Source organism: Cucumis sativus, chromosome 3 (genome assembly GCF_000004075.3).
Source record: "Cucumis sativus cultivar 9930 chromosome 3, Cucumber_9930_V3, whole genome shotgun sequence".
Taxonomy (NCBI): domain Eukaryota; kingdom Viridiplantae; phylum Streptophyta; class Magnoliopsida; order Cucurbitales; family Cucurbitaceae; genus Cucumis; species Cucumis sativus.
In genome coordinates this window covers 15,935,829-16,217,845 of record NC_026657.2, presented here as the reverse complement: position 1 = coordinate 16,217,845, position 282,017 = coordinate 15,935,829, and the positions used below count along the sequence as shown (strand labels likewise).

Here is a 282,017-nt window from a genome sequence, read left to right as displayed (position 1 = left end):
AGAAGAGAGTTTTAATTTTGGAACTTGCGAGAAAATGAATACAATTGTAAAAGCATGAACTCGGTAAAATGTTAAGTTAAAAAGAAGAAGTCACGTTATTTCGCTGCATTATTGTTATTATTAATTTTTATCGTGAAACAGCTAATGTTCTTTTGTATTATGTAAAGATCACCGCGATGGAGTAAAGTATAAAAGTTGTAAATTTCCTCTACGATAAGAGAGCATAAGTTCAAGGTAAAGGTTTTGTGAAGAGACAAGTTAAGAGGTTGTTCTGTTAGTAGGCATTTACAGCGTCATCTTGCAGAGAGGTACGTGATGAGTGTCTAGGCGGCACATCTCTATTTAGTCGGGTAAAGTGGCATTTTGGACGAGGTGTGACACATTCCCAATACAACCCATATTTTTGGATTGGTTGGATTGAGAGGTCGGAGATTTAGAAAGAGACAATGAACATTGGAGATAAGAGGCCGAGACGAGAGGGAAAGGGTGAGTCAAAGAGATGAGGTGCGATGTGAAGACAGAAGTTGAACAAAATGAGAAGGAGAAACAATCGGAGACGGTGAACGCCGAAGACTAAGAAGGCGGCCGAAACTAAGAAGGAGAGACAACGAACACCGTAGATGAGAGGGAGAGGGTGAGTTAGAGAGATGAGGCGCGATGTGAAGACTAAAATGAATAAAGTAAGGATGAGGCATGAGTTCGTGACCTACTTTTTTCATTTACAAAATTAATAACATAAATATAAATATAAATATAAAAGAGAGATCTGAATGGACCAGGCCTGAATAGGCCATTTGAAGCTTAGAGTTCAAGCTAGAGGAGAATCATTCCCCCGTTTTCTCCCTAACTTGTAGTATTTTTTCATTCTTCTTTCTATTCATCTTTACACTTCATTGTAATATATGTGATGTTCATATTGTACAGTGATCAAAGGCCTATACTCTTTATACATATATATTACATGTTTACACCTTTTCAATCCATTATTTCTTGATTTTCCACTTCTCAATGTATTATCAATAGTTAGAGTTGCGATAGGTTCTGGATAAGAAGTCTAGCTTATAAACCTTGTCACATTAGTTGAGTTATATTCATCATGTGACCAGTGTCAATCACTAACTACCTAAACCTTGTCACATTAGTTGAGTTATATTCATCATGTGACCAGTGTCAATCACTAACTACCTGAGAGGGTAAGTAGTAAGGATATGACTAATGCGCGTAAGGAGGAGTTTGACAACACACTTCACCTTAGCGAGGTAACTTCCAACATTTGTATCCCGAAAGGTGAACAAGTGTGGACATTAGGCGCTGAAAGATTGTCGTCCTTAAACGAGAAGTCCTATAAGTATTATAAGTAAGTCTTCTAGATAAAGTTTGCCTAATCAAGCGCAATCATTTGCATCCAGAAAGGTGAGCAAGTATAGCGTCTAAACACTTTGAGAAAAGGTCACCTTAATCATGGCTAATTATGCAATTATATCGTGTCAAAGCTTCTACACTACTTAATCACCTAATAATGCATATACTTCCTTTGTTTTCATCACATACAAGTTAGTGAGTTCAATCTTCCACCTTTCCGCATATTATTCTCTGTGCATGAATCTCTAAGTGTAATTAGGTAGCTTTAAGTTCCCATTATATTCTTTTTACCTAATTGTCATATCGCCTAACTAATTAGTAATTTTTTAGAACTAATTTTTGTAAACGGTTTTCTGAGTGTAATTAGGTAGCTTTAAGTTCCCATTATATTCTTTTTACCTAATTGTCATATCGCCTAACTAATTAGTAATTTTTTAGAACTAATTTTTGTAAACGGTTTTCTGTGTTCGACCTTGGATCACCTAGGTAAATCTACTGTTTTGCTTGCATTTGGACAAGCAGTAAAAAAACTTATATTCAACCAGGACTTATTCACTGTTAGATAACTCTCTCTTCGTGTGTTTATTGTTTCTAAAAGAATATATATAAACATAAACTTATATGGTAACTATAGTTGTTCTTCCCTTGTGAGATTTTTTTTCTTACATCTCTCTTATTTTATTGTTTAAATATAATTTAATTATATAAAATTAAAAAAAAATATCATGCATCAATATAAAATAAAAGACTTATAAAAATTTACATTATCAAACACAAGTTTGATTGTATAGTTAATAACAACAATGTAATTATTCTTATTCTCTAAGTGTTATTGAAATTTAAATCGTAATACTATTTATCACTCAAGTCATTTGCTTTAAACTATATTAATTTAAATCTAATTCAATTATATTATTATCTAAATATAGTTGTGGTAAGATATTAAAATGGAGCTAAATTTATTTGAAACTAAGTTTTAAATGTACCAAAACATTCCAAATTCAAAATTCAGAATTAAAATAATATATAAACTATTCATATTGAAAAATTCAAAAGTCAAAATTCAAACGATATTTAAACATACAGATTGAGGATTTGAAATTTTGAAATTTTGAAAATTAAAATAATATATAAATCTAAATATTGGAAATTTTAAATATTAAAATTAAACTAACTTTTTGACAAACTATTTACGACCCTATCAAAATTTTAATCCAAGCCCAAAATTGATAACTAAAATTTTAACTTAGGATGTAAATACTTTTCATTTCCTTCTATTTATCTAAATTCTCCTTATAAAAATGCCTATTACAAATTAAGAAATAACCCATGAAAAAAAAGCATTTTCAAATATAGCCAAATAAAAAAAAAATTGAAACTATTTACAAACGGTAACAAAATTATTAAATTATTTATAGTCCATTAAAGTTTTTTTTCTTTCAATATTTTATAAATACTTTTTTTCGTTCTACTTAAAACAATTTCTCTTAAAAAATATATATAAAAACAAATGAAATAATAAAAATAAAAATAAAAAAATAGCTGCCTAACATGAAAATTAAAAAGTTTTTTAAAAAATAGAAAAAACAAACAAAGTATTTACCTTCATGGAAAAATCAATAAAAGGTAAAAGTGATTTTCCTATAAAGGATACATAATTTGTCTTTTTTTTATTATTATTTTTGACAAATTTTCAGGAATGAAAGAAAAGTTTAAAAGAATAACTAACAACATGCATGTCCACCGAAAAATGGTTCTGTTTCTGAAATGTTAATACAAAAAATGGAACAAACAGAAACTACTTCTAAAATTGGGTTCAACGAAAAGAGTTAGAGAAGTAGTAGTAGTAAATTTGATCCCTTGTCTGGCTCAAGAACTTAGTGGATCCCATCTTTAAGAAACGTCACAATTTATATCTTAACAACTTTTTACTTCTCAAATTTACTCAGATTTTAAACAGTTTTTTCAAATGAAAAGTAGATGAACAGTAGTCATTGCTCAGAGCTTTTTAAAACCACATTTTTACCCTTCCTCCCTAATCTGTTTCTATGGGTGGCCAGTTTTTTTATTTATTATTATTAAAAGAAATAACAAAAATAAGACTTATCTTTACAACTGACAAATCACACCAACACAACTTGTGAAAATGGTCTTACTCTTAGGTTACATTATAAGTTTAGTGTATCTGAAAGTTCCAATTTTGTATTCAATAGATTTCAACCTAAATAACAACTTTACTTTTAGACGGGCAATGGCATATGGAGTCCTAATCCTTCATGTAGTTTTTAAAATTTAAAAATCTATCCTAAACAGTAATGAACAAATACAACACATTCAAGTTCAAAGTAAATATTCGGTAGACACCAAATCTAAAATTTATTGGTTACATCTTATAATTTAACATTCTTCTAAGAATTACTTCAAAAACAATCACATAGAACTGCCATGCTAAACATAGACTCTCTTTCTCAGTCAGGTCATATGAAGAGGTATAACTTCTAAAAATCAATTTGTTTATATCATTTATGTTGTACGATGTAAATTCATGAACAATTGGGTATTAGATTATCTTCCTGTGAATTGATCTGCTTAGAACAGCAAGTAGTCAACCATTGTAGCTAACTCACATGATCAAATACAATTAATTTAATTATATATCCAGTCCTACACTTCATTTTTATCAGAGTTCATTATCACTTACCAATATGATCAAAACTACAACTTTCTTTTCCTGAGGTTCAAACCTTATGATACTTGTATTTCTGGGACAAATTGAATCTGTTTACTCTTTGGCTAAATCCATTCAGTGCAAGGGTTCTCACTGCCTCAACCCCTTGTTCAAGAGCTGCATCGATCTGTTGGGTTGCACAAACAAAAGTCAAAAAAGAAAAACGCACTAAGCAATAGTGTTCTACCACCAGGCAAGTACAGCTTCGAGGTCATCAGGCTGCGACATATAAACTAATGCAGAGTGGAACTGTATTAGAATGCAAAGGAAGTCTCACCTGTTTTCGCTCAACTGAACTGAACTTCTGCAGGAGAAAAGCTTTCATGTCCATAGTCCCAGGTGGGTTTCCAATTCCTAGATATAGTAATAACAAGAGCAATGTCGTTGTTTACACTTCCTGAAGTAGAAACTTAATGAACATTTTCAAACTAATGTTAACCAAGATGCGTACCGATGCATAGCCGAGGAAACTCACGTCGACCATCCAGGTGTCCCATTACACTCTTCACCCTGTATAACTAATGTAATCAATAACAACTTTTTATGCACATGGTGCCATAAATTTCTTCATAACAAATAAGAGAAGAACATGACTTCCATGTTGAATGGCAAATAAGCGAAGGAAAATGCATGTCCAATCAAATCAACTATAAAATGCTAATATGAAACACCTTGTCTTTGTTAGGATCCCAAAAACCTGCCACTCAGAAACGTCCCAACACACAATAGAACAACACAATAGAGGAACAGAGACAGTACTCTATATTTATATATTGATAGAAATAGAGTCGGAAACAAGGTTCATGTAGATATCCTCTAAACAGCAGAAAATAACACAAGAAATGTCAAAATATAAAAGGAAAGACTCTCCAGCTAATTCAAGAATGCTGGCCTTCTCCTCCAAACTTTCCGCAATTTTTCTCAAAATATGACCTACCTTCAGCAATCCCAAAAACATTCCTTTATATACTCCCATCCCTTCCCATGGGTCCCACAGCAACATATTCCTCAATCCTCATAGGTTAAGCTGTCACCTGGTTATTACCTTTTGTGCCCCTTCATTTGTATGTGTGAATAATAGGGGGCCTAACAGTCTTCAGTGAGAAGTTGGTGGGTATTCGACAAGAAATAGTCCATTGAGCTTCAATTTTCTTAATGATGTAATAAGCTTGTCAAAGAAGTTCCAACACATGCCCCAATAAAATATATGTTTGAGAGTGCTTTTAAAAAGATATTTTAATATAAGGCCTTCAGTAGAAGGTGCTAAATTACAAACTAATTTTATTTTTAGTTCTACATTTTTTAATTTGTTGTCAAGTGTGCTTGCTGGTCCAGCAATTGGGCCAAAAGCACTCTGTAGAAACTTTCTCGTGAAGCCCTTTATATACTTTTGACATTTTCCTAATGTACTTTTATGTTACTCTCAAGCATGATGATTTTAAGTGAGAACCACTTGTGGTGATATCAAAAGTACTTCCAAACATTACCATAGGTACATAACAACAACATAACAAGGTTAGAAAAATTGAAAGTATGAGGTATCAATTAAAACTAGAACAAAAATAAAGGTGAAACCGATATTAAATAATATTTCATAAACCTACCCATTATGATGGCCATGTCCTGCTTTTGGCTGCAGCCTAAGAACGCCATTTGGCAAGTTCATTTCATCATAAGTCTACAATGGTAAGCATGTACAGAATTCCATTCAATCTAGTCATTTTGTACAGTAACATAAGAATTACTAGGAGAAATTGCAAACTATACCAACAAGACATGCCGTAAAGGTATTTGGTAATGTGCAGCAAGAGGTCCAACCTATAAAATTTAAGCAGAAAGTCATGTGAAGGGAATAACTATCTCGTCATTATGGAAAAATAATTCAAATGATGAAGGAAAGATTCATAGTATTAGCAGCTGTAGAACAAAACATCCATGTGCAGGGTTCTTAAGATATTGAGATCAACTACTCATAACATTGCCAAATGATTTTGAGATAAAATTCCATGTATCTAATTGGCTATTGTAGCTTATTAAGCCAAACGAGCATTCAATATTCAATCCGGAAACAAAACATTGAATTTGATTCTAGAATGGTGAATCCAAAGATTCATCTTGAGGGGACATCTTGAGGATTCAGCATTGAACAAGTCAAGGGACACTCGCAACATTTATTTATTTATAAAATAGATGAGTTACTTCTCTCATTACCAGTTGATTTTGAGAAGAAAACCCCATGTATTTAATAAGATCATGTAAATTATTTGTAGATGGCAACAATAACCACGTTATAGTTCAATCACAATGGTTTCCTCAAAGAATTTGTTTTTATCCTCAGCTACTAAACAACAAAGCTCTACCACAAAACGCTATAGAGTGCATAGGTATAAAGTGGTGCAAATAAATACAGCCAGATATTGTAGGAATGACAATATTATAGCCTCATCCAAAATCTAATACAGGAATCAACTGAGTTTTCTAGTATATGTAACCAGCAAGGTTAGAAAAATGAAAAAACTAAGTATCTTCAGACCATCATCACAATAAACCTATCCAATCAGAGATTTAGTTCACTTCGAGCAAATCACAGTTGACTTTGGGCCTCTAACAATCACACTCAGACAAAATTGAAGGTTAAGTAGAACATCTAAAGGCGTAAAACATATCCAAACCCACAGAACTCCTGTCCACATACTTATCAAAATGCGATATTAATGCTATGTCATTGCTTCAATGGAAAGAAACTAACAATCTATCCCTATGAATATAAGGTCATACAAGGAGCTCGGTGAGCTTATTTTGCTTCAAACTAAGCTTTGGATCCATACACTTCAGATATAAACAAACCATCATTCAACTGTATGCTGTGTGCCATGCTTATTGAATAACAGAAGAAAAGAGAGACAAGAGGACAAACCGATTCTCCACAGAAATTCATGTAAGTTTGAGGCTTTGCCAATAAAATTGGTACTTCTCCGATTGAACCTGTACTGATTATTCAAGAAACATAATGAACTTCAAATCCACGTAACATGGAAACCCAATTCAATAACATAGAAGGGGAAAACAAGCCAACCTATTCCAATTAGAGCTTTGGATTGTATTGTGTTCATCAAAATTCCCTGCGCTTGAGCAATGCTATCAATCATTTCAAAACCAACCTGACCAATCAAACCCAAGAGGCCAAAAAGAGCAATGTTACTTAGTGTCACTGCACGTTAAGAGATGGTGAGTTTGGAACACTTCATAGAAAGCACTAGATAGGAAATTTGATTGGTTTAAATTAAAAGTACTGCTAAACTATGAAAAGTCCATCCCAAACTCATTCAAAAAAGTTCATTACACAGAGTTAAAGAATGTCTGATTACATTGTGCCGAGTCCCATGATACTTGTTTCCTGGGTTACCCAGTCCAACAATAAGCCAAGGAGTATACTCCACTTTAAGACCATTACTATCACTATCCGGCGATGAAGCTCGTACGGAGAGCCTGGTGGAGACCAGAGGCTTTGTGGAAGGAAAATGGAAATGGGCACTACTCGAATTAGAAAATAAGGAGACACTTTGGAAGGATGCTGCAAATAACATTGAAACCTAAAGCAGGAAAAAGAAAACCCTTGAAGAACCATGTTGTTTCGTTGAACTTTAAATGGGAAAAGCGAAAGCAAAGGGTAGGAAAGCGAAGAAGACGAAGAAGAAAATAAAATACTGAACCTGCGTGCAAATTGGATGGTTTGGTAAAAAGAAGAGTGGATTTTCGAGCAGAAGAAGTGGAGGATGTTGTTAAAGCCGTAGAAGAAACTGAAGAGAAATTGAACACACTCACACACAAAGCTCCCTAACGAGGAAGGAGGGGCTTCTTGGTTTCTTTGGATAGAATGTAGAAATCCCACATAAAATCCAAACCGCTTCAATTAAATTTTAAGTAACTAAAGCAAAGGACATTTTCAAAATAAACAAAAATATTGGTGGAGTATACTAAAATATTGAATTCTACCCATCAACACAAATAAACTTTTATATATATATATATATATATATATATATATATATATTATTTTCGACATTAATAGTAAAAATATATAGTTGCTCGTTGGAGTTGACATACAATGTGAATCATGTACAAGAAATAACTTAAAGGTTTATGACATATGGATAAGGTTGAGTGTCTTATATCAGTGACAATATGGATACGTTTCACTTTGTAAACTACAAATTGTTTGTACAAATTGTTGAGTTTGTATAAAACTAGACTGTGAAATAATTAATCTCTCTTTGTAAATCCATTAATTGATGATATTAATATTCATAAAATGATCATGTATGACTCAAATCTTAATCATAAGTAATTTATGAACTTCTGTCTACGAGGACAGTTCTTTGATTTGCACGAGTGAGAGTGACTCAAGCTTTTGACCTAGTAAGCCTACAATTTTATGAGATTTTACTAAATGGGGAGTTTGAAACATAACTTTGCAGGACAAAACTCACTCCTTCTCACATATGGTAAGTAGATTAGTAGTTTTCTTAAGTACTAATTTTGAGTCTTGAACAAGCGATCTCAGCCTCTTGTTGTCGTATGAGGGACTTAATTTATGGTTGGACCATAAACAAATTATTTATTAGAGAAATCAATGATACTTAAGGAAATGAAGTTATTACAAAGGTAAGACAAATATTTGACTTAATTGTAATTATGAACAACTCGTGAAGGATCAATATTCTATTTTAGAAAAAGAGAAAAGTCGGATGTGATGGGAGAATTAATTAGAAAAAAGAGGTTGAATTTAGTTATTTGAAAAGAAAAAAGGAAAAGTATTTACTAAAAAGAAATAATAATAATAAAATATGCATTAACGAGACTTCCAGGTGCCAAGGCTCAATGCAGAATATTGTGGTTTGGCCAAAGAAAGGTCCAGGTGATTTATCCTTCGGACTATCCATAAATAGAAACCTCGGTATGTGCGTGCCCCTATCCCTCCATCCATTCATCTTCTTCCTCTTGTTTACCCTAGCCACAATCGACAAAAAGTGTCGAGCAACAAATTTCAGCCAATTAAATTATGTCATGTCATAATAACAAACATTGTGATAATTATAATTTGATTAGGTTTGAGTAATTAAGTTTTCTCATACCCAACACAATTCAGACCCTAGATATAAAAATTGGGCCAAACGAGGATAATGGCCTCAAGCCCAAGTCCAACATGCAAATGGATCCAAGCTCAAGCCCAACAAGCAAATGGGCCCGAGCTCAAACCCAACAAGTAAATGAGCCAAAACCCACCTAAGTCCATGAAAATTCTCTATAAATAGGGACATTTCCATTCATTTTTGAGATCTTTGGTGGAAGGAAGAATGGAAGCTCAGAAGAATTATCAAACTTCTAAAAGCTCTCAAAACATGCAAATTCTTATAACTTTGAGATCATCATCTTGGGAAAGGTTGAAGACTTTGACGATTTAACTTTCCTTGAATTTCAGAAGATCGAAGCTCAAATTGACTTGCAACAACAACTTTCTAAAGATTGAAGACCAAGAACTTTTAAGAACTTTTATTTGTATTCGAGAGAAACATCAAATGAGTAAATATTAGAGTTTGTATCCACTATATAAATCAATATACAAAGTTCAATTCCACGAATTACATTTCTCTGGAAATCTCATGTGAATAGTTTGACACACCAAATGAGACCGTCTCTATACCTTTCATCTCTCTCTGTTTTTTACAAAGAACATTTCAAGAAATCATGACGTCAAAAGGTAACACTTTCAAAGCTCTAAGCGACATCAACAAGCGGCCAAATACTTCTAGCCACTCAAGGAAGACTCAGTCATCTGAGAACATGTCACCCTTTAAGGTTGCAAAGAACATTTGGAAACAACTGGCAAAGCCTAAAAATGTGGAATTGTAATCAAATAAAATCATGTGATTGATGAACACAATTCGTCTTTTGAACGCTCAAATGAGAAGATGCCTCACCCAAATATAATATCGGTTATGGTGACTGACGTGAATACAAGTGAAGATAGAATGTCAGAGCTTGAAAAGAAGGTCAACATGCTCATGAAAGCAGTGGAAGAAAGATATTATAATATTGCATCTATCAAGAATCACACTGAGAGTTGCGAGGTTGCTGAATCAAGCAATACACATACTATTAAGAATACTAACAAATAAAAGACAATTATGCAAGAAAGTCAATCACAAAATTTGACCCCAATTGCATCGTTGTCTTAAGTAGTTGTATAAGATGATTGTAAACTCCATCAAAACTCAATATGGTGGACCGGCTCAAACTTTCTCTTTGTATTTCAAGCCATATATGAAGAGGATTGACAATTTGAGAATGTCGAATGGGTATCAGCCATCTAAGTTCCAACAATTTGATGGAAAGAGTAAACCAAAACAACATGTTGCTCACTTCATCAAAACATATGAAACTCCTGATACACGAGAAGATTTGCTGGTCAAACAATTTGTCCAAACCCTCAGAGGAAACACATTTAATTGGTACATTGACCTTGAACCTGAATCCATTTATGGTTGGGAGTAACTTGAGAGTGACTTTCTTAATCGTTTCTACAACACTTGACGCATTGTTAACATAATAGAGCTAATTGCCACCAAGTACCGAAAGAGTGGGTTGGCCATTGATTATATTAACCGTTCGAGTGCATTAAGCCTTGACTACAAAGATAGATTAACTGAACTGTCAACAATAGAAATGTGCACTCAAGGAATGCATTGAGGGCTTCTACACATTTTTCCTGAAATAAAATCCCGCACCATTGAAGAGTTAGCAACTAGAGCTCATGATATGGAGTTAAGTATTGCTAATAGATGGAACAATGATCTATTTGTCCCATAAATTAGAAAAAAAAAAAAAAAGAAAGTAAAGAGCACCTAAAAGGTATCGAAGGGTGCTACCAAGGAGGCTATGGTCATCAGCACGACCCCCTTAAAGTTTGTCTACAATGAAAAGAAGATTAAAGAATGTCAAGATGAAGGCGAAAAAACTCCCAACACTGAAAGAGAGACAAAAAAAAATTCCACCATTTTTCAGACTCTGACTTACCTGATATGTTAGAACAACTATTGGAAAAATAATTCATTCAACTTTCTGAATGTAAACGATCTGCAAAAATAGGAAAAGTAAATGATCCCAATTACTGCAAATATTTTACGGACACAAGTGTGGACATAAAGAACATAATGAATATATGTACTATGAATGAAGCACCTGCAGAGGTGTCATATCGACAAAAGTACCAACAAGAACTAGAGAACCAAGAGAAGCCAGAAAAACATAGAGTTAATTGACATCAACAAACCGCTCGAAATCGACGATGTCTGGGTTGTGAAACATACTAATTTTCTTTTATCTTTTAAATGAATGTAATTTAGTTATTAAAATATTTTAATTTACATTTAGTTTTTTCAATTACGGGTCATTATTAAAAAAAACAATTCATGAATCATATTTTTTAATAATTAAAAAATAAAATTATAAAATTAGTGAGAAATGAATGAAAGATAAAATAGGTAATCCACAAATGAGTCAAAATTTTAATATGGTTTGATCTAATTATTTAATTATTTAAAAATATTCATCCAAATTTCTCATATTAAAGTGAAGAATGCAATAACAAAATTTAAATTTTCATAGGAAAAAAAAGCAACATTGAAGAGAGAAAGCAATGGATAAATATTTTTAGAACTAGGATATTTTAATACTCAAAAGTTACATTATTTATTCAAATTATCTAAATAGAAATGTAATATTCACAAAATGAAATTATTTTCTTTCCTCGTAGAATAAATAGATTAGTTCTTTCTCTTTTTTTTCGTTTTGGCGAATTAATTTTACTGTGAATGTAAAGTTACATAATCCGTTAGAGATAAAACAACGATGTTTGAAGCGCTTGAAAGGTTTCCACGTGGACTGGAAATGAAGTTGTCAGAAGCATGACGTGGATCCACGAAGGCACACCAACATAACGCTTTGGTCTCATTCATTTGCTTCCATCACCAAATTTACTAGCTTGCCCTTGCTCTCTTTTCCTCTTTTTTTTTAGGAAAAATCAAATTTCCCTACCTACCATAGTTCCATGTCATTATCCAAATCTTTAATTTAGATTCCAATATTCCTTTTTACTTCAATTTTAATTACTAACCCCTTAAACACTAGATTCAAATTAATAATAATACTTAAAGGGTAATATTCTAGTCTTATTCAAAGCTTAATCAAATCAACACCCATATTGTTACTAAATAAACTCTTTCACCCAAATTATCGTATTTAAAAAAATTACGAAGGTTGAAAAATAAACCAAATAGCTAATAAATTTTGACTAAAAAGTTCCAATTCTATATTCTTATTATTATGTTTTAAAATCAAATTATAAATTAAAAAATATCTAAGATAGGAGGGTGAGAGTTTTTGATCAAATACGATTTCATCCCCAACCTTTTAATTACTGTATTAACCTCTAGATTAAGGACTCGATCTCTCAACTACATCTCGATATTTTTGTCAAAGTTTTTGTAATTTTATAGATTGAATAATAAATCAAATTTTTTATTTTATTCTAAAAGAATTGTAAAAATAAAATAATAAAGACAATGTAACTAATAATATGAATATAATATAAATAATTAAACTTTTTAACGTGTTGGAAAAGAATAAATAATTTATCTATAAATTTATTATTTGAATTCTTTTAAAGTAATTTTTTTCAATATCTACATTTTATCAACACTTCTAAAAGAAAATCAAGAGTTTGTTGCGAACTGCGATGGCTCAGCGTGGACTCAACTGTCGAGTAAGCAACGGGATCCTCATCTTTTTGAATTATGTAAAGGTTAACTTAATCAATGCATTTCATCGAACAAAAGAATTTATGAGCAATCCAATCTAATCCAATCCAATTGATAGAATATAGAAAGCTTAATAAAGAACCAAAGTGGAAATCGGATTCTTCTGTTTGGTTTACTTTCGTTTCATTTTTCTTATCGGTCCTGTTCTTAGTAAAACACCATTCACTCTCTCTTTTCTCTCTCTTTTTTTCTTCTTTCGGATCCTTCAAAGCATTTCTTCGCTGTCACTGATAAAACCAACTACGGATAAGGAAGAACAGATTGGATTTTGCTTGCACAGTCTCAAATCACAATTCTACTAAATCATTTGCTTTGTGGGTTTCATTTCGGGTATGTGCATTTCTCCATGTTTAATTTCTCTCCGTTAATATTGAAGATCGAGCCATTTGATTGATTGATTGATCTAAAAAATATTTACGTTTTTGCTTTTTATACATACAGAGTAGTAAGTACCCACTTGGGTTTTGGGGGTAATTCATTAATGTAATTTTGAGTTCCTTAATGGGGTTTCATTAATTTATGGCTTTTGACTTTTTGGAGTGTGTGGAATTTTCTCAGTGGGATTAAGAAAGAATGCAGGCTTCGGCGTTGGTCAAAAGTGGGGTAAGTTGTTCTTCTGGGTTTCAAAACCGAAAGGTTTTAGGGGAATCTGGAAGGCGTTTGGGATTGAGAAGCCTTCGAATGACTGAAAGAAGTGGTTGCTGTGGTTTAAGCTTCGGCTCTGAAATCATGGAGACTGAGATGAGACGTATTCGACATGGATTTGATGGCATTTCTCGTTCTTCTGCTAAATATAAGTCACTCAAGACACACGCTCATGGTACTCTGTCTTTCTTTACAGTGATTGATTCAATTGGGTTTTGAGTTTTTTATTCACTCTGATAGAATGATGTGATGAATCTCAATGTCACTCGAGGAATTGACTTTGACCAAACTGGTTGCCACCTTCGGTTCACTTTGTCCAATCTTTGTTCTGCTTCTGCTTCCTTTTTAATGGTTTTCTGAACTTGTTTTGTTTTTCTGAAGTTGGCATGTAATTATTTGTTGAAGTGTGTTCTCATGTCTCCAATCTGACGGCTTAGATTTCATCTATAGGTCCATGTTCAATGTATGTGAGTTTGGTATGACTTTTGAATTGGTGTTGATTAATTAAAAACATGCTGTTTGGCCTGCATGGCCAAAAATGATTTTGAAGTTTCTAATAACGCTAAAACAGCATTTTAAAGTGGATTAAATGCTTCTTCAAGTTCGAAGGTATTCTTATGGTCAGAAGCGATTCTTAAATTTCCAAAAGTATTTTAAAGTGCATTTATACTGCTTCCTCCAAAATGCCTATTGAGAAGTGTTTTACCTATATTGTGTTTGGAATGACTTTTGTGAAAGGCGATTTTAAGAGTGAAAATGCTTCTGTAAAGTTTCTTCACATCTTTGTTTGACTTCAATCAAACACACCTGTTCTTCAAAGGTGGAAATTCATGATCTTGTCCTGATTCTCATGGGATTATGCAATAATGGTTTCTTCGGAAAGACGTTGTCACTCATCCTATCTATTTTCTATTTCCTATGAAATGGCATGTGCATTCTTCGTTGGGAAGGAATTAGATTACTGTTATATCTTTACTCTTTGGATATGTGTTCAGTTGTTGGAGGTTGTTAGCTGGTTGCTTTTGCTTCTTGTGTTATGGGATTTGTTTATGTAGCATGGATTTTTTTTTTCTTATTCTTACTGCAATGGTATGAGAATTTGAACCTCCAAGTTCAAGGGAAGAAGTATATGACAATTATTTCCAAATATGAAGATGTATGTTTGGTTTAAGTTTGTAAGTAATACTTTTCCCTTTATTGAACAGGCATGTTCTTGCCACTAACTTGTTGGTAATGTATTGCAGATGAGGATGTGGAGGGTGTTGTACCTGCCAAGCCTACAGGAAAATCTTCTGGAACTGTTCTGCCATTTGTTGGTGTTGCTTGTTTAGGAGCCATTTTATTCGGTTACCATCTCGGGTACCATTTTCATCGAGTAAATATGTTTGCAGCCGACCCCCCTCCCTCCCCCCCCCAAAGAAAAAAAAAAAAAGAGAGAGAAGAAAATAATAAAAAAGAAAACTGAGAGGATAAAAAGGTAGTGCATAACTTTTAATATTATTATTCTGTTTAAGGTTTACAGTTATGCTATTTGCTTGTTTCAGGGTGGTAAATGGTGCCCTTGAGTACCTCTCAAAGGATCTTGGAATTTTGGAAAATACTGTTGTACAAGGCAAGGATTGTAATATATTTAAGAGATGCTCTTTTTCTCTATCTATCTCACATCCACAATTTATGTATGTAATAGTTTTAAGTACATTTTCAGTTACATCACGTGCTTGGTTCTCTTACTACTATTTTCTTTTTAGAAAATTCTAGGAAGCTATTATTAGGCTGTCAAGTGTTTCTTCTGAATTTCAGAAATTTTTATTCTAAGCTCTAATTTTTATGTCTATTAAGCTCTGATTTGTATGATTCTGACTTATTTTTGTAGGATGGATTGTCAGTACACTTCTTATTGGTGCCACGATTGGATCTTTTGTTGGTGGAACATTGGCTGACAAGTTTGGCAGAACTAAGAGTTTTCAGTTGGATGCAATCCCACTTGCAGTTGGAGCAATTTTATGGTTGGTATCTTATGTAACCATACGAAAGTGTTCTTTTCTTCTGGGATCAAATTCTTAAAGTGATATAAAAAACTGCAGTGCTACTGCCCAGAGTGTGCAAACTATGATAATTGGACGCCTACTCACAGGTCTTGGGATTGGTATATCATCAGCTATTGTGCCACTTTACATATCTGAGGTACCTTTTTTTTGAAGTTATCATTATACAAATTTCAATACTATGATCCAAATGTCCATTTTTTGAGTTTGTTTTCATCTTTTGCTGAAAAAAATATGTAGATCTCTCCCACTGAAATTCGTGGAACACTGGGATCTGTGAATCAACTTTTTATATGTGTCGGAATCCTTACAGCATTGGTAGCTGGATTACCTTTGGTACGAAACCCTGCTTGGTATGTGTGGCTCAAATCACTATTTTCCCTAATTTTTTTAGTGAAAATATTTAATGTTATAATTTTATATATTCTTATTATTTGTGGTTGCAAATTACAAAGTCAGTGTATTTTATCTGTTCCTCATAAATGAGGTTTCATGAGCGGTAAATTATGGTAAACTACGGTGCTACTTTTTGAGTAGACTCTAATCCTTAAAATTTTTCGAATCATCAATCATTTTTAGTCACATTCATAGAAAAATTATTATTTTCTTAAAGATGGTGAACTATTTGCTTGCATGTAAGACCAAAACATTGAATGAGAAGATAGAAGCATATATATATATATATACATGTTTTGTACTTGAATTAAGTAAGAATTGGGCCAACATGTTGATTCATTAAAAAGTTGGTAGGAAGTTATTCTACATTAAAATACAACTAGTGAGAACTCACTTTTAGTATGTTTGTGATCATGTGATGCATTGATGAAAATTTGTGGCTCAGGGTCATCCTTAAAAATCAATGAATCTCTTTGCTCTGAAGAGTCTGCATAGGTGAACTGAATTCATTTAACTAAAGAATCTGATTCTTTCTATGTTATATTATCATGGTGAGATATTCTGTTCCCTCCCACCCGAAAAAAAAAAAAACAATAATAATCTATTTCATATTTACCCCTTTCAGATTATTATCATATGTGAGTTTTTTTAAACAGGTGGAGGACGATGTTCGGTATTTCTATGGTTCCATCCATTCTATTGGCAGTTGGGATGGCAATATCTCCAGAAAGTCCACGTTGGCTTTATCAGGTTACCTACTATAAATCACGAGTTACTTTGTTGGAACAATACATTATTTTCTACTTATACACAGTTGCCTGTACTTCGTAATAAAGCATAAAGTGGTGTGGCTATCATCTTGTGCAGCAAGGGAAACTTCCAGAGGCTGAGAGAGCTATTAAAACACTCTATGGAAAAGAGAGAGTAGCAGAAGTTATTCAAGACTTCACAGCGGCAAGTCAAGGTTCTGTAGAACCTGAAGCAGGGTGGTCTGATTTGTTTAGTAGCCGCTATTGGAAGGGTAATCTCAATAACTGGACAAATTTCACTTATCCAACTATATTTTTGTGCTCTTTTGTGCTGTTTTTGTCCAAGTATTCAGCCTCTTGGGTTGTCTTTAATCATTCCACTCGATTTACATTTAAGGTTCTTAAGACTGCTTCATAAAAATGAATTGAATGGTTCATTACTGTCTGACTGCACTTCATAGTAGACATGAATATTGAGATAAAGTCTGTATCGTTAGTATTTACTGTGTTTAGCCTCTCCCCCAAGTTTTCAGGTTACTGCTTTTGTATTGCTGTTTGGGTTGATATAGGATTTGATTTAATGCACTCATATCCGATGATATACCCTATTTTCAATTCTTACTAACATATTTTGTTGCAGTTGTTAGCATTGGTGCTGCACTTTTCTTGTTCCAGCAGTTATCTGGGATTAATGCTGTGGTATATTACTCGACTTCAGTATTTCGTAGTGCTGGAGTTGCTTCTGACATTGCAGCTAGTGCTCTTGTTGCAGCGGCAAATGTCTTTGGTTAGTTCTTAATTCTTAGTCATTTTTAAACCTTGGGATGCTAGCGTTCATGTATCAACATGTTTTTTTGTAAAGTGAGATGAGTAATATTCTTCCTTCCAGGTACAACTATTGCATCATCTTTGATGGACCGCCAGGGACGGAAAAGTCTTCTGACCATTAGCTTTTGTGGAATGGTATGTTATTTATTATGTCTTTGCACACAAGCAATTAATCCGAATATCTCTTGGGAGGTGACGTTATCCTTGGTGACTGTTTTAGGCTGCATCTATGTTGCTGCTCTCCCTTACCTTCAGTTGGAGTGCATTGGCTCCCTATTCCGGCACGCTAGCGGTCCTTGGGACTGTGCTGTAAGACTTGCAGACATTATTTGTATTCTCTGAGATGAATAGCTTGTATCTTTCTTTATCATGTTTAGATGATGAAATTTGAACTTCTTCATTTTGCAGCTACGTATTATCATTCTCACTTGGGGCGGGTCCAGTCCCTGGTCTTCTTTTACCAGAAATATTTGCTTCGAGAATCCGGGCGAAAGCTGTTGCTTTATCTTTAGGAACTCATTGGGTAAGTTTTCTGAAATAATGCCTTTTAGTATCAGTTTACCTACTTGAAAGAGCTCTCAATCACACTTTCTTTGTGTTTTATTTCATGGCACATTGGTAAACACTAGGCTTAATCCAAGAGGTAAGGATGACATGATAGGAACTAGATCATTAAGATTCTCAATGTTTGCTTTGCACCATCATTTTCTCCCTCATCCAAAAAATGAAAAGAACTATGATAGTGAGAATGAGAGGAATAACCTGACGTAGCCGTGCACACACAACACTAGGATGGATTAGCTACACGGATATTTGAAACGATAACACTTAATTTATATGCTATCATTTTGTTTGTGAATTTTATTCTATTACTGCTCCCCTATCAGATCTCAAACTTCTTCATTGGCCTCTATTTCCTGAGCTTCGTGAACAAGTTTGGTATCAGTACAGTGTACTTTGGATTTGGCTTCGTCTGTTTGCTTGCTGTCTTGTATGTGGCTCGTAATATTGTTGAGACGAAGGGGCGGTCGCTGGAGGAAATTGAGAAAATTCTTAGTGCCACAGCTTGAAGGATTTAAACTAGACGTTTGGCAATAAGTTCAAGTCTAGATTTGAGTTCCCATCCACCCACCGTCTGATGGTATGCCCTTTTGTCTCTGATTTGTACCATCAAACTTCATTTTTTTTTCCTTTTGTGAAGGCTGATTGTTCATATTTGTAGCATTAGATGGAAGGAATTTAGGAACATTAATAAAGAACCTTGGGACTTAGTCTTTTTGAATTACCTAATTGAATAAGTTGTGATGAGACAAGTAGAGTGCTCAGAATTAAAGTTCTATCCAATTCTCAGATCTCAAGCAACATTCAAGCTTATTTGTGGAAGTTGGCACCAATTAGTGGGTTTAATGTATTTCTAGTTTTTACATTATTATGCTTTTTCAGAAAATGAATGTTTTTCTTGTTTTGGTTTTTGTTGTTAGTTGGGTTATCAAATGTTGGTTCTCTATTTTAAAGTCAATAAACATGATCAAAAGTCCCTAAGAAAATGATAAAAGGAAAAGTAGCTGGTTTATTATGATTTTAGGTCACCTTTACTAACTTATTATTAAAAATCCTGCAATCGTAATGTATTTACATATGGGGATGAGATTCCTTTGAATGTGTTTAGTACAAATTCATGCCATCTTAATACAAATTCACTTTTCATATAAAAAACATAATCAAATACTGATGATTACAATGATGTTCTCTTGATGTTACGATGGTCATCATTGTTTTGAAAAAAAAAATTGTCAATAAACTTTACTAACTAATGAATTAGGTTTATTCTCGTGTGGAAACGCAATAGATCAATGAAATTGGAAATTAAGTAAAAGTGGGTCTCATTTGTTTAATTTTGAGATTGTTTATGTTGGGTTTTAGAACGTGTGGTTTGTAAATGTAAATGTTAAACATATTTCTATTTGCAATAAAGTTGTTATTATTATTATTATTTGTTATTGATTATTTGAATTGCTTACTACGTAACCAAAAACTTTAAAATTAAAAAACATAGTAAGATTTATGGTTGAGCACGAGAGGATCAAGTTTGAGTAGATGGTAAAAAAGATTTATAGTGTACCTATGAAACTTGGTACCTTATTCTGAGGACACTATTAGATGCGACTAACTTTTTAATTAGTACAAACGATGTAACCATGAATCGTTCATGTAAAAATATGCGAGTGGATAGGGGTGTTAAAAAAAAAATACCCAACCCAAACGTAAGGGTTGGGTTGCAAAATTGGAGAAAAAATAACTTGAGCCAGGTTACTAGGTCGATCAAATAAGGGTCGGGTTGACCCAACCCAACCCGGTTATTAATATATATATATAAAAACCTAAAACCTAAACCTTTTTCAATCTTCTTGAATTGCAGCACAGGCTAGTCGCTCTAGTTATTAATATACATATATATATATATATATATATAACTTAAAACTTAAACCTTTTTCAATCTTCTTGAATTGTAGCAGCACACGCTAGTCGCTCACTTCAAGCCACTCAGCTTGCCGTTGACCTTCTTCTAATCCTTCGATTTAGCTAACCACCAAAATTCCTTCAATAACCTGACAGCCAATCGCCCACACCCTTCATGGACACCCTTTATGCAGTTGCCGCGCCCCTTTGCCTAAATTCTTTCAATCTTCTTCAGCTTAAGTTGTTGAAAGGGGAGTTCGAAGAAGCTACCAAAGAAAGAGGGGCTCTCCCCGAAAAAGTAGGAAAGTTTCCCAACTATTTTCTCCCCCTTACTTCATATTATTATTTGCCCTCAAAACCCATTTCCATCTGTAGTTTTTCTGCATTATCTAATTTTGAGCTTTAGTTTGAAAAATTCAAGATCTCATTTTGTATCTTTTCCTATGGAGTCAGATCTAGCTAGCTGGTATTGATTGTTTTGAGCTGTGTATGGAACATGGGAGAGTGTGAGTGTTTAGTTTTAAAGTTGGGAAAGGAGGAGTTGTTGTTAATTACATTTCAACTTTTCTCCATCGCATATTCAAGTTGGAGAAGAAGAATATCCTTTTTTTTTCTAAATTATGAAAAGAAGAAAAGCTCAACCGGCAACCCAACTCGGGTTTTTTAGGTTGGGTTGGGTTGGGTTGACCCTTACATTTTGAATCGATAGGATTCATTTTTTGCCCACCTAGATAGTTTGGGTTGGTCCATATTTTTTCTCCAACCCAACCTATGTACACCCTTACGAGTGGGGCACCCTTATGCAAAAGAGTAAGGGCGGGTAGATAGGTAAGGACATAGGATGCAAGACAAAATTCATTTCTACCCATTTTCAGAGATTAGAGAGGTTTCTTTTAAGTGTTGACTTCAGATCTTGAACAAGGGGCCACATTCTCTCGTTGGACCGAGAGAGATTCAAGTTAGTGGTTGGACCATAGACTAATTATTCATTAGAGGATCACTTGAGACTTAAGAAACAATATGTAACTAGAGGGTAAAAACAAACATTTGAACTAGTTGTAAGTACAAACAACATGTAAAAGGTTGATTAGTTATATCAAGTGAACAAAAATATATCTACAATGAGAAACGTGCATACATGAGCTTTAGTGTGGAGTGTCCCAATAGTTAATGAATGTTGGTTAATCTCGTATAGTTGGAGTTCATAATTTATAGGTAGATTAGTTCAACTACTAGCTTATATCGAACTAAACATTAGAACAATGTGATGATCAAGTTTGAAACGTTCAAATTCGATTTTGGAAAAAAACATTAAACATATCTCATATATTTAACTTAATGTTTAATTGTGAATTAAACATATAAAGAGAGAAAAGATATTTACATAAGATTTAAATATCAACTTTTTTAATAGACTAAAAAATTAGTTAATCAGAGTTTGATTGATTGGGATCAGCGAAAATCGTTAATTTAATATTTGACATTAGATTATAATAAATTAATTAATGATTTTATTAACTATAATTTATATATATAAATTATAATTAATTAAAAGAGAATTTGACTTTGGAAGTTAGGTTAAATGTGGACAAAACTTAGGTGAAAATTCCAACCTTCAAACTAAGTGAAATGATGTTGTTAGACATATTTAAATAATACGTCTAATTAAAGTATGAACAGTGTATAATTTATCACATTGGGTTTATTTTATTAATTAAGGCTTATTATGTGATCTATTTAATTAAGACCTAAGATTCTTAATTGAGTATGAATTAAACGGGTAGAAGTCTATTCCTAGAGTGATTAGGATTTAATGAGATCCTAATTGAACTAGTATATAAAGAGACTTAGGGCTATGGTTTCCAATATACCAAAACAATAAGCACTCAGTCTTTATTGCATCCCACTGAGAGAAAGATTTCACTAAGGGTATTAATGGTTTTGGTTGAGGAAGATAACTACCATTTTATAGCCATTATCATCGTGTGTCCAGATTTTACATGATTATCACTGACGCTTTTCAACAGCATTGTTGTGTTGGCTGGTTTCTTCATAGGCGTGCTCATGCATGATACAGTCAGTTCAGATAGTGTGGACTAGTTCGGTTCGACTAGATCAACCCATTTTGGCCTATTTAGATCATTTTGGATTGGTTCAAATGATTTCAAGACCAGGTTAAGCAAATTTAAGGTGGTTCGTGTTGGTTGAAAGAAGTTTTGGGTTCGGTCCAAAATTATTTTCAATTATCATTGTAATAATTTGCTTACCCCTTAATTTATAAGCTAAAATTAGTACATTTTATTAATCAATTATGAATTGGAAATGTATGTTTAATTTAAATCTTGAATGTGTGCATATTGTATGCCATGTAAATTTAAAGTTCCACCCTAATATTATCATGCTTTGCATTAGATTATGTTTTTTTAGGTTATTATGATATGTAAAATAATGCATGTAAAGGAAATGATAGAGTAATAAATAGTACATCGTGTTGTACTATTTCATGACATGGATGTTTACATAATTATTATATAAAATGCATGTGGTAGGTTTAGTTGTCTAAGTTATAAAATCAATCAAATGTCTAAAAAAAATCTATAACAAAGATAAAGATAAGTTGGATGTGTTAGACATCAACCAATTTCAAATAAACACCTCGTTTTTTCTTTTTTCTTCTTTTTTTTTCATAACAAACCCACATGGTTATTTAAAAGTTATACCACAGATAATATTATTTATAAAAAAATTTCTAAACTACTTGGATAATCATGTTTAAAGTGTATTTGGTTAAAATATTTGTTATTAATTTCAAATACATCTCATTAAATGAGTATATATAAAAGTGGGAAATTGGGGATTGGGTGAAGGAATTAATTATTTCGAGCACAGGGAAACTCCGGACCCAAAGTGTAAAACCAACACTTCTTCTCATTTTTAAAATTCAATTAATGACAGAAAAAAATATTGGTAATTTCAACTGCATTTAAGATTAATTAATGGTTTAAACAAGCGAGAATTTAGCAGATTTCATGACTTAAAACAGCTGTGATTGATTACAAGTAGAGCAATGACTTTGACACTTCCAACTTATTTATATCTCTCAATAAAGTAACATGTAATTAAGGACTTCAAATGAAATATGTTTGTAATTTCTAAAAAAATATAACATATCAATGTATCAATACTTTGATCAAACCCAATTTAAATTCTCACTTTTTAAATCGGAGAAGTTTTACTTAAAGCTTTTTTAAAATTCATGATTACGATTATTCGATTGAGACTTGAATTTGCGATATCAACGTGAGGGTTGTATGAACTTTAATCTTGACTTTTAACTTAGATGATATCAAAGTAACTAAAATGTAGAATTAGTGAGTGAATTAAAGGGAATAGACAATTCATTTCTTATAAATGAATGGAAGAATCCAAATTTAGAATTGAAAGCATATTGGCTTAATTGGAAGTGAACATGGAGAGAGGTGTGAAAAAGTCAATAAATAGGGAAAGGAAAGGAAGGGTTTGTTTGAATAACCTAACTTTAATTTTACTCAAATTGAATGTTGGAGATTGCTTGGAGAACCACTTTTCTTGCCATGTTTGATTGACCTAACTCTAATATATATATATATATATATCAAGTGAAGTCTATTTAATTTAGATTAAGGGCTCCATAAAAACTAGGGGCGATGGCTATGAACATATTATTGTACACGTATACATATTTACCTACCTCAAGTTCTTTTAAAATAAAAGATAACTCAGTTGATTAATTTTGAGAGACTAAAAGTGATTAAGAAAACATTAAAATAGTTTGTAAACATGCATTAAGTTGAACCAATATACTGAGTAACTATCAATTACTTTTTTAAAATACACAAGCTTCGACAATTTTTTTCTTTCTTCTCTTAGTTTAAGGTTATTAAGATTGCCACATTGACCTAAGTTTGATGTGCAATTTGGATTGAATTGAAACTTTGATTAAGGTAGGTGTTGCGGATAGATTTTAGCCTACTTAAGAGAACCCATGGAAGAGCCTAACCATGCTTAGAAAGAGTTCAATGAACTAATTAATGAGGTAAACTTAGTGGAGCTCAAAGGAGCCTAAGAGAGAACCAAAAGGTCGAGTTGTAGAGGCGAGCTTAGAGAAGGCGCCCTAAGAGAGAGCTTCGACATCAAATTATTAAAGTAAGCTCAGAAGAACTTAGAAAAAAGCTTAGAGATCGATCTATAAATAAGAGCTGAGGAGCTCATAAATCGAGTTATAGTTGAGGAGCTTAGAGATTGCTCTATAACGTAGTGTTGAGGAGCTCAAAGGTCTCCATTTAAAGGAAAGTTATGGAGCTCACAAGGCTCAAACTACAGAGGAGAGCCAAGGAGTTCATAAATTAATGGAGCTATAGTTGAGGATTTCAAATATCGAGCTATAGACTAGACAACGAACAAGTCATAAATGTATGACATTTAAGATTTGAATGGGTGGTATATACTAAAGCATCTAGATAAATTGTGTAATCATCCGAAGAGTATTAACTCGACCGTTTCAAACATTGAAGAGAAAAATTTATGAGCCTAAATGACTGTTATTGAAAGGAGCTTTTAAGATAGGGTCGTTTAACAATGAAAACATGCAAGAATTAATTTGTATGGTACAAAAGAACCCATGCATCTACAAGCAAGATTAATGCAATAGCTAAGAGAAATGATACAATCTTGAAGAAAAGAATTTGGTAAAAAAGTTGTTCACCACGAAGAAAGACTCTTCGATCAAAGAAATACCCAACTTACTAATTGAATAATATGAGGGGGCAGAATAGAGTAAGTCAAAGGTGGAATTCCAAGAAAAATTGATGCTAAGGCTTCAAGTCAAAAGATTAAAAAAAAAGGTGTAAAAGTTATATTTCTCTCGAAGAATTAAAAGTGGGAAAATGGGTGTTTTAGTCTAATTTAATAATTGAATCAAAGACATAATTACAATCAAAATTGATCCTCGATCAATTGGAAGGCCAATTGTCCTAAATTTATAAACACATGACAAACATCAAGATTCATAAGAACAATCAACAAAAATTACATAAAGAACAAGGGTTAATTGAGACTTCTAATTTAGAGCAGAATATATAGCTTCTATTCTTAAACAAAATTAATTGAGACAATTTCAATTCAACAATTAGAGACATTTTAATAGGATGCTTTCTTCATGCTAAAGAATCAATAAAAAAATTCATTGACAATCATGTTTTAAGTCTGTATTTAGCACATTCTATCAATTTTAATATTAAACCTTAAATTCATTGGATGATCAAGTCAATTTTTAAAGAATTTTTTTTATTGAAAAGAAAGAAAAGGAAATAATCTCAAAGGTCAATTAAGAACGCAAAATTAAAGAAAGATTCTCACACAATTAAACTAAAAACACCGTACCCCAATTCCCTTAAAAGTTACCTTAGTCATGGATTTTAAGAGAACAATAGAGATTGGAAGAACAAAAGAACTCATTCTCGAAGAAAGAATTTCAAGTTTGAAAGGAACTCATTTTGAAGAACTCTCTTGTTAAAAATTTATTAATATTTTTTAAGAGAATTACAAGTTTTGAGAGAAAACTAGAAGAATTAAGTAATGATGTGATTACGAGGTAAAAGACATGCCACTTAATTCACATAAAAAGTTTAGACGGCTATGACACTTGATCAAAATTTGCACTAGCACCAGTGCTTCGAGGTTGAAAGCTACCACCTTCAAGTGTCGTTCTTTATCACTGTCACGTTGGAGGTTGCACTCGACTTCCTCGAAATTACGAAAATTTCCTTCTAACTTGCGACCTATTCTTGCTCGTTTTAGCTCTTATTTGATAGATTTTCGATGCATTGGGCTCGTTGTGATCATGCCTAGATGAATATTTTCATAAAATGGAAACTTATTAAATGAACGAAGTGATGAGAAAAAAGTTAAATACTAAAAAGCATGTGCAAATATAGTCTTAACAACTACGTTTTGTTACCCTATATAAACGATCAAGATTGGTCACAAGGTACACCGAAAAATAGCTCTACTATTTCCTCTTCTCTAATCATTCACAAACTCGATTGACCGTCGAAGTGTGCATTATTAGACAGTACACTAGTGCTTAATATCTTTTGTTTTACAGCACCCATATGATCTTTTCTAATAATAAAAATTTTCAGTTAGTGAAATCTTTGGTACGAACGCTACAAAGTTATAAATACAATCTAGCACATTTTAGAAACATTTCAAATAGTCTACCAAACAACCATCAATCTTTATAAATCACCTTCACACATCATCTTAAGATCCAATTTTAATATGTCATCTTACCCGATTTCAACTCCAAAAATAATTTTGAAACATCTAAATGAGATAAATGACAATAATATTCTTATTGTAAAAATTTCAAAAGATGATTATAGATGTTTTAAACACAAATAGAACCAAACTTATTTTTTTTTTATTAATTATAATTTAACCCTTAAACTATATGAACTTAACAAGGAAACACTAATTATTTAATTGAGGTATTTCCCTCGCATTAATTTTGTTAATTACTTTGATAAGTTGGAGCTACTTTTTCCCCCTTTTTTTTCTTAAGAACATATATAATCCTTCCACTTTAAAGTCAATTAAACACCTATTTTCTAAACCTTACCCACATGCAATACAAAGTTAGAATAAAATAAAGAAAAACAAAAACAAATGACAAACTTGCCTTAGGTAATGTCATGAATTCAATAATATATAATGTGTGTAAAACATGCCAAGTTTGAAGTTTTTTTCATAACTTCAACTTCAAGACACACTCTCTCTAATTTCTAAAGAAGCAACCTCTAGCAGCTCCTCTCCCTATATCAACATAACACAAATCCAAATTAACAAAAGCTCCACATCTTCCTCACCCTCTAAACCTAACTGATCCCTCAATACATTGGTGAAATTTCAAATATGGGGTTTGAGCAAAAGCAATCCCAAAAATCCCACAATCTCCATTTTCAACTCAAACATGTCTTCCATTTTCTCTTCTTCCTTATTGGATTTTCCCTTGGAATCATCCTTTGCTTATACTTCAAAAGTAGCTTCTTTCTCATTAATCCAACCCCTAATTCTTCTTCTTCCTTCTCCGCTCCCCCACCATCGTCTTTGTTCGAAACCGTTAGCTCTCCACCACCGCAACCATTGCCTGATGATCAGCCTCACCCTCACCCTCATCCTCTTCTAGTTTTATCAAACCCGAGAAATAATGGGAGCTCCTCCTCCAATTCTTCAAAGCTTGTTGTTTCCCTTGAAGAACACAAGTCATTGGTTCATAACATGAATGATGAGGAGCTGTTTTGGACAGCCAGCATGGTTCCAAGGATTGTGGAGAGTAATTACAAGACAGTTCCAAAAAAGGTGGCTTTCATGTTTTTGACATCTGGACCTTTGCCATTGGCAACTCTTTGGGAAAAGTTTTTTGAAGGCAACAATGGGTTATACTCCATTTATGTTCATTCACATCCTTCTTATGTTGATGAAATCCCTCAAACTTCTGTTTTCTATGGTAGAAGGATCCCTAGTCAGGTTGGTACAAGTGTTTCTTTTTAATTATAACTATTATTTCTTTTTTAAAATTTTGAGTATTTGGAATTTGAAAGTGGTAAACAAGTTATTAGCTAGCTAATATTTTGTAGAATAAGAAAGTAATTTGAATATGGTGGGAATTTGACCCTTAACAAAACAGTAACTGAGTTATAAAGAAATTGGTAAATTAATTGATTTAATTTATGTAAATGAATAATATTTTGTTTTTTTGTCTTTCTTACATTTTACTCAAATTTACTTTGAAAAACATTATAACACATCGATTCTAACACTTTGCCTTTCCAAATTCAGCTCATTATCTCCAAGAACAAAAGAAAAAATGTTCATAAACAATCTCATTAATTTTTTAAAAACTATAACAGAGAAAGTTAAAGCAACCTATAGTTTTTTACTGTACAGTTCCCTAATTTTCGCTAATATGTATTCATATGTAAGAATAAAGAAAAAAGTACATGATCTTTTTTAATGTGAGGTGGGAGAATAGAAGTAATTTCAAAGTTAGGAATATAAGTTTTATATGTCAGTTGTTATACTCAGGTTAACCAAAGTATATATATGAAAAATTAAAAAAACGTTTATGTTTAGAGAGATTACTGTATAAAACTAGTAGACTATATAGCTTATAATTAACGTAATTATATTCTAAACTATTGTAGGCTGTGTATTGGGGGACAGCAAGCATGATTGATGCTGAGAGACGCCTTCTAGCAAATGCTCTTTTAGACTTGTCAAACCATAGATTTGTTCTTCTCTCAGACTCTTGCATCCCATTGTTCAACTTCAACACCATTTACAATCATCTCATTACCTCAAAACTAAGCTTTATCAGCTCATTCTACGACCCGAGAAAGTCTTGTGGAGGCCGTTACAACCCCCAAATGTCGCCACAGATAAACATCACCAATTGGCGAAAGGGTTCCCAATGGTTCGAGGTACATCGAGAGCTTGCTCTTCGCATTGTCTCAGACACAAAGTACTATCCGATATTTAAGAACTATTGCCTCCCACCTTGCTATATGGATGAGCATTACATACCAACTTTGGTGCATATGTTGCAGCCTGAACTGAATTCTAATAGGAGCATCACTTGGGTTGATTGGTCTAGGGGAGGCCCTCATCCAAGTAAGTTCGGATGGAAGGATATTGGTGATGAGTTCTTGAATAAGATAAGGTTTGAATCAACATGTAATAATGAGACTTATGATCAAAACTATTCCACTTCTTCCATTTGTTTCCTTTTTGCTAGAAAATTTTTGCCAAATACTTTGGAGCCTTTGTTGAGGGTCGCTCCTCTGTTGCTTGGTATTGATCCATAGGAAAAAAAATGTGCTTGTAAAATGAATATATTACTCCATTTCTGAATTCAAATTTAAATTTAATTAATCAAAGAGACTAATCAGCGATTTAAAATTGTTATAAATTTTAATTGTCACGAAATAACTCTAAAACATACTTAAATAAATTTGATCACAAGTAAATTTTGTTTAAAAGTTTAACACCAATCATTAATATGGTTTTGGGTCAATAAACTTGGAAAATTCATTAATGTGGGGTTTTAGGATTGGTGGGGTGAAAATAGACTTCTATGACAAAATAGGTGATAAAATAAAAGTTCAAATTACCCTTGAATGAAATTTCCCCTTCTCTTTCACCTAAATCACAACCTATCGCTCTATATTCTTCCTCTAACTTCTCTTAACCTCTCTTAAACTCCCTTTGTCACGATCTCTCTTGCTATTTGATAACTTGTAGAAATACAAGTTATTGTGGCATTTCAGATAAAACAATGGAGTAATCAAAACGAGAGATAAAGGACCAAAACGTGTCTTTTACTGTATATTTATAATAATAAGAGAATGCTCCTTACGTATGTCATCACGCCTTATTAACTATCCTTTTAAGTGTTTTATACGCAAGATGACGAAAAACAGAAATGAAGTGAATTGCAAAAGGAACTCATATGCAATAACACAAACGAGAAAAAGCTATCTGGCGAGATGCCAACACAACATCATTGTGCGAGATGATTCGCTAGAAGACAATAGTGGTAGTTGGAGCTGATGTGACAAGAAATGACTACTTTTTGCGCTAACATTTATAAGCAAGGACGAATTTGCTGCATAGGCAAGGACGGATGTGCAACATAGCATAATTAATTTACCGTCTAAAGTATGTCTATAAAAGACTCTATCTCCACCTTGAACAAAAAAGAAGGGGCCTCTCTTAAGGAGGTCAGTGAAGGATGAGTTTTAGAATCTTTCACCATCTGTAGTAGTAGTTCTTCCTCCACCTCTTCCTCGGTCAACTTCTTAGTGAGAGATTAGAGAGAGAAGCTCATCCTCCATTTCCCTAACTTGTAAAAGAGTCAAGTAATGCATGATAATACATGTTGCAACTCGGCTCACCTCCTTACTTTCCATTTTTTCCATTTTGTAATGTATTTGTATGAATGTTCTTATTTTCATGGCCAAGGGGCCTACATTATGAATACAATGCATGTTTATATTTATTGTCTTTCTTCCATTTTTTGATTGTTCATCTTATTGAAATGCTTTTGAGTAGTTTAAGTGTATGTTATGCGCTTGATAAGGGTTTTGTAATCATAAGACTCATCATGTTTAGTCTAAGCTTAACTCAATCGCTTGGCCAACACTCGTCGCCAACTACTTGAGAGAGTAAGTAGCAAGGACCTCGTTAAACATGTGCAAAAGAGAGTTTCGAAACAAACTCCATTTTGGTGTTTTGCCTCCAATGATTTGTGTCTCGAAAGAACAACAAGTGTGGTGTTTAGGCCCTAAGAGGTTACTCGCCTTAAATAGAGAGTAAATGGGATGCTTATAAGTAAGGAAACCCTAGAAACATATCGCTTGATCTACCTTTACTATTTGTGTCTCGAAAGGAGAACAAATGTGGTGTTTAGGTGTCAAGAAGTTACTCACCTTAAATAGAAGATGGTCAGCTGATATATATCGCATCAAGAACATATCGCATGACTTAGATAACCTAGAATGCAAACACTTTCCTCTACCTTTCATAATGCAAGTTAGTTCACATTTTATCACTACAAGAAATCGGAGATATCCTAACATCGCTTTAGACATTGGGATAAAGGATGTTGTAAGAAGATGCTTTTCACAATGCAGGAAGAAGGTGTCAGTGTTGGTCAGATATGCCAACGTCGACGTGAAGACGTCGAGATAACATTAGCCTTCCACGACGATGTGCATGAAGACGTCGCAGAAACGTTTTATTTAAAAAGTAATATAAATTTTTCGCGACGCCATGCATGTACACATTGTCTTTGCCCCCAACAATGGCCGACGTGGAAGAGCTTGGTATCGGGAAAAGTGGAAAATATTATTAAAATTTAGATCAATAGCGACATGTACATGCATGGCATTGACATTTGGTCAATTTACGACGACGTGGCGTTAAGCATGTCAGCAAAGATTGAACCTTTAAATAATTGTGACAATCTTTGGACAATGATAAAAAGTAGCATGTCATGATAAGTCAACCTTTTGCCGATGTAGGGGTTGATAATTAGGGGTTAAGAACGTCGCGAGAAATTGTGACGTTTGATTGATTTTGAAAACGTTTTCATGACTCTATAAGTGACTACGTCAGCATTACACAAAGATCGAACGGCGCACTCACTTATGGCATCACAATTAGGGTGTTCCCACGATGTTTTCGGCTGCTTCGAGAGAACCATTGATATTATAGTGTTATATGTTCACAAAACACCGAACAGAAAGAGAACGAAAAAAGAAAAGAGGAAGACGAAAGAGAGGGAGTTTGAGTTGTCCGTCATCGACCGTCGCTGCCGTTTGTCGAATCCTTGCCCACCATTGCCGTCGTCCACCTCCCACCGTCCTCCTATCGTCGTCCATTTAGTTTTTCGTCTCTACCAGTACAAATGTTGTATTTGTTTTTTTTTTTTTTTTGTTTCTAAATAAATATATATTAATATATTGTAGATTGTAGATTAGGTTGTATGTATATTGTATATTGTAGATTAGGTTGTACGTATGTTGTATATTGTATGTATAATCTGTAGAATTTAGATTGTAGATTGTACGTGTATTGTATGTGTAGATTGTATATCGTCTATTCGTTTATTATTAAATTTGTTGCATGAATAAGTAAATGTGTTTAAAATTTAAATTAAAATGTATATATAGATTGTAAATTGAAATTGTTAGAGTTTTTGAATTGAAATGATTATTGAATTTTTTAAATTGTATTATGTTAGAGTTTAAATAGTTGAAATTGTGGTTGTGATTGTTACAGAGAGATTTAACTGTATTGAAATTCTTGAATTGATGAATTTGAAAATTGCTAAATTGTTGAAATGGTTTAAATATTTGAATTTTTTTATTAATTTGTCGCGTGGGTATCATGTAGTTATGGTAACCTGTAGTTTATTATTTGTGAACATGATTTGTTTGTTAGAAGTAAGGTATCCTTTATTTAGTTATAATTATGGTAGCATCAACGTTTGAAAAGTTGGTGTACAGCATTGAAATGCAACGACTCAGAGAACAAGTGGTGTATTCATAAGGGGAGTAGAAATATTGTCTTGAAAGAATAGAAATATTGTCTTGAAGGAATAGAAATATTGTACTCTTTTTCTCTTGACTATGATTTTCTCCATTGGATTTTCCTAATAAAGTTTGTGATGAGACAGTTATGAATGTATAAAAGTGGTGTGCTCTTTTTCCTTCACTAGGATTTTTTTTTTTAGTAAGGTTTTAACGAGACATTTATTTATATATAATATGGATATTTAAGTCGAGTATTGTAAATATAATTATATATTATAGTTCCAGATATCCATAACCTAAGTAGGTTACCAATTTTCATTCAATTCAATGTTGTAACATTATCTTATTCTATAATATAACATATACCGTGATATGTTCTATAAACAGAGATGGATGGTAGCTTTCTAAAACATACCATAATTAATATTTATTTATCTAATTTTTTTTAAAAAATATTGAGATTCATCTCTTTATCTAAAAAAATTAGAATGTGGGAAAGTGAAACAGATCATAAATGATGAACGAATGAAAATACAAAAATTGTGTTGGGAAAAAGAAATATAGAAGAAATCTCTTAAAATGCATAAACTATATATTATTATAAAAAGAAAAAGAAAACTTAATATTATTTTGCCAATTATCATATTCGCTCTTATTTTCCGTTGCTTGCTCTTTAATCCAGTCGCCGCTTGTTCTGTCCCACGGCGACGGCGAGTCTCCTCCGTTGAAAGACCCATGCCCACCTACTACTGACGGTGAACCATCGGCGCGACTGCATCCCCTTGCGACAGCCCATACCTGTATATTCGAGCCCTCTCCCTCTGACGGTCAAGAGACCTACGGCGACTATTCAGTACTGTACGGAAGTTTTCCTCAGCCGTGGGTAACCTCTCCTCTTCTCCGGATTATTCTAGCAACAGCTCACTTGAGAAAGGGTCGGTACACTCTGCTTCAACAAATTTTCAATGATGTTTAAATTGATTCGATCTTCGAAATGGTTTTTAATAGATTTTAACTTTGGTAATTAGGGATTTCCAATCAGTAGGGTTTAATGAGGTTGCCCGAATAACTGTTTCACTTGTAGAACATTGCTTGTTTGTTTTGCCTGTTATGTCTTGCTGACCTAATTATACACTTACAGAATTTTTTGTGGAGAAAATGTATGATCTCTATGTTTATTCCATGAGACAACAGATTCAAAATTGTCATATCATTCATGTGGATGGAGTAAGAAATTTTAGAGGGTCATGTGTTTGTTCCACTAAAGAAGTTCAGAATTGAAACCATGTATAAACCCATGAAAATTTTAGAGGGCTGTTTTCACGTTTGTTCCACTAAAGAAGTTTAGAAGCATATTTGTTAATGTAGCCCAGTTATCATGTTGTACCATTCACAATGTAGGTTGTAGTCTAATTGAGCTTAATGCGAGTCAGCATCATTTAAGAAAAACAGCTACAGTATGAAATGGCAATACAAATCAAATTTGGACTGCATGTGAGGACGAATAATATTAATGTTTTTAATTTTTCTTTAAGGCTTGCATTGTATTGCATACTATAAACTCACGACAATGGTTTTCTTTTTTTTGTTTGAAATATTTGTTACCTTTTGTATTATATCTCCAGGACCAAACATAATGAAACGGAATCCAGGTGTTGAAAATGTGTCTGGTTCTTCATCTTCTAAGCCATTACATGCTGCTGTTGATAGCAAACCGGTCTTCTTAACCAAAGCCCAACGTGAACAATTAGCTCTTCAACGACGCCAAGATGAAATCTCTCATCAAAGACGCCGCCAAGACCAGCTTCTTCTCTCTAATTCTCAGAAACCTTTGTCCGATTCTGTCGACAACCACAAACCTTCAGATTCTGACCGCCGTGATCGTGATAGAGGACGAGACCGGGAAAGAGATCGAGATCGGGACAGGGCTCGTGATCGGGAAAGAGATCGTGACCGTGATTTGGAGCGACGTAATCGTGAGAAGGAGCGCGAGGAAGAGGCCAAAGCTCGAGAGCGCACACGCTTAGAGAAGCTAGCAGAGCGGGAGCGTGACAAGGAGTTGGATGCCATTAAAGAACAATATCTTGGCTCTAAGAAGCCTAAGAAACGTGTTATTAAACCTAGTGAGAAATTTCGCTTTTCATTTGATTGGGAAAACACTGAGGATACTTCTCGAGACATGAATTTGCTATACCAAAATCCTCACGAGGCCCAACTTTTGTTTGGACGAGGGTTCCGTGCTGGAATGGACAGAAGAGAGCAGAAGAAACTTGCGGCTAAGAATGAGAAGGAGATGAGGGAGGAGATCCGAAAGAAAGATGGTGTGGAGGAAAAACCAGAGGAGGCTGCAGCTCAAAAACTCAAGGAAAAAGCTGCTGATTTGTATGACTCATTTGATATGAGAGTCGATCGGCACTGGAGCGAAAAGAAGCTAGAGGAGATGACTGAGAGGGATTGGAGAATTTTTAGGGAGGACTTCAATATATCCTATAAAGGATCCAAGATCCCTCGCCCCATGAGGAGTTGGACGGAGAGTAAGTTGACAACGGAACTTCTTAAGGCAGTAGAAAGGGCTGGTTATAAGTCGCCCTCCCCCATCCAGATGGCTGCCATTCCATTGGGTTTACAACAACGTGATGTTATTGGGATTGCCGAGACTGGTTCTGGTAAGACTGCTGCCTTTGTTCTTCCCATGCTTGCTTATATTACAAGGTTGCCTCCCATCAACGAAGAGAATGAGGCAGAAGGGCCTTATGCGGTAGTGATGGCTCCCACTCGTGAACTTGCTCAGCAGATTGAGGATGAAACTGTCAAATTTTCTCATTATTTGGGTATCAAAGTGGTTTCAATTGTTGGAGGTCAATCTATCGAGGAGCAAGGATTTAAGATCAGGCAAGGTTGTGAGGTTGTCATTGCCACTCCAGGTCGTTTACTGGATTGTTTGGAGAGGCGCTATGCTGTACTTAATCAATGTAATTATGTTGTTCTAGATGAAGCTGATAGGATGATAGATATGGGTTTCGAGCCTCAAGTTATGGGAGTTTTAGATGCAATGCCTTCAAGCAATCTTAAACCTGAAAATGAGGACGAGGAGCTTGATGAGAAAAAAATATATCGAACTACATACATGTTTAGTGCTACCATGCCACCTGCTGTGGAGAGGCTAGCTAGAAAATATCTAAGAAATCCTGTTGTTGTTACCATTGGAACTGCTGGAAAGGCAACTGACCTAATATCCCAACATGTTATTATGATGAAGGAATCAGAGAAGTTTTATAGATTGCAGAATTTGCTTGATAACCTGGGTGACAAAACAGCTATTGTTTTTGTTAACACCAAGAAGAATGCTGATACTGTTGCCAAAAATTTGGACAAGGCAGGGTATCGTGTTACAACTTTGCATGGTGGGAAGTCACAAGAACAAAGGGAAATTAGTCTTGAAGGGTTTAGAACTAAGAGATATAATGTTCTCGTTGCCACAGATGTTGCTGGTCGTGGAATAGATATTCCTGATGTTGCTCATGTCATAAACTATGATATGCCTAGTAACATTGAAATGTATACACATCGTATTGGACGTACCGGCCGTGCAGGGAAAACAGGTGTGGCCACAACATTTTTGACTTTACAAGATTCTGAAGTCTTTTATGATCTTAAGCAAATGCTTATCCAAAGCAATAGTCCTGTGCCTCCTGAATTGGCAAGGCATGAAGCATCTAAGTTCAAGCCTGGTAGTATTCCTGATAGACCTCCCCGGCGTAATGAAACTCTTTTTGCACATTGAGAGACAATGTTCTGAAGACATTTACATGGTCAAAATTCTGTATCGGTTACATGGTTGCTTTGTTTTACTTATGTATTTGGTAAATTTTGTTCTCATTGTAGTTTAAGATGTTCTTGGCACTTGGCTAACTACTCGAGTTTTATTTTTTATTGTTTTCTCTTTGTGTTGCCTTCAAATCTATTTGGTTGGACTTACCTATGACAATTTCCTACCCATTTTCATCATGGGATATCGTGCATGATTTTCAAATTTACAGATTTATTAAATGGTGAAACAGCCAACTGACTTAGGGTATCTATTTGCTCAATGATTCTTTTTTTTTTTTTCCCTTGTATGTTCTGCATATCTGCATAGCGTTTGGGGAGTCTAATGCAAGGGTTCTATGAAATCTACTTATAAAGTTTATGCAAATCAACCAACAATTTTAATATTCCAGTAGGTTTAGAGGCTAGAGCTATGTGTTCCCTAGTGAGAAGATTTTCTTGGAACTGCCTCGTTTTAAACATGAAGATTATGCTTAATGGTATACAAGGAATGAAGCTTACCATAGGGTATAATTGTGCATCTATCTTCCTGCATTAGAATTTATCAGCCTAATTGTTTGTTGGACAAGAACTGTCCACAGGGGCGGCTAATACCACTGCTTCAGGATTGAGCACTCTCTACTTGGTAATAATTGTTCAGTCCTTGTCAATTTCCCATCTTCCCTTCGTGTTTTTGTTGGACATTGACGCATTTGTTTGGGGCAATTGTAGACTTCCAGTTAGCAGAAAATGACAAAGAATGACAGGTCCAGAGATGCTAGTGTCCAGGTGGACTAAGAGGGTTCACTGGGAAACTTTGAAGAGGTTGCGCTTCCTTAACGCTAAGAGGAACCATTTGGAGGCACTTTTGAGTACTGCACATGAAGTCTAGGATCAAACTTTGATTGGTAACTATTTCTATATTCATTTATCGGTATGATGTTCATTTTTCAATTATGTTTAATTTATCCGCATCCCTTTTAATTTTGATAATTGTAAGTACAAACTCAGGTTGTGGTTGAAGGTTTCTGTGTTCTTCTTCTAGTCAATATGGTGAATCAGTATACAGCTCGTGTTCTCCATAGAACTCTTCCTTTAATGTTAAATGCCTGAAATATATAGGACATGGATATTGGAAATGCAACAATACTCGGCTGCACTCTTTTTTTATAATGCATGGTTTGCTATATTATGCTTTCAGGACAATTTTGTCCTATAAGTTTCTTCAGAAGTTATAAGAGGGACTAAGAAACTTATTCTACAAGTTAAGATTTGGGTGGAGAGGTATGAAGAAGATCCAAACGCTTCGGTGGTTGAGCTCCAGGCAATGCTGTTTGAGGCTATACAAAGTTTTTTTTTCCTTCAAAGATCTGATTTGATAGAGAATTAAAAACTAAGAATCCTGGATAATGTACAGGTATGAAGCTGGTTTGGATCTCCTGGACCCTAGGGTGCTTAGTTTGATGGCTAATTAACAATGAGATCATCCTGTACAAGCTGTATTGTGACAAGAGAAAGATTGTTGATTACTAAAATCTACGAACTTACAGTTGTGTGGAACACAATAATGTATCAAGGCCTCTTTGGAAGAAAATGATGTTGATGTTGTTGCTCTAGTCTTTTTAATCTCATGAAAAGAGTATCCTAAATCTGCATTTTGAACTTTTATCTGCATAGTTTATATTAAACCCTTATTTATGCCCTCCATTTCGTTGTCGCTTCTACTGTCAGTGCTTATTTGAGTTCTCCAAAAGTTTGCTCAAGTTTGCCATTGAACATTCTCTAGACGTTGGTATCATAGGGTGAAGTTGAAGATTATCAAAGTTCTTAATTGAAGGAGCTCAAAACTTCAAAGATAATCCGATCATTGGCCCAGCCAGCATGTGAATCTTTAATAAACAGGTTGTCTTCTGTTGGGATTCTAGAACTATCATCAGTACAAAATTTACAAACTAGTGAGAAGATATTGGTTTTCCAAGAAGTCATTTATGTCTTTAAAATTTAAATCAGTAGTTTGTGGAGTCTTTCATCTCAGTTTCAACCTTGATTTGCAAGCTTTCATTGTATTGTGTTACTTTCGTTATCAAACGGCAAGAAATATTTTCATGGTTAGTTTAAATTTAATCGTAATTGCCTCTGATTTTCTTTGGTTTAAGTTTTTTTTTTTTGTTTATCCTCTTTGGAGCTTCCATCTCTTTCTTTCTTTTCACTATATCATTTAGGACGTTGTCTCTACGCTTTCTTTTGGTAAAATTGGAACTGAAATTAAGATTCTTCTCCTCGAAATGCTTTGGCCAGCTTAATGCTGCTATCACATTTTTCGCCATGCAATTATTTTGTTTCAAGAAAGGAGGCAATCCTTGATTTTGTCAGCTGAGCAGTGCAATATTGTTGAGGCTGAGCGATTGTACCGCTCATCTTGTTGGAACATTGACTTTTACGAGTAACGATGGTTGAAAGTCTGATCATGATTTTATTTTTAAAGTTTGAAGTAGCTCTTGGTTCTTAGTTTTTATTGGAGGCTCTGTTTTAGCTTGCAAGGTTTTTTAAGGGACAATTTGGGACAAAGAATATCTAGGACTATAATAATCATCTTTTGCTATAGCAAATATTGTTAAAAAGTCTTCAATTAGCTACAGAAAACAGTATTTCAGAACTTTCAATTTGCTACCGTTTTTACCATTTGACATTCATCATTGTTTTTATTTTTTGCTACGGAATTTACTGTTTATTTATTAAACTAAAATAGTTTACACACCAAACATATACTATTATAAATCAAACTATAATAATCTACGTTATAAATCAAACTAAAATAATCTACGTTCTAAATAGAAACTATTCTAATTATTCTAATTAAGTTATAATAATCTTGCTCCAAATCTTTCAGTCAAAGATAGTGTTTGTTCTTTCAACGTTCTTTCATATCTTTATATGGTGCTTGCTGTTTTCTAATTCACTTTTTTTTTTTTCTTTTTCACTCTCTTTTCATTACATCACTGACAAGTTTTTTTACTCAGTCCATAACTACACGTTGATGATCTGCCAGAAATTAGGTATGCTATATATGACATAGGAGTATCAATGTATGATTACTTGATTGCTCAGAAGTTCAATAGAGCTCCCATTCTACTGCAGAGCTCTCTTTAAAAATATATAACATTCTGTGTTTGTGTGGTGAGAGAGCATAACGTTGTGATGCTGATTAGAATTGATGGCATTAATTCTTCTGAAGTGCATTTTCGCAGAACGTTGCAAATCCTGAGAGTTCTCAATCCTTAAGCATCTATGTTTTCTTACTATGAAGACTATGAATGTGTGTTATAAATTGTAACCATCCCTGCAAGAACATTTTGAAAGTGCTATGAAGTGTAGTGAAAAAAGAGGTTCACTTTTGCATGGTTTTTGGGATCCTTAATTGTAAATGTACCATTTAGATGCATTAATAATTAATCTAGCTCAATGTAACTGCTTCAGCAATATAAAGCAATTTGATTCACAATAACCTGTTTTGCCTTTGATTAGTTATAAATACATCCCGGAACTGTGCAACTGAACTTGTTTTTCTTTTTTTTTAAGATAAAGTAGCAATTTTGTTGATGTATAAAATTTATAGAAATGGATAAATTGTATGAAATTACAATAGGGTTCTCCAAATATTGTTGATGTATAGAATTTATAAAAAGGGATAAACTATATGGAATTACAATAGGCTTGTCCAATTAGATGACAGGAAAGTGGACTATATGTTATAAGTATTATTTGGTTTTCTTTCTAAGACCCTCAGGGTGCGATCCCAAAACCCAAATGTGAGTAAATGGTTAGTTAATTAGTGTCGTTTAAAATAGTTTGTGAAAAATGAGTGAGGGGGTCTCAAAATAGAGTTGTTTGCCAATAGTTTTGAAAACTGTTTTTCTCTCTAGAATCTCTTCTTTTGAAGAGATTCATTTGGTGGGATTCAAAACTACTCTAAAAACCTAACAAACACAAATGATAATTCTAGCTTTATGATGACCAATGGTGGGATTCAAAACTACTCTAAAAACCTAACAAACACAAATGATAATTCTAGCTTTATGATGACCAATGGTTGTTTATAGGAAAGTTGATTCATATGTATAACTATACTAAAAAGACATCCTATCCAAGCAAGTTCGAATTTTGTTTAGAAAAATAAAATATTTGAACTCGAACAAACTTGAGATGAACTGCAAGCTATGAACCCATAACAACTATGCCAGAAAAGTGTACGCTTTCTTTTTTCTCGTATGAATCATAAATACAAACAATTATTGACTATCAAAATGTTAGAATTACCTTTACCTAAAGGTTGCTGCCTTGGTTCATTAGATTTAGTAGAGGAAAAGAAGAAACCTCCTCTTTTTTTCCTTTCAAAAGTTACATTTATCTGACAATGCAACCTTTCATCAATATGATTTTCTAAAAGACAGCATCTTATTTGCTCTATTCTTACAAATAGTATCAAACCCACTCATCTACAATATATTTAAAATAAGACTGCTCGAGTTGAGCATCCCATTAAGGAGGTTTCTTCCTCTTTTAAGGGTGGCCTGCGACACAAAAGGAAGATGATTCAATTCAGGGTGATAGCCATGTATGAAAGGAACTATTGAAGATGATCATGATTGTTAAGATTCTCGTGGTGTATTTTCCTTTTTGACAAAGATTATCCTCCTATTACAGTTGCTCAACTTTAAAGGACAAACAAAAAATCTCCAAGTATAGAAGATGTTACAAAATAAGACATCAATATTGGGAGGAAGAGAAAACCTTCTTCACTCATTTAAACTCCAAATCAAGGGCATGGATTGGGAAACCTCGAATGAATTTCATCTATTTCAGAAATCATTTCAGGTGTGAGCTCAACCTTAACTGCATTTAGAATATCCAAGAGTTGCCATGACTTCGTAACACCAAAAACGACACTTGCTACGAGGGGATGCCTGAGAACAAATGCTGAACAAACCAATTAGATATTGCTATGAAAACTGAAAACATAGAAAATGTCAAAATGTAAAACTATAGACCAACTGCAAAAAAAATACACGAAGAACCATAATCAGTTCAGGGTGCAATAAGTCCTCCCCGAGATGTCAAGAAAATGAACTCGTTTTAATTTCAGTACATTGAAAGACATGTAAACTTTTAAGAACGATAGTTTTGGTTTGTCAAATGGATCAGCTTTGCAACTCAAAGATGTAAATTTAATTAAGAGGCAACTAGATGATCTTTACTAAATTTTACCAGGAATTTGGCCCATATACATATGATCTTTATTCTTTCATCTTTCATGAGCCTCTTAATATCGCTAGTACAGATAAGAAACCTTCAATTGACATGAGCTCAAAAAATCAAAGGTCATTTCAGTTCTGATTCGTGATGTTTGATGGCTATTAAAACTAGAAAGCTTACTTTCCTCCCTATGTAACTATTATTCACTCGTTATAAAGAGAGATTAAAAGTTAACTTAGCAATGGACTTTAACCTGGTGAAATTTTGGTATCTCACTACGAGCTTCTTTTTTTTTTATTCTCCTCATGTAAGTTTCGGATTCACAGTTGAACAAATGATTTCCTCTTCTACTCTATCTTGAAAGATAATTTAGGAATTTATTCGTACAAGATTTATCGTACACAAACTAATTTATGGATTTACTCTTTTGTGTAACACCTCAAAACACATAACTAAGCAAGGCTTACAACCTACTTTACAAGATCAAGAGCTACATCTCAAAAGAAACAATATACAGGGAGGGAAAGAAAAGGGAGAACAAACCAATTGCCATAGAGACTGGATGAAGGCCATATTTCTTAGCAACCTTAATATACTCCTATAGACAATAGGCGACAGAGAACAGGTTAGTGAAAGCACCATGTTAAGTAGCCCACGTACTTTGAAGCAGTCAAGTCAAATACATTAAGATCTGAAGTAATAGTAACAATGGAACAATCGTGCTTGGCCCGACATTCATCAACATAAGAAAATGCAAAAGCTTCACAATCAATCGGTCTTTATCTTTCAGTTTTCATGTACTACAGATAAAAATAAATAAATAAAAAATTCAAGAATTTGCATACCATGGTAGCTGTTCTGACGACGGTATTGGTTAGGTTATATCTAGATTCCCCTTCTAAATATTTTCCTAGAATGTACACAGAAACCATAGTTCACATAAGAAAGTCTACATCTAATGAATTTGTAACAATTTCCTTTCCGTTTATGATCAGAAAAGATGATAAAGAGAAAGCATTTTATAGATACCTCTGAAAAGATGAAGTCGAGCATCTGCAGGACCGCCTTCAGGAGAAAAGTACTTCCCAGAAAGTATGCCCATCGCCAAGGGGCTGTATGCTAATAAGCTGATTCTGAAAAAGATGAAGTAATCCATAAACAACAATAACAAACATTCATTATTGTATTTAATATGTTTATGGACTTTAAAAAGTATAGATAAGTTTGCAAACTATTGATTTGTGTGTAATGGGTCCGTGGATTTTTAATTTGTAATAGGGCTACAAATTTTTTAAATCAAATAGGTAAGAGACCTATCAAACACAAAATTTAAAGTCCGGTGACCCATTTGATGTTTGTTCAAGTACATTAACTTGTAAGTTTTGGCTCTAATTTTTTTAAGTTAAATGACCCATTAAACATAACACAATGTGTCATTTAACAAATAATATATTACCTCTCGTGATGACAACATTCAGCTAGGCCAGAATCAAAAGTTCGACAAAGCAAATTGTACGAGTTCTTCAAAGTAGAAATGTTCCATTTAGTAGCAATAAATATGAAAAATAGAATTAGACGCAAAATATTGACCTCAAGCACCTGTAATGAAACAACTTTCGGAATATGGGGATATCTTTCATTAATATGTGCAAATTTCATAACACCATAAGGTGTTTCATTGCTGAGGCCAATATACCTGATCTGAAAACACAAGATATTCCAAATTACTTGAAAATACGGTATGCTAATCGAGCGAGTGAGAGAGAGAGAACATGGCACTATGATTGCCTACCTTACCAGCATCAGCAGCCTTGCTGAGCGCAAAAAGTTGCTCTTCTATAGTAACTGAACAGTATTGCCAGGATGGATTATATTCAGTTTCTCCAAACATTGGAACATACCTTAAAAGAAAAACATACACAAATGATTACGTTGTTCTAACAACTAAAATAAATATCAGATATAACACAAAATTGGTGCTCAACTGGCCAATAATTCACCAAGGAAAGTTTAAATAATTCTACCACCATAACATTCACAGATTGTACATACAAACCGATCAGGCCAATGAATCTGATAAATATCAATGAAATCCGTTTGCAGTCGCTTTAAGCTGCACAAAATAAATATTTCACATCAGAGAAGATTTATCATTTATTATCCTCATGCCACATAGACTAGTCAGTAGATTGAGTTTACTTCCTTCCAAGCGGGGTTTTCTTTTCCACTAATGGTATGAAATGTTCCAAATAAAAGAAATAAATCCCAATCAAATGAAGTTAAAATTTATATATATTTACATACAATTGGATATCCTTCCAAGAGTATCTAATAACATGTATTTTGCCCTAAAACGTTACTAATATCTAGGATTAAATATCTTTTTAATTTCTATTTTCTTTTCCAATCTTTAATCTTCAGTTTTTAAATTATAGAATTTGACTTCCGTAGTCTTCAAACTACTTCCTTCCCCTTCCACCATCACCACTCTCTCCCTTCCATTCCCTTCCCCCTACACTTCCCCTACCCTGTAACAGGTGACCAGCTTTCAAAGCCAGAGGACAGTTGAATAAGGGGAATTTGTAAGATAGAGGGGAACCGTTGGAAAGAGGGGAAGTAAAGTGATAACTAGCCATTATATCTAATTGATTGTAAGCAACGAGGAGGGAAGGGGAAAAAAGGTTGGATTTCAATTTTTTCACATCACAATATAATATATATGATATATATATATATGAATTTTTGATAAATGATGCCACATTTCCACAAAAGTGATCTAAATCAATTAGAAATGCCACTTCAGTGTGCACTAGCAAAAAACCTGATAGACCCATTTTAAATATTTCAAACATTCAATTAAATCATTAAATTTTTAAGACATAGAAAGCAAAAGAAACTCTTTGTGAAACCTCAAGGACAGAAAAATGTATTTGTCCCTGATATCTATCAGTGAAAATATAAATTTCATACTATAGACCTAGCATCAATTGCTTCTGTAATATTCTTAGTATCCAAACACTTTGGTCCGTCTCGTATCCAAGTCATTTGCCCAGATGGTCCGGCAACCTGCATGAATGTATCAGATATCTCAGCATAAAAGTTCCAAGATACAATCAATTTTAAGTTGTAAATCGAATTTATGTTGGCCATTTCTAAAACCAAAGCAACCTAACCAAGAGGGAAAATAACCAGATCATTTGTAGCCTGGAAATTATTTATAATTCTACCAGCACTGATTCATTTAAAAAAAATAAATACTTTCTATAATATAATTAGATCAACCTTGCCACGACTGCCTTGATTGAAATGTAGACTATGAAAACCTAGAGATCATGCAAATCCTTGTTAAAACTTTGGAAGGCTCTTCATAATAAGCATAATCTCAAGCCCAAAACTTCTCAAGAGGTTTTTGTTGGATATACCCTTTATTATAACGTATATATTTGTTATAACCTTCTCATAAAAAAGTCCAGTGTCGCTCAGCCTATTCATTTTCATGAAACCATTTATCCTTTTGCTAATTGTTCACTTCATACTAAAACTATACTCTAAATTTTCCTTTTTTTTTCAAGACCCAATTTTATTATTCAATATGATTATTACACTTTCTTCTAAACTCGTACCACAGCTGATCTTGTGCTCAGTATCCAAAGCTTTGTTGCTTGTTCATTTAATATTCTACCAATCATTCAGGCACATGTTCACTTATGACCCAATATGTTCTTTGTTAATGAAAAATGTCAGTGAGACTATACAATCTCTATCTATCTATTTTTCCACTACTGCTACTAAAAAATGCGTAATGAAAAATTTCAGAGAGATCATACAATGTCTCTACCTATTCTTTGAGTTATTAGCTATTAAGTACCTAACTTTTAGAATAAACTCAAGCTGAACTAGCTAAACTATTGTTAACAGCGTTAGTAGTATATTAACAACAACAAAAAAAAAACAACTACAAAAGATATATGAGCTCTATGTAACAGCACGATAGCACGCAATCTAAATGCCTTTGCATTCACAAAAGGAAGGTTACAAAAGCAAAATCAACAAATAATGAGCGAAACAACAAAAAAAAAGCCAAAGTAGTCTTGGCAAATTGCAGAAATATAGCGATACGGGAAATACAAGCGCACAGAGAGAGACGAACCTTTGTAGCTAAAACAATACGGTCCCGAGCAATTTTTCGGCTTCTAATCCAATGGCCAAGGTACTCCTCACTCCGTCCCTGAGTCTCAGAACGTTGAGGCACTGGATACCTACAAAGAGAACCGGTTGCATATAGAGAAGGAATAAAACATGAACACCCGGAAATGGAATTCTATAGTAGAGAAATGTAGGCATCATAGAGTGAGATAGAAGAAGAGAACGAGGCCAAAATACATTTCAGCAGAATCGAAGAAGTTGATGCCAGCATCGAAAGCTTGGTCAAGGAGGTGAAATGACTGGAACAGAGAGTTCTGCTCCCCGAACGTCATGGTACCTGTGAAAATGCAGAAAGGAATAGTTAGACCACAGGGAACCTGAGGATTGCGAAGTTAGAAGCAAGAGAAATAATCGAATCAACCAAAGCAGAGCTTTGAAACTGTGAGATTCGGAGCAAGATTGAAGAGAGGAACCGCCATTGTACAGATGAACAAGGCAGGGGCGGGAATACCAAAACGTTAAAACAATGAAGATAACCTTCAACAAAGATATATCCTAAATATAAATTAAAGTTTAATTTACATATATGAACATAATGGGAACATAATTACGGGCCGTCTAACCCAAAAAGAAAAAGGAAACACTCGCCAACTTATTATTATTTTTTCATAAGTTTTAGATTTGTCTGCGTTGGTTTTGAATTTTTCACAAGCATTAAATTTGTGTGTACTATTATTACCTCTCCTTCTAATATCCTCACTTTAGTTATTCATAATTTCTTTATTTCCTTTTTCAGAATTTCTTTCTTCTTCGTCATTTTTCATTTTTTTTCACTATACAATTATCTATTTCACTATACAAGATCGTTTGGATTTAGTACAAGATCGTGTATGCTTGGTGTCTTATGGAACTTAAGGTGAAATATGTTGTGTAGTGCTAGTGAGATCAACACTTGTTGAGAGTTTATTTCGCGCAACCTAGTCTATTTAGTTTGGTTGTAGTTTGTTTGTTTGTATGTTTAGTTTGTAGGTTTGTACAGGTCAATCCAACTCAACCATGTCTAACCTAGTTGGTCAATTCTACAAACTTGGTGATGGTTCTTAATTCTAGACAACATAGGCTCAACACCATAGGAAATAGTGATGTTGCCTATTTTGGTATAGTGCTTTTAAGTTCACATCACATGAATATGTGTCATTGATTCAGGATCATTGCATGCAAAATGCTCTTCATAAATCTCTTCATCATGTGAGTGGATATGATCATTGCATGCAAAATGCTCCAAATATCCTTCATCACTAATAACTTCTCGTTGTACAAGTTTTCCTATTGCTAAGTGAAATAATAGGTTTCCTAGGTGTAGAGGTGTAATCGGGTTGAGTTGGGAGACATTCTCAATGCAACCTATATTTTTAGATTATTTGGGTTGGCAGTATGAATAATCTGAATTATGGGTTGGGAGGCATTCTCAATCCAACCCATAAAATATAGGTTGGGTGTTTTTTTTTTCCTAAATTCTTGATGCTATTGTCAATCTTGAACTCCACAAACTAAGAATATCTATAACATTATTACTTAAAGGAAAACCAAAGACAAAAAGCTTAAAGTTTAAATTTTATTTATGCCAAAACAATAAATAAATAATTTTATATCAGTTAGAATGGTTGTCGAAACTTGAAAGCTAAAGAGACAGACAAAGAAGATGACCGTTGAATGGCCATCAGATGGTGAAGAAGACGAATTGTGAACTCCAAAGACGACCGGTGAAGAAGACTAACGACAAGAAGAGGGAGGAGACTAACAATGACTGGCGAGGAGGAGGAGGAGACGGATGGAAAAAATGAATGTTGAAGAAGACAAACTACGAAAAAGACGAACTAATTTCAAATCTGAAATATGAGAAATATAGCCAGAGGTAGAGAAGAGAGGAAAGGGAACACACAAAATGGAGAAAAGAGGAAAGGGAAAACATGTGGGTTGCCTTTAACCTAACCTAAATGTTTTTAAAGTTTATTAAGTAAAATTAAAAAATAAAATTATATATATATATATATTATATTAATTCAGACTGGATTTGGTTGAATTGAACTTTTCAACCCTCCAACTAGAACCCAACTAAACTCGAAAAAATTCAATGTTTCCAACCCAACCCAACCACATTTTAACCTAACTCAACCCAACCCATATAATATGAGTTGGATAGTCTCAGTTGTTGGGTTATCTAGTTATTCTTACACCCTTACCTGGATAAATCAGGGTCGAACATATGAAATTGATATCAAAGCTTAGTTTTGGAGTTTATTTCTCAGTTTGGCAATATAAAAGAATAAAAATATAAAAATATATAAAAGAATGAGAGTATAAAACTAAATCTACTTATGTACACCTAGAGCACTCTGTAAAGATGATTTAATGAGGGTGATTGAGATGAGGTAAACCTGAACTAACTTGTATTAAAGAAGAAAGTGAAGGAATATCTTAATGTTATCATGCGAATAAACTATATGACCACCTCAATGTGATATAACTTGATTAACTAGCTTATGATTAAGATGTGCTCCTCTCAAAGTCATTGAATACCACACTTGATCTCATGTCAGGATCTAAATAACTAAGTCTAGCCAAACAAGGTATATCTAAAAGTGTTTACCTATAAAACTTATAGAACTTCGCGTTTAAGGGCGACAACCTCTCTACGCCTAATGTTCACAATTGTTCTCATTTTGGAATACAAATGCTGGAAGTTATCTCACCAAGCTGGAGTTTGTCTCCAACCTCTCTCTTGCGCGCTAGCTCTATCCTTGCTACTTGCTCTCTCGGTTAGTTGGCGATATACACTGCCAAGTGATAAAAATAGCTCAACTAACGAAATAAGAGTTATAGGCAAAGTATCTTATCAAGAATGTATCATAAACCTAAACTACAAATAACACAAGGACAAATGGATGGATTGAATAAGATATAAACATACATTATATTAAAGAATGAAAGTCTTTGGCCAATGTACAATATGAACAAATACAATGTAAAGAAATACAAAAATGGTAAGAAATAAAAGTAACATTACAAGTTAGGGGGAAATGGGGGATGAACTCTTCTTCACTCAACCTTCAAGCATTCACTCTACAAACTGACCGGAGAAGAGAAAGGAATACTTTACATTCCCACCACCTCTTTAGGGTTTTACCCACCTTTTCAGGTGAGTGGGTGGCCCATTTAGGCCTCTAGTAGCTAGTATATTTAGACGTCTAACTCTCTTTTTCATGGTAAGTATGGAGTTCCTTTTTATAGGCAGATTTAGATGAAAAATCTAATCTTCTAAGCATGTCAGCGCTGAAAGTTGCCTCTCTTGTCAAGTCATGTCAACTCCATCTACCACTTTTGTCATTTAGCAAAACTTTTCTTGCGTTTTGATGTGGTCTTCTCGCCTAGTTTTCGCACAAGTTCCTATGTGATTTGCCAGCTTCTTCTTTTGTTGATAATTCTACGTTTAGACATTTAAAACAGGGTAAAGCAGACATATCGCTTATGTAAAATTTATTTCTAAATGTTTATGCATTTACAACATAAGCTACACGTTTTGACACTTTTGGTCCCATTATTTTACCTAAAAGACCATAATAACTTAATAACTTGTATGTATACAAGTTATCACACTAGATCATGTAATAAGTTCTAAATTTGGTACAAGATCATTTAGATTTGGTACAATATCACGTATCAAGATCGTTTAGATTTGATACAATATCACGTACCAAGATCGTTTAGATTCAATACAAGATCATGTACCAAGATCATTTAGATATTGGTATCACTATCTATCCCAAATAAATAAGTGATAGATCTAAATGATCACTTACCAAAATCTAAACGATCATATATCAATATCTAAACGATCGGTCCTCTATCACATATAAACAAAGATAAATCACTATCACTGTCTATCCCAAATAGATAAGTGATAGATTCAAAAGATCATTTACCAAGATCTAAACGATCGTGTACCAATATCTAAACGATTTTTTAGATTATATTATATGATCATTTAAATTAGAAGTTTTTTTGCACGACTGTATGGTCTATTAATCACGAGGTATTTTCGTTATTTCACGTTATGGGTCTGTGTGTTTTTTTCTTTTTCAAAATTGTTCTATAGAATGTACATATTTTACAGGTTTGTTCTATTTTGAAAGAACCTCTAAATAAAATATATAAATAAATAATGAGAACTTTTTAAATTTAGAAAAAACAACCATACTAATTACACATCATACAAAATTAACTCCATTTAAAGTTTTTTAAAAAGGGAAAAGCTCTCCCAAAAAGCTCCGCCCCATGTAAATTAAAATACTAAAAATTTCTCAGCCCACACCATTTTTTAACCGCATGTGCAATTCAAAACGACCAACCCACGTACAAGTGAAAAAATCGGTGAACTCTCACATTGAACCCTTGCAATTCAAAACGTGATCTCTCCATCTGTCTCCCACTTAGTATATTTTTCTTCTTCATTAAATAGAGATCACCATCTTGATAGATTTTAGTCATCCATACGAAAATCAGATATAAATTTGTAAACTCTGATCCAAAAAAATGAGTTCTGTTGAAGAGGCATTATGCAAGGAAGGACGTGATAGAAGGAAGGGTGATGCGAAGAGAAGTATTTAGGCCTAAGTGCCACTACGTTAAAGTAAGTAATGCGAGGAGAATTAGCTGGCAAGGAAAGGGCATACGATGGATGCTAAGAGCTAGGCATTGGGTGCAGTAACGCGAGGAGAAGTGCTTGTACCTAAGTAAGGTCGCGATGAGGATGTAGGCGTTCTATTGAAAAGTTGAACGTACGTATGAGATGATTGGACAACCCTTTGAGGTGAAGTAAATGTTATGTGGCTTCTCAAAAAGAGAGTCGGACGATAAGAAATTTAGCTTTCCAAAGAGATAAGGTTAACATCTCAAGGAAGATGTCTAATTAATAAATGATGGCTAGCTTACTTGCTGAGATTGGGTTGACTACATAGGGAGACATGTGTAAAGTGTAAAAATAACCTATGGATGCGAAAGATCGCTATAAATAGGACCAAAAGTCGAAAGGAAAAGGACGTGAGATGCTAATATTCTAATTGAAGAAACCACTAGACGAGGAGAGAGCCAAAAGCAACGAGAGAAAGAGTTGAGACTAAGTATTTTATGAGTGATTTTTCATGAGCAAAATAAGTATTTTGTGAATGATCTTGTAAATAATTAAATGATCTTTTATATAAAAAAAAATAATGATTTATTTATGATTGTAAATTCTTATGACCTTATGTTTGGTGTTTATTTGCTTAGAACTGCTACTAATGCGTTGTAGTGTATTGTATGAAAAGCTTCTAAGCTAATATCCCCTTATTGTTAATTGTGATGATTGTATGATATGGTGTGGTATGATTTATCGTACAACGCTGGTGGAAATCACAGGTCTGTTGCCAGGTGCTGGGGAATGTGAATTTCAGGTCTAGGCGATGAGATGCTGGTGAAGTGAATCCTAGGTATAAGCAAGTATGAGATGTGTTCTTGATGTTGGATGCTGATGAGAGTGAATCTCAGGTTCATTGCGAGATTCTGGTAAAGTGAATCCCAGGTGTAGGTGATGAGATACTAGTGAAAGTTAATCCCATGTCTGAAAAAGTAATGAGTACTATGAGGCGTTGGTAGAAATTTCAGGAAAATCAAGAGACGCTGGTGAAAGTGAATCCCGAGTCCAGGTGATGAGATGCTGTTGAAAGCAAATCCCAAGTCTAGGCTATGGGAGAATTCCAGGTCCCAGTGATGAGTAGTGAATGCTTTGATGACTTGAACCGCATGGAATTATTGCCATTGTTGTGGCTGTATTTGATACGAAAAAAGCTTGTGATTATGTTTTGATGCGATGTGAATTCTATGTATATTAAATGACCTTGTGGTTATTATATTTGAAAATGTTGTATTCTCCAATAACGTATTTTTCTAAACTCTCCACTCACTAAGTCATTGACTTACGTTTTAAGTTTCTCGTTCCAAGGTTGTCCAATGTTGTAGCTAAGTAAGAAATAAATGTCAGGCATAGAAGCCAAGTAAATGAGGAAAAGGTGGGTTGTTATGTAAACTTGTGCGGCGTGCAAGCCATGTCATCCTATCTTGCATTTAAGGAGTTGGTAGGTAAAGACCTCGCTCCTTAATGCTAAAGGTCGTCACTTAGTTTATAAGGGGCGTCAAGGGTTGCACCCAAGTTGGAAATGCCAATTTTGGTGATTGGAACTACTGAGTTAGGCAAAGGAAGCCCTAAAGGTTGTCCTTGAATGGTTGTTGGGCGACCAAGGAGATGGATGAGAATGAGGTCTTTACACCTTTAATTACCCTCACCGTAACGAGCAACATTAGATGGTGGAGGAAGAAAGTGAATCAAAACTTAGTTTTAATTTTGTGATTTGCGAGAAAAGGAATGTAAATGTAAAGTACGAGCTCTGTAAAGTGTCAAGTTAATAAAGAGAAAAAGTTATGTTATTCCGTTGCTTTATTGTTATTTTTTGTTCTTATCGCATAAAGGCTAAAGTTGATTTCTATTATGTAAAAGTGTTAGGCGATGGAGTAAGGTTTAAAAGTTATAAATTTTCGCTACAATAAGTAAGTCTAAATTCGAGGCAAAATTTTCAAGAGAAGACAAGTTGAATAAATTGTTTCGCTTACTAGGTGTTCAACGTGTTATCTTGCCAAAAGGTACGCGATGGATGTTTAGGTTGCACGCCCCCATCTGGTCGCATGGAGTGACATTTGGGGTGAGGGGTGAAAAAAATTTACCAAGATATTGTAGGCCTCATTAAAGGTCTTGGAGAAAATAGATCCTTGAGTTGTGATATCTAAAATGGATTTAGTTTTACCATTTAATCCATCAAATACAAAAGTTGTATTTGAAGTCAATTTTGGTAGCCATGTTGTGAAGTTGTCCTTAGAAGATTTTTTTAATCTTTCCCAACATTCGAATAATTGTTCATCACTTCTAAACACAACTTATAATAACACAACTTATAATAATCTCCATCCATAACCCAACTTATAACAACACAGACAATCTATACCTCAAACGTAACCTATTATAATCCACATACTATTATAAGTTCCAAACACATACTATAGTAGTGTGCGTTACTATTATAATAGCCAGACTATTATAAGTCACTAGCTCCTTACCACAAACATTCTCTAATGTTTTGCCAAACACAACTTTTTTTTTATTATTATTTGAATATTTTATAGTTTTGCTAGGTTTAAAAGGGAGATCTTGATTTTGTAATTTTGTGGAATTTTTTCCTTCAACTTATTTATTTTTTTTTTTTTGTGTCTTAATATTGCTAAGGAAATTGGTGGAAATCGGAGAAATAGAAAAAATATGAGCCATACAATTTGTTTTAGAAATGGTGTCAGAATTGGAAAAACTGCCAATCAAATTTACGGACAATTTCTCTTGTTTTTGTATTATATATATATTAACCAACCATTTTTTAGTTCATATACCAATATTTTTAATTTTCGTTTTTAAAGTTTGTGAACTATTTTTTCAACTATGACTAAATTAAAACAATAAAATCGTAAAATTTTAAAATTTCAAATCAAATTAAAACTAAAAATGAGATAACATATGGATTTGTATGATAAAGAAAAAAAAAAGAAGTGAAGTATTTTTCTATTTAAAAAGAGAAAAAGAAAAGGAAGAAGAAGAAGAAGAAAAAGAAGAAAAAGAAGAAGAAAAGGAAGGTTGAAGTATGTATGTTCATCCGTGACAGATAAGAGGAAATCCATGGCAGGAGGCTTGGTGCCCGTCGCTACTGCACACTTCAGTTCGGTGATGTTCTTATGAGTTAGGTTTCGGTTACATATGCTTCTGTATTGTCCACTTCCCTCCCTAATTTCTTCTTCCTTCTCTGATTTCTCCGTTATACGTACATACTCCTATTCAACCCTTTTTCTCTGCCACATCCCCGGCCGGCACAGGGTAATCTCTTGATTGATTCTATGAAACATGGCTGGTATATTTCAGGCTACATCCGAGGATCTTTGGCGTGGGACTATTTATGGTAGTTGGGGCACTGTCTTCGTTCTCCTTTTCCTTGCAATTTGTCACCTTTTTTGTTCCAAGAAAAATGTTTCTTCCCTTCTCTCCCGCTTTCCAACCTCCTCTCTTCTTGCTGATCGCCACACCTCCTCTCTTCTTGCTGATCGTCACACCTCCTCTCCTTCTTGTGAATGTCCTTCGCCATCCAGGTGATTTTTTCTTACTTTTCTCTTCTGGCTTTTATCCATGATGATCATATATTTGTTTTGGTATTGTGTACATGATTGTATTCTGCTTGATATAGTTTTTTACTGTACAGTTGGGTTTCTGGAGTCTTTTAATTTGTAGTTATTTTAGTTGTAATACTTTTCGCGGATTAGGGTTCGCTGGGTTCTTTTTTTGTGTGAAAAGAAACTGGGTTTGAACGGAATTCTTTGAAGCCCTCGCCCTTGAGATTCAATCTGTTCTTATTTATTTATTTCTTTTCAACATGAAGCGATCATGAAGAGACTAATGCTCAAATATACAACCTCCACAAGTGAGGAGAAGAAACAAGAAGAAATGAAAACAAAGAGAAAACAGAACACATAATATGACAACATAACATAACAGAATTCTCCAAGAACCAAACTATAGATCTTATTATCAACTAAAAGTGTCAAATACATGAGAGACTCCCTATTGTATGGGATTAATACACAAACGAGGCTAATAGGGATTAGTTTAAAGATTTACCTATATTATCCTAATCCTACCATCATCACTCCCTCCTCCTCCACTCCATTGATCCTTCCACGACGCGCCACTAATTTTGTTTTTCTGAAAGGAAATGGTTTCTTCATTAAGATAATGAAATGAGACAAAAACTCAATGTACAATATGGAGACAAAGAGCAAAAGAACATAAGGATGAAGAGGTACACCCGGGCATCTCATCTAGTTTGACAAACATCAATGAGATTTTTAAAAATCTGGAGATACGATTGCCCGCCAATTAAAGTTTAGGTCTTGGATTGAAATTTCAGCAAATTGCTTGGAAAGAGTGCCACAAGGTGAAGCATTGAGCTAAGTAGTGTCAAAATGCTTCCTTCAAGCAGTTTGCTTATCATGAAATACTCTTTGATTCCTTTCAAACCATATTTCAGACAGTAAAGCTTTCACCACATTAGTCCACAACATTTTGGCAATCTTCGAGTGAAGCACCACTAAATTTTGAACAAAAAGTAAAGTTAAAGAGGGACATCTTAAATCTTCATCAACCCTTTCTGAAATTTCAACCAATTACCTTTGGCCACCAACATCGTTTCACATGGACGAAGGCCAGATTGTGCAGGCACTAAGAGTTCCCCTCACATAGTCAAGGACTTTCTTACTAAGATGATTCGTGATGTCTTTGCTAATCACTGTAAATTACCACTAAGATTTCTCATTCATAATTTTCCCTCAAAACTTTTCCACCTCATCGCACCCCGTTTCTTTCGCAGTTGCTACACTAGGAAGAGAAAATGTAACAACAGCTAAAGGTCAGTTTTGTCTGTTGAGAATTCATACAAGATATAAAAAAATGCTAAATAAACTAAATTATATATCAAACTCTCACTTTACAAGTAAGAGGCAAAATAAGTAATCAATCATAAAATTGTAAATAAAGTGGATTAGAGATACTATCAAATTATCACCTTGGTTTTGCTAGTAGTTAAGTGATATTGAAGATCATCTTATTTGTGCAGAATAATGGAGGCTATTTCAGATACGGATTTGAAGTCTTTATTGGACAATTTGGATGGAAGGATAAATGAGAATGAGAAATGGGAACGTGTTGTAGAAAAAAGTAATGATTATCTTTCATATAGTGCTAAATGCTGCAAGCCTAAGGTTCTCATCCTGTCTTTCTTTTTTCATATGTAAAATGATATTTTGGTCTAGATATGAATTACTACTCTATTTGTAAAAGATGGCAATTCTTTGCTTATTTGGTTTATGAAGAGATGATTTTGAGTTCAAATTGGTAAAATTCCGACTTGTTGCAGGATGGTCCTTTGAAATACTCGAGTGTGACAATATTTGAAAATTGCTGTCCAAAATTGTTGAGAGACTTCTACATGGACAATGACTATAGAAAACAGTGGGACAGTACTGTGCTTATGCATGAGCAGCTACAAATGGATGGGACTAGTGGAATTGAAGTCGGCCGCACCTTAAAAAAATTTCCATTATTGACGCCGAGGGAGTATATACTATCATGGAGATTATGGGAAGGGAAAGATGAAACCTTTTACTGTTTTACCAAGGTATTGATCTTATTGCTTTGCCCACGCCAGCGCACACACCTACATGAATGCGTTAAGTAAGTATGTATTTATTTTGTTGATAATTGATAGTATTTTAATAACTCACAATTAAGGAAGTGCTCACTCTATATTGTAGTTCTCTACCATGAGTATTGCATTGTGTTACAAATTTCTCTTTTATATGGCTTCGAGTCTAGTAGGAAGATTTATATGTATACAAGAAACAGAACCGTTTCTTTATATCTAAGATTGAGAAGCTGTCAAAGCCAATACAATTATGAGTTCACCATTTTGGCAAGGAGATGGATTTCTCATTACTCCTCAATCTTCCTCTCTCCATCTGTCATCATCCTCTTCTTCCGTTGGTTCTTTCTCAGCAGCTACAACTATTGATATGTTGAAAACATTAAATGCCTTCTCAAATGGACAACACGAGGCTTTTCGATCTTTGACAATAGAATAGCCTATACAGTGCCCGGCGCAATACCCCCTCTACCATGACACCCTTTCTTTCCCTCCCATCTCTATCTGTCATGAACATGAACTCAACCTACCTGCAGCCTGACAATGGAAAAGACATCATTGACACACTTTGCCGCCATAGAGAAAAGAATTGCATTATAGAGACTGATCACGCAGCAAACTTAAAATCTAAATGGAAATCATTGTATAGATGACCCATTTTAAAGGCCCAACATGGAAAATGATCTAGTTTTTGAAAAAATGTGAAATGCCCCTTTGTTGATGTTATATCCACATGAAGTTGCGGTATTGCTCTTTTCTTTTTCTCCTTCTTCTCCCTCACACGTCATGGTAAAAGAATTAACACATTGATCAAATAATGGGATGTCTGCATTGGTTTCCATGACTGCATAGTGTTGCATCCTTTATAAGGAAGAAGCGATGGACTTCAGTCATCTTTTGTGATCTTCCAATTGTGCTTTGGCTCTTTGGTTCTGTTTATTTAATTTAACATTAACATGGCCATCAACCTAGTGTTATCAGGTCTATGTTTCAGGAGTCATTGCAGCTCCTTCCCTTTTGTTTTTTTGTTTTTTGTTTTTTTCTGGAGAGCTGGCACTTGTGCTTTTCATTAAGGTTTTGAGGAAGATAATCAATAAAGTGTTGGAGCAATCTAGAAAGGAAGTTTGGTTTCTTGTTAGGTTTCTGTTAGTGATATATATTTAAATTTGCATTCAACCACTAGCTTAAGTTTTTGGGTTGAATTGGTGATTTAAGATGGTATCAGAGCAGGTGGTTCAGAGAAGTCCAAGTCCCTGCATTGTTGTGTCCTCCCCAATTAAAATTGATTTCCACTTGTTGGGCCTTTCAAATATTCCAAGCCTACAAATGAGGGGGAGTGTTAGTGATATATAATTAAATTTTCCTTCAACCTACCGTTAGTTTAAGATATACCTCATTTTGGGCTTTGGTTTGTAAGGACTAACGACCAAAGCCCCAAGGCAGGAGAATAAAGGAAAGTGTTCAAAATTGACAGAGAATGTTTCATAATTAATGTTCTATCCCTCTGGGAACTTTTCTGTAACTAGGACACGCTGGATCATCTGTTGATAGTTCTGGATTGTGGGAACAAAATTGTCTATTTCTTTCAAGCTACTTCATTTTCCGCTACTAAGTTTATTTCCTTGAAATGATTTTCGCAGGAGTGTGAACATCCTTCAGCACCACAACAGAAGAAGTATGTGCGAGTGACATTTTTCAGATCTGGTTGGCGAATCAGGAGAGGCAAGTGACCATCCTCTATCGTGTTTCTTATATAAATAAATATATATGTATATATATTAATTTGCCTAGGAACATTTATCTTATCAAAGAAACTTAAAAGTCCAATTGCATATTGTCAATTACTCAGGTTATACAAAACGTGGTATAATTAATGTTTATAAAAAGTTCTCTTCCTTTTTTTGTTATGCTGTCTTGGAAGTTATAAATGGTTAACTGTCGTTTCTTTTCTTTATAGGGCAATTTTGAAAATAGTAGGGCAAGTTATCTTTTACTCCTCTTTTGCTTACTTCTAGTGAAAGTTTCTATTTGCACCCACATTTCTTGCTGCTGTAAATGAAAGGTGATTGAATAATTTTTTAAAAAGTTAAATTTGTAACATTAGGATTGTTGGATGTAGACTTTATTTCTCTTGTAATCTTTGTCTCATGTGATATTGTCGTTTGAGCTTTTGCTATTTTCATTAAATCAATGAAAAGTGTGTTTCCTTTAAAAAAATGTTATTGCATTGACACACGGATGGTACTTTAATTGATAAATTAACCAAATCGAATACAATATCAAAGAAGAATAATAAAAACGAATTGAGAAAATCTCAATTCGGTTACAATCTCTCTCTCTCTCTCTGTTACCTTCTCTCTCAAAGGTGCACAAATACCTGACTAAATCTCCAAAACCTAACTAACTTCCCTCCAAAACTCCAACTCTATTTATAATGATTATATCCTAGCTAACTCACACAACCTACTCACACGTGCCAAATACTAACACTCTTCTTCTTCTACTATATTGGTGAATGATAGGGGGTCTATCACACGCATTTGCAACAATTACTTGGTTTTATATTTTTCTTGTTTCTGTATTAGTCTCTTAGTTGTAACTTGGTTACAGCCTTGTATTATTGAGTTTAAAACATTTTATTTTTGTTTCCTCCTATGTATTTTGAGCATTAGACTCATAAATTATTTTTATTGTTTCCATTTTTTAAAAAATATATATTATTTTCTTGCTTCTCACATGACAATTTTATAAATCAAGTCAAATTACCATAGACTAAGAAAAATATTTAACAATAATTTATAAATTAAAATATGAACCCAGTTTTGTAAAACTTCCTCTTCTCTGCAATTGAAGAAAGTTGGAAAGGTTTTCGTTATGATAAAAAAAATAGTGGGGGATTTTATTTATGGGGGAACTTGAATTGGTTGTGCTCTGTCCCTTAATCTTTTAGGCTGTTTCGGTTGAGTTCTGTTTCTTTAACAAAAAACAATAATAATTAACAAAAAGTAAAAGAGGAAAAAATATATGGTTGTGACGTGGTTTATTCTTTATTTTTTATTTCTGTTGAGAAGGAAAACTGGAGCTTGCTCGAAGACAAAATTCTTGTTAATTGTCATGGTCCTTGTTAGATATTGCCAAGTCTAAGCCTGCGTTTTCTCATTTCTGATATAATATAATTAGTAAAATTAAAAAGAAGTCAGTTTGTCACTATCCTGGCTTACTATAAAACCTGTTGTACTATCTTTTGGGAATTCTAGGAATTTATTTATCTATTATTATTTTTTATAATGAGAATTTTAGGATTCAAGGATTAGAGTTCACTAATAAAATTTTGGGATCAGATCAGAACATTCGTGAGAACTCGTGATTCATAGGGACTGCAAAATGTAACTTTTTTTTAGAACCATCTAAGTAATTATAAGCTAGCTATAAGTGTACAAGATCAGCTGTACATCCTTTCTAGATTTCCAATTTGAACCACTTATCCTGATGGTTTCAGATGATTTTAATTGCAGTATCCGGCAGAAATGCATGTGAGATCACTATGTTGCACCAAGAAGATGCTGGTTTGAATGTGGAGATGGCAAAACTTGTGTTTGCAAAGGGCATATGGAGCTTTGTCTGTAAAATGGATAAAGCATTACGCAAATACTCTCTAATCAACAACTATCCATCAAGTTCACTTGTCTCTGCAGTAACTCTGATTAAGAAGGTGAAAAGTTCTCTTTAACTCTATTGAATTTACAACTTGCTCAAGATTAATTTGTCATTTTATTCATTATCCAAGTTTATGTTAGGAGTGTTCTGATACTCTCGCCTCTTACTGTTGTGGCAGAGAACACACTTCGATTAGTTTGTTTCGGGCAGTGTTTAGTGTTCTGTTTATAGGCTGAGTTTTGATTTTTAGAAATTTGTTGAAAAGGGAATTCCATGACAAACATGTTATAGAGTTGGGTCACTTTTATCCGAAAAAGTTATGGCAGAGAGTTTCTGAAGTATAAGCGACCATAGTACATACACATTTCTCTTTTTAGTGTTCTCTTCCTAGGGTGTTCTCCCCGAGATTTGGTTCAAAAGAAATCAATGAATTTTTCAGAATTTTGTTCAAACTTCTTTTGCTGCCTTCAACTCCGCTCATTTTAAGTCTTCTACTCGATGTTCTCTCTCCACGCTTTTTTTTTTTTTTTTTTGGTTTTCAATTCAAGATATCTATAGTGGATGCAATGCTATCATTAATCCCTTTTGAGCTTTTTAAGCCTTTGCTTGTTTTCAGTTTTGCTCCTGTATGTGTTAGTCTCTATTTTCATGTTAGCCTTGTTTTGCATTGTTAGTTTCCTTTCGTTTTCATGCATCCGTATGTTCTTTTAGCATCAGTCTCTTGTCATTTTCTTTATGAATAATTGTATCATTTTCAAATACATGTTCCTCGTGTAGCTTGCTTTGGTAGGAATGTGACTGACACATTTTGGTACGTACAGGTGCCAGATGGATTTGAGGATATGGATGGCATTATCTCTGAAGAAAACATGGTAGAAACTGAGTCTTGTGGACAAGTTTCTTCAGAAGAAAGAAAGCTCTCGAGGGCATCAAAAAAACTGCTAACCAATGGTTTGCTTCTAATTGGTGGTGTGATCTGCCTGTCGAGGGGTCACTCTAGTCTTGGTGCCAAAGTTGTCATGGCATATATTCTTACAAAGCTAAGCAAACGCGTTGATGCACCACAAGGTCAAATGGCAAGTGTAGAGCAGTGATTATAGGACACTAAGGAAGGGAGGGGATATAACCATGTTTTCTTTTGAGCTGCAAGGCTCTTTTTATTACACCAATAAAAAGTTTCTTTTCTTTTTTTTTTTCCTTTTAAATAATCTTATTCAAGTATCTGTATAATAATACAGTATAGAAAGTTGGAAAGGGTTTTTTGTTTATATCATTAGTACTGTTCCTTCAGCCCTATCTCCTCGCCAACCTTGAGTTCGGGTTAAACAAATGCCCTGAAAGGTTATGCACAAGAATTTGTTTGAATTGATTTTTGGAGTGTTAAAAATACATGTAAAGTATTTAGGTCATTTCAAATATGTTATAAGCGAAAAGTACTGATACATCCACAAAGAGTTTCCATGTAATTGATTCTTCATGGTCAAATCTTGATAAAACTAAATGAAGCAGTTACTTAGCTCGTTCCTAAGTATAAATTATCGGCCAACCAATCACCATTTTTATAGGAACTGATGTTTTCTGATTTTCTGGAGCTGGCATTTTTTGTATGTTAAAGTAAAAAGTTATTCTCTTTCTGCTCTTGAAATGCAATTGAATTTGGTTAAAGTTGGGAGATTGAAAACACTATTACAAAAATGAACTCCATTAATCGAAAAAAAAATATTTTTATTTACCTTGGTTTACTACTTGGTTGTTATCCTAAGCAAGTTCCTTTTGGCAATGAATCATTGAAAAGATTCACAAGAAGCTAGGTCGATAGAAAGATATAATTTATCTAGTGGGGGCCGACCCTGTCATTGCAATGCAGTTTTATCGAACTTGCATATTTATTAAATGTCATTTTTAATGTCTCAAGATTGAATGCCTCACAGCATGCATTCCTTGTTTTGGGATGGTTAGTAGGGAAGCAAATTGTAAGACCTCCTGTAATGAAGACTTGAGAGAAAAAAAAAAAGAAGAATAAGAGGAAGAAGCAATTTCCGTGGCAGAAAGCGGGTGGGGGACTGTTCGGGGCTGTTTGGGGCATTTCAGAAGTTGTTGCTGTGGGGACGAGGGGTGAAGTGTTTTTTTTGTAGGGTTTTGGGGATTCATGTTTTGATAGGAATGTTTTGGGAGTGAGAACTCAACAACTCTGTTGAATAGCCAGGGCTGTTTTCTGTTGCTCTCCACCGTTTTGTTCTCCTTCTCCATCTTATATTTCCTTTGTGGCTGGAATTCTGGAACTATATTTCTCTCATCTTAATACTATATACAAGGGGAGTATTTATACAATGTTTTTCTGGAGTTTGGTGTCCTTTTTCTTGTGTATTGTTTGTTTTCAGGATACCTTGGTGTCAAAGCACGTTGGAAATTTAACAATGCGTTTGGATTTCACATTTAAAAAAAGCACACTTTTTGAAAAGTCGTAAGAGTGTTTCTTCTTATGTCATCTTGACAGCCGAATTCGTCACCAAGATTTAATATAATCGTTTCAAATTCAAAATAGAAGCTACTTTGCAATCACCAAAATAAAACCCTTCATCTTCACATTTGAGGACATAGGCGCTCATTCCATCCGAGTTTCAAGATCTTTGCTCTCAAAATCACTAAGATTCACTTATTTTCTAGTGCTCAAACTTTTTTAGTGCATCTCCATGTCAAATGCATATTTCATTATCATTAACACCATCATCTGATGACTCTACATATTCCATGCTAACCAACGGGACTCTTGTTTCGTTTATGCAATATGTGCAAAATTCATTCGTGGATGTGTCATGCGAGGAACTAATAATGAGACTAGGTTGGTGTCTAGGTTGGGACTATACGATAAAAGGTGCATGTCCCACCTATGTGTTGTGAAATACATAATGGTCAATGTGTAACAAATGTTTTCCTCTTCCTCAGCCAAGTGCAAGCGGAGAAAGATGTTTCCTAGTAACTTCAGGCTCAAACACAGGGAATTAGTGTCCTAAGTGAATCTATCTCGCGTTCTACTTTTATTCGACAACTATACAGTATAAAATATGCACAATATCATTTTCCTATCTATTTACACTACGTTGTGAATAGAGCAACAAGGTGGATGGCTGGGTGAATTCAGAGACTTGGTTGGATTTATGGAACGACGGTGTGTTGGATGGGTTGGGACTTATTCATGGTAGTTCACATCCGTTCAATGCAATCACAATACATCAGGTAGGTTCACCACATGATTTGTGCTCCCCTTATCTTTCTGTATGCGTACGCAATTCTAGACGATACGTCATGGGTCATGATCATAGCATGTGAAATGCTTACTATGTTCCTCTTTATCGCGTGAAACCTAAGTTAACGTTCAATCTAAGTTTTTCTACTACTCGCTCAAGTGCAAGCGAAACATTAGGTTTTCTTGGGTGGTCCAAGGTCGAACACAGGAAATTGTATCAAGACACTGGTTCTAGTGTCTACTTATCGATTAGGCGTCATGATGGTTGCAACAAAATTAAAGAATGTATGCAAAGAATTTGAACTATTTACACTCACCTAGAGACTCATGCACAAGAGGATAAATTATGGTAAAATTGAGGATTGAGTGAACTAACTTGTGATAAGAAGGTGGTGAAGGAAGATTTCATGTTATCATGTGAGCAAGGTCTATGACCACTTCACTGCGATATAATTCATCAAACTATCCTATGTTTAATGCACCCTCCTCTCGGAGTCGTTGAACGCCACACTTGGTTTCCTCTCAGAATCCAAATGACTAGGATTGACCAAATGGTTTATATCTAGTAATACTTATTTATTCCGCTTAGAGTGCTTCTCATTTAAGGACAACAACCTTTCGGCATCTTGGTCCATATTTGTTTGGCTTTTAGAATACAAATGAAGGAAGTCCTCTCGCAAGGTTGATAAAACTTTTCCCTACATGTGCTAGCCATGTCCTTGCTACTCACCCTCTTGGGTGGTGCGCGACGTACAATGGTCAAGTGTAGAATGTAGCTTAGCTAACACACTAAGCAGTAGAAATACATACTACTTAGTGAAAATACATCATAGACCTAACTACAAATAACATAAAGACAGATGAATAGTAAAGGCATGAAGTGTATAAATATACATTGTATTCGAGAATGAAGGCCTTTAGCCAGTATACAATATAACTAAATACAATGCAACGAAATAATAAAATGGTAAGAGAAAGAAGTGAAAAACAAGTTAGGGGACTGGAGACATGACTCTTCTCCACTCAAGCTCTAAGCTTTCAAGTTATAGTTTGACCGAAAAAAATGAACAAGTGTTGTACAATCGGTGGTGAGGCTAATCCTTACCACTGACCCTCTAGGTTTTAGTTCATAAAGGTTGTAGTTGGGCCTCCTTTGTGGTCTTTTCGAATCTCCTTTTCTTGGTGAAGACGAAGTATTTTTATAGGCAACTCCAGGCGGAAAACTCTTATTCTTCTGAAATTGTCAGCGTCGACTTTGGTCCTATGAAGTCACATGTCTCCAACTATCGTTCTTGTCTTCTAGTGAGCCTTCCTCGTGCCATGACGTGGTTTCTTGCCTTGAGGTGTTATTCACTAGGCGAGTCACCATCGTGTGACTTTTGCGTGAGATGTCCTTTATGATTTACTCTTATCTTATTGGTCCACTTATCATGCGTTTAAACATGACAATCACATAAAACATGCATGATACTTATGTAAGATGTATTTCTAAATACTCATGTAGTTACAACGTAAATCACACGCTTTGATCATCTTCTTATGCGTTTTGACCTCATTATTATAATAAAGGAGGTTATAATAATGGGTATTTATATACATTATCAATGGACATGATGGTGGAATAAAATGAAATGTGTGAACTTAGTGATTTAGGCTTGGACGTGTAGGAATATTTAGTTAATTAAATGTAAAACAAGAGATATTAAACATTTCAAGACAATACAAATCATCTATTAACTTCAAAATTAAGATAAACAAACTTTTTATGCTTTTCTCCATACTTGCTTGCCTTTCGGGACCTAAATACTTAAAGTTAATCTATGATTTTTATCTCATTTGTTTGTTTGCACTATAAGCAACTTGTCCTTTTTAAGGTGAGTAACCTCTTGGTGCTTTCACCACACATATTGTGCATCTCTATGATATATGTAAGGGCAAATTCAACGACAAGATTGTATTGCTACAATCTCCTCGTTGCATGGTTAGTGAAATGCAGGTCATCACTTGTCAAGCGATGACAACCAATACTTTATCTTTTCTCTTGAATGTGATAATGTATTGATGGTCGTATTTAGCTAAACACAACTTATAATGCATTTAATCCAGAGTCTCTAGTGTTAAAACAGGCATTATGCAATAAGTTAACTAAGTGTGCAATGAATGAATAAAGAAAGAAAAAAGGAAGAATCATATAATAAAAACATCAGTAGCATAAATAAAGCTTTAGACTGCCTCTAGGCCATGGAGTTAATATTACAACTTAATGTTAACAAAATACAAAATGGAACACAAAAAAATAAGGCAAGCCACAGAGTATGAGTTTTCATACTTTCTGGCTTTGATTTTTGTCTTTACACCAGGAAGATGGTTGAGGAACTCTCTCTCTTTTTTAGGCTCTCACCTAAACAAAGAAAGAAATGGAGAAAATGATCCTGCTTTCTGTAATATGTTTTTTTTTTTTTTTTTGCCAAAATTTGCACACAATCAATGAAGAAAAAGCCCCTATTTATAGGCAATTTTGTGATGTGACAAGGTAGTATGGACAACAAGGCAGCATGACCTCTAATTAATTATGATAAAGTTGAGTCAACGCCACATAAGTCCTTTATTAGCTTTACAGATACTCGCACCAACTTCAGGTTTACGCGCCAACCACTACTTTGTTTGCTAGTGCTTCATCTCGCTATGCTTTGCTACAGTGGTCACCTGGTTGTTCTCCCACATCATCTTCACCTAACATGTATTCTATTGTAAAAAAAATGTAGTAATTGAGAAATATACGATAGAAAAAAATGTCATAATATACGAATTTGTGACATTTTGTAGATGTCATCAATATCGAAACAATGACATTTAATTTTATAAAAATTGCCACGATTGACATATCTTTGACAGAAAAAAATGCCATGTCATAATATACAAATTCGTGACATTTTGTCACTATCTCCAAAATTGAAACAATGACATTTGAATTTATAAATCTGTCGTGATTGGCATATCCTTAACAGGGAAAAAAATGTCATATTACAAGAATTCATGACATTTTATAATTGTTGTCAATATGTAAATGATGACCGTTATTTGTTGTCATAAAATAAAAGATGACAATTATTTGTTGTCATAAAATATTAAATAATGACATTTGTTTTTTGTCATGAAAACACTTATGTCATAGAAGGACTTTCCACAATAGGCGATACTATGACCGTATATAACTGTCACATATTTTATTTGCGACAAAAAATAACTGTCATCGTATACCATTCTTCTTGCAGTGGGAGGAAGATGCTGATTTTGATGATGAAGAAACATTTACTATTGTTGATAATAATCTTCGAAAATCTGCATCAGTTGTGGTCTGAGCAAGTGCTACAAGAAGTTTTGATTTATCATTCTAAAACTCGGTGTTCTTTCTTTGATCAAGGTCTTGTAGATAATCGTTCTTTACAAACCATTCTTTCATTTGTTTGATGTTGACATGCTGAAAATTATATTTTTCCCACCATTAGATCTTGAGATTTTTTACTAACATTTTATATTGAGGATATGATGATGTATTGAAGCTCTAGCAAAATATCCATGGAATTTAAAAATAAAGGCAGAATCTCACCAAATTATGGAATGAATTCTTTTGAATTATTCTTGAAGAATAAAAATAAGATTCTTGAATTGGTGTTGGTAAAATATCGTCTGTAAGATCAAAACTGTTCCATTATTAGATTAACCAAAAATGAAAATTGATTTTTTAGGCCTTTTGGCAAAAAGAAACGAACGGTGAATGGTTCCTATTTAAAAACTAGAATACTCAAAACCAAGCTTTGATGTAACCTTAGTAAGAGTATGATTGAGGAACAAAAGGCTTTGAAAAGATTTTTTTGTAAAAATTCATTGATTCTAATGAGCTGGATTGATTTCTTTAAAAAAATTTAATTTCATGTAAGCAATTTTTTAAGGATTATTTTATTTGGAACAAGAGTTATTTCCGACTTGATGTCTACTAAAATAAACTCATAGAGTTTTCTTATTTTTTTGAGGTCTTTTGGAAGGAAGTTGAAGCTCTCATGGAATATTTTTTAAACTGTCTCATCTAGAATGAGACTATGATATTTGAGTTTTATGATAGAATCATATACCACAATTGATTTTTGAAAATAAGTTTTGATCTCGGGTCTTGGCACAAATCGTTTAACGGGAGTGATAGCTTAAGAATAACTAGTAGGAGGAGTAGAAGACTCCTTATTTGATGAAGGAAAGGTAGGAGGCATCATTTGAACGGCTCCATAAGAAGAACAGATGAGATTGGCCGAAGGCCTAGGTGGAGTTGATGACTCCGTGGAAGATCCAATATATATGCCGAACAATCTTGCTTTGGATCGGGTTATCGTGGTAAACCTTTGGTTTGTGGAGTTTTGATTATGCAGGGTAAGTTCTCTGTTGGTGTGTCATTGGTCATGATCACTGATGTGAATTACTCACTATGTACCTTTTTATCGCATGACTATAGAGGCCTCATTGAGTACAAATTTTCCTACTACTTGCCCAAGTGTAAGCGAAGTAATAGGTTTATCTGGGCGATCCAAAGTCGAACAAAAGGAATTGATATCAGATTTTAGTTATAGAATCTACTTCTCAATTAGGCGGTATAAAAGAATAAAAAATTAACATATAAAAGAATAAGAACTGAAAATAAAACTACTTAATTACATGTGCCTAAAGAATCTATAAAGAGGTGGAAATGGTTGTGAGATGAATATGTGAACTAACTTGTAAGCGAGAAAGTGTGAAAGAATATCTATGCATTATAACACGATTAAGTAAGGTGATAGCCTTATTTCAATATAACTTACTTAACAATCTTATGATTAAGGCGTGCTCTTCAGAGTCATTAAACGCCACACATGGTCACCTTTTAGGATCTGCTTGACTATAAGTGATTAGGTAAGATACACCTAGAAGGGTTCGCTTATGAGTTGTATAGAACTTCGCGATTAAGGACAGCAACCTCTCGGTGCTTAATGCCTACATGTGTTCACCTTTCAGAATACAAACGATGGAAGTTGTCTCGCAAATGAAGAGAACTCTTCCTTACGCGTGTTAGCCATGTCCTTGCTACTTACCCTCTTGGGTAATTGGCGACTTACATTGACCAAGTGATGAGAATAGCTCAACTAACGTGATAAGACTGATAAGCAAAGCTTTTTATTAACCTATAAACAACTTAGACTAGCAATAACACATTGACTGATGGAAAGTAGAGATATGATGGATTGAAAAGGTATAAACATGTAATATATATAAAGAATGTAGGCCTTTGACCATAGTACAATATGAATATTATAAATATTACACAGAGAATAAAGAGATGGAAGACAAAAGATGGGGAAAACATACAAGTTAGGGGGAACATGGGAGATGAACTTCTCTTCGTTCAGACTTTAAGCTCTCACTAACAGTCTCACCAGAGAAGAAGAAGAAACACTTTATAGTTGGTAGAAAGAGTATTCCTTTTCGCCCTTCTCTCTAGACCTTGGCCTATACAGGCCTCCTCTAGCTTGAGGAGGATTAAGTCTTTTTATAGGCAACTTTTAGCTTAAAACTTTTGTTCTTTTAAGATTGTCAACGACGGAAAACTTCTATTCTTATAAGATTGTCAGCGTCAGTTGTAGCCTTGTGAACTCACATTAACTTCAACTACTGTTCTTGTTGTCCAGTGAATCGTCCTTACATGATGATGTGGTTCCTCATCTAGAAGTATTAGTCGCTAAATGAGTTTTCATCGTGTAGCATTTGCATGAAGTGTCTTATGCGATTCACTAGTTTCTTCCTTTCTAATCATTATGCGTTAAGACATGGAAATCACATAAAATAGACATAATACGCTTATGTAAGATGTATTTCTTAATACTTATGTATTTACAACATAAGTTACGCGTTCTAATCACCTTCTTATGCATATTGACCTCATTATTCTAATAAAAGAGGTTGTAATAACGGATATTTATATACATTATCACACTCTATATCCATAACATATTGGTCTGTGGTTGCCCTTTGAAGGGATATAGTTTACTCTTCCTCTATCACTTCCCTTTTTTGAACTCATTTTTCTCCAAGTTATTCTAATAAAAGAGGTTGTAATAACGGGTATTTATATACATTATCACACTCTATATCCATAACATATTGGTCTGTGGTTGCCCTTTGAAGGGATAGAGTTTACTCTTCCTCTAGCACTTCCCTTTTTTTAACTCATTTTTCTCCAAGAAAGTTTTGAAGTTAGAAACTCCCTTGAGAGGCAATCAACTAGGAGGTTTTGTTCTCCTTTTATAGGCACAACCTCGAAATCAAAGCAAGATAGTATGACTTGCTATCTAGCAAAAATTTATTTTAAAACAAGTTTTTTTACATTTTTTTCTAACACAAATTTTGAAGTTCTTGTATCTGTTTTGATAATGAATATTTTATTGATTAGTTCTCTTTGAAAATTTTGAACATAGAGAACTACTGTCGGTAATACTTTTTTTTATCGTTGAGTAATTTTTTTGTGTATCGTTCCAAATTTCTGAGTGAAATCAGATTATTGACTCGGTCTTATCTAGATATTGTTTGAGGATTCCTCGATATCCTATATTGAAGACATTAGTTTCAACGATACAATTTGCTTTTGAATTAATGAGACTGAGACAAAGGATTGATTTGAATAAAGATTTAATTTTTTGAAAAATTTGGACGTGTTTGTCGAACCATACTTTTTTATTTTTCTTTAACCTTTGGTACAGTGGTTTGCAAATGAGACTAAGGTTCTAGATGAAATCAGACACATAATTTAGACAGTCTAAGTAGGAACTTTCTATGGTTTACCTGTTTGGTTCTTGATCTCGTCATTTTCTGCTCATCTTTTCCCAATCAATTTTTTGGAACCACCAAAGCAAGGGTCGCTTCTGTTTGAAGCAACCTCATATTTTTTTCCGATGTAGCTCGTAATAATGTTCAACTTCCCTCTTTGCACATTCTACTCACAACCCTTTGGTCATTCTAGGCAATTATGCTAAGCCAATGTTTTTAGTTTTTATTATTCATGTAGTTTCTGAACCTATAAATGTGTACTTTTTAATATTTGAGTTAATTTTTATATAATTTCGATTTGATATTTTATTATTATTTTTATTAATTTTATGTTAATTGTTTTTAGAATTTGATTAAATTTAAATCGAATTCGATCCCAAATAGTAAAAAATTAAATAATAATATATTACAAAATATTACAAAAACGTTTTCTCGATGCACAAAACACGTCCACATGGACACATATTGCCGATGCTTTGACCAGACGTCGAACGAGGCTTTCCTCGGCGTCTTGTGCGTGTCGAGGAAGCCCTCGTCCGACAAATGTGTTTGCTGACGTCTTCATGTTTGCATGTCGATTTTGCCAATCTCGACGTCGTAATGACAGCGTTCTTGATGTTGGTTTTGGCGTCAGGATAGGTATTCACGACGTGTTTTGGTGAATTTACCAACGCATGTGTGCGTTGGGCAAACCTTTACTTCTTGTAGTGACACATATTTTCTTTGAAATTAAAAGTATTTTGAAAGTAAATTGTTTTTGAATCAAGTTTGGAAATTCTCCAATTGAGAAAATCATTTTCTATTTTTGCAATTCGAATTGATTCATTTGTAACATCATTTGTATAAGAGGAAACAATATGTTGCTCCTCAGTTTCTTTTTGAGAAAGTTCTTTGAAAGAAGATTTAGAACACAAAAATTTCTTTAAGAAATTAGACATTTGAAAATTTTTAAATGATCATTCTATAAATGTTTATTTTTTAGATTAAGAAGTTATACATGTATGTGCTAAAGTGGATTACTGCTATTAATTGTCTCACTGTGTTTTCTTGCGTCTTATTGCCAGGATCACAAACTTAGACCTAAACAAAGAGGCGGACATAGAGCTTGGACCTTCGAAATTCAATCTCTTGAAATAATAAAAAACTTGAAGAATAAAATTTATTCGAACAGAGCTTAAACAATCAGCCTCTTCTGGTTAGAAATGAAATTTGAAAACAAATTGAATTGAAATTGAACTTTTACCAAAAGAGTTTGATACCAATTGGTAAATGTAATTTATTGACATGACAATTATTTCAATACCAATGTATTGTTAATATCTTAACCCATTTTAGTTTTTGGTAAATAAAATAGTTAATTGAAAGAACCTGACATTCCATCGTTTAACGGTTCAGGTAACGATTTGTTTGTTTGAAGTTTTAGTTCGATAGTATTTATAATCATTTTGCACACTTTGGGAATGAAATATAGCTTTTAAAAGACACATCAACTTTGAGTTATTGCATCCCACAAACTTGGTAATATCTTTAGAAATACATCATAGCTCAAGGTTAGGACATAAAACGGGCGTGCCGGCTGCCCCGAAACGATGCTGGCAGTGTCCTCAAGCTCGTACTTGCTTCTTTCGTCTCATATATAACTCCATCAATCTGCACGTCACCGACTCCCATTCACATTGCGGCAGGAGTCTTTCTTCATTGCAATGTATGGGGTACTGCCGTTCTCTTATCAGGCGCCGCCGCCGGAGCCGATTCCATTTCGGCCAGTCTATGTCGATGTCTTAAACTACGTACCAGTCCGCCGTTTTCACCATTGCTTGGATTCTTCTATGCGAAGGTCATGTACAGCACTAAGACCTTCTCTTAGCGTATTTCCTCACTTTCTTAAACCCACAAAACTCTTTCAAGGTTATTCCTCTCCTTGTAATGGAACTAGAATCAAACCTGCTCTCGTTCATTCTCCTTTGCTGGCTGGTGACGGCCATGGGTGTGATGGAAATAACAATGGTGGCTGGAATAATTCGAATCCTTTTGGGGGTTTTGGATGGTGGCAGTATGACGGTGATTCTCCCCCATGGTCGGACAATGCCTTCCTTGCTTTCTTTTTTTCCTCTGTTCTGGGTTGTTTCTGCCTCTTTCAATTGGCAGTAGCGCTAGCACGTAACAATATGAACACCGAGTCTATTTGGGAAGTAAAAGGAGGTAAGCGAATCCGCCTCATTCTCGATACGTATAGAGATGAGTTCCATGTTGCAACTGGCATGCCGTCGTCTTCGTTATCCTTTTCCTTTGTCAACGTTTGGCTTCGTTGCAGCGATATATTCACGCGTTTGATGCTTCCGGAGGGTTTTCCAGACAGTGTCACCAGCGACTATCTGGAATATTCCCTTTGGCGAGGAGTCCAGGGGATTGCCAGCCAAGTTAGTGGGGTGCTTGCAACTCAGGTGCCCATTTAAGTTCATCTGTGGTTCCTCTTTCCTATTTCTCATCCAACAAAAAAGTAATTTACTGAATTTTGCTTGAACCCTCGCTGGGAACCAGGCACTGCTTTATGCTGTTGGATTGGGGAAAGGAGCTATTCCGACTGCTGCTGCAGTGAATTGGGTACTGAAAGATGGATTTGGATATCTAAGTAAAATTTTTCTCTCAAAATATGGACGGCACTTTGATGTTCATCCGAAGGGGTGGAGGTTGTTCGCTGATCTTCTGGAAAACGCTGCCTATGGGATGGAAATGTTAACTCCCGCATTTCCCCTCCATTTTGTCGTGATCGGTGCTGCTGCTGGGGCCGGACGATCTGCAGCTGCCTTGATTCAGGTTATTGGAAGTTGATACGTAATTTAATTTACACAGATATGCCCCATTCCTCATGTTTGCTGCCTTATGTTTATATATTTAATCTGCTGGTAAGTTTCTTCGAATGCATAGCTTAATTTGATTTAGATAGTGAAATGCAGAAGTATTAAATGAAACCAATGGATGGGCAAATGTCTAAGCTTTTGATAGGTCGTGGAGGATCTTGGTTCATGGAATGAGTAGAAGATCATGATCACAAATGTATTAGATCGCCTTCTCTTTAACAATTGAAGTGGAGGTGGGTAGTGGAGAAGAAGTTTCGGTTTTAAATGTTTATGTTCCTTCAAATTATAGATCAAGAAAAGTGTTTTGGGGAGAACTATAGGGCGTGTCTTTAAAGATATTGTGAGTGACAATTGTAGAGAGTCCCCAAAAAACCAAGCCGAAAATGGGTTTTGCCCCATCTTTTGAACCTTAAGAATTTTGCCACTTTGCTTATGCCATCATTAGCTAAAAATACCAAATTATCCTTAATTTGTTATGCCTTCTTTCTCTTCTTGATTTTCTCTTTCTCCACTCTTTCCCTCCTCTTCAGTTGCAAGGGTCATCGAATGTGGATTTTCACCAGAGAGAGGGTCGTCGTAAAGTGGGTTTTCAGCCCTGAGTGTTCTCCTCTCGCCACTCGACATGGGCCACTTGACATGTCATGAGTTGCGAGACTTTGGGATTTGACACTTGCTGACGATAATCCTTTACTAAAGAGAAGAGGACTTGGGGAAATGCTATAACTATTTTGCAAATAAGCTTTGTTTCAAGGCCTTTAATTTCCTAACTCCAACCCTCCCAAATATACGGGCATCCTGCCGAAATTTCCAATTAATCACCGACACTCCTTTACCTCCTCCACACCTTCCCATAGGAATCCTTCATGAGTTTGTTCAAGCCTTTACACACTGATCCTTGAGGCTCTAGAAAGGGAGAAAAATAAATCAGAATACTTCTCAACACCAATCAAGTTAAAGTCAGCCCACCTCCCTTTGAGGAAAAAAAAAAAACATTTCTCCCAAGAGGCCAATTTGTTTATCACCTTATCCTCAACAAAACTCCAAAAGGAATTCTAAAGCGTGTTATTCTCGACCACATTTTCATTGCCAACGAAGTGGTGAAAGACTTAGCTAAGTGGTCTAAAATCACCAAAAGCCAAAGAGATGGGGCCTCGGCCTAAATGATTTGAGATTAAGAAATATGACTCTTTTATCAAATGGGGATGGAGATTCATGTCAGAATAGAAGGCCTTGTGGTTCAAAGTAGTTAAAAGTATTCATAGTATCCACCCCTTCCTTTGGCACACTAGCAGGAAGGAGAATTTGAGTTTGAGAAGCTTGTGGGTTAGCATTTCAAGAGAATGATGCAAGATTGAAGCACTAGCCACTTTCAGAATTGGTAATGGCAGCATAATGTATTTTTAGATTGATCCATGGTTGGATAATATTCCCCTGAACAAGTTCCCTGGATTATCTCGTATTACCCTCTTGCCTAAACAGTCAATTTTTGAGCACTGGGATAGCCGAACTAGTTCCTGGGCGGTTTACTTTAGAAGATTAATGAAAGAGGAGGAGGTTGGTGATTGAGGGAAAATGGTAAACTCTATCGTAGATAAGAAAGTTTGGTCCCTAGAACCAAGTGGGTTCTTAATCCTTGGTTACTCATCTATCACTTGCTTCTCCCATTGATGTTTCTTTATATAGGGTGCTTTGGAAAACTAAGAGTCCTAAAAGAGTCAACATATCCATGTGGATTATGCTTCAAGGGAATTTAAATTGTGCCTCTTTTCTGCAAAAAATCTTTCCTCTCATTGCCTATCTCCTTATATGTGCCATTTATATTGTATGAATCAAGAAAACCTTCAAAACCTTTTTTTTTTAGTGTCCTATGCAGTGAATTGTTGGTGTAGGCTGCTGCAAATTTTTAATTTCAGATGGGTTTTTTATGGCAGTTTTAGTGGTAATGTGCTGCAAATTCTCCCTGGACCAGATTAAAGAAAACCTCATCAGTTTTATGGTGCAATGCAGCCAAGGCTTTATTAGTAGAAATATGGTTTGAAGGAAATCAATGAGTTTTCCACAATACGGCTTAGTACGGTTTGGTCGATTTGAGTATGCTCGTTTAAACACTTCATCATGGTGCTCCATGGTCACATGATTTCAAGATTACTTTACAGGACATTCACCCAACTAGCAAGCTTTTATTGTTTATTCATTTTGAGTTCAGCTAAGGAGATTTAAGCAAGGGCCTTGTTTTTGCCTGGTTTAGAGTTGTCTTTTAGTCTTTTGTTAATGATAGGCCGTTGATGTAAAGGTCTTATGTTTTGGACCATTTTTACTTTCTCAATGTCATTTCATTTCTCTATTTTTTGGATATGATGAAGACGCTAAGGGAATATTAACCTAATTGAGATATTCGGATGCGTCTACTGATCCCTAGTTCTTTAATTGCTCATTGTATAACCCTCTTGTACTTTGAGCTCTGCCTCATTTATTTTTTATAATAAATGAGATTCCTTTCCTTTTAGAAAAAAAGAAGATTCAATGTTTCAACAACAATAGATTCGATCTCATTAAGCTATCAGGAGATGAAGAGTTAACATCAATTCCTTTGAATCCTGAGATTGAAGAATTGATTGGCAGACTCTAAACATATCAGGAAACCGTCTTAGAAGCCCATGGATCAGTATCTCTAGAGAATAGGAAAAGGTGGTTGAGTTGGCAACTTTCAAAACAGGGAACGGAAGGAGAGTAGCTTTCAGGACAGATTTGTGGATAGGTGATCTACCTTTTAAATCTCAGTTTCCACATCTTTTCAGATTAGCTCAGCAGCCAAATGATTCAGTTGCTGCCCACCGGGATTTTGTCACTAAATCTTGGTCTTTAGTATTTCGAAGATTGCTTAAAGATGAAGAAATTCAAGATTTCCAATGTCTTTTAACACTCATATCTCATAAAGGTCTAACGGACTTGGATGACAGGAGAGTTTGGTCATTAGAATCCTCAGACCATTTTTCAGTTAAGTCTCTTTCAAAGCACCTTTCTCCCTCTTCACTTTTGGAAAAAGTTTACTTTAAAGCACTTTGGAAAACCAGCAGTCCAAGGAGAATAAATGTCCTGGTTTGGATTATGGCAGTGGGTTCTTTAAACTGTTTCGAGACTATGCAAAGGAAGCTTCCCAATACGTGTTTGCTGCCTTCAGTGTGCCCCCTTTGCTTGGAAAACAGTGAGCTATTAATTCACCTATTCATTTTCTGTCCCTTCTCATCAAATTGTTGGTTTAGCATATATGCTCAAATCAGTTTGGGTCTTTGATGGTTCGTTTAGCGCCAATGTGTGCCAATTAATGTGGGGGCCTTATTTATCAAAAAAACCTTTTCTAATTTGATGATTGGAAGGACATTAAGTTATACCTAGAGGATCTCTTTCAAGTCAAAATCAATATTAACCCTTTATTTGCAGACAAAGCCATCATGAAAGTTACTCAAGGAAAGTTCGAAGATTTAATTTTTGCTCAGGTCAAATGGTTCAATTATGGAAAAAATTTCATTTGTTATTCGAAAAATGGAATGAAGCCAAACACAGCAGACCAACTCTTATTGAAGGTTTCGGAGGATGGTTGTCAATAAAAAATCTTCCTCTCAACTTATGGCGAAGAATTATCTTTGAAGCAATTGGAGCATACTTTGGTGGACTGGAAAGTATAGCCTTAGAAACACTCAATCTGATCAAATGCTCTGAAGCAAGAATTAAAGTTTGGAAAAATCTTTGCAGATTCTTACCAGCAACTATAGAATTAAAGAGTGAGAACCGATGAAATTTTTTCCTTAATTTTGGGGATTTTGAACCCTTAGAAGCTCCTGTAATAGTCCAATCTGATCTATTTCGAAGTGTTTTTTCCAATACTATTGATTTATGTAGAATTAATTCAATGATTTTAGATGAAGAGCTCCAAGGTGATGGCCTCCCAGATACCTGGAATTTTCTCAAACAGAATGCCCTGCATCTCGAGAAATTCTTTCGAAGCACTTAGGAAGTTGGGTGGTGTAAATCAAAGTAGAATTATTTCTCAAAATGAATTCTCTGCCTCTAATGGCTAAGAGAAGGGATATTTATTAAGAATGTGTAAGTATACAAGCAGTTGATATAACTGTTTTTATGAAACAGTTTTAACAGTTAACAGTTTAAACAATTAAACTGTTTTACTAACTATCTACAGCTGTTAGTTAACAGTTTAAACAATTAAACTGTTTTACTAACTATTCTATATTACATCATTGGGGGATGAAGAAAACCTTGTCCGGTCGGAAAGAGTTTCAGCCCTTGAATCCTCGCCGGAAAAAAATAATTTTCAGAAGGAAAAATTCAAATTTGGGTATAGCTGGCATCTCCACGTACTTAGAAGGGGAAAAGACTTCAACAGAACAGAGAGAAAAACAGACATCGAAAAAAAAAAAGGCAGCCAGCCGGCATTTTATTATCTCAAAAAACAGCTCACCTAGCCCTCCCCAACCAGATTTTTTCAAACTTAATGTATCTGCAGAAATTTTAAAAGATGACACACAGATGGCCCAAGAAATTTATTAATCAGAATTCCAATGGCTTTTGGTAGTCTGACGAATTAGAGGAAGAATCAGAATCCTCTCCTCCATCAAGGAACTTCACTTGCGGGCCATCCCCTGTTTTCAGTTCTCAACCAAAATTACCAGCCTCTCCCAAGACTAAAATATCCTCTGCAATGAAAGCTATTCCATTTCATGCCAGAAATTTTTCTAAGCACCTCAAGACCTATACCAAAGGGAGAACTTCTTTTCGCAACATTTGGATGAGCTTGGCTAATTCTGACTTATTAGAGGAAAGTTGTGTGAAGATACAAATTCCAAATTCAGTGGGCAACAGGTCAGTACTGCCTTCCTCCTTAAGTAATAAATTTTCTCAATCGTCCTCCAAACTTTCTGGTTCATTCTTTAATTTTGTGCAAGATACTTCTTGTCTCAAAAAAGTTGAGAACCCAGATGATGGTTTTATGGAAGTTGAATCAGTCACCAGTGTAAGTACTGCAGAATTTGAACCAGTTGAGGAAGAAATAATTCAATCAGAGACAGAGAAGCAACAGGACAGTGACTCTCTCGGTCCAGATTTTATTAAATTGTTTTCCTCCCTAGAAAAAGAAATTTCGTGCAGGTCAGCAAGTATCCTTCCCCCTCAAGAGTTGGTTCCATTCTTGGCAGCATGTGAAATTGAATTGATATAAGGCAGAGGTAGCAAAGATGGAGATTATATCATGGAACAGTAGAGGATTCATGGGCCTTTTGAAACAATTGGCTATTAAAGATCTTTTGAAGAAAGCTAATCCAGATAGAGTTTTGTTTCAGGAGACCAAAAGAGAAGAGATTGCCACTTGTATTATGAAGGCACTATGGAGTTCAAAAGGAATTGGCTGGGTTTTTGTTTGAAGCTAGTGGCAGATTAGGAGTTTTTCTGATTATGTGGGATGAATCTAAGTTGTCGATTATTGAAGTTCTGAAACGAGACTATTCTCTTTCAGTAAAATGCAGCACAATCAATAGAAAAATATGTTAGGATTTCAAACTTCTATGGTCCCACACATTATTGAGATAGAAACCAAATTTGTCCGGAGTTGTCTCTTCTTTCAGACCACTGTACAGGAGCCTGGTGTTTGGGAGCTGATTTCAACATCATTCGAAAAGTTCAAGAGAGATTTCCAGTAGGAAGATTAACAAAGGGAATGAGAAAGATTAATAAACTCATTAGAGTGGCAAAGCTACTAGAAATTCCGTTTTCCAACGGTAAATTCACATGGTCAAGAGAAGAAAGGTCAGTTTCATGTTCTCTGCTGGATCAGTTTCAACAATAATTTATAATTTGTTTGCAAAGGTTCTCGCATAAAGATTAAAGGAAGTAATGCCAAGTATTACTGCTCCATTACAATGTGGCTTTCTGGAAGAGCGCCAAATCTTGGATCCTATTTTAATAGCAAACAAAATTGTGAAGGACTATAGAATCCGAAAAAAGAAAAGATGGATCTTTAATTAGACCTTGAAAAGGTCTTTAACAGAGTGGATTGGAATTTTTAGAAAATGTATTGCAAAAGATCTTCGACGTAGGATATTGTGTTATATTGGCCAGTCTTTACAGCATCCCCACTTTGAAGTCCTTGATGATCAGGACTTCCGGATCAGCCCTATGCTTCAAACAGTTTTTTGCTCAATCAATCAAGGCTTATTCTTCTTTGTTCTCAGCCTGCTGCCTTTGTTTTTGTTTTTGCTTTGGACAGATTCTTTTTATCTTTTTGTTTGGCTTTGTTTTTGTGGTTTTTTGTTTTGATATTGTTTTGTCGCTTTTTGGTTGTGTTGAGGGTGCTAAGGGGGTGTCAACCTAGTTGCTATTGTGTCAGCACAATCAATAGAAAAATATGTTGGATCCCTTTTAGAGAGAAGGGTTGCTTTCTTTGGGAAGTAGGGGTGTGTGCCATTCTATGGGTGATATGGCTTGAGAGAAATAACCAAGGGTGTAGAAGGTTGGAGAAGAGCCAGTGATGTTTGGTCCTTGGTGAATTATCATGTCTCGCTTTGGCAACATTTTAGTTAGTTGGACCTTGTTTATCTAATGGATTTCTGTGGGCTTGGTCTTTTTATGCCCTTGTACTCGTTCATTTTTTTCTTAATGAAAGTTGTGTTTTCTATATAAAATAAAGAAATGCCTTTCATTATTCTTAGGCATAAGTATCTTCTAATCTTTCTTGAATTGGGAGGGGGGAATCAAATTTTACCCTTAAATTTTGGGAGTTGTATCACTTAAATTCCATACTAATAATTTAAACCCTATACTTTCATATTGGAATCAAGTTAGACCATCTGATAGAATTATGTTCTAAAAATTGGTAATGCATAACTTTCACACATGTATGAACTTATTTAAATGTAACCATCATAGGTTGATCTAGTAGTAAAAAGGAGACATAGTCTCAGTAAATGACTAAGAGGTCAAAAGGTTCAACGCATGATGGCCACCTACTTTGGGTTTTCTTGACACCTAAATGCAGTCGATTTGTCACGTGAGATTAGTCGAGGTGCGCGTAAACTAGCTTGGACACTCACATATATAAAAGAAATAAAAAATAAACGTACTTAGATGCAGGGAGTAACTTAATATCAGGAAAAAAAAAACTAGAACCAAATTGATAGTAGTGGATTTTCATTATTTTAAGTGGTTTTTCATCTTCTTGCCTTCTTCTATTCTTTTCTGACTTATTAGGAAAATTTTCACGAGAAATTTGCTTGCTACTTTGGTAGGATTAGAAGAAAAATACTTCTATTTAGGTGATTTTGAGTTGATTTTAAATGCAATAAACTGAAAATAGATATAAATTACTTATGGAGTGTACAAATTGATTCATTTACGAAAGCTCAACCTTACAAAAATTGTTACAACTATGAGTTTGGGATTTTTGTTGATACAACCCTCAAAGATAAGTGTAAATTGACCTTTTTCTATTATTATTATTATTATTTTATTTTCTCCTTCCTGTACTTCTCTTTAAAGTTTTCTTTTCATGTGTATTAACATTTTTAATCTACTATGTACACTTGGCTTGCTAGGTCCTTTATCAAAAAAATTATATTAATAGAATACAAATATATAAGTTTTCTTGTATACATCTTTCTTATTTGACGTGTCCAACCGCACATGCATCTTTGTTTTTTGTAAGTTCAACTTTTCAAGTCATTGGTATCTCCCTCGACATCTACATTCAGCTCTTGATTTCAAGTTGAATAACATATATTGCCATTTTACTTCATTCAAGCTTTTTTGTATCAGGTGAAGTCACTGAGCCCATGAACGTTATAGTTTGCCTTTTTTCTGCCAGATTATATTGCATAAAGCAGAGAATTTTTTTATTTTTAATTTCTGTAAGTTTTTTTGAAATGGAAACAAGGCTGATAGTCTTGTTTCCGTTTTTTAAAAAAATCTGTTTTATGCAATATAATCTGGCAGAAGAAAGGCTCGTAGTCTTGTTATTGTTTCAGAAAAAAAAAAAAAAAAACTTTTCTGCTATATGCAATATAATCTGGCAGATAAGGCAAGCTATAACGTTCATGGACTCAGAGACTTCACCTGATATACCTTGTAAAATAAGTTACATTTTTCTGAAAAAATTATTATGATTTTAAGTTTTAATGGAGTTGCACAGCTTTGAAAGTTGAATACAATTTTTTTTCTTCAGGCTGCTACTAGGAGTTGTTTTTATGCTGGCTTTGCTGCTCAAAGGAATTTTGCCGAGGTGAAATAGAGTAATCTCTTCTCTGGTTAGTGTATGTTAGCAAAGTTACGATTACCATACTTTCTTGTAGCTGCAACATTCATGTTTTTCCTTTTTTTTTTATTACCTTTTTTTATTTTATAAATAGAACTCAACTAGTGCTCAAAGTACATGAGTGATATACAAAAAGCACACACATGAAGAGACTGTGGATCAGTAGGCGCATTCAGACATCTAAACTGGGTTGACACCCCCATAGGGCCTTCATCACATCCACTAAAAGGAGACTAACAAAGGTCAATCATAAAAAAAACAACTCGAGATCGTGTAGGAGGACTCAGTGATTTTTGTAGGAGAAGAATAGCTAGTATTTGGAAGAGTAAGAGAGTGGAGTGGGAGGTTCTTAAGGCTGAAGGTTTCTTTGGTGGGATTCTTGTGTTGTGGAACTCGAGGTTGTGTGTTGCTTTTGAAGTGAACTGTGACAGACACTCCATTACTCTAGCGTTTTTTGGATGGTGAGGGTCATGAGTTTTGGGTCACAGGGATTCTTGGGGGGAAGAACTGGGAGATCTTTTCGGTTATTGTGGGGTGAGATGGTGTGTGGTGGGGGATTTTAACGTGGTCCGTTCTCCTGATGAGAAAGCTTTGCGAGGGAGAATCATTAGATCTATGAGATGTTTTAACAACTTCATTTATGTAAGTGGTTTGTTTGATCCTCCTCTTGTGGGGGGTAAATTTACATGGGCCAATTGTAGGGCTGCCTTGAGAATTGATAGGGTGCTTATGTTGGAAGCATGGATTGAGAGGTTTGGGAACCCTAGGTAGGTTAGAGGGTCTAGAATCACTTCGGATCACTGGACCCTTATTTTGACTAATGGGAGGTTGAATTGGGGTCCAGTTTCCTTCAAGTTTGAGAACATGTGCCTTGACCATCCCTCCTTTACAGCAAATATTGTTTCTTGGTGGCATACCAGTATCCAAGGTTGGGAGGGGTTTAGATTGATGGAATAGCTGAGATTTCTTAAAGGCTAGCTGAGAGCTTGGAACAAAGAGGTGTTTGGGAATATTCGGGTTAAAAAGGAGATTGTTGCTAGGATTGGCGAAATTGACAATTTTGAGTTGGATGGTCCACTTGAAAATGACCTTATTGAGGAGAGGTTTAGTTAAAAAGGAGCCTTGAAGAGGTGATTAGAAAGGTTAGTGTGAGCTGGTTTCGAAAGTGTAAAATTAAGTGGGCCAAGGAAGGGGATTGGAAAACAGTCAATAAATCATTTTAGATGGAAGCCACGGCTTAGGAGGCTTAGAGGTTAAGATTTTGGCTCCTTTGGCGAAATGTGGCTGGAGATACATTGAGGAAGAGACTTCTCTATGGTAACGTGATTAGAAGTATAAACGAAAAAGATTCCTTCAATTGGCACATTGCTGGAAAAGACGGGAAGAGCTTGAGATGTCCTTGGATAAGTATATCTAGAACATGGTTGAAAGTGGATGCTTTGGCTACTGAAAAGTTGGGAAATGGTTGTGGGATTGCTTTTTGGTTAGATACTTTGGAGAGTGAGGTTCCTTTCAATTTTTTGTTCCCAAGACTATACAAAGTGGCATTACTTCCAAAAGGGTCAGTGGCAGATTCTTGGGAGAGCTCCTTGGCTTCTTGGTCCATCGCTTTTCAGCAATTGTTAAAAGAGGAGGAAATACTTGAGTTCCAAGTGTTGCTTAGAAAAATTGCAGCAAGATTAATTTCTGATGATTTTGATAAAAGATCATGGTCTTTGATGGGTAATGGGGTCTTCTCAGTAAAGTCTTTCTCAGTTCACTTATCCTCTTCTTCTCCAATGGATAAGTTGCTATACTTGGTGCTATGGAAGTCTAACATCCCAAGGATGGTTAACATTCTTGTTTGGATCATGATGATCGGTCATCTTAATGTATCCTCTGCAATGCAGCTTAAACTTTCTAACAGCTGCTTTCTTCTTCCATTTTCCCTATATGTCATCGGAATGGAGAAGTTAACATATCTTCTTCTTCTGTTTGTACGCATCACAATGTTGCGAGAAGTTATTTTCTTTCTTTAATTTTTCTTGGGTGTTTGGTGCTGACCTTCAAGGAAATATCCAACAACTTTTTAGTTGGAGTGCATTTCAAAAAAATCCTTCAATCACTTTGGATACATGCATTAAAATCGCATTTGGCAGAACTATGGTTTGAAAGAAGTCAAAGGGTTTTCCATGATAAATTCTTTGTTTGGTTGGATCGCTTTGAAGTTGCCTGTAAGAATGCCTCCTCGTGGTGTTCCTTCTCCAAGCCTTCTGAAAGCTACAACGTTCAAGAAATCTACTCAAATTGGAGAGCTTTTATCTTTCCAGCTTAATTTTGTTTTGAGTTAAATCTCGTATAGCACTTTTCGCTGAGGCCTTCTGTATGCTTTTTGTTGAATCCTTTGTAAGGCTAGTGATCAATAGTCTTTTTGTCCTATCTGTAATGGCTGAATTTATAAGTCTCGGTCGATTTTTGATGTTATGTACAAAAAGTTCATAAAAAATTGCAGTTCAGATGTAGTCACGATTCAAGAGTTTAATAAAGATATCTTGAATTTGGCTTTTATAAAATAACTGTGGAGTTTTAAGGATATTGGCTGGGATCTTTTGGCTTCGATTGGATTGAGTGTGATCCTAACCAATCTTGGAAATTACACTCCAAAGTGATAATGTCCATCCAAGGGTGCTTCCAAAACAATATTCTGCTGCCATCACCTAATTTGAAAAGAGCCAATGAATCAATTTTGCGCCATTGACTTGATATGCTAATCCAAGGACTTCTTAGACTCACACTCTTTTTCACTCTAATGCCAATTGAAAGTACTACTTTCATGAATGCATCTAACCACTTGACACCAAAGGGAATTTTGTTCTTTTGAGAAACGCCATCCCCACTTAGACAATAAAGACAGATTCTTGTGCTTCAGCTTGCTCAAACTAAGTCCTCCATCTTTGTAGGATTTAATTACAGCATCCCATTTTACGAGGTGGTTTAGCTTTCCTCCCTTGTTTCCTTCCCCAAAGAACTTTCTCATGATTCTTTCCAATGAACTTAGAGCAGATTCTGGCAGGAGGAAAACAGACATATAGTAAGTGGGGAGGCTGGATAGAATTGATTTGCAAAGTGTAATCCTCCCACCCTTAGAGAGATTGTATCTTCTCCATTTATGTAGCCTTCCATGGATTTTATCAATAATGGGCTGCCAAAATCGAGCACTTTGTGGATGACCTCACAAAGGAAGACCGAGATAAATGAAGGGGAGACTTTCTATCTTGCAGTTTAAGATGTTTGCTGTTGAAATAACCTTGCTGTCCTCAATATTTAAACCACAAATAGCTGATTTCTCCTAATTAATCTTTTGACCGGAACACCATTCAAAGACTAGTAATGTTTTCCTAAGATTTTCCATCATTTTCTCGCCAAATTTACAAAACAGTAGCGTATCATCCGCAAATTGGAGGATAGGAATGTGAATCCTATCTTTTCCAACTACAAAGCCTTCAAACATTTCTTTCTTATGAAGGTGATTTAGCAAACTCAAATTGGTCTATCTATTGGGAGAATTTATCATGAAAAACATGCTGGTTTCTTTCAAACCACAGCTCCACGAGTAAAGCCTTAACCGCATTGCTCCATAGCAAAAAAGGCTTTCTTCTTAAAGGCTGGTCCTACCAAAACTTGCAGCATGTTACTCCTAAACTTTTTCTTGACACACATTTTTGGCAGCAGGTTCAGATGGGTTTACAGTAGAATTCTTTATTAAATTTTGGGATCAGTTCAGATACAACTTCACTAGTCTCTTCAACGAGTTCTACGAGAATGGGAAAATAAATGTATGTGTCAAGGAGAACTTCATTTGTTTGATTAAGAAGAAGGGAGATGCTGTTACGGTGAAAGCTTTCAGACCTATTAGTCTTGCAACTTCAGTTTGCAAGCTGATTGCAAAGGTACTAATGGAAAGGCTAAAGAAGGTCATGCCAAGCATCATTGCTTCTACTAAGAGTGCTTTCTTGGAAGGCTTGAAAATTCTGGACCCAATTCTCATTGCAAATGAAGTAGTAGAGTAATAATGAGCTAAAAAGAAACAAGGCTGTATTCTTAAATTAGATCTTGAAGAAGCCTTTGATAGAGTGGATTGGGTCTTCTTGGAGAAAGTGGAGACAAAGAACTTTGATCCTTGTTGGATCCCTTGGATTATGGGATGTGTGAAAATTCCAAAATACTCATATGTCGTCCAAGAGGGAGAATTTTAGCTTCAAGGGGATTGGAGCAAGGAGACCCACTCTCTTCCTTTCTTTTCCTACTTGTTAGTGAAGTTCTTTTTTTAAAAAAGGAAACAATCTCTTTAATAAATTAATTAATAATGAGACAAAAGCTCATTACACAAGAGGATTGCACAATTAGCAAATAAACAAAGGATCAGAAGGCGCACCCAAGCATCTCCGCGCATCTCGATTAGATTGACACCCTCTTAGCATCCTCATCATGTCCAACTAAGAAAAAACGAAATAGATATTGTCTATAAGCAAGGCTAACATAAGCCTACTTGTTGCTGAAGTTTTGAGTAGTCTCATCTTAAAATTACACACAAAAAAGATGTTTGAAGGCTTCAATTTGCAGATGACACTGGAGAGGCAATGCTGAAAAATTTGCAAAAGACATGCAAACAAAAGCTTAGCTCAACTGGCACTTGTGTATACACCTGAGGACAAGAGGTCTTGGGTTCGAATCCCCAATATCCAATTTGTACTACAAAAAATTTGCAAAAGACATTAGAATTATTTGATTCCTTTCAAACCATAATTCAACAAGTAAAAATTTAACTGCATTGTCCCAATTATATTTGTTGTTTTATAGAATTATCCATTTATAATATTTGAAGGGACCATAAATTTATATACTCATCTTTGTGAAAATTATTATCTTATTAATTTAGACCTTTGGCCCAAGTTGGGGCTCAAAAAAGTTATCATTTTAGAGAGGTTACCAGTTTATCAATTATTCAATTAAAGGTGTTCTTCTGTATTCCAATATTTCATAGCTTGTCTTTCTACATCTTTATGTTTTGTAAGTGCGGAAAAATGAGGGACATATATTAATTAAATGGTGGACATATATTAGCTTACCTTTGCTGATTTTCTGCATTAATGTATTCTATTTAACCTTCACGTGTAGGTGGATGCCTTTTAATTGCTTCTACACTTTTGTCACTTCAATCCACCTTGATAACTGTAGTTTACGTATTACTTAATCACAGAAAACATCCAAAACGTGTATCTCCTAGTTTAAGCTGGGCTTGAGGCATATGCCCATTTTCTATGTTTTTCTTACTCTTGATGCATAAGGAAAATAAGATCTTTTGTATTTCAGAATATTTTGTTTTTGGTCTAGATGGTATCCCGTTGTATTGTACTTATCTTGGAAGCCTAGAAGGATTGGGTATCTTATTCGGAGATGATGAGGTGCCTAAGGGGATGTCAACCTAGTTGAGATGGCCGGGTGCACCTCATAATTCGTTGTGCTATTCTCTTTATTCCATTTGTTCTTTGTATCCCCTTTGTACTTTTAGCATTAAGATATCTGTTTCCGTTTAAAAAAATATATACCTTGAATGAAATTGACCCTATCCTTCCAATGCATATGTGCTGAAAGAAACATAAATTATTCTAGGTGATTGCTAAAGGTGAAGCACAAGGAATGGTGAGCAAGTCTATCGGTATGATGCTTGGCATTACATTGGCCAATCGTATAAGGTCCTCAACATCACTTGCTCTTGGGTGCTTTAGCATAGTGACCTTAATCCACATGTTCTGCAATCTAAAATCATACAAATCCATTCAACTAAGGACATTAAATCCTTATCGTGCAAGTAAGTTATCTTGCCTTCTTTTGCAATTTAGGGCCAATGAGATGTATTAGTACTATTTTTATTATTTGTTTGTATTATTTGGAATGAGCTGATTATTTTCGATTATCTTTGTATTGGATCTGAACTCTTGTAATCGTTGGTCTAGGATTGAAAATAATGAGAGTGCTAAGGCGTGTCAACTTAGTTGAGATGCTCAGGTGCACTTGTTGATCTTCGAGGCTTAGGCTTAGTCTCTTCATTGTAATTTATCTATATATATTGTCTATTCATTTTCTTAATGTAATGAAGAGGCTAGTTTCCTTTTGTTTTTTTTTCAAAAACACTATATCTTGGCAATTTCCTTGCTTGGCAGTATGTTAGACAAAACCTATTTCAAACTCACCCCTTTGCACTTCTTGAGGGGACTTGTTGGCAACCTTTTACATGGCAAACCGAAGACATTTCCTACGGTTGATGGGGCACGGTTTGAGGTTGTGCACGCAACCCATTATCCAATTTATCTGTCTGGCATCAAAAGTTTTTTGCACCATTAATTTTTCTAAAAAGTTCCAATCAATTCTATCAAAGGCTTTTTCAAGGTCCAACTTAATTAACCACCCTTTCTACTTCTTTGCTCGGTACTCTTCCACCACTTCGTTGGCAATGAGAATGGGTTCGATGATTTTCCTTCCTTCTAAAAAGGCACTTTGAGGAGGGTCAAAAATGCTTGGCATAACTTCTTAAATCTTTCAGACAAACAAGTTCTGGCAGATTGGAATCATTACAAACGCTTGCTAAGACAAAACCATAAAAGACCAACAGCATTAAAACCTGTTACTAAATAAAAGCATTCAAAGTCTTCTAATGAAGAAAGCAGCCGACCGGTAGATCTTGCATTCTGAAGCTTGAAGAGGAAACTGCAACTATAAAGCTGGTAGGGAAATGAAGACGGCCCAATTTAGACATAGATCTTGGATGGATTAGTCCTTCAATTCTTTATTTAAATAGCACCAAGTCGTGGCATTGCGTTTTGCAGTGTCTACAATATCTGACCAAACCTTTTCCTTGTCACGAAAGATCCGTTGGTTACGCTCATACCAATTTCTGCAAGAAGGGCTTTAGACATGTTTTCCCATATTAAGTGCGGTTTCTTTGCCAAAGACGGGCCCTTCAATAGTTGAAACGCATTTGAGCTCAACGATCCATCAAAACCCAAGCAACCATAAAAAGAGAGAGTATACTCCCCCAGCAATTGGTTGAAAACAGGCATGTAAGAAAGAGATGAACTAGTTCCTCACTGACCTTCAAACAGAGATGACAAAGCTGAGGGCAGAAGGCACTTGTTAGGGGACTTTCTTTGCAAGATTTTGGAACAATTAAGAAGACCAAAAGCCATAATCCAGATCTATCAAAGGCTTTTTCAAAGTACAAGAGAGTTATACAAAGAGCAATAAAAAGTAATCAAGGAAATCCTTGAGGAGATCAATAGGCGCACCTGGACATCTCAACTAGGTTGACACCCCCATAGTGCCAATCGTCATATCCCGAGCAAAACAGAAAACCAAACAAAGGAACAATATTAAGAAGTCCAGCTTATTACATGGGTTCAGAAGACAACACAGAACCAGAAAAACAGAAAGAAACAATATGGAAGGCCCATGAATAAAATCTCAAAATTAAATGCTAAACATGGGCAATTCTTCAAAGCTTCACAATGCAGCAAGGAGCTTCAACTGTGTAATCTGCAAACAATGGATCTGATGCAGCAACTATTAGGCAAGATGGGTGAGAAAAGCATCCCAATTGAGGCAAATGTCTTGGATGGAATAATTAATGAACTCCTTTTTTAAGGAACACCAAGCTGCAGCATTAAGATCTACTGTATGCATAATTTCTGCCCTTGGTCTTGTGTTATCATAGAAGATACGTTGATTATGCTCAAACCATAATTCTGTGAGTAGAGCTTTTGACAAATTTTTCCATATTATACGGGGTTTTTTGGATAAAGTCGGACCTGACAGCAGTTGAACCACACTAACACTTGGTGAACGATAAAAAACCCATTCAAAATGGAACAAGGAGAAAATTCTTACCTAGCAGAATGAAGAGACGAGGCAATTCAAAAAAATATGAGGAAGATTCTCGCTAGCCTTCAAACATAGAGGACAACCCAGCTGAAGTTCGTTATTTTTGTTGTTGTTGGTATGAAATTACATTGGTTTCTTTTTACTTGAATCTTTGCTTTGGAAACATTTAGAAGATTAAGCGTTCAGTAGCGATATTTTCCAGACCCCTAAAAGGAGCTAGAGTGTGGTTAGGGACTAAAGGAAGTGTCCTTTTTGTTTAGCTCTTTCTACAAACCTCTTGTACTTTGAGCTACATTATTATTATCAATAAAGAGGCTGGTTTCCTTTAAAAGAATAGTTTAATAACACTAGATGTAGGTGAGTTGGTAGTTTAAGGACAACCGAGGAACAAAAATAGCCCAAACAGTTATATCAAAGTAAGAAATGAAGTTACTAAGCATTAGAAAGAAAGGGTGTCATCATAATTGAGTTTCCTGGGTGTGCCTTCTTGTTTCGTTATAGGCTGAATTTTTTCCAGAATTTTTTTCTCTTCGAATAATGCTCATGTACTTTGAGCATTAGTTTAATATATTATTATTAATAAAGAGGGTTGCTTTCGTTTAAAAAAAATCAAAGGATCTTCCATGAAAAACTTCCACTTGGTTGGATTGGCTTGAAGCAGCTAGGCTCAACGCCGCCCACCGATGTGCCCTCTCTAAGCCATTCACAGTTTTTGTAGTGCAGGACTTAGTTCAAATTCGAAGAGCATTCCTTCTTCCAGTCTTCTAATTATTGTTTTACTAGACTTTTTGTGATTCCTTCAAGTAAAGGGATTTGTACTACTTGTTTTGTTTTGCCCTTATGATGTATCCTTTTGTTGTAGTTCTTCTTTACTTTGAGATATGATTTAATCATTGTTCATTTGTTTAGAAATGACGTGGGCACTAGGGATTGTCAACCTAGTTGAGATGCTTGGTTGTGCCTCTTGATCCTTAGTTCTTTTTGTCTTTTGTATAATTCTCTTGTACTTTAAGCATTAGTATCATATTATTTTATTAATGAAGAGACTCATTTCTGTTTAAAGAAATGAAAACACTCTGTTGGTTGTAAATAAGACAATTAGTTGTAAAATCACCAAAGATTTTATTTTATTCTCAATATAATTATTTCCTTTTATGTATTGAGCCTTTCCCCTATATAAGAAGGTTATGTATCTTAAATTTCAATTAGTGGAATACAAAAGTAATTGATTTCACTCAAATTGAGATGGTATCATAGACTATAATATTTTGAAAATCTCAAATCTCCGATTTTCTAAAACCCTAAAAAACCCTGCCTCTGTCACTGAACATCTTTGATCACTCACGATTTCCGTTTTTAGTCAATCACGTATCTCTGCTAGACATTTCATATCAGCCGCCGATCGATTCCTTTCTCATGAGACGTTCCATCTCAGGCGCTTGATCATGAGTTGTTTGTAGTTGTCACGTTAGGTTGTCTTCATTAGTGTCGTTGGTCGCCTCTATTCACCTATGTGTCAACCGCCTCTATTTGTTGATGTCATCTATTCGTGGGTTTCGTCCAGTTGGTTGTTTTTTATTCCCCTTGTTCGATCGGTTGCATCATTGTTTCTTTGTTCATTGCGGCTGGGTTCAATTAGGTCACAGGATCCAATTCATTTATAGAAGTTAGTTCGGTTGACTTTTTGGGAACTGATTCGATTTGGTCTTTAGAAACCGGTTTGGTTCGACTAACAGAAATTGGCTTGGTTCAGATTCAGTTGAATTTTTGTGAGCCTCGAAGTCTATTATTTTTTTTGAATCTCATTGCATTTTTTAGGATCAAGCCTTAGAGAGGATGTTTGAACGTGCTAGGATGCTTGATAGTGTTACTATATTAAATTTATCTTCACCTGTTGGTTTAAGCTTTTGGGTCAATTGGTGATTTAAGATGGTATTAGAGCCTATAAAAGCCTAAATGGGTGTTCGGTTCAATAAAAATAAATCGAGATCCGATCAAGATTATTGAACCCAAAGAGGGACCATCTTTAGGGGGCATGTTGAGATGTTGAGAATTGCTCATTAGAAAGATCAAGAGGACTCACAGTCCTTATAAAATAGATAGACTATTCCTCTTATTGCCAATTGGTTTTGAGATGGAACCCCATACTATCACATATAGTATTAGAGCAGGTTGCTTCAAGATGTCCTAGGTTCAAGTCCCTATAATGTTATTTCCTTTTCCATTAATATACATTTCCAATTAATGGGCTCTTCATATTACAAGCCCACAAGTGGGGGAGTGTTAGATATTGTATTAATTATACCTTCAACTACTAGCTTTAAGAGATGACATACTATTTTGATGAACCCTGTGGTATCAAAAACTCGTCTTTAGTAGTATAATTTATTCTTCTGTTAAAGACAAATTATGCTTTGATATTGTAGACTAGGGCAGCCAAGTTTTTTTTTTTTAATCTCAAAGTTCTATATCCAAATCTCTTGAAGGGAGTTGATTGTTCTCAATTAAATTGTGAAAACTGCATATTTGCAAAAAGTCATCGTTCTTGTTCATCAAAACCTTACTCATTTTCAAAACCATCTTACTTAATTCATAGTGATTTTTGGGGGTCTCTTTAAATTTATAACCTTACAATGGAAAATGTTAATTTGTGGCTTTTATTGATGATCATACTTGTTTTTCTTCAGGTTTTTTACTAACAAAGAAATCTGACGTCAAGGATGTTTTCACATGTTTTTCTAATATGATTGAAACCCACCTTTCAACTAAAATAGGTATTCTATGATTAGATAATGGAACTGAATATTTGAGTTTTTTTTTTAAATAAAGGCATTGTTCACCGATCTACATGTTGAGACACCCGAATTGCAGAACGCAAAAATACGCATTTACTAGAGGTTGCTTGGACCAAAAGGTTTACCATGAATTCCTGAGTACCTGTGGGGGAAGCAATTCTCATGGCTATCTACCTAATAAATTGAATGCCTTCTGAAGTCTTGAATTATAAAACTCCTCTTGTTGTTTTGAAAGAGTTTTAACTTTTTGGTCTAAATTCGGATGTGACGAGAGTGCTAAGGGAGTGTTAACCTAATTGAGATGTCCAGGTGCACTTGCTGATCCCAAAGGCTTAGATCTTGTGTCTTCATTGCTCAAAACTACTTTGTCTATTCATTTTCTTAACGAAGAGGCTCGTTTCTTTTTTGTTTTTTCAAAAAAGAAAAAACTAGTTGTTTGTCCTCTGATTTATCTATTACAGTTTTTAGGTGTATTTGTCATGTGCATCTTCCTAGTCGTTTTGGATCAAAATTAGATCATTGAGCTATTAAAGGTATTTATCTAGGGTATGCTTCTAGCAAAAAGAGATATAAATGTTTTGATCCTAAAATTTAAAAAAGGTTTATGCGAATACGGATGTGTTATTTTTGGAAAACCAACCTTTTTTCACCCAAAATAATCTTCTGGGGGAGAAAACACCAAATTTTGAGGATGATACTTTTTGGGATGTATCTATCTCTCTTCCAAATATTATTGGTCCTAATCTCTCTAGTTTTTCAATGCAAGTATCTAGCCTTTTAATTCAAGGAGAGAATTACTAGAAGATCCTAATGATCTGAATCCTAAGTTTAAGTTTTATGCTAGAAAGGGGTTCAATCAATTGAATAAGGATCAAATAACTGACTCGTCCCAAATCCATTCTCGTACTCCAAGGGATGATTCTGAAACTCCAGGTAACCAACCTTCCATTCTTGTTTCTCCTGATTATTGAAAAATGTTCGATGTCTTTCCGACCATGGAAATGTTTTACCTTTTGCCTCTGATCTTGATATCCCTATAGCTTGTATTAAATATCCCATTGCAAATTATATCTTGTACAAAAATTTGTCAGATAGTCATAAAGCTTTCACTTCTCGGATGGACACCTTATTTTTCCCAAGGAATATACAAGAAGTCTTAGATGATCCAAATTGGAAACTAGCTATTATGGAGGGCTGGAATGCTCCAAAACAGAATGGTACATGGAAAATAGTAGATTTGCTGAGAGAAAAGAAACTGTAGGGTGTAAATGGGTTTTTACATTAAATGTAATGTTGGTGGTAATGATGGAAGATATAAAGCAAAATCAGTTGCAAAAGGATTCATTCAAACTTATAATTGATTATTGGGAAACTTTTGGTTCTGTTGATCAAATTAATTTTATCAGAGTATTGTTATCTCTTACAGCAAATTTAGATTAGCCCAATCACCAGCTCTATGTAAAAAATGTCTTTCTCAATGGTTGCCTCAAAGAAAAAGTGTTTATGAGCTTACCACTAGGATTTGAAATTGACCTGGGAAAGGACAAAGTATATCAACTCAAGAAGTCTTTATACAGACTGAAATGTTCCCCTAGAGCATGGTTTGGACGATTTGAAAAAGTAGTTACTAGTTTTGGTTTCAAAGTCAAATTGATGATACCATTTTTTACAAGGGTTCTACAAATAACAAAACTACGATTTTGATTGTGTATGCAGACAACATGATCCTTACAGGGGATGACACTATAGAATTGACAACATAAAAGGAAAAACTTGCAAATATATTTCAGATCAAGGACTTCAGGGCATTAAAATACCTCATAGGAATGGAATTTGCATGATTTGTAAAGGGTATCTTTGTGCATCAAAGAAATTATTTTACTGATTTACTCAGAGAAACAGACTTACTTAGGTATCTTCGTGTATTTTTTCCACACACTTCCAGATATTGCCTTCACACTAAGCATGGTAAGTCAATCATGCACTCACTAGGATCGATTCATTTTGAAGCAGTGTATTGAATCTTGAGATATTTGAAGGGAACTCTAGAAAAAGGCATATTTAAAAAACACAACCATCGCCAAGTTGAAGTTTATACAGATGTTGATTGGGCAAGAAGTATGATGGACAAGTCTACTTCAGACTACTGTTCTTTTATTGCCAGTAACTTAGTCACTTGCCATAGTAAAAAGCAAAATGTGGTGGCCAGAAGTAGTGCTGAAGCAGTATTTAGAGCTCTAGCTCATGGTATATGTGAAGGAATATGGATAAAAAGATTACTGGATGAACTGAAGGTCTCTCAAAAGGCACCTGTACGTGTATAGTGTGACAACAATGTTACTATCTCTATCGCCCATAATTCAGTTCTACATGATAGGACAGAACATATTGAAATCAATAAACACTTCATGAAAGAGAAACTTGAAACTGGTGTTATTTGTATCCCGTATCTTCCCAGTTCAGAACAAACTGTCGATGTGTTGACTAAACGACTATCAACGGTACAATTTGATAGATTGGTTTCCAAGCTTGCAATGGAAGATATATATAAAGTAGCTTTAGGGAGAGTGTTGGTTGTAAATAAGATAATTAGGTGTAAAATCAGCAAAGATTTTATTTTATTCTCTTTATAATTTTCCTTTTATCTATTGAGCCTTTCTCCTATATAAGAAGACTACGTATCTTGCATTTAGATTATTGGAATACAAAAATAATTGATTCCACACAAACCACAGCACCCTCATTACATGCCCTCTCAAAACCACTACCAAACATTACTTTTGTAAATTTTAAATTTGAACTTTATTTTTTAGTGGTAAATTTTACCTGAAATGTTTGACAGGTTTGGTCTTCAGTGAATATCTGTTGAGTGGTGAGGTGCCTTCGATTAAGGATGTGAACAATGAAGAACCTCTTTTTCCGGCTGTACCACTTCTTAATAGAAAGCTTGCATGTGATGTGAGTGAATTTCTTTTCTATCTCTATTTATGACGCATTGGAAAAGCTTTTGACTTGGTTAACAAATGAACGGTGATTGACTAGGTTATTTGGGACATTTTGAGAAGTAATGAAATTAAAGTGCTTTGACACAATAGAATCAAGGAATGTCAGGGCTGCATTCCTCATATAAAATTTTCTATTTTCATCTGTATCCTCCTTAAGATAGAGTTCTTGCTTCATATATTAAAAAATGGAAAGGGTATGTACTCTCTCTCTTTCTCTCTTCCCTCTCTCTTGTTTTCTCTCTCCTCCTCCCTCCCTTTAACATCATTGCTGGTCTATTACCCTCTCCAGTAGACACCGCTATACGTCGATTTGTACTTTGGCAATACTCTAGCAATCATTCTTACTTCACAAAGATGGAAGTAAAAAGCTGCAAAATTGACAACCTTTTTTCTACATCTGGCATGAAGATGAAGCTTTTCACACAGAAGATGTTGAAGCTAATATTAATATGTCAACATCAATCTTTCAACTTATGTGGTTCATTGAAATTGTGAAAGAATTGAATAGGAATTCTGAAGAAGATTATTTCTATAAGAAAGAAAAAGTTGAGAGTGGAAGTGTTGAAACTTCCAAATTTAGAACCAAAAGTGGGTGGGTTTTGAGATGCAATGCATGGCCTTGTAAGGGAGGGAGATCATTTATTCATATCTCCATCGGTGAAGATAAAACAGGGGTGGAAATGTTTTGGAAAAATGTTGGGAGACTTCAAGGACAACCATGAATACAAAATCTGGTTCTCCTTCTAAATCATCATGTTCTACGCAATTATGAAGCAGCCAAACAAAAGTATGAAGGGAAGCTATGCGGAGATAGCAAAATCAAAAGAACATCCAAGAACTCTTTCTTCGATACCACAAAACAGAATACAAGCAAATATTGGGTGATTAAGAATCCGGTAGTCTTCAAAGCTGATTTTGATAATCTTTGGGTTGTTCCAAAACTTTTTGAATCTAATAGTTGGGTAAAAATTAATGAAACATTAGAACTCTTTTTCGACTCAAAATTTATCATCAATCAATTATTTGCAAACAATGCATTGATTGACTTGGAACGTGGTCCTTTTGAAGGAGTTTATTGAAGATCCAAGCAAATGGTAAAATTTTGATGTCTTTCATTTAAAGTTTGAAAAGTGGAACAATCTCATCCATGGAAGACCTTTATATTCGAAAGGCTATGGAATAAGGTGGAAATGTTGGCTCCATTCAAGGTTGGTAATGGCAGAAGGGCAGCTTTCTGGACTAATTTCTGGGTTGGAGAATTTCCTTTTAAAATTTAGTTCTGAAATCTATTCAGAATAGCCTAGCTGCCCAACGACTTAGTTGCTGCCCACTGGGTTTGTGTCACAAAATCTTGGTCCATAGTGTTTTAGAGATTGCTGAAAGACGAAGAAATCCAAGAATTCCAATGCCTATTAACCATCTTCGAGAAGATTGACAGAAATGGAGGATAGGAGAGTGTTAGGATCCCACCTAACAAAGATTATCTCAAGAAGAAAATATGAACTCAAGAACACTTAAAAAACATTCACATATGAAATATATACTAGAAAATCATAAGAACATGTAACAAGTAACCCTAGCCTTTTGAGAGGGCTAGACTCTCCTAAGGACCCCTTACAAGTAAATTTTTCTACAAAATTCTTCACACCTCTCTCCAACCCTTCTCCTACTATTTATAACAAAAAGACCTAACCAACTATTTACTAATATGCCTTCACTCATGACCCTCTGTTAGACCACCCATCTTACATCAATACAGTAGGAGAAAGAATAGGAAAGAGAAGCAGGAGAAGGAGTTAGTTATGTAACCGCATGTGGGGACCACAATGAGTGGAACGACAAAGGAAATAGGGGGGACCACTATAGGTGGGGAGTGAATATAAATAAGGGAGTGAAAGAGGGAACGAGGAGCTTTTCTTTTGGGGGGAGAAAGTTCTTTCTGTATATTCTTGAAAGAGAGGATAGCAGGAGAGGGAAGGGTGTCCATCGAATCGGCTATAAACCAATTCGGTGATATTGTCCTGTAGTTATTTTCGATAATTTCATCTTAGTAATATCAACAGTCCTTGATTTTCGTCTACTGGAAGTGAGAACAACTGGTATCTCATCAACTTGGTATCAGAGCACGTCGATCCGAAAAGAAGTGGGAAAACATGGTTCAAACCAGAAGTGAAGAGAGAAGGGACACGCACGAACAAGAACTCAACAAAATTCCGATGATGGAGGAGAAGCTTTCGGTGATTTCACAGAACATGGAGAACCTTCAGGCCCAAGTGGAGAAAACACATCAGATGGTGATGATATTCATGGAGACGATGGCCAAGGAACGAGTATTAGCGAGCGGTAAAGGAATCGATTCGTCGGCACAAGAAACATACGGGAAAATCGGCGGAGGGAGAGAGTTCGGTAAGTAAAGAAACTAAAAATGAGACGATGGAGAAGAAGGGTGATGGCGACGGGGATAGCAACGATCGAAACAAATTCAAAAAAGTTGAAATGCCTGTATTCAATGGAGATGACTGATGGGATACTAGCTATTCCCACTTTCAATATATAAAGATGAAGGATACTCGATATTACTAAGATGAAAATTGCAGAAATAATACAGAACACTCTCACCGAACTGGTTATGAGCCCATTCGATGGATTCCTTTTCCTCTCCTGCTATCCTATCTTTCAAGAATAAAACAGTAGGATTCTTTACTACCAAAAACAAAAGCTGCCCGTTCTCTCTTTCTCTCCCTTATTTATATTCACTCCCCCCACCTACAGTGGTCCCTCTTGTATCGTGCGTCGCTCCACTCATTTGTGGTCCCCACCTACAGTTGGTTACATAACTAACTCCCTCTCCTGCTTCTCTTTCCTATTCTTTCTCCTACTGTATTGGTGTATGATGGGTGGTCTAACATTGCATTCCTGGTCCAGTTTCACCTTGTCCTCAAGGTGGAAATCGGGGAAGGATTGCTGAAAGTCATCATAGCTTTCCCATGTGGCTTCATGATGCGGTAGACCCTTCCAGCTCATTAAAACTTCCCATCCTCCTTTCTCGTTTTTCCGATAATCGTAAACCTCCTGAGGCACAACCTTCCACTCGTGATTTGCAGTAAAAAATGGCAAAAGCTCTTCGCTGTTCGCACTCTCCCCAAAGGTTCTTTTCAGCTGTGAAATATGGAACACAGGATGAATTGTTGCTGCCGTTGGTAACTCCAGCCGATATGCCACCTAACCAATTCTCTTCACTATTTTATACGGCCCGAAATATTTTGGTGATAGCTTCTCATTTCGCTTTCTCCGCAGGGATGCCTGCCTGTATGGTCTAATTTTTAAGAACACTTTATCTCCTTCAAATTCGACATGTCTTCTCTTCATGTCAGCATAACTTTTCATCTTGTCCTGGGCTATGCGTAGATGTTCCTTCAAAGCCCCCAATGCTACATCTCTTTCCTTCAGTTGCTCATCTAAGGTTGAGTTGGAAGTTTCCCGATCCCCATAATATACCAGGGCTGGTGGTGTTCTCCCATAAACAGCTTGGAACGGTGTCACGCCCAACGATCTTTGGAATGTGGTGTTATACCAGTATTCAGCCCAAGATAACCATTTCATCCAATCTTTCGGTTTTTCTCCGCAAAAGCATCTTAGATAAATTTCGACCGACCTGTTGACAACCTCTGTCTGTCCGTCTGTCTGGGGGTGGTAGGCTGTGCTTCGGTTTAACTTAGTACCAGCTAAACGAAAAAGTTCTTTCCAAAAATGACTCAGAAAGATTTTGTCCCGGTCAGATACAATTGACTGTGGGAAACCGTGCAGTCTTACAACCTCCTTAACGAACAATTCAGCTACCATCTTCGCGTCAAAGGGATTTTTAAGGCTGAGGAAATGAGCATATTTGCTGAAGCGATCCACCACTACGAATATGACGTCACACCCCATTGATTTAGGCAGTCCTTCAATAAAATCCATGGATATATCCTCCCATACTCTATTTGGTACTTCCAGGGGTGTCAATAATCCTGCCGGGGATAATGCTAAAGTCTTATTCCGCTGGCACGTCATACATTCTTCGCAATATTTTTGCACTTCAGCCTTCATTCCCACCCAAAACAACTCTCCTGTCATTCTTTTATACGTTCTTAAGAACCCTGAGTGACCCCCTAGGACCGAATCATGATATGTGTGCAGAATGGCTGGTACTAATGAAGAGTTCTTCGCGATTACTAATCTCCCTTTGTATCTCAATATGCCTTGTTGCAGAGTGTAGTTCTTCACTTCTTCCTCCCTCTGAATTCTGTTGATTATATCCTTCAAATAGTCATCTTTGTCAACTTCCTCTCTGATTACTTGGATGTCTACCAAAGTGTGAGCGGTTAGTTGGTTAAGATGGGCAGTTGGTGGTACTCGGGAGAGGGCATCTGCTGCCTTGTTTTCCAATCCTGGTTTGTACATCACCTCAAATGAATACCCCAGCAGCTTTGCAATCCACTTTTGATATTGCGGTTGTATGACTCTCTGTTCCAGTAGGAATTTTAGTGATCGTTGATCTGTTTTAACTATGAACGTCCTCCCTAGTAGATAGGGTCGCCAGCGTTGGACTGCCATTACCACTGCCATTAACTCCCTCTCATATACTGGTTTGGACCGGTCTCGCAGCGCTAGTGTGTGGCTATAAAACGCAACTGGTCTCTTGTTCTGCATTAGTACCGCCCCAATCCCATAGCCTGACGCGTCTATCTCTACTTCAAATGGTGCATTAAAATCGGGCAGAGCTAATATAGGCAGGGTCATCATTGCTCGTTGAAGCTTCTCAAACGCTTCTTGTGCTTCTTCACTCCATTTAAATGATCCAAGCTTCAGTAGCTGAGTCAGGGGTGCCGCTATGGATCCATAATGCTGTACAAAACAGCGGTAATAACCAGTCAGCCCCAGAAACCCTCTAACCTCCCGAACGTTTGTTGGAGTTGGCCATTGCTTGATTGCTCTAATTTTTTCAGGGTCCACTTCTACTCCTTTTCCTGACAATATATGTCCCAAATACTCCACCCTTGAACACGCAAAGCAGCATTTCTTTCGGTTAGCAAATAACTTGTGCTTCCTCAATACTTCTAGCACTAGTTCGATATGTTGACAATGTTCCTCTAGGTTCCTGTTATAAACCAGTATATCATCAAAGAAAACTAAGACGAACTTCCTCAGATACGACCTAAAAATCGAGTTCATTAGTGATTGGAAGGTTGCTGGTGCATTTGTGAGTCCAAACGGCATCACTAAAAACTCGTAATGTCCCTCGTGAGTTCTAAAGGCCGTTTTCTCTATGTCTTGACTACACATTCTCAGTTGATGATATCCTGCTTTCAAGTCTATTTTAGAGAATAAGTTTGCACCATTTAGCTCATCAAACAGTTCTTCCACAACTGGGATAGGGAACTTATCTGGAATCGTTATGTTATTGAGTGCCCTGTAATCCACGCAGAATCGCCAACTTCCATCCTTTTTCTTGACCAATAGTACGGGGCTTGTGCTGGGGCAGATGATTCCTGACGCCATCATTTCGTCCACCAATTTTTCCAGTTCTTATTTCTGCTGAAACGCATACCGATAGGGTCGGACGTTCACCGGGTCTTCCCCTTCCCTTATATGTATATGATGTTTGATATCCCTGCTGGGAGGCAACTCCTTAGGCCAATCGAAAACATCCATATACTGTGTCAGGGTTGTCAATATGCTCTCAGGTTCGTTCTTGTTCCCTTCTGTTTCTATCTTAACTTGGCATGCTTCCAGTGTTCTGCACTCAATCAAATATCCCGTGTCTGTTTCAATCCACGATTTAGTGAGATTTTTTAGGCTCACTTGAGTTTTAGTTAAGCTTGGATCCCCTTTTAGCACTATTTTTTTGTTGTCATGGAAAAAAGGACATTGTTAAGTTCTTCCAGTCCATTTCCGTCACTCCCAAGGAATGTAACCATTGCATCCCCAGTATCAGGTCTACCCCTCCCAGTTCCAGTGGTAGGAAGTTTTTCATGACTGTCCACCCGTTGAGATCCAACTCTACTTTTTCACACACCCCCTTGCCTTTGATGGCTGTTCCTGACCCCAGTATTACTCCATAGTTAGCAGTGTCTTTTGTGGATAGTTTCAGTGTCCTCACTAGCCGGTCGGATATGAAATTGTGGGTGGCTCCGCAGTCCACTAGCACGACAACCTCTTTGCTTTGGATTGTGCCTCTTATCTTCATGGTCCCCGGGTTCGTCAATCCCACTACTGAGTTAATACATAACTCCACTACCTCTCCAGGGTCATTCTGCAGCTCCATGGCTTTCAATTCCTTTAAGTCATACTCGTCTTCCTCGATGATTTCTTCCTCCACGTCGTCCGCTCTGACCACAAACATACGTAACTCACGTATTTCCTTCGCCTTGCATTTGTGCCCGGAGTAATACTTCTCATCGTATTTGAAACAGAGTCCCTTCTCTCTCTTGGCTTGGAATTCTGCGTCTGAGAGCCGTTTAGAGGGTCCTTCTTTCTTAATCTCCTTCGCCGGTGATCCTCTCAGTGTAATTGTTCGTATTGGAAATACTGTGTTCTCCTTATTCCCCTGTTCCTTTAGAATTGAGTTTGTTTTGGCTGTAAAATAGCTACCATTTGGAACTTTCGCTCCAGAATATCCGGGTAGATTTGCTTCCCTCCTCAGGATCTCCCGCTGTTCCACCATTTGTGCATATCTCATCATCTCAGCTAATCCCACGGGATTGCAGAATTCCATCTCCACCTTAATCCACGGTAACAGCCCTCCCATGAATGTCTCTTCCACAATCTTTTCCGGAATATCCGATAATGGTGCCACCCACTTATCAAAGAGGTTCCTATATTCCTCCACTTGATTCCTGCTGAATACGCAAGAACCGGCCATAAAGAGAGCCTTCGCGGGATGATCGAAATCGGATCAGTAGTCGTTCCTTTAAATTTAACCAACAGGTAAACTTGTCTCTCTCCTCCTGCGATCGATACCAGTTGAGTGCGGGCCCTTCAAAGCTGGTTGTGGCCACCATAAGTTTTTCGGAATCCGTTAGTTTGTGTATTTGAAAGTATCTCTCTGCGCGGAACAGCCATGAATCTGGGTCATCTCCATCGAATACCGGCATTTCAACTTTTTTGAATTTGTTTCGATCGTTGCTATCCCCGTTGCCATCTTCCTTCTTTTTCGTCGTCCCATTTTTCGTTTCTTTACTTGTCGAACTCTCTCCCTCCGCTGTTTTTCCCGTCCATGTTTCTTGTACCGACGAATCGATTCCTTTTCCGCTTGCTAATACCCATTCCTTGGCCATCGTCTCCATGAATATCATCACCATCTGATGTGTTTTCTCCACTTGGGCCTGCAGGTTTTCCATGTTCTGTGACATCACCGTAAGTTTCTCCTCCATCACCGGAATTTTGTTGAGTTCTTGTTTGTGTGTGCCCCTTCTCTCTTCGCTTCTGGTTTGAACCATGTCTTCCCACTTCTTTTCGGATCGACGAGCTCTGATACCAAGTTGATGGGATACTAGCTATTCCCACTTTCAATATATAAAGATGAAGCATACTCGATATTACTAAGATGAAAATTGCAGAAATAATACAGAACACTCTCACCGAACTGGTTATGAGCCCATTCGATGGATTCCTTTCCCTCTCCTGCTATCCTATCTTTCAAGAATAAAACAGTAGGATTCTTTACTACCAAAAACAAAAGCTGCCCGTTCTCTCTTTCTCTCCCTTATTTATATTCACTCCCCCACCTACAGTGGTCCCTCTTGTATCGTGCGTCGCTCCACTCATTTGTGGTCCCCACCTACAGTTGGTTACATAACTAACTCCCTCTCCTGCTTCTCTTTCCTATTCTTTCTCCTACTGTATTGGTGTATAATGGGTGGTCTAACAATGACCCAAATTCATGGCTATTCCGTGCAGATAGGTACTTCTAAATACACAAACTGACGGATTCTGAAAAACTCACGGTCGCTACAATTAGTTTTGAAGGCCCCGCACTCAACTGGTATCGGTCGCAGGAGGAGAGAGACAAATTTACTTGTTGGTTAAACTTAAAAGAATGATTACTAATCCGATTTCGATCGTCCCGCGAAGGCTCCCTATATGGTCGGTTCTTACGTATTCAGCAGGAATCAAGTGTAGAGGAATAGCGGAATCTATTCGATAAGTGGGTGGCACCATTATCGGACATTCCGGAAAAGATTGTGGAAGAGACGTTCATGGGAGGGCTGTTACCATGGATTAAGGTGGAGATAGAATTCTGCAATTCCGTGGGATTAGCCGAGATGATGAGATACGCGCAAATGGTGGAACAATGGGAGATCCTGAGGAGAGAAACAAATTTCCCAGTTATTCTGGAGCGAAAGTTCCAAATTACACCTATAATACGGCCAAAACAAATTCAGTTATGAAAGAACAAGGGAACAAGGAGAACACAATATTTCCGATACAAACAATCACGTTGAGGGGATCACCGGCAAAGGAGATTAAGAAAGACGGACCATCCAAATGGCTTTCCGACGCAGAATTCCAGGCCAAGAGGGAGAAAGGACTTTGTTTCAAATGCGATGAGAAGTATTACTCCGGGCACAAATGCAGGGTGAAGGAAATACGTGAGTTACATATGTCCGTGGTAAGAGCGGACGACGTGGAGGAAGAAATTATTGAAGAAGACGAGTATGACTTGAAGGAACTGAAAACGATGGAGTTGCAGAATGACCTTGGGGAAGTAAAGGAGTTATGTATTAACTCGGTAGTGGGATTGACGAATCCAGGTACCATGAAGATAAGGGGAAAAGTTCAAAGCAAGGAGGTTGTCGTGTTAGTGGATTGCGGAGCCACCCACAATTTCATATCCGACAGGCTAGTGATGACACTGAAATTACCCACAAAGGAGACTTCTAACTATGGGGTAATACTGGGATCAGGAATAGCCATCAAAGGCAAGGGAGTGTGTGAAAAAGTAGAGTTGGATCTCAATGGATGGACAGTCCTTGAAAACTTTCTACCGCTGGAACTGGGAGGGGTAGACGTGATACTTGGGATGCAATGGTTACACTCATTGGGAGTGACTGAGATGGACTGGAAGAACTTAACCATGTCATTCTTCCATGAGAACAAAAAAATAGTGATAAAAGGGGATCCAAGCTTAACCAAAACTCAAGTGAGCTTGAAGAATTTAACTAAATCGTGGACGGAGTCAGACATGGGGTACTTGATTGAGTGCAGAACCCTAGAAGCCCACATAGCCGAGATAGAACCAGAGAACAATAACGTACCTGAGAGCATACTGACAGCCCTGAATCAGTATAATGATGTTTTCGATTGGCCCAAAGAATTGCCTCCAAGAAGGGATATCGAACATCATATACATATAAAGGGAGGGGCAGAACCGGTGAATGTCCGGCCCTATCAGTATGCGTTTCAGCAGAAGGAAGAAATGGAAAAACTGGTGGACGAAATGCTAACCTCAGGAATTATCCGCCCCAGCACAAGCCCCTACTCAAGCACCGTACTATTGGTCAAAAAGAAGGACGGAAGCTGGCGATTCTACGTGGACTACAGGGCACTCAACAACATAACTATTCCAGATAAGTTTCCTATCCCGGTTGTGGAAGAGCTGTTTGACGAGCTAAATGGTGCAAACCTATTCTCTAAAATTGACCTGAAAGCGGGATATCATCAACTTAGAATGTGTAGTCAAGATATAGAGAAGACGGCCTTTAGAACTCATGAAGGACATTATGAGTTTCTGGTGATGCCGTTTGGACTCACAAACGCACCAGCAACTTTCCAATCACTAATGAACTCGATTTTTAGATCGTATTTGAGGAGGTTCGTCTTGGTATTCTTTGACGATATACTGGTTTATAGTAGAAACTTAGAGGAACATTGCCAGCACATTGAGCTAGTTCTGGAAGTATTGAGGAGACATAAGCTGTTTGCTAATCGAAAGAAATGCAGTTTTGCGTACTCAAAGGTGGAGTATTTAGGACACATATTGTCGGGAAAAGGAGTAGAAGTCGACCTGAAAAAATCAGAGCAATCAAACAATGGCCAACTCCAACAAATGTCCAGGAAGTTAGAGGGTTTCTGGGGTTGACTGGTTACTACCGCCATTTTGTACAGCACTATGGGTCCATAGCAGCACCTCTAACTCAACTACTTAAGCTGGGATCATTTAAATGGAATGAGGGAGCACAAGAAGCGTTTGAAAAGCTTCAACGAGCAATGATGACCCTGCCTATACTAGCTCTTCCAGATTTTAACGCACCATTCGAAGTAGAGACAGATGCATTAGGCTATGGGGTAGGGACAGTGCTAATGCAGAACAAGAGACCAATTGCTTTTTATAGCCATACACTAGCCTTGAGAGACCGAGCCAAACCAGTATACGAGAGGGAGTTAATGGCAGTAGTACTAGCAGTCCAACGTTGGCGACCCTATTTGTTAGGAAGAACCTTCATAGTTAAGACAGATCAGCGATCACTTAAGTTCCTGCTGGAACAGAGAGTCATACAACCGCAATATCAGAAGTGGATTGCAAAATTGTTGGGTTATTCATTTGAGGTGGTGTATAAACCGGACTTGGAAAACAAGGCAGCAGATGCCCTTTCACGAGTACCACCAACTGTCCATCTTAACCAACTAACAGCCCCCACCTTGGTAGACATAAAGGTAATCGGAGAGGAGGTTGACAAGGATGACTACTTGAAAGATATAATCAACCAGATGGGAGGAGGAGGTAAAGAATTACACTATGCAACAAGGAATACTGAGATACAAAGGGAGATTAGTGATTGCGAAGAACTCTTCATTGATATCTGCCATTATGCACACATATCATGACTCGGTCCTAGGAGGTCATTCCGGGTTCTTAAGAACGTATAAGAGGCTGACAGGATAGTTGTTTTGGATAGGGATGAAAGCTGATGTCAAAAAATATTGCGAATAATGTATTACGTGCCAGCGGAATAAGACTTTAGCATTGTCTCCGGCAGGATTATTGACACCTCTAGAGGTACCAAATAGAGTATGGGAGGATATATCCATGGATTTTATTGAAGGACTGCCTAAATGAATGGGGGTTGAAGTAATATTCGTAGTGGTGGACCGCTTCAGTAAATATGCTCATTTCCTCGGCCTTAAACATCCTTTTGACGCTAAGATGGTAGCGGATTTGTTCGTTAAGGAGATTGTAAGACTGCATGGTTTTCCACAGTCAATTGTCTCTGACCGAGACAAAAATTTTCTGAGTCATTTTTGGAAAGAACTGTTTCGTTTAGCGGGTACGAAGTTGAACCGCAGCACAGCATACCATCCCCAGACGGATGGACAGACAGAGGTTGTCAACAGATCTGTAGAAATTTATTTAAGATGCTTCTGTGGGGAAAAACCAAAAGATTGGATGAAATGGTTGTCTTGGGCTGAATACTGGTATAGGCGTGTCACCGTTCCAAGCTGTCTATGGAAGAACACCACCAGCCCTGATATATTATGGGGATCGTGAAACTCCCAACTCAGCTTTAGATGAGCAACTTAAGGAAAGAGATGTAGCCTTGGGTGCTTTGAAGGAACATCTACGCATAGCCCAGGAAAAGATGAAGAGTTATGTCGATATGAAGAGAAGACATGTCGAATTTGAAGAAGGAGATAAGGTGTTCCTAAAGATTAGACCATACAGGCAGGTATCACTGCGGAAAAGGAGAAACGAGAAGCTGTCACCGAAGTATTTCCGGCCGTATCGAATAGTGAAGAGGATTGGTCCAATGGCATATCAGCTGGAGTTACCAGCGGCAGCAACAATTCATCCTGTATTCCATATTTCACAGCTGAAAAGAGCTTTTAGGGAGAGTGTGAACAGCGACGAGCTTTTGCCATTCTTGACTGCAAATCATGAGTGGAAGGCTGTGCCTCAGGAGGTATTCGGTTATCAGAAAAACGAGAAAGGAAGATGGGAAGTCTTAATGAGTTGGAAGGGTCTACCGCAACACGAAGCAACATGGGAAAGCTATGATGACTTTCAGCAATCCTTCCCCGATTTCCACCTTGAGGACAAGGTGAAACTGGACCGGAAATGCAATGTTAGACCACCCATCATACATCAATACAGTAGGAGAAAGAATAGGAAAGAGAAGCATGAGAAGGAGTTAGTTATGTAACCGCATGTGGGGACCACAATGAGTGGAACGACAAAGGAAATAGGGGGGACCACCGGAGGTGGGGAGTGAATATAAATAAGGGAGTGAAAGAGGGAACGGGGAGCTTTTCTTTTGGGGGGAGAAAGTTTTTTCTGTATATTCTTGAAAGAGAGGATAGCAGGAGAGGGAAGGGTGTCCATCGAATCGGCTATAAACCAATTCGGTGATATTGTCCTGTAGTTATTTTCGATAATTTCATCTTAGTAATATCAACAGTCCTTGATTTTCGTCTACTGGAAGTGAGAACAACTGGTATCTCATCACCCTCTTCATTTTCTACTAGTAATCCACTATTTTCCTATCTAGTGTCCTTACGGTGAGTTTGGTCATTAGAGGCCTCGGGTTATTTCTCAGTTAAATTTCTATCGAATCACCTCTCCTTCTTCCCCTTTAGAAATAGATTGCTTTAAAGCCATTTGGAAAACCAGCAGCCCAACAACATTTCTGCCTAGTAACCACACGAACCATATACATTGGTAACCCATCAACGTTTCTTGCACAAAGTGACACATTTTATTGAGAGGAAATATCGCCCTCTTATGTTTCCATCACTGTGATTTTGCTTTTATCCCACAAAGTAAGAATGCCTCTGAATACGCCAACTGAATCCACTGATTCCCAACCTATATCCATTGAACATCAAATTGTTTTAATTAAATTTGCGTCCAGATTTTCCATTTTTTATTCTTTGATCATAACCACATCCGGGTGATGGCTTTTTATGAACTTCTTGAGAGCAGAATGCTTGGATGGGTCTTTTAGGCCTCTTGTATTCCAAGAAATGATCTTCATGAGAGAAAAATCCGAGCATATGCTTTACTATGACTTACTCAAACCAGCACAATTCCATTGGAATTTCTGTTTGCTTGATTGGGGAGGAGCAAGGATTTTTACTAAAATCACCACAGTCCACTTTGAAAAGGGATATCAGATCCAATGCTTCAATTTCAAAATTTGTTTTGTCTTCTTGAATTTGCGTTAATCTGGAAGAATCTTCACTGCTGACACTATAAGGGGAGATAATGTCTGTAGTTGCAAACTTCTTCACGATTCAACTGATTGGCATGGAGACCATCGGATTAAAGTGATTTTAGTGTTAGGGTTTGTGAAGCTTGAGTAATTAAAACAAATAGGAGTAGGACGGGGTGATACTGACCTGATTTTATCTAAGACTGATTGTAGTTTAGAGGTACAGATTTCCAAAAGATCCGGATTTTCCTCTAATTAAGAAGGCTTGCTTGGCTGATTCTTTTGAGAGTCCTCTTTCAGCTTTAAGGGAGCATATTGCAAGTGATTCAGACTTCAGCAATGCAATCCAAGCATTATCAAATGAAGTTTGTTTTCTAATGAACTGCTTCAACCGAATTCTTGGGGAAATACTTTTCTTCTTTCCTTTTGCTTAACCTGTGTTTGATTGGAGTAACGTCACTGGTGGAAGAAAAGGTGGCGCCAGCTAGATGAGCGGCATTGTTGGAGGGATCATTGAGATTCTGGTGTGAGCTGCCAAGTATGGCCGAGTCACTTGAGGCAGTAAAGAGCATCCCTTCGCCAGAATCTTCAGATATCTCAATGGTTGCTGGAGTGAAACCACACAGATTCTCCTTCACTTGAATTTTGGGCTCTGATACATTAAGGAAGTTGATTGTTTCAACTTCAATATTTTCTAAACCTCCAAAATGAGCTCCAAAGTTTTATTATACCAATAATCAAGTGGTAGATTTTTTATTGTAATCCACCCTCCATAGCTTTTTGAATATAAAGGTCTTCCATGGATGAGATTGTTCCACTTTTCAAACTTTAAATGAAAGGCACCAAAATTTTGCCATTTGCCTGGATTTTCAATAAAGTCGACCACATTCCAATTCAATCAAAGCATTCTCTGCAAATAATGGATTGATGATAAATCCAATCTCTAACGGTCTCTCTTCTCATGGATCATCAAAAGTTGACACCCTTGCTTCTTTTCCAATTACTATGTTACCAGGCAAGTCAGTTAACAAAGAAGAAAGACTTTCTCCTTCCTCGTCAGCTAGGTTTAACAAGCTGCAAAAGTCTTGAAGCATTTTATAAGGAAAAAGACATCCTTCAACAATGTTTGGACTACTCTTTTCAATTCTGAGTCTTTTGGAGCTTGTTCATTCACGGTTTAAGAGAAGCATTACCAGGGTCAGCAATCATTCAGGTCTTCATTCACTGATGTTAATCCGTATCTTGTGGAAGTTTGCATCTCTCTAGTCCCAGCTCTTGGGTGCAATACCAGGTTAGTCAATCCTCCATCTAAGCTTCATTCTCTCTTTCTTCGAATTCAGACCAGTCGGCTCAAATGTGTCCTTTATGCAAGGTGCATTGAACTCACAACAAGAGTGCAAGCAAAATACAAGCAAGGAGCAATATGAGAATGCTAATCCAAAGGAAGCTGGCAGTCCCGATGCTCAACGAACTCAAGACTCAGATGTTGAATAAGTTGGAAGTCCTTTGAGTTTTATAAACTTTATCTCCAGCCGTTAAAACAGTCTTGGATGGGGTAGTGCATTGAAATTCCTTTCATGGAATACATGTGAGCTAGGAGTTCATAAAAAAGAATGGTAGTTAGGAAGCATAAAAAAATAATTACCTTGGTTTTGGTTTTGCTACAAGTAACAAAAGTAAACAGCAAGTATCCAAGCCTATTTTGTTTTGTCCTTAATCGAAAAGGGTCAATTGCCGACCAATGGGACAGTCAAACCAGTTCTTGGTCTCTATATTTCAGAAGATTATTGAAAGATGAGGAAGTCCCCGATTCACAAGCCTTGTTGAGTTCATTAGAAGGAATCATGATAAATTCCCTAAACAGAAGAATTTGGTCCCTTGGATCAGGCGGATCTTTCACCATTAAATCATTGGTCAATCACTTATCAACCGCTTCACCCATTGACATTACAATTTTGAGTTTTTGGAAATCTAAAAGTCCAAAGCGAGTCAATATTTCTGTGTGGATCATGCTGCATGGAAGTTTGAATTGTGCTTCAATATTGCAAAAAAAGCTCCCTTCCCATTGTCTTTCACCCCATATGTGCCCTCTCTATCTTAATCACCAGGAAAACCTTCAGCACCTCTTTTTTGACTGCTTTTATGCTGCAAAATGCTGGAACCAACTGCTACAAACTTTCAATCTTTGTTGGGCTTTTGATGACAACATCAGGATCAACATGCTGTAAATTTTGACGGGGTCCAGCCTTGAAGAAAAGTACTCTACTCTTATGGTATTACGTGGTCAAGGCCTTGCTAGTAGAGTTATGGTTCAAAAGCAATCAGCGTGTATTCCATGACAAGGTTTCAAGTTGGAATGATCGTATTGAGTTTGCTCAATTAAATGCATCATCATGGTGCTCTTTATCCAAGGGTTTCCGGGATTACTCCTTGCAAGAGATTCAATTGAACTGGCAAGCTTCCATTTTCTAAGTGTCGTAAAGAGTCTGTATTCTAGTATTTTGTGTTCTACTTTCTGCTTTTAACTTTCAAGTGCTAGACTTTTGTATCTTTTCAGCTTGATATGGGCTTGAGTTTTTTTTTATGTAACTTGCTCAGCAAGTTATAGCTATGGACATGGTGAAGGCACTAAAGGTGTGTCAACCTAGTTGAGATGTCCTAGTTCGCCTACTGATCCAAAGGTTCTTTGCTATTTGTATATTCCTCATGTGCTTAGAGCTTTGTCTCTTTATTATTTTACCTATCTAATAAAGAGATTAGTATCTTTTTCAAATAAAATAAAACGAGACAAATCAATTGGATTTGAAAATTCCTTAAAATATAGATCATGGGCTTCTAGTAAATTGAAATCCTCAAAATTAAGGAAACAATTGCATTTAACAACATTTCTTAGTTCGATTGTCGTCGTCATAAATCCACACAAATTCCTTTGAACTTGAATTCTTACCTTTGAACAATTGATGAGATTGAGAGTCTCCATAGCAATGCTTTCTAACCCTCCAAAGTAAGCTCCAATGACTTGAAAGATAACTCTCCTCGAAAGATCTAAAGGGTGATTTTTTATATTAATCACCCTCCGTATCCTTTAATGACCATTGGTCTTCCATGCTTGGCCGTATCTCATTTCTCAAATAGCAAATGGTACTTTCCACAGTCAAACCATTTTCCTGGGGTGATGATCAAGTCTTCAAACTGCAAACAATGGATTAATGATAATTTTAACTTGAAAAAAGTATTCCAAGAATTCAGCTATTTTTTTCCAATCATCAAAGGAAAAAAGTCTGGACAGAACCCATAGGTAGCTAAAATCTTCCTTAAGAACGTCCTTGCTTTTTCTGACCCAGTAATTCTGCATCCTCTGTTTACTGGTGGGAAAAGCAGGGGATATTAGTTGGTTGTTTTCCATTAGAATCAGCTCTGTTTTGTTGTTCTAGAAACAGGGTAGACCTCTTTGCCGTGGTTTCTCACCTTTTCCTTATAGCTTGAGCCTGGCAAATAGGTGTATGAGTCTATGTTTCTTGCCAGAGTAATGGAGGAATGCCAATCCAAGTAGTTTTGTTTCGTAAGGAAGCTTCTTAGCATTTTTAAAACTACTGGTCAGCCCTGCTTGTCTTCCCCTGAGAAAATACGAACATAGGAATGGTAACCAGAAGTTGGTCGAACGACACACCTTAAAACCCAACCTGAACGTGCCTGGAAATTCATCAAACTTATGGCTCCCCTCTTATCCTCACCGTTCTAATAAAGAATCTGTTTTCTAAACCCTGAATCAGGTCGTTGATGGACTCAATGAACCATTTTAACTGAGGCTTCGTGATCTTAAGTATTTTGTTGAAATCTACATCCTCAATGTTGAATAACCCATTTTCGAACCAGATGCAGTTGTAGGAATTAACCACTTTGCTGCTTACCACTTCCATTTGACCCTCCAAGTTGATGAGAATCGTGAAAGAAGAGGTGAAGGATGGACTGCTCTATCGAACAGAAAAGTTTCCGACGAGAAGGGATTTGGGAGGGGGGAGGAGAGAGAGAACAAACCTTTGACCCATAGGCCTTCACTATTTGCAATTGGAGAGTTTTTATCTTTCTAGATTTTTATTTTTTTGAAGGAAACACACTTTTCATTGATTAATAATCTCAATAATTACATGGAAAAATACAGAAAGAAATTCAGTCAATGACCAAAATAAAGGACTACGCTATAAATCAACTGGGCTTAATGCTGGATAGATCCTCTAGCTGTCTGTATATCAGTCTGGCTAACTGTTTTTTTCCCTTTTAGTTTCAACTGGACTTAATGTTAGGAAGATCTTTTATTCGATTCAATTAACTGACTTTATAATAATTTTATTTTAATAAGGAGCCAAAGTTGAGCTTACTATCTGCCGAAGCGAAGGAATCAGCAGCAAATATTGAAAAGCGACTGCAATTGGGTTCAAAGCTCAGTGATGTGGCCACTTGTGAGGAGGATGTTCTTGAACTCTTAAGTCTGTTCAATAAAGAAAATTATATTCTATCAGAGCACAGGGGAAAATATTGTGTAAGTAAAATCTAAACCCATTTCATTTTAGACCTGAATAAAACTTTTCTTTGGGAAAGGCACAAAGTTGATGGAATTATTTTTCCTGCTCAATTAAATTTGCATTTGGGTTAAATTAATTTTGTTTCTTCTGATTCATTTACTAAACTGTATTTCCACTGTGTGTATTGTTTTGGATTAAGAAGCTTTCTTCTCTTAGTCCAATAGTACTTGATATGAAGCTTTACGCCCTTGTTACCCATGGATTATTAGTTTATGATTTTAGAGAATATTGCAAAAATCATCCATAAAGCAAAAAGATGGGATAGTAAAAAAAACCTCTATACACCCCCTTTTCCATTCACCATCTTTAACCATGTTTTGATGCAAGGCCTCACCAACTCCTGTCACAGAAAGGACGCACAAGAGCACACCCAAGTAATAGGGGAAATATATCTATTGAATTTCATCACAAAAATACATCAATAACCTTAGCCTAATAAGAGGGCTTTACTCTCCACAATGAACTATTGTTCATCCACATAAAATACACATAAACCTAGATAACTAACCCTAGCACAAAACACCCAATATAGACTAACATCGTTCATCCACATAAAACACACATAAACCTTGATAACTAACCCTAGCACAAAACACCCAAATATATACTAACATTTCCTAAGAACATAGGACCACAACAACTACCCTTTTGTCGGGGTGAAAACCCCTTCCTACCCCTCCTCCTATATACTTGCTTAATAGGTGGCCTTGCAATACCCTAATGGAGAAGAGTTACCTTATCCTCAAGGTGAAAATTAGGGAACTGGGCCTTAAGGACAGCGTACGATTCCCAACTTTGGACGGGAAGGATCAGACTCACAACAATAAGGGCGATAGAGTGGCCATGGTGGAGAACATGGTGAGGCATTTGGCTATCACCAAGGACACCATAACAACTGGTCACACATCCATCCATCTCCACAGCCGCAAGCCTACGCTGTTGCTGCTTCTTCATCGTCATCATCAATGGAAAACCTTCTCTGCGAGTACATGCAAAAGAATGATGCCCTTTTGTAGAGTCGGGCTGCTACCATCCGCAATCTGAGTTACAGATGGAGCAAATTGCCAGTGACATCTTCGAAAGACTAAGGGGATCCCTCCCTAACAGTACTGAAACGCCAAACCAAGTGGGGGATCGAAAAAGGATCAGTGTCAATCTGTGATGCTAAGAAACGCAAGGAACTTAACCATCCGCGAACTAGACCAAGAATAGTCAGTCTACTTCTTTGCCTAATACCACGAATGACCATTCACACAGTACTGACACTTCTCCTATTGTTTTTTCTTCAACTAATGATCTTTCTTCTTTGTAGAATGACAGTACTGAAAAACAAGAAAGTTGAGACTACCAGAGAAGATCTAAAATGCAGGCAGACGTCTAATTAGGCGTCATCATCTAATCTGTTGCCTCTCTTTTGACCCAGCATAGCCTTACTGCCACATCACTTGCGTTGCACTTCAGTTTGAAAGGTTGCGACCAATCAGGTGTGATGAGGATAAGCATTGAGGTCAATGCGTCTTTCAAAGTTTGGAACACCTAGTTGCATTTCTCATCAAACATATAGGGTTGGTTGGCGCTTAATAGGTTGCTCAATGGCTTAGCGAGCTGAGAGAAACCTCAAGTGAATCTTTTGTAAAAGCCAGCATGTCCCAAAAAGCTTCGTAAACATTTGATATCAGAAGGCGTTGGAAACTTGCTCACCACATTAATCTTCGCATGGTCTACTTCTAAGCCTGCTTGGAGAGCTTGTGCCCTAGCAAAATCCCCTCGATTATCATTAAATTACACTTTTCCTTGTTGTGTATTAAGCATGTCTTCTTCCATCTCTTCAATACCTCTTCCAAGTTGTTCAGACATTCGATATATGATTTCCAAAGATTGAGAAGTCATTCATAAAAATTTCTACTGATCTGTTTAAAAAGTCCGAAAATATTGCCATCATGCACCTTTAAAATGTCCATGGCAGATTACACAATCCAAAAGGCATGTGATGAAAAGCAAACGTGCCGCAAGGACAAGTAAATGTGGTTTTGTGCTAATCTTTGGGTGCAATAGTTATCTGATTATACCCATAATAGCCATTCAGAAAGCAATAATACTTGTTGCCTGCAAGTTGGTCCAGCATATGATCAATAAAAGACAAGGGAAAGTGGTTCTTCTTTGTTGCCACATTCAGCTTGTGGTAATCCGCCACCCAGTCACTGTTCTTGTTGGGATTAATTCATTATTCCATCGTTGCGGTCTTTAATTGATAATTTGTTGGTCGGTTGAGTAGCTTAGAAGTCATCTGTTTCTTCCATTATATTCTTTGTTGCTTTTTTTTTTCCTTGTTAATTTTATTTGAAATCTTAACATAAAATTTACAAGTTAAAGATAGAGCTATTCAACTAATCAATAGGGAATTAGTTTCATAATTTACTTGATTTCAAGATGCAATTGAATTAAATAATAATAACAATAACAAAAAATTAATAATCTTCCAATTATGTGTGGTAAGGATTCTTTGAATAACTTAATTTTTTTTATTTGCAACTGCCCAAACTAATGATAAAAAGAAGATTCTGTCTGATGAAGTCAATTTGCTAGATTAGTCAACATAGCGTTGGGTGGTTTAACAAACCAAAAACAAAATTTGATGAAAGATCCTCTTAAATAGAATTATTTGATGACGTAGACTGTGTAGTTTATAAGCATATGTTAAAAATTCCATTAAATCTTATCAATTATTTTACAAAGATAAATTGTTACATATGAAAGTGAATTGTCACAAAATATGAAGGTATGTGACCAAATGGTTGCAAATCAAAGTTCATGTTTCCATCAAAGCTCATTGACCTCAAAAAGTGATGTTTAAGCCAAACTATTATCACCAAAAGAAAGAAAAAAAAAGCTAGTTCATGGCAGAGTTACTAAACAGTCCATGCCAGAGATCCAAATCCCCAAAATAAAAGGTAGAGGGGTTATCTTCATTTCATTTGAAAGAAACACATCTAAGGCTAGAAAATCATTCTATTTGAAGTGACCAAGTATTATTTGCTAAGAGTATCACTATATAAACTCAAATCATGCTGGGAATGTTATTTTATTGTGCAGGTAATGCTTAAAGAAAGTGCTTCGCCTGTAGACATGCTGAAGGCAGTATTTCATGTCAATTATTTGCATTGGTTAGAGAGAAACGCTGGAATAACAGCAAGAAGTGCTTCTAATGACTGCAGACCAGGAGGAAGGCTACAAATGTCTTTGGAGTATGTGGAGAGGGAATTCAAGCATGTCAAATATGATGGGGAATTGGCTGGTTGGTCGACTGATGGCCTAATTGCAAGGCCCTTAACTACTAGGATTTGTGAATGTCATGTAACTTAGGACGAGTTACTATACTACAAATTAAAGTACAAAGCTAGCCAGGACATTTCTAACAACACTGGATTTTTTAGAGATGGGTATGAAATTCATCATTTTAAAAAATTGGAACAATGAAAATATTTCAGTAGCAGTAGTAAGCTAAAAGATTATTAGTTATTGATCTGTTAGTAAAATTGTTATTATTTCAACTGTTTGTTTCTTCTTCTCACACATGTATATATATTGATTGGGCATATCCCAATATAGTGAGTCATTTTTAGTTGTTTCTCTTCTAATATGGTATCAGGTGTTTAGCTTTCTACCAAACTAATCGTCCTTCAACCTTCCGACTTCGACTACAAAAATTGCCATGACTGTCGATAATCTTCAACTTGAAGCTCTAGTTCCTCTAGTTCTTCCCATGAATTCCTCAAAGACACAGAAAATGTTCATAATTCCTTTGAGACTTCTTGATCAAAGTCAAGGACACCTTAATCCTTACTATCTACAACACAATGATAACACAAGTTTGGTATTAGTTACTATGCCGTTAACTGAGGAGAACTATGTTTCTTGGAGTCGTTGGATGATGATTTGACTATATGTAGATACTCAGTTTTATGGATGGAACTCTTCCTTGTCTGAGTGATGACCTTCCTTCATGGATCAAGAATAACATTGTCATATTTTGAATCTTGAACTTAGTTTCCAAGCTTATTTTAGCTTCTTCTTTTTTTTCTTTTTTTTTCTGTTTTCTTTTTCTTTTTTTGGTTGATTTGGCAAGAAGCATTTGGTTGGATCTCAAGGAATGTTTTGAACAAAAGAATGCTCCAAGAATCTTCCAATTGAAGACATCTTTTGCAACATTAGCTTAAAATCAAGATTATGTGAGCATATGTTTTACGAGGTTAAAATCTTTATTAATGAGTTAAATTCATATCGGTCTCTTGTCCTTGTGGATGTTATCCTGGGACTCAATGAATCCTTTACTCAAGCTCGAGTTCAATTACTTTTAAATGGAGCCAATTCCTTCTATCAACTGGGCATTTTCTCTTCTTTAAGAAGAACAACAACGAGCAATAGGATCATTCTCTTTAGTCTCACCAGTTGTTTCTCTGTTGTCACTTCTAATTCTTCTAATAATAATTCCTCAAACAATCAAAGTAGAGAATGATCAGCTTGCACTTATTGCAACATTCTCAAACACAGTTAGTGGAGGCTACAAGATCCATGGCTTTCCACTTGGTAACAATAATATGAATGCATCTACTAATAATGTGAACTCAACAACTTAGAGCACTGAGAACTCCACCTAATCCCCTCTTGCTCCAAATGTGAACAGCTTCACAAATCCAATAGAAGCCTTATTGCAATGCCAAAGTCTTCTCAATCAGTTGCAATCTCATTTGTTGCATCTTCGAATCCATCTACTTCTCACATAATAGGTTCTAATCTTCCTTCTCATTAGATAATTGACTCAGGTGCTTCTATGCATATATGTTCTAAAAATCATTTTATCGATTAGTCTGTTGAATAAACAGACTTATGAAGTCAAAAGGATTTATATTGTGAGACTATTTGAAACACTTGAGCTGAAAAATGTTTTTTGTATATGTCTGATTTTTCATTCAATTAGTTGTTTGTGAGTGCTCTTACAAGGAATTTACCTATGATTGTTTAATTTTCTTCTGACTTTTGCATCATTCAGGACAAGTGTGCTTTGAAGGGGATTGACCGTGCTAAAATTCTTCGAGGATCGTACATTCTTGAATAACTAAGTGTTGCTTTTACAAGTCAGTCAATGTCTGCAGCTGTTGATCGTAAAGATTCTCTATGGCATCTAGAGATGTCCACGGGACGGGGTTGGGGATGTCACTTCCCGTCCCCACCATCGCCCCCTATTCCATTCCCCATCCCCACCAAATTTCCCACAGGGAACGGGGCAGTGATTCCCTGTGGGGATCGGGTTTCCCGCAGGAAAAAATTCTCCGTTTATTTTTTAAAAAGTTTTTTTCTCATTTTTTTCTAGTTTTTATCTCATTTTTAATTGCACATCTACTTGAAATATGTATAGTTTTTTTAAAAAGTTTATTCGTCATTCCACAATTACTTTAAATATGTATAGATTTTCAATGTTTTATTTTTAATAGAATATTATGAATTTTCTTATTGAATAGAATTAAAACGGCAATTCTCATTGTTTATAAAAATAAATTCAATTATTAGAAGCATTTAGAAATCCATGCATAAATTCATTAAAAAAAAAAATCAATCAATAACTATTCTAACAAAGTCTTCAATTAGATAATATTTTTAAAGAAATAACAACAAATTTTTTAAGAGAAGATTACAAAATACAATTCAAGGCCACATAACAAAGTAAAGTCAAACCATGAACGAATTTCATCCAATTTTGTAGGAAATGATCCCTGAAAAAAATATTATACAAATTGGTATCAATAAATGTTTTTAAAATAATAATAATGTGCAAACTTATTACTTACATCATCGTCTATGTCTTGACCGTGAAGACCATTTTCTAACACTTTAGCATCAATAGAAGTATGCTTATCTATGTGAGCCATATAAAAAAAAAAAAAAAAATAGAGCTCAAATTGCAGTGAGTAAAAAATTGTTAAATAATCTAAACAATAGTATTAACTCATACCTTCGGTCCGTAGCCAATCTTGAGTACACATCAAAGCTTCCAATAAGTTTACATGAATTTGAGAATGACGTGGACCTATATGTCTACCACCAATACTAAGATTCAGAAGCAACAGTAGTGATGGGAACAGCTAGAACATCCTTTGCAATTTCATACAAAACATTATACTTGACTTCATTCAATTTCCACCATTGCAAAATGTTAAAGTCTTATGTTCGTGGTAAAAGAGATTCATCCAAATAACGATCAAGCTCTGATTTGACATTGTCAACATCATTCTCCATATTACTAACAAACACTTTAAACTTAAGGTGGCGATCTTTCCTATTAGCAAGAGAAGTTTTCCTACTACTTCCATCCCGCTTTGAAGTCGAATAAGATGTAGATGCAGAACGTTGAGGTTCTTCTATTATACTTGATCTTGAACTATAAACCTTCATCAAATCACAACACAATTCTCTAACAAGTTCAATTTCTACAGTATAATGAGATCCATAGATTTGAGGAAAATAAAACTCAACCAATCTCATCTTGAATCTAGGATCTAATATTGTTGCTATTGCCAACACACCATGAATCACACTCCAATACTTTTCAAACTTGGAAATCATTCTTGATGTCATTACTTGTATCTCTCCAACATCATAATTAAGCCAATTGGAAAGTTTCAACCTAATTTCACAAACTTCTTAAAAAAAACATTAAAGGTTGGATAACTCGACCCATAAAATAATTTAGTCATCAAGTAGAATGGTTCTAATCTATCACACATTTCTTTTGCAAAATCTCAATATGTCTCTAAAGGAAGACAATTGTATAGTGGTTCATGTTGTTTTAGACGAGTAAACACATCCTTGTACTCCAAAGCAGTTTTGAGCATCACATATGTTGAATTCCATCTTGTAACACAATCAAGGCATAGTTTTTTAGTGCATGAAATTTGTAATTGGCGAACTCCTTCCTCAAATTTTTCTTTCCTTTTTGGAGAAATGGTCCAAAAATGAACCGTACCTCTAATATTCTCTATACTATCAGAAACTACAGCCAAACCATCTTTCACTATCAAATTCAAAATGTGTGCACAACAACGAATATGAAACAAACTTTCACGCAACCAAAGTGTCCTCAAATCTAACTTTCTTAATAAAATGTCAACCATTGCATCATTTGTAGAACAATTATCTACAGTTAAAGTGGACAATTACCATCTATGTTCCAATCAAATATACACTCCATTAATGCTTCACCAAGTAAATGTCCAGTATGTGGATGAGGTACATGTACAAACCTATTATTACGTAATAATATGATAAAATGAAAACTACTAAATGTTGAACAAAAAATAGATTATAAAATCAAATATTTAAATTAAATTACCTCAAAAGTCTACTTCGTAGGACCTAAGAATCATCAATAAAATGTGCAGTGATTGCCATGTATCCCTTCTTCAGGCTTGTCACATTTCACATGTCTGTAGTAAGGGCAATCCTACTTTTGTTGCTTTCTAAAAATTTCATTGTTTTAATTCTCTCTTCTTCACAAATTTTTATTATATATCTCCTCATCCTGCTTCTTGATATCATCTTAAACATTGGTTGAACACCACTCAAAAACTTTCTAAATCCTTTGTGTTCAACCATGTTTATAGGATATTCATGTAAAATTATGGCACACGCAAGGTCTCTTCTAGAAGCTTCATAATCGAAGAGGGCTGAATTTAACACTAATTTTTCCTAATTGGTTTTAGTGGGTTTCAAGCACGATTGCCTAATGTCTCTTTGTCTACGTAATAGACAAATTTTGAAATGATCGTGTAAATGTTTTGTTCCATTTCTAGATTCTCCTCCTAACTTTTTTCCACAATAATTACATATTGCTTTCATGGTATCATTTATCTTTTGTTTTTTATAATGATTTCATATAACCGATGTTAATCTACTACTTTTTAGTATTTCCTCATTATCATCAGTATCTAATGTAATAGGTGTAGATTGATCATGACCACTTGAAGCACTATTAATTGGAGTTGATTCACTCATGTTCATAGATGTTGGAGTTGAACCACCTTTTTCTACTTCTAACTCATTATTATTAGATATAGTCATTTTCACCTACAAATAGTAATAATGTACCCTCAAAATAAAGTAGACTAAATGTGTAAACATTACTAAAATATAAAATAATTTAAATGCATTATATTCTTCCACTACATCACTTTCAATTAAACACATAGCAAGACTTTGCATGATTATAATTTTGTTGAATTCACAACACGATGACTATTGTCACAACACAATATGGTTAATAGTTAGTTTACATCGTCCCTTTGCTTCCTTTCATCCCATAAACTACATTTTATCATTATAGGTTTTCAAAATAGATTCTAATTAAAACTATTTCCCATAATTTTTCACTATTTTAGCCAACATTTATAACACAGTACACACATATATATTTCTCAAATCATGATTTTTGTTCAACACATTATTATAAACTAACCCAAACCCATTAGAGTTCTCAAGCACCCAAATAAAATAAGTAAATTCAGAAAACAAAAATCAGACCCAATCCACAACAAGAAATTCAGACAACTCCACAACAAGAAATTCAGAAAACAAAAATCAAACCAAAAACAAATGTGTTTATGATTATATCGACAAACACCAAAAAAAAAAAGTAATAAATAAGAACAAAATCAAACTTCAAAGAACAAAAAGCCTAACCTCCAAAATTGAACTAGAGGATGTATTCAACGATTATGGGTTTTCTCCTTCTTGTTCGACTATGGAAGTTGCAAAATATTTTTAAACTTAAAAAATCACGTTAAGAAAGAGAGGAAGAATAGAGAAAAGAAGTAGAAGGAAAGAAGTAAAGAACTGAGAAAGAAGAAGATCAAATTTCTAAAAGAAAGAAAAGGAAGAGAGAAAAAAAAAGAAAGAAACCAATTGGAAGTTTGGAGGGACGGTGTGGCACGGCAAGAAGAAAAATTTGGGGTAAACTAAAAACATACACAACACAGTATATTTATATTAAGACTTAACTTATTCATTTATTATTAATTAATCAATTAAATAATAGATAATTATATATATTCGGGATGGGGCAGGGGATCGGGGCGGGGTTGGGGTTGAGGACGGGAAATTTATTCCCCATCCCCGTCCCCGGTTTGCCAATGGGGAAAAAATACTCTTCATTCTCCTAGTATTCGGGAATTTCCCACCCCATTCGGGTCGAGGCCCCGGCCCCACAGGTTAAATGGACATCTATAATGCCATCTGCAGCTATGTCATCCTTCCACTAATTCCTTAAACTCTTAACCAAGATTTTTACATTTGAAGTCTTTGATAGATAACAAACTATCTCACAAATGGCCATTGGAAAAACAAAGAAAATTGTCATTTCCTTCCAACAATCATTCGTCTCCAAATGCTTTTGATCTAATCCATGTAGACCTTTAAGGACCTTCTTCAACAATCACTCGTGTTGACTATTCTTTCTTTCTAACTATATTTGATGATGCTACTTGTTACACTTAGATGTTCATGTTTAGACCTAAATCTGATGTTATCTCCATCATACCTCAATTTCTTAAACTAGTTGAAACTCAATATGGCAAAGTAATCAAACAAATAAGGTCCGATAATGCACTGAAACTAAAGTTCACTTTAATTTTAAGCCAAAGCGTAATACATCAGTTCTCAAGTGTCAATTGTCCTCAACTCAACAAAACTATGTAGTAGAAAGGAAACATTAGCATTATATTAAATACTGCTCATGCACTTTATTTTTAGTCCAAAGTTCCATTAACTTTTTGGGGAGAATGTTACTGAATGTTTTTTATTTCATAAATAAAACTCCATCCAAGCTTTTATTATAGAAGTTTCTTTTTCAAATGTTGAATAAGGTTGTTACTGATTATAGCACATTAAGCCTTTGACTCTTTATGTTATCCCTTCACATTCTCTCACAATCGTACCAAGTTTCAACCAATGACAGATATATTAGTGTTTGTTAGCTATTCCCAAGGCATAAATGCTTATAAACTATATGACATTGAGTGTCTGCAATTCTGTATCAAGAGATACGGTTTTCATGAGGATGTGTTTTCTTTTTACAACTTGTCTTCTTCTCAAATTTCAGTGGATCCATTTCTAGGATTCTTATTACCAAAATCTTTTCATGAATGCAGTGGCCACTCTTCCACATTGTCTATGGGTTTGATGCCTTCAGCTTCACAAGGTACAAACACTTTGCTCTCATATGGAAGAAATGAAGTTAATGTGACTAACAACACAGTTGAACCAAGTGGATCTTCACAGAGTTAGCAATCAAATGAGAATGCTTGTGACGGCAGTCTTGTTGAAACCAACACAAGCAATCCCCAAATCTAAAGATCCATAAGGGTTACCAAGCCACCATCCTATCTGCAAGCTTCCCATTGCAGTTTTCTTCGTGCTCTGTCATTACCACAAAGTTCAACTCATTATCCTATTGATCAATTTCTGTATTATCAGTCAATATGACCAGCTCATAAACACTTTGTTCTTCAAGTTTCTATCATGAGGCTATGATTCATAAAGAATGGAGATAAACCCTGAAGACAGAGTTAGAGGCCATGGAATGAAATCAGACATGGAGCATTGTTCCGTTATTAAGTGGTAAAAAATTTTATGGTTGTCGATGGATCTATAAGATCAAGCATAAATTTGATGGGTCCATTGAAAGATCGGTAGTTTATCTCTCCACATATTGAATGTGAGATGGGGCACGCTATCTGGTTACCATGTAGGACATATCTCATCCCGTGTATAAATAATTTCATAAATGTGTCATTAAGGTTCTAAATATGGGACTTGGCTACGTGATGACCCATGACTATGCGATAATAGGTGCTAACTATGCCTATGCGTTGCTACTTCCACTGAGTCTGTTTTGAGTATTCCTCTCACTTGTCCAAGTGTAAGCGAAACAAGAGGTTTCCTAGATAAGCCAAGGTTGAACACAGAGAATTCTTTTATCAATTTTAGCTATAATGTTATCCCGGTTTCAGATGATATAAATCTATAGGGTATAATTATAAATGTATTATGTAAATAAAGCTAATTCTATTTTTTAAACTAAGTGGTTCTGTACAAGGAGGAATGAAGTAGAAGGATTATGGAACCCGATAAAGAAAGGTGCAGGAAAGTCTACGTGTTGTGGGTGATCTAAGCTATGGAGTATGCCTTGATGCGATATAAATCGTTTAACTATCTTCTAATTCAGGTGAGTAGTCTCTCGGCACCTAAACCTCACACTTGTTCAACTATTGGGATACAAATGATGCAAATGCGTTACACGATACATACCTAGGTATTTCGACTTATAAGCACCACATTTCCTCTTATATTAAGACAAACAGCCTTTCAACGGTTGGAATTTATGTTCTAAAACTCGTAATTTGTAAATTACATTCAATAATTTGTTAGACTTATTTATTAGTGAAATAGAATACTATAATTTTGAATCCAATAAAATAAGGTCCCGAGATTATCTTGTAGACTTGAACTTTATGTAGGGACATAAATGTGGATCAAGTTTAAGTTCACAGTCTAAATGGTCGATTCTGGTAACATTATGGATATGATTTACTTTGTAGTTAGTACAAACGATGTGACCTTAAATCATTCATGTAAAGACATGAAAGTGAGGACATCCTATGTAAAGTGTTTACATAAGATCGAACCATTAAATAGTCACTTTTACATTATAACATCGTTGACGTTTTAAAACCGACAATTTTTTTAATTTGATGACCTAGGTAACTTAACTTTAATCTTGAGCTAACTATGAACTTCTGCTTACACGGGATCACCCTTAGATCTACATAAGTGAGGGCAACTCATTAACGCTGGCGCAATATGCATCCCAATTTAGGGATAAGACTAGTGAATAGTTGGGGACATAGGGTGCAAGATAGAATTCATTCCATTCCTGACCTTTTTAGAATCTTGGTTGTTCCTTTATGCATTGAATCCATGTCTTGAACAAGGGGGCTCCACCCTCTAATTGTCTCGAGAGAGATTTTATTTATTCGTTGGACCTAAAACCAATTGTTCAATAGTGGTTCAATAAGACTTAAGGAGCAAAATGTGGTCCCGGGGTAAAACAATATTTTGACCCAATTAAGTTTACAAACAACCTGTGAATGATTAATTTACCGATCATAGTTATATTAAATGGATGCAAAAATATCTATAGTGAAGGGAGTGCAACTACAGAACTTTAGTGGAATGACCTGTTAGTTAATGAATGTTGGTTAACTTTTGGTCTAAAAGAGTTTAGTCAATTAATCCTCGATAGTTGGAGTCCATGATCTATAGGTCCACTAGGTGTCTAGGTCCCTCTACTAGTTCATTATGGTAATAAAAATTAGAAAAATGTGATAAAAAATTCAAATAGTTTGAATTATTTTTTACCAGGTTTTTTAGAAATAAAAAATAAATTTTGAAAATTTTGAATAGAGATTCAAATTAATTCAATTGGATTGTTCGAGATTTGAGTTAAATGTCTAGTAGCTTTCTTATCTTGCCTCAAAACCTTCCATTTCCTCTCTACTTGGCCTAAACACATGATCCTTGAAGATTAATTTTGAAAACATCAGTCGAATGACTCGGTGACGTTTTATGAAAACATTTCGCAATACCTTTTCATAATCATTTCACTCAAATCATTTTTAAAATACCAACAAATCATTTCATTTTGCATAAATCTTTCTTTATGTTGAACAAATTATTTCCTTTCGTCAAGAATCTCGAATCGTTCTCTACGCTTGGTCTCATTACCTCGCGTTTAGAGTACTGTATCAACAGCATCCGAGAACATACATATATGTCCATATTGCTAAGGCCGCTAAGCTTTATACGCTCATTTAAACACATAAGCTAGTTTTTTATCACCATGTAGACCATACACTCCATGATGGTCTTGACTCTTTATGTGCACATAAAAGCTAGCATCATCTCAAAGAAACAACTAATGGTTTGAAAACCATTTTATAATATTGAAATCATTATCATCAAATTAACCTTTAGCATTATAAATCATGCTTGAGAACATAACTTTTCATAGAAATCTCTTTGAAACATTCTCATTTGTATTCTTCTTTCAAATCAGTAAAGAGAAATCATAATAAAGTTTTTAACATAAATTCATTTGAGAGAAAAACACTCACAAAACTTTACTAAAGAGCATAGCTAAACCAGCAACACTTCAACATTTCAACAAAACTCTCATCATCCTCTCCTTGGTTATCCAAATTCTCTTATTTATAGAGTCCTTAAACTAACTTAGTCATACATAAACTCTTCGTAGTTCGCCAGCTCCTACTTAAAACTTTACACGTGAAAATTTAATGTTCAACCTAGTCATGCTTAAATCTTTACTCTTACACGTTAACTGTCAAATCATATTTGACATTTTCTTCACGAGACCTTGTTTCTCGCCTAACCCAAACCGTGAATAACTTCAACCACTTAACATTTCTCGCAAATAACCTTATCGCGTGGTTATATTTTTACTATAAGAAACCTTCCACGCGAACTAACAAACTTTTACTTGCATAGAACTCTTATCGCGAACTTAAACTCCAAGGCTTCCTGCAAATTTCTTATTTTTGCTATAAGAAACCTTCCACGCGAACTAACAAACTTTTACTCGCATAAAATTCTTATCACAAACTTAAACTCCAAGGCTTCCTCGTAGACTTCTTCTCTGTGAAACACTTGGTTCTTCTCGGAAGATCACCCTAAACGTCTAGTCTAACACTTTGTCAAAACTTTCACTTCTTAACTTATGTGAAAACTTTCTCTTCTTATCGCACAACTTCTTTCGCGAACTATCCACTTAATCGCAAAAACGCAAAAACGTATACATAACCATAAAAGATTTTATCGCTTAATTCTTTCTACGGATTTATTCAAACGGCAACTTCTTAATACTTTAGCCAAAATTTACTTATTTACTCAAATTAGAAATATGTCTCACAGTCTTGGTCATCCAAAAGTTTCCTTTTTATGGTCACCTTCTTTTTCTTTGAAAGTTTTACCACCTCTTCGTCCTCCAAAGGACTTAATTCATCTATATCTTTCTTAAGCTCCTCGATATATTCTTCAGTCATCTTTTTTGCATGTCCTGGCTACTCTGTCAGCTTTGTTGAGCAACTCTTTCTGCTTCCTCAACTTTTTTTCCATTCTTTTCCTCCATCAAGGCCTTAACGCCTTATGTCTTCACTTTTATTTTCAAAAGCCTAGACTTAACTTTTTCTTTCTTCTCTTAGGCTTTCTTCACCACCCTCTCGAATTTTGTTGGGGCAATTGGCAAAGAGGTAACTTCACTTTCTTTCTCGCGTTTTTTCTCCACCCCTTTTTCTCACCTAACTTCCTCTTCCTCTCTTTCTTTCTCTTTTCGTTTCTTCTTCTTCCTTGTCCTTCTTTTCTTTTTCTTTCTTCTCTTCTTCTTCATTTTCCTTTCTCTCCTTTTCATTTGGTTCTTTTTCCCTCTTTTTTGTGTGCCTTTTCTTTTTCTTCTTTTTCTTTCTTTTCCTTTTCTCTTATCTTCTTTTCTTCATAGACCCTTAGGAGCAGAGCATATATATTATTTTCAGAAAGTTGGATTTCTATTCCATTAATCATCAATGGCCTTCGTGCCTCTTTTCCTTTGTTTTTCTCTGTCTCAACCCCTTGGTTTGAACTAGTTCCTTCAGAATCATGGATCATAGTATTGACTTTGGCTTGTTCTGACATAGTAATTTCGAAACGGACTTTCTCAAATTCATCGTGGGACTTGCTTGGCTTGGTAGAGATCTTTGGAATAGGAAACATGTGATGGAAAAAGAATAAGACGGTTGGAATGTAAAAGATGGAGAAAGGAATTACGTCGGAATGGATGATCGGAGTGCTTAGAGAGCTTCAGAGTTATTAAGAGATTGTAGCGACGAAAAAAAAATTCTGGTTAGGGTTTTATAAGGGTTTTTAAAGAATATTTTAACCATGGTTAGGGTGGGATTCGTGTCATGTGTTTCAAATGTGACTTAACGTCTGGCAACGATGTTTGGATTCTAAAGGTGGCGACATAATCATTACTTAATTTAAATTTTGAATTTGAGGTTTTGCATTCCCCAAAACCCTAATTATCCCAAGGTCTTTTCCTATACTCAATAAGCTTCGCAAGGAAGTTATAACGCATGACGCGTTTTGAGTTAAACCCAACTCGCGAGGTTGTCTTATCGCATACACCATAATCTTATCGCCTAACTTTTACGCGAAATAACTCTCGCTTCCTAACTTGTCAAAAATTTCTAAACTAGAAAATAAATAAAGAAAAACACAAATGAAATTAAATAATTACAAAAAGGCTATGAACAAAAATCATGTACGCAAAATTTTTGGATGTGTTTTGCAATGGGGATAAGAAAGAGATACATTACAAAAGCATCCATGCGTTTGGATTCCTCGATGGTAGTAACTAGTGTCGTCTCGTAGTCAGCATCCTGCAAAATAATTTAAAACATGTTTCCCTTCTAAACGACTTTAACTATTTGCTACATGACTCTAAGCTACACGATTGCTCCTCGTAATGAGTCTCTGCTTGCAATCGTTCATCGCAATTTTGCAAATGGTCTTTTGGTCCTTTAATCACGTAATCAGTTAAGATAAAGTGTTTTACTCACTTATCATATGGACACTTTGTTTGACGCCTTAGTAAAGGTTCTTTTTCTATTGTAGATTAGACATTTTTTAATTCACGGTGTTTGAGGTACTAAGCTTTATTTGGGTTTAATCGCATCAACTAAAATTCCCTTTGTCACTATCAAAAGATGCACTCGATCTTTGAGGCTAGCCCATGCATCATAGATTGCTATGGGACCATATACCTCTTCACGCGATCTTTGATTGAACCCCTAATTCATCAAAATCAAATGTTTTGCCCAAAATCAAAGTAAAATCTTATCTCAAATTTTTGAAAAATCAATTCCTCGGCAACAGTGCCAGAAACTTGGTGGTGGTTTTCAGATTTAGTTTTAGGAGTTTCGTGCTCTAGTTTGACTTATAGTTTTATTTCATTGGTTTACGCCATTAAGATATGGAATTTGAATTCATATTCCAAACCTCTACACGGTGAATCATGGTCATTGCATGCGAGATGTTCACTATGTCTCTAGTCCTCACATATTTACTAAATCCTCGTTGAGTACAAGTTTTCCTACTGCTTGTCCAACTGTAAGCAAAACTATAAGTTTCTTGGATAAGGCAAGGCCGAACACAAGGAATTGATCTTAAATCTTAGTTATAAATCTTACTTTTTCAACTAGGTGGTATGAAATATAAGCCTTATATTACCTCTCTTTTAATGGTGGCAACCTCTCGGCCCTAAGCCACCACACTTGTTATCCTTACGAAACACAAGTGATGGAGGTTTAATCATCAAGATTGAGTTTGTCTCCAAACTTCCTCTTGCGCGCGTTAGCTATGTCGTTGCTACTTGCTCGATCGAATAGTTGGCAACAAATATTGGCCAAGCAATGGAGTATAGTTCAACTAACGTAATAACCCTTATAAGCTAAACTTCTTCTAAAGAACTTATCACAAGACTAAGCTACTTATAAACTTTGGCAAATGAACAATGAAGATGTAATGTATTTAAGAATGTAGGCTTTCAGCCACTATACAATATGAACATTATACATTACAATGAAATACAAAAATGGACAGTAAAGAGGTGAAAGATATTACAACTTAGGGGAAGAATGAAGGTGATAAAGTCTTTCTTTGATTCTCTTCAAGCCCTCACTTGCAGTTGGATATGATTCAAAATTAATTTATCAGAAATAATATATTTGAATGAGTTCAAGTATTAACTTAATGAGAATTCGATTCAATATAAAATTATTGAGAGAAACTTATATTTGAATATGATTTAAATTTAATTTAAGTTAAATATAAAATATTTAATTTGGCTAACTATTAATTAATTTGAGAATTAATTAATATTTTAATTTAATTTAATTTAATTAATATAAATCTATAAGATATTGGGGTTAAAGAAGATTTGAATGAAATATTAATTAAACATGATTTAATTAATAATATTAATGAATCTATAAGATATTGGAGAGATATTCATTTAAATATGATTTAATTAATTATTAACTAATTGATTAATGATAATTAATTAGTGGATTTAAAAATTCTATTGATTTAATATTTTTTAAAGTAATGGAATGGCACGATTGTCTGCACGTAGAACTAGTATGATTTAGGTTGAGAAAGATAACTCTTTTGAGAAGGTATCAAGGAATATTGGTATTTAAGGACACTTGATTCCAATTGGTGTTACAAACACTTGTGAAGAACTAACTTGTTATCATTGGTTTATATTAATGGACATGAAAATATATTTGCAGCGAGAAGAGTGCAACTATGAGTCTTTAGTGGAATACATGCACATTTAACAAATATTGATTGATGTGGTTAATGAGTTTAACTAATTAATCTCATGATATTATAACTTTTGATGTGCATATCTATTAGGTTCATTTCCTAGCTTATAAAGAGTACTAAGGTCATTGTATTTTAAATGTTTAAATCTACTCAAATAATTAACATAATGTATGATGATATATTATAATACAAAGTTTCTATTTTAATTAAATTTTATTATATAAACATAATCTTGAATATGATTTAAAATTAATTTATGAGAAAATTAAATATTTGAAAGAGTTCAAATATTGATTTAATGTGAATTAGATTCATATTAAATTTATAATTTAATATTAATACAAATGCACATTAAAACTACAAGGAAATACAATTGAATATTATTCGATTATAGGTTAACTTAAGGTTTTTTTTTAAATGTAATAAAACGGTAAAATATTTACATTGTACAGAAAGATTTCAAAAATAAAAAAACCCACATGTCCATAATGAAAAATACAAAAAATGTCTATGTCAACACACAATTAAGTTGATACTTGTGCACGTAATATTTTATTAAATTAGTTAAATTAAAGCTATAGGTCAGGAGATGTTAATTTAAATATGCCTTAAATAAAGTTTACCATTTGAGGATAGAACATAGGGAAAAGGTGAGAAGATAGCATAACAAAGTGAAATTCAGTCCTTTAATAGAGCTTGAGATGTGAATGAAAGCTCACATCTATTTTCTAAACAAAATACCAAATTTGTACGTTCCATTGTTTAGAGAGAGAAAGAAAAACACAAATTTGGAGGGCACAAGTGGAATGTATGCTCGAGAGCATTTAGACCACTCTACTTTTTAGATTTTATTTTTCTTTGTAAGTGAAGGGTATTTTCTCCATTTTTTTAACTAACCCAGATTGATTACCTTTTAGAATTTTACTCCCACTCCAAAATTAGATCGACTACTTCTCCCTTATTCCTCGTGTCGTACACTGGCCGGTCGACCAACTCCAACGCCACCGTTCCAGTCGGCCATTGGAGGACCTTGCCTCTGCCCGCCTAGTACCCACACAGCTGCCCCACACCTCATCAAAAACACCCATTGACAGCCTGAATCGAGGGGAACAGAAGCAGGCCAAGAATTGAAAATAAGTCACCATCCAATTCTGGCCCAGCATTGGTTGAAGTCTACAAAGTGAGATAATATCAGACTACACCTTCTTTTATTTCTGATGATTGTTAATTTCATGTTCGTCACGTTCTTCATATGCAATTCTACTCCTTGGACTTAATGCATATTTGTAAATAGAAACTTTGAACAAAAGGTTTTGCCCCGACGCCGTTACATGTCTCAGGTTGTTTACTTTTATCTGAATACAATTCTCTGATTTTTTTGCTGCTATACAAATCAAATCCACCTGATAGAAAGCGTCCATGCGATCAAATTCTCAAAGGGAGATGATAGGATTGCATCCTAATGATTTTGTTGATTGGTTTAATTTGTGAGAATTTGGGTAACTTAACTTGTGCTTAGCGGAAATGGTGAAACAATTACATGAAGTTTAGCTTATTGATATGTTCGCATATTCATTTCCAGGGTTGTAAAAGTTGTAATCCTCTGTGGACTGGGCCAGTCGCTTGGGCGTAATCTGCTGGAGTATATAATGCAGCCATGGACACAGGTTTAAAGTAAGTATATATGCTGTAGGATGGCGTCGCGTTTAGGAATGGAATTTCTTGGAAGTGTTTCTGTAGTTACAGCCAACATTTTGAGGCCATTGTTATGATGTGTCCGAGGCAATTGCTAGCTTCTTCTGGGAATACCGAAAACAAAGATAAGCTACATAGGTGCTAAAGAGATGGAATTGCGAATGAAAGTCAGTCAAGCAGTTCACGTTCTAAATCATGATACCCAATCTTGCAACCGCGTGGCAGCAAATCAATGGTTAGTTCAGTTTCAACAGACAGGTGCTGCTTGGGAAGTTGCTACTGCTATCCTTACCTCCGATCATGTTCAGCCTTCAATGTCCTCCTTTGTCCCTGATTTGGAAGTCGAGTTCTTTGCAGCTCAGATTCTTAAACGCAAGGTTAGTAGTTTGACTTTAATTTTAATTCCAGCCCAATTTTGCATTGTTGAAACATCTTTTTTTCCTTATTTTGTGCCAGCCTATTGTTTTGCTTAAGCACAATAACTTCGACACTGGATTTAATTTTGCAACCAGGAAGAATCTAACCTACAAAATTCCATTTTAAAAAAAATAAAAAATAAAATTGTATCAATTTATCTATCTTTTTTCTATTTTAACAAGTAAAGGGATCTTTCATTCAGAGCAGTTTGATAAGCCATCATCTTTATTGGGTCTTTCAGTAGCGTCGTTCCTTTCCACGTTGGAGTCTTACCCTTCTTCTTCTTTGGGTTTTCGTAGCCTGTTTGGTCAGTAGGGAGACAGTGGATGTCTTGACTCTTATCTTTGTGTGGATGTTTGCCTTTGGGGTTCTTGTTAGTCCAAAGGGTTTTCTTCTTCCTTAGCTTGTTCATTTTTCTCCTAGCTAGCAGTTTTGTTTTTTCCTTAGTATGGAAGATGGAAACTTCGAACTTCCAAGAAGGTAAGTTATTTGTGTGGCAGGTTTTGCAAGAAAGAGTTAACACCTTGGGTAGGCTCTTGGCTAGGGACCCTGTTTGGTTAGGCCACATTGTTGTATACTTTGCATGCAGATAGTGGAGGACCTTGAAGAAAAAATGCCTTCTCTGCACATCTAAAGAGGCAAATCGAGCCAAACAAAGAAGAAGGAAAGAGAGCAAAAAACCCTTCTCCATTTTTGAGGGCTGTGCTAAGCAAGCTCTTTCACATCCAACTGTGGTTTACACCCAAGCACTTTCAGCCCTTTTTGCCTCTTTAGTTTCACAATCCACCAAAGCCAGATTCTACAGAACCAGTTCTGGAAGTGGTCAATCCACCATTAATGGTCTTTTCCAATGTAGAGGGGACCTTAGCAATGGCGATTGTTACAACTGTGGTTTGAAATGCTGTATAAAACTTGTGGCTCTATGAATGCTCCTGGAAGTGGGTTTGAAGAGCGTCGAGATACTTCTCTGTTTGTTTTGGAGAATGGTGTTGTGAGTGGCCATGGATTTTACACCACAAATTACCAATCTGTTTATGTTTTGGGGCAATGTGAAGGGGATTTGGGGGATTCAGATTGTGGTGAATGTGTTAAAAATGCTGTTCAAAGAGCTCAAGTTGAATGTGGAAGCTCAATTTCAGGCCAACTTTATCTCCATAGATGCTTTATAAGTTACAGTTATTACCCAAATGGGGTGCCCACAAGATCATCATCACCATCATCTTCATCTTCCTCCTCATCATGAGGAAATATAGGGAAAACAGTGTCTATATTTCTTGGAGCAACAGCAGGACTGGCATTTGTGGTCATTTGTTTGCTTTTTGCAAGAAGGTTAATGAAAAACATGATGATTATTGAAAGAAGCAAGATGAGATCTTTAAAGATGCAAAAACAATTCTTTATTTTTTATTTTTTAATGAACAGAATGTCCCCTTTTTTCTAAAAAGGAATGTGAGTTTTTTTATGGTCAATAGGGTTTTTTTTCAAAATTGAGAATGAAATGAATGATATGTATGAAACTGAAATAATTTTTACACAAAGTGAAGATGAAGAATGTTGGGAATGAAAAATGGTGGTAACCCATTTTTGAAAAGGATACGAGTCTCGCTATTATTAATATTGAAAATAGAGAGACAAAGCTCAATGTACATGAGGGTTATACGAGAGCAATAGGAGGGGAGAATCAGTAGGCGCACCCAGGCATCTCAACTAGGTTGACACCCCTTAGTGCCCTCATCACATCCAAAAAGCGGAAAAAAAATCCTAAATACCATGTTTCTAAAAGCAATACAAGAGCCAAACAAACTATCCAAAACAGAAACATAAGTAAGGCAGCAAGCCAAAAATGGTGGTAACCCATTAAAAAAAAAGATAGTGGAGGACCTTTACCATGTTCTTTGGAGTTGTGATTTTACTCGGGTTGGCACATTTCTTTGATACATTATACTATATTTGCTAGGTTGTAGGGACTTGGGGTTGTAGGGAGTCGATCAAGGAATTTCTCCTCCACATGCCTTTTCGGGGGAATGATCTATTTATGTGGAAGGCACGGGTGTGTGCTATTTTATGGGGTATGAATGAGGAGAAAAACATTAGAATCTGCAGGAAGAGGGAGAGTTTTTGTACTGATGCTTGGGCCCCTAGATTCCTTGTTTCTCATTGGGCTCAAATATCTAGATATTTTTGTAATTTTTCACTTAGTCACATCTTAATGAAGAGACTTGTTTCTATCAATGAAAAGTTCGTTTCTGTTTCAAAAAAATCATGCCATGCATCCTTTATGTTTCTTTGTCGTTCCTTAACTTTTGTTTTTAGCACCTATATTTTTAATTCTATTGTATCCCAAAACATTAGTTTCTTGTCATTGCAACCTTTTCTTTTAAAAGAAACAGCATCGTTTCAGTTTGTTGTGGGCTTGGTGACTCTGATCTAAACCTAAGTTGGACTGCTAGGGGGGTTTGATTCTTTATTTTTCTTTTATTTTTTTAATAGTTTTTACCTTTCCTTGATTGCTTGGATTTCCAAGAGGGTGACTAAGAATCTTAGTCGAGGGCTTAAAAGCTGTGAAAAATTTATCTTGTACTTCTAGTTCTATTCATATTATCATCTAGTCCATATTGTGATGACTTGGTACTTTTGAAAAAAAAGAAAAGAAGACCAGATTTTATCTACTCCTTGATGGAACTATGATGAAATGGTAAGTGCCTATCTATTAAATCATCATTTAAAAATACACATTTGAAGGCCTATAATTATACAATTTCTCATTTGAATTTGAAATTCTTACCTGCCAGATCCAGAATGAAGGCTATCTTTTACAATTAGGTGTAAAAGATGCTCTACTGAACGCTCTTCTTGTGGCTGCCAAAAAGTTTAGTTCAGGTCCTCCTCAGGTGCTTCACCTCTTTCTTGAAATTTGAGCTTTTGTATCTTTTTATCATTAGAAATTTGTATCTTTGGTAAAAAAAAACAGATATTTGTTAATTGTGTAGATAGGTGTGCTTATTTTAAAATTTTGCCTTTTCTTTAAACTCCCTCATAAAATTATTATTCTCATATCCATGAAATGCATGATGTCTCTCACCAAAAATAGAAAAAATTATTTATTCATTTTTGTTTTGGTAAGAGGTAACTGTGTATGATGGAAAAGTTCGTTTCTTTTAGAAAAAGGAGATAACAGTTTATGAAGTTTGAAGTCTAAATCAAACCTATAACTTCTTTAACCGTAGTTCAAGCCTATAATGTCGTCCTCAGTTGGGGGTTTTTCGTGGCTCTATTTCTATTACAGAGTACCATATTATGTCTGTATTATTTGTTTAGTTAATTGTCTAAATGAGTTCTTAACTTATTACTTCTTCCTTACCTTAGGATATGCCCTCTGCTTTTGTGACAGCTTTTAACTCAAATCTGTCTTGCACTGTCTGCGCTTATTCTGAGAACAGTGGAGCACGGGAAACCCATTGATCGTCTTTTCTACAGTCTTCAGAATCTGCAGAGTGTGGACAACGGCAATTTGGCTGTTCTGGAGATGCTTACTGTTTTACCTGAAGAAGTCGTTGACAGCCAAAATGTTGATTGTAAAATAAGTTCATCCTGTAGGAGCCAATATGCCCGAGAGGTGTAGGATCTTTCTATCTGTACTAATGTGTTTGCAGCCATGAGCCTTCTAATTTATGGTCCACTTCATCTTGTATTGTTTTCCATTTTGTTGAACTTTAATCCTGCAGCTTCTGTTGCACACTCCTATGGTTCTTGAGTTCCTACTGCAGCAATCTGAGAAAGGGTTTGATTGTGGGACTCAGTCGCAGGAAAAGAACAGAAAAATTCTTCGATGTTTGCTGAGTTGGGTATGAAGCTAAAATTTATAATGATCTATTGGGTAGTGCTTTTTGTTTTTTTATTTCTGTCTGTCTATAAATTTCTAGGGCTAAGTATTGACTATTATCTCATATAAAGAAAAAGTACTTTGCATGTTTTTCTTTAGCTTTTGGTATGAAATTTAACTTTCATTTATTATGTCTCATTTCCTCGTGAATGTTACAGCGTCACTATGTTTTTTCTTCTTCATAAAAGTTAGTTTTCTTGTGTCCAGGTGCGTGTTGGGTGCTTCTCTGAGATACCTCAGGGTTCATTGCCAACCCATCCCCTCCTTAATTTTGTGCTCAAGTCTCTGCAGGTAGGAGTTTTAGTCCTTACAAATTGCAGTCTGCTTGTTTAGCATCTAAAAGTTATTCTTGTGTAGGATGTAGCTTCGTTTGATTTGGCCATTGAAGTTCTTGTTGAGCTTGTGAGTAGACATGAGGTATGTATCACCCCTTATGAGCAATAAGTTATTGAAATATAGTATTTGTTATATATAACAGTCACATTAGGTAAAAAAATTCTGGGAAGATTCAAGATTGATCATAAATAACAACGAAAATTTATGTTTTTTTCCTTCTTTTTTGAGAAGATTGCTAATTTGACATCTTAGTTTTAATGAAAAGTTTAGTTTCTTATTAAAAAAGGTGTTCATCTTAGTTTCTTTTGAAACGAAGACAAAAACTTCTATGAACTCAAAGTACAAGAGATTTATACAAAGAAAACAATAAAGAAGTAGTAGTCAAGGAATCCTTTTGAAGCTTTGAAACAGGGAACTCACCAACTTTGAGCCTCGCCGGCGCCGATTACCTCCCCTGGAGCGACAATGATTTTAAATTTGGATTCCAAAGAAAGTAGTGTGAACTTGGTTGGATTTGAAGGAGAGAGAATAAGAAATTTTGTTTTGAAAGGAACAAGAAAAAAGTTGTTTTTTTTGGAAAGGATACGAGTCTCACTATTATTAATATTGAAAATAGAGAGATAAAGCTCAATGTACATGAGGGTTATACAAGAGCAATAGGAGGGGAGGATCAGCAGACGCACCCAGGCATCTCAACTAGGTTGACACCCCCTTAGCAATACAAGAGCCAAACAAAGGCCATAAAACAAGGCCAAACAAGAATTTAAAAGGCCACAATACATGGCCAAACAAACTATCCAAAACAGAAACATAAGCAAGGCCGCAAGCCGAATACAAAACCAAATAATAGTCCTTGAATGGGCAAAAACTGATTGAAGCAAAAGGCTGATTCGGAAGGCAAGATACTCTAGAACTTTAGGGTGGGAGTCTATAAAGGCTGGCCAGAGTCACTTTTAACGAAGAAAGAGAAAAATACGGCTGTCTTCTTTTACAGCTGGAAAGTCACCTCAACCAGCCAACAGCCCTTTGTTTGGCGATCCTCCTTCCTCCAATCCTATGAACAAAAATCTAAAAGTTGGAATTATTTTAGCTGCTATTTTCCAAAGAAACCAACAGCTGCTGCCTCTCTTTTCAACCCTTTATCTTCAGCTCCAATCGCCTCTTCTTCCCTCTTTTCCTCATCAAAAGGCTCCCGAGGAAATTTGAAAAGAAAGAATTTTTCCAGGATCTTCCCACATTACCTCAAGTCATTTCCAAAGTATTTTATCCGGAAGTAGAAATCAAAGAAAATTTTGGCAAAACAGTACTTAAAAGCCCAGATTTTAGATGATCAAGTACCTGTTTTGCTTGAGAAAAATACTGTCCATTCTCTTTCATCAGTTTTTCCAGCCGCTCCAAGCTGTTTGTAGAGGTCAATCCTGATTTATTGGAAGTCAGTTGCACCCAAATTCAAGCTCCAGCCCATTCTTCGAAGTCTTTTTCTCATCATCCTAACTCTACCCAGTTTAAGTACTCTGAGTTCTCCTTGCCTAACTCCAAGGTATAGTTTTTAAAGGGCTATCCAAGCAAAACCCCTCTCAACCAATCCAACAAGAAGGCCTTTTTTTGACTCTCCTTTCATCGTCGGTAGTGAGGAATTGGAGCATTTGGATAGGTCAACTGAACTTGAAAGTCAGAATCGTTTTGAGCCTTTAAAAACCGATCTCGATGCCCTATTTCAATGCAAGGAATAGCCAGGATCCGCGAAGTCGCCCGTTCTTGTCCTCGATCTTGCGAAATACCAAATCATTTAAAATCAATAGTTGCTGATTGTGGAATTATTCTAATTTGATTCTTCAGTAGTTTAATGTATTTTCCTCACTATATGACCAACTTCATTCATTCTTGGATTTCCCTTCATATGGGTGGCAAGTAAATCCTTCATGCCTCTGCTGAATAGTGGAAGACTTTTTCGTGCTTCCTCTGGATTATGGATTAATTTGGTTAGGCAGTTTCAAGGCAGCCGGTTGCATCTTCTTGAAAGTTTTTAGTTTAAATTTAGTTCTTTACGAGAGGATTTTGCATTATGCTTTGTAATTAGATTTCTTAAGATATGGTTTTGTTTAGCTTGATCTCTTATATTTGGAAATTGTTTGGTAGCTTTTGTTGTAGAGGTAGACTGAATTTTCTCTTTCCTCTTGCTCTTAGTATAATACTCTATAAGACCACCAATAATTCACACGTATAAGAGAAGGGGTAAAAGGGTAAATGGGTAATGTTCAGGAAATTAATGAGAGAGAATAGTCTGAAGAAAAAGAAAAGAAAAGTAGGGAGAGGTGGGGCCCGCGGGAAGGAATGTGAGGAGGGCTATTTATAGACCTTATAGGGTTTAGTGTAGGTAGGTTATTTTTATCTCTTTTTTGGTGAAAAGGCTGCTGTAGCCGACCAGGGATATTCCAAACTCTATAGAGAGGAGTTGGTATGTTTCTTTTGCATCGTTTTCTTTATTACTGTTATATTGGGTTGTTGAATCATCTTTTGGCTTATATATAAATAAAGATCAGCAGACTACTGTCTCTGTTTAGCCACTATTGGGGTAATTTTATGTGTTATTTAGTTAGTACCCTTACAACTGGTATCAGAGCCTTCGAAACTGGGGGTTGTTACGCGTGCAATGGCTCAACGGCAAATAGAAGAACGAGTGGAGGGGACAGAGAAAGAGATCTTGGGACTAAAAGAGATGATGTTAGAAATGAAGAAAGCATTGGATAAAATGGCAGAAGAGATGTGGGAAAGTAATAGTTACAAGAAGAGGGAGGAATCAGGTACATCCGACGAATCCGTGCTGAAACTCAAGGGAAAAGTGGGAGAAACTGAAGCTGCGATAGAAGGAAACAATGCAACTGTGGATCGTAGTAAATATAAAAAGCTGGAAATGTCAATGTTCTTAGGGGAGAATCCAGAATCATGGGTCTATCGAGCTGAACATTTTTTTGAGATCAACAACTTGCCAGAAACATAAAAGGTGAAGGTAGCTGCGGTCAGTTTTGGGCAAGACGAGGTTGACTGGTACAGGTGGAGTAATAACCGCAAGAAGGTGGAATCCTGGGAAGATTTGAAGGAAAGAATGTTTGGTTTTTTTCAAGATTCGGGCCAGAAAAATTTGGGTGCTAGGCTGATTCGCATCCAGCAAGAGGGGACATATCATGAGTATGTAAAGAAGTTTGTTAACTACTCAGCCCCACTACCATACATGGCCGAAAGTGTTTTGAGAGATGCTTTTGTAACCGGGCTGGAACCTGCACTCCAGGCAGAAGTAATTAGTAGACATCCACAGACCTTGGAAGAATGTATGAAAGAGGCACAACTTGTGAATGATCGCAATCTGGCATTAAAATCGGCAAGAGCAGAGTTGGGGTTAATAGTACCCAAAGGTATTGAGAGTAGCACGAGCAAGACTCAAGGGGAAATGGAAAAAGGCCCTCAAAGGAAGACCGAATTCCAGATGAAACAAATCACCATTCCAATTAAGGGAAACTATCAGAAAAACGATCCACTAGTCAAAAGACTATTAGATTCGGAATTTTGAGCAAGACTAGATAAGGGTTATGTTTTAGGTGTAACAAAAAATACACCCCTGGCCACAGGTGCAAACTGAAGGAAAAAAGAGAATTGATGCTTTTCATTTGCAATGAAGAAGAAGGCGAGATTGAGGGAGAAAATTCGGAAGAAAATACAGAGGAAAGAGTGGAACTGAAAAAAAGGGAGCTCACAGAAGGGGAGGAGGTTGAGCTTCGAACTATCACCAGCTTGTCATCAAAAGGGACTATGAAGTTGATGGGAATGGTTAAGGGGAAGGCAGTAATAGTGTTGATAGACAGCGGGGCGACGCACAACTTTATTCACCAAACACTAGCAGAAGAAAGACACATATTAATAGAAGAGGACACTCCGTTTGGAGTCACAATTGGCAACGGCACCAAGTGCAAAGGAAAAGGGGTGTGTAAGAGAGTGGAACTGAAGCTGAATACGCTGACTATTGTGGCTGACTTCTTAGCTGTGGAACTGGGAGGTGTGGATGTGGTATTGGGAATGCAATGGTTAGATACCACAAAAACTATGAAGGTCCACTGGCCTTCACTGACCATGGCGTTTCAAGTGGGAGAGAAACAAATCACTCTCAAGGGAGATCCAACCCTCATTAAAGCTGAATGCTCACTGAAAACGTTGGAAAAAACATGGGAAGATGACGACCAAGGGTTCCTCCTTGGCTTCTAACATTATGAAATAGAAGTAGAAAATGAATATGAAGAGGAACAGGAAATGAGAGGGGATGAGGAAGATTTACCATTGATTAAGGCATTTTTAAGACAATACGGTGACATCTTTGAAATACCAAAAGGCTTACCCCCAAGAGAGCTATTGACCATTAGATATTAACACTCCCTGGACAGAAACCGATTAACGTCTGCCCATATAAATACGGCCATGTGCAGGAAGAAGAAATTGAGAAGTTAGTCACAGAAATGCTTGCAGTCGGAGTTATTAGACCAAGTCATAGCCCTTACTCCAACCCAGTCCTATTAGTAAAGAAGAAAGATGGGGAATGGAGGTTTTGTGTAGATTATAGAAAACTGAACCAAGTTACAACTTCTGATAAATTTCCCATTCCAGTCATAGAAGAATTACTAGATGAACTGCATGGAGCTACTGTTTTTTCAAAGCTTGATCTGAAATCAGGATACCACCAAATCAGAATGAAGGAGGAAGACAGAGAAGACGGCTTTCAGGACGCACAAGGGACATTACGAATTTATGGTAATGCCATTTGGTCTCACTAACGCTCTTGCTACTTTTCAATCTCTCATGAACCAAGTATTTAAACCCTTCTTGAGAAGATGTGTATTAGTTTTCTTTGATGATATTCTGATATATAGCGCTGATATCGATGAGCATGAGAAACACTTGGGGATGGTTTTTGCTGTTTTGAGGGATAATCAACTCTTTGCAAACAGAAAGAAGTGTGTAATAGCCCACTCCAAGATCCAGTACTTGGGACATCAAATCTCCAAAAGAGGAGTAGAAGCGGATGAGGAAAAAATTAAAAGCATGACAAAGTGGCAGCAACCAAAAGATGTGACCAGTCTGAGAGGATTTTTGGGCCTAACAGGATACTGTCGAAGATTTGTTAAAGGGTATGGAGAGATTGCGGCACCTTTGTCGAAATTGTTGCAAAAGAATTCCTTCCAATGGATTGAAGAAGCCACACAGGCTTTCGAAACACTGAAACTTGCTATGACTACTCTTCCGGTGCTGGCTTTACCTGATTGGACACTCCCCTTTATGGTGGAAACGGATGCTTCAGGAATCGGGTTAGGGGTGGTGCTATCTGAAAACGGCCATCCTGTAGCATTCTTCAGCCAAAAGTTATCATCAAGGGCTCAAACCAAATCCATATATGAAAGAGAGCTGATGGCAGTAGTCCTTGCAGTACAAAAATGGAGACACTATCTACTGGGGAGGAAATTCACCATTATTTCAGATCAGAAGGCGTTAAAATTCTTGCTGGAGCAGAGGGAAGTGCAGCTGCAATTCCAGAAATGGTTAACTAATCTCCTCGGGTATGATTTTGAAATACTATACCAACCGGGTCCTCAAAATAAAGTGGCGGACGCTTTATCAAGAAAGGAACAACTACCAGAATTGAACTCTTTGACAACGCAAGGGATTGTTGACATGGAGATAGAAAAGGATGAAGAACTTCAGAAAATTATTAAGAAGTTGGAAATGAATCATGAGGAAACCAGCAAATATCAGTGGGAAAAAGGAAGATTATTATACAAAGGTAGGGTGGTGCTTCCTAAAACATCCTCATTGATACCCAGCCTTCTTCACACCTTCCATGATTCGATTCTAGGGGGTCATTCCGGAGTTTTAAGGACATATAAACGAATGAGTGGAGAATTGCATTGGCAAGGCATGAAGACTGATGTAAAGAAATATGTGCAGCAGTGTGAGATCTGTCAGAGGAACAAGTTTGAAGCCACCAAACCAGTGGGAGTTTTGCAGCCTCTGCCCATTCCAGAAAGAATTTTAGAAGACTGGACCATGGACTTTATAGAGGGCGTACTGACAGCAGGGGAGTGAATGTTATTATGGTAATCGTGGACATGCTTAGTAAGTATGCATACTTCATAACTCTTAAACACCCCTTCTCAGCTAAACAGGTGGCTGTTTTGTTTATAGATAGGGTCGTGAGTAAGCATGGAATTCCAAAATCCCTAATATCAGGCCGAGACAAAGTGTTCCTTAGCAACTTCTGGAAGGAATTGTTCGCTTCTATGGGAACCATCTTGAAGAGAAGCACAACCTTTCACCCGCAAACAGATGACAGACTGAAAGAGTGAATAAATGCTTAGAGACATACTTGAGATGCTTTTGTAATGAGCAACTAAGTCGCTGGGACAGATTCATTCCATGGGCTGAGCTATGGTATAATACCACCTTCCATGCCTCTACTAAGATCACTCCCTTTCAAGCTGTATATGGCATACCACCCCCACCCCTGTTATCATACGGAGATCAAAAGACCCCAAATAATGAAGTGGAAACAATATTGAAAGAAAGGGACATGGCCATTAGTGCCTTGAAAGAAAACCTTTGTCTAGCACATAATCGGATGAAGAAGATGGCTGACCTCAAAAGAAGGGAGCTCAAATTCAAGGAAGGTGATGAAGTGTTCTTGAAACTAAGACTCTATTGGCAGAGATCATTAGCAAAGAGGAGGTGTGAAAAACTTGGTCCCAAATACTACGGACCGTATTTGGGAGCAATAGTCTGAAGGGGTATTGTAAGACCACCAATAATTCAAACATATAAGAGAAGGGGTAAAAGGGTAAATGTTCAGGAAATTAATGAGAGAGAATAGTCTGAAGAAAAAGAAAAGAAAAGTAGGGAGAGGTGGGGCCCGCGGGAAGGAATGTGAGGAGGGCTATTTATAGACCTTCTAGGGTTTAGTGTAGGTAGGTTATTTTTATCTCTTTTTTGGTGAAAAGGCTGCTGTAGCCGACCAGGGATATTCCAGCTCTATAGAGAGGAGTTGGTATGTTTCTTTTGCATCGTTTTCTTTATTACTGTTATATTGGGTTGTTAAATCATCTTTTGGCTTATATATAAATAAAAATCAGCAGAGTACTGTCTCTGTTTAGCCACCATTGGGGTAATTTTATGTGTTATTTAGTTAGTACCCTTACATACTCTTATACTTTGAGATTAAGGCTCTTTTACTAATAATAATTTAAGAGGCTTGTCTCCTTTTCAAAAAAAAAAAAAAAATGCTAAATGTTGGTTAATATTTTTTATGGAAATTCTAGTACTTTACAACTATTGATATTTGAAAATCATGATTCTTTTTATTGGTATCTTACTATCTTGTGATTGTGCTATCTGCATATGTGGCTGAGACAAGTTCTAGATCAATCCTCCTAAATCTTTGTTAGATTCACGTTACTTGTTCTTATATGCTTTGATGTCTGTGAATCTCTGCAGGGGTTGCCTCAGGTCTTGCTGTGCAGAGTTCATTTTCTTAAGGAAATGCTTCTTTTGCCTTCTCTTAGTACTGGAGACGAGAAAGTAATCGGTGGTCTGGCATGCTTGTTCTCAGAAGTTGGGCAAGCAGTATGTTGATGTGGACTCTTGTTTGTGTTATAATTGTTATAATATATATATGTAGTTGTTGAAGCTTATTAGTTGTTTGTCCTTTATTGTAATTTCTTAGTTTTTGTGTAGGGTTTCCATGTATGCCTATATATATTGAATTCTATTGTTATGGAATGGAGTACAGAGTTGTTTCATATTTTGTTCCAACTTCAACATGGTATCAAAGCCGCGTAGAGCTTAGAATATTTCATCTAGGTTGACACCTCCTTTATGCCCTCATCATATCCAAGAGTTCATCAAATATTACATAGAGACTCCTGCTAGAACAAAATAAATCCCAAACAAGACAAAAGCAAAACAAAAGCTAAAGAAAAACAAGGTTTAACAGTACCAAAACTAGACCAAAAGTAAAACACCATCAGAAACATTATAAGGCAATAAATAGTAGGTCTTCAGAAAAAGCTTCATCAAGCTTGGGAGTATATATGTAACTAGTTTTTTGTCCTTTATTGTAGTTTCCTTGTCTTTATTTAGGGTTTCCATGTATGCCTATATATATTGAATTCTATTGTATAGAATGAAGTAAGGAGTTATTTTCATATTTTGTTCCAACTTAAACAATAATTTTCTTATAACACCCTGTGAATTAGTTAGCAACCTCAGTTGGTTCTTTTATTCATAGTATTGATTCTTGGATTGAAAAAGATGAAGTAAATATTTACTCAGAATTACACCTTTCAAATTTTATAAGCATGAATTCATGAGTCAATTGTGTTTTTAAATTTCTTGTTTCCGTTGACTCATTTCATTATATTAATGAAAGGTCTTGCTAGGAAACACATGTTACAAATCTAATTGGGAACAAAAGTAAGGTAAGTTCTCTCTCCCCTCTCTCCTCTCACTTATCTGGTTGCCGGCGTTTGCTTCCACTCTCCGTCGGCGTGCTATAAAACAAAAATGGAGGTAGTTAGCTGCAAAGTAAGCCACTCGCACTATTGCATTCTGGATTTTGACAGCAATATCAGATCTACTAAGAGGACCAGTTGATAGCTATTTTAAAAATTTTGGCGAAATTGATAGAGGAAGATTGAAGATTTCGAAGTTCAAAGCAAGGATCAGTTGGGTCCTAAGCTGTGATTATTGGCCTTATTCAGGGGGTCATCCCAGTTTACAAGTGTGCTCAGGAGAAAAACAGCAGGGCTGGATGTCTTTTTGTAATATGCTGAATAAATTGTAGAAAAAAGAGAAGTATGTCAAGTGGTACTCAAGCAAATATCTCCAAGAACTCCTCCTAGCTATTGGCAGCCAAGCTGAGCTATGTAGAGAAGGTTAAATCCAATGGTTCAAACAATGCAGTATCTAAGATCGAAATAGAGGAAGTTAGCGAGGCAGCGGGACAGAGGAAAAGATAGCCCACGACAGGTCATCCCCCTTCTCCCCCAGCATCGAAGGCAGAAAATCAGAAGCAATGGGTGATTAAGAATCTGGAAGTCGCTCAAACCAAGTTTGATCAGCTCTGGACAGTTACTAAGCTATTTGCGTTCGCTACTGGAGAGAAATACATAAAGTATTTGAATCTTTATTTGAAAGTAAGATTGTTATAAACCTCTTGTTTGATGAGAATACTCTCATTAGTCTTGACCAAGGCACAATCATGGACTACATCAGAGGAGATGGTTTATGGCAGCAGTGGGTTAATTTCATCTTAAATATGAACAATGGGACAAACTCAAGCACAACCGGCCAATAGTCATGAAAGGATTTGGTGGATGGTTGAAAGTAAAAAATCTTCCTTTGGACTATTGGTGTAGGAGAGTTTTTGAGGTTATTGGAGACCATTTTGGGGGACTCGAGCGCATAGCCTCAGAGACACTCAATCTTACAAACTGTAGTGAAGCTAGAATCAAAGTCAAGAAGAATGTTTGTGGTTTTATGCCCTCAACGATAGAAATCAAAGAACTTAAGAGAGGCAACAATTTATAAACTTTTGTGATATTGAACAGTTGAACCCGCCAAGCAAAATAAGAAAGGCACTAGTAGCTGAAGACTTCGAAAATTCAATAGACCTCTTGCGAATTAGGAAAATTTTACACGATGAAGCGGTAGATGTTTTCAACATCCCTCTGGTTCTGAACATCCCAAAACCCACCTTCACACTGTTACCCTTAGCAAGAAATCTGTTTGAACTTCTGCAAATCAATCATCAACACTCATTGGCGCCGAAGAGAAGGAAAGAGACGTTCAGCCTGGCAGAAGTACCATTAAATGCGTCGGAGAATGAAGACTCACATTTAATGGACTTTGCTAAACCCATAAAAGACAACTGTCCATTTAAGTCTGCAGGCCCTATAAGTTCAGATTTCTTTTTTGAAAAAACAGGCAGCCGAAGGGTCGGGCAGAGGAATAAAAAAAAATTGATGCAATCATTTACTGCCTCGAGTGGCTCTGAAAATACTACCATTAGACCAACCTCTTCACAACAGATTTCAACGGCCTATCTGTCAAAGAAGCCCATTTAGTCGGTGCTGCCCAATCTTCAAACGATACTAACCCAATCAAACTTAGACTAAGTAAAGGAAAGAAAAAGCCAGTTCCCTAAAACTGCCTCTCAAGCATTTCATTAGAAAACAAACTTCTGTTGGTAATGCCTAGGCTACATTGCTGAAGTCTGAATGACTTGGTGCTTACTCCCTCAAAGGTTCGAAAGAGGCCGCACATAAGATTTCAATTAGCAAGCTCTCTCTGTCAGAGGGTAACCTGGATCTCTTGGAAGTTTATAGCTCCAAAATGCAAACCGATTCGTTTCGAATCAGGTCAGTTACAGTTCCCTTTGCTCCTATACTCTTCAACTACTCGAGTTTCATAGATCCTAACACTAAAATCACTTTATTATGAGGGTATGCCAATTAGTCGACTCATTTCAGAAAAAGTCAAACACATACATTGTCTCTCCCTATAGTGGTAGCAGTGAAGAATCTGCGGCTTTGAAGTACACTTACAAGAGCGAAAAAAATGATGAAATAGAAGCAGTGCATTTGATTACCCTTTTTGAAATGGATGGTGCTGAAGTCCCAGCTCCCTGGTCCTCCCTTGTTAAACTATCAGAAGTTCCAAAGGAGTTGGTGCCCATTATAATGATTGTGGTATCATGCTAGTCTGAGTAAGCCATTTTGTTGCTGTCCTTTAACGAGTCCTTTCCCATGAAGATAATCTCTTGGAATACAAGGGCACTGACAGATCCTAACAAGAACATAACCCTCAAGAAATTCATAAAGAACCATCATCTGGATGTGGTTATGATTTAAGAATCGAAGATGGAAACCTTTGATGCAGTTTTTATTAAGTCAATATGGAGCTCCAAAGACATTGGATGGGAGTTTGTGGATTCATTAGGTGCATCGGGGGTTATTCTCACGATCTGGGACAAGAGCAAAATTACGGTGGTAGAGCGTGGTCATTAGTTTCATGGGGCAATTTCTCAGTCAAATCCCTTTTGACCCATCTTTCCCCATCTTCTCCGATGGACAAAGCTATCTATAAAGCCCTTTGGAACACCAGCAACCCAAGGAGAGTCAATATTTTGTTTTGGATTATGGCGTTTAATTTACCAAACTGCTCCCTGATCATGCAAAGGAAATTCCCGAGCAAGTGCTTGTTACCTTTGATGTGCCCTCAATACCTAAAGGACAACGAGGATTTATTATGTCTATTTCTATTATGCCCATACTCCTTTAATTGCTGGAAAAGTATTTTCTCTATCCTTAAAGTGTATTTGGCATTCGACTGATCCTTAAGTTCCAATGTTTTTTAGTTGTTGAGGGGCCCTTTGCTGCCAAAGAAACCAAAGCTAATTTGGATAAACATAGCAAAAGCTTTGTTGGTAGAAATATGGTTTGAGCCCAATCAGGACATTTCTCACGACAAAGGAAACGGTTGGTTTGATACTTTGGACACGTCAAAGAGGAATGCAGCAGCCTGGTGCTCTTTGAATGTAGAATTCAAGGATTATTCAATTCAAGATATATGTCTAAACGTGTCAGCTTTCATCCATCAACCACTTTAATGGGGGCTAATTTCATGCTATCCTAAAAAAACTCAAGCCTTTGCATCTTTACATCTTTCGTTGCTGCTCTTAGAGAAATTCCTCTCGAGCTTTCTTATGTACAAAAATTTTTGTACTTGGGGACCTTTGGGGTTGTATCTCCCTTGTAATTTTCTTTGTTAGTTGGAGGCCTTTTTGTTTCTGTCTTATTTCCCCTTGTGGTCTTTCTTTTCTTGCTGTTTTGTTTTGTTTTCGTTTTCTGGCTGTCTGTCTTCTGATTTATACATTACCAATGTGCTCTTTGTTTGTTTATGGGATATGATGATGGTGCTATATGGTTGTTAACCTAGTTGAGATGTCTGGGTGCTGCTTTCGATCCTCTGTTTCTAATTTTTATTTTTAGGCATCTCTATTATTCTCAATGTGTAATTCTCTTGTACTATGAGTTTTATATTAACAAAGAAGCTTATCTCCTTTTTTAAAAAAAAAGAAAAAAAAAAAATCAATGAATGGTCTTGTTTCCATTAAAAAAAAAATTGTGTTTTCAAAGTTAGTAATATGGCTTAAAATATCTTTGTATTATTTGGGTTAGCCTCTATAACCCATTCTTAGAAAGTTCATTTTTCTTTTACTTTTGTTTCCTTTCCTTCTTTATTTGGGTTTGGATCCTTTACTTCTTTTTTCTTCTCACTCCTTGTTCGAATATATATCATTTGAACTTTTTTATTTATTTTCATTGAGATGAAAAATTCGTATCTTGTTGAAAAAAGGTAACAATGCTTGAAAATGTAAGTGAAACACATTTATTTTCCTGAATTGTTTTTGTTTACTTGTCCCTTACTAATTATGACTATTATCTTAAATCTATGTCAGGCACCATCCTTAATTGTAGATGCCAGTGCTGAAGCCCTTGCTCTTGCTGATGCTCTCTTGAGGTAATCATTTGTTGGGTTTTTGTCTATGGTTTTCCATATATGTTCAAACGTGAAAAAATTTAAATGAAATGAGTTATGATAGCCTTGCTTTCACCAATCTATTGAGGAGAGGCTTATTTGAATCATATCGAACTACATGTGTTGTGATGACAATGATGTCCAATTTCTGCTTGATGAGTATACACGCAGTAGACCTCAGTTATATCACAATGATGGCCTTTCTTTGACCAACATATTTGCAAAACTCGACTAGTGAGGGGAGTGTGTGGCACACAAGCATCAGGAACTTACTAAAATTATGTAATGGGATGTAGGACGGATACAAGTCATACAATAATATTCGACCTTCGTGATGTCATTCGCCAACATTAGCCAATGTTGACTATAATTGATTGGGCTGTAAATGTAGTCAACATCTGCCCATGTCGGCTGGTACTTTGGTTCCAACCTGAGGACAAAATCCATGTATACGTCCTCCTTCTGCCACACAAATGCAGTCTCTTCCTTTATTTTGTTTGCTATCTCCTAGAACAGGCTACCTTCCATGCTAGTAGTTCATGTGTCTGTAAATTACAAAATGTCAGGATCAATGCTTCTATTTGGTGCTCACTATCAAAAGACTTCGAATAATTCTCCATACAAGACGTAAGCCTTAATTGGCAGACTTTTATTTTTAATTCTTAGTCAACTATTGTATTCTTATGTTATTTTCTTTTTGAATTTCTAGTTAGTGGTTTTAACTCTTTGCTTCGTAGTTTTTGGGTTGTTTGTATGGGTTAGATCTATTCTCGTCATTGCTGTTGGTTATGATGAGAGTGGTTTTAACTCTTGGTCTTAGTCGGGATATGATGAGATTGCTAAGGAGGTGTCAACCTAGTTATGATGTCCGGGTGCACTTGTTGATCCTTAGGGCTTTGACGTTATCTCTTCATAGTATTATCTTATATATTGTCTATTCATTATCTTTTATTTTTTGAAAATGAGACATGTTTCTTTATTAAATAGAACTCAAAGTACAAGAGGATTACACAATGTGGAAAATAAAAAAGCCAAAAAGAGGATCATGTCGCGTACTCGTACATCTCAACTAGGTTGACACCCCTTTAGTGCCATCATCATATCCAATAGTACATCAAATAATAAATAGAAACTCCTACTAAAACAAAGTAAAAAACCAAATAAAGCAAAAACGAGGCGAAAACTAAAGAACAAGGATTAAACAGTTCCGAAATGAGACCAAAAATAAAACACCAAAGGAGAACAAAAGCAAGTAAAAATAGGAAGTCTTCAGCGAAAAACTTCAACAAGCTTGACATTCTTGTCCTTCTGAGATATGGCAGAGCATACAGCATGTTCTATTTAGGTTGTGAGATGAAAGCTGACCAATTTAAGCACAAATCTTGAATGGAGTAATCATTAAATTACTTGTTCAAAGTGCACCAAGCTACTGCATTTCTTTTTCAATGTCCAATCTTTCAGGCCACCCCTTGCCTTGTCATGAAAGATTTGTTGATTACGTTCGAACCAAAGTTCCGCAAACAGTGGTTTAGACATGTTTTCTCAAATTATTCTCAAGTCACTTTGATAGAAACGGGCCCCTGAGCAGCTGAAGGACTTTTGAGCTTAATGGTCCATCAAATACCCAGCCACTTCGAAAAGGGAGAAAAGATTCCCCCAACAATTGGCTGACAAGAAGAATAAAAGATTCCCCCATTTTTGTACAACTTATTGATGATAGCTCCTAGAGTCTCAGCTGACAAGAAGAAATAGAAAAGGAGATAGGTGATGAATATGGAAAAATGGTGATTTTTCAAATAGCCCAACATCTAGGATGACCATTTCGTGTCGAATGTTTTGCAGTACATTACCTTTTCTAGAAAACCCCAATTCACTGTATCAAAGGCTTTTTCTAGATCAAATTTCAAAATCCTTCCTTTTTTCTTTTTAACGTGATACTCTTCAACGACCTCCTTTGAAATTTAATGAGTATTGCATTCAAGATTTATGCTTAAACTGGGCGGCTTTCATCTCTCAACCCATTTAATGTGTGCTGATCTCTCTGTGTTTTATCAGAAGTTCAAGATACGCAAGCTTGTTGAAATTTTAGTAGAAGACCTCCTATGTCTACTTTTTTGTTCTCTAGGAGATTATTTTTGGTCTTGTTTTGAAACTATTTATCACTTGTTGTTCTTTACCTTCCATTTTTGTTGTTGTTTCCCTTTCTTGGTTGTTGTTTTGGTTTAGTAGGAGTTTTTCTATGTTTCTGGATGTACTATCAGATATGATGATGTCGCTAAGGATGTCAACCTAGTTGAGATGTCTAGGTCCGCCTCCTAATCCTCTCTTTAGCTTCTTTATTTTTCCCATTGTATAGTTCCCTTGTACTTTGAATTTTAATTTAATAAAGAAGCTTGTCTCCTTTTTTTAAAAAAAGAGCATCAAAGCAAAAAGAAACTAAGGATCAACAGGTGTACCCAGACATCTCAACTAGGTTGGCACCTTATGGCACCCTCATCATTTCATCCACAGAAACTACATAATTCATCAAACAAAAGTATAGTAAAGAGCTAACCACACCTCAACAAACAGCCAAACCAAACCAGAAAAATCTTACCATCCATTTAAAAAGTAGAAAATAGTTCCTTCGGTTGAACATCAACAGGGCCTTCTTTTCGTCAGTTTAAATTTAGAGAAATAACCATCTTTTTTGTGGGGCGAAGAACAATCCATAAAAAGCTTTTTGATCATGATATGTTCCTTGCAAGATTTTATTGCAAATTGTTTTCCTTCTCTCACTCTCATAGCTTTTCTAATCTTTTATCCAATCGGAAGCCTTTTGATAGGTGTTTTTTGCCTTTTTTCTTTTGTAATTTTCATAATACATGAATGTACATGCTCTGATCAAATGTACATTTATGTGTGATTGGGTACAAATGTCTGGCTAGGAAAGAGTGTAGCACCTCTGTTTTTGAGGCAATTTCTCATTGCTAATTATTAGATGGTACACGCTAAAATGTTATACTGACAAGGCCTTGTGTCTTATAATTAGATTTTCCTCTGACACATTTTAGTTTTTCTTTTCCTAATTTGATGCAGTTGTGTGGCTTTTCCAAGTGAAGATTGGGAGATTGCTGACTCAACATTACAATTTTGGTATTGTCATCTTCTTGCTAAAATTCTGAATTTCTTTTGACACGAGAAATATTTATGTAATATAGTGTCTAAGAAGCAGTGCAGATGATCAAATCTTAGAGAGTAATGAAGATTCTACAAGTTGGAATTTTTTATTATGAACGAGAAATTTACCCCCTTTAAATAGACCCAAAGGGGAATGGCTTGGCCACGCCTAACTAACTAACCTAACCTATTTAATAGGCCCAAAGAGGAAAGTTTGTTCATGCCTAAACTTGTTATTGGCAGTGATGTTTCCCATTTGGAATGGCACTTGGGTGGGAGAATCACTCCTTTTTCTTTTCCATTTTAAATGGAGACAAGCCTCTGTATTAATAATAATTTTTGAAAAGGAAACAAATCTCATTTATTATAAAATATGAGACAAAGATCAAACAGTAGTGCATTTAACTGAGAGAGTGTATTTTCCAATGATGACTTCGGACACAGAGAATTTACTTTCATCCCACATAGTCAAAATTCCTTCAGATCTATCAGTTGATTCAATAAAATCCCAGCCAATGTCCTTCGAACTCCATAGAGCCTTAATTAAGGAGCTATCAATAGTCTCTTGTTTTGTCACCTGAATTAGAACAACTGCTGGATTGGTCGGCTTCAGTACACTTTTCAAGGCCAACTGTTTTGATTTATGATATGATTTTCATGCTTTCACTTATTCAGATTTTTCCTTAGACAAGATCAATTTCGCAAGCAGGAACAAATGAGACTAATTCTTCAGGTAAGTTTTGTGCCGATTCTTTACAGCATGCCTTGGATTCAAGGGTGAAAAATAACTTAGGAAGATCTAGACCCAATGCATCATCCAAATTATTTGTCTCGATGCCAGCCAACATGTCATCTCTCTCCTCTAAAATCACAGGCTCTAAATCTTCATTGCTAGTACTGACTATAGATTCTTCATCATCTAATTTTTCTTTTCCGGAATTTGTAATATTGAATGCTGAATACAGAGTACCTCACACAAGATTAATATGGAAATATCCTCTTTCAAACCATATGCAGCATGGAAATATCCTCTTTCCGGAATTCCACGAACCATTCAAGTTGGAGCATAGACACTTTGAGATTTTTTTAAAAATCCACAACTTCGATATGGAAATATCCTCTTTCAAACCATATGCAGTAAAACGAATTTTGGATTTTGCAGCTTTTCACCTCCATGTCTGAAACTACTTATCTTGCTGGAATTAAGGGATGACGAAGCCGGGAGTAGTTGGGGAAGAGTAGGGAGGAGAGGGGAGAAGGGAGAGAGGAGAGGGGAGAAGGGAGAGAGGAGAGAGGAGAGAGGAGAGAGGAGAGAGGAGAGAGGAGAGAGGAGAGAGGAGAGAGGACTTACCTTTTTCTTCTAATTTGATATGTTTCTTTGGTTGCTGAGAACTGGCAGATCTTGAGGTCTGAAGCGTGCAGGGAGATTCACATCTATAGATTTAGTTGTAAAATGAAGACAACCCCATTTAAACAGAGATCTTGGATGGAATAGTCCTTAAATTCCTTGTTTAACGGACACCAGGGTGCAGCATTTCTTTTTGCAGTGTCTATAATATCGACCAAACCCTTGCCTTGTTGCAATCATTCACTACATTTATACGCCTCAATATTTTGTTTATATAGGAAATTTCAGGTATGAAACAATCGACACAGGAGGACAAGGCATCGCCCTTCATTCGAAGACTGGATATCTCAAATGGTCTCCAATTAAATGAAGAATAATGATAAATGAGACTAATGCTCAAAGTCAAAAAGAATTATACCAAGATCATAGAGCAAAATAATGAAGGAAGATACAACCTAAAACTGAAACAAAGGAAGTACTTGGGCAACACAAAAATGAAAACGACCTAAAAATGAACACAAAACATAAAATAGCGAGCTATTTAGTATTCAAAGCAACTAAGATTCTAAACATCAGAAAATAGCTAGATACAACGTAAAACTTAAAGGCTCTCACAAACATCGCCCACTTTAACCTGAAAAGTTCGCACCAAAAGCTTCACGATGAAAGGCTAAGAAGCACCGACACTTCTAAGATGGCCAAGTTTCGATGTCAGGTACGTGTCCGACACCGACATGCCCTCGAAACATGTCCAACAAGCCAGCTGGCATGTCAATTATTTTATTATTATTATTTTAAATTTGGACACACCCAGACACAACTGGACACGTCTAGGACATGAAACCTGCAGATTTGGGAAGAAAAAATTTACTAAAATTAATAGTTTAAAAGTCCAGATACCCAGCCCAAAGACAGACCATCAACCTCACATTTTAGGCTTATTATTATTGTCTCTGTCTTTTTCTTTTCCTAAAAAACAGACATCCAACAACCATATCATCTCTCATTTCTCCACGCCCAAACATTCACGTTGAAACCTTCATGCATAAATTCATGAATTCTATAATGTTTAACTTGTTATTTGGATGTTTTCAAATGAAATATTTCACATATGTTCAGATGCACGACATACATTTAATTTTTTATTAAAAAATAGCGTTTCTCCAACATGTCATGCCCTCTTTTTTTGATAATTGGTGTTTCGTCGTGTTAGTGTCGTCATGTCGCATGTCAGTGTTCGTGCTTCCTAGATGAAAGGAGAGAGAACACCAAAAAGGGGCAATGAACTACTTGAAACTATATTACGCATACAAATCTTGGCCCATAATTCTTTACTCTCCACTAGTAAGCATCACTGGGGAAGTTCTTCTAGAAATCTTGGAGTGGAAAAGCGAGCCAATTCAAACAAAGTTCAACAAAGAGAAAGCTTAGAATTCCTTGCCTAGGAAGCATCAAACTGTTGTCTATATTGAAACAATCAAACCATCTCATTTCTTTTGACATAAAGTATTCTTTTATTATGCCCAAACCAAAGCTCCGCAAGCAAGACCATTGACAAAAATTTCCATAAACAGTCTTGACACCTTCTTTATAAAGGGAGCTAAGATAAATAAGAGCCATAATGCAGCAAATTACAAATCCGTTAGCCGACTGATAAATAAGGACCAAGAAGAACAAGAAAGTACCCAAAATGCAGCAAATGATCTGTTGGGTAAGAGAGAAATCCTCAAACCATGGAAAACAGAAGCTAAAAGTTAGTGAATCAATCCACTGATTGGACCAAAAAAGTGAATCTGGAAGTGTTAGAAATAATTGGCTTAGGTCATGTTCAAAGCCCATGGGTAGCTAAGATTTACTTTGCCCTAATTTTTATTCTTTTAATTAGGCTCGTGTTGCCTATAAATATGTCCTCAAGTTACTATCTGTCCTTGTTCCTTATTCCGGCTCATGTGTCAACTTCATTGGAAAAAATCATGAGGAACTTCTTTTGGGAAGGATTTGCAGGTGGCAAGATCAATCATCTAGTAAAATGGAGCTTGGTTTCCCTTCCTTTCAAAGATGGAGGTCTCGGTGTAGGGGGCATTAAAACCCAAAATTCAGCTTTGCTTGCTAAGTGGGGCTGGAGATATTCTAAGGAAGATTCAGCTTTATGAAGGAAAATTATTTGTAGTATCCATGGCAAAGATACGTTTGATTGGTTCACTTTGAGAAAATCTGGAAATAGCCTAAGGAGCCCTTGGGTTAACATTTTTAGAATGTCGAGGCTAGTGGAGCATTTAACTCACCTTAAACTTGGCAATAGCAACAAAATTGGTTTTTGGACAGATTTCTGAGTGGGTCCATCTACTCTAAAGGAACTTTTTCCTTTGCTTTTCAGAATTGCTTTATTACCACAAGGCTAAGTTGTTAATCATTGGGATCATTCTACCCTCTCCTGGACTCTCTCCTTTAGAAGAATCTTGAAAGAAGAGGAAATAGTAGCCTTTGGTTCCTTATTAGCTTTTCTTGCACCAGAAAAAGTGTTTGATTTTGATGACTCCAAGGTTTGGTGAATTGGACAGCAAGGTAGATTCTCTGTCCAATCTCTCTCAGCCCACTTAAATTCTGCCTCCCCAATAGATAAAAAACTCTTCAAAGCCTTATGGAAATCAAGCTGCCCTCGGTGAGTGAACATTCTGATGTGGATCATGCTTTTCGGGTCCCTAAATTGTGCAGAAATTCTTCAAAAGAAATCCCCAAGCAGATGCCTCCAGCCTTCGGTTTGCCCTCTCTGTATGAATGCTAATTAGTCATTGCTTCATCTCTTCCTACTTTGCCCCTTTTCCTCTGTTTGTTGGAATAGTTTCTTCTCCATCTTTGATATTGCTTGGGTATTCGACGCCTCCCTCAGCTCCTCAGTGCTTCAGTTATTGGATGGTCTGCCTCTTCCTTATAAGCCTCGACTGATTTGGTTAAATCTATTAAAAGCTCTTTTAGCGGAATTGTGGTTTGAACGTAATCAACGGATTTTTCAAGACAGAAAAAGATCAAGCGTAGAAATTTTCAATTCAGTGCAATGTAATGCAGCAGCTTGGTGCTCTCTAAACAAAATTTTTGCAAATTACTCCACACAAGACCTTTGTCTCAATTGGGCAGTTTTTCTATTTCAGTCATTTTCCTAGGACTACTTCTCAATAGTATCTTAGTTGTACTATAAGCCTCACCTGTTTTTTGGCCTTTTTTCTTTTCTAGTTTACAATGATTTTTTAGTTTTGTTGTATTGGCTGGATCCTACTCTTATTGTAATAGGTCGGATTTTGTTCTCATTGTTGCAATAGGCTAGTTTGAATGAGATATGATGTTTTGGTGCTTAGGGGGTGTTAACCTAGTTGAGATGTTCGGGTGCACCTTCTGATCCCCATTATTCTTCTTTTTTCGCTTGTTTGGACTTCTTTATTTAGCTCATTGTATAGTTCTCTTGTCCATTGAGCTCTTATTATTATTAATAAAGAAGTTTGTCTCCGTTTCGAAATTTTTTTTCCTCCCTTTGTATCTCTATTATTATAATAAAATAATAAGAAAGGACTCACAACTTATAAATAAAAGAAAAATAGTTGGTCCTACATGGAAGTCTCAATCTCGTCTAATGCTGTGAAAACCTTTTGTCTTGGAAAAATCAAAGGGCTCTCCATAGATCACTCCTGTGGATTGTTTGTTTTGAAGCTCCATGAATCAACAAAAGCAAGTTCTCTTCATTCTCTCTCATCCCTCCTCTCTCCTCCCTTTGCCCCACTCTTCGGTTCTTTATTTCTGGTAGGTCCACGATGACTGCATCTTAAACTACCAACCCTAGCCTTCTGGTGACAACTACTGCCTTTAGACCATTCACCAAACTTTTCAGTCTACCGTTTGTTCGAATACAAAGTTAGAAATGGAAGTTAAAAGCTGCAAAATAGGCAACTTGTTTTTCTACATTTGGCATGGGAATGGTATTTTCCAGGTGGAAGATGTCAATGCCAACAAAATCCTACCAATTTCAAACTCACAACTTATTTGGTTTATTGAAGCCATTTTGGAATTGAATTGAAGACCAAAGGATTCTTATTTTTATAAAAAAGAAAAAGTTGAAAACGGAAGGATAGAAATTTCTGATTTCAGAACTGAAAAAGACTGGATTTTGAGATGCCTTGTTTGGCCTCATATAGCTGGAAGATCATCCAGTCATGTCCCTGTAGGTGGAGACAGAGAGGGATGAAATCATTTGACATTATTTTGGGGAATTTAAAATCGAGTCACAAGTATAAATTTTCTACATTTTCCAAGCTTTGTCTTCAAACAATCCCAACAAGAGACTTGCATGATTTGGTTAGATGGTAAGTTCTCTCCTCTCTCTACTTCATTCCTCCTTCCTCTACCTCCCTTTTTGGTTCTTTCTCTTCTTTCTGTAGATCTATGGCGGCTGCATCCCATACTAGCAACACTAGCCCATCGGTGACGACTACCCTCGACCATTCATCGAAGTTCTCTGATGAGCGCAAGACAATTCACTATCCTGACGATTTCTCAGTTTACCGTTTGTCCGAATTCAAAGATAGTAATGGAAGTCCAAAGTTACAAATTGATAGTTTGTTTTTCTGCATCTGATATGAGAAAGGAGAATTTCATGTGGAAGACGTTGAAGCCATAATAGCTCTACGCTATTGACCCTTCAACTTACTTAGTTTCATGAAGTTTTAGCAGAAGTAAATCAAAGACCTGAAGATTCTTACTTCTATGAAAAAGAAAAAGTTGAAGATGGAAGGATCAAATTATTCAAATTCAGATGTATTAGAAAATAATTGTTCTAAAATCCAAGCTCCCTCTCAAGCTAATAGGTCAGATTCTCAATCCTCTTTTGTTCAACGCTTTGAATACTCTAGTTTCTCAATGCCTAATTCAAAGGTGAAATTCCTAAGAGGTACTCCAATCTATATGCCACTCGTTCCATCCAAAAAGAAGTGCGTGACAACTTTTGATTCTCTATTCAGCGTGAGTACTGAAGAATATGAACACTTTGAAAAGACAAATGGAAATGAGGGGCAGTTGCAAATGGATCCCTTAGAAACAGACCTAATTGGGTTGTTTTAGATTGATGAGGAGTTGGAAGATGAATCAAAAGTTGATGATAAATGTTCGGTTTGCCCACCTTTAATTCAGTCCATCGGCATTCTAGATCATCTGAAATCGATTGTAGCTAATTGTGGACTAGTGTTAAGTTGATCATTCCCAACAGATTTTGCATCCTCCAATGGCTTGGTCTTTTTGCACAAGTGTAAGCAATGAAGAGTTAGGAGGGAGCGTGCTTTAGGGGTTTTTCAGAAGAAGAAACCGTTCCGCTAGTCATCCTTGAATGTGATTTTGGTAATCCGTTCTTGGAAGTTTTATCACCAAAAGATTCTTTGTCAAATGGCCTTCCCCTTCAACCGAGGCTTAGAAGTATTCTCCTCAAGATTAGTACCTCAGTTGTGCATCAGAAGTCATGTTAACAATTTGTCAGCTCGTGTAATTAATTTTGATTATTACCTCAGTTGTGCATCAGAAGTCATGTTAGCAAGATTAGTACCTCAGTTGTGCATCAGAAGTACCTCAGTTGTGCGTAGAATGCCACGCACAAGATTAATGTCCGAGTTTGAAATTTTTATAGGAGATAGATTAAAATTCGAAGAGATGTGAGTATTATTTTCTGACCTTTTGCATTCTAATCCAAAAGTTTGAATTTTCACACAACTTTCCTCAAGTAAATCATAATTCAGGAGGGCAGGCCAAGCATTTTGGAATGAGATTTTTCCTTTAATGTAGAATTTCTGGTAGTTCTTGAATTTCTGGAATTCATTAACCACTGTTTGAACAGGGGACTTTCTGTTTGATCCTTTTTTTCCTTTGACCTTACGTTTGTTTTTGTTGCCCAGAGAGTTAGACTGTTGAAGTGCTTCGTTCGGGAGGGAGAGAGAACCATTATCTTTAATATTTGTGGCTCCATCTCCTCTTCCTCGTTGGAATACCAAAACCCAGGAGATCCTTTGCAAGCTGCTTTTGTGGGACCCATCAAGTTGGATTCTTTCTTATTGACGGCAATTAATTCATTTAGGGAGCTGTTGGCAAATGGAATTTTGGAAAAAAAAAACAGCATTAACATCAGATTCTTTATTGCCACCGTTTTTCTCTTTCCTCCATAAATCCTTTGCCTCTTTCCCCACGCGCGGCTGTTGTTCTTCTCCTACAGATTTGGCGGCAGTTAATTCATTTAGGGAGCTGTTGACAGATGGAATTTTGGGAGAACAAACAGCATTAACTTCAAATTCTTTATTGCCACTGTTTTTCTTTTTCCTCCATAAATCTTTTGCGTCTTTCCCCATGCGCGGCTGTTGCTCTTCTCCTACAGAATTTGAATTTTGGAGCTTGTTTGCTCTTTTTTCTCCGGCGAGGAGTACGCCGGCCAGTCGAAAAGTACAGCACCAGTCATTCTTTTCTTTTCTTTTTTTTCCTTCGAAAGGGTTTCTATTGATTGACGGAATCTGCTGCATATTTAGACTGTTATCTATTGACGGGAGGTCCACTTGAATTTCGTCATCCAAGGCTACTGCATTTAATCTACATAGATCAATAGGATTGGTGAAGTCACTAAGTACTAGGTTTTTTTTAATCAACTGTGGAGCTTCAATCGACTCAATGTCACCGAAATTAAGGAAGAAACTGTAAGGCCCCCAATTATCTATACATATAAGAGGAAGGGTAAGAAGGGAAATTCCTTGGCAACAAATGATGAGAGAATAATGGAGAGGATCGTGCAGGTGGGGCCCGCAGGGAGGAATGATAGGAGAGATATAAATAAGTAATTTTGGGGAAGGGGTAGCTAGGTTATTTTTAGTTATCTCGAGAGAAGGAAAGGCTGTTGTGGCCTGGGGACTGTTCCAGCTTCGTATAAGGGAGCTGGGTATGATTTACTACTGTTCTTTCTTTTATTATCATATTGTCATGCTGTTTAATGTATTTTGGCTTATATATATAAATTTCAACAGAGTGTTGCCTCTGTTTAGCCATTTGGTTGGGATATTTTTAGATTTTCTTGTTAGTATCTCAACAGAAACTTCCTCTTAGAGTGTTCTTTATCTCAATGGTGGCTGGTATGAACCCACATAAATTTTCTCACCTGAATTCTTGCTTTAGAACAATCAATAAGGTTAAGGATATCCAAAGCTATTTCTTCCAAACCTCCAAAATACTCACCAATTGCTTTGAACACATCTTTCGTCCATAAGTTAAGGGGAAGGTTCTTAACTGAGAACCACCCTCCATACCCTATAATATGTGTTGCTCTGCTATGCTTATCATCATCCCACTTTTCAAATAATAGGTGAAATTTTCGGTAGTTAAACCATTTTTCGGGTGTTATAATGACATCTTCAACCTCTCCTTTTGTTACCTTGATAACGGCTTTATTGGCATATAACGGGTTAACGTTCATGTTGATGTTAAATAAGTCTTCAAGATGGGCTTTTATGTCATTCCATTCATCGAAGGCAAATAAACGTGATAATATCTAGAGGTTAGAGAAGTCTTCCCTAATGCAATCGTCTGATTTTCGGACCCAATGCCTTTTGTCCAAAATTTGATTTTTTTTCCTCTATGTTTGATTGAGAATTTCTCATGGCACCCTTTACTTTATCGCATAGCTTAAAACCAGGGAGTTTTGGAGGAGGTCGTGATTCTGTCTTCAATGAGTCATGTTGTAGGGAGGAATGCCACTGTTCGTATTTATGAATCAACAAAAAGTCCTTGATCATATAAAGAAATGACAACCATCCCTTTTTAGAATCACTTGAAAAGATGTGGATAAAGGAGAAGTTACTGTATCCCTTTCGTGCTACATACCTCATGAGCCACCCTGAACGAGTTCGGAATTTAGTTAGCCTTGCTGATTCACGGCCTTCATTTCTGTTTTCCAAAAAGAACTTCCATTCTGGTTCTTTCACTAGGTTCGTAATAGCTTCCATGAACCATTCAAGTTGGATCTTAGACACTTTGAGAACTTTTCTAAAATTCATATCCTCGATATGGAAATATCCTCTTTCAAACCATATGCAGTAAAACGAATCTTGGATTTTGCAGCTTTTCACCTCCATGCCTGAAACTACTTGTCTTGCCGGAATTAGAGGATGCCGAAGCCGGGTAGAAACCGTGGAGTGCGGGAGGAGGAGAGAGGAGAGAGGACTTACCTTTTTTTTAGTCCCCGAGTTTTTAAAAATAGATTTAAAAGGTCCTTCAAAGAGTTTCATACTTTTATTTTAAATATTTATATGACATTTTAAATTAGATGAGTAACTCATAAAAATCATATCCTCTATAAAACTATCTTTTTCTAATTTTGAGTATCATATAATTTTTTTAAAAAATTGAACATAAAATACTTTTAGGACTTTACTAAGCTATTTTTTGAAACTCTAGGACTAAAAAGGTACATTTTGAAAACTCGAGGATCAAATGGTCTATTCGCTTGAGAACTAAAAAGATCAATTTTTAAAACTCTGAGACCAAGCACATATTCATCAAAACTTGAGGACTAAAAAGGTAGTTTTTCCTATTTTTTTTTAAGTTATTGTTTGATTTGGGAGGCTTTTATTTTCTCTGGTTAATCATTGCTTTAGTCAAGGTACCCTTGAGATTGTACTATTTAAAAATTCAGGTCTCTTATATTTGTTTCATTGTATTTTGAGTACTAGTCTTTTTTAATTTTATGAATGAAAAGTTGTGTCTCCTTCAAACAAAAATATAATATTGTCGAAAATGGGTTGGGCATGCAGTCATAGGCTAACACTCTGTGGACATGCATGACCAAAACAATATAGAAGTGGTATAGTGTTTTTTCTGCTCTAGCTGTGCTTTTTCAGGATAACGTTGTTACATCATTCCTTTACTTTTATACCTTTCTTTAATGTACTCTTATTGGTGTTGTGAAAATTATAAGAATGTGAGTTCTTACATCTCTTATCAGGTCTTCTCTTGCAAGCTATATTCTTGGCCTTGATGAGAATAATTCAACGAATAAGAAACACGTGGAAGATGTATTTCTATCTGTATTTTCAGCACTACTTGATGGGCTTCTATTACGTGCTCAGGTTTCCTTTCCTGTTCTGCTTGTCCTGGATTCACCAAACACAATGTTGGTCTTAGTTGCTTGCTTATCTGAGCGTGTGCTACTTTATTTTCTGCTATCTGTTGTATACAGTTAAAAGCATGCCTAGTTCATGATTGGGCGGAATTTGTTGTGTTTTTTTTAAAGATAAATGTAATTTATTAGTTCTGCTGCATTAGAACGTAGCACTTTGCAGCTTCTTTGAATTCTATTATGATGAACGTGATGATGTTTGTCTCTTATATATATATTAGAAACATCAAACGATTTCATTCCTCAACCAAATAAGCTATTTGAAGCATTTTGCATTTTGCATTGTTATGGGAACTAGAGTTTTAAACATGAGGCAGGAACCAGTGGCTCTGATCTTGAGGAGTTGGTTGTTTCTTTTTCTTTTCCTTATCCGAAGAAAGGAGAACGTCCATCCGTATTTTGTGGCTCTAGGTGAAATTCACAAGCTTATTTTCCTTAGAAATATGCAGTCAAGGTCTTGCTTTTTGATATATATTCTGAAAGAGATTAACCTATCTTCCAAAGCTCTTCCTAAAGTCCTATTGTTCGGTGTGATTTGGTCTCTTCAAAGGTTGCTTCGTGCTACTTTGTCTCCAAATATTTTGAAGGACTTACAATTCAAGACATCATTGTTGTTGGATTCCATTGTTCATAGAAGCCAAGGATCAAGATATCCTTTTTCCCTCGGGGGATGACTCGGTTGGAGTCGGCAAAAATTTTAGCCTCCTCGTGGTGCTCTCTCTCCAAGGATTTTGAGAATTACTCGATATGAGATATAAGCCTAAATGGGTCGTCATTTCTTTAGATGGATGGTCAGTCTTTTTATTTGTATTCTTTAGGGTTGTTAGTTTTGCTTTTGCTTTTGGACATTAGATATTTGTTTTTGTTTATTTTAGCTTGTTTGGATAAGATGAGGGTGTTAGGGGGGTTTCAATCTAGTTGAGATGCCCAGGGGCAATTCTTGGTCCTTGGTTTATATACTCATTGTATAATCCTCTTGTACTGTGAGTTTCTGTACCATTATTAATATATTAACAAAGAGGATGTCCTTTTAAAAAAAATCTTGTGAGGTTTTGAAGAGTCATTGTCAAAGTACCGGGTTATACCAACCTCTTCCAATGGGTTTGACCTAAGGCCTTCCTTGAATGCTATGTGGTTATGATGGAAGTGGCATTGCATTGTTTTTTTTTTTTGCATTTTTTATGAGGATGAATCATTTATCAAAAAAGTAATAAAACAAAAAACATCGTGGTTTTTCTCCCGGTTCTCGGGTTTCCACGTAAGTCTTGGTTTCGTGTTTATTGCTTTCAATATGGTATTAGAGCGAAGCAACAATGAAACCCTAGAAAATAGTTTAGGTAACACCCAGACCAAAACAAAAGCCGCCGCCACCACGGTGGACACCACCATAGAAGAACTACTCCACTGGATTCAGAAGTTGCCGATCTATACAATGGGCCAACCCTCGTCGTCTTCTGTGCAACCAAATGGTCAGAAAGCACCTCACACGTCGCCGTTCGTTCATCTCCCTGCCCATCCCAACCTTTTCTACGTGTTGTCGCCTGTCCAATCGTCTCACCCTTCCTGTCATGCACAGCCCCACACACCGCTTGCACCCTCTAGTTGTGGACAGCCATGAAATCCTTCTCTCCACGCGCCGGTGTCATTTGACCCTTTACAGTAGCCATATGTTTGTGGTCCCGGGATCAACCAAACCTATAATAAAGTTAAGTTGGTACATCCTCTCAATTGACCGATCTACCGATGTATTCAAAGAACCCAGTAACTTTGCTCCCTAATGTACCTTTCAAGTTATATAACTAATTCTGCTGCACTTAGTGCTCAATTCTCGACTCATGCTAATGAGAAGAATTGTGGGAAACCAATCCTCTTATGTGCGCACTACAAGAAACAATAGCACACTAAGGATCAGTGTTGGGAACTCCACGATCGGTCCCCAAGAGGTAACAAAACTTAGGGCGTACCGATGTTAGGGTGATTGCTAGCACCTTTCAGTCAACTGGCCCTACTACTAGCCAAATCGACCCTCCTACTCTAGGTATCATTGCTCAGTTAGGTATGCCTTAGTCTCTTGGTCTTATTAGTGTTGATGGGAAGAATCCCTGGATTTTGGACTCGGGGGCCACAAATCACTTGACAGATTTTTCGGAGCACTTTGTCTCTTATACCCCCTGTGCTGGTAACAAGAAAATCAGGATAGCAGATGAGTGTTTAGTCTTGATTGCTGGCAAAGGACAAATAGTTCTCTTTGACCGTTTCTCTTCAAATGTTTTGCATGTGCCTAAGCTTTCTTACAATTTGTTATCTATCAGTAAGATCACCCATGAGCTGCACTGTAAAGCTACTTTCTTACCTGAATCTGTTTGTTTTCAGGACTTGAGTTCGGAGAGGACAATTGTCACTGCCTGACATAGCAGGGGACTTTACATCCTTGATGATGATACCTCCAGTTGTAGTATCTCTAGGACTAGTTTACTGTAGCACTTCTGAAAATGACTTTATGTTGTGGCATTTTCGGTTGAGTCGCCTGAACTTTACTTATATGAAATATTTGTTTTTCTTTTCCCTCACAACCATATAAACCGACACAACTTTTTATCCTTATCCATAGTGACGTTTGGGGTCCCTCCAAGGTCACCGCCTCATCTTGGAAATGGTGGTTTGTAACTTTCATTGATGATCATACCTGTCTTACCTGGGTCTAACTTATTACCGATAAATCTGAGGTTTCCTCTATTCTCCAAAAATTTTATCACACCTTTGAAACACAATTCCATAAAAAAATTTCTATTCTTCAGAGTGATAATGGTCGGGAATTCCAAGCCATAACCTTAGTGAATTTCTATCTTCCAAGGGGATTGCTCACCAAAACTTGTGTGCCTTACACTCAACAAAATGGAGTGGCTGAGCGAAAAAAATGCCACCTTTTGGAAGTAGCCCGTTCCTTTATGCTATCCATTTCCCTTCCTTCATATTTGTGGAGAGATGCTATTCTTAGAGCAACTCATTTAATCAATAAAATGCCTTCTCCTATTCTCCACCTTCAGACTCCCTTAAACTGTCTTAAGGAGGCCTACCCCTTTACTTGTCTTGTTTTTTAGGTTCCTCTTCGTGTGTTTGAGTGTACTGCTTATGTCCATAATTTTGGACCTAATCAGATCAAATCTACCCCTCGGGCTCATGCATGTGTGTTTGTTTGGTATCCCTTTCACCAGAGTGGTTATAGATGTTTTCACTCGCCGTCTAGGAAATTCTTTGTCACTATGGATGTTACTTTCTGTGAGGACCGACCTTACTTTCTTGTTAGCCATCATCAGGGGGAGAGTTTGAGTGAAGAGTCCAACAACACCTTTGAATTTATCGAACCTACTCCTAGTAACGTGTTTGACATCGATCCTCATCCCGTAGTCCTACCCACAAACCAAGTTCCCTGGAAAACATATTACAAAAAGGAAGTCCGGTCTCCTACTAGTTAGCCGCCGACTCTCGTTCAAGACTCTGAACCTCCTCGAGATCAAGGTATGGAAAACCTACTAAACCTTGTATTAATAATACGATAAGTGAGAATTACAGGTCTAATGTTGCTGTTCTTGAAAATGTGGAAGAAAAGAACAGTGGTGATGAGACGAAGGTTAGAACATAAACCAGTAATAATGAAGCTGGATAAGGTCATACAGGGAAACTTGATGAGTATGATCCCTCTCTTCACATTCCTATTGCCCTGAGAAAAGGTATCAGGTCTTGTACTAAACATCCTATTTGCAACTATATTTCCTATGATAATCTCTCTCCACAGTTTAGAGCTTTTACAGCAAGCCTGGACTCTACCATAATACCGAAAAATATCTACACTGCTTTAGAGTGTCCTGAATGGAAGAACGCTGTCATGGAAGAAATGAAGGCTCTTGAAAAGAATAGAACTTGGGAAATTTGTGCTCTACCTAAGGGACACAAAACCGAGGGATGAAAATGAGTGTTCTCTCTCAAATAGAAAGCAGATGGTACTCTTGATAGACACAAGGCAAGGTTAGTTGCAAATAAATTTACTCAAACCTATGGTATTGTGGTGTAGAAACCAAGTATGTTTCTGGAAAATTTCTCTTATCTTCCCAATATGGTGAAGATGTTTATTTATAATAGGTGTATTCAGTTATGTAACTGTTAATAGGTTGTAACAACCTTAACAACTTTACAATTAGTTAGCTATGTGGCCTACTTTTACATCAAATCCACCCGACCCAAAATCAACTCGACCGCGAGTTAGTCTAGTTGGCTAACGGGAATTCATCTGGGGTGTGGTAGGTCTTTAGGTCTGCTACGTTGAAAACAGGGCTGTAGGTCATCTTGTAGTTCAATTTTATAGGCATTATAACCATATTGTGCAAGGCCCAAGGTTGTCTTTTAGTTTGTTGTATGTCCCTGTTGGAAACCGGTTTTTCTTCAAATGTATCATCACCATATCTCCTTCTTTGAATTTTACTTCTCTTCTTTTCTTGTCTTTATCTTGTTTATAAGTTTAAGTAGTTTTCTATAAGTGTTCATGTACCTCTTTGTGTAGATTTTGTATTATTTCAATCATATTTTCTGCTTCATTGTTGATATCTATGCATTTGATGGCAGATTGACAAGATTAAATGTAAGTCTGGGGCTTTTAGTATAGACAATTTCAAAGGGACATGTCCCGGTTGATCTATTTTTCATATTATTGAACGCGAAGTCAACTTGAGCTAGCGCTAGATTCCATTGCCTAGGCTTTGAGCCACTTAGGCAACGAATTAGATTTCTCAAGGTTCTGTTAGTGACTTATGTTTGGCCATCCGTTTGTGGGTGCGCTCTAGTACTGAATTTGAGTGTGGTATCTAGTTTCTTCCACAAAATGCACCAAAAGTGGTTTAAGAATTTCACGTCCCTGTCAAACACAATAGATTTAGGTATGCCATGTAGTCGTATCATCTCTCGAAAGAAGAGATTAGCAATATAGACAACATCATTAGTCTTCTTGTAGGGTAAAAAGTGCGTCATTTTGCTGAATCGGTCTACAACTACCATTACAGCATCATGCTGTCTTTGTGTCGTAGGTAACCCCAATACGAAGTCTACTGATAAATCTTCCCATATAGTGGTAGGAATCGGTAAAGGGTTGTATAATCCAGCATTAGTACTGGTCCCTTTGGCTATTGGGCAGATAGGACATCATTCACAACATTATGTCTTTTTGCAACTGTGGCCAATAGTATCTGGAGGAAAGTATTTCATGTCTTGTCTTGCCCAAAGTGACTAGCTAATCCTCCGGAGCATGCTTCTTTTAGTAAGGCTTCTCTTAGAGAAGTATGGGGTATGCACAATTTTTCTCCTTTGAATAGAAATCCATCAACAATATGAAGTTCTCCAGTTTCGAGGTGGTGAATGCATTTATACCACATCTTGTTGAGGCCAGCATCATCTTCATATAAGTTTGGTAAGTGTTTGAATGCTATCACCTCAGATGATAATATGGAAAGTAAGGAATGCTTTCTACTTAGTGTATCAGCTACTTTGTTTTCTTTTGCACTTTTATGCTCGATAACAAAGTCAAACCTCTTTAAAAAGGAGATCCATCTAGCATGCATCTTGTTGATAGATTTTTGAGCTTGGAGGTATTTTAATAGGAGAAACTCTTTAGACGGTAGGTAATGTTCCCACTGCTTTAATGCACAAATGAGGGCATACATTTTTTCCTCATAAGTGCTCCACTTCTGTCTTGATGGGCTGAGTTTCTCACTGAAATATTCAATAGGATGGCCTGATTGAGATAGAAAGCTCCAATGGCTGTACCAAAAGCATCGAATGCAACTTCAAATGGTTGTGAAAAGTCGGGGAGTTTCAAAACTGGATTACTACTCAACTTTTTCTTCAATACTTCAAAGTTATCTTGTTGTTTATTGCCCCATAGGAAACCTCCTTTTTCTCAAGCTGTCAGTAATTGGTGCGGCAATGGGGCTGAAGTTATGGATGAACTTCCTGTAGAATGATGCCAAGCCAATGAATGCTTGTACTTCTTTTATTGAAGTCGGTATTGGCCAATTTCTAATTGTTTCAACTTTCTTTTCATCCATTAGGATGTGATTCTCCTTGATAATAAATCCTAAGAATCCTGTTTCTTCTACGCAAAAGATGCATTTCTTGAGGTTGATGTATAATTCATTGTTGGCCAGAACTTCAAACAATTGATGTAGATGCACATTGTGTTCTAGGAATCTGCTGAAAATTAAGATATCATCAAAATAAACAATGACAAATTTATTAAGGGAAGAGTGAAGTACTTGGTTCGTGAGTCTCATAAAGGTACTTGTACTCGTACTCGTACTCGGAGTCCAAATGACATTACAAGCCATTCAAAGAGGCCTTCATTTGTTTTGAACGTCTTTTTCCATTCATCTCTGGGCCTTATTTTGATCTGATGATAGCCACTCCTTAGGTCAATTTTGGAAAAAATCGATGCTCCTCCAAGTTGGTCAAGTAAATCATTTATTCTTGGAGTAGGGAATCTGTACTTCACTGTAATTTTATCGATTGCTCTGCTGTCAGTGCACCATCCTCCTAACTTCCATCTTTCTTGGGTGCTAGCAGGGCAAGGACTCCACATGGGCTTAGGCTTGGTTGAATATGTCCCTTTTTCAACAACTCTTCAATTGTCTGTTGTAAAACAGCATATTCTTGTGGACTCATTCTGTAATGTGGCAGATTTGAACCTATGCATGACTAAAAGGGCCAAACAAACAACACAAGATATGAATACATGGAAAACAAATAGACAAACCTTGATAAAACAAAAAACTATCAAATCTATTAAGGAGCGATCATAAATCGAGCGAGATGACCAATCAACTCCGGTTCATATTAAGCTTACGAGATAAATTCATTCCAATTTAGGTTGAACTTTGAGATGCTGTAGCTGTCAAAATCTTTAGGCAGGATGCAGCACGATGAAGCATCTCTGTGAGCAACTTCATAATGATCTTGCCATATGAGAGATTTGTCATGAAAGACCCTTTGGTTTCTTTCAAATCATAGAATGCTGCCTTATTTTCGAAAATCCTCCTAGAAGCTGCCAAAGTGATTCTCGACAATCCTCTTTACACACCTATGACATATTAAAAACGGAGAACAAAGTTTTCCAACAATGGTAACATAGAGTGTTATTATTTTTACAATTTCTGTTTGATTATGGTATTTATTTGTTTTGGGGGATTTTGTTGTATTATCAGATTCTTTATGATCGTTGTGCTGTCATTTGGTTTCCTATGAAATTAGTATTTTCTTCAATTGATACTGCTGTATATGTTACAATTCTTGTATGATATAAAGGCAACTTATCTTCTTTGTGATTGATAGGTGGTTGAATCTGCTTTCAATGAGGAAAGAGGAATGATAGACCTACCTGATGGTCTTATCCATTTTAGAATGAATATCGTTGAGCTTCTGGTGGATGTTTGTCAAATTTTAAGGTCTTCTAGATTTATGGAAAAGGTATGCTCACTTGTGGATGTGCTTTATCAATGGTAATCAAGTATGAAACAAATCTTGTTTCAGCACTATATTCATATCTGTTAAATGATAAGAAAATTCAGACTTCTTAACTTTCTATCTAAACATATTGAATTGAAGATTTTGGTGCTTGGAGCTGTAATAAATGTTAGAGAAGAGCGACAAGTGCAAAACAATATACTTATGAAGATAAATCCTAGCGGAACTGAAGAATGATTTCTCACATTGTTGCCTCTGCCTGATTGGTACTTTTGTGGATGATAACGTTCTCATGAGATTTGAAGATGAAAGAATGTTCAGAAGCCTTGGTCAATTGAGATAATTTTGCAGCTATCATTTTAAAGTAGAGAAAATGACTCTTGGATAGAAGAAGAAACAAGAAGTAAAAATGGGGATTGGAGGTTGGATGAACTTCAGAATACTTCTTTTAAGTATTGGAATAATGATGATTCTGTTAGGCCACCCATTCTATTACAGTATAGTAGGAGGGGGAGAGGGTAATGCACGTGTAATGGGGAGTGTGGCTGCTAAGGCTGGACCCAATAGGTAGTTAGGAGGGAAAGAGGGATTTAAATAGCAGAGAGGGGCCGGAAGTGGGAAATTCTTTTAAGATCATATGTCTTCATCCTTGAGAGATAGGATAGGAAGTGGGAGGGTATTTTCTATCTTTGTTCTTGTTGCATTCTGTTTCTTGTAAAGGAATTGAGATTTTGTCAATCCTTTCTTTGCACTGATTCTGATATTACAATTGAATAAGATCACTCAGTCGGTGTTCTATCAGATTCCTTGAAGCCCTAGGCAGTTAAATGGGGAGATTCGTAAGATGCTCTACCGATTTGTCAATACCTTGAATTTCTTTGATATCAAACTGAATTGATCATCATTTATTGTTCCTTTTTATTTTTCTTTACTTTCACTATTGTTGAAGTAGTATTTTTTTACTCTTACTCTATTTTCTTTTTTTGAATGGAAAATGTCTTTTCTTGTTAAACCAAGGGATATTTGTCCCTTTTTTGTATTTGGTTTATCAATAAACTTTTGTTTCTTATAAAGTAAAATAAGTAAATAAAAATGAGAGGGGTGTAGATGAGAATGATAAGTTTTGTAGTTTTCTTTTGATAACTTACCACTAAACCTAAAAGTTTAAGAGACTGAGACTATCTTCTTCCCATTTGATGATAGAAAAAATTCGGTTCAAACATAAGACTTCTTGTTTGATACCATGTTAAATGACTCAAAGTATAAGCTTCGTTGTGACAACTTTTTGGAGCGACATTTCTATGGATTTTAATTATTTATCACTATCACTCCCCTTCACTTGTGAGTCTGACACACTTGAAAGACACGGCGAGTGGAAATCAATTTTAATTGGGGAGAAAATAAAAGATGCAAGGGCTTGAACGCAGGTGACATCTTGGACCACATTGATAGAACCAAAAGCTTAAACTAGTGGGTGAGGAAAAATTTAATTGTACATCACTAACACTTGTATCAATACTTTATATTCTCTTGTATTGAACAATTGGAAGTTGGAACTCTTGTCTGTACTTTCAAGTTTGTATGCTTTCACTTGTGTATGTTCTCGTTCTTTTATCTCTCCTAATCGGTAGCTCATCCAAATTTGTGTATTTGATATTTCTTGAGGGTATTGGATTATTGCTGTGTTAGAAACAGTACCCTTGTTGGGAGCTAAAAAGTTTAGTTTTGGTTTTGTTGGCTCTAAATGCTTCTATTTGAAGGATTCAAGAGTATCAAATGAGAGATAAGAGAGAGAATATCCCTACCGAAGCTGCAAGGGGGATGGGGATTTCAAAAGATTTGCATTCCTGCTGCCTCTCATTTTCCCCCTATATTTTTTTGCATTGTTTTTAATGACCATCTGTAATCTTAATTTTGCTTTCTATGATTGGTTTTTTCTTTTTCTTTTTGTAGCTCTTCTTCAGTGGTTGGACCAATGGTAATGTACCAATTCCTTGGAAGGAAGTGGAGAGCAAATTATTTGCCCTTAATGTGGTGAGGGAACATACCAGCAGTTTTGTTTGTTTCTTATATTATTAGATGTGACACATTGGAGAGCATTCATGTAACTCTCGGGTCCTTGTTACATTTCAGTATCTTAATGGAAAGTGCTTTATTCCTATGAGATAAAAAGAGAGAAAAAGATAGAAAGAAAAGATAACCATCATGAAACACTAGAATATTCAAGGAGATATAATAATTAATTCAGCAAGTACTTCCTTTCTATACCATTATTATAAGGGGAAATTATTATTATTACTATTATTATTTTGAAAAGGAAGCTAACCTTTTCATTGAAGAAATGTGAAGAGACTAATGCTCAAAATACAATAAAGCCAAAATATAAAACAAAGTACTATGACAAAATACACATAAATACTAAGCTGGAAAATAAAAGAATTCCAATTTAATCATAAGTCCATGCCAAACAAAAAAAAAAGACTTCGAAAGAGAGCACCAGGAAGAAACAGTAATCTGAGCAACTGTAGAATGATCCAAGATAATAGTGATCTATCATGAAAAACTTCATTCCTTTCCGACCAGATTTCAGCAAGAATTGCTTTAACCGCTTATGACCAAATCAATTGAGATTTAGGCTTCAAATCTGGACCAACCAAAATCTGAACCACATTGTTCTTTTAACCATTAGTTGGACCATATACATTTGTTGCCCATCCATCCTTGATAATAAGCTAATTGCCCAATCTTCCAAACGTTTCTACCTCCTGCATTCAAGATCAATAGATCTGCCGATAGGTTTGACTACACTTCTATTCCTTCTTTAATTTGTTTTTCTTAAATCTTTTATTCTCTTCAAAAAGAAGAAAAGAAATGAAACCACCTTCCAGATTAATGTTTTTGTTTACTGTTACTTTCTTTTCATAGTTTTCAAGGCCCTAGGTGTTCTAATATGCTCTCTGTCGTTTCTTATTAAAAAAAGACGACTCCCACAAGGAGTTAAATAGAAATAATCATGTGAAGCTTTTTTCTTATTTATATGATTAAATAATATGTATCATTACAGGTCGCTGAGGTAGTCCTACAGGAGGGTCAAAGCTTTGATTTCTCTGTAATAACACAACTGGTGACCATGTTGGCGGCTAGACCTTCAAATGAGATCAAAGGCCTAATGTGCCTTGTATGTTGGTACCTTACACTTCTCGAGTGTGAATAGCTTAGTTTATCTAGACCTCATGGGAAGCTTTATGGCCTCATAAACCAGAAGTTGCACAGTACTATCATATATCTAACTCTTTTATTGTTTAAAAATGCCACTCCAGGTTTATAGATCACTGGCAGAAGTTGTTGGATCTTACTTTAGGTCAATTTCTGCTTTTCACACAGATGCCAGACCCTTGCTGTAAGAACTCTTCTTTCTTTTCTCTTCTTTTCTTTTTTTCCCAATTTGCAGGGTTCAATTCTTATTGATTATCTATTTTGTCATTGCATACAACCTATAAGTTTATAATCACTTTCTCAAGAGTTAAGGGTCAACTAGATCTTGTTAAATCATCAATGAACTAAAAATCAAATTGATGGATTATGGTAAATTTAATTAGTTATATTAATTATCTAACATTCTCCCTCACTTGTGGGCTTGGAAATTTGTAGAAGGCCCAACAAGTGAACATCACTATTAATTGGGAAGAAGATGATATTGTAGGGTTTCAAATACAAGATGTCCTTCTTCGATTACTGTGTTAAATCACCAATTATCTCATGAATCATGGTAAATTTAATCATATCAACTACTATACTGTTCTGTGCTCTCTCCTCTCTCCTTTCTTTACCCCTCCACCTTCCTTCGTCTAGCCTCCCCATCCGGTCAACCTCCATTGACATCCAATTTTGTTTCGTGTTGAATTCCATCTATTAGTTTTCCGGCAAGAAAACCTTCGTTTTCAGTATTCTGGTGAGTGTGTTTTCAGATTCTTTCCTTTTTGGACGCTTCAATCATAGTGGAAGTGGAATGTTGTATTATTGATAACTTGTTTTTCCGCATTTTCATACGAGGATGATCATTTCATGTGAAAGATGTAGAAGCCAACTTATACTGTCATTATCATTACCCCCAGCTTATATGGTTTCACGAAGGCATTTCAGTTCTGAGCCAAAAACCAAAAGATAGATTCTTTTTCAAAAATGAAAAAGTTGAAAATGGAATGGTTGAAGTTTCTAAGTTCAGAGCTAAGTTTGGTTGGGTAATGAGATGCATTGTTTGTCCCTGTACAGGTGGGAGGTTCTTCATTCATATTCCCTTAGGTCAAGATAAACAGGGTTGGGTTTCGCTGAGCAAAATGTTAAGAGGCTTCAAGTTAAAACATGAATACATGACTTGGTACTCATCCCATTCAAGGTGATCAATCAGGAGTAAGAAGATTGAGGAGCAATCTTTTAAGGTGTTGAAAGATAATTATGCAGAGAAGGTGAAGCCAATGAGTTACATTCATTCCTTTGTTCTAGAACCTGAAAAACAAAGCATGGACTGTCATTGGATTCACAAGAATCCAGAAGTTTGTAAAGTTGATTTCAACAATCTTTGGACCGTTACGGGACTGTTTGAGTTTGATGAATGGACATAAATAGCAAGCACTTTAAAATTATTCTTTGATTCTGATATCATTTTCAATCCTTTGTCTGCGGAAAGTGCTTTACTTGATTTGGATCAAGGTGAGGTGGAAGATTTTGTTGAATACATGGGGAAATCGCAAGTTTGTTGCCATTTTCATTTAAAACTTGAAAAGTGGAACATGCAGTTACATGGTCGTTCAAAAGTAGTGAAGGGCTTTGGCAGGTGGATTTGAATTAAAAACTTACCCTTAGACTAGTGGAGTCGGCAAACCTTTGAAGCTCTTGTGTCTTATGTCGGTGGTCTAGTATCTATTGCAAATGAAACATTGAATGTTGTTAATGTTGTTGAAGCAAAAATTCAAGTTCAAAAACATGTATGTTGTTTTATACCATCTACTATAGACATCTCAGATGAAAAAAAAGGTAACATTTTTCTGAATTTTGGATATATTGAATGTTTGGAACCTACGATCAAAGTTCAAGGTGCTTTATTTATAAAAGATATCCAACTCAATTGACTTGACCCGTTTAAAGCATGTTTTGTTGGACGAAGCGTTTGATTCTTCCGGTTCCGTTACAAATCAAAACCAAAACAAGGATGAACTAAAGAGCAGAACAACTCAAAATTTAATAGAAACAACAAACCCTAAGCACAAAAGGTAATTTCAAATAACTTCACACCCTGAGTCGATTTTGATGATAACAAATGCACAAACCAGCCAGAAAACAAAAATCGAGACGACCCAACCAATGGAAACCAAAACGGAGCTTCACGCGTGGAAACAGAACACTCTCTTCTGACGGTGCGTGATGTGTCCGACAAACTTCGGTGGATGGTAGTGGCACTCCTCCTAAGATGGGCAACGTCAACAAACAACCACTCGGAGTTGACCTAAACTTAAACCCTAATGGAGAGCAAAGCCATCAAGCAAATATTTCCAAACCTTAGATTCTCTGATACCATGGACTATGTACTTTTGGAAAATATAATGATCTTATTCTTTAATCAGACTGAAGATACATACATATAGACAACTACAATATAAACAAATATTATAACAACCACCACCATTATCTGTCGAACAAAGAGGACAAACTAAAGGCAAGAGAAAGTTACTTGGAAGCTTTCTTTGCACAGTCTTTGAGCTATTGAGTGCCTAAAAAATCATAACCCAAACAATGAACTCTTTGTGGACATCCCCTTTTTTATGTTTTATTCGGGATATGATGCTTGGCGCTAAAGGGGTTTCAACCTAGCTGAGACGTCCTTGTGCGTCTCATGGTCCATCTAGGACTCCCTTGATTCATCTTCTTTATTGCTTTCATTGTTAACTCTCTTGTATTTTGAGTTCTTATTAATAAAGAAGTTGTCTCTAATTCAAACTAGAAAAAAACTCTTCTTGGACAACATGATTTCCACAAAGCATTATACTACTTATTACTATTACTATTATTTTCGAAAAGGGGACGGGCAGCTTGATACAGCTTATTAACCGTTGGAGGAGATGCAACCAAATCCTTCAAAAGAGAGTTAACTGAAAATGAACCTGACGCCTCCAATTTTCAGCTTCTAGAATCCCTTCTATTGACCACTCTTTAGTCGTTATGAGAGTTAGTAACAGAGGTAGACAGGGAGTTGTTTTTTAGCTGTTGGGGAGTTAATGCAATTCTTTGGTCACTTGGTGCCTGTGAATAGTAGCTCTCTAAGTTGTAAAATAATATTCAATTGATAAAAGATTATCATTACACCCCTACTCATATGCTCTAATATCATTCATCACACTGAGCTCCTTAAGTCCCTCGATTCATGGTGTTTTTGTGTTATTATATTATTATTATTTGGAAACTATGTTTTTATGTTTATAACCAATCGTCATTTATATGCTAATGATATTCTCAATAAACACCTATTGGTACTTTTTCATATTCCATGACTGCTTCCTTGTTGACCTATGACTTCATGGCTTGGATCATATCGAACCATTCATCTATAGAAATATGATCACGTTGGGCTGAAGTTTATTGTTTGCACGATTGTAGTATATAATCTATCATCTATTGATGCAATGCTCGTTCCAACTGTATTCATCTTCTTTATTATCAATAAGAAGTAAATTTATTTATTTTTGAATTCTAGTTTTTCCCTTTTATATTGATCTTCTGTTTTCAGATTATTTCTTGCTACTGGGATCACAGAATCTGTCTGTTCACATGCTTGTGCCTTTGCCCTCCGTAAAATTTGTGAAGATGCAACTGCTGTAATCTTTGAACTGCCAAATTTGGAAATTTTGATTTGGATTGGAGAGGTAATATTCCTTGATTATTGTTACAAGTCAGCTAAATTTGAACGAAAATGAATATTGTGCAATCCTTAGTGACTGATGTTATAGATGAAACTAAGAGTTAAATTCAGCACACAATATTGTTTGATGTTATAATAAACATTTCTCATTAAATGTAATATGTGATGTTTTGAAACTTTATTGCCATTGAGACAATATGAAAACAATATAGATTTATGTTATTGCTAGTCCTGTTTGTATAATGATCTCTTGGACTAAGTGTAACTAGCCTTCGGTTTCCTAGAGTCTGGAGAAGTTACATTTACCTTTGGAGGACGAGGAAGAAGTAGTGAGTGCTGTAAGTTTGATTCTTGGTTCAGTTCCTAATAAAGAACTGAAGAGCAACTTGTTGGCTAGATTGCTTTCGTCAAGCTATGAAGCAATTGAGAAACTAGTAAGTTTCCACTTATAACTATTTTGATATTAATGTTTTCTCATTTCTTGGTATATTGTAGGTCTGTTTGGAGATTTCTTTCTGACAAATGAATTTTTCAAATAACAATAGACATCTTGCAAGTGTCACTTGGCCTCAGTCTTAACCAATATCCACCCCATTTCTCAAGATTTAACCTGATAAGGTCCTGTTTCAATAAAGATAAAAGGAGAGGGATGGGATTAAAAAGGAGGTAGCAGATTAGGTGAGGTTTTCTACTTATCAAAATCGACAGCAAGTCACTGAGAAGTTTTCCAATGAATTTGAATAACCAAAGAGGAATATATTTACAACCTTCCCTGCAACACACGTAGTTTTTCTTTACTTTGTATTGTACTCTTTTCTTTTTCTTTTTTTGAATGGAAACAAGATTGGTCATTGAATAAATGAAAGGAGGTTACTGCTCAAAATACAAGGAGACAATACAAAACAAGAACTTCCCAAGTACAGTTAGAGCAGTACATAAACAAGATTACAAAATTCTGCAAATAGAGTTGAAAAAGTGTTCCAAAATTAAGAAGCTTTAATTTTGGCAGCTTTAAAGTGGTGAAGCTAGGGATGATGCTTGAAAATTTGTTTGATCCCGAGAGAAATAACACTACTAAGAGGAATTACCTTAAGCTTCTTAACTCTGTTTAAGGCCGATGCTTGAACATTCACTCAATTGTGTGGAAGCCGAAAGGGAAAAGAATTTGATGCTTCAAGCTAGAGATTTTGCAACTTGATCGGAGGCAAGATGGTGAAGAAATTGATACTCATAAAGTCAAACTCATTGTTCAAGGTGATGGGAGGCGCCATCAAACTTTGCCGGCTTGTTTTGTGTTTCTTGCAACCAATTTCAAAATGTGACCTACCCTTTCATATTACCAATTCATTTGAGAAGCATCTCGATCAGGATATAGATTCTCCTTTCAGTGTCAGCAGAGAATAATTAGCGGGTTTTCCAAGTGATTTTGATTATAAGTTTAATACAGAGATAGAAGGGGCTGACCTTTCTGCAGTATTTGAAGAAACTGTCATCCCTCCTATTCAAGTTTCTATTAGAACAAAGAGTGATTCATCCTCAGTATCAAAAATGTATCTCTAAACTTCTTGGATATTCGTTAGGTGTTATATAAACCGGGCCTTGAGAATAAAGCTGCAGATGCTATGTATCTCTAAACTTCTTGAATATTCGTTTGAGGTGTTACATAAACCGGGCCGTGAGAATAAAGCTGCAGATGCTTTGTCAAGAGTACCACCTGTGGTGCATTTGAATCAGTTGACTGCCCCAAATATACTTGATACTGTTGTTATCAAAGAAGTAGGAAATGATGAAAAATTGCAGAAGATCAGAGAAGAATTGGAAGAGAAGGGAGAGGGTCAAGAAACCAAGTTCTCATTGAAGCAGTATACTGATGTACAAAGACCGGATGGTGATATCGAAATCTTCCAAGTTGATTCCTTCAATCTTACATACTTACCATGATTCTGTTTTTGGAGGACATTTGGGGTTCCTGCGAACTTATAAAAGACTAACTGGAGAATTATATTGGGAGGGAATGAAACAGGATGTTAAGAGATATTGTGAGGAGTGCATTATATGCCAACGAAATAAGATGTTAGCACTATCTCCAGCTAGGTTGTTGACGCCCTTAGAAGTACCTGGTAGAGTGTGGGAAGACAGATCAATCCTCACTTAAATGTTCCAAATATTCGTGTATTCTATCACAAGAACACACAAGAACAAAATTCTACATTCTAGAATTTCCAGATTTCATTCATCCGAATTCTTTCTTTAAAATATAGAAATTACAACCCTATTTATACTAATTAAAATATGAAATGAAAGGTCACAATATTTAATTTTATACCCTTTCAACTACCATAATAAATGAAAGCACATAAATACATAATTCCTTAAACATCTAATTTTATGACTTTTGAGTTGCCCAAATAACTCTTCAACTTCCAATCATTGCATCTCTTCAACTTCTTCATTTGATTCAATTCCGATTTCTTGATTCATATCATTCTCCTCTTCTTCACAATTCCGATTTCTTGATTCATATGTATTGGCAAGTTAGGTCTAATTTACATCTACACCTCAACTTGAGGGGGAGTCTTGAAAATAATTGTACTAAGGGTATTTGTGTAACTTTATACCCTTGTTTATTTCCTTTTTTGTCAACGCTAATTATGGCCTATAAATATTCCATCTCTTGTATTCTTTTGGTAATAAGAAAAATATACAAAAAAACTCATATCGTGGTTTTTTCTTGCTAAACTAGGGTTTTACATGTATACACGGTGTTATTTTCTCTTCTTCTTTAATTAATTTTTATAATATGAATTCTATGTAATCATTGATAAATTAAAAGAAGTGTGTTTCATTTTTCAGGTTGATGAAGATAATGCACTATCTTTGAGACAAAATCCGGCTACTTACACAAAAATCTTAACCTCTGCTGTGAGAGGCCTGTATAGGTATCGTGATTAAATAGTTTGTCCCAAGGGTATATTCTTTTCCGTGTGTTTAAGAGCTGTTTTCTTATATATGTTTATAGCTTTATTTTGGTTTCCGTATATGTTTTTTTTTAAAAGGAGATGAAGTTCGTCTCCTTTATCATTAATAAAGAAGTTCATCTGATCCGGAGGAGGAATCTTGAGGGAATTATTAGAAAACCATCTAGCATAATCCAGTTTTTCGACAAACTTATCCAGCATTTAGCAAAATAATTTCCAACTTGCTTCTCACTAACTAAGCACACTCTGATATTGAAGAGACCCCCTGAATATGGCCATTGTTCACAGCTCAGTATCCAACCCAACTTAGCTTCAAGCTTTGAAATTCTCAATCTCTCTCCTTTGTCCTCTTTCCTTCCAGTTGCCAGTGATTTCATCCAAATATGTAGGTAGTCAGCTGCAAAGTCCTTGAGTCTCATTATTGTAATTGGAAAGAGGGAAATTGGATTCACGTTGAAGATGTGGAAGCTTGCAGAATCTTGTCAGTCTTCGGATTTTATCTAGAATTGTTGTTGAAGGCAGTCTCAGAATTATTAAGAGAGCCAGAGGACAAGTCCTTTCAAAAACTGGGTGAAGTAGATAGAGGTAGATTGAAAGTTTCGAAATTTAAAACAAAGACTGGCTAGGTGTTATTATGTGACTTTTCGCCTTCATCAGGAGGGCATTCTCATATAAGGGTGTGCTCAGGGGAAAACAGACAGGAATGGAGATCCTTTCTAAATATGCTGGACAATTTCTGTTCTAGGGAGGAATATGTCAAATGGTTTTCTAGAAATCACTTGAAGTACATTCCCATTATTATGGAAAGCAACCCAAGTTATGCAAAAAAAAGTCGAACCAGAAAAGGGCAATGCTTCTGTCCCAAAAAAAAACTTCAGGAGAATGCAGTAGTCCCGTAGTGCTGGCCGATACAAAAGTAGTAGAGGTTTCCCCTTGTTCTTCCTTAGGTTTGAATATCGGAAAGCAGAAGCAATGGGTAATTAGGAATTCTGAAGTTATCCCTACCAGTTTTGAAATCCTCTGGATCGTTACTTAGCTCTTTGCCTTCGACAATTGGAGAAAAATTCGAAAAATGTTAGAAAACTATTTACAAGCAGAGATAGTTATTAATCCTTTATTCGATGAGAATCTCATTAGTTTTGACCGAGGCTTGATAAGGAATCTCATCAATAATGAAGGGAAATGGCAGACGATATAATTGAGGAGGGCATTCAAAAGATGGGACAAACACAAACACAATCGGCCGCTCACCATGAAAGGCTATGGAGGATGGCTCAAAATCAAGAACCTCCCTTTGGATTACTGGAGCAGTCACCTTTGAGGTTATTGGGGATTATTTTGGAGGACTTCAAAGCATTGCTGTGGATACTTTAATCTTACCAACTATAGAGAAGCTAGGATTCAAGTTAAGCAAAATCTTTGTGGATTTGTACCCTCCACTATTGACATTATTGATTATAAAAGGGGAAACATTTTTTTTAAACTCTGGTGATTTCTAATGTTTGAATCCTCCCTTTCCTATAGGTGGTACTCTTATGATTAATGATTTTAAAAATCCATTTACTTGTTAAGAATTAGGGAGACTTTGCAAGATGAAGATTCAAACCTCTCCGTTTTTCCCTGGTTTTAAATGTCCTGAAATCCACTTTCGCACATCTACACATAGCAAGAGATCCATTTGCAGTTTTGGAACACCTTCAGGAACCCTTATCGGCACTGGAGAAGATGAAAGAAGCAAGAAATCAAGCCGAAACTGACTTAATTGCATTGGAAACCGAAAAGTCATCTTTATTGGGTTTTGTAAATCCCGTTAAGAGCAGCTGTCTGGTTGGTTTTGTGGACCACGCCAAGTCGGATTCCCCTTTTAAAAACCGGTATTTGAAGGGTCATAAAGAGAAAAGGAAAACAGAAAGGCACCTTTAATTAATAGCATGGGTAATTATGAGTTTAGTTCTGGAACTAATGCTGCCAACCCATTGGATTCTTTTCAGAAGCACAACGATCTCCCTCTCAAAAATCCTCAATCAGATGCTGCAGTCCAAAGTTTTCTCTAGGAAGCAGATGTCATTCATCAACTCCTGGACTGCTCTCCTAAAGTCTAACTCGATTGGGACTTGTTCTCTCAAAGCCCCTATTTTGGATCCCCACCGGAAACATAAACTCAAGCCCTCCCTTTCTAAAGATAACCCTGACCTCTTGGAGGTGTGTACTTCCAAAGTCCAAGCCTTTGATTCTCTCAACAGGTCAGTAATGGATTCTTCTGCTCCAAAAATTTTCAATTACTCGAGTTTCATGGACCCTAACACAGGTAACATTATTATGAGGTTCTGCTTGTCATTCTGTTGTCTCCATCAAGAAGCAGGCAGAATTGGAGATAGACTCACCCTTCAGTGTTAGTAGTGAAGAGTCAACGGGCTTGAGGTGTTCTTCTGATCATAAGGTTGATACGGAGATTGAAGGGATGGATTTAAACGTTCTATTCGAAGCTGATTGTGCCCCACTGGACGATGCCTCTTGGTCCTCCCCGCTAAAATCTTTAGATTTTCTGAAGGAGTTAGTGTCCATAGTCAAAGGTTGTGGTATTATTCTGGTCTGAGCAATTTAGGAAGTATTTTTGTCATTGCAATTTTGTTACTGCCACCAATGAAGGAATCCAAAATGGAAAGATTTAATAATGCTTTTATTAAAACATTTTGGAACTCTAGTGGATTCGGTAGGATTTTCTGGGGGTTGCTTACCATGTGGGTTAGAAGCAGGATTTTGGTAGTGGAAACCACTAAAGGGAGGTTCTCTCTCTCAATCAATTGCTTCATGATTTGCATAAAGAGTTACTGGGTTACAAACGTGGCTGGAGCTATTATCCCTTGCAGCATGTTGGGCTTAGGCCTGGTGTTAGGAGAGGACTTTAATCTCATTAGATGGGTCCATGAACGCTTTTCTTCAAACAGAAACAGCGTATCTTTCTGATGCTCTTTAAGTTGGGAGTTTAATGACTATTCCTTTCAAGATCTATGGTTAAACTGGGCTGTCTTCCTCCAAGTTTTATGATTAATCTGCTGCTGATTCTCCTGCACCTTTCACATTCCCAAGATATGGTTTTGGAAAATCAGTCTTTTCTGTTTTTGGTTCATTGCATGTATTGTTTTTATTTCCTTCAGTTTTATTTTTTACTATTTTGGGTGTTTCGCACTGCTGTAATTTCTGTACTTGGACTATTTTTGGTCTTTGGATTTTCGTTAGGTTACAATGTTGGCGCTAGTATAGATACGCCTTATGATCCCTTCCTCTATCCCCTCTCTTTTTAGGCTTCTCTGTTATTCTCATTGTATAATTTTCTTGTACTTTGAGTTTTACCTTAATAAAGAAGCTTGTCTCTGTTTTAAAAAAAGAAAAGACAAGATACGAGTTGTAGTACTAGCAATCAAAATTGAAAGACCACAAAGCACAATTATTTAGCCTTTGTATTGGACTCTCTTCTACTCTTTTGTTCTTGGTTTGCTAGACAGTTTTTGGTTCTTATTGTAGGTGATGAGAGTGCTAAGGGGGTGTAACCTAGTTGAGATTACTAGGTGCACTCATTAATCCTTTTTTCTTTTCATTGTATCCTTATTCACTTTGTAATGTCTCACTTCATTATCCAATTTCTCACTCCTAAACTATTATCTAACACACCAATAATGTTGAATTTCCTTTTCTCTTGTATTATTAATTTACCGAACACACCAATACCTTATTTGTTGTTGGTCTTTCAATATATAAAATGTCCTTGTATTTGGTTCAATAATGTAGAGGAATAATATTACATTATTTTTACTTCCTTTTTAAGTTGGTATCTGAGCAGAAATAACATTTTCCTCTATGACATAATGTTTTCTACTCAAACCTTTATGTCTGGTTTGTTTGATTTCAGGATGGGAACTGTATTTAGCCATCTAGCCACATCTTTATCAACTGAGCCTACTCTCGATGATCCTATGTTTTCTTTGCTGATAGTTTTCTGGCCAATGCTAGAGAAACTTTTAAGGTGTGAACACATGGAGAATGGTAATCTCTCTGCAGCTGCTTGTCGTGCTCTATCTTTAGCCATTCAGTCTTCAGGTTTGCTGGTTTACCTTTTGATTACTTTTGTTTTGGTCTTCTACTATACCCATCCGTTTAATGTTTAATATCCAGGTCAACATTTTGTTACATTGCTGCCGAAAGTTTTAGATTGCCTATCGACAAATTTTGTTTTGTTCCATGGTCATGAATGTTACATCAAAACAGGTACATTATTTTTATCTTTATTGCAGTTATTAACTTCATTTGATGATGTGGGAAAGTGTGATGTAGCATGATCTGCAGTGGTTTTATACACTTTAGTTGAGTTAGCTGTTTTAGTTTGCAGTTAGCTAGGTATATATCTTTTTTATTTTTAACCAGAAATATCTTTTCATTGATATTGTGTAAATGAACAAGTGTTCAAGGAATTCAAAGTACCATTGGGAGCAAAAAAGAAAAATATAAATAGAAAATATCGCCAAATAGATTAGCCATGGAAAGTAGATTTATAGTTCAACAGAAAAATACAACCAAATATTTATCTGTTGATTAGTTTTTTGGTTAATTCATTCAACCTCCAAACATAGTGCATCAATCTCTTGAATGCATATGCTTTTGGATTTTAATAAAAAAAAATTCATCATTTTTAATCCCTTGTATGCATATCCTTCATATCTTATCGTTTCTTTTTCTGTGGGCTGTAACCTGCTTGAGTTAGAATATTGTTATCTTGGTTAAGCTTGTGAAAGATACAATTTATTTTCTTCCATCGACTTGATTATGATTTTCTTAAAAATGTTTTCATTGAGGCACTCTCCCTTATTAATTTGTGGAGACATATAGGTAGTGCTTTTACTGACCAACTATTTTAATAAATTATCATTGGCAGCTTCAGTTATTGTTGAAGAATATGGCCATCAAGAAAAATTTGGACATTTGTTTATCACCACTTTTGAAAGGTTTACTTATGCAGCTTCCGTAAGTGCTATTAATTCTTCCTACATATGTGACCAAGAACCTGATCTAGTGGAGGCTTACACAAATTTTGCATCAATTTTTCTCCGATGCTCTCATAAGGTTATTCTTTTAGTTCCATTATTATTTTCCTTCCTCCGTTAATATTATATGTTTGGTCTCATTTGTCCTTTAGAGGAAAAGAAAATTGAATGGTTGTTTGATTTCTGTACTATATTCCAGGAAATATTAGCTGCAGCTGGTTCTCTTTTGGAGGTTTCATTCCAGAAGGCTGCTATATGTTGCACTGCCATGCATCGTGGGGCAGCGTTAGCAGCAATGTCATACCTATCTTGTAAGTGCTGTGCATTGCTTCTTTTCCAGCCACTCCATGAGAATATAATTGTGTCATCACAATGGAATAGAAAATGCAAATGATAGCGGGCAATGCAGCTATCATCTTACAGATTTACAGTTCAAATGTCAGTGACCAATATTTTTTATGGCTAGTGCCTGGTTGCATGCTTGTCCTTTTCTATGGGAGTGGCTGATGTGTCCAATTCACATAAGTGAAAACTCACAGTAACCCAATGATCAATCTAGCACAATTCGAAAATGTCATGTAGAGTTTAGCTACTGGAGCAACGATTTCCTAGTCATCAATCTCATTAAATTCAGTAAATCCTCCCTCAACACGGCAAAACGGGCTTAACCTTTAATTTTCAGTGCTCTCATCGGCCTTATCCTTTACTGTAAAAGTTAACATGCATCCATCTCATACCACTTTTCTCCAACAATGCATTAGAACTTCATGAATTTTGGTTTGTACTTAATCACGGTCAATCGTAGAAACAATGCAAGTGCGACGAATAAGAATGAAAAGCCTTCAATTGGAGGAGTTTAAGAACTCTCGTGACCGTAATAAGTTTAAGTTGTAACAGAAGATAAAAGGTCTTTCTTAAATCACCAATTGACAATGTATAACTCTCTTGTACTTTGAGTTCATTAATATTAAAGAAGCTTGTCTCCGTTAAAAAAACAAAAAAAATATATAAATCACCAATTGACTCTTCACTGTATTGCTGGTTGTAATATTTTATTAGTTCTCAAATTTGTTTTGTATGTTCTTTTGGTTTGAACTTTGTAAGACTTGGTTTAGGCCTTGCTAGTAATTATGGCTAGAAATTTTGTATTGGAGATGATGAAAGTGCTAAGGGGGTTTCTACCTAGTTGAGATGTCCGGGTGCACTCACTGATCCTTAGGATTTAGCTGTTATCTATTAATTGCATTACATTTATCTTGCATGTCTCATTTTGTTATCTTAATGAAGTGTCTTGTTTCCTTTTAAAAAAAAAATCACCAGTTGACTCAAAAGCTTAAGTTGATGGGTGAAAACAAACTTAATGTTATATCATTTAATATTCTCCTACACTTGTGAGCTTCAAATATGTAGAAGACCCAACAAGTGAAAATCAATTTTAATTGGAGAGCAAATAATACTGTAGAAGTTTCTTTAGTTTTTCATTAACTAGTATATGCCATTATTAGTTCTATTTTTGTGTTTTAGACTTCCTTCCCGTGTGGGAAAATGTATCTGTTACAGTTAGTGGGCTTGGCCCATAGGGAGATTTGCCCTAAAGTTCTTTGCTTTTTTATCTCATTGTATTATTTTATTTATTCTTCCCTCTTGTGTCCTTTGTAATTATCCAAAAATAATAAGAAAGGTAAAATTGTGGTTTATCTCCCAGTACTCAATTTTCCATGTAATTTGGTGTTTAAGTTGGTTTATGGCTTTCAATAGTATCTCTATACTATTCTCTTCTTTTCCATTTAGTCAATGAAATTTTCTTTTTGGTGTTGAAAAATACAATTGAAAACTCATTGGAGAAAACTTTTGTTAACGTAAAATTATTCGTTCTGATTTGTCTGTGCATGTTTTATTTTTCCCTCCGTTCTTTTATCTTTATGCATAGCCTCTTAGTCATTTGTATCCCAAAGAAAGAAACAAAAGAAACAAGTAATCAAAACTTATGTTATACATTTTCCCCAGAAGCCATCTGCTCTACTCTTTCCTCTTAGCTTGAATTTCATTGCCATTGTACGCTTGTACATAATTAATTTGAGTCTTATTTTCTCTAAATTGATTCCCGTTTTTAGGTTTCTTGGATGTTAGTCTAGCTTCAATATTAGAATTTGCAAGTACTAATTCTGAGGGATCATTCAATTCTATGGTTATCCACGTTCTATCCCACAGCGGCGAGGGACTTGTATCGAACATTTTGTATGCTTTGCTAGGTGTTTCAGCAATGTCACGGGTAAGCTTCTAATTAAGGGCCTGTTTGGTAATGTTTTCGTTTCTTGTTTTTTGTTTCTTGTTCCCTGCTCCCTGTTCCTTGTTTCTTCTTTTTTTAGAACAAGAAACGTGAATGTGTTTGATAACTGTTTCTACTTGTTTCTTGGAAAAAAAAAACAGAAACAGAAAAATATGTTTGATAACTATTTTTTGTTTCCTTATTTTCTTTCAGATTTATTTTTTATTTTATTCACATCTAATTCAATTAAACATTACACCACTCACTTTATCAAACCTAGATAGGAAGGTCTTCTAATAATTTTATGGAGATCAAGATGAAGATTGAGATCTAAAGGATAGAGCCAGCGAGGAGGAAAACGAAAAACCCACGATGAAGAAGACTGAAATCCACGACAAAGAGGAAGACAAAGATCCACGACGAAAACATAGATTTGGAGAAAACCCACAAATTCGGTGAAAACCCGTATCCGTGCGAAGAGAAAGATGTCGTGTAGAGGAAGACGATGAGAGGTGAGGAGGAAGATGACAAAAACAATGAGAGGAAGAGGAAGACGATGGTTATTTGGGGAAGACGATGGAGATAAGAGGAAGAAAAAGAAAACCATGTAGAGAGTGGTTATTTGAGGAAGAAGATGAAAATAAGTGGAAGAAAAAGGAAATCACGTGGGAAAATGGAAAAGGAAAAGGAAATAGAAATATAATTGAGAAAAAGGAAAAGGGAAAGGAAACCAATAAAAATAATTGAGAAACAGAACATGAGAAACTACTTTTTTTTTTCCCAATAATTCCTTACAAAATGGAAAACGTTTCTACTTTTTTTTAGAATGAGAAATAGGGAACGTTATCAAACACCCCTGTTTCTTAAAAAAATGAAAACAGAAACAGGAAACGGAGAACGAGAGCATTACCAAACGGGTCCTAAATGTATATATATGAACGCATGTTCAAGTTCTTTTCTTTTTTTTCTTTTTCCACTTGCAAGTACCGTGAAACCATATATGGTCAAAATGGAATACTATATATAGGTACCTTTCATGAGTATGTTATTTTGAAAGAACTGTCTATGCCTGATTTTTTTAAAATAAGAAATATAACCTTCATTATCAAAGAGAGATACAAAAAGAGGTGTAGCTTAGGTAACCACACGTAACAGACAAGTTACGGAAAAGGAGTCCAATTAGTGTAAATTTTGGTTAGGCTATAGAAAAGAATTTAGAAGTAGAGGAGGACCAAGTAGAAGGAAAAAAAAAATAACCAAACTCCCAAAAAAAGTCACTGTTAGTTTCTGGAAGAAGACTCTAGAGCTTCTTAAAAACCATGGCTCCAAAGGAGGGAGAAGATCCCATTGTACCAAAGGATTTTCTTCGAAGCATTTAATTGAGTACCCTCAACTAACGGTTGAAGAGCATCTAAAGCGTTTTGAGCCAACACCACTGTTTTTCGAATAAGCTAAATAGTCTCCCCTAATAATCAACAACAAAGGGACAGAAGGCTCCACACTGTTTTCACAAAGAACCCACCAATTAGGAGTGAGCTCAATTGCGATGGATTTTCTAGATTCTGGAGCAAGTGTTTCACCTTTCAAAAGAGAAGATCTACAAGAAAACTTACGCTTTCTTAGAACAAAAACTCTTCCAAAGAAAATCAGATTTTGTCTTTCCGAACCTATTTGTCGTCTCATTGAGATTGGGAGAGAGATTTAACTGAAAAGGAACCATTGTTACACACCATCCACCAAAATAATACATTTCTGATATATTTCACAAAGAGAGGAGGGTTTTCTGAAATAGAAGAATAACCCATTACAAAAAGTAAATTTGGCAAATAAAATACAACCAATACAATAAAGTATAATACAAAAATAGAAATAATCGACACCATCCTTGTTGTTCGATCTAAAAGGTTGAAGCTTCTTCAAAAGAGCAACTCAATCATCAAATTCAGCATCGATGGAATTTCCTTGAACTTTAAATACAATGCACAAAGGGAATTAGACCAGCACAAACAAATCAAAGAAATACTTACCTATATCTTTGGTTGTTGATGTCTGATGTTTCACACACACACATTATTAGATGATATATAATTAAATTTATTTTCATCTATCATCTTAAGCTTTTGGGTCAATTGATGATTTAAGATGGTATCAAAGTTGGTGGTTCAAGGAGGTCCTGTATTCAAACCTATGCATTGTTGTTTACTCCTCATTGATTTTCACTTGTTCGACTTTTTTCATATTTCAAGCTCACAAGTGAAGGAAAGTGTTAGATGATACATGATTGAATTTTTCTTCACCCACTAGCTTAAACTTTTTGGTCAATGGGTGATTTAAGTTATGTATATATAGGAAAAAATATCAATTCAAATCATAAACTTTGAGTGTTGTATCAATTTAAATCATGAACTAACAATTGTATCAATTTAAACTTTGAACTTTAGGATAATATCAATTTAAATCTCAAACTAATAGCTATATCAAATTAGACTTTGAACTTTCCTAAGTGTATCAATCTAAATCGTTAACTTTTGTAATTGTATCAATTTAAACTCTCTACCGGGTTTTATTAGGATACACTTATGAAAGTTGAAGGCTTAAATTGATACACTTATGAAAGTTCAAGATCTAATTTGATATATTGAAAGTAGAAATAAAGAACACAGATTTATGTGAATCCGAGTGCCGAGAGAAAAACCATGATATTTTTGTTCTTATTATTTTCTGATGAATCATAAAGGTACAGAGTGAGAATTTATAGGCAACACGAGCCTAATTAAAAGAATAAAAAATTAGGGCAAAGTAAATCTTAACTACCTATGGCCTTTCACCCTGCCCTAAGCCCATTAATTCTAACACTTCCCCTCAAGTTGGGACGTAAATGTTATAGAGACCCAACTTGCTAACACACAAATCAAAATTTTGTCTGAGGAGTCCCTTTGTGAGGATATCAGCAATCGTTAGTTCGACAGTATGTAATAATGCAGATGTCATCATCAAGCTTCTCTTTGATAAAGTGTCTGTCAATCTGTTAGTTCCAATTTTCCTTGTCTTGAAGACTTTAGTGAACAAGGTGTGATCAGAGTGCCTTTGATTGTACCCTTGAGACTTGATGAAAGTGGCACATATGTCAAACCATGCTTTTGGTGATTGTTTCAACCCGTATAAGGACTTCCGAAGCTTGGAAACCTGATTATTAAATTAAGCTTCAAATCTTGGAGGCTGACTCATTTGCACTCTCTTTTAGATCCCCATTCAAGTTGATGTGAGGGTCAATCTTTATTTACTGCAACAGACAGCGAAACTCTAATAGTGTTCAAATTTGCAACGGGAGAAAAATCTCAAAATAGTCAATCTTATAAGCCTGAGTTAACCCTTTTGCAACTGGTCTTGCCTTATGTCTATCAATTGTACCATTTGCTTCGTACTTTAGTGTAAACACCCATTTGCAACGGGAGAAAAAGTCCCAAAATAGTCAATTCCATAAGCCTGAGTGAACCCTTTTGCAACTAGTTTGGCCTTATGTCCGTCAATTGTACCATTTGCTTTGTACTTGAGTGTAAACACCCATTTGCATCCAACAGTCTTGTGTTTCTTAGGGAGTGTGCAGAGATCCCAAGTCTTGTTCTTTTCCAAGGCTCTCATTTCTTCCATGACATCTGCTTTCCACTCTGGACACTCTAAGGCAAGGTGGATACTTTTGGGTATTGTAGTAAAGTCAAGACCGGTAGTAAAAGCTATGAACTATGGTGAGACATTCTCGTATGAGACATAATTAGATATGGAGTGCTTTGTACAAGACTTAGTACCTTTCCTTAGTGCAATAGGAAGGTCAAGAGATGAATCATACTTATTGGTATTTCATGAATGTTCAGTCTTAGTTTCATTTTTCAGTTTATTCAGCAAAAGCTTCATTCTTATCAATCTCATTTTTCAGTTTATTCAGCAAAAGCCTCATTCTTATCAATCTCGTCCTCTCTGTCTATAATGACCCCATCAATATTGCCCTGCCAACCATATCTTTTGAAAGAGTTGTCTTGGACCTATCATTCTCACCTGCCTTACTGTCAGTATGTGAGTCAATTGAATTCGTCTCAGACCTGTCATTCTCACTCATTTTGTTATTACTATGTGTGTTAATGGAATCAGCCATACCTTGATCTCTTATTGATTTAGAATCCTGGACTGGAGTCGTCTAAACAACAGGGGACCCAACTCCCTTTCTGAGATTCCTCTTATAGTAAGTTTTTTCTAGGGAACTTAATTTGTGGGTAAGATTGTACTGTGAGGCCTAGGGTTAGGTAAAGTAACCCTAGGAGGACAAGTAGACTCTAAGGGAAGCCTATAGTTAGACTATTCACTCACACTCTCCCCATAAAGTAGGCTAATAGGAAAGATAGGATGATCTTCAATAAAGGTGACATCCATGGTAACGAAGTACTTGCGTGAAGATGGATGGAAGCATTTATAGCCTCGTTGGTGCAAAGGATACCCAACAAACACGCAAGCCTAAGCCCGATGAGTGAATTTAGTTTGGTTAGGATGATGGCTATGGACATAGATTGTGCATTCAAACACTCGCAGGGGAACATCAAGGATAAGACGGGGGGAGTGATAGGATGATCTCCAAACATCACTATGGACAAGAGTAAAAGGTTGGGTTGACTTATAGGGTTGTGAGGGAAACGAGATTCGGTGTTGTTTAGCTTGTATGCACACATCACAAGATAAAAAAGAAACATCAGCTTTAGATAAAAGATGAGGAAATAGGTATTTCATATATTTAAAGTTGGGGTGGCCTAAACAGAAATGTCACAACATAAAATCTTTTTTAGAAGTAGTAAAGTAGGAAGGTAAAAGACTCTTCCTAGAAATGCTACCATAGGAGCCATCAGCATCTAGCAAGTAAAGTCCCCTACTGTGTCGAGCAGTGCCAATCATCCTCCCTGAGTTCAGGTCTTTGAAAAGAAATAGAATCAGGTAAGAATGTTGCTTTCTAGTTTAATTCACGTGTAATCTTGCTAATTGACAAAAGATTATATGAAATTGAGGATTTAGGCATTTTGAGAGTTGGTGTTAAATCAAGGCGACGCGAGGTGAGGGAGAATGCAAGCAAGACTAAGTAGGCAGATTGAGGTTCATCGCGAGCGGAAGCCAAGCATTGAGAATTAGAAAGATTCTGGAAAATTTCCTAATTGTGTCTAGGTAATGGGCCACGTGTAAGAGTTTAAGCTAATAAGCATGGACATGAGAAATACTAAGCTTACACGTGTAGCACCTTAAGTAGGAGCTGGCAAGCTTAAGTGAAATGAAGGATGACTAATCTGATTTTGGAATAGTATAAATAGCGGTGCTAAAATACTTGAAGTTACTCGGTTGAAAAGAAGAATCACTAGGCGAAAAGGTCTTTTGGGAACTAGGCGTTCTGAAGAGGAAGATCAGTGTTGTGAGTGATTTTCCAAAATGTTTAAAAATTTTAAAGCTTTTTTCCAAATTCCTTGTTGATGTTGTAATATTGTTTGTACGTTAATGTTTATAAAGGAACGATTTCTTAAGAAAGCTTGGGTTATAACACAAGTAAAGTTTATCTTAATGATTGTATGCTATAATTATTTGTAAACCATTAGTCTTATTCCTATCAATGAGCTAACTATTATGTGCACATAAGGAGTAAAAACAGCCATGTAGAAAAGGACTGCATGGTGGAGTGAAGTTGGCCAATGCATAAAAAGAGTGTATTGAGCTTAGCGGTCTGAGCAACAAGAAATGAAATAGGAAATTCTCTATAGGATGCTATTGATCAAAAGGACATCACAATAGTCTATGCATTGAAATGGTTCGTGTTCTTAAATTGTATGCCCAAAAAGATTTTCAAAAACTATCACTTGCTAAGTTTTTACTTATGGTTTTAAGTTTTCCCTCCCTAAGGTCACTAGGCTCTAAGGCCAAGCTAGGATAAGAAAGGCGAACTACCAAGCGTTGAAGTTGTGCAAGGCATTTAAAGTTTTATATTATAATTCATGTACTTAAGGAAGCATGTAAATGTAATTGGATTTCATATTGTTAAGTTAATAAAAGAGAGTTGTTATTTTTCCTTTGCATTATGATTTTCTTATAGCTTAGTAATTAAAAGAGTTAAATTGAACTAGGCGATATTCAAGGACTTAAGTGAGTGTTCTAGTGTTTTATCTTGAGATGTCACGTCACATGTCACATAGCAAGATTTAAGACGCATGCGGGGCGGGGGGTGTGACAGGTTAAATGATTTGTGGCACCAAAGTCTAGCATCTAGGGATTCTTACGATATATACTAATAAGACTAAAGGACTGAGGTATATCTGACTGGACAATAGCTCCAAGTATGGTTGGACTAGCATTTTCACTCACATAAGGTCATTCTGTGTTTTGTTTGTCGGTGGAAGATCCGTCTCTTACCTAATGAGGGACGACCATGCAATTTCCAACACTGCTTCTTGGTATGTCGTTGTTTCTTGCAGTGTTCACAAACGAGGAGAGGTTTTTTCCACTACTATTTTCTCTATCATGATTAAGGGTCTTTACACTAAAGGCAGCAGAACCAACATCGGGGGTTGGCAGAATACTCATGGCATTTGTACGATCTTCCTCACGACGGAATTCAAAACATACTTTCATCAGAGAGGGAATAGGTCTCTAGCTCAGTAGACGCCCTCGTACAATATCAAACTTCGAGTGGAGACTGGCAAGATAGTCATAGATTCTGTTAATTTTTTCAATCCTTGAGTGTTGTATACCATCACTAAGATAATTCCATACAATTTCCCTACATAGATTCATTTCCTGCCTGATAAGAGAGAGTTTGTTAAAGTAAGATGTCACATCCGTCGTCCCCTGTTTGTATTTGTGGACCTGTTTTCGCAGAGTATAAAGTCGAGAGGCATTCTAATGCTTGGAGTAGAGAGTTTGCGTTGTGTCCCAAATATCTTTGGCTGTTGCAGCACTAATAATGACTTGCCAATTTGGGGTTCCATTCTGTTGATCAATATAGATCGAAGAAGACAGTCTTCTCCTTTCCAGTACCGTTCCTGTGGGTCGCCCTATGGAGGACGAGGTATTTCCTCTGTTAGAAAACCAAATTTATGTCGTCGTTCAAGGACCATTTTTACTGACTGAGGTCATGAGAAATAGTTATTGTCATTCAACTTTTCTCGTGAAAGATATATTGTAAACTGTATCCCTGTATTAGTCACATAAGAAGAGGATAAAATGGGGAACGAGGTTTTCAGATTCTTAGAATACATCGGTACAAAAGTGTTGGATGACGTCTTTATGGTAGCCTCAATTGTTGCAATCTATTGTCGAAGCCCTTCCAGTTGCTGTTGAGCTATTCCCGTAGAGGAAAGTTGCACGTTAGGGTTGGAATGTGTTGAAGATTCACCAACCTCAATTGTTGAGTGAATTTGGGAGTCCTAACATTGAGATGATTGTTGATTTTATGGAATAAATCTATATTTCATTCATTATTTAATAGAGATACAAGCCTATATATAACCATAGAGAAATACACTTAAGGAAATAATATCAAATAATATCTCTAGAATAATATCTCCTAAGAATAATCTAATTATATTAATACCCTCCCTCAAACTCAAGGTTGAAATCACAAACTTGAGTTTGCTAAAAACTAAGAAAAGAAACAATATATCTATAATAGAATAAAAAACCCGAAGAACAAACACACAAAGAACTTCTAGACTAAAACAAACCCACGAAGAGCGAAACGAAGAACTTCTGGGATAGAAACATAGATCCTCGTATAGAGATCTATAATAGAACCTAGGAAGAACGAAACAAGAACTTCGAGGGGCAAAATGAAAGAGCAAAACTGAAGCAAAGTAGAATCAAAGCTGGACGAAAACAAGGTCGGAATTGGACAGAAGTGTTTTGTCGGATCAGATGGAACTGAACGAACTAAACTAGAGCAAGTCAGAATCAGATTAAACGGGAAATCTGGGGCGAACAGAACGGAAACTGAACTGAATGGAGCAGAGAGGCTTAGCGGATCTGAACAAAAACAGAATGGAGGCGTCGTTGGATCTGGGCTTCGATCTAAACTTCAAAGGCAGACATGAAGAATGGGTCTGAATGAAATCATACAGGTCTGGAACAAATTGGAGGCGGACGCGAGGATCTGAGGACATGGGGTTTCATGGGTTTTGTCGAGACAACATAAAAAGATGGAGCAACGACAACGAAACACAGCGGCGAGCGGAGCTTCTTGGACGATGGACAAAACCGAAACTCTTCGGCTGGGCGTTCGGCTTCAACTGGCAGAGGCGTTCGGCTTCAACTGGCAGAGGTTCAATCGGCTGCTTGGCTAACAGAAAAACAAGAGGTCGGACGAAGAACTATGAAGGAGATGGCCGCCGCGGACGCTAGTGAAAAACTAATGGGGTTTCTGGGGTTTGGATAGTGGCAGATTTGAACAGCAATGAGTGGCAAAGGGAAGGTGCAACGACAACGGCAGATTTGCAGATCTAAGGGGTGGCTTCGGCTAATGGGAGATGATTTTGCCTCCGTTGATGGCTAATGAGAGATGATTCTGCCTCCGTTGATGAATGATCAACGGAGGCAGAGATCAAACGGGATGTGGAGGCTAGAATTCAATAAGGCGAAAACCCTAGAGCTCTGATACCATGTTGATTTTATGGAATAAATCTATATTTCATTCATTATTTAATAGAGATACAAGCCTATATATAACCATAGAGAAATACACTTAAGGAAATAATATCAAATAATATCTCTAGAATAATATCTCCTAATAATAATCTAATTATATTAATAATGATAACTAGGGTCAGTGGGTGACAAGGCTTACAGACTGCAAAAGTGGTGGTAGCTGGCTGGAATTATGTGACAGTACATTAAACGGGGAGTGGGGAGCAGTATAGGCAGGGGATGAAGAAGTGGGTTGCATAGAAGGGATGGTCGGCGCTATCTAAGAAGAATGGGTCAGCGTGTGGAGGTCCAACGATGGCGCGTAGGAGGTGTTTGGTTGCTCGGACAACAGACAAAATAACATTACCCAGCGTTGTCTAAAGGCGGCGGAACCATTCGTCCATGGCAGCACTGATCCGAGCATCGACAACGGCGCTAAAATCGATGGTTGTCTTCTCTTTTTGATTTCCATCACTAGTTGTGTTGTCTAGGGATTGTTCGATGTCCCTCTCTGATACCATATTGAAAGTAGACACAAAGAACACACAGATTTACATGGCAACTCAAGTACTGGAAGAAAAACCACGATATTTTTTTTCTTATTATTTTATGATGAATCATAAAGGTACAAAGTGGAAAAATTTATAAGCAACTCGAACCTAATTAAAGGAATAAAAAATTAGGACAAAGTAAATCTTAACTACCCATGGACTTTCACCATGACCTAAGTCCATTAATTCTAACAATAACTATTAGTTTGAGTCTAAATTGAGACAATCCCAAAGTTCATATTTAAATTCATACAATTATTAGTTTTGGATTTAAATTGATACAACTCAAAGTTTAGAGTTAAAATTGATATTTACTTGTATATATGCAGAAAGAAATACGTAATTTAAAAATATTTGCTTGTATATATGTAGAAAGAAATACGTAGTTTAGCAATTTTAAGACAAGCATGGGAACCTGCTATTTCGTACGGGTGTAAAATCCCAATATTTGAGCACTTGAAACAGTGAAAACGTCGGTGCATCATTCATGATGTTAATGAATTGTGTGGGGTGTTCTTGTTTGTGAACTTCGTTGTCATCTTCTTTTTTATTCTATATATGTGGGGCCTGCTTGTAAATGAACATGGTCTTTTGTGTGTATAATAACATGCTTCGGGTAGTTTTCTAGGAGTTATGAATTGAAGAAAATTAAACGATCTCTTAGCTTTTCTTTCATCCTTGAGTTATATAGTAAAATATTTTTGTTACTGCTCATTATGTTCCATAAGCTTTTGGAGGTCTTTTGCTGTTTTGTTGGGATTCTTTCATTCTCTTTTTGCTAAATTTCGTGCATGAAGGAAATTGTTTCTTATCTAGTTGAATATTGCAAGCAGTGCAGTGAATTTAACACGTGACCTCTTATGCAGGTTCACAAGTGTGCAACAATTCTGCAACAGTTGGCAGCAATTTGCAGTGTCAGTGAAAGAACAGACTTGAAACCTATCCTGCGCTGGGAATCTTTGCATGGCTGGCTACTATCAGCGGTTCTCTCTCTCTCTCTACGTACACACATACACATATCAGTTTGTAAATATTGACTCTACATATTGGTTATAATTAAAAAGGACGAAGATTTTGCTAGGGTTCACTATACTATAATTTACTTTCTAAGCGTTTTAATAGTTAGAAAGCAGATTAAAGACAAAATGCATGTACTAAAAGATACTCGTTTCAGCTATATTTCTGAAAAATATACGAGAGGAAACCCTCACGACCAATTCAGCTAAGTGTCAAAGACCGTTGACAGCTACTGCTAGTCGCAAACCTTCTCTTCCGAAAGAACCTATTTGCCCACTGACTTTCGGCAATAATACAAACAAATAAATCCTGCGTAATTTTTAATAGAGACCTAATGTAGTTACCTCTGGTACCATGAGCTGGTAGGATATATTTGCTGTATTTAGAAAAATAAATCTTAATAGATAACAATAACTTATGAGACCACCAATCATCCTAGTATAAGAGGAAGGGCAAGAATGTAATTGTGGGAGGAAGTTAGTTATGTATGGGAGTGAGGAACGGGAATATTGTGCAATAGGGTGAGGAGACCATTTTAGTACTGAGGTAGGAAGAGGTAGTATAAGTAATAGAGATTGGTATTTCCTTTTTCTTCAGCTTGTAATTAGTATTAGTCTCTCACAGTGAGAGGAGTGGTAGCCTTACGGCTTTTTCTTCATTCACTAATACTTGTTTGTAAGGGGATACCTTACATAACTACAGGGGTTTAACATAGGATGTTACGAAATCAAATATGATCTAAATTAATCTTTTTATTCACATAAATGAGTAAAAAATACATAACTTTTTTTTTTTTCAAATGTAAACAAGAATTTAATTGAAATCTCCTCTCCAATTAGACTTCAGAGAAACTTTCCTCATTGGACTCTTTCCCTTCCATTTGCTGCCTCTGCTTCAGGATATGGAACTCCTCGACCACATTTTGTTCCCCTTCTGTTGTCACAAAAAGTTTTACTTCTACCATACAGTATTGGATCATGAATTATTGATATGGCACTTTATCGTCACAATAGATTTGTAGAATTATTGATATGGCACTTTATCGTCACAATAAATTTGTAGACTTACTTTGACGAAACCTCAATTCTTCAAGTATCCCTTTGATCTTTGTCTTCAAAAGAAAATTGGGTTAATGCTCTAAACTCTGCATTTTTGGTTTTTGGGTAGTCTTGATTGAAGAATTTGTCTTCTTGATGAATAGCTCCAAAAACCAGGTTTTAAGTCTTTCATCATTTTTTCAAGAAAAAGCGTGTTAACACCTAAAATAGTACCCTGCCACCAACATGAAAGAATAGGGACACTGTAAGAATAGGATTGTTAACATCTTCACAACTAACTGGTTTTTAGATCCGTGGCTGCTGTTCTATGCATGAAATGAAATCGTGGCTCAGTTTAAAATTTATTTGCAAACAGAATTTTTAACTTTGTCATTTTAATTCTTAAAGGTGTAGACTTTTTTCCAGGTGCAGGCTCTCCCACTTGAATATTTAAAACCAGGGGAAGTTGAAAGTCTTGTCCCACTATGGTTAAAGGCTCTTGGAGATGCAGCCTGTGACTATCTTGAAAGTAAAAGTTGTGACGAAGTAAAGGCTAATTATGGACATATGCAAGGGAAGGGTGGAAGAGTCCTGAAGCGTCTAGTCCGTGAATTTGCTGATGGTCACCGCAATGTGACTTAATTGTTGCATGGCATTTATACATCATTAGAGGACCCCAGCTCTTTGCTTTTCTGCTTATGGCCTCTTCTGTTGTTGAGGTGCATTGGGCAGTTGAATGTTGAAGCTGGTTTGGAAACTTTGGTCAATATTGGGCAATTTCCTGCATAAAATTATAACCATCCTCTGTAGCTACTTCTCTTCTTTCTTTTTTGTACAGTCCCGTATTTAAATTTTGTTAAATCACCAAAGGTTGAAATTTTGTTCATATCATTCATTCTTTTTTGCCTTTCAAGCCCAGGTCAGAATTTTGTGGCTATTGGAGATGGTACAGTAATTTTTTCTAATTACCTCCAAGCTGCTCGGTGTTCGTGAGATAGCCGTATAAGCTGTGGTTACTCACTCTTGAGGAATGAAAAGACGAACTAGAAACACATTATTTATTGGTAAAGAAAACATTGCAGAAGCTAAAAAAATACTTAGCGAAGATCGGACGAATTCCTTGGATGAAAGCCAGCGTTTTGGGGATGAACAGATGTGATCTTGTTTCCTCCACTTCTCTTACAATAGAAACGACAGTTAATAAAGTTGCTTGTATTGAAGTATTTCACATTGTAGTGTCTTAAATTTGACCCACGAAGTTTGGAGTTTTTTTGCTTTTGTTTTTGTTTCTTTTTTCTTTTTTCTTTTTTTTTCATTATTTTTTTTTCCCCAAGTATAACCATGGTGATGGATTATTTTGTTAGAAAAAACCTACCACTTCTATCGAAATAAATAAATAGAGAAATTAAGAAACAATAAAAAATGAAAGTACAATTCTTATGTAGAAAATTTCCAACTTTGAAAAGGGCACGAATAATTGAGAAATTTACTTTGTGAAAAACTACTACAATCACAAAAAAATATTTTTTTTCCCGACTTTAAAGTACCAGAACACACTCAATATTTTTAGTCACTCACCCTTTTTTTCACTCATCAACTAAAAAATACAAAAGAAATTTAATTAGAGTTGAAAGACGTTAAAAGCTTACTTTGTTTCTAACTTAGGCAATTAAGATACAAGAGCTCCTTTTACAATATTTATGGCATCTACAGTTTTCAAATTCATCTCCTCTCAGTATTCATTGCCCATGTTGGATGTCTTAGAACTTTTGCTAGATTCTCTTGGATTACCATCATCGCTGTGTACTTTTTAGAATCTTTGTTCAACTCTCTTGGACGACCATCACTGCTCAACTATTTTGAAGCATCAATTTTTTGTCTTCCCTTCAAGACCTTATATAACTCAGTTGGTATTAGCAATGACTTGTACTGCCATCAACCAAAATTGATCCTTCCATCAAGTTTTTGTTGGAACATAGATTCTCCAATACCGTTCAATAGAATATGAAATCTCACTTCATTGATAGTAAAGAAAATTACAATATAAAGGTCGAATTCAATAAGATATCCAATTGGATGAACTCTCTCCTCCCTCTCTGTTACTCATTCTTTCAAGACTCACCAAAAAGCTGACCCTCTCCCTCTTCCATTTTCTATTTACATTTTCCTCCCAATCATTGTTGTTCCCCCTCATGGAGTTATGTTCTTAACTAATTCATTATCCCTCCTCTTTTCTTTATTAACCTTTCTCGTAGTGTATTATGGGTGGTCTAACAGTTTTTTCACATTAAACTTTACTGAACTCATAAGGATTGACATATTTGATTCTCTTTGCAAAAAAAGAATGTGAAAATTCTCCAATCATCCATGTTTCTCTATCTATAAATTAAAAACATGGATGATGGAGAATTTTCACATTCTCTTTTTGCCCTTTAATTTTAAAAGATATAGGATTATGGAGTTCTCTTTTGAGACATCATTCACAGACCAAACACATCTCTCCCTATAATAACTATACATTTTTCAAATAATAACAAACTTTTCTATTTTTCTTTTCCTCATCTCCATTTTTAAAAATTCTTCTGATAGAAGTCACGTAAGAATGATGATAGAAGTGTTCGTTCTTGGTAGATAAATTATTGAATCATGTTAGAATGAAGTGTGTTAAAGTACAATCTTGTTTCTTTGACTAAAAAGGTAGGATTATTGTTGGTCTCCAAATTTAATTTCTGATGAATAAATATATTTGAAGAAAACAAAGAGATATTTGTAATATCTTCAAGTTTAAAATTTGATTCATTGTTAGATTAGTAAATTGGTTTTCAAAATTAAAGAATGTTAGTGTTATTTTCATATTTGTTTTTTGATTACGAAAAAAATTTCATAGTTTTTATAAACATACACCTTCCTATATATATATATATCACATTTGTTTTGGCTTTCATGAAACCTTTTTACAAGCTTTTTAATGTTTTTATTTGGTTCCATCTACATTTTTAGAATATTATATTATAGGAAGATTTTTAAACAATTTGATCCATTTTATGTTTTTTTGTAAATCAACCAAAAATATGATAGATAATATTTTGGATAGATTTAAATTTGAATAAAAAGTGGTTGATAAATAATTCGATAAAGTGTATCACACCCTAATTAATGATATGTTAATTCTAGAGTGAGAAACAAATAAAATTGGCACTTACCACCATTATGTCTTTATAGGTTTTGTTTTGTTTATATATAAAACTTTTTTTAGAAAACTAAGTGATTTTGTGGGAATGCTATCGATTTAGTTCTTTAATTTTAATTAATTCTAATTTTGCACGTAGTTCATCATTTTAGATTATATATTTTCACTTTTTATAATTCTTTTTTAAAATTCTATTTGATTAATTTTAAGTTAGTTTAGTAAAAAAAATCTTATTTTTAAAAAAATCCTAGTAACTCATTGAATTTTGTTTGAATTTTTTATTTTGCATGGAGAAGAAAGAGGAAGAGAAGAATGAAAACCAAATGGTGTGCATTTTATTTCTCATTTCTTAAATTATGGGATTGTTTGATGGCGTTTTTTTCTAAATGTTATAGACCATCCAAACATTTAACAATTTCAAAAACGAAAAAATTCACATAACTACAACAAAAAATAACAAAAATGCATCGTAATAATTAGTATATAGTGTCTAATATATTTGAAAAATTATATTAAGATTTGATTATTTAGATTTAGAATCGAGACTAATCGATTTTTTTATCAAAAAAATTTAGTACAGGATTATTTAGATTTGACCGTTTAAATTTATGTAGACAAGTCTAAATAAATTTTTTTTTATTATTTTTTGTACACGTTTAGATTTCATCGTTTAAATTTGGGTAAACAAATTTCAACTATTTTTTTCAAGATTTTTTTGTACACGATTTTTTATAATTGATAAATCATCATTTATATTTGGAAAATGATCGTTTAGATTTGACGTGGATCATTTATTTTTAGAATAGTTTAAATTTGGCTACCCAAATCTATACGGCTTTTTTAAGATTCTTTGCACACATGATCGTTTATATTTGGTTATTTTGGTACACGATCGTTTATATTTTGCTATCCAATATCCGATTTTTTTCCACAATCTTTTATATTTGGAACAACCAAATAACCGTTTGAAAAAATAAATAAAAAATAAAAATAGATCTTTTATATTTGCTACACGATCTCGAACCAAATCACAGTTTGAAAAAAAAATAAAAGAAAAATAAGGAAGAAGAGAAAAAGGCGATGAAAAGAGAAAAAAGAGAGACGATGAAAAGAAAGGGCAAGCCTAGAATATTTTATAAAAAAAATGCCCAATTTCATAGCTTTTTTCATTTTGTTACACGGACCGTAAATATTTTATCGATTTGTTATATTTATAAAAATTAACCTTTTTTATTCCATTTTGGTTATTTTAGTCTATTTGTATATATTTTTTGTTGAATGAATTTATATTCTTTTAATAATTTTTTATTTAATTAAAATTCATTTAAATACAATGAACCAACTAAATAAAATTTATTTAATTTAGGTTAATTTTCATAAATATAACTCAACACCACACCAACGCACATCTTGAAAAACGACCATGTAATCGAATCTAAACAATCGTGCAAATCTAAATAATCGAGTAACAAAAAAACTTGAAAAAAAATTTTGAGTAGCAAAATCTAAACGACCGTGTAGCCAAATCCAAACGATTGTTTAATAAAATCTAAACGATTGTATACCAAATAATCTTTAAAAGGTTATGTCAAATCTAAACCATCGTGTAAGCAAATCTTGTAGCCAAATTTAAATGATCGTGTGCCAAATATATTACGCGCGAGTAGGCACTTGATTGCATGTTAACTAAAACAATTTTTATATTTTTCTTAATTTATTGATTCATACAATAGAAAATTAAAGTAAAAGATATAGGGGGAGAGGTGAGAAAATAAGGGAGATGTATATCCATGACAACTAACTTTCACAAACAAACAACCCACCTACAAACAACATATAATAATGACTCTCTCAATAATCATTCGTGTTTTTAGTAGGCCTTTTGACTATTCATATCCATCAAATAAATATATCACAATAATTGATATCATTTGATTTTAAAAGTTTTTGAAAGTTACATTCTTTGCTACATGAACAACCGATCTTGTTGTTTTAAAATTAAATTTTCATTAATAGGGTTTGAGCTGAGGCGACAAAGGAAAGATGGAAAGGTTAATTTTGGGAAGAATCTAAGCAATCTTGACTTCTAGAATGCTACAGAACACATCCTTTGGAATTTTGAGCTACATTTTTTAGGTAAGCAAGTTAAGATAATTTCAAACAACTTTGTAGAATAAAGTTATCCCAAAAGAGTCATGGATTTTAAGACTTAGGTTCTGGTTGAGAAAGGAAGTTCTAGGCAAGGTTGAAGCTAGGCTGAAGGGGCAGGACGTCTGAGGCGAGCAAGGCATGCATTTGAAGTTAAAAGAGGTTGGCGTTGAGTCATTGAGCACGCAAGGAAAGACAACGCACGACCAGGCAACACGAAGCACGCGTCTGTACCTTGTGGCCTGCTCTGCGCACAAAAATGCACGCGTTGCGCAAGACGCGTATGGCCAAGGAGGTGCACAACAACCCTGCATGCAAAAGATGTATGCAAGGCGTCAGGCAAGCGGTCAAGTGGGCAAGCAGCACATGTCGTGCATAAGGTTAGCATGCGTCATGGTTGGGCAAGCCCTGTGCACGCGCACCAAGCCTCTGTCGCTCATGCCTACGTGTCAGTCTATGTCATTATTTTTCATTATTTTAGGTCAAGAAGAGGTTGGACAAACTTACACGCTAAAAGTCTAAACTATTATTTGTGAGTGACAAAATAATTTCTAAACAAGTTTCTATACATATTTTACAAGTTATTTTTTAAAATATGCTTTGAGATAAATATTGAGCTTTACTGATTTACAAACCATGTGTTAAAGTATTAGAAAATTGGAAGCATATTTGAGTAAAGTATTAGAAAGTAAAGTTACTCTTTAAAATGTGCTTTGAGATAAATATTGAGCTTTATTATTTACAAAGCATGAGTTAAAAGTATTAGAAAGTTGAAAGCATATTTGAGTAAAGTATTAAAAAGTAAAGTTATTCTTTAAAATGTGCTTTGAGATAAATATTGAGATTTACTATTTACAAAGCATGTGTTAAAAGTATTAGAAAGTTGAAAGCATATTTGAGTAAAGTATTCAACGTTACTAAATGATTTAGCAAAGCTTATTTAGAAGTTTAGACTTACAAGAAAGCATGATAGTACTAGATTTCCAAAGTATTTAAGTTTGAAAATGATTTTAGCATGTATTAGTCTACACCTTATGGTTCTAAGATATATAGAAACCTTTCAAAGGAAAGTTGCTTGGACATAAAAGGTCCTTTGATGAGGATATTCAGTAGATACCTAAGTTTCCATCACTGGTACGCATTAATGAGATAAGGGCTTCTATAGATGTCTAGTTTTCATCTCAAGAGATGAGGGCTTGTAAGAATTTCTAGTTTCCATCTCATTGTTTGTAGCTATAATGAGCAAAGACATTGTTGATGCCTAGTTTCTGTCTCGTAAATATCGTATCATGAATGAGGTATACCAACTAAAAGAGAAAGTTGAGATAAACTATTTGATTTTGTTATTTATTTTTGTTAAGAGTTAAGCTTTAAAGGATTTACTGTTTCAAAAGCATGTTTTATAAGACCGTTACTCACGAGAATATTTAGCTCACCTTTCCAAATGTTTAGTACTTTCTAGGAAGAGATTGTGATTCATGAGCCTAATATGTTGTCACCAATATGTTAGGTTAGGTTAGTTTGTTATTAGATTTTGCTTATTTAGTGGTTAGTAATTCAAGTAAAGTTATGTCATGTACATATGTCTAAAGTTAGGACTAGTTAAGTTGTTTTGTTTTCATTTTGTTTTTAAGGTGTGGAGCTGGCATATAACCTTAACTTGTTTTTAAAAATTATGTAGTAAAGTTTAATTGATCTAGTTAGTATTGGCCCACCAATTAAAATCTGAAAGTGATTTACATTATTATTACGTTTAAAGTTAGAAAGTAAAGGTTAGTTGGTGTCGCTCACAAAAGAAGCAATATTGGTTGACTTCACATCGTCTCTCAAGTTGAGAGTAGGTGATCCGGGAGGGGTGTGACATACTTGTTTTATGTGATTTATGTTGATTCTACACATGTTTTAGAGTTTTCAACTACTATTTTTGTATCGTGCAGCATCTTGCAAACATCTCGCAACTTCCAAACTTTAGATATCCAATTCCAAATCAATTATATACTTTGTTTTAGGTTATTTAGGGTGCTTCTACATGTGCTTAAGGAAGTTTTTAGATACTAGTTTTGTTTCTCGCAAACATCTCACATACACTTGTGTTTAAGTGATTTATGGTGATTTTATAACATGTTTATGAAGTTTTTTAACTACTGCTTTTTATCTCGCAAAAAACTCACATGTATCTCGCAAATATCTTGCAATGTTTATATTTGACATACCCAACTCCAAATCAATTATATACTTGTTTTAGATGATTTAGGTTGATTGTATAACATGTTCAAGGAGTTTTATTTTAGTTGTTTTTTAATCTCACAAACATCTCGCACATATTTCACAATGTCCAAAATCGAAACACTCAAATCCAAATCAATAATATCTCACAACTTCAAAAGTTGAAATATCTAAAGCACCTGAAACACACATAATTTATTTAGGGTTAAAATTTTTAATTTTCAGAGTTGTGAGATGTTTGTGAGAAAAAATTATAACTAAAATTTTGCTAAAATATCTTCAGAATCACTATAAAATATCTTTAAATACGCATTAATTTTATTTGGGGTTAACAATTTTAATTTTCGGAGTTGCGAGATGTTTATGAGAAAAAATTGTAACTAAAAACTTACTAAAACATGTTTTAAATCATTGATAACGTTGATTTGGTTTGGTGTTAAATATCTTTAAAACATAAAAAATGGCTAAAAAAAAGCAATAGCTGAAACAAGTGTGAAATTATTGATTTGGAGTTTGGTATTTGAAGTTATGAAAATTTAAGATACTGTGTAAAATCACTCTAGAGATTTGCAACTTAATTAGACACAAATAATGATAATATATATCAAAAGTAAAAGACAGAAAGAAAAATGTATTTATGACACACAACCCCACAAGACTCAAACTTTAGTTGCAGGAAAAAGCACACATCCCACCAACCAATTCGACCAACACAATTTAAAACTAATTATTAACAATATTATATATAACATATTTAAATCAATCGAGGGTTCACGTGAAATTGTTGATACACAATCCATAAGATCCAAAAGCTTTAGTTCGAGTGGAATTGTTATTGTCCAAGTCGTCCAAAATGGACCTCGTTGTTGCTAAGTCACCGCCACTCCATCTGATGCTTGCCTCCGTTCGTTGGTTGCGAGATGTTGGTCGCTGTGCAAATGGAGTCACCTGTGAGAGGTCACCAACATGGAATACAAGGAAGAAAATGTGGGTTTCAATTCTTTAAAGCTTTTTTAAAACTAAAGGGTACTTAGACATTTCACTCAATCCATTTGTCCCAAAACTCTCTTTAAAATTTGGTCTAAAAAAACTTTAATGTGATCAAATTTATCTTGATTTTGCCAATCCAAAAAAAAAATAAACAACCAAACACCTCCTAACAGATACATTGAAATCGGTCTATTACCCATTTCATTTCCTCTTCCATTTACAATTGGAGGGCTGTTTTTTTTTTCTTTTTTTTTCTTTCTTTTGTCAAATGCCTCCCAAAGGAACATCCTGTTAAAGAGTAACAAACTTTTTTTACTTAAACTTGTTTTTGCCTTTTTTTTAGAAAAAATTACATTAGATGATAAAAAAAATTAGAAAAAAAAACAACGTAAGGTAATCTGATTTTAAATTTACTATTTTTGTAATTTTAAAAATGTAAATAACATCAACTCTATTATCATAAACTTTTTTTTTTCTATTTTTGTAAACTTTTATTTTACTTTTTTTTCTTTAATGCGTTACTTTTCCAACTAGTATCTCACTTAACTTATTTAAAAGTATTTTATAGAAAAATAAAACTCTTTTCATTACCTTTTCTGGAGGATATTTTCCTGACATTAGCATGGATGTTTCATAATATGGTATATTTCTAGTATAAACTATAATTGACATAACTAATATGAAATAAATTAATAATATTTCGTAAAACTTTACATTTGCAGAGTATTGACTATAAAGTTTATCGAGGCATCAAGTCAAAACGAATCCTCTATAAGTAACATTGTGAGATCAAGTCAACACTACTTTTGATAGTGTAAATGAGAATTGATATTGAGATTTATAAAATGGGGGAGGGATTCAATATTGTTTAAATACTTTGTGGACTTGCCAGGACACAACAAAATGGTTCTGCTCAGGGCAAGTTCAGAAATATATGTTTAACATCTAGTTTATCCACATGCTCTCACTCAATTGCCAAGAAAAAACTCCTCTCACCTGATATGGTACTCACCTTCAGGAATCAGCGAGCTCAATGAGTTGATTGACCACACCAGGATCGGCAAGCGTGCTAGTATCTCCAAGTTCGTCCAACTGCTTGGAGGCTATTTTCCTCAGAATCCTCCTCATTATTTTTCCACTCCTTGTTTTTGGAAGTCCAGGTGCCCAATGGATTTTGTCAGGTGCTGCAAAAGCTCCTATCTGAAAGTTGTAAAACATTTAATCTCAGAACATCAACAGATATCATACAAATGCACATTTATCAAGTCTATGAATGACAATGATGAAATTGCTAAACAATACAAGAAATGAGAAAACAAGAGGTCCTTATAAAAGACTCCACGAAGTATTTATGAAATACATAACATATTGATGCAAATGGTAAGATTTCAAATTTAGAAGCAAAAGGAACTATAAGGGTTAAGAACAAGTGAAATTGAAGTAGTACTACTATTGAGAGAACAAAATATTAAAAAATCCCAAAATATCTTGAAAGCAATGAAACCCAACTCCTTTCTAATGTCAGCAATACCCCTTTCCCTAATCTAACCAAAAACATGTATAACAGCGACAAGAAACTTGAAAGAGATCAGCCAAAGAGAATTATAAAATTCGACAATTCAGTGAAGGGAAAGATGTCTCGAAAGAGCTCCCTGGTCTTTCTTTCATGGGTTCGGTGTATGGTGGGGGAGGGAAGAGAGACGTATTTCTGGGAAGACCTTTGGGTGGGGGGAAAGGTCAGGTTCTTTTCTTGACAGATTCTTCACGGCCGCCTCAATACATTGCGTAAGCCATCCAAGATTTTGCCTTCGTTAGTTGGTCCTTTATGTTGTATTCTGTGTCGGAAGGCGGAGGAAGACTTGGATCACCGATTTTGGCATTGTGAGCTAGAGAGTCGTGTTTGGGATGACATTCTTTAGACTTTTGGCTTGTCGCATGCTCGTCATAGAGATGTTAGAGGGATGATTGAGAAGTTCCTCCTCAATCTGCCTTGTGGGGAAAGAGGTCGGTTTCTTTGGCGTGCATGTGTTTGTGCCATCTTGTGGGTTTTGTGGAATGAGAGGAATAGGAGGGTGTTTAGGGGACTTGAAAAGGGGAGTAAAGAGATTTGGTTGGTTCTCCCGTATCGTGTTTCTCCTTGGGCTTCGATTTTGAAGACTTTTTGTAATTATTCTCTTGATTTTATATGGTTAGACTCCCTTCCTGTAGTGGGGTCCCATGTTTTTTGTGCATCAATGTATTCTTTAATTTTTCTCTCAATGAAAGTCGTTTATTTCAAAAAAAAAGAAAAAAAGAACTCCTCCCCCATCATGGTCCTTTATCTCCCAAGCCCTGTCTTTGACCATAAACTAACGACTAGTCAATTTTTACTTTGGCAGAGGTACCGAAGGCCCAAATTACTTTTGATGTAGCCTAAGTAATCTCAAGGACTAATTCTCTAAGAACCAAATCTAGAGTCTTTTTACTAGTGAGAATCTATTCAATACAACAGGGAGACTCTCTATTTACAGAGAATTACATGAAGGATAGGGTGATTATTGATTCCCCAATTCATATGACATCAACTTTCTTCTTTTACATAAGGATACCAGCTAAAAGACAGAAAAATTAGATGATTGACTTTCTACTCTTCCCTTTTACATCAGTACCAACTTTCATCAGCATCTCTTTCCCTTGTACCACTGAAAAACTTCAGAAAATGTATTAAGAGGTTGTGATCCCTCCCACTTGTCCTTCCTTTCAAAACAAAGTTTTGGTTAATCTGCATTCTTCCTCCACTAAATATCTCAGAAGTACAATGCCACCCATTCTTCCCATTCTCACCCCTACGCTCCCTTAATGCCTCTAGTATCTCTTCATTCCCTCTCCTGTATGGACTAAAAGCCTTTGTATTTTAATAAAAATTGAGTTTAATATCTTAAGAAAACTAGAATCATCCAGAAAACAATTCCTATTCTGGTCTCTTTTTATTCACCTTTGGTCCTCATCTGTTACTGTTCCAACATAAAAGAACAGATGAATTTGCCATGTCATGAGCAGTACTGCTTATCCCTTGTCCAATAAATAAAGAGGCTGTGGCTCTTCTTTTTCCATTATGTGACCCTGCTGTGAATCTGGGAGTTAAAGATTCTCATTTTTGTTATAGTGATCCTTTAGGGGTTCTCTCGTAATTTTTCCTGAAAATTTTCTTTGACAAATGAACACCTACACCTTGTTATAAACAATTATCCTTTGCGGAGGGGCTACATTGGTGCTTTCTTCGTAGGAGAGCATCAAGGACCTGAACCACATTCCTGGAGATGTCTATTCGCAGATCTATTTGTGATTACTTTCTTAAGTGTTCAACATCATTATATTAGGGAGGTTCTTTAGAATCCATCTTGTGATAGGAACCAAATTTTGTAGCAATCTGCTTACGTTGTTGTGATCTTGGAGAGGAATCATAGGGTTTTTTTTAGGATTTAATGAGCTCTTCCGAGAAGGTTGGTCACTAGTTAGGTTTTATGGGAGTTTTGGCTCCTTTTCCTGAGTTTTTTTCCATATCTATTTTGTTCGTGTTCCTGGAGATGTCTATTCGCAGATCTATTTGTGATTACTTTCTTAAGTGTTCAACATCATTATATTAGGGAGGTTCTTTAGAATCCATCTTGTGATAGGAACCAAATTTTGTAGCAATCTGCTTACGTTGTTGTGATCTTGGAGAGGAATCATAGGGTTTTTTTTAGGATTTAATGAGCTCTTCCGAGAAGGTTGGTCACTAGTTAGGTTTTATGGGAGTTTTGGCTCCTTTTCCTGAGTTTTTTTCCATATCTATTTTGTTCGTGTTCGTATAAGATAGCATTTGCTTGTGCCTAGAAAGTAACTTCAAACTCATTGAGTAGATTGTTTATAGCTCTTGGGGACCAATACTTATTGTTGGGCTCTTTTTAAGAAAGCTTCACTATTGAATCTCTGAGAAACATCAAAAAATTAAAAAAATTGTTTTTTGATGAAAGGATTACAGCATCTTTGAAGATTCTCTGATTCTTGAGACCATTATGATAGACCCCCATAGTACAGGTGTATTCCCATAGAGACAAGAATAGGAAGAAGAAAGAATGATTGAGAGTTAGTTGGTAGTTTTCCATTTGTGTGGGCCCTTAGGAATGTGTTTGTTAGAGTGGGGCCAAGTATTTTGTTATTTCTCTGAGCAATTACTCAAGTGTCTTGAATGGGAGGGTAAGGGTATCTTTTTGGCTAAATGATTTTGGTATACTCACATTAGAGAAGTGTGGAGAGATTGGAGTTCTCAAATCCTTCCCCATAGTTGATAAATAAAACTGTGGCTAAGGCCTTAACACATTATCATCTATTTTAAGGTTTGATTGAAGATGCTTCACATTTATCCTTGACTAGAATAATAATAACGTAAAAAAGTGAAATCAAGTGGTACAGTTGGAGAAAAAAACCACACACAAATTTTAGAAAAAGGAATATTTTGGAATTTCCAGAGGACCATGACAGAGTAGAAGCACTTATGCAACATGGAATGAAATATCTTGTAATATCTCATTATCATAAGAGCATGTGTCGAAATACAAGACTGACCTGCTTTCTAACAGTGAGAATAAGGCTTTTCCGGAGCTCTTCACTATAAGAAACACCGTCCACTAGAGTCACAAATGCATAAATGCCTTGTCCTTTGACCTGCAGTGTCGGAATAGAATGATCATGTATACTGGGCCGAAGCATTTGTACCAAATAGATCCAAAATTTTCAAATGCACCAATCACAAGGGTTACTTTCATCAGTCATACTCACAAACTAACATACTAAAACCACCAAACCTACCTCATGCTCAACACCAACTACGGCAGCTTCTGCACATTGGGGATGTGAAACTAGGGCAGATTCCACTTCTGCAGTGCCAATACGATGCCCACTGCAAAAATAATAACACCCATACCCAAATTGCGACTACCTTCAGAAGAGACAATGATAACTTGCCAAGAAACTAATTGTTGTACCACAGATATATACATTTGTAGCTAAATGGCCTATGCATAATATCATAGAAATATAAAGGAGAATCACTAACTAACCTGACATTGATAACATCATCAACTCTTCCCGTAAGCCAGTAGTATCCATCCTTATCCCTTGACGATAGAGACATACTTAGTATAGTTATCATCTTAAACGAATTCATTCTTAATGTGAGCAATATCAAATCTAGGATACAATTGCTCGACATCATGACAGACATGAGATCAAATGCCTTGATTTACCTGGTGCAGCCATCGCCTGTAAAGTAATACCCAGGGAATGGCTTGAAGTAAGTCACTTCATATCTTTCTTGATCATTATAAAGAGTTCTAAATGCTGAAGGCCATGAGCTTTTCAAGCATAGATATCCACTGCATTCCCCTTCAATCTCATTGCCTTTTTCATCCACCAGTACGGGCTACATTGGCACCAAGAAAGTTTGATGAAGCAAGAATGATCTTTCGTGGGGGAAATATGAACAAAATGTTGAAAAAGATTGATTATGATAGCTGCTCAAGTATCTTTGAATACCTGAACTCCAAAAAAGGGAAAAGTAGCAGAACCCGGCTTCTGAGGCCATGCACCTGGTAATGGAGTGATCTGCAAGAAATACACACACACATATATATGGTTACTCCTTGAAGACAAAATGAAATGTCAATTACGTGTCCAAGAATTGTTTGAATTAAACAAAACTGCAATTGAAAAAACTTTGTACGTTTTAGGAAAAGAGTTATTGCATGTTTGATAAATACCACTAGTTTTTTTTTTTTTTGAAAAGGAGACAAGCTTCTTTATTAATAATAAACTCAAAGTACAAGAGAGCTATACAATGAGAATAATAGGGAAGCCAAGAAATGGGGGAGAGAAAGAGGTTCAGAAGGTGCACCCAGACAACTCAACTAGGTTGACACCCCATATCACCCTCATCATATCCAAAATACAAAGAACAAGAACAATACTAAGGTCCTGAAAAGACCAAAGTAACAACCTAAATTACAATAGAAGCTACCTACGGTAGACAAAAACAAGACTGAAAAGTAAAAACATAACGGCAGAAATACATATTAAAGCCCATCCAAACTACAGAAGCACTAATTCTGAACTGGAAATCAGGAGAAACTACATTGAAACTATTATTATGAACTATTATTATGAATGTCATTGAAATTTTCCATGAAAACATGCCTGTAAAGAACCCCATCCACAACCATTAGGCTGATGGTGATTACAAAAAGATTCCCCGTCAACAATAGTTGAAGAGAATGGTCAAAAAAATTTCTATCCAAAGAGGGCTTAATGATATCACAAAATGCTCTTGAAGTGTATATGTATCCCTCTCAATCCTTTCCCCCCTATGTGTATTCCTCTCAACCATTGCTACAAGAATTTTGTAGCCATGAGCCAAAGGGTCCTAAGCTTTTATAAGATATTATATTAAATTTATCCTTACTACTAGCTTGAGCTTTTTTGTTAATCGGTGATTTAACATGTAGCAAAGCAAGTTGCTTCAGGATGTCACGAGTGCAAACCCCTAAAATGTTATTTCCTGCCCAATTAATATACATTTCCACTTTCTTGGCTTTTCTTCATATTCCAAGCACGCAGGTGAGGGGAGTGTTTGATGCTATATTAAATTTACCCTTATCCACTAGCTTAAGTTTTTGGGTTCATTGATGATTTAAGAGTTTACCAGTAGAAAGATGTCCACTACAAACATGAATGAAAGTCCTTGTAGGTCAATCTGTGATTTAACACTTATGTATTGGTTACGATAAACTTAGTTATATCAATACTTAAACGCTTCAATATTCTTAATTTATAGTTATATCAATACTTAAACGCTTCAATATTCTTAATTTATTTGAAAATGCATCGAGCTTAAAAGTTAATTGAGAAGACAACTATTAATGGAATTAACATAAACTCAAATAGCTTCCACCAATGATATGGGTGAGCAGTCTATTACTATCTTTTCCGACAACTTTGCTAAGTTTCAAGTATTCCAAGAATCCTTGCAGGCATCTTCCTCATCAAGTTCTATTGTCACCATAGTCGAGCCAGGTAATACGAAATGTCTTCTTACATCATCCACCAAATTTGTCATTGACTCTGGTGCCACCGCTCATAGACATGTAATGCTAACTTATTTTCTACACCTTTGTCCCCTGCCTCATCCCCATCTATCACCTTGGCAGATGGATCATCCTCCTCTGTGCTTAAATCTGGCACCATTACTCTCACCTCATCCCTTTCTTTGTCCTCTATATTACACTTGCCTCGATTGTCCTTCAATTTAATTTCTATTAGTCAATTTACTCGTGATCTTAACTGTTTTGTCTTGTTTTTTTTCTGGTTATTGCTTGTTTCAGGATCGTATGATGAAGAAGATTATTGGTAGAGGACATGAGTCGAGGAACTTCTACGTTTTCTACCACCCAATATCAAAAGTTGTAACTTGCTCTACCATTACATCTCTGTGTTAACTTGCTCTTGCATTACATCTCCGTTTGAAGTTTATTGTTGTTTGGGTCATCCATCTTTGTCCGTGTTGAAGAAATTTTGTCTAGAATTGCGTTCCTTGTCCTTTTTGAATTGTGATTCGTGTCCTTGTCCTTTTTGAATTGTGATTTGTGTCAATTTGCTAAATTTCATCGTCTTAATTCTAGTCCTAGAGTCCATAAATGAGTCAGTGCTCCTTTTGAGTTAGTTCATTCCAATATTTGGGGTCCTTGTCAAGTTGTCTCAAACAAGTTTTCGTTATTTTGTTACTTTTGTTGATGATTACTCTCGTGTAACTTGGCTATATTCAATGAAAAATGGTTCGATGTTGTTGCCTCATTTTTGTTTTCGTTTTCACTTTGAGACCCTTCAACTACCTGTTTTTGAAAAGGGAAATCTGACTTGGAGTGGCCAACAGAATCAAACAGACAACTGTTTATAACAGGATTTAACCCAATAAAGATGACTTTTCGAATTCCAGTGCAATTAAGGCAGTTCCAGTCGGATTTCTTACTTCTTTCGTCTTCTCCAGCATCAATGAGGGATCCTGAAGGTGTTCCAGAATTGCAAATGGATTGCTTGCTATGTGAAGATGTGCGAGAGTTGATTTTGGGACTGAGCCTTCATCTTGCAAGGCCTCCCTAATTCTTAACAAGTCAATGTAATTTTTAAAATCACTAACTATAATAGTACCACCTGTAGGAAAGGGAGGATTAAAACATTCGAAATCACCGAAGTTTAGAAAAGTGTTTCCCCTTTTAGGATCAGTAATCTCAATCGTAGAAGGTACAAATCCGATTTTTCTGAACTTGAATCCTAGGTTCACTGGAGTTGGTAAGACTTAAAGTGTCCACAGCAATACTTTCAAGTCCCCTCACATGATTTTGCTTAACCTCCCTTTGGATTATTGGAGCAGGAGAACCTTCGAGATTTGAAGTCCTTTTTTAGTACAACAATTGCAAGGATGAGGGATCAAACCTTCGGCCTTCTAAGGAGGAAGTCCTATTATTTAATATTTTTTTGTTGGATAAGAAACAAGTCCTAATTTAATATAAATAATTTCTTACTGACTAATTAATTAAATGTAATATAAATATTTGAAACAGAGAAAAATATTAATTTCTCATATTTAATTATTATTGAAAACCAATTATTTACTCAGCTCGCTACTTTTATCCATGAATAATTATTAACCAGTTCTTAAAAAGTTAACACTCAGGTAACAAACATGGGTACAATGGCCGTTTAGGAAATGCTTTTTCTCCTCTTCATTCCATAAGGAAAGTAAATGAAACCAAAATACCATGAAGCCAATTTTTATCAAGAGGCTTATTAAAAAATAATACCATGAAGTTGTTTGTTATTGAAAGAAAATATACCATGAAGCCACCAGTTTCAGTTTGCCACCAAGTGTCTGATATAGGACACCTCGACTCTCCAACCACGTTGAAGAACCACCTACAAGAAATCAATATGCATTTTATAAACATCTTATAATCGGAAGGAATTTGAGCCTTTGGCTGATAATTCTTTTTCTCTTATTTTTCTTGTCATCAGCATAAAATATTGAGGTAACACGGTTAATATTCAGACCTCCATGCACTGGGATTGATGGGCTCACCCACACTTCCAAGAACTCGTAAGGATTTTCTCGAGTAGCGAGTAACATGCTGGAAGAGAAAATTTTGAGTCAGCATACCATTTATGTAAATATGTAATAAACATGAGGCAGACTCTCATTCACAATGGAATAGGATACAAACTGTTGACCATGGTTTTATCAACTAAACTCAACCGTTATGATAAGTGATAACCAATTTTGAAATTGATTCCACCAACAAATTTATGAATATAAGATTAGATTCATGACACACCTCATTCCCTTCACGCATGAGGGACCGTACCAATGTTGGAGCAGTATAGAATATTGTCACCTTATACTTATCAACTATGTCCCAACAGCGTCCATGATCAGGATAATTTGGAGCCTGCAACCAGAAAGACAGCAGTTATTTGTCAAGACTTCAAATTTTTTTAGGTACACACAGAATACGTAATGCTAGCAAATAGTAAGTAGAAACAAGCATACAAACTAGATGAATAGTAAGTAGAAACAAGCATACAAACTAGATGAATGTGTTGTTAAATATATTGACTCATCAACTCTGGACACTCCTAGTGAAACTGAGCCTTCTTAAAATTCTTTGAAAGAAAGAAATATACAGTACTTCCCTCTTAAAGTAATAGGATGAATAGTCCTAGGTTCAAAGTGGTTTTCAAAGTCAGAGCTATCCCTTATTATTGAGGGCTTTGACCACCTGGACACTCGCCTACAGTCCCAAAAACCAAACCCTATCCAGGGGTTTTAAAATGAACAAAGTTGTCTTAGATTCTGTGCATAATGTTTGTGAATCATTTATTAAATTAAATAAGTTGTGTTTCAAAATTTTAAGGCAGAATTCTCTTCGGTTTGAGCTTCTATGGCTCTTGGAACCCACATAACATTTTGAGTTCCTATTTCACATTGCATATACTCTCTAATATGAATATTCAATCCACATGCATTTATGCATGAATGCAGAAGAAAATTATTCTTCATTTTTACCAATTATCATTTATCGTTATTAGAACATACTTGTCCGATCAAAGGCCCTCAAAATACATACATACTTATACACATACATGCACACAAATTAGTTGTTTCGTTTCCTTTGCAAAAATAAATACATAAATAAAAAAAATAATTATCCAACCATTTAAAGGAGAAGTATTAGACAATTTCAGAAGTACCACAAAAGGCCTATAGATTTACTTTCCAATAGTTCATTGTCACTGCCTATTTTATCTTCAAAATTCCTTAGTTTCTTCTCTTTTAAGTTCACTAAAGAACTACAACAATAGAGATCGTGCTAATAATTTCTTAGGTTTTTACATCTTGAGTCCCTTATAAACTAAATCAGCAAGTCTTCAAATATCGACATCCATCAGAAAAACACAGTCAAGATCAAAGATCTCCGATCATTTATTAATTACTCCAAATGAACAAAGGCCAAAAATCCTTATATTAATTAATTTGATTACGGATTGATTTTTCTCTTCTAAAATATCAAAGGCCAAAGAATATTGAAATAGTCGATCTTTTACCCCTTCAAAGACAACAACACTAGCTCCATTTAGCAAAGGCCCGTACGTGACATAGCTATGCCCAGTGATCCAGCCACAGTCAGCTGTACACCTAAAGATCAGAAGAAGGATATTCGTGAAACCATAAGCATAGATGTATGTTAAAGTAGGTTAAGGTTTATCTTAGTTTCGACAATACCAGTACACGTCAGATGGTTTGTAATCAAATGCATACTTGAATGTTGTTGCAGTATAAACCATGTATCCTCCAGTTGTATGAAGAACACCCTTCAAAACTTATATTAGAATTTTTCCAGTGCAAAGTAGAAAGGAAAGACTAACGAGCCATTTGGATTGAGGGAATTGGGATGGAAATAAGGGTGGGAATGGATATGAGATAACCATGCCCTTGTTTGGTACAAAATTTTGTAGTTAGTATCATTTATGCCCATTAACTATACTCACATTTATGCCCATTAACTATACTCATTCAAAATGATCGGTTTTCTTCTTCTTCACTCTCTTCTCTTTTAGTACATTTTTTGTCTTTTATTTTATATATTATTAAAATTAATTAATTTAAATTACGAGAATTTGAGTGTCAATCTCGACCAATGTTGACAATTTCATCAATCTAGACCTGTGCAGATGAGAAATTTCGGGGGAGATCGATGAAATTTCCCCGAGATTCGTTGAAGGAGTCCCGTGATTTCGCCCGAGATTGGACCAACATACATGTAAAGCCCTTATCTCGTGGAATCTCGATGCAATGTTGCCTGAGTTCAATTGTCTCTCAACCGAGATTGTCATGAAATTGAACCGAAAGAAATAGTTTTACGAGTTTATAACAAATGTGCTATTCTTTAAAAGTAAAATCAAAATTGTGCTATTCTTGTCAATTTTCTTGAAATTTATTACATGAAATTTAAATTTGAGGTTTATAAAATTACATGAGCATTTAACTGCCCTAATTTAATAGTTTAATATATATTTTTAAACAATTTAATATATAAGGATATTTTTAAAAATAAAAAAATAAATTAAAATATTTACTAGCTATAGCAAAATTTGTGAATTTTATCAATGATAGTCCAATAGACTTCTATCACTAGCTATCAATGTTAGTGATAGAATGATATCACTGGCTATCAAATGTTTGTTATGGATAAATCTAAAATTTTGCTAGGGCTTGTAAATATTTTTTCAAATTTGCTATTTTTTACAATTCCTTTGATATATACTTACTTTTTATTTTAATTTAATAAATTAGTTTATATATATGAGAAAATTATTAAAAATAGAACATTTGACAAAATACTTAAACTTCATACAAAATTAAGTGTAATGAATTGTCTTTTGTTTTTTATTATGGTTTTCTTCCATGGAAAGTAAATAATTTGTCAATTTTTTCTATTTTTGGAAAGACTCCTTTATTATTTCTAGGAAAAGTTAACATTTCATGCCCAAATATAGTTAATCACAAAAATCTTATTCTTAATCACAAAAATCTTATTCTCATACATTATATTTTATTTCCAGGCATAATTTATTTCTAGTAATGTTATTCCCATTCCAATTTTATCAATTTAAACGGCCCTAAATGATAAAAAAGGTTTACCTTTGGCTTTCCAGTACTCCCACTAGTATAAAGCAGGAAAAGTGGAAACTCTGCGTCAACCCACTCCACCGGACATGTGGTTGGATATGTAGGCACAACATCCTGAATATATTAGAAACCAAACCCAATCCTTAACACCCCTACAAAAGTAATTACAGCGTTGCAACCCAAACATAAAAAATATAAATTTACAGGTCTTTTTAAGAAACTTGTGAAATTCATGTATTAAATAAATACCTAACAAGAAATTCCCTTAATGTCTCAAGAATTGTAGGACAAAATATACAATTCTCATCAAGATCCAATATCTTATGAGATAAAGTTTCGTATTTTATGTAACGAAAGAGCACTGAGAGAAAAATATGTTTGTACGTCTAAGATGATGGCATGCAGCTTACACATATCAGCAGGAAGTAAGTGACATTGAACACAAGTCATTTAATATTAATGAAAATTCATTAGCATGAGGTAGGATATACAAACCTGCCACCATATATCCCTCCCTTCCTTCCATTTAGTAGATTCTCTATTTAGTGCTGACTCATTCTCATAGCTAAGGCATGTTGCTGCAGAAGAAGCCGAAGATATCAAAGAGGTGAAAAGGAAGAGAGGAAAAATGCAGAATAGCTGAATTATCTAGAAGATAAACAACAGAAAAAAAAATTGATACTAGAAAAAAAAAGGGAAAAAAATCTGTAGCTTCTTTTTGGTGAATTTATATTCTTGATGTTTCTTATAAAAAGAAAGGTGTTGGGAGTTCGTAATCCGTTTCAACTGGAAGTGAAAAGCTCCAAAGACAACAGTTGCCCCAATTCTATTCTAGCTAACAACAACCAATTATTTCAAAAAAGTGTAATATTCAGGAAAATTTCACAACCCTTTTTTCTTCAATTGATTTAATAAGAATAAGAACGGCCTTATTTCCTATTACTAGCTTCAAACTTCCTAGTACCAAAGAATGGACCTAATGCCTGCATAAGAAGCTGAATACGAACAGGAAATTAAAATTCCGATAAAGAAGTGCCATTTGTGAAGTAATGTTCTTAAAGACCAAATAAACACATATAGCAAAATAGTTATAATAACAGAAATCAACTTCAAAAGTTCCCCACCTACTGAGACTCCATTTTGTGCTGATTCTATGAGAGCAGCATCTACAATGTCTTTAAGGTGGATAGCTTTAGAACCCCGTTTAACCGCGTTGCAAGTAATCACAATTTTTGGTTTACAATCTATGATTCTTTGAGCAAGAGATTCTGAAGAAAACCCCGCAAAAACAACCTGAGAAAATAAATAATCAAATATAAATGAAAAGCAATTGATAGACCTAATAATCAAAGAAAATCTCAGGTAGGAGGACAAGGAGTAAAGTAGATCAATACCGAATGAACAGCACCAATTCGAGCACAAGCAAGCATAGCAATAGGAAGCTCCATTAGCATAGGCATATAAATTACAACAGCATCACCTTTTCTGACCCCTTTATCTTTCAAGAAATTTGCTAGCTTTAACAGGTGGATAAGGTCAAAGTCAGATCAAAACAACCATAAAAATGACTGGGTTTATTCTACTTCAGAAATCTAACACAGGTTACAGGAAGAAGTAGTGAAACAAAAACATAGAATTTATTTAAGAAGGTGCAACAACAACCTGACAAACTTTGTGTAGAAGCTCAATGTAAGTTAAGGTGCCATCAAAACCAGGTTCATTTCCTTCCCAATAAAGAGCAATCTTTTCCCCAAGTCCAGCCTCAATATTTCTATCAAGGCAGTTATAACAAATGTTGGTGATTCCACCTTTAAACCACTGCTCAGAATAAAGAAATCATTAAAAGAAGAAAGTAAGATGAGTGATCGTTTAGATTTAATGATAATGATAACAAGGAAAGATAATAGTGAGAGGTCAAAGATCATCAGAGTTTAACCTCACCTCTATCTTGATTTCCCCTTTTCGCACATCAAGATTCTCAGAGTACACTTGCTGATCCCATTTCTGTTTCCAGAAGAACTCTGAAGACGCAATGTCGGACCAAAATCCAGCAGGATCCTCAATGGACCTTTTGTACATCTCCAAATACTGATGGAGAAACATAATAGAATTTGAAAAAAAAAAAAGATGATCCAATCCAATCCAGATTCCAAACAAATACATGAAACGAGACCAAACCTGATGGTAGGAGGAAATATGAGCGTTGGAAGAGAATAGATCGCTGGGAAAAATGAGCTGGTCATCTTCGGTAGCAGGAGACTCCCCAAGGACAGCAGCATTCAGTCGAGGAATCTTCCGAGCAGCCGATGACTCCAACGCGGCTACATCCGTTAAACCACCCATGGACAAGTTCTTATCCCGCCGGCCGTCGCCGTCGCTGCCCCTGATTCTGGTAAGCGAGGAAGAAAAGGTGGAGAGGGATGAGGAGAGGAAAGATCCCGCAAAGGGAGGACGGAGAAGACAAGAAGAAGTAGTAGTAGAAGAAGAAAAAGAAGAAGAAGTAGAATTAAAGTAAAGATGGTTATGAAAAGTATTGATGTGACGCTCCTTACAGTTATGGAAATAGGGATTGGGATAATCGGAATTAATGGCAGCGGCGGCGGAAGGGAATAAGATTCCGGGATTGGAGGACGCCGGAAATGGACGGACGGCGTTACAAGAAGAAGTTACAATAAGATTCAACATTCTAAATGTTGATACGGTAAGCTCTTTATTTGAAAAATTTTTATTAAAATTATTTTATAATTAGAATGAATTGTTAATTCATCTGGATCTCATCAACTCTGTTGAATTCATCTATTTACCTGGGAATACATATGCCGAATTCTTTTTTTTTCTTTTTTCTTTTTTCTTTTTTCTATATAAATTTGTTCCAATTTTTCATTTTCTCCTCTACAGAAACTTAAGAAGCATCAAAATATCTGTTCTTTTGTTTCTACTCCTATGAATTATCAAAATTTTATAAAAGCAAAATATCTTTTGTCGAATTCTTGAGATAGCCCATCCAACTTGTCTTTATCTTTTTCTTTTTTCTCTTTTTTTTCTAATTTCTTTTCAATTCTAAGTCTTTTTCCTTTTATATTTCCAACCTCTTAAATTTTTCTTAAACTCCAAAATTCCTTTTACTTCTTTTTCTTTCTTTTTTTTAAAGGTTTGAATTTACCATCAATCCTAGAGACACACGTGTTCCCTTACAATTTCTATGTATTTTTAAATATAGACAAAGTCATTTTAACCCTCCAAATGGCTATCATCCTTTTCTTTTTTTAAATTATCATAATAGATAGTTAGTGATTCGATATTTGTTAAAAGAAATATATATGTTTGATGGTACATGAAATAAATTAAAAGGATAAGTAGAAATTAAAATTAAAAAAAAAAAAAAGGTTGAGAGGAAAAAGGAGAACTAACCTTTTAGTGGTAACCATGGGAAGGATCTATTGTGGCACCAAGTCAACGCTAAGGAAAGAAAAAATAAAAGGAAAAAAATGGAGGACCGATTCTATTCCATCGTTTTTATTTTAAAATTTTATTTTATTTGTAAAAGAAAGAGATATGTTTGTTTGGGGGGAAAAGACGGAGAGGCAGAAGAAAGGGGATGAAAACAAAATAGAAGTTTTGTTTCTGAGTATGCGAAATCCAACGGTGGAAGAAGAAGCGTTTGGAGATTTGGAGATCCGATCCGTGGATGAGGGCGGAGAGTAAAATAGATGGTAAAGTTGGGATTTTAAGATGGAACACAATGAGGAACGCATGCCAATGCAAAACGGTATCTTTTCTTAATGGTGAAACTTGGAAGCGTTGCTAAACTAATAATTTTTTCAATTCAAATCATTAAACTCTCATAAATTATTTGTTCATCTACCATGCTCCTTTAGTTTAAAGCTTTATACATATATGTGAATAAAATGTTTAGAGATATGATAGATCATTTGTGCTAAATTGTAATATTTAATTTTTAAATTAATTCAAATTTATTAGGTTAATTTTGTAAAATGAGAATGTATGGCAATTGGTTAGTTGGTGGGATAGTTTTAGAATGCACATTTAAAGGCAACAATTTCATAAACTATTCTTAGACCAACGTCGGTTGGTTAAAATGTGGGATTTCAATCTTCTCTATATATTTTTAAATTTGCTTTTTGCCTTTTTCTATGTGTTTTGCATGTGTTTGGACAATTCCTAAGTAGAAATCTCAGTTTTCAACGATATGGCTGGAACTAAGTTGTTCTCAAGAATCTTTTATCCATAAATAAATAAATACACCCACGCACACAAACTTTGCGAAGATATAAATCAACTCTGTAAGGGAAAAACAAAACAATTTGAAAACTCCTGTTGACAAATAATGAAAATAATCTTCTACAAAATTTGTCATCTTCAAGTTAATGTCATTAAAAATGTATTAGCATATAAATTAGACTTGTTGCAGAGGATAAGGAGATACCGACAAATAGACACAACACATAACAACATATAAGAAACAAATCTAAGGGCGACCCAAACTTTTAAATAGATCATTACTCAAAAGATAAATATCATAAGACTTCCTTGAAAGGAGGAAAACTAATTTTTTTTATAAAATTAATATCAAATAAGTGTTCGAAAGACATACACTACAAGAAAATGGGGATTTCTCGACGCACAAAAGCGTCGTGCGTCGAGAGAAATAGCAAAAATGTCGGAAAAGGATTTCTCGACCCATAAGTTCACGTCGGGATCGAAGTCGAGAAAAAACTGTTAGGAGAGGATATCCCGACGCTATATCTCGTGTGTCGGAATATCTTTTATTTTTTAAAAAAATACCTTACCATCGTCATCATCTTCCTACATGAGTAACCATCCATTTGATCGTTTGCTTCAACTTCCTCCTCTTTTACAGCTGTTGTGTGCAACCAAACATATACAAAAATTCAAGCTACGAAAACACACTAAGTAGTAAGTAAACAACAAGAAAAATAAAATCATATTTTACCTTCTAAACTCACCATGGTTGCCAAGAACATAAAGAGCGATTACAACACATTTCATATTATTGAATAAACAAAAACATAAATCAATAAGAAATGTTCGGATACTTAGAATAAAAGAAAGTCAATGATAGAAAAGAAAATTAAGAACAAATTCAAAGGGTTTTATGTTTAGGATTTTGAACTTTGAATTACCTCCAACCAAGAAGTTGCGAAAGAGACGAAGGCGGAGGGAGTTGCGGCGGCGGACAAAGCGGAAGACAACGAACAGACGATCTCCCTCTCTCGTGGCATCTTCCTCTTTTTCTTTCAATTTGAGTTTTGTGTTCTGTGAATACAAAACTCAAATATGTATAGGATCTCCCGACGCACCTCGTCGTCGAGCAATCCACCTATTCCCAACGCCGCAAAGTAAAACGTTTAAAAAAGCATTTTTCCTTTCTGACGTTTCACTAACGACGTCGAGAAAAGTTTTTTTTTTTTTTTTTGTAAACTTCTCCTGACATCATGCATAGCAGCGTCGAGAAAAGTTTAAATTTTTTTAATTTTTTTTAATTTTAAATGTTTTTCGACACCGTTATGCATAATGTCGGAATTGTGAACTTTTTAGTGATACAATTGACAAAACCAACCAAACAATTTAAAAACGAAACTCGCGGGTTCTAACAATTCTTTAAATAAAATAAATTTTAATAAAAAATGCCTAAAAACAAAATATTGAAAAATAGGTACATAGATGAGGAAGCAAAACTAAGTACCCATATGGCATGTCATGGACCCTTTCCATCGCTTGCCAGCTTTCCAGATCCTCTATCTTTGCCTGAAATATTAATCATAGAAAAGAGTGAGTATATAAAAATATACTCAGTAAAGGGTCCACTACTAGATAGGTGATATGTTAACTTTCCATTAGAAACATAATCATAAGAACACTTCTAATTGCGCTAGTGATTCCATATGAATACCCCTAGTCGTGCAAGTGATCATAGGTACACACAGGGCGAGTGAGACTGTACAAACACCCTTAATCATGTGAGTGGTCTCGTAAGAACAAACCTACTCGTGCGAGTGATCATAGGTACACACTCCTAAACATGTATGTGATATGTAGGTACACCCCTAATCGTGTGAGTGATCCCGTCAAAACACTCCTAGTTGTCTAAGTGACCACGTGTACAGTGTAACTGATCTCTAACTATGTATGTATCCGTAGGTACAACCCTAATCGTCCAAGTGATTCTATAGGAACACCCCTAGTCGTGTGAGTGATCCCATAAATAAGAACACAATATAGGTGGGGTAAAAAAACTAAATGACCAAAGTTAACAGACACATCACTGTCCAAAAGCATGTAACAATCAACATAACATGACATGAATCAACCGTCATAACAGTCCACATAACAGTTCATGAACCATGAAATCCAAAAATCATGTTTAATCATCACATAACATGAGTCAACATTTACACAACTTAATCTTAGCTAGCATATGCATAATCCATAAACACATGCAAACTCTTTAATTCGAAAGTCTAGTAGTAAAATCTTTTTCCTCGAGATTAACTAAAACAATTAATTCTTAGTTGATCGTTGAAGATTTTCTACTAATAGGTCCTAAACAATAAGGAAAAAATAGTAACTACAGGTAACCACAGTTTGCGAAAAAGACATTCAAAGAAGCGAAAACTAATCTTTAATTCAAAATTAAATATACTTAGACCAAAATTAAATATTTTATGGGTATACCTAAACCCAATCAAAACTCACCAAAGAAAATATCATACTGGCTCAAATGGCTAGATGGCTTAAGAAAAAGTGGGCAGTGGCTTGACTAGGAAAGGAAGAAGGCAATGGCTTGCACGGCTCGAGGAAGGAGGCTCACAAGGTAATGCTCAATGCGAACGATGGGATGGAGGAATACATGTGTGGCTTGCGACGTTTGAAGGCGAAGCTTGAATGGAGAGGCAAACGGTTGCAGCTTGGAGTCGTTAGACGGTGAAGCTCTGAGGTGATGGACGACGAAGCTGGGAGATTATGGATGACTTGTGAACTTGAGGGGACAAACACGCAAAGACAAGCGTTTTCGACTTGGCTTGCAACGACAAACGACGTCGTCTGATTGACATGGAGCGGTGATCGTTGATCTGTTCACGTGGTGGAGGTCAACAGAAGAAGGTGACGGAGAGTGGCGGCAAGGAGAGTTAGGCTCAGCTGGGGTTGAATGAAAGAAGAAGATGAAGATGAATAGTCACACGTGGTATGAGGGAATTTAAATATAATAATAGAATAATAATAACATTATTATTAGGGGTCTTTTCAAAAATATAACAAAACACCAAAATATTTTCTTTGTATAGAACAACATCAAAAACAGAAAAAGTCGACAGACACACAATGAAAAATACCAAAAATACCTTCGTGATTAATTGACACTTGACAAGAGTAATATATTTCGTAAACGATTGTTTAGATTTGACTACTTTTTGCTAGACGATCGTTTAAATTTGATCGTTTCGATTTGAGACGATTTTTTCCCAAGATTATTTAGTACAACATCATTTAGATTTAGCTATTCTGTGGCACACAATCATTTAGATTTGATCGTTTAAATTTGGACAGCTAAATCTAAACGATTTTTTTAACGATTTTTTAGTAGGTAGTAAATCTAAATAATTTTTTTGATACATGATCGTTTACATTTGCTACATGATCATTTAGATTTGATCGTTTAAATTTGGATAGTCTAGCAAAATCTAAATGATTTTTTTGGTACACTATCATTTACAATTGGTACATAATTACTACGATCGTTTAGGTTTGGTATAAGATCGTTTAGATTTAGTATAAGATCGTTTAGATTTGATACACGATAGTTTAGTTTTGGCTGGTATAAGATCGTTTAGATTTAATACACGATCATTTAGATTTGGCTATCCAAAACAAAAGATTTTTTAAAGATTCTTTAGTACGATGGTTTAGATTTGGCTACAACAAATTTTTTTCACGATATTTTATATCTGACATACGTTCTTAAACAACAAAATAACCGTTTGAAAAAATACAAAAGAAAAGAAAAAGACGATGAAAAGGAAAATAAAAATTGCAAAGGGAAAAATCTGGAATACTTTTTTTAAAAAAATAACCGACTTTGTGGGCTTTTTTATTTTGTTAGATATATCGTAAATATTTGGGTGTTTTGTTATATTTATGAAAATTTCTCTTATTATTATTAATATTATCTTTCTTTTTCTTTTACTTAATCATTTATTTTCTAAAATAAATCAAATGTTTGTGTTTCCTAGTTTAATTCTCATTCAATCAACTTTTATCTATTTTTTCAAAATAAATATACTTTTACAAATAATTATATTTTTCTAAAATATAATTATTTTCGTTCTTGTGAGTAAATATTTTTTCCCCAATTTATTATTCTTCAATAGATGGTTGATTTTATCATCTTTCCAAAATAATTTTTTTTCTTAAATAATCATTTTTAAGAAATATAATTATTTTTTCCAATTTCTATAAAACCAAATAATTCTCACTAAATGAATTTCAAATAATGCCCAATAAATTAAACTTAATTAAAAAAACTGAGATAACTAACTCAAAATTATCTTAATTTTTGGGGGTTAGAAACACGACAAAAAAGATATTACAGAAACATGTTGTTCGATCAAGTTTTGTCAGTAATAAACAAGTCAATCATATTGCAACACAAACTCCTAAACAATATAAATTGATACACACTTAAAATTGTATAGTTTAAACTGATACAACTATCAATTGAATTTTAACTTAAATTCCAAAATGAAATTTTGAAAGTGGTTTTTTCATGTATATTGAGCTGCTACAAAAAGTGATATAGCAAGTACAAAAATAATAGTAAAAGTAACAAAAAAAGAAATAATAGTAACACACAAGAGTTGATAACCAAGTTTGGTGATACAACACCTACCTTTGGGGACACTGTTCCTAGGAAAAATAATCCATTAAATATAAAAGAGTTTAGTGATTGCAACGTTGTACTTATATGTATATACTCAAGATTATAGTAACGATCATAAAGCTAACTCAGTGAACACTTAGGACCTGTTTGGTAACAATCATGTTTTCTGTTTCCTATTTATGTTTCTAATTTTTTAAGAAACGAATGTATTTGGTAACGTTCTTTGTTTCTTGTTCTCAAAATAATTAGAAACGTTCCTAAAAAAAATTAAGAAATTTGTGGAAACAGAAAAAAAATAAGTTTATCTCGTTCCCGTTTCTCTTCGTTCTCACTCCTACCCACTTTAGAGTTAGTAGATAGGTTACTCCCTTAAGAACTGAATCCAAGTCTTGAACAAAGTGTCCCACCTTTTCATTGGCCCGAGAAGAATCGGGTTTATGTTGGACCTTAAACAAATTGTTCATTAGTGGATTAGTGAGACTTAAGGGGTAAAATGATATTTTGACCCAGTCGAGGTTGTGAACAACTTGTAAATGATTAACTTATTGATCATGGTTATATCAAATGGACACAAATATATCTATAGTGAGGAGAGTGCAGCTGCGAGACTTTAGTGGAATGACTTGTTAGTTAACAAATGTTGTTTAGCTCATCTAGAAGAGTTTAGGCAGTTGATCTCAGATTGTTGGAGCACATAATCTATAGGTCAATTAGGTTCATCTGGTAGCTCATATGGAATTAACTTAAAACATTATGTTGGAATAATTCAAATGGTTCGAATCAGGTAAAGAGAGAGAAACTGATGTATATATAGCCGTCAGTTATAAGTTTGAGATAGAGATTTGTGTTTAAATGTGATTTAAATATTAAAAATATAAATATAAATTCATATTTGAAAGCTCATAATTGATAAAAATGGTCAAAGTTGTAAAAAGTCAAAATGTTATTTGACTTTGAAAAGTCAAACTTTGAGTGACTTTATATTCAAATATGATTTGAATTTCAAAAAAATGAATGTGGATTTATGCTCGGGAGGCCAAAATTAGTTAAGATGAATAAAATGGTGAAAAGTCAAAATGTTGACTTTTGACTTGAAAAGATTAAAGTAAAAGTCAAATTTGACTTTAACTTGAATGATCAAATGACTTTATTGCACTTGGACTAAAGTTAGTAGGAAAATTCAACATTTTGTTGGATAATTCCACTAACACTTGATGAGATAAGTGGCTATATAAGATGTTGATACATAGCCCACTAAGTTCCACTAATGGTTAGTGAAATGTTAGGTGTTGAGATTTGGCCAACTAATTACTTGCAATTTTGCATGTAATTAGAAAATACATAGGTTATTTTTCCATATTGTTAAAGACTTTTTGGCCAAAATTTATATTTTTAAATTACAAAAATTCTCCCAAAATTATTTTTCTCCCAAATCCCAAACTTATTCTTCCACCTCAATTTTCCATCTCTCTCCCTTTTTCCTTCACTTAACGGGTCCCACAACCTGGTTTTAAGTTCAGAGAATAACAGATAAATTCTAGTGGTAGTCTCCGGTTCGAGTTTGTGAGGAGATGTCGAGGAACAAGAAGCTACAGAGGTATAAACTTCTTTTAACTCTAATCTTGTTTTATTAAGGGTAGTATTGGGGTGTAATTGGACTGGATCGAGTCGATTTTCCTTTAAACCCAACCTGACCTAAAATGTATAGATAGCCGTATGATGGAATTGACCCGACCCGACCTATAATTGGGCGAGGTCGATTTTTTTCCATCTTTCTTTCATTCATTCTCTCGTTCTTTTATTATCCCAAATTTTCTCCTAATTTGAAGCAAATTACATTATAAACATCTTCTTCTTCTTCTCAATAAGAAAATTACATTATGCAAATTACAAATAATTAAGTCCTATACTTTCTAACTAAGTGTTTCAAACAAAAGACCAGTTCATAAACAAGTGACCGTTTTTTTCTTCATGCAAAACCACCAAAGTGCTTCCATTGATTTGGGAAGTGAAATGGTTATAAAATACAGAGAAACAAAAGAGTATAAAACAGTGCTTCCACTATCCTCCATTGATTCTTCAACCCAAAGTGCTTCCATCATTGTGCTTCAAGATTCTAAAAAAACAAGATTCAATATTTAACAAGTTAACAATTTAAAACAAAAAAAAAATGTAAATAAAGATTTAGGAGTAGGGATTTAGACCATAGAGTCATGATTTAGATTCTCAAATGTAGATTCCATCTTCTTTCCAATGTTTATAAATTCTAGATCAAAATGACAAACTATTAGCTTAATGAGATAATTTAAAATTTTAAATGCTTACTTCGAAAAGAATATTACATTCGTCAATTTCTTCAGCCCTATCAATTTCTCACATCATGTCGTCCAAATTTTTAGATTGAATTCAATTTTGAGCACACACTACAAGAAATCGAAACAATTGTGACGCTGTTGATCACCTTTCGCCGGTGAAAGGTGCGTCGCTGTTGATCACCTTTCGCCGACGCACACAATGGTACGTCGCAAAAAGTGAGGAACAAGACGTCACAGAAAGTCTAAAAATTAAATTTAATGCGTTCACTTTCCGCGACGCACAAGAACCAAACGTCGCTGAAAGTTTAAAATTAAAATTAATACATTTACTTTCCGCGACGCACAAGTACCAGATGTCGCGGAAAGTGAATATATTAAATTTAATATATTCACTTTTCACGACGCACAACATTAAGACGTCGCATAAATTTTAAAATAAAATTTAATATCTTTACTTTTCACGATGCACAAGAATCAAACGTCGCGAAAAGTTTAAAATTGAATTTAATATCTTTACTTTCCGCGACGTACAAGTACCAGACGTCGCAAAAAGTTGCAAATTTAAGTGTACATATTGAAGTGACAATGGTCACCTTTCCGTGACGTGTGGCAGGTGCACGTAGGGAAATGTTTAAATGATTAATTCATTATTTAACCTTTCTACAACATTGGGGTTACTCGACGTCGGGGAATGTGTCCTTCCTCGAAATGTTCAAAGACGTCGGGGAAAGTCCACTCTATTTTTCCCCATTCAACACAAAATTGATTGCAAAACGAAAGGAAAAGAAAATCGATTGAGAGAGAGGGAGAGGAGGAGATTTGTGCTGCCGTCCGTCTGTCTTTTCCGTCACCATTGCCGCTGTCGGAAGTGTCCTTGTCCCCCTCTTTCTCCTTTGTTACTATTCCTCACTCTCTATCTCTCATTCCCTCTACTTTCTCCATGTTTTCCTTCTCCAAATCGCTCATCTCCCTCTCTCATTCCTTGTACTTTCTCTCTTTCTCTTCTATGAATCGCTAATTTTCGTCCGTTTTCTATCCAATTTCATTCTCTAAAAACGATTAATCACTTGGAAATAAACTAAATAATGGAAGAATTTAGTGGGTTACTTTTCATATGTAAATAAAATAAATAATTAAAAAATATATTTAAAGCCTTCCGTGACATAGCGTTGCGAAAGCCATCTGCAACATGTTGCAGCGTGCGTTGGGAAAATTTTTCCCGTCATTGATGTGAGCTACTCTGGGAAAGTATCCCCAACGTGTCTGCCGATGTCATCTGCGACGTCGCAATAACCTTCCCCGACGTTGGTAAGGGTTTTCGACGACGTATTGCTACGTTGGGAAAACTCTTATTTCTTGTAGTGACAAATGAGTGTCGCAGTAGTTTGAGGAGTTAATGAACTTCGAAAAGAATCTAACACCCGTCCTCGAATGCTAAAGGTTGACTCAGAAGACACAGTTGATATATGAATATTGTAGATGTTCCTGGCTACTTGGCTAATGATCTTAAATCGAAAGAAATTCATCTTCCACCAATTTAACAAATCTAAATATTCATCTTTTATGCGAGCCTCATCTAGATAACGAGTCACCTTTGTTTTAGCATCATCTACACATATTTTGTTGTTTTGTTTAAATTTATCATGAACAACAGCACGTGCCTTATAAGATTCACTAGATGAAATAGAAGGTATTTCACTTTGACTTTGAAAGTCAAATCCTTCGATAGGAGTACATGATTGTGTGTGAATATTTTTCTTTTGATATTGACATTCTCATATAATAATCATCACACAATCGAAGAAATGCTTCCTCAACCTTATTTGTCCATTTTTTTTGCACAATCTTTCTCCAAAAATTCTTTAAAACAATAATTCACATAAGCGAACTTGTACCTAGGTTCAAGAACTACAAAAACGTATAATAACAAATTGGTCTTCTCACTTGTAGTTATATCTCAATACTTGTTGAACTTTATCTGCATGCTTGGTGTCATCTGATTCAATATTGCATTCTCATACAATGAGTATTCACAATTTTTTTTCTCTTGCTGAATTCAATGGAGTAAGGACCTTGTGAATGTTATACTTGATGCTTGATACTCGTGTAGTTCTATGTTCATTTAAGCTTTAAGATATCAAAGTCCTATTAGTTTTGCAGAGAAAGTGATTATGGATGGATGTGTTAGTGAGGCCAATATTTTTCATACAAATGCAAGTAATAATAATGGAATAGCAGCAACAGGAGGAAGAGGAAATGAAGGATCAATGGCTATAAATTTAGAGGTCAATAATCATCATCAATACACTCATTCAGAAACACAGAAATATACCCATTCCACCATAATAGAAACTCTAACTTAATTTCTTAAAAAAAAAAAAATAGCCGTTTTTTTGAGTGAAGAGAACCCAATAGGGATTTTGGGAGATGAACAACGAACGAAAAAAAATTCCCACAAACAACAACGAACAAAGAATGATCGACGAAGGAAGAATGACTGGCGAACGAAGAATGGTCGTGAACTTCGACGGAAGGATATCTAAAGTAGAAGACTGAGTCACGAAAGAGAAGAGTCAAAGACGAACATAAGGGAGGAGTCCAACACGAATAGTGTTTGAAAAGAACGGAAGGAGAAAGAGTATCGAGTGAAAGGCAAGTAAAATAATTTCAATTTTTAACCTAACATTTACCCCTGAATCGAACCGACCTAGTTCAATTCGGTTTGGTTCAGTAATATTATCTTTGCAGCCCGATCTAACCCGAACTGAAGCTTGGTTTGATTCAGGTTTTTTCACCCCTAGGTAGTATTGCATGTTAACATCTAAATTGTTTATGTAGATCTATAGTTTGTCCTTTATTTTTTATTTTATTTACTTATTGTATGAGAATGTTAAGTCTGATTCGACAAGGGTTAACGTGTAAGATTAAGAAAATGTCTCTTCTCTCTTCACGGGAAGAGAAGAAATAGGAGAATTTTTGTTAAAGTGTGGTAAGTGGTTTTCTTCTTAAGTGTTTTGTGGTTCCACTTTATTATTTTGAAAAATGATTTCAAATGAGAATGTTTTAAAAAGAGATTTCTAAGAAAAGTTTGTGTGTTCTAGCATTATAAAAATCATGTTAAAGCTTGATTTGATATTGATTATGATTTCCATGCTATGAAATGGTTTTCAAACAATTAGTTAATTACTTGAGATGATGCTAACTTTTATGTGCACATAAAGAGTCAAGGCCGCCATGGGGTGTACGAACCACATGGTGATAAGAAGTTGGCTTATGCGTTGCAAGAAGCGTATAAAGCTTAGCGACTTGAGTAACAAGGACGAGTCTGTATGTTCTCGGATGCTGTTGATATAGTAGTCAAACGCGAGGTAATGAGACCAAGCGTAGAGAACGATTCAGGATCCTTGGTGAAAGGAATGAATGTTAACTAATGTGTGTTTCTGTGGAATTGTTATGTTTTGAATATGTTAAGCATAAAAAAAAGTTTATGTGAGATGAAATTATTTGATATTATTTGTGCAAAATGATGTTTATGAAAAGCTATTGCGAAAAGGATTTCATAAAACCTTAGTCTTTTAGACATTCTTTCAAAAATTTATCTTTTAGGATCAAACGTTTAGGCCAAGTAAAGAAGAAGGTTGAAGGATCAATTTGCAGCGAGATGACTCTAGACGTTTTGAAAATAAAGCATTGGTTGTTTGATCAAAGTGTTGTAATTATGTATCAAAAGCTTGTTATTAATAAACGTTTTGGTAGATATTTATTATACTTGCCGTTTAGGTTAACCACTGTTGCGTTTTAATTTTTGTTGATAATATAAAAGGAGTTAAGAATAATATTTTGCGATAAGAAACTTTCAAAGTTGTACCAAACTCACATCCTATTCCTACTACTTCGACATTTTCATTGATAGTACGATTTGTGGTGTGACAATACCATACAACATGACTTATTTGAAAAATAGATCCAATAAAATACATTTTTGAGAAACCATCATCATCTGGGAGGATTGCAAAATGACAAGTTTTGTTGTCGGAGTATGATATTGTTTATGTTACTAAAAAAGCAATAAAATGAAGTGTACTTGCTAATCATTTAGTTGCCCAACCAGTAGCAGATTACGAGTCTATAGGGGTTGATTTTCCAGATGAAACATATTTTTAGTTTAAAAGGATGCTACAGGTCATAAGATATGAATTATGCTTTTTAACGGTGCCTGAAATGAGTTTGAGACAAGGGATTGGAGTTGTACTAATTTCTCCAGAAGGAAAAGTCTTCCCCCTAATGGCCAAGTTACATTTTGATTGCACTCACAATATCATTGAATATGAAACCTGCATTATGAGACTTCAAGCAGCATGCAGCGTGAGTATTAAAAAATTGAAAGTTTGGGTGACTCAATGCTAATAATACATCAAGTCAAGGAAGAATGGGAAATAAGAGATGCTAAATTGGTGCTTTACAGGCATTAAGTTACAAAATTATCTTTAAATTTTGAGAAAATTTCATTTGACCATGTCCATAGGGAGGACAATCGAATAACAGATGCATTAGCCACCCTGACAGTGTTGGTTGATCTTAATCTTGAGTGTGAACTTTATCTAATCTAAATTACAAAGTCGGATGCACCGACATATTACATGAATATTGAAAATGATCATAAGCTATGATATTTTGACATTAAGTTGTACATAAAGTGTAGAGAATATCCATATGGAGCTTCATGGAATGACAGACACACAATAAGAAGCTTAGCCATGAACTTTTTCTTAAGTGGTGAAGTTATTTATAAAAGAAACCATGATATGGTGCTCATTCGGTGTTGATAGGGAAGAAGCAAAACAAATTATGACAGAAATTCTTGAAGAAATATGTGGAATACATGCTAATGGACATATATGGCTAGACAAATACTTAGATCTGATTATTACTGGACAACGATGGTATCAGTCTGTAAAAAATGTCAAATTCATATGGATAAGATCCACGCAGCAGAATCTCCATTTCATGTCTTGTCAGCATCCTGACCATTTTTTTTGTGGGGAATGAATGTTATTGGACCCATTGATATTCCTAAAGCCTCAAATGATCATCGCTTTATTCTCGTGGCCATTGATTACTTCACTAAATGGATAAATGAGACATTTTATTACAATGTTACAGGAGTAGTAATGCTCAAGTTTATCAAGAAAGAGTTGATTTGTCATTATAGCAGCATTAAGTCATGAACAACTTTACCAAAGAAAAGACTAATGCGAGAATAAAATAAGAAAGTGCATCCTCGAAGATTTTGAGAAGGATATTTGGTGTTAAAAAGGATACTTCTTTTTGAAAGGGATCGTCAAAGAAAATGAACTCATAATTATGAAGGTTCGTTCGTAGTGAAAAAAGTTTTTTTCAGGTGGAGCTTTGCTTTTAACCAATATGTATTGCGTTGAGTTAAAAAATACTGTGAATTCATATTATGTTTGAAGATTTTATGTACGAGGCATTTTCTGAGAAGGTTTCGTAGTGTTGAAAGAGGTCAGAGGTTTTTCTAAGAAACTTACAATTAGTTCTTAGAAAGTTATTTCCACATCTGTAAACTTTTCCTTACCTTCTCTCTTTGTACTCTTTTTTCAAGCATAGTTGTTATCTTGTTCTTTTTGTCGTTTCTTATTATATTTATCAAACATATGTTTATTTGTCAATTCTTTCTTTTAACCTTTCTAAAACGTTATCAAATTATAGTAAACATCTATTATCCATCAGCCTATTATTCTATCTGTTGTTAATTAACAAGGATTCAACTCAACTTATTGTATTGGCAAACCAAGTAAAAGTTATGATTTTCTTTTGTTAAAACTTAAGGAAATATAAGTATCTACAAGTCCAGACAAATTTTGCTACGATTGTGAGTTGTCACAATTGAAAGTCTACATCCTAAAAGAATTCACGTTTTGTGAAGTCTAAGACTAAAAAATATTGGGTCTTTAAATATAGTGCAGTCTTTCGCAGTTTTGATTCGTTGGCTTGATACAAAGAGTGACAAATTTGGTATCTTAAAAAGCTCTCATGATACATATGTCTTATTCTATCCGACCATGCTGATAAGTTGTTAATAGGATTGGTAAAATGGAGTACTCAACTATTTATTTCTTTGAAAAACATAATATTTAATTTTCACATTAACCCAGTCCAAAAGTAGGATGAATGCATTTTTTTTTTATCAAACCTAGCCCTTGAGTTAAGGTTGATATCTTTTCAAATTTGGTTAAATGAAGCTCAGATCTGAAACTGAGGCCAAAACTTGTCTATCAGGTCATTTATTTATCAAACCTACTCCTGCAGCTAAGGTTGATGTCTTTTCAACTTTGGTTAAATCGAGCCTCAACTATTAGGTTCATTATTTATCAAACTTAGCCCTAAAGCTAAGGTTGATATCTGTGCTCATTTGAGAGTTTTTCTTCTCTCTTAAAAAATAAAAAAAACTGGATCAAACACCTTATCTATTTCCTTCGTCCACCTTTAAATATTTTCATGATAGACAAAGGGGCAAGTTATAGATATGTATTTTGTCCTTTATTTTTTATTTTTTATGTTAGATTTACTTATTTATTTTTATAAAAGAAATTTAGTTTTGAATTTAACTTTTTTATAAAAAAAAAAAACAAAAAAGAAATATACAAATCTATTTTTCCCTTTCCCTCTTCACTACTTTCCCCACACTCTCATAATCATCCTCTTCTCCTTGCTCTAAGAAAAAACTACCACTAGCCAAACACAGTTTGGTAATAGTAAGAATTTCTATATGAATGAAAGAGAGAGATGTTTATAAAAAATGAGAGGAAAAGAAAAAAAAAGTTAAATGGTTACCAACAAAGGTTTCAATTGGAATACACCAAAATGTCCGGGGCTAGAATTAGAAAAAAGAAAAGAGAAATGGATATTATGTGGGAAATGGGAAGATGTTGCATAAATAATATAGGTGGATATTGGTTATTGGATATTGCATAAATGGTTTTTCTTTTTTCTTATACGGATGATAGGGACAAGGACAAGGAGGGTTAACCAAAGTTCCTGCCTGCTCCCAATTCATCAATCGCACCCAATTCAACTGGATTGACTTCTTCCTTTCCTTTCCTTGCCTTGCCTTCACCTTGCATTCATTGACACAAGAATACATTTCCACATAGAATTCCGATGGGTGCAAGCAGCGATCCCAATCAAGATGCTTCCGACGAGCAGCAGAAGCGCTCTGAGATCTACACCTATGAAGCCCCATGGCACATCTACGCCATGAACTGGAGCGTCCGCCGTGACAAGAAGTACCGTCTCGCCATTGCTAGCCTCCTCGAGCAGTATCCCAATCGTGTCGAGATTGTCCAGCTTGATGACTCCAGCGGCGAGATCCGCTCCGACCCTAATCTCTCCTTCGAACATCCTTACCCTCCTACTAAGACCATCTTCATCCCCGACAAGGAGTGCCAACGCCCCGATCTTCTCGCCACTTCCAGCGACTTTCTCCGCGTTTGGCGTATCTCTGATGATCCTTCTTCTGTTGAGCTCAAGAGTCTTCTTAATGGCAACAAGAACAGCGAGTTCTGTGGCCCTCTTACCTCCTTTGACTGGAATGATGCTGAACCTAAGCGTATTGGGACTTCCAGTATCGATACTACTTGCACTATTTGGGATATTGAGCGGGAAACTGTTGACACCCAACTCATCGCTCATGATAAGGAAGTCTACGACATTGCTTGGGGCGGTGTTGGCGTATTTGCTTCCGTTTCCGCCGATGGTTCTGTCCGGGTCTTCGATTTGCGCGATAAGGAGCACTCTACCATTATCTACGAGAGCTCCGAGCCTGACACTCCCTTGGTTCGATTAGGCTGGAACAAGCAGGACCCGAGATATATGGCCACAATCATCATGGACAGCGCCAAAGTTGTCGTGCTTGACATTCGCTTCCCCACGCTTCCCGTCGTCGAGTTACAGAGACACCAAGCTAGTGTCAACGCCATTGCTTGGGCTCCGCACAGCTCTTGCCACATCTGTACTGCAGGGGATGATTCTCAGGCCTTGATTTGGGATTTGTCGTCCATGGGGCAACCTGTCGAAGGTGGGCTTGATCCCATTCTTGCCTATACAGCTGGAGCAGAAATTGAGCAGCTGCAATGGTCATCTTCCCAGCCGGACTGGGTTGCGATTGCCTTTTCGACTAAGCTTCAGATTCTGAGGGTATGATGCATGTGAGTGATACCATGTAACTTTTCAAGTAGTAACACATATGGGATCTTAGTTGTTCTGGCATGTTCCTTCGTTTTCTTTTCGCAACAACACTTTGGTCACGCTGCTAATTGTTGTCCATCCCTGCTCTTAGAATGCCGAATGGTTGATGTAGCCCTACTTTATCTGTAGCTGTTTGCACTCTATTCTTTTAACCGAATTTCCTTTTTGTATATGCAGCAACACTTAGCTTTGTTTCTTCACCTACACAGGTAGTCATGTCTGAGAACCATCATGTGTAACTTCGTTGTCTAGTTAATGTCAACAAGCCATCCTTTAATACCTACAGAACCTTCAAATGATGCATACTTTAGTTTTCTTTACAGGGCTTTGTAGATGGACCTCTCTGTATGTAGCAAGTTACCATCTATAGAATGATTCATTCCTTTAATGACATGATGATTCAACGTACAGATTTCTAAATTTTGTTTTGTTTTCTTTAAATTGAAAGTTCTTGAAAGTTGATTTAACACTCGAAGTTAGTTTTATTCTTGATAGTGCGTTCCTCAGTTACTCAACTTTCTGTTTTTTGAAATTGGAGAACTCCCATTCTCATTTCTCAAGAATGAAAGCTAAAAGGGATTTCTGCTTGATTTGAAGTGTGCGAACCTACTGTTCTGTTCTCGAATGGAGGAGAATATAATGAGAATTAAACCCGTTGATTGAACTACATGACCTCATAGTTGGTGCATGTTAAAATTGGCTGATAATTAACTTACATGACTTAGTACTAGTACCTAGTAAACTGACAGAAATATAGAGGACAAAAGTTATCTAAAAGAGTAAAGCTTCCAATTTCTCCCCAAAATTCTTAGAAAACAGTTGAAATTTCAAGTTTTCTTTCTCTTTGGTAACCTGTTTTTATTTTCTCATCTAAATTCTTGCAACCAATTCATTGAGTAATATGCCATGTAAGTTTATCAAGAATGTTGAGGAAAAGCATGCAGGTGTGCGATATGCCATTATTCACCTTATTTGCCTGAAGCGAGATGATCACAAAGGCATGACGCTTTAAGTGTCTCATGCCTCTGAATCAGGTGTTCCTAGGCATTTTCTTCCACAGAACTTACTTTTATATGCTTTAATGTAGAAGGTCTTATAATTGAAAAACAAAAATGAGGACTGTTCTGTGGGCATCATTACTCTTGAGTCTTTTGTGTATCGAGATCAACCTATCGGATATCACCAACGAAGAACCATCTGCACAAGTCTCCCTCACTTCCCCATTCCTCCACTTCACCCAAAATCTTTCATATCTACCCTAAACATTCTCTTCAATTCCCCATTGGTAGTGTGTACTTCTCAGATTTTTCTTTCGTAACTAATATTCCTTAAAGAAAAGGGTCGTATGTGGACTTCGTTTTCTGTTCTTATTCCCAGATCCTAGTCCTACTCTGAAATATGATTCAGAAATTAGAATCCAAGCAGGTTAGCCCTTTCCTTCAAATTTTATTACTTAGCTATGTAAAATTAACGTTTTATTATGATGAAAGACAAGGAATCTTTATTGCTTATGACTTTTCTCTATCTTTGAAGTCAATACACGTGAATTGAATATTTTAGCTTTATATTTAAATTGATATTATTTTCTAAGGTATTAGGTATTGTGCGCCATCCCAATCATACCTAACCCAGGTTTAGCCTTGTCTTTAGATCTTCTGCACCTTAGTACATGTTTCACCTTCAAGAAGATTGCATCTATTTGTTTCATAGATAAAGCTTGTAGGGGTAAATGTTTTTTTATCCCTACAGATTTTTTTGTTTTGTTTCTTTTTCTGGAATTAGTAGCAATATAGCCAGAATGGAATACAAGCTTCTTTTCTTTTTCTTTTTCTGTTTTATTATTATTATATATAATTTTGAAGGGAAATAGAAGATAAGGAGTACATTTAAAAGTAAAAAAAATCGGGCTCTGTAATGTGCATCGATCAATTTGAAAGAATAATGCAGATGGCCTTAACTATGGTGATCTATTTCGGGATACAAATCTAAGTAACAAAGACCATGAATCCGTTGATTTGGCCGGTTTAGGAATAAGATCAATCAATTTTTTTTTTTATATATTGTTTTCATTTTTCATTTTCTGGAATGGAAAAAAAAAATGAATACATTTATATTGACTTCGTTATGGTAGTTAATTTTAGTTTTATAATTGTCATACTGGTATGTAGTCCAGGATTAATTTTTGCTCCAAATTGAGTCAAGCTGACTTGTTCACAGTCCTACCATTTAGATCTAGAGTCGAGATAAAAAGTACTAGTATTTCATTGACATCTCAATTGAAAAAACTGGATGAATATTGTTGGAAGTTGGCAAGTTTGATTTCTCCCCCGTCCTTTCTTTTTCTCTATTCTTAGTTGACTCGCTTCAGTATGTTGGTCATTCAAAATTTTCTTTTTTGGCCATACTAGTATGAGGGTCGGTCAGTTTTTGCTTCAAATGGACTAAAGCGGATCTATTCATAACCTAAAATGAAGAGCCAAGAAACACAAAGTCCAGCACTCATTTATATCACTACCTCTCATTCCTCTAAATTCTGTATTGAAGGAGGCTCACTCAAGCAGATTTCCAACATCTTTCCAAGGACTGCTGGTTGATGGTTCATACAGATTGATAAATACTTTCCTTAAATTTTGTGATGACATTGCCACTGATTATACCCCTCCAGTTAAAGTGACTGGAAGAGGAGGGGAATGATTTGGCTGCTATAAATGGACATTTCAAAGATTTTCAAGTCCAATTGGCAGGGAAATTATCAACATGTCCCTTTCACCCTGATACCTTATCAAATCTGGCTCTTTGGCTTTCCCATCCAAAGAATGTCTGATGTAGTTGTCGAGAAAATTATTTGGGTTGCATCAATATGTCAACCATCATAAGCACTTTGGAGAATTGGCATGTAAAGGTTTGAGCACACACTAGCTAGGGGAGAGAAGTTATGTGGGGGTGGGGGGTGAGAATTAAGAAATTTGTGTTGTTTAGGCCGAAACTCATGATTTAGCAATTAATTAAAAGATTCCACCTCTCAAAGTTGCTTATGTAGCGAAGCTATCAACAACTATTCTTCCTATTCTTAACTTCTCGGAAATCCTATAAGGCGCAAAGTCTATGAAGGCATGTATCAAGCTTAATTTGATTGTCATTCAAGTCCACATCTTTCCAATCTCATTCTTCTTCCATCCCCCACACTTGGGGAAGAATACCCTCGGATGAGTTTCTCTTGAAGCTATAAGGTCAAATTTGATCTCTTGCGTGACAAGTGTCTTCTTCTACCTAATGAGCCAGCCAAATTCATCAGTCTTGCTAGTACAACCGTGGGTCATGCCAAAAGATACAACAGATGCTTTTCAAGGATAAAATTTTCTTCTAATCATATAAATGCAAGTATGGGACAATGAAATTTCTAGTTCTACTGTAGTACCTCTTATTCATAACTTGATAGATCGTCAAATGATTTATTCATTGATTTTGTGGGTCCACATCATTCTTAAGTTCTACTTTTGTGGCAAGTAATGAATGGAGGTAGTATGAAATATCTTACATACTGTATAGTACTATAATTTTTCACTGGAAAACGTATCGTGTACCTATAAATTAAATTGTAGTAGTTTATTATATCTAAGCCTCATATTTATGAGAAGAGGGATTAATACGAATACGATAACCTTGAAGCACCATGATTAAATTAGACCTTGCATTGACTTAAGTAGGCCAATGCATTTTTACCTAGAACTACTGAGCTTGTTGTTTTTATTACAAGTGCACAAATAAATGGAGTTTAGGGCCATTTTTGTAAAACCTAATATATTCATTGCTTGTTTTAGCATTTGTTTCGATACTTCAATGAATCGATCCATCTTATAACATATATCTGCCACAACGAGTGTCGATATCATGTCCTTTGCATCATTGTCATCGTTAACTTTGTTCCTTTGTTCAAGCGCCAAGCCAAACCAAATTCTCTTGTTCAAGAAATTGTTTAATTGTTGTACACCCTTCACATTTCCTCCTGGTGATAAAAATGTAAACTAAGTAGATTGAAAATTTAAGTAGATTTTTTCTTTGAAACATGGTTTTGTTGATGCTTGATTTGCTACAACCCATGTAAAGCGGAAGTGTTTGTAATAAAGGATGTTATATTAACATAGAGGAATAAAGGTAACGGTGGATTAAGGACTAGTTAGTATATAACATTCTATTAAACAACCAATTAATCCAAAATTTTATGCTAGTAGTTGAAAACAAATTTAATTATATATCACTAACACATTCAATGAAGAATGTGCAAAGGCAAAGACAAGTGGGTTAGAAGAATTCTTCAATTGTGTAAATTATGCCCAAGAAGTCTATTGACTGTTGGTTTAAACTTTAGTTTTTCTGTATTTGTCTGATGATTATGTATCTGACAGGAGCAAATATTGCACTTGATCTTTAGCTAACAGGTATTTGTCTGTCAAGATTTTAACTCATTTGGTTTCTCAGTTTGTAGTTGAAGTCACATTGGTTATTTCACAACAACGACAAGATTGCCGAATCAATTTTGTTAGCTTGGATTGGAATGGTGCAGTCCAACTAAAACAATGTCTTTTTTTTTTTTTTGCAAAGGAAACAACCAGCTTGGTGTGACATTTTTTACATTCTATTTTACTAGAAAGTAATTCAGTAGAAGAATACGAAACTCTCCCACACACTTTTTCTCTCTTTGTGTTGTCCTTTTAATTGCATAGAGGGGAAAGAGGAAAGATAATTATGTTAATGAATCGTGAAAAAAGAGGGGAAAAAACGTAGTGAGTAATGAGAGGTAGGCCTCGATATGTGTACAATTTGGGATCAATTATGTAATTTCATTCAGCGACCATGCAAACAAAACGTTATAACAGGTTTCTAGAATGTGGGTTAGATCAAAAAATAATCTTGTCCATAAGTAATGGAATCAACCTATTTTGTGCTTTGTGCGTCTCCCCAAAGATAAACATCTATAATCTTAACATGTTTGATATAGATTTTAAAACTATTAACAATAACATGTCTTTAATCGTTTTAATGTTTGATTTTTTACTTTTAGATTTGATTTACATGCCACTTAAATTGATTTTTCATGAAAAAATATATCTTTTTGGAGTGATTTTAAGAATAGGAGAATGATAGACCCCCCATAGTAAAGATGTATTCACGTAGGGATAAAAGTGGGAAGAAGAAAGAATGATTGAGAGTTAGTAATTTTCTCGGTGTGGGCCTTAGGAGCATATGACGGTTAGAGTGGGGCTAAGTATTATGTTAATTTTCTTAGTGTTTGCTTATTTAGGTATTTTGAATGTTGGGGGGTGAGTATCTTTTTGTTAAATGATTTTGGTATAGACTCTCATTAGAGAAGTGTTGAGAGATTGGGTAACTCTCAAATCATTCCCCACAATTGATAAATAAAATTGTGGCTAAGGCCTTAACAATTTTGGTATCATAGGCATCTTTCTTGGAATGGTCGATAAGATGGAAGCTCGGGTAATCGAATTGAAAGAAAGTTTGGAGGGAGTAACCATAGGGATGATTGAAATAAAAAGTAGAGTAGAAGCAAAATTTTGGAAGCAGAAGAATGACAATTAGAATTTGAAAGGAAGATGAAAAAATAGTTTGTGGAGGCAGAAGTTCGAAGGATAATGGCGGAACAAAAAATTGAGGATAATCTGTCAAAGTTGAGCGAAGACATGAAATTGTTAATACAAGGGATGAGAGTGATGGGAAATGCTTCAAAAAGATCCATGTCTAGTGAAGGAACGATTACAGACAAATGAAAGGGAATAATGGATGAGGAACAAACTCATGAAGAAAAAAGTGAAGTGAAAACTAACCTAGTTACGAACGAAGGAATCAGAGTACCTTGTGCACCAAACCAACGGAAGATACCCCTCTTCTACATGAGATTAAGGAAATTAGAGATACTACATGAGATTAAGGAAATTAGAGATACCAATATTTAAGAGAGAAGAAGAAGAAAATGTGGATGGATGGTTACATGTGTGGAACGTTATTTTGTGGTGAGTATATTGACGAAGAGAGATAAGCTGGATGCAACAGTTCTTTTTTTGGAGGGAGAGGCGTTGGACTGGTACCCGTGGAAAGATGATTGAACGAAGATTAGTAGTTGGGAGGAATTCCAATAGCTTTTATGGGCAAGATTCAAGTCGTCTGTGTTGGCTTTTTGGCCCTTAATCTCAAATTAATTTATTTTAATTATTCAATTAATTTATGTTTTGATGATAACAAATCTGATTTTTTTTATTGACAATTTTATTAATTTGAATAGACCATATCGTAGAGCTTGGAAAAATGATTCTAACGCCTCTTGAATCACCCAAATCGAAGTTCAAATGAAAAAAATATTGCTAAAAGAAGGTTAACGAAAAAATACCCGAGATGGTGAAGTGGCGACCAAGCATTCAATTTGAACCAATTAGAGAAAGCCACTTGGAGCAATCAAGGAGTAACAAATGTGACTTTTTGTTATGTTTTATTGGCTTTTATAAAGAAAATGAATTTAAAAAGAAAATGATTTTAATATTATTATTTTTCCTTGTATCTAACGGCTAGTTGTTTTAAAAGATGGTGAAGTTGCTTTATTGATTTCTTTTTAAACAAAGTATTTTGAAAAGACATATTATTATATTATTATTTGTATTATGTCTAACGGCTAATTAAGTTTAAATCTCAACCATTCATTTTTCTTTTACTTATATCTAATTACCCAAATTATTTTGAATTTATCTTTCCTCTCTTTTTAAATACTTCACATTTACACAAGATCATTCAAATCTTTACAATCCTCAAAAAGTGCAAAAAAAAAAAAAGCCAGCATTGTTATTCTCTCTAAAGCTTCCAATTTTTATTCTTTTCATCTTATTCTTGAGAGCTTCTTATTGTATTGTGAGGATTAAATTTGTGAGTTTCAAATTGTATACTCACTCTTTTAGAGAGTTTTTCTTTTGCATGATTTGAAAACTTCAACATATTGTAACGGTTGGATCCTAACCCGTGGAAAGGATCGGGTTTGCTCTTGAACCCGAAAAAGGAGCAAGAATCGGTTCGGTTCAAATCCGTGGAAAGAGTCCAAAGAAGATTTTCAATCAAAATCCCAAGAGGTGCTTGGGAAAGTGGATGTAGGTTGAGTTTAACTGAACCACTATAAAATTACGGTGTCTTCTTCTCTAACTCTTTTCTAATTATTTATTAATTTAATTTTAGTTACATATTCTTATTGGTTGAGTTTGATTGCATACTTCTATTCACATCTTTTTATCAATCTTGTTATTTAACAAAGTTTACAAAGTTCTTTATTTAAATTTTAGAAAATATCTAATTAGTTGATTTTACTTTTTATTTGTCAAAAGTTTATTTAAACCCTATTCACCCCCCTCTAGGGTTGCCATACCGATCCAACAGTCTGATCAGAGGGATAAGCATGCGAGGTTGATGAAATTGCAGCAAGAAACCATAATGAGGGAATATTAGCGACGATTAGAGTAGTTTTCGGCCGACCTTAAGGATATGAGTGCTGCAGGCCTAGAAAGTAAATTTGTATGTAGGCTGAAGGAAGAAATCCAAAGTGAGATTCATAAATTGAATCCAGTGGGCTTAGAAGCAAAAATGTTAATGGCCCAAGTAATAGAAGATGACCAAGCAGTCCAATAAAAAAGGATACATGGGGCGGGCGAAAACCCTAGTTTGTTAAATAAAACATCTGGTAGTGGGCCGAATGGTTCGGGAAACCAAATCGGGTCAAAGGTAATGGATCGAGGTGCAACATAAAGAATAAAGAACCATTACGATTAACCCTAGCCCGCAATTCGTCTTCATCATCAACAACAATCACTTTCCCTCACGATTCTAATGCGAAAAACTCGATGACTCAACCTTACCGTTGAATGACTGGCAATGAAATTTGAATTAAAAAGGAAAAGGGACTATGTTTCCGATGTGATGAGCCCGGGGCACCGTTGCAAAAAACGAGAATTAAATATCATTGCTATTCAAGAAGTAAAGGACTTAAGTGAGGAAATTGATAAGGTAACAGAGGAAACTGAAGATGAGAATAAGGAAATCAATACAGAGGTTGCGAATTTGTCCTTACATTCGTTGGTAGGTCTCAGTTCTCCCAAAACCATAAAAATAAAAGATGAAATCAGATGTCACGAAGTTGTCGTGCTAGTTGATGAGGGAGCTACACATAACTTTATTTCAGAGGAGGTGGTCAAGGAATTAAAAATTCGAGTGGAAACCTTGGATGCTTATGGCGTTATTTTGGAAACCAGGAGTGTAGTTCAAGCAACAAGAATGTGTAAGGATGTGAATCTGACAATTGTCAACAATTGCCAATTTATCGATCACTCATGATTTTCTTCCTCTACCACTTAGGGAGTGCAAATGTCATATTAGGAGTTACATGACTGGAAACGTTGGGAAAAGTAATGTTTGATTACAAGTTACAAAGAAAGAATTTTCATTAGGAGAATTTTTGGTGATTCTACAAGGGTACAAAAGCTTAGTAAAATTGTAGGTGTCACTAAAATCAATGACGAAGACCTTTGAGAAACGAAAGAGTCAAAGGATAATTTAGAGATTGTGTAAGTAATCTAAAACCTGAAGTTCAAAAAATTCTTCTATCTTTTGGTAGTGTGTTTGAACCCAGTAATCAATTGCCACCACCTCACGATCATGATCATGCTATTGAATTAGAACCAGAGGTCCGAGTGGTGAATGTGTTGCCTTATCGCTACCCCCAATTCCATAAAGATGAGATTGAGAAAATAGTGAAGAAAATGTTGTTAGTCGAAACTATCCAGCCAAGCAAAAGTGCATTTTCAAGTCTGGTGCTCCTTGTAAAGAAGAAGGATGGTAGTTGGCGATTCTGTGTGGATTATCGAACATTGAATCTCTCCACTATACCATATAAGTATTCAATTTCCGTTGTTGATGAACTATTAGATGAATTATTCGAGGCGACCATATTTTCAAAAATTGATCTCAAGTCAGGTTATCACCATATTAGATTGCGAGCTATCGATGTTCACAAGACGACGTTTCGTACTCATGAAGGGCACTACGATTTTTTCGTGATGCCATTTAGGTTGAAGAATGCTCCGACTACATTTCAATTAGTAATGAATGATATTCTTCGCCTGTACTTACGTAAATTGGTTTTGGTTTTCTTCGACGATATCCTAATCTACAACAAGTCATTAGAGGAACATTTGCACCAATTGACAGTGGTTTTAGAAACCTTAGTAGCTCATAAACTGGCGGCAAATTTTTAAAAATGCCAATTTGCAATAGATCGAATTGAATATTTGGGCCACATTATCTTGTTCGATGGGGTGACGACGAATCCAACAAAAATAGCAGTTATGGTTAAATTGCCAGCACCCAAGAATGTGAAGGAACTACAAAGTTTCTTAGATCTTATAGGTTATTATCGAAAATTTGTGGCAAACTATGTTTCTATCGCACTGCCCTTGACACAATTGTTCAAGAAAGGTAATTTTCAGTGGAATGAGACGACAAAAAACTCGTTCCAGAAGTTAAAATCTGATATGATGTCGGCGTCGATGTTAGGTATTCTAGATTTTACCGAAGCTTTTGTGCTAGAAACAGGCATCAACATCCATTGGCTTTTTTCAGTCAAGCTTTGCCCATTACCCATAGGTTTAAAGTTGTTTATGTACATAAACTTATGACAATCGTGCGGGCTGTTCTTAAATGGCGCCCATATCTGTTGGGTAAGCCTTTTGTGGTGCGTACGAATCATAAAAGTTTGAAGTTTCTTCTTGAACAATGAGCTATCAGGGGAGAATATCAGAGATGGATCGCTAAACTATTGGGGTATGATTTTGTGATTGAATACATGAAGGGATTGGAAAACAAAGCGGATAATGCTTTATCACGGCTATCACCGATATTTGAATTGGGTCTCATAAGTGTTGTGGACGGGCTAAATCCTTCGATTTTTATTGATAAGGTGGCTCGAAATGAATCTCATAATAGTATTCAGTTATCCTTGATAGATGAACAGCCAATCCCGAAGGGATATTTGCTACAAAGAGAGGTTCTATGCTATTCGGCCATTTGGTTCTCCCGAAGGATTCACCTACTATCCTTTTATTATTAGCGGAGTTTCATAATAGTTCGATAGGGGGACATCATGGAGCATTGAAAACATATCAAAGGCTAGCAAGGGAGGTATATTGACGATGTATGAAAGTACACATCCACACCTATGTTGTTGAATGTTCGGTTTGTCGGCAAACCAAATATTTGTCATTAACTCTAGCCGGTCTTCTTCAAGCATTAGCCATTCCAGACCGTGTATGGGAGGATATTAGTATAAATTTTATTGTAGGTCTTTCCAAATTTGAGGGTTATGATGTATTGGTGGTTGTGGATCGACTTTCCAAGTATGCACTTTTCATTCCTTTGAAGCATCTTTTTGGTGCAAAAGTTGTAGTTGTTGTTTTTATGCGTGAAATTATTCGTTTGCATGGATGCCCCTGAAGTATAGTGTTAGATTATGATCGTATTTTCACAAGTGTATTATGGGAGGAGTTATGGCGTTTGTTGGGAACTCAATTAAGACGAAGCACCACTTACCATCCTCAAACGGATGGTCAAACCGAAGTTGTCAATCAAGGGGTGGAGACGTTTGCTATGAACACACCTAAATAGTGGGTTAAATGGCTAGCTTAGGTTGAATTGAGCTATAATACAACGATTCATACAGCCACATTGATGACCCCCTTCAAGGCTCTCTATGATCGGTCACCTCCCTCTATATTATCGTACGTGAAGGACTCAAGTTTGGTGAATGAAGTAGATCATTTGATGAAAGAAAGAGAGGACATTCTATGCATTTTGAAGGCCAATTTACTGAAGGCACAACAATGAATGGTCAAATATGTTAATGTTAAATGACAGGAGGTACAGTTTGAGGTAGGTGATTGGGTTTATGTGAAGTTATGCCCTTACCGACAATCCTTTCTCAGCCATTTTAAGCACCCCAAATTGGCTCCAAGATTCATTGACCCATTTATGATTGTGGCACGAATCGATCCGATTGCATATTGTTTGGCCCTTCCCAAGGAGTTGCTTATTCACTCGACCTTTCATGTTTCGGTTCTTCGAAAGGCAGTAGGTTCAAACAGGCCTCTATTTCCAATTCCAAAGATTTGGCTGCTGATTTGTCGATGCAATTGTCTCTAGTAGAGGTGTTGGGAGTTCGCAAAACAAGAGAAAAGGAGGACAACTTAAAAGTCTTTATCTGTTGGAGCGAGAGTACACCTGTAAGTGCTACAGGGGAACAAGCCACTCTTATTCAAGAACAATTTTCTGAATTCCACCTTGAGGATAAGTTCGCTCTTTGGGGGTGGGTAATGATAGTCCCCCTATAGTAAAGGTGTATTCACCTAGGGATAAAAGTGGGAAGAAGAAAGAATGATTGAGAGTTAGTAATTTTCTCTATGTGGGCCCTTTAAGAGTATGACTATTTATAGAGTGGGGCCAAGTATTCTATTAATTTTCTTAATGTTTGTCTATTTAGGTATTTTGAATGTTGGGGTAGATATCTTTTTACTAAATGATTTTGGTATAGAATTAGAGAAGTTGGAGAGATTGGGAAGCTCTCAAATCCTTCCCCACAGTTGATAAATAAAATTGTGGCTAAGGTCTTAACAGAAAATTGATTTTAACAATTTGAGAATCACATTAAATTGTAGCTAATGGGTAATTGAGGTTTTAGCTTTCATCTTTGTTTAGCTCTAAATTTGTATAGCATGTTTTCCATTCCCATTATTGATGTTGCTTGTAGCAGTTGAAATATATATGTAAGGTATTAAAATCCACATCCTTGTTTAGGTTGAAAATGGAGGAAGGACTTGGGAGTAATTTTTCCTGCTCTTACCCTATTCCTAATCCCACCTTGTTTACTCTCTCTTGATGTGTTATTGTTATTGCCATTATAAATACATCATATTTCAATTTGAAATTTTATTGTTTAACCACTTGGATAATTGAATGTGATGGTTGCAAATATAACAATTAGATTCAAAATAATTAAAGATATAACAACATTTTAATTTTTATTTAAGTATGACAAAATATGTCAAATTCTATCCATGTAAACCATGTTACAAATATTGGTTTATCACCGATAGATTTGACTATATTTGCAATCACTGTAAACCATAAGACCTACAATCAATTTTATATGTCTAAACCATAGGGTTGAACAGACCATTTAGACTATATATATATGTTGACAATTACATATATTGACAGGCAATTATTTTGTTTATCCTAAAAGTGGTAAAGAATGTCCTTAAACTTTGTTCTTTGTGTTCAGAATACCTTGAACTTTGAAAGTTTTTAATAATACTCTTAGAAAATAAAAAGAAGTTAAAATAAATACTCCTATAAAGGAAACCATTTACTTTTTCATTTAAAAAATACTTTTTAAATTTAAGAAGTTTCAAAAGTACCTTTAAATTTAAAGAAAGGGTTATACCCTTATAGTTAATATATAACAACAACTAAGCCTTCAATAGTTGCATTACTACCTTACCTTAAAATGGCTCTTATGGTCTATCTAAACTACCTTGCTCTAAAATTAATAATTAAGTTCCTTTTACTCTATAAATTAAGTTATATATCCTATTATTAGTATATTGGTGACTAATCGCTAATTTTGAATTTTGTTCCAAAAATAACTGAGTTTTGAAGCTTTTTCCAATATATATATATATATATATAAGCGATTAAAACTGGATGTAGTAAATTTAAAAGAAACATGTGAAATTGTTTATAACTATATAGAAGAATAAACATTTATTACTTCAAAAGATATCGTTAAACTATTTACATAACCTTACTCATCTTTTTAGTCATCCAGTATCATGTTAATGTAGAAGTCCCTGGTTCAAATCTCCCCGATCTCTCCACACTTCTCTAATAACTAAGTAAAAATCCTTAGTTCAAATCTCCAACCTCTCATTTATACTAAAAAAAAATGGCATATAAACTTTTTCGATTTTTACTCATTACCTATTGGGTTAACGACGTTCTTGTTTTAATAGAAAATAATTCTCCTTTCAGTATTTTATTTTTAAACAAATTTCAAAATTCAAGAATAGAAACATAAGTCCAGAGGATCACTAAAATCTATCATAAGGCTAGAAATACATCTTGTAATCTCTGGAGTAGGCATTTGCTGGGATGACAATTTTCTGGTGCTTGGATTAAGAAAAAAGAGAAAGAAAAAAGAAAAAAAAAATGGTGAGGACTTAGAGGCCATAATGAGTTTGGAATTGGGTCCACAGTGGGATGAGTAATTTATAATTGGGAGAAAATGAGCATAGGGTGTGGAGGGGAAAAGGAGAAGGCTAAAACACTATCACAAATCACACAGTAGAAGATACACAGTGAAGAAGTAACCACAGCCATTCATTGAGTGAGAGGCTATCCATAATCTCATCCTCTTACCCTTCTCATCATTCATTCAAAGCCATTCAACTCAACATCCCACTCTTAGTTAACCAACAAAATATATATACATCCTTCTCAATTTCCCTTCTCTCTACTGCTTTAATCTTTTGCTTCTTCTTCTTTTTCTTCTTCTTCTGCTTTCTCAACACCCTCAACCATGGCTACGGCTACTCTGTCAGTAGCCAAACCATCTATTCAGGTTCCTCATTACTCAACACCATCCTCTTTCCCTTCCACTCTTCTTTAATCTTTTGTATCTAATAAACATTACTGCATTCTCTTGCATAGCAGGCTAATGGAAAGGGATTTGGAGAATTCTCGGGCCTCCGCAACTCGTCGACCAGCCTTTCCTTTGCAAGGAGAACATCTGATGATTTCCTTTCCGTCATTGCCTTCCAAACCTCTGCAGTGAGTTCTCTCTTCTTAAGAGTTTGTTTATGTTTGAGCATTGGTTTCTTAACATTATTTCAGCGAGAAGTTAAAATGTGCATGAGGAGGAACTAATCTTCATAATGATGCATCAGACATTAATGTGTTGATAATGTTCAATCAAATATGTAATGCTTCTAACAATCTACATTAAGTCGTGGGATGCAACAAAAGTGTACTATGATCATATGAGTTATGAACATGTATAAATAAACATCCATAGTGTACAATTAAAGTAGCTATATGGTCATTAAGTTTTGAAGGCTACGAAGTTTAATTCTTGCTTTAATTTGATTATCATAAAAAGGGTACTGTATTTAGATTTCTAAAAGCTTATATAGCCATAGAATGTATACAACTTCCTTTTGTTTCTCCTCCAAGCTTCTTCAAGACGTACTATGGTCTCTTGTTCATATCTTAAAACTCCTGAAATTAGGCAGCCTATCCAAGAAAACATCATGTGGGAGTTATATTGAAGTAAATATTCATACTACACTACTGTTTGTTCGTGTGTCTTACCTTCATCCATTGAATCCTTAAAGGTGGGAAGCAGTGGAGGATACAAGAAAGGGATTGTGGAAGCAAAGCTTAAGGTAGCCATCAATGGGTTTGGAAGAATTGGCAGGAATTTCTTGAGGTGCTGGCATGGACGCAAGGATTCCCCACTTGATGTCATTGCCATCAACGATACCGGAGGCGTCAAGCAAGCTTCTCACCTCCTCAAATACGATTCCACCCTCGGCATCTTTGAAGCTGATGTGAAACCTGCCGGAGATGAAGCCATTTCAGTCGATGGCAAGATCATCAAAGTGGTTTCCAGCCGCAATCCCCTCAACCTTCCCTGGAAGTGGGTGTTCAAATTCTAAGCTTCAAATTTTCTTTCATCCTTTTGATGAAACCAGAAATAAATGACTAGATGAACAACAATGCAGGGACATGGAAATAGACTTGGTGATTGAAGGAACTGGAGTGTTTGTTGATAGAGAGGGTGCAGGGAAGCACATTGAGGCTGGAGCTAAGAAGGTCCTAATTACAGCACCTGGGAAAGGTGACATTCCAACCTACGTTGTTGGGGTTAATGCTGATGCATACAGCCATGACGAGTCCATCATCAGCAATGCTTCTTGCACTACCAACTGCCTAGCTCCTTTTGTCAAGGTCCTTGACCAGAAATTTGGTAATGCTTACTGAATCCTAGCATAAATTATTCACTGGCAGTTGGTTTCTAGGTTCTTGCGGTAAGTTTAGTTGGTCATGTTTTTTATGGAGTTGGTTTAAAATATATGGCAGGTATCATCAAGGGAACAATGACTACCACTCACTCCTACACTGGTGACCAGAGGCTACTCGATGCCAGCCACCGTGACCTCAGGAGGGCAAGAGCTGCTGCACTCAACATTGTTCCTACATCCACAGGAGCAGCCAAAGCTGTTGCCTTGGTCCTCCCTTCTCTTAAAGGAAAGCTCAATGGGATTGCACTTCGTGTGCCCACTCCAAATGTTTCTGTTGTCGACCTTGTTGTCCAGGTTTCTAAGAAGACATTCGCTGAAGAGGTGAATGCTGCATTCCGGGAAAGTGCTGAGAAGGAGCTCAACGGTATCCTCTCTGTTTGTGATGAGCCCCTTGTTTCGGTCGATTTTAGGTGCTCTGATGTCTCCTCAACTGTCGACTCTTCCTTGACTATGGTTATGGGGGATGACTTGGTGAAGGTTATTGCTTGGTATGATAATGAGTGGGGTTACTCTCAACGGGTTGTTGATTTGGCTGACATTGTTGCCAACAACTGGAAATGAGCATGATTGGTTTGCTCTCTCTGAGCTAACCTCATTTCTAGGTTGTTTCTGCATATCTGCTTATTTTTTCCCTTATTAATTTGTATTGAGAACGCCAAAACCATTTTCCTTTACCCATTTACCCATCACCCAATAAATATATATGCCACAAAACGATGAGAGTGATAAAGTTCCAAAAGTCGAGTCAAGTTCGAGATTTCATGAATACAAATAAAATATATCTTGCTCTGTAGGATATGCTAAACTGAATTCAGTTATGTTACTTGAACAGTTGCATCAGAATCTAGTCTTTGAGTTCATAATGAGACTAATTCCATTATAGAGTTCACTGGATCCATAAATGCACTAATACAAGGCAATATCTGTGTAATGAATTATTTACTTACAATTAAAAAATATATACCAATCATATAATTTATTTTTCTTTTTCTTTTTCTTTTTCTTTTTCATTTTCATTTTTGCTTTTAGAAAAACAAGAATTTTTCAGTGTAGTATACTCAAATATCTAGGATGCTATCTATACTCCCAACAATCCATTTACCTAAAACAACCAATGTTTTCTTCTTGGCTTTTCTTGAACTGGAACGTCTGCAAGAAAGAAAAACACATTATTATCATAAAAAAAAAAAAAAATCCCAAATAAGCGCAGCCACTCTGAATAATCCTTGCTACTCTGAGAACCAGAAAATAAGTTTTACAGCATAACCAAACCTTTAATTTCATAAAGTGAATTGTAGTGAACCTCAGACCAGAAACTTAACCAGAGCTCTGCATTATTGCAAAGGTAAAGGAGTTGTAAGAACCCTAGTATCTCAAAACTACAGCAAAGCATTTAGTGTACAAATGCAACAGTGTTAAAATACAAACGTCTCAGCCCTACACATTAAGAAACTGAGGTACCTGGAAATATACATCACAATTTCATGTTAGTTTGGACACAGACCTGATACCAAGTCCCCTCCTATCTAACTAATGCATATATTGAAGTTCATTGGCATAAAATATCTTGGAAGATAATTTATAATTACCGGTTCCATCTTAAACTAGCAGTCAATTTTTTTCAAACTTAAGCACTCCTATCTGTGTTTCTGTATCTGACACATGTCAGACACTCCCAAACTTGCTAGCACAATAACACATATCAGACACTAGTTGTATAAAGTTTAAAAAGGCCTTGTACTTATTAGACACGAACTAAACACTCGTTAAGCATAATAATAAATACACACAAATAATAAGTTTTGAGCTAAAACATATCAAACTCATTTCTTAAGTTATAGATAAATTTAATGACTTTAAATTCTTTCGAATACAATCATGATATATGTTGTTGAAAAATGGATCTTTTAATAAATGTATTGTATTTATATAAAATGACATGTCTCTACATCCTCATATTTATCTCTCGTATCCATAATCATGTTTCTTAACTTACCACGCTTGGGAGTTTGAGATTGTGGAACAATTTCAATGAAACAAGTATCTCTGAATGACGTCAGGAGACAAATCTTTGCCGCAAACTGCACATGATGAAGCAGCTGGATCAAGAAACAAATAGAGAAGGCAAGGCAGAATGTTCTAATGGAAAATCTTTCAGAATTTTTGGAATATAATTCACTCATGGAACTGGATAAACAAATTTTTTGAAATAGTTGGTCATTTATTGACATATTGTCACTCATCTCTCCAGTCTCTCTCCCTCTCTCTAGTAGTAGTTTACAACTCCGAATTCAATGATAGTTGGAAAAGCACCCAATCCAAGAGTCTGACATCAGTGAGGTAACAAATACAGTAGTCAAGTGACTCAGTAATTGTCGTCCATTGCCTACATTTCCAAGGATGTGAAAACTTGCTGCCCATACCCTTAGTGCATATATTGTACAATATCTTAAATTATAACCAATTAATCAGTAAGTGTAAGGTGGCAAACACAAAGGTGTCTTCTAATTTTAGCTATATGTTATACCTTATCAGCTGCTGCTTGTAGGGTTACATGGTCCCCCCATTCACCAGATCTGCATCATATACTAAGAAATCAAAAAGGAAACCTTCTTCTCAAGAAAATGTTTAATATCAGTTAATCCACAGATGATCATCAATTCAATAAGCATATGACCATCAATTCAATAAATATACGATCATTGATTCAATAAACATAAGACCATCAATTCAAGAAGAGAAAAGAGAGAATACGATCTTGAACAATTTCACATACTTTGCCATTTTTTTGTAATAACGACTGTACTTCATTGGAACATAACCTTCATATAGAGAACGGTGGTCCTTTAGCTGGAACATAATAATAAACCCAGATGAGTGATACATAAGCAGGATATTCACCCTCACATGAAAACTATGTTCGCTTCAATTTGGTAATAAAACATGGGTAAGGCCTAGGAAGCACGGACACCGACATGTGACGTGTGACACAACACGACATGGCGATACGTCCAATTTCTAAAAAGGTAGAACACGGCACATTATAATTCTTTTTCTTTTTTAAAATAATATATGTGATAATTCTTGTAGATAAATTACTCATATATGTTAGATATGCTTCTTTAAAACATAGATAAAGGGTACATTAGTTGTCTGAGTTCATTAAAAAGTTCCAAACTACAATACAAATAGGACATCCTAAATAGAAATTACACATTACCAGTTAGAAGTGAAAAGATTAATAGATCAGACTTAACTTGTGCTTATTGACTAAAATTTGTATAAGAGCATTTTCAAAAAAAGCAAAAAAGAAAAAAAGTACAAGAGCAACTTTAATGTGAATTACAAATCAAAGTTTCAGATTCTAAAACCAAGTAAAAGTGAATTTTGCCACTTGTTCTCTCATTCTCAACAACTCAGACAACATTCTATTTAGACCTTCCTACTTTCACTTTCAATTGACTTTTCCTAGTTCAAGCACCTTGAGATATAACAGTCTACCTGCTTTACAACGTCTTTCCGCACGTGCTTGTGATACTCAGGTGATCTGTACATCTGATCCGAAAGTGCTCGAAACTTCCATATAAGAAGAAACTATAAATAGATTGTAGATAAACTGGAAGCTTCTACTTCTTACCTCAAAAATCTACATACCTGACAATTTCCATCACCAGAGACCTTCACTTCATGCAAACCATAGACACTTAGCCTGAAAGACAATGAGATGAAAGCTACTTCATCACAAGTGGTAGGGGCAAGAAGAGAAGAATAGGTCGATGGTAAATTTTAATGACGTTAAACATACACTTGACTTCACCATCAGTTTTTATCCGAGTAATTTTTAGCAATTTCCTCTTTGACAACATATGGGTGCAATGACTAACCAAGCGATCCTTATTAACACGAGATATTACCTCAGCAATGACAATTAACATCCAAGGGAAAAAACGCAATAGCTATGTTTTCTTTTTGGATTAGTCCTATGATGCCATATTCATCTTGAAAGCCTAAGCTCTAATCCAATGCATGATTTTACAAGAAATGATGAGTGCGGATTCAATTGAAGTCGCAGAAGCAACATAATATGAAATTAAGAAAGAAAGAAGCCCGTTATTAACTTAGTTCATGTTGTTAGGAAGATACAGAATCAAACTGCAACTTGGAAAAATAAAAATGTAGACTAGAATTTGAATGGCTCAAATGGCCTTATGTTGGCGAAGTCAGTGATCATGATGCCCAGCCATTCTTCATTATGCTTGTTAGTTTTTTAATGCAATATTTGTAGATTTGTTTGAACTATTCCTCAATCAAGGAATTAGCTATGGTACATAAGATGACTACCCTTAATCACAACCAAGAATATACCAAAATAGTAACAACAGTAAGGCGAGAAATTGGATAGTGGTTTTGTGACCTTCAAATGGGATCATGATTACAAAATCACCCACAAAGTAAATTTAAGAACTTAATTCACCATCTACACTCCCTAGAAGTAATTTTTACGCTACTTGCTTGTTCATGAATGTGCATGTATCATTTGCTTTTCTTTTTTCTTTTTGGATAGGGAATATGCATGTGTTGCTTGGAAAAAAATTCTCTAGCAGTTGTTATTTGTGTTAAATTTCTTCGATATTCTACAGAGAGAAAATGTGGTATTATATATATAAAGAGAGATCCATCTGTTGACCACGCGGGAAATCTACGTTTTACTTTCAGAAAATGTGGTTTACGTACCTCTGAAGAAGCCTATGATATTCCAAACTGGCATCACTTTGGTTGGGGATATATAAATTTATCCTTGGAGTATGCTGGAAGACCACAAAGAGTGCAGTTTAACATAGAGTTTAGGTAATATCTTTTTCTCAAAAGTCGGAGCAAAAGTGTTTATAGGCCAAGAGATGAGGAGAATAACCAGAAAACCAATAAATCAAGCACTTCAGACATTCTATTAGAACACAATTTCGGGACAACGATCTAAGAAGAGAGAAGAAATTTTTTTCGCAATTTCATATGAGAAGTAATAACTAATAAACTTCTCTGATCAAATTCCCCAACTATAAATTGAGAATTTCACAGGTAGTTCCTTAAAATCCAGATATAAAGTGATTAGTGGTTTTATCTCCATTCTGAAAGAAAAAGCAGTGTCTTTTAAATTATTTAAGAAAACAGAAAACTAAGCAATAACAAAAAGAAAAGAGAAAAGATTCATACAGCAATGGGGGCAAGGTTGGAGAGGCGTCTGGCAACAGCACCGTCTAGCTTAGCATACTCTTCCGATAATGCAACAGCAATCATGCGATCATCCTCGACGTCCTGATGAGAGCTCAATGAAGTAGAACTTGAACATTCTCCAATGCTCTGAGTTTCAGGCGTCATGCTGCCACTAAGCAATGACTCGCCATTACTTAAAAAAACCAAGTAAAAAAAATCGATACTTTCATGTTGCAGACACATAAAAAAAGGAATAACACCCATTCCACAAAGGTCAAGTTAGAGCTCAATCTATTCAAAGAGTGAGAAACAAACATGGTAGATCGAGAGAAAAACATTAATTAACAATGGAAGTGCTATGTTGATTGGAGAAGACAAAAGAATAATATGGGAAATCCTGAAATGTGCGTACAACCATCATAACTTGAAAATATTCCAAAATGATTAAGCAGGAAGGCAACGAGAACAAAATTCAAAATCAAATGACAGGAAACTAATTACAAAAAAATCAGCATCAAACACGCATAAAGAGACGGGCATTGATCTAATTAGAACTACACAAAAAAATAAATCGGTAAAACGCAAGAGAGTTTGGTGAATCTTCAATAATTCATTCAACGGTTGTAAAAGAAAGGGAGGAGAGATTGATAGCTGAAATAAGAGGATAAAAAAAGTAAGAATTAGAAGAAAGAATACCTGGAATTGCAATTGGAAGGGGGGCGATGAGGGTGAAAAGAGGAAGATGAATGAAATGAAGGAAAAAGGGAAAAGTGGGAGTTGAAAAAGAGGTGGGGGTTTGACTTGAGCGGCAGTTGTTTGAGGTGGGAGGGGATTAGGATATTTGGGAAACGGGAAGAAAAGGGAAAAGGATGGAAGCTTCAATGGAAAGAGAGGGAGAGGGAGAGGGAGAGAGAGAGGGTGTTGCTTTCGCGGGTTTCTTCGTGTGGGGAAGTAACAGTCAATACCCGGCAAGGGAGATGGGGTGTGGGTCATACACTCCTACTCTTTTACGTTTTCAGTTTGTTTTCTTCTTCCAAGTAGCTAATCAAATATCATACCCAAAAGCAAAGGGAAAAGGGGTTAGCTAATCAAATCTTTACTATTTGGCGCTGTCTCTACCCTACTTTTACCATATCAACCCTCCAATTTTATTCATCGTTTTTTCTTTCTAACTTGGGAACATGTGTAATCTTATTATTGGAAAACTTCTATTTTTTCAGTTTCCAAATTTTGAGGAACCTCACGCAAAAATATATATATATTATTTTTACCCCTTTACTAGATGCCGAAGTAGCAAAGATGAGTTGGAAAATTTTCTCAACTTTTTTATTCTTTTTAAATTATAAAAGATGTGAAGGAAAGCGCGTAGCAGAAAACAATAACACAAATTTACTCTCAATCCATCTAACCATTTTAATTTTAGATATTAACATATGACAACTATCCTAATTAAACGAAATTAGGGTTAATTGGAAACGTACCTTTGAAGAAGTTTTTTGAAATCCTCGATGTCTCCTCACAAATTCAAATAGAATTGTTAGAGTTTACCCGCTTTTCTTTAGAGCGGGAATCGTAAGGTAAAGATGGAATGAAAAAAATAAAAGGATTAATTTAGGGTTGAGACTTAAAGAGAGAAAATAGTTTTAGGTTTATTTTGTAATTCAAAATTAAAATTGGTAAAAGAAAATTCTTCAAATTGAAAAATACCCTTTAAATAGGCTAATTACATTCAAAATTGAATGTAATTAGTTTCTTAAATCTCAACGCCTAATAATCCACTAATCATTGTGTTGAATTTTTCTACTGACTTTAGTCCAAGGGCAATATGATCATTTGATAATTCGAGTCAAAGTCAAACTTTGACTTTTTACCATTTTGTCTGTTTTGACTAATTTCGACTTCCTGAGAGCATGAATCTGCATCGAAATTTAAATCACATTTGAATATAAAACAGGTCAAAATTCAACATTTTGACTTTTAACAACTTTGATCATTTTCTCAATTCCGAGCTTTCCAATATAAATCTGTATTCATATTTTTAATATTTAAATCATATTTTAACATAAAACACTATTTCAACTAACAATTATATCACATATATTTGTTGTCTTCTCTCTTTTTACCTAATTCGAACAATTTGAATTATTTCATCATATTGTTCTATGTTTATTCCATATAAACTAACATAAAAATCTATTGGACCTATAAATCATAGGCTCCAATGATTCAAGATTAACTGGCTAAACCCTTTTAGACAGAGCTAGTCAAATTCTTTAACTAATGGATCATTCCACTAAAATCTAGTAGCTTCACTTCCCTCACTATAGATATATTTCCAACCATTGATATAACCATGATCAATAAGTTAATTCTTCACAGGTTGTTTGTAACCTTGGATAATACTGTTTTACCCTTATGATTACACCTTGCTCCTTAAGTTTCACTAAACCATTGATTGAATAATTGGTTTAAGGTTCAACCTATAAATCAAGTCCCTCTCGGGCCAATGAGAGGGTGGGACCCCTTATTCAAGACTAGGATTTAGTTCTTAAGGGAGCAATTTATCTATTAATCCTAAAACGAGTACGAGTAAATTTCGTCTGGCACTCTATATCCCTAGTCATCCATCCCGATCTTATCCTTGAAATGGAAGGCTTATTGGGCTAGCAATGTTGAGCTCCCCTCACCTATGCAGATCGAAGAATCATTTTGTTTGAACAAAAGTCCATAGTTAGCTCATGATTAAGATTAAATTACCTAGGTCAACAAAAATCAAAATAGTCAGTCTTACATAGTCTACAGTGTTATAACTTAAAAGTGACTATTTCATGGTTCCAGTCTTTATGTAAACTCTTTACATAGGATGTCATCACTTCCATGTCTCTACATGAACGATTCAAGATCACATTGTTTGTACTAACTACAAAGCGGATCGCATTCATAATGTTCTCGGAATAAGGGTCAACCTAATTCATACACTATAGACCGTTTGAGCTATATACTCGAACTTGATGCATTTTTATGTCTCTACATAAAGTTTAAGTCTACACTAGATAGCCTTATGACCTTGGTTTATTGGATTCAAGATTATCATATTCTATTTTCACTAATAAGTCCTCAATAACCACTTTATTGAATATAATATAATTTAAACTATAAACTACGATTTTTATGACATAAATTTCAACAATAATATGTGTTAAAATAGTTCTAAACTTTTTAAAATGGTTAAAAAATTCCTTACTGTTAGTTTTGGATGTAAACTCTTAAAACTTTGTTTAAAAACTACCCATCAATTGTTGAATAAGTTGCATAAATACCTTAGAGCTTAAAAAAAGTTCAAAAATATCCTCATTGATTCTAAAACTATTTTCTTAATTTTATTTTATTATTAATAAATAATGATAGATCACGACCAAAACCAATCTCTATAGTTATTAATGTAGTTGACAGACAATTAATTGTCAAATAAAAAATGGACTTGATACATTGTGAGAATTTTTTGTTTGACTAATTATTGTTTTAGTATGTTTTAAGGAGAAAATTTTCTTTTGGAACTGTGTGAGATTTTGTGTTTTAACCAAGGTTTAAAATATCGACGTTGATGGATATATGATAACTTATAGAAATACAAATTAGTATGTCAAAACGCATAGCTTATGTTGCAAATACATAAATACTTAGAAATACACTTTACCTAAGCATCCATACATGTTTCACCCTGTTTTGAGCATTTAAATGCAGGATTGGAAACAAAAAAAAGAAGCTAAGCTAATCGCAGAGGAACTCGCCTGAAGACCACATGAGAAGTCGTTATCAGTAGGCGAGAAGAGGTTCACTATAAGACAAAAGTGGTAGATGGAGTTGATGTGACTTGACGATAGAGGCAACTTTCGACGTTGATGTGTTCAGAAGGATAGATTTTCCACCTAAATCTGCCTATAAAAAGAAATTTTATCCTTACCAAAAAAGAGATCGGCTTCGTGAGAAGTTAGACGTCTGTATGGACCGATCGTACGCCTTAATGGGAAAAATCCTAGAGAGTTGTGGAAAGGAATAGTCTGTAAAGTTTTTTTCCTCTTCTCTGGTCAGTCAATGAGTAAAAGCTTGAGGTCTTAGCGAAGAAGATCACATTTCCCAACTCCCCTAACTTGTGATGACATTTCTATTCTTTTCATTTTTGTATTTCTTCATATTGTACAGTGGCCGAAGGCTTTCATTCTTTAATATAATGTATATTTATGCATTTATTCAATCAATCATATTTTTACTGTTTATTTATCCTTGTGTTATTTTTGTAGTTTAGATTCTTGGTAAGAAGTTTACCTTATAATTCTAATCATGTTAGCTGAGCTATTTCCATCACTTAGCCAGTATATATCGCCAACTACCTGAGAGGAAAAGTAGCAAGGTATAGTTAACGCACGCAAGGAAGAGTTTGGAGACAAACTCCATCTTGACGAGATAACTTCCATTATTTATGTCTTGAAAGGAGAACAAAGTGTAGGCAATAGGGTGTCGTCGCCCTTAAACACAAAATTCTATAAGTATGTATAAGTAAAATCTTCTTAATGTACCTTGCTTAACTAGGCTTAGTCATTTGGATCCCGAGAGGTGAGCAAGTGTAACGTTTAAAGACTCTGAGAGGAACTTAACTTAATCATAAGCTAGTTAACAAAGTTATATGGCATCAAGGCTTTCATAGCTTAGTCGCTTAGTAATGCATGCATTTTCCTTCACCCCCTTCTTTAATACAAGTTAGTACATATATGAGTTTCGTTCTTGCAACCACCTTCATTATCCTACCATTACAGATTCTCTAATGTACATAAGTAGATATAGTACAAAATTATACTCTTTTACACTATATAGTTTATTCTTTTATCACGATAAGAATTTGGAGTTCTGCCGGCGCACCTGAGTGTCGCCAGAAAACCATATTGCATCGTCGAAGGCTACCACGACGCATAATGGGATGTCGACAACGATGTCGTCAATAGCGCGTCGTAAGAGGTAATGAAGACCCAAAATGTGAAGACGTTGGTGTAGACTTTTGGTTGATGTAGAATTTGCTGATGTGGTCAACAAGTCAATAATAACCTACCGATGCGACGTTTGCGTCGGAAAAACCCTTTTGCCAGATTTTTTTTATGTAATATTTTATTGTATTAGGATCAAATTTGATTTAATTTGATTGAAATTGTAAAATAAGTAACGTAAAATTAATAAAAATCAAAGCAAATATATATTAAATTTAATTAAAATATTAAAAAATACACGTTTGTAGATAGAAAATTACATGAATAGCCTAAAATAAAAACAAAAAGACTAAAAACTAATCTAAGCAATAAAAATATAGCAGTAGTCCCCCAAATCTAAGCGATAAGAGGGAAGTTGAACATTATTACGAGCTACATCGAAAGAAATATGAAGTTGCTTCAAATAGAAACAGTCATTGCTTTGGTGGTTCCAAAAAACTGATTGCAAAAAGAGGAGCAGAAAAGGACAAGATCGAGAACCAAACAGGTAAGCCATAGAAAGTTTTCCACTTGCATATGGGACCACTAAAGCAAGTGGGGGAACTTTCTATGGCTTACCTATTTGGTTCTGGGTCTTGTCATTTTCTACTCCTCTTTTCCAATCAATTTTCTGGAACACCAGAGCAATGATTGTTTCTCTTTGAACCAACCTCATATTTCTTCAATGCAACTCCTAATAATGTATAACTTTCCTCTTTGCACATTATGCTCATGTCTCTACTCTTGGATTCGAGGTCCTCAAACGTAGTCGAAGGAAATTCTTGCACCTAAGATCTTCTATAGTCTTCTCATACTCTTCATTTTCTTTCTTCACTACTTCAATAGCACATTGTAATTCTGAAATATACAAAAGATTTAATATCAAGCATACATACAATCTACAATATAAATACACAGTTCCAACATAATTTTATGTCATTTTGAATAACCAAAAGCGGACAAAGAACAACCTCTCCAACATTATGCATTCTTCAATCTTGAATTTCGACTTCAATCTTAACTTAAATCTTAAATCCTAAATCCTAAGAACACTAAAACCGACCAATAAATTAAAATATAAAAAGTAAAACTTATTTCAAATCTTAAATTCTCTTCATGCACAAAATGTTCCTCACCTTGCACTCTTTACAATAAACACTCAAACAATATTCAAAGAATCAAGAGCTCTTCATCCATGAATTCTAACAGTAACAGTTTCAATATACAATCAATAATAAATATACATACAATATACAATGTCAATTTACAATCTATAATAAACATACATACAATAACACTTCCAATTTAATTTAATTTATTCATACAACAAATTTAATAATAAACTTATATACAATATACAATCTACACATACAATATACAATCTATCCATACAATATACAATCTATCCATACAATATACAATCTACAAATTATACATACAATAGAATATATTTATTTAGAAACGATAAAAAAAATAGAATACAATATTTTTACCGTAGAGACGGCGAACTAAGTGAACGACAATAGAAGGACGGGCGGCGACAGATGACAAGTAGTAGACGGGTGGCGATGGATGGTGGCACGACGACCGTCTCGATCTCTCTTTCGTCTATCTCTTCTCTTTTTTCTCTCGTTGTGTTCCATGTTCTGTAACACAAAACACTAACATAACGAGGGTTCTCGCGACGCACCCCTAGAATATCGTGAGAACCCACTTCTCACGATGTCATGTGTGGCTACATCAAATATAATTATTGGTAATATCTTGTAGGTTATGGATATCTACATAATTATATTTACAACATAAACCATTAAGAACCCATAAACTATACATTATGTAGATATTCATAACCTACAAGATGTTACCAATATTCCTATAACTCTCCCTTTATTTCATGTTGTAACATTTATCCCATTGAATTCTATAATGTAACATATACCATGAGATGTCCTATAAATAGAGGATGTGATGCATTTGTAAGACACACCACAATTGAGTTCAATTGTTCTCTACTTCCTCTATTCTCTATTTCTTCTCTTTGGTTGCTTCATTCTCCTTATTTAGCTTCTTTGTTCTTGTTTTATAACACGTTATCAGCATGAGTCTCTACAATTTTATCATTTGCAAAAGGTAGGCTATAAAGTATTAGTTTGTTTTCTTGTTTTGTATTAGTGAACATTGCATAAACTATTCCATGTATATATTATGCATAGTTTAAATGTTTGAGAGTATAATCTTTTGTACCTATTTCATGTTGTAATTTTACACATTATGTTTACAAATTTATTGTTGGTTAAAAATATTGTTAGTTCATAATAAGATTGTGATTTGATTCATCTTAATTTATTTATGACGTATGTGATTGTTTGTGTTTGGTTCTTATTTCAATTATTTTAAGATCTGTGTATAGTTTATGGGTTCTTAATGGTTTATGTGTATAAATATTTTTATCAATTTATCTAAATATGTTGTTTTAAATCAGTAAGTGATTACAATTCCGCATTATTTAAAATTTATTCAAAACTATTGTTATGTGGAGAAAAAATTACTGATGAAGATATGTTAGAGAAAACATTTTCCACATTTCATGTCTCGAATATGCTTCTGCAGCAGCAATATTGATAAAAGGGGTTTAAAAAATATTTTGAACTCATATCATGTCTTCTCGTGGGTGAACACAATAACGAGTTATTTATGAAAACCCATGACTTTCGACCAATTGGAACAATACCATTCCCTGAAGCGAATGCTGTATTTTCAAACAATAATGGTCGAGGTCGAGGTCGTGGTCGAGGTCGTGGTCAAGGTCGTGACCGTGGTAAAGGAAGAAGTAATTATACCTTCTGTGGTAATAATCATTTAGATTTCAAGAAAACCACTAATGATGATCATAGAGAAAAAATTCCACAAAATTAGTAATTAAAAAGTGGTGAAAATCAATGCTTTCGTTGGGGTATGAATGGTCATTGGACTTGTACTTGTCGTACATCCAAGCACTTAGTCGACCTCTATCAAGCCTCATTGAAGGAAAAATGGAAGAATGTGAAAGTAAACTTTGCCTATCAAGATGATGTCTATGACACATTTGGATGTTGTTGATTTTTTTAAGTTTTCTGAAGAGAAAATTGATGATAATGAAGGAGTAGCAAATACTTTCTTTAATTATGGTAATGTCCAAAACTGATATTTACACTATGTTTTGGTGTTTTCTCTATTCAACGCTTTTCAATTTATTTAAATTATTTATATTTCAATGTTAGTTTTTTTTTTTTACCATGAGACTTATTATAATTTTTTTTAATGAAGCGCGCTATGGACATTTCTCATATTTTGGCCGATTCAAATGTAAATAATGAAGACTTATGTTTGGCAGATAGTGCAACTACACACACAATACTTAAAAGTAAAAAATATTTTTCTATATTGACAATGCTTGAAGCAAATGTCAATACAATATCAGGTTCTGCAAACTTGATTGAAGGTTTTGGTAAAGCAAACCTTATTTTGCCTAGTGGAACAAAATTCACAATTAATAATGTTTTGTTATCTAGTAAGTAAAAAAGAAACTTATTGAGCTTCAAAGTTATACGTCAAAATGGTTATCATGTTGAAACTAACAATAAAAATAATATAGAATATCTTTATATTACATTTATTGTTTCACATGAAAAACTTATTTTGGAAACACTGCCTGCTTTTTCTTCAAGATTATATTATACTCATATATGAGTAATTGAAACATATGCAACCATGAACTTGAAGTTCATGAATTTAAATATGTTTCCTGTTTGACATGATCGATTGGGTCATCTAGGGTCAATAAATGATGAGAATAATTATTGAAAATTCTCATAGACATCCACTGAAGAACCAAAAGATTCTTCAATCCAATGGATTATCATGTATGGCTTGCTCTCAAGGAAAATTGATTATTAGGCCATCACCAACCAAAGTGAGAGTTGAGTCACCTACATTTGTAGAACAAATTCATGGTGACATATGTGGACCCATTAATCCACCAAGTGGATCATTTAAATACTTCATGGTTTTAATTGACGCATCCAGTAGATGGTCACATGTGTGTTTATTATCAAGTCGAAACCTTGCGTTTGCAAGATTACTTGCTCAAATAATCAAATTAAGAGCACAGTTTCTTGATTATACAATAAAAAACATAAGACTTGATAATGCTGGTGAGTTTACATCCTAAGCATTTAATAATTATTGCATGCAAATTGGGATAAATATTGAACATCCTGTAACTCAAGTTCATACACAAAATGGTTTGACAGAATCATTTATCAAGCATTTACAATTGATTGCCAGACCATTACTTATGAGAGCAAAGCTTCCATTATCTGTATGGGGTCATGTTATTCTGCATGCAATATCACTTATACGCATAAGATCGACATCTTATCATAAGTACTCCCCACTAAAATTAGCTTATGGCCAGGAGCCAAATATTTCTCATTTGAGAATTTTTTGTTGCGGTGTATATGTTCCAATTTTTTTACTATAACGAACTAAAATGGTTCCTTAAAAAAGGTTAGTAATATATGTTGGATTTAAATCCCCATCAATTATTTGATATCTTGAACCTTGACTGGTGATGAATTTACTGCACGGTTTGTTGATTGTCATTTTAATGAGACAACTTTTCCAACATTAGGGGGAAGAATTAAGAAGTTGGAAAATAAAATTGCCTGAAATGTATCATTATTGTCTCATTTAGATCCTCGTACAAGACAAAGTGAACTGAAAATTCAAAAGATAATTCATTTACAAATTGTAGCAAACTAATAGTCAAAATGACTTAATTCACAATACTAAAAAAGTGATCAAGTCATATATTCCAGCTGCAAATGCTCCATCTAAAATTGAAATCAATTCAACAAGTTCAAAGGATAAAAATCCTCGAAAAAGAAAAGTGATCAATAGTCGAAATGACTTAATTCACAATAGAAATATTCAAGAAGAAGTCTTGGATATAACGAATGATAAAAATGTTGAAGAGGTCACTAGATATAATGCATGACTTGTTTGATATGAATTAGTATAAAGGGAACGATTGATATGAATTTGTTTTATTCAAATATATTGTTAAACGACTGTTACCAAATATATAATATACCCTTATAAATTACAGCACAAAACTCCACAACATACTTGACTGTCCTCTGTCCTTATTGGTTCATCATGGTTAGATTTCATCTATTTCCTCCTTGAGCACTTACTTCTTTCATTCCTTCACGCCATTTTCTATTAACTGCATATATAGATGCTTATACAATATATACTACAAATTACAATTAATATCCGTTTTCATTCCAAACATACCCAATGAACCTAATGGCAAAAAAAACATAATTTCATTTGCAGAGTATTCGTTTTATAACATAAATTATCAATAAACACTAGAATATGCCACAAACAAAAGTACATTTTCGATTTTGGTCCACGAATCGAACATCTAAAATATACCACTTTTAATCCTTCAATTTCACAATATCAAAATGTCATGGCCATCAAAAGTCATTTTATTTAGGCCCGAAATCTCAAAAACCCTAAAATCTACCGCTTTCAATCCTTCAGTTTCGTTTGTATTCATATTTAATCGAATATCTTCGATATACCTTATATACACAATGTACTAACCACAAAATTTCTTCACAATTTCTGTTGAAAAATTAAACAAGTAGCTGACCCTCCAGTTTCTTCTTCTTCAATGCTGAAAGCTCTGCAATTTCTCCATTTCAACAGTTTTTGTATATGAAAAGTAATAAGATATTTCCTCTACTATCCAAAATTGTCTTACCAACGTTTGACTCTTATTTTTATATATATATATATATATAATTATAAATTAATTAAATAATATACAATGGGCAAAAATGAAATTTGGACCCTACATCTGTAAAATATCTTGTCCCATTTAGAACTTTTGTAAAAAACATTTAATAATTTAAGTCTTTCATGTAATATTTAGGCTATATGAGTTAAAAGACCCTTTAAACTATATGAGTTAAACAACTACTTAATAAGATACAAATCCAATTATGGTTCATGGCTAAGCCCACAAAGAAACTCATTAGAGAATTTTACAAATAGACAAGCTCTCGAAAGTTTTTTAAAAAAATTACTCTAGAGACTTTGAGAGAATTTTCCAAACAACAAGAAGATTCCGCTTCCCTTTTTGAAATCATGTAAAAGTATTCTCAACATTCACTTGAGAGAATCAACAAATCAAGTTATAGAAATCAAAATACATAGCAAAATTTGTTTCTCCAACAAACTTGTACAAACCCTTGCATCAAACTAAAATATATACAATAAAAAGAATGTCAACATAATATTCATTACAAATAGTTGCAAATATAGCAATTATATTCAAAATAATTAAATATATAGTAACATTAAAAAAAAATATACAAATATAGCAAAATTTGTTAAAATCTATTTCTTATTGCAAATATTAATCTATAACTGATAAACAATAAAAGTTTAGTCATTATAGAAATCTATTACTGATAGACTTTACTATATTTGGAATTTTTTTAAAATATTATTATATACTTAATTATTATCCTATTTATAACACCACTTTGCTTTCTTTATTAGCAAGAATAAAAGCCCCTACCAGAACTGATTTTAATCAATTATTTTAGAAGGTTCCTCTTCTTGGGTAAAGAATTGAAGATGACTACTACCAGTTACTCAACCAAAATATTCAAGTACATTTATGCAAACAATTGAAGCATCCATCGACCTTCACACTTTCACAATCCACCAGAGGCAAAGTTTTGGATCCATAATTCGATTAAAGTCGCTTTTTCAATATGTTTGCTCATCATCCCTTGCCTCAAGCATCTATCATTTGGAGTACTCCCTCCTTTCAGCTTCTAACAGTACAAAATAAAATTCACCCATTCTTCGGATTCCACAAACTTGCATTGTAAATGTTAATGAGATGGTAAGTTCAGGTTGTTCGAAAATTACTGTTACATACTCCTCCAATTCAACACTTGACACGTCATATTTATGTGCTTCATACCATTCTTAAATGCTTCTTTCATGACAAATAATGAATTTAATACTATAATAGTACTAGAAATTTCTTAGTGTGGGTAAGATATATTCATAATCGCTTTGATTACCTTTCCAAGTTGAAACATGCATCCATCTCATCCAAGACTTTTTTTGAAGCGTACCAGGGTTGGTGCAGGCCCCTTCTTAGTTGTGGAAGAACAAAAAGTGTTCATTCTTTTCTCAGTAATACTTGGGCATACATTACACCTAGTTGAAGTTCAAAATTTAGAATATGTCAGAGTGATTTAAACATGGTTAAAATGACTTTTGCCATTTTCAAAATCACATTAAAACAGGGTTTTGATTAAATCAAAACCACAAAGTTAAATATTAAATTAATTTTGAGTGACCAAAAACATATTAAACTTAAAAAATATATATTTTAACAATTTCAATATTACTCTAAATTACTCTGAGATTAGTGCATTGTTTACCTTCAAAAGCTAGATCCTTAGGAAGCTTCAAATACCAAGCACCTCATTCTGCCAGCAGACCACAAGGCATTTACATATCATATCAAAACTCCAATGCCTTCTCACAGGTTTAATAAGACTGATAGTAAATTCGTTAAAGTTGATATAGTAAATTTTCCACGGATTTATGTCTAAGAATACTTCCGTTTCTTCTGGTTTTTAGCCCTGTACGAAGAATTTGCTGTATGATGTGAATTCAGAAGTTCTCGAGGTATAGGTGCTCCAGAAGACTTCAAAGTCTCCACTAAATCTTGAAATAAATTCTTATTTTCCTCATTCACAAACACTATGGCTTTGCCCTCCTCTCCAAGTCTAGATGCCCGCCCAATCTGATGTACATACTCCTTGATTGAATTTGGCATGTCAAATATAATCACTTGCCTCACACACAAAAGATCCATCCCTCGACCCAAAATCCCAGTAGCCACCATCACTTGAACTTCTCCCATAATAAATGATCTCATGGCTTCTCGTCTCTCCTTCATGGACTTGTGCCCGTGAATTGACAATGCATTTATCCCAGTGGTAACAGTAATTGCATTAGAAAGGAGATCGGCTCCAAGCCTTGAGCCTACATACACTACAAGAGGGGGCATAAAATGTTGCTTACTTGTTAATATGTCAAAAAGCTTTTGTTTCTTATTCTTTGATTCTACCCAGATAACAACCTGCTTCAAAGCCTTGGTTGGTTTATTTGACATGCTAGTAGATATGATAACGGTGCCATCTCCCATAGATTTTGCCATCTTCTCTACTTCTGGAGAGGGAGTTGCTGTATACATTAAGATTTGTGGTACTGAAAGAGCCCTGAAAATCTGTAATACCTGATCACGAAAGCCTTTTTGGAGTAAGCAATCCACTTCATCCAGAACAAAAGTCCTCACTTCATCAAGTTCAATATCATGCTTTGTCAAAAGATCAACCAACCTGCCAGGAGTAGCAACAATCAGCTCAACTCCTTGCTGGATACGATGGAGCTGTCCAGCTAGGGCATCACCACCAACAACAAGGGCAGTTTTAAATGGCATGCCTTTTCCAAGCAACTTCGCTTGTTGTTCAACTTGAATGCAAAGCTCTCTAGTAGGTGTTAGAACCATAGCTAGTGGCTTCTTTTCACCATGGAAACACTCAAGACAAGCACGTGCACAGTAGGAAACTATTGGAACCAGATAGGACACAGTCTTTCCAGAGCCAGTCTCAGCCGAAACAAGCAGATTTTTACCCAAACAAGCAGCTGGTATAGCTTGCATCTGAACAGGTGTGGGCATCTCATAGCCTGCAGTCTCTAGATTCTGGAATAGCTTCTGAGGGAGGTTGCCAAAAGAAAATGACAATATAGGAGCACAATCTAAGTCTCCCTTTATACTGATTCCAAGTTTTTTCCTAAGCATCTCAGTCTGCTCACAAGTCAAAGAACCTGAATAATTAGATTCCTTAACATAAAAGCACTCGTCGGCAGCAGGAAGTCTTTTAGATGGCGCCTTATCTGGAGCCATTGTATTTGCCACTTTGCGTAGAACTGATTGTTTACATTCCATGCTGCAAACATCATCATCTGTCTCATCACATATGTATTCACCATAACGACCACATACAACACATTTAGGTTCTCCAGGAAAAGCCTCTCTCTGCTCGATACATTTCACTTTAACAGGAGATTCTACATTAAAAACAAGAGTTAAAAGACGATTACAAAAATAAAAAATCTAGATCATTCATCAAGCATATGACAGTTACCAAAAAGAACAAATAAATCACTGGTACAACCAATGTAGTAAAATCCCAAAAGATAAAGAACAATTTTTCTGCTGTCCTTTCATTTTAAATGATCTCTTGTTTCAGTTGTTTAGTGTAACAAACCAAATATGACAATAAAATAATAGAGGCAGTAATAAATGCTGCCAACCTTAATGCATTAAGAAGACCTCAACTAAAATCATCAGAATAGTAGCAAAGAAGGTTTCACCATCTTTGGGATCAGAGCAAAGACTTTGTACTTGCGTGCAAGACTGGGAATCGAGAGGTTCATCGCAGCAATGCGCAGATCATGCGGAAGAGTTCTGCAGCTGAGTACAAACTGCAGGTAGGTGGTTCATTCGGAGCATTATCAGAATATGTGACCTTTATGGAGAACTTGTCCAAGTAAATGATTTTCCATATCCATCCTATAAGGTTGTAACCCTATCAATGGGAACGGAGAACCTTTTGAATCTTTTCAACATTCTTTTTTTCATATTTATTAGAGATAAAAGATCAATAGCCCATCATAGAAATGAGTTGAATTAAGTCATTGGATTAAATTCCTAAAAAAGGGACAATTTTTGTCTGAAATTTGGCTGTTGGAGGTATTATCATTATTGTTTTTTATGAGACAAGCCAACTGAATTTCATTGACAGTATAAATTTTAAAAGGCTAAGATAGCCATGAAGATTAATTCCACTGTGCAGTTAAAAGTAGTAAGATTGGAAAAATACTACCCACACTCCATCTCTCCAACAGGGCTCCCTTTCTTGGTCAGCTAGTCGCTTTAGCAACCAAACTGGCATCCTTCTCACCCATAAACTTTTGGAGTTTCAAGAGGTGTTGGTTATGTCTATGACTCTTTGAAAAAGTAAATTTTGGAAAAAAATATAAAAAGGCATTGATTATGTCCATTAGATGGAGAAAAATAAACTCAAACAAAGAAGGTATTTCCGAAATAGCGAAGCTGGATTCTATGGTAAGAGAACGAAGAATTCTGGTTCCCTCTAAAGAAATGGGTACCAATATTAAAGTTAACGCCTCCTTGGCTGATGTTGAAAGAATTTAAAGTGTTCCTCTATGATCTAGCCTTACACCCCCTCTTTGTCTTGAATGTTGATAACCAGTACACGAAAAATTAATTGTTTTAAAATTAGAAACTGATATAGATTCAAAAAGGAAGAATAGAAGGCTAGGGGCTAGGGGCTAGGGGCCTCCAATACAGGCACAAAAGAATGACCTTCCAAATTTCCAATCTACAATAACCCAATTAAAAGACTGATTGAAGAAAATGGCTGGAGTACCAACTCCAGAGAAGCCAAAAGAAGTGTCTAGCCGCACAACCCCAAACTATTTTTTCCTTTCCTTTCAAACACAAACCTGAAGGAGCTTTGAAAAGCCACTCCTCCACCGTCCTAAGCCAAAAATAGGATCCAACCATTATAAGAACCTTTGCTGGGAAAATTGCTGTATACTAGCAACTATTCATGATTGTTCTTCTTTTTGTAAGAAAGGATTCATTTCAAGATCCCTTGTGATGGCCGTTCAAAATCCTGGCCATAATTACCATTAAGCTAGCGTAGGTGTGCTCAATTAGACATTTAGATATCTATTTTATTCTAAGTGGATCAAGGACGATGCAATGGACTTATGAGCTTCCTTTCAACCATTTAGAAAAACTAAACTATAGGGTAGTTACCACAAAATTAACTCCATAGACAAACTCTAGAACCAGTTTCTAAACCCAACTCCACTACCTGGAACATAGAAGCTGAAGATATGACAGAAGAATAATTAATTTCCATAAGAAATAACAATCTCCTCATTCAGATTTACAAAGCAATTGCTGCCAGGAACTCCGAAGTCTATGAATTCAAAGTAAGTAATTTAGTTGTGGTGGACACCATAATCCTAATTGGGACTTATATTAAAAAATAAAGCTGAAAGGAAAGGCAAGGGCTCTCATCTGATAAAATGGAAGATAATTGAAAAATCGATTGGTTCAGGTGGATTGGAAATTGGAAACCTTAGTCTTCACAATAAACCCCCTTAGCTAAATGGTTCTGGCGTTTTAACTCTGAACCTGACTCTCTGTGGCAAAAAATCATTGTGAGTAAATTTGGTCTCCACACTTTTGAGTGGTTGTCTAAAGTGATTAGAGGTACTTACTGGAATTTATGGAAAGACATTGTGAAGGATCTTCCTAGTTTTGCTAACTTGGTTCGTTGGGTGGTGAGGGAGGGGAGAGAGACCTACTTTTGGGAGGATTTCTGGGTTGGGTATAGACCTCTTTGTGCTTTATTTCCTTGTCTTTACCATCTCTCCTCCCTCAAAAATCATTTCATTGTCGATTTCTTGGTTTGGTAGGGGAGTTCAATCACTTTTTTTTTTTTTTTGCTTTTTGACGTTCTCTTACTGATAGGGAATCGTTAAATGTGGCTTCCCTCCTCTCTCTGTTAGAGAATTATCTTTTTCGCCTTGGTAGAGTGAGTACTCGTCCTAGAGGTGTTAGAGACATGATCGAGTATTACCTTCTCAACCCACTTGTGAAAGAGAAAGCCAGGTTTCTTTGGAGTGCCAGTACTCGTATGATTTTATGGAGCTTGTGGAGGAAATGAAACAATAGAACTTTTGGGGGCATGGAGAGGGATTCTATAGAGCTTTGGTCCCTCCTTCGTCATTATATCTTGCTTTGGGCTTCGATCTCAAAGCTTTTTTGTAACTACTCTTTGAGTTTGATTTCTATTAGTTGGGATCCTTCCTTGTAATGGGGTTTTTTCCAGGGTTGGTTTAGGTAGATTTTTTCATTATTCATTATTCTTAATGAAGCATTTCTCTCTTTATCAAAAAAAAATAATAAATAAATAATAACTTGTTCCCCCCATCAGATACCAAAGAATTTTTCCTTCGTATTTACAGACAAATTAACCATTTTAAGTGCGACCTGTACAATAATTATAAACTTGAGCCAACTTTTCTTTCAGCTCAAAATAAAAGAAAAAAATTAATCCTAGAGCAGCAAACATTGTAGAACAATTCCCATGGACATGGTAACTTCCCTACTACTATGCTATTTCAGTCAGCTAGCATCATAGTAAACTATCCTGACTACCATGACAGTTTTACAGTAGCCATATTCTGCCAATATCAATGCATTGAGAAGACTTAATCCTAAATCTGAAATAATATCAATAATTAACCACGCAAATATCAGGTCAGCAGCAATATTGACGAGTATTCTAAAAACAAGAATAAAAAACTATATGGGGGCTTGAACAAAGGAATACAAACATAAGGAACCTAATAAGAATCAACCAATTAAGCATAAAAAACATCAAATAGTACGTATGGAGGTAACGACGAAGTATAAACACACATGTTCATGTATCTCACAGAACAGAACGAAGAAAATAAAAATAAATAAATAAACCCCTCTTACCTCCAGAATCATCAGCATCTACCAATTTTGAGAGTGCTTCGGGCACACAGTCCTTGTTTCCATTATCCATGACTACGAATTCAATATTATTATGCTTGGAGTCAAGTATTCACATTAGTTCCTGCAAAATAAATAAACAACCTCCACACAAATTTAAAGAGTCGAGCTGTTAATTCGTTGTCGCCTAATTCTCGCTCTCATGCTCTCGCTCTCTCAAAATCACTCAAGATCTTTTCCATCTCATGGGCTCGCTCTTTGTGCTCTTGCTCTCTCGGTCTCGCGCAAGACTCCCATCACCCAGCTCTCACTCCCCTGAAGAAGAAGTAGGGGACAAAGCCTCACGCCCATGAACGTTGTGTTGGAGAAGAAGAGGAAGTCAGAGAGAAGGAGCTCGCATGCGTGAAGACGGAAGACGAGGAAGCGGAAGAGGAAGACGGTGCTGCACCTGGAGAAAAGAGAATAAGAAGAAACCCCAGATCACTGGGTAATAGTATAACTTATGTGTTCTTGAATACGGAGCATTTGAATGGGTCATTTGTAATTTCCGCTAGGGGTGAAATCGGTTGGATTGTATCTTCCAACCCAACCTATATTTTCAGGTTATTTGGATTGGCAACTCGAATAACCCGAATTTAGTTTCTAACCCAATCCAACCCATATTTTACTGGTTGAGTTGGGTTGTCGGATTGTATATATAATTATTTTTTTAATTTTTCTTTTCCCGTTTTCTAATTTCTAATTTCTAATGATTATAAAAATTTGAAATTGTTACATTTAAATTTCAAACATGCATCATTCAAACTTTCATACAATACATTCAGATTTATATACATTTAATTTGTTTTTATATTAAAATAATATATTTATTTATTTATATATTACATTAATTCGGGTTGGGTTGGGTTGAACAAAATTTTTCAACTCTCCAACCCAAGACCCAACCCAACCCGAAAAAATCAATCTTTTTTAACCCAACCCAACCCATATTTTAACCTAACCCAACCCAACCCGTATAATATGGGTTGGGTAGTCCAGGTTATTCGGGTTCAACCCATATTTGTACACCCCTAATTTCGACATTTAAAATGGGTCATTTATAATAACAGAGAGGTCAAAATCCAATTTTAGTCCATCAAGTTCGAGTTTATTATTTATTTTCTTTCTAAAGTTTTAAAATAAATGTTTTAGTTGTCACATGTAGTTCTAAGTTTTCCTCTCTAATCTAGATCGTGGCATAAAAACACATTTGAAATAACTTTTTTCAACTTAAACTTTCATGGAATACATATTATGAAATTCTACGAAAATTTTGGCATCATCTCTCCTAAAATATGAGTTAGTCAAACCTGAAAAGAAAGAAATTTTCACTTGTATATGTATATAAATTACACGACACAACAAGTGTGTCTCACCACACACATCCAAACGAATTTAGAGTTAAAATTCAAACTAGATATTACATACAAAATGATTTTAATCTGATGAAGGATCTTTCAAAACACGAGTTCTAGGCGTCACTCTCGCTATACAAAAGTTAACTATATACATAAAAAATGAAGATCTATAAATGGTGACAAGGAGTTCAACCAATGCTTGGTCCTTATCACTACCTAGAGGGGGAAAAGAATATTGAAAACGTGAGCTAAAATCTCAATGAGTGGCAAGTTTTTAGAAATCGAAGCTCGTAAAACATGCTCCCAAAAAATGTGTAAATATGCATCGATAATGAAATAACAATTAAATCGTTGTCATCACATAATACAATAAATCACAAGTCAAGCCAACAAATGTGTACCCAATCCAACCATGGCAAGGCGCCTATATAAACAACCAAAAATAGCTCGAACATGATCAATGAATCATGCGGCCGAACCTAGTTCATGCATATTTAGTACCTGTCATGATAGCAACCTCCATCCAATCTGACCATGGTAGAATACTAAATACATCGTCAAGAATAGCTCACACGTGATCTATATCTACAAGGAAACAAGTGGTCAAACTGAGCTCACGCGTACTTAGCACCTACCACAGTAACAACCACCATTTAATCCCACCATGATAACGTACGAAATATACTACTGATAATATATCACATGTGATCCATATTCACAAGGAAACACACGGCCAAATTGAACTCACACATATTTAGCACCTACTACAGTAACAACCTCCATCCAATCCAACCATGATAGCATCCTAAATACACAGTCGAAAATAGCTCACACATGATCCATATCCACAAGGAAATATGGAACCAAACTAAGCTCATGCATACTTAGCACCTATCACAGTAACAACCTTCATATCCGCTCCTATGTGCACATAGAGACATCCATCATGGGTTAAGCTAGGCCCGAAGCCAAATGACAATCCTTCATCCATATTCTCACCTAGGCTCAGGTTCTCGGATTTTGCCACGACCTCTTTCAGCCTCGGAACCTCCTAACAACCATATGTGGCACCACAGAAACACACTCATGTAGCCTTTAAGAAAATCACCAACATTATTTCATAAACATCACATGTTTAAAGTTTAAAACCAAACATGTTTAAAAACACATTTTCAATCTTTAGCCATCAACACATACTTTTATAATCACATTTTATTCAAATTATCCCAGTTTAATAACAGATCAAGGAGTATTGTTTTAAACCAATTGTCATCTAAAAACATGAGTAATAAATTTGGGTTCAACTACATTTTCGAAATATAAGCATTCATGGAAAACCAAAAATCTTATTTGAAAACATTTCTAACACATGGATCATAAAACATTTATGCTAGAAATTTTCATACTAGAAACAATCATACTAGTTGATTTATAACAAAAATACTTGAAAATAAGCCACTTACAGTCAATAACTCGATCCCTTGGGATTATACGCTTTCCCCACTTCAATTTGGCCTAAAACAAGGATTAAGGTCACATCATTGTCTTCACACGATATGAGGCTACAACTATTTGCAAAATATTTTATAAGGCCACCTAAATCTATTTTCTGCTTCTAAGGTCCTTGAGTTTGCAAAGCGCCTAGGATTAGACTAAAATTTTCACATACAAACTCTTGGACTCGAAATTTAGATACTTAGCCAGTATCCCCATGAGCATCCAACTTACTTCAAAATTCAACGAGTCTTTTATGTAGATACATTTTTATCTCCATTATCAACGATGCTTGAGATTTATACCCAATATATTACCATGAGTCAAACAATTTAAACACTTTCTAAGATCACCCAAATCACTTTATGTTTTGAACTTTATAGAAGTAACACTCAAACGAACTTCAAGTTAATGAAAAACTCATTTTCAACCTCTAACACTCAACTTTAGAACCCAAATATCATGGATAATTCAATTTTTAATGCTTAAACTTAGTGGACATTCAAGAACTCTAGGAAAAACCCAATAAAGTTACTTTAAACCTTTCAAGAACTTCGCAAAGTACTCTTAACTTCAAATCCCAACATCCTAACTGTAAGTTTGAAATCAATCATCCACCACCATGATTTACTCAATACTACCACTAAGATTAGATAGGTACTCAATGTCCACTCTAAAAAGCTTAAAACCTTACCCAAGTGCTGCCAAAACGCCTAGATTCAAGCTTTCGAATGGCTAGACAACAACTCAAACTCTTCTAAGACTCTAATCTAGTATAAAAAGTAATGGGTAATGTTAAACTCAAGTTTAAACTTAATGGATATTCAAAACACCTAAAATGATAACCCTGAACCAAAGAAATTTCACTCTAAGAGTTGGATATGAATAAAGAATGGAGATAGACAGTGGTTGACTTGATCTCTGACGAGCTACGACCCACGTCGGCTGTAGGGTAAGCTTTAGAGAGGCAACTCGTAGCTGATGCAAAAGGCAACGTTTCCAGATTTATTGTAATATGAATTGGAAGATGGAGACACAGTGGCAATGACAGTGTTCGAGGTGTCAAAGATTGGGTTCCTTTGTCGACGAACGAGTCGTCAACCGACGTCTGAAGAGGGTTATTGGTGATGGGGTGAAGGAGAGGAAGAGAGGGGTTTTAGGCACGAGATGTTTCGAGAGAAAGAGAGAGGGGTCGTGCATTTCGAGTGGAGAAGAAAAAAACATTTCTCTTTTTTTAAAAAAAAAAACTCACAAGAAGGAAAGAAGAAAAAGATAATAATGATAATAATAGTGGAAAATGACCCTAATGCCTCCAACGTAACATTAAACTTATAATTTAGTCATTTTCTAAGTTTCTCCATCTTTTCAACACTTAATTTCCAAGTCTTTGTTCCAAACTAAGTTTATTCCAAATTCCTTATTACAACAATTCAACCCTAAAGAATTAATAATTAGATTTAAACTTCTTTTTCAAACTTAGAAAATATTAAATAAATAAAAGGAGAATGGAATGAGAGCTTACAAGTTACTACCTCCGTTTTAAGAATTTCGTCCTTGAAATTTGTTGAAGGTGATAAAGTGAAAAGCTGTGGGTATTGAGCCTTCATTGCCTGCTCAATCTCCCACGTTGCTTCTTTAGTAGTATGGTTCCTCCAAAAAACTTTCTCTTTCTTGTTAAAAATTTCTATTGGTCCATCTTCGTAAGATAAGTTCTCTTTCAAATGGACCGATATTTTGACCCAGTCGATGGGTGTCTCAAGGGTAGAATAGTATTTTGATCCAGTCGTGGTTACAAACAACCTATGAAGGATTAAATTATTAATCATGGTTATATCATATGGACACAAATATATATACAGTGAGAGGAGTGCAACTATGAGACTTTAGTATAATAACTCATTAGTTAACGAATGTTGATTAGCTCGATCTAAAAGAGTTTAGCCAGTTAATCTCGGTTCATTGGAGCCCATGATCTATAAGTCCATTAGGTTCATCTGCTAGCTCATATGGAATTAACTTAGAACAATATGTTGGAATAATTCAAATTATGTAAAGATAGATAAACTAACAAATATATGTGATATAACCGTCAGTTATCAGTTTGAAATAGAGTTTTATGTTTAAATATGATTTAAATATTAAAAATATGAATGTAGATTCATATTTAGAAGCTTGAAAATGATGGAAATGATCAAAGTTGAAAAAGTTAAAATGTTGACTTTTGACTTTGAAAAGTCAAACTTTGACCGACTTTTATATTAAAATTTGCTTTGAATTCC

At 35.3% G+C, this 282,017-nt stretch overlaps 13 protein-coding genes, 3 long non-coding RNA genes and 1 pseudogene across 44 annotated transcripts; 11 read left to right on the top strand and 6 right to left on the bottom strand.

Moving 5' to 3' along the window:
* Window positions 1-3,900: 3,900 nt before the first annotated feature.
* LOC101204795 (chloroplastic group IIB intron splicing facilitator CRS2-B, chloroplastic) lies at window positions 3,901-7,995 on the bottom strand. The gene is made up of 9 exons (XM_004145582.3): window positions 7,804-7,995; window positions 7,459-7,683; window positions 7,167-7,251; window positions 7,008-7,075; window positions 5,858-5,908; window positions 5,695-5,768; window positions 4,542-4,600; window positions 4,368-4,444; window positions 3,901-4,217 (listed from the first exon to the last, which is right to left on the bottom strand). Exons 2-9 carry the CDS (start codon window positions 7,675-7,677, stop codon window positions 4,101-4,103), a joined length of 750 nt encoding a protein of 249 aa, XP_004145630.1. The 5' UTR covers window positions 7,678-7,683; window positions 7,804-7,995; the 3' UTR covers window positions 3,901-4,100.
* A 4,859-nt stretch (window positions 7,996-12,854) lies between these two features.
* Window positions 12,855-19,098, top strand: LOC101204553 (plastidic glucose transporter 4). 3 transcript variants are annotated; one of them, XM_031883091.1, is made up of 15 exons: window positions 12,860-12,914; window positions 13,181-13,299; window positions 13,528-13,789; window positions 14,859-14,973; window positions 15,159-15,226; window positions 15,488-15,620; window positions 15,699-15,798; window positions 15,900-16,012; window positions 16,712-16,805; window positions 16,923-17,076; window positions 17,445-17,591; window positions 17,694-17,767; window positions 17,853-17,941; window positions 18,041-18,155; window positions 18,520-19,098. In XM_031883091.1, the coding sequence occupies exons 3-15, from the start codon at window positions 13,543-13,545 to the stop codon at window positions 18,700-18,702; spliced, it is 1,632 nt and encodes a 543-aa protein (XP_031738951.1). In that variant the 5' UTR covers window positions 12,860-12,914; window positions 13,181-13,299; window positions 13,528-13,542; the 3' UTR covers window positions 18,703-19,098. The 3 variants fall into 3 exon arrangements, with proteins under 3 accessions (XP_031738952.1, XP_031738951.1, XP_004145629.1); XM_031883092.1 differs by lacking the exon at window positions 13,181-13,299 and having other exon boundaries at window positions 12,855-12,914; XM_004145581.3 differs by lacking the exon at window positions 12,860-12,914 and having other exon boundaries at window positions 12,996-13,299.
* A 7,897-nt stretch (window positions 19,099-26,995) lies between these two features.
* On the top strand, window positions 26,996-29,065 carry LOC101210199 (glycosyltransferase BC10). Its single transcript, XM_011653049.2, has 2 exons — window positions 26,996-27,661; window positions 28,339-29,065. Exons 1-2 carry the CDS (start codon window positions 27,047-27,049, stop codon window positions 28,996-28,998), a joined length of 1,275 nt encoding a protein of 424 aa, XP_011651351.1. The 5' UTR covers window positions 26,996-27,046; the 3' UTR covers window positions 28,999-29,065.
* A 3,766-nt stretch (window positions 29,066-32,831) lies between these two features.
* LOC101204308 (DEAD-box ATP-dependent RNA helicase 21) lies at window positions 32,832-36,307 on the top strand. Its single transcript, XM_004145580.3, has 2 exons — window positions 32,832-33,164; window positions 33,855-36,307. The coding sequence occupies exon 2, from the start codon at window positions 33,866-33,868 to the stop codon at window positions 36,011-36,013; it is 2,148 nt and encodes a 715-aa protein (XP_004145628.1). The 5' UTR covers window positions 32,832-33,164; window positions 33,855-33,865; the 3' UTR covers window positions 36,014-36,307.
* A 3,962-nt stretch (window positions 36,308-40,269) lies between these two features.
* Window positions 40,270-46,007, bottom strand: LOC101204070 (protein tas). 5 transcript variants are annotated; one of them, XM_011653046.2, is made up of 13 exons: window positions 45,857-46,007; window positions 45,673-45,772; window positions 45,440-45,548; window positions 44,267-44,355; window positions 43,346-43,402; window positions 43,082-43,190; window positions 42,889-42,990; window positions 42,746-42,810; window positions 42,319-42,422; window positions 42,135-42,199; window positions 41,833-41,887; window positions 40,828-41,013; window positions 40,270-40,607 (listed from the first exon to the last, which is right to left on the bottom strand). In XM_011653046.2, the coding sequence occupies exons 1-12, from the start codon at window positions 45,912-45,914 to the stop codon at window positions 40,853-40,855; spliced, it is 1,074 nt and encodes a 357-aa protein (XP_011651348.1). In that variant the 5' UTR covers window positions 45,915-46,007; the 3' UTR covers window positions 40,270-40,607; window positions 40,828-40,852. The 5 variants fall into 5 exon arrangements, 4 of the variants coding, with proteins under 4 accessions (XP_011651348.1, XP_011651350.1, XP_031739480.1 ...); XR_004215699.1 differs by lacking the exon at window positions 41,833-41,887 and having other exon boundaries at window positions 40,828-41,000; XM_011653048.2 differs by lacking the exon at window positions 40,270-40,607 and having other exon boundaries at window positions 40,651-41,000.
* A 7,125-nt stretch (window positions 46,008-53,132) lies between these two features.
* On the top strand, window positions 53,133-60,883 carry LOC101203824 (phosphatidylcholine transfer protein). Of its 2 annotated transcripts, XM_011653045.2 has the most exons (7): window positions 53,135-53,308; window positions 53,489-53,712; window positions 55,233-55,377; window positions 55,533-55,793; window positions 57,458-57,539; window positions 59,333-59,529; window positions 60,296-60,883. In XM_011653045.2, exons 3-7 carry the CDS (start codon window positions 55,237-55,239, stop codon window positions 60,566-60,568), a joined length of 954 nt encoding a protein of 317 aa, XP_011651347.1. In that variant the 5' UTR covers window positions 53,135-53,308; window positions 53,489-53,712; window positions 55,233-55,236; the 3' UTR covers window positions 60,569-60,883. The 2 variants fall into 2 exon arrangements, with proteins under 2 accessions (XP_004145626.1, XP_011651347.1); XM_004145578.3 differs by having other exon boundaries at window positions 53,133-53,712.
* A 10,192-nt stretch (window positions 60,884-71,075) lies between these two features.
* LOC101209948 (protein root UVB sensitive 1, chloroplastic) lies at window positions 71,076-115,765 on the top strand. Of its 2 annotated transcripts, XM_011653043.2 has the most exons (7): window positions 71,078-72,011; window positions 72,109-72,384; window positions 80,656-80,712; window positions 86,398-86,596; window positions 94,300-94,415; window positions 112,013-112,192; window positions 115,329-115,765. In XM_011653043.2, exons 1-7 carry the CDS (start codon window positions 71,271-71,273, stop codon window positions 115,596-115,598), a joined length of 1,839 nt encoding a protein of 612 aa, XP_011651345.1. In that variant the 5' UTR covers window positions 71,078-71,270; the 3' UTR covers window positions 115,599-115,765. The 2 variants fall into 2 exon arrangements, with proteins under 2 accessions (XP_031738101.1, XP_011651345.1); XM_031882241.1 differs by lacking the exon at window positions 80,656-80,712 and having other exon boundaries at window positions 71,076-72,011.
* On the top strand, window positions 112,201-114,156 carry LOC116402662. The gene is made up of 2 exons (XR_004215131.1): window positions 112,201-113,446; window positions 113,548-114,156. It is a non-coding gene; the product is annotated as an uncharacterized LOC116402662 (long non-coding RNA).
* Window positions 115,766-117,806: 2,041 nt separating the features above from the next.
* Window positions 117,807-121,226, bottom strand: LOC116402661. Of its 2 annotated transcripts, XR_004215130.1 has the most exons (4): window positions 120,969-121,226; window positions 118,246-118,328; window positions 118,082-118,149; window positions 117,807-118,006 (listed from the first exon to the last, which is right to left on the bottom strand). It is a non-coding gene; the product is annotated as an uncharacterized LOC116402661 (long non-coding RNA). The 2 variants fall into 2 exon arrangements; XR_004215129.1 differs by lacking the exon at window positions 120,969-121,226 and having other exon boundaries at window positions 118,246-120,958.
* A 9,256-nt stretch (window positions 121,227-130,482) lies between these two features.
* Window positions 130,483-199,665, top strand: LOC101209706 (transportin-3). Of its 4 annotated transcripts, XM_011653039.2 has the most exons (25): window positions 130,484-130,905; window positions 131,308-131,797; window positions 134,630-134,728; window positions 135,229-135,453; window positions 135,563-135,682; window positions 135,928-136,011; window positions 136,078-136,137; window positions 143,584-143,712; window positions 148,610-148,671; window positions 151,768-151,824; window positions 162,207-162,330; window positions 169,755-169,889; window positions 171,840-171,920; window positions 172,951-173,064; window positions 173,207-173,286; window positions 176,668-176,803; window positions 177,084-177,233; window positions 179,653-179,738; window positions 183,688-183,875; window positions 183,951-184,043; window positions 184,708-184,895; window positions 185,016-185,127; window positions 186,931-187,088; window positions 197,200-197,316; window positions 198,814-199,665. In XM_011653039.2, the coding sequence occupies exons 2-25, from the start codon at window positions 131,570-131,572 to the stop codon at window positions 199,027-199,029; spliced, it is 3,042 nt and encodes a 1,013-aa protein (XP_011651341.1). In that variant the 5' UTR covers window positions 130,484-130,905; window positions 131,308-131,569; the 3' UTR covers window positions 199,030-199,665. The 4 variants fall into 4 exon arrangements, with proteins under 4 accessions (XP_031739063.1, XP_011651341.1, XP_011651344.1 ...); XM_031883203.1 differs by lacking the exon at window positions 177,084-177,233 and having other exon boundaries at window positions 130,483-130,905; XM_011653042.2 differs by lacking the exon at window positions 130,484-130,905 and having other exon boundaries at window positions 131,779-131,797; window positions 135,278-135,453.
* LOC105435050 lies at window positions 132,293-133,420 on the top strand (annotated as a pseudogene).
* Window positions 199,666-206,529: 6,864 nt separating the features above from the next.
* LOC101203579 (acetyl-coenzyme A synthetase, chloroplastic/glyoxysomal) lies at window positions 206,530-222,640 on the bottom strand. 5 transcript variants are annotated; one of them, XM_011653036.2, is made up of 19 exons: window positions 221,376-222,197; window positions 221,139-221,285; window positions 220,860-221,015; window positions 220,592-220,714; window positions 220,322-220,490; window positions 219,693-219,775; window positions 219,210-219,311; window positions 217,791-217,879; window positions 217,613-217,703; window positions 216,343-216,456; window positions 216,062-216,138; window positions 215,848-215,926; window positions 212,498-212,566; window positions 212,209-212,384; window positions 212,023-212,079; window positions 211,772-211,862; window positions 211,529-211,627; window positions 207,954-208,141; window positions 206,530-206,899 (listed from the first exon to the last, which is right to left on the bottom strand). In XM_011653036.2, the coding sequence occupies exons 1-18, from the start codon at window positions 221,880-221,882 to the stop codon at window positions 207,956-207,958; spliced, it is 2,415 nt and encodes an 804-aa protein (XP_011651338.1). In that variant the 5' UTR covers window positions 221,883-222,197; the 3' UTR covers window positions 206,530-206,899; window positions 207,954-207,955. The 5 variants fall into 5 exon arrangements, with proteins under 5 accessions (XP_011651338.1, XP_011651339.1, XP_011651340.1 ...); XM_011653037.2 differs by having other exon boundaries at window positions 206,530-206,881; XM_011653038.2 differs by lacking the exon at window positions 206,530-206,899 and adding an exon at window positions 222,609-222,640 and having other exon boundaries at window positions 207,692-208,141; window positions 221,376-221,586.
* LOC116402672 lies at window positions 206,809-214,807 on the top strand. Its single transcript, XR_004215162.1, has 2 exons — window positions 206,809-206,938; window positions 214,339-214,807. It is a non-coding gene; the product is annotated as an uncharacterized LOC116402672 (long non-coding RNA).
* Window positions 222,641-237,411: 14,771 nt separating the features above from the next.
* Window positions 237,412-239,108, top strand: LOC101203334 (WD repeat-containing protein LWD1). The gene has a single exon (XM_004145576.3). The coding sequence runs from the start codon at window positions 237,615-237,617 to the stop codon at window positions 238,653-238,655; it is 1,041 nt and encodes a 346-aa protein (XP_004145624.1). The 5' UTR covers window positions 237,412-237,614; the 3' UTR covers window positions 238,656-239,108.
* A 13,152-nt stretch (window positions 239,109-252,260) lies between these two features.
* On the top strand, window positions 252,261-254,719 carry GAPDH (glyceraldehyde-3-phosphate dehydrogenase). 2 transcript variants are annotated; one of them, XM_011653034.2, is made up of 5 exons: window positions 252,261-252,417; window positions 252,507-252,626; window positions 253,190-253,494; window positions 253,580-253,824; window positions 253,938-254,719. In XM_011653034.2, exons 1-5 carry the CDS (start codon window positions 252,376-252,378, stop codon window positions 254,438-254,440), a joined length of 1,215 nt encoding a protein of 404 aa, XP_011651336.1. In that variant the 5' UTR covers window positions 252,261-252,375; the 3' UTR covers window positions 254,441-254,719.
* A 10-nt stretch (window positions 254,720-254,729) lies between these two features.
* LOC101203094 (OVARIAN TUMOR DOMAIN-containing deubiquitinating enzyme 12) lies at window positions 254,730-260,092 on the bottom strand. Of its 4 annotated transcripts, none has more exons than XM_004145575.3 (10): window positions 259,787-260,082; window positions 259,091-259,262; window positions 258,614-258,687; window positions 257,534-257,588; window positions 257,381-257,455; window positions 256,656-256,729; window positions 256,407-256,455; window positions 255,876-255,960; window positions 255,152-255,208; window positions 254,730-255,028 (listed from the first exon to the last, which is right to left on the bottom strand). In XM_004145575.3, exons 2-10 carry the CDS (start codon window positions 259,253-259,255, stop codon window positions 254,982-254,984), a joined length of 681 nt encoding a protein of 226 aa, XP_004145623.1. In that variant the 5' UTR covers window positions 259,256-259,262; window positions 259,787-260,082; the 3' UTR covers window positions 254,730-254,981. The 4 variants fall into 4 exon arrangements, with proteins under 4 accessions (XP_004145623.1, XP_031738200.1, XP_031738199.1 ...); XM_031882339.1 differs by having other exon boundaries at window positions 254,883-255,028; window positions 259,091-259,283; window positions 259,787-260,083; XM_011653035.2 differs by having other exon boundaries at window positions 254,883-255,028; window positions 259,091-259,256; window positions 259,787-260,083.
* A 10,559-nt stretch (window positions 260,093-270,651) lies between these two features.
* Window positions 270,652-280,961, bottom strand: LOC101209461 (DEAD-box ATP-dependent RNA helicase 41). Of its 9 annotated transcripts, none has more exons than XR_004215189.1 (6): window positions 280,606-280,961; window positions 279,708-279,759; window positions 278,746-279,337; window positions 276,851-277,295; window positions 271,632-273,330; window positions 270,652-271,404 (listed from the first exon to the last, which is right to left on the bottom strand). XR_004215189.1 is itself a non-coding variant. In XM_031882443.1 (4 exons), the coding sequence occupies exons 3-4, from the start codon at window positions 276,918-276,920 to the stop codon at window positions 271,802-271,804; spliced, it is 1,599 nt and encodes a 532-aa protein (XP_031738303.1). In that variant the 5' UTR covers window positions 276,921-279,337; window positions 279,708-279,759; window positions 280,606-280,961; the 3' UTR covers window positions 271,627-271,801. The 9 variants fall into 9 exon arrangements, 1 of the variants encoding a protein (XP_031738303.1); XR_004215192.1 differs by having other exon boundaries at window positions 270,654-271,055; window positions 271,266-271,404; window positions 276,851-279,337; XR_004215186.1 differs by having other exon boundaries at window positions 276,851-279,337; window positions 280,433-280,961.
* Window positions 280,962-282,017: the final 1,056 nt, after the last annotated feature.

Excerpts from the sequence above, each read along its gene's own strand:
- LOC101203334 (XM_004145576.3), top strand. The coding sequence starts at position 237,615 with ATGGGTGCAAGCAGCGATCCCAATCAAGATGCTTCCGACGAGCAGCAG.
- LOC101203824 (XM_004145578.3), top strand. The coding sequence starts at position 53,471 with ATGGCTGGTATATTTCAGGCTACATCCGAGGATCTTTGGCGTGGGACT. Across the intron at positions 55,794-57,457 it reads CCTTTTACTGTTTTACCAAG|GAGTGTGAACATCCTTCAGC; the intron begins GTATTGATCTTA and ends TGATTTTCGCAG. Across the intron at positions 59,530-60,295 it reads CAGTAACTCTGATTAAGAAG|GTGCCAGATGGATTTGAGGA; the intron begins GTGAAAAGTTCT and ends TGGTACGTACAG.
- LOC101209461 (XM_031882443.1), bottom strand. The coding sequence starts at position 276,920 with ATGGATAATGGAAACAAGGACTGTGTGCCCGAAGCACTCTCAAAATTG. Across the intron at positions 273,331-276,850 it reads AGATGCTGATGATTCTGGAG|AATCTCCTGTTAAAGTGAAA; the intron begins GTAAGAGGGGTT and ends TTTTTAATGTAG.
- LOC101203094 (XM_031882339.1), bottom strand. The coding sequence starts at position 259,255 with ATGACGCCTGAAACTCAGAGCATTGGAGAATGTTCAAGTTCTACTTCA. Across the intron at positions 256,456-256,655 it reads TATTACAAAAAAATGGCAAA|ATCTGGTGAATGGGGGGACC; the intron begins GTATGTGAAATT and ends TATATGATGCAG. Across the intron at positions 255,961-256,406 it reads TACAAGCAGCAGCTGATAAG|TTTGCGGCAAAGATTTGTCT; the intron begins GTATAACATATA and ends CATCATGTGCAG.
- GAPDH (XM_011653034.2), top strand. The coding sequence starts at position 252,376 with ATGGCTACGGCTACTCTGTCAGTAGCCAAACCATCTATTCAG. Across the intron at positions 252,627-253,189 it reads TTGCCTTCCAAACCTCTGCA|GTGGGAAGCAGTGGAGGATA; the intron begins GTGAGTTCTCTC and ends GAATCCTTAAAG. Across the intron at positions 253,825-253,937 it reads GGTCCTTGACCAGAAATTTG|GTATCATCAAGGGAACAATG; the intron begins GTAATGCTTACT and ends AATATATGGCAG.
- LOC101210199 (XM_011653049.2), top strand. The coding sequence starts at position 27,047 with ATGGGGTTTGAGCAAAAGCAATCCCAAAAATCCCACAATCTCCATTTT. Across the intron at positions 27,662-28,338 it reads GTAGAAGGATCCCTAGTCAG|GCTGTGTATTGGGGGACAGC; the intron begins GTTGGTACAAGT and ends AAACTATTGTAG.
- LOC101209706 (XM_011653039.2), top strand. The coding sequence starts at position 131,570 with ATGGAATTGCGAATGAAAGTCAGTCAAGCAGTTCACGTTCTAAATCAT. Across the intron at positions 143,713-148,609 it reads TCTCAGAAGTTGGGCAAGCA|GCACCATCCTTAATTGTAGA; the intron begins GTATGTTGATGT and ends AATCTATGTCAG. Across the intron at positions 162,331-169,754 it reads GGCTTCTATTACGTGCTCAG|GTGGTTGAATCTGCTTTCAA; the intron begins GTTTCCTTTCCT and ends TGTGATTGATAG.
- LOC101203579 (XM_011653036.2), bottom strand. The coding sequence starts at position 221,882 with ATGTTGAATCTTATTGTAACTTCTTCTTGTAACGCCGTCCGTCCATTT. Across the intron at positions 220,491-220,591 it reads GAATTGGTGCTGTTCATTCG|GTTGTTTTTGCGGGGTTTTC; the intron begins GTATTGATCTAC and ends TTATTTTCTCAG. Across the intron at positions 208,142-211,528 it reads TTCTCACTGTTAGAAAGCAG|ATAGGAGCTTTTGCAGCACC; the intron begins GTCAGTCTTGTA and ends TACAACTTTCAG.
- LOC101204070 (XM_011653046.2), bottom strand. The coding sequence starts at position 45,914 with ATGGCGGTTCCTCTCTTCAATCTTGCTCCGAATCTCACAGTTTCAAAG. Across the intron at positions 45,549-45,672 it reads TTCTTCGATTCTGCTGAAAT|GTATCCAGTGCCTCAACGTT; the intron begins GTATTTTGGCCT and ends TTCTCTTTGTAG. Across the intron at positions 42,423-42,745 it reads GAATGTTGTCATCACGAGAG|AATCAGCTTATTAGCATACA; the intron begins GTAATATATTAT and ends CATCTTTTTCAG.
- LOC101204795 (XM_004145582.3), bottom strand. The coding sequence starts at position 7,677 with ATGTTATTTGCAGCATCCTTCCAAAGTGTCTCCTTATTTTCTAATTCG. Across the intron at positions 7,076-7,166 it reads CAAAGCTCTAATTGGAATAG|GTTCAATCGGAGAAGTACCA; the intron begins GTTGGCTTGTTT and ends TAATCAGTACAG. Across the intron at positions 4,601-5,694 it reads GGACATGGCCATCATAATGG|GGTGAAGAGTGTAATGGGAC; the intron begins GTAGGTTTATGA and ends TTAGTTATACAG.
- LOC101204553 (XM_031883092.1), top strand. The coding sequence starts at position 13,543 with ATGCAGGCTTCGGCGTTGGTCAAAAGTGGGGTAAGTTGTTCTTCTGGG. Across the intron at positions 14,974-15,158 it reads TTATTCGGTTACCATCTCGG|GGTGGTAAATGGTGCCCTTG; the intron begins GTACCATTTTCA and ends TGCTTGTTTCAG. Across the intron at positions 17,942-18,040 it reads GCGGTCCTTGGGACTGTGCT|CTACGTATTATCATTCTCAC; the intron begins GTAAGACTTGCA and ends TTCATTTTGCAG.
- LOC101204308 (XM_004145580.3), top strand. The coding sequence starts at position 33,866 with ATGAAACGGAATCCAGGTGTTGAAAATGTGTCTGGTTCTTCATCTTCT.
- LOC101209948 (XM_011653043.2), top strand. The coding sequence starts at position 71,271 with ATGTATGGGGTACTGCCGTTCTCTTATCAGGCGCCGCCGCCGGAGCCG. Across the intron at positions 72,385-80,655 it reads CTGCAGCTGCCTTGATTCAG|GCTGCTACTAGGAGTTGTTT; the intron begins GTTATTGGAAGT and ends TTTTTTCTTCAG. Across the intron at positions 112,193-115,328 it reads AGCACAGGGGAAAATATTGT|GTAATGCTTAAAGAAAGTGC; the intron begins GTAAGTAAAATC and ends TTTATTGTGCAG.